This window comes from Vitis vinifera, chromosome 14 (genome assembly GCF_030704535.1).
Source record: "Vitis vinifera cultivar Pinot Noir 40024 chromosome 14, ASM3070453v1".
Classification (NCBI taxonomy): Eukaryota; Viridiplantae; Streptophyta; class Magnoliopsida; order Vitales; family Vitaceae; genus Vitis; species Vitis vinifera.
In genome coordinates this window covers 5,193,855-5,441,670 of record NC_081818.1, presented here as the reverse complement: position 1 = coordinate 5,441,670, position 247,816 = coordinate 5,193,855, and the positions used below count along the sequence as shown (strand labels likewise).

Below are 247,816 nucleotides of genomic sequence, written 5' to 3'. Positions count from 1 at the left end.
GTAGATGAGGTAAGGGGAAGCAGGACCATCCGAATAGCCTCCTATCAATAGCAAGTTTTCACTCACTATAATAAAAAGGGCTGACCACGTATTTTTTGCACCGGATCCTTTGTCCTCATAAAAGTCTTTGAGAACATGGCGGAGGTGGGGGCTGAAAACCTTCAGGCTAATTGGACATGCCCCTACTTTATGACCAAGGTCGAAGACTCAAGGGCATACCATCTCCAAACACTGGACGAAGTACCCTTACTCTGCTCGTGGAATGTGTCCAACTTGAAGCAGTATTATCAGTAAAATTGGCTTATGAAAAGTAAAATGTATATGGAATAGAGAAAAAAAAAAACAAGTATTTTTGTATTTAGAAAAATATATGAGCATTCATTACAACTTCCTGTGGGGCCATTTCCAGCTAGGAAAAAAAAACAAAAAATATACAGGAATAAAGACCATGTCTACCCACTAGAGGGGTCAACTTTAGCAACATCTCCATTTCCTCGGGTAGGGTCGTCGATTGCTACATCCCCATCACCTAAAGTGTAATTAAGGGTGTCCTAAGTATGCCTTGTTTCTTCATGCAGCACCGGTAGCTGAACAAAAACATGTGATCTACCTACTTTTGGTACTTGCCCTCCAACCCTTCCTTTTTAGCAATGAACCCTACCCGAAGCTCTTCCATCTTCTGCCTCAGCCATTCATTCTATTGTTCAGCCTTCTTACGTACGCTTAGCCTCCGTCTCCCCCTTTCAACCAATGGGCCTCAGCTTCGGTCGTCTTTCTCTCTTCTTTTGACTTTCTTAGCAACCCGACTCCCTTCTTAGCAACCTTCCGAGCAATAGCAAGCTCGTCCCCTACTGATTTCAGCTTAGAGCGGAGTTCTTCACTATCGTCCATGTTATGGGCAATATACACTCTCATAGTCTCGACAACCTTCAACCGTTTAAAGAGTAGAACACGTTGTCGCATCAAATTACAAACGTCGGCTACTATTTGAGATGACAACAATGAAGATATTAAAAAAATCAAAAGACTAAGGCATTATGAACAAAAGAGATGAGAGGCTTACCACTTTCGTTGTCTCGATGGTTGTGTAATCTTGCATAGGAAAAATACGGGAGGTGACGGATTTTGGGTTGTCGAATGGAAGTCGGGCCACAAAGGAAATGTTGGGATTGCCATCTAGGTCTATTGAAACCCACGGGGTGGCCGGAAAGAGGTCCCCTATGTTGTTCATAAGGGTCTCCCTCTTTGTAAAGTAGGAAATTTGTTTCATCAATTCAATTATCTCATCCCAGTTGGGAGCATGAGGCGCTTGAGAATGTGGGGAGCGGAAGCAACACACTCAACAGAGTTGTTGCTGAGTTGCGTCAGACCAATGGAAGGCCCCCTAGCTCAGGTTGAGCGGTTGCTCCAGTTGAGAAAGGCTTTTTGTCTAGCGTAGGGTTACTACCTACAGCGACGGCTGAAGGCTCTGGTGTCGATGCAATGGCAAAGACCAATTTCGGGCAGCGGACCTCCATACAGGACTTTTTAGCAGGATGAACGACCATGATGGATTCGAACAAGCGTTTGCGCTACCTCTCCCTGAATCTGGCTCTCAGGTTTGCATCCATGTCCTCCTATTCCTCCTCTTCATAGATGATAGGAGACACTACTGGCTTGACCTTTGCCTCTGGCTCAGTGCCGGCGACAGAATACGAGGATGCAGAAGTTGAAGCAGAATGAGCAGGAGATGCGCGTGGCGGATTTGGAGGCCTTTGAATAGGTTGAATGACAGGGCCCTATTTCTTAGTAGGAAGGCGAACGACAGAATTAGATGTTGGGCGGCTTGTGGCTGGAGCTTGCCTTAGCTTCCCTTCCTGTGAATTTTTTTTTCCTTTGCTCCAAGAGGTCCTGGCGTGCTTTTGAGTCCACCGCATGACCAACCTCATAACAAGAGAGATCCTTCAGCACGTGGTGCTCGTCGGGCACCAAGGCCTGAGGAGCCAAACAAGGAAGTATGGGGATGATGAACGACTTGGACTTCTTGACCATCGCTAGCAGGTTCCTATCCGTCAAAAGAACTTAGTGGTTCGACCCAGCTATAAATATCTCAAAAAGCTTGTTGAGTCGGTCAAAAGAAGCCTTCTCCACTCATTCCATGAGTTGACCCCTCTTGTCCTTCTCTACACCGTATAAACAAGAAACATCAACAATGAGTTCACATCTAACACGCTATAAAGGACGAACAAAAGTCGTAAGAGCATCTCCTACTCAAAATCTACAATGAGCATCACAAATGGAATTCCCTGTTCGAACTCTCATATAGATCACCCCAGGGACCATAAACAAGGATGTGGCCTTTGCCCCGCCCTTGTTCTAATCTGGAAGCCCTATCACTAACTGGAGATATGGGCGGACAAGTTGAACCTCTCTTTCTGGCTCATCTTAATTGTATAGACGAAGACGATCTCCAGCAAGGAGAGATCCAGGTGGTAGAGCATATCTAAGACGCTACACCCCATTAGCACTCGGACAACATTTGGGTGAAGAAATGCTGGAGGGATCTTGGTGAAATGGAAAAACTGCTTGAGCAAAGAAGGCAGAGGGAAACGAAGCCCTACATTGAACTGCTCCTTGCTAAAGTAGGTAGCATTATGAGACAACTTCTCAATGGGCGTAGGTTTGTCGTTTACCAAAAGTATGGAGATGACGTTCGAGATGCGAAAGTGATCCTAGAATTCTTGTTCGGTTAGAAGGTAGACTGGGCATTCCAACCAAGGACGTTCAACAACTACACCATTTCAACCCTTTTTCTGACCTCTACCACTTGTGCTGGTGGAAGCAATGCCCCTCTTACTGACATAACTGAGAAACTCTAGGACACGTGAAACCTGCGCAGCACAACACAAAGTGTTAGAAAAACAGTCACCTGACTCATCTGCCATTAGGTAGTGCCTTAGTTGTACAACAAGCAACCTAAGCAAATCTAAAGCCCACACTTAAGCAGGATGCCTAACCCAACTTGGAGAGCAAGCCCTAACCCCAAGAAAGGACTTTCCCATTATGCCACCACAACTACTACAGGCCAAAATGCCTAAGGAGACTACTTAGGGCACCAACAGAAAAGAAACAGAAAAGGCAAATGTGAAAAACCCTAAACATAACAGATTCTACCAACCTTCTCCCCTCAATGGCAGTTACTTTCCCCAATAGAGCACAAAAGCCTTACAGTTTGGACTTCATAACGTTCACTTTGCATCCAAGAAAACTCACAAATCCTAAAGCAGTCCTAACAGCAAACAAAGAAACAGAAAAAAAAAAAATGAATGCAAAGAGAAGCAAGCTCACCAAAGCCAACAAGAATGACCCCAAGCAAAGGAAGAGTCTGCCTGTAGAAGGCTTGGAAATAGCAACAACACAACGGAGAAAGAACGATGACTGGCATAACAACAATGAATGTGCAGAGACTGGAAAGAAAATGTTCCAAAAAAGGAATGTTCAAAAAGTAACCTAAAAAGTTTTGGAATCCCCTATTTATAGGATATCGAAACCTTAAGGATCCCAAAAAACAAACTACTTGGAAATGCACCTCAAATCAATGCGCCACTTGATAGATGGCCTCGGTGAAAATGACCCATATTTAATTTCCCAAGTAACACGTGTTGAAAAAGTACTTGGGTGATTTGAAGAGACACATAACCCGTCCACCTCTACTCGAACATAGGTAAACGGAGTAAAATGGGGGCATTGTAGGAGTTTCCCTCCATGTGTCATTCCACGTGTCACTGTCCAATCCCAGCACTATCCAGATAGTGGGACAAGCAGCGTTCGAATTCTTCCATCCGGACTACGTCCAATTTATTTGGTCACAGACAAAAATGGGTCCTTCCCATACGAGAACAGATGGAAAGTAAGACTGGACTCCCTAAACAGACGGAACCACCCAATCACGCCTTCAAGGCCCACTATTATGTGTAATCATTCATGTCTGACATGGGAATGGTTGATGAGATCTCCCCCAACCCTCCAGTCCATGTCAATTAATTACCACACACAACTCTATACCACCAGCAGGTTGAAGGGATATGCACCTGCCATATCATCTTACGGCACCTGCCAGCTGCCCAAAGATGTAATGATTGCCTTGCCACCCACAAGACGATCATCATTACAGAGAAGGTTAAAGTGCTTAGTCAACACTATAGTGGCTTTCTTTCAGCACTATAAAAACCTTTCTGAGGCACAAACAAGGTAGGCACACATCAGCTGACCTACTCACTCCCTCCTTTGAGGAGTCTAGTCTATTTTTGCTTAACTTAAGTTTCAAAGGGGCATGCTTAGACCACCTATCCAAACATCCATTATGCAGGAAAGAAGCTCACCCAGTCTCCCCATTACTAGGCAGGAGCTCTAAGAAGCATAACATAAGGAAGAAGGTTGTCTAACCCTTGTTAACTTAGACGGATTTAACTCCAATTGGTTGGAGACCAATAACATTCATTAATAAAAGAACAAATTTTGAGAAACTTAAAAAGAAGTAGAATAAAAAAACCTATAATTGAAAATAATAATAATAATAATAAAATTATGTAACTAAAACTAAAATATCAATCACATGCATATTACAAAAAACAACATATTGTTTCACGCAAATTAAAAAGAATTAATTTCATCAAACTCATGCAATTTTTGTTTGAAAATAAAAGTGTTCATATTCTCAAAAGGTGTCTACGTGATCTAAAAAGTGTATCTAAATGAGCTATCCTACAAAGAAAAAAGGAAAATCCTATATCTAACTTGAGGTTGCCAAGGGTCACAAAGAAGGAGCAAACAAATCCTTCAACCAAGGTCTCCAAAGATAGCTAGGAAAGAGTAAGTCGAATGAATGTCAATAGACCACCAAGGGATGACTAGGGACCAAGAGGGGAATAGGAGGAACATTTGATGTTACATGTGCTAAGAGGACAAAATGGAGGGCCTACAATTATACATAAATAATTAATTAAAACTAAGTCACACTGTCTATACACTATTTATATTCTTTGTACTTAGGTTATGTCTTTTGTGCCTTAACATCTTAATTATAGATTTTGTACCTTAGTTAAAATTTTTGGAACTTGGTTAAATAACTTGTACTTAGATCACATTCGTACCTTAGTGCATGGGCCCTATTTTTGGTACCTAGATTACATTATTTGTATTGAGGTGATCACATTTTTCTTATTTTAGTACCTCAATTAAAATTTTTATATCCTTATTACATTTTTTATACTTGATCATATTTTTTGTACTCTAATTAGTTTTTGGTACAATTGTCACAATTTTTATGGTTACTACTGTATTCACATTGTGTTGTTGTTTTATTTATATTTGTCATAATTTTTATATCTTTGTAACATTATTTATATTGTAGTCAAATTTTTACTAATTCTAACAAATTTGAGTAAAACGAGTGCTTTTGTGTATGAAACATATGTCACCATTTGCAATATAATGAATGTTGAACTAACATGCATGTTTAAGCAATGTGGTCACCTTTGGAAGTGCTTCCACTATGTGTATCATATATTTTCATTAACTAAACATGTCAAACTTTAGACTTGAGTAATGATACATGCATGGTACCTTCACAAAAAATAAATCGATTGAAAAAAGTACTTTTATATTTATATTTATTATTATCATCATCATTATTATTATAACAAAAAAGCATAACAGAAAGGAGAAACATTAAGGTTCTTCATTGTATGTCTATCAATAAAACTCTTTTTATTTGCATTTATAGATTTGTTTTACTTACTTATCAATTCTTCATTATTATCTTTATTTTTTAAAATATTTCCAAATCTTTTAATTGAATGGTGGAGATTCAATCTCAAAATCAAATGACTAATAGTGAATATTTTGTATTGTACTTTTTCAGTACCATAGAAGTTTCTTAAATAATTAATGTATTTTTTATACACATATTACTACAAATAGGCTTGTTTAAATGATAAGTCATTTACTATCTTCTATTGATATGCAAAGGTTCATGGGATGTATGAGGGTGCGTGATTATATTTGAAATACTCCCATTTGCAAGCATGAGTAAAAATGTTTTATCCATGAAACTATATTAATGTTCCTTATTGGGCTTTAAGTTCATCCCCCTTTGTTGATAATCTTTTAGGTAACCTCAGTTCGGGCGAGGGGTGACAGCTAGGAGGGAAATTTGGCTTTATTACGATATTTGTTTAAACTCTATTTATTTTGGATATTGTTTAGATGTTAAAACTTAATTCTTGTTTGAATTTTTTTGAGTTTAGAGCTATTTGGACAATATCACTTTGATTGATGTATTAGTTTTTTTTAAAGATGATACTTGGAGATTTTAGAATTTTGTCCTACTACTTTGAATAGGAATTTGGTAATTGGTAAATTTCCAGCTACAATACCAATGTTTGTGTCGTTTTCAATTTGAACCTTGGAGCTTGAAGTGTGAAATGATTGTCATGCCCTTGGAGTGGATTTTGGGGCGTGACAATTTTACTTATCAATTCTTCATTATTATCTTTATTTTTTAAATTTAAAGAATGGGAATTCAATTTCCAAATCTTTTAATTGAACGGTGGAGATTCAATCTCAAAATCAAATGACTAATAGTGAATGTTTTGTATTGTACTTTTTTAGTACCATAGAAGTTTCTTAAATAATTAATGTACTTTTTATACACATTACTACAAATAAGCTTGTTTAAATGATAAGCCATTTATTATCTTCTATTGATGTGCAAAGGTTCATGGGATGTATGAGGGTGCTAATATTTGAAATACTCTCAATTTTATTTTGGTTTTAACGTGTTATTATATAGGACATACAAAGTCTTCGTTACTTTTGATTTGTTTTTGGATAAACTCCTTGCTCACTTCACTGCTTTTTTTTTAGTGCATATTGCCTTTTTCGAAGCCTTTACCAATTTTATAAGATTACGTTAAAATCACATTGTATAACATATTTTGTACATAAAAATAAATTTAATAACTAACTTGTGTCAATTAATTCATATATATATATATATATTAATATATGTGCATAATAAACTATATATATTCCCTTTTGTGCTTTTTAAAGACATTCAAAGGTAATAATTTTAGTAGCTAGACCTTTTAATATTAGGATTTTTTACAATTCTATGATAGTTTATTATAAAATGTTGATATTATTTGAGAAGACTTCTCCACTCCTTATATACTTATTAATAAAGAATTTGAATCAACTATGAATTTTTCATCACTTATAAATAATAAAGATGAAAATTTAGTCAATAAGTGTACGTTATATTATCATTAAGTAAAACAAGTCAAACACCATAAGGATTTAATTGGAGTTAAATTCTTTTTATAATTATATAAAAATTAAATTAACAATTTAAATAGTTTTAGGGTCAAAATCTTTACAAATAATATTTCATAGCTCAAAGCTATGAAAATTTTTATATTTTTCAATAAAAACTTTCATAGTCAAAAGTTATGAAAAATTTATTTTTTATTTTAATTATATTATTTTATGATGATAATATAAAAGATTATTTCTCATAGCTAGAGGCTATGTAGAGAAGAAGAAAATAAAATATTCTCATATTCTTATATAACTAGAAGTAATGCATGTAATAATTATTTGGTAACTTAGAGTTATATGAAAAAATAATTTATACATTCTTATAGCCTAAAGTTGTAGAGAAAAATATCTTGCATATTCTCATAGGGGAAAAATTATATAAAAAACTTTCATACCATGAATTTATATGAGAGCAAATATATATTTCCTCTAAATGAAGATTTTAAAGAATTTATTATTTCATATGTTATTATAGCTTGACGTTATATGCAATGTATTCTACATTTTTTTTTTCTCATCTGATCTAAGAAATATATAGAAATGTTAATATTATATATTTCTGTTATAGTCATGAGCTATGTAGAATAAAGGTTCATTTTATAACCTCTTATTATTTGAGGCTATATATAAAATGGGTTTTTATAGAAAATTATAGCCCAAAGTCATATGGGTAAAAGAAAAATAATATTGAGAATCTATGTAAATATTATGATTATTCATAACCAAAAGTTATGAAAACAAGAAAATAAATACTCTACCCAGAAGCTATGCTAAGATTATTTATTATAGCTACAAGCTAGTAATTATTTTTATTATTTAATGGAAATTTTAGTATAATTTTTATTCCAGGTTTTTTTTATTTATTGTTCTTATTAAACTATATGTATGGAATCATATCAAGATGAGAAATTAACTTACTCTACCGTTATGAAAAACTATATAAATATGATAAATGTTCATAATTTGAAGTTATTATTTTATATATTCTTAATTTGCAATGATTCAAATTTGATTTGATTATACCTGTTGTATTCTTTTTGCTAGTTATGTAGATTGAAATCTTTAAAATAGTACATCCTATCTTATGGAAAAAGAAAATAAACTACTTTTTTAATACATGCATGTCATATTTATTAGTTATATACATATAATATCAATTCTTTGATAGATTTATTATAAGATATTTACCTCATCAATTGTACAATGTATATAATAGTTTATTTTAATATATATCAAGTAAACTTGATTATAGACTTTGAAAGAGATAAAAATTATATAACTAATGGGATAAAATTTCATATGAATGACACTTTACATTCTATCATATCTAAGAGAATCTGACATGACCAACATGATCCCTGGGGTAAATAATAATCCATCTACTCATTACAAGTCATGTAAACATATATATAAAATCAAAAGTTTTTTATCTAATGAGTGATTTATCTATATTTCTAAAAAGTAGTATAACATGTTGTGTAAATTATTATTCTAATAAGATAAATTTTCTCATAATTAGCGGGAGGAAGTTGATCCTTGAAGAATGACATGAAATTTCTTAGAATTTTTTTATGCAAATAAATATTATAAATAGATGTCCTCGAATGAAAATTAACCAACACTATTCCAGATATATGCTTGACGCATGGTAAAATAATCGCAGCAAAAAAAAATTAGTAGGACAATTAACTATTATAATGACAAATGAATCCAAGGTACACTTGAAGCATAGTAGACTTATTGGCTCAAATGATGTAATTCATTGAAAAAGGAAAATATAAGGAAAAACATATGAAAAACTTGATACTCTTGAAGAGGCCACAAAAGTGATTGATCAATCCAAAATTAAGGAACTTATTGCTCTTAAAAAGGCACAACTAAAATAGATAACATAGAAGCACATATTAAACAAATAGTCTTTAAAGAGGTATAATTTAAACAAATAATGCCTGAAGAGGTACAAATTAAATGAATGGCCCTTGAAGATGCAAAAATTGTACAAAATAGCTCCTAAAAAGGTATAGATACCTCAATACCTAAAAGTAAAAAAGGCCTCTATTATGAACATGATAGGATGAAGATGGGATCAAAAATAATATTGTCATTGACAATTCATCTTCTTGGTAGATGGGCTTTGACATCATACAAAGTTAGGAAAATTGTAAACCATGAATTATGCAAGAATGCTAATATATTTCTAATTGGTCAAAATAGAAAGATGAAATACATATAAGGTTAAACTTCTTAGCAAAATGAGGAATATTTAGACCTGTAGTCCAATGCCAAAAGATATTGCACCTATTGAATACAAATGGACTTGAAGTTTAATGCCCAAAGACGTAAAAGTTGTTAGATATCAATGAGTTATTATGTTATAAAGCAAAAATTATAACATAAGGTTTCCTGCAAAGACCTAGCATCATCCTTGTAATGATTCAGTCACATGATTGACAATCCCTTATGTTAGGATAGAGCCCTTAAAAACATAATATGATATAATAAACTCTTGGTTTTTATTATTTATTTAATAAAGTTTTAGTTCACTTTTATTTATCCTATTTTCATGCATTATATCTTGTAAATACTTTGATCAACATTTTTTGCATTGTACATGACTTGGGTGCATTAGGAGTTGCACAGAAGATCCAAGTCATGGGTTCCTAGCAAATAGATCACTTATTCACAGTCAATTCATGGGTTTAAGCAACCAATTAGAGGTTGTAGTGCGTCACTTCCTAATTGGAGGGATGACTAGTTTTGGCTATTAGGATGAGTTTCCCATGGTGAGTGCACTGGTGTGTATGGTTGCACATTTGACATAACCTATGATAAGTTATGAGTTAAGACTATTAAATAGTCATGAATTCACCAAATTGTTTCATTATGTTGTCTCTCAACCTAGAGAGAATATTAAGCTTATGTTGAAGTTAATAGGCTTTGACCTATGAGTGAGATCGTAAGTTGATCATATATTCTCTATGGATCGAGTTACTATTAATGTAAGTCAGTAGCAATAAGTATTCTCAATAGAGGCACCGTAATATTTCTTGGGATTGAAATAATGTGTTCCCTTGGGTGATCTTAAGGATTAATCTATTAGGACCCATTTTAGGCTACATTAAGTGACCCGAGCCTGTAATGGGATCAAGTCACTTAAACACAATAAGGGGCCCTATAAATACCCTCTTAGTGGTTAGGGTTCCCACAACTTTTTTTAAATAGTCATTTTCCATCTCCAAAGAGAGAGAGAAAGAGAGAGAGAGAGAGAGAGAGAGAGAGAGAGTCATAGCCTCCACCCTCCATTTCATTCCCACTGGAAGTGTGTCAAGATCAAGGTTCGAGTCATCAAACGGAAGACTTCAGGTTTACGAGACTTTTGCGATTTCTTTATTCATCTTCACCACATGGATTTGATTCGGGAACATCCAAATTTGAGGTATGGTTTTTATTAGCACTTTCTAAATCCCTTTATAAGTTTAAAAATGTTTTTTTTTTCATTGTGCATAGGATTTAGAAAATCCTAGGATGTTATACATGTTCTTAACCTGATCCGGGATTGGAAAACAGAGAGATTTAGGTTTTTCCCATTACCTCAAAGATTTGATATATACTTTATAATGTATATGGATTCATGGATATGTTAAAATCCTAAAGGATCCTAAATGCATGAAGCAACCAAATCCTTGAAAGATTTAAAAGAATAAAGCAAATATCTCCCTTAAGAATTAACATGCTTAAAAAAAAATCTGAAGGATTAAAATGATTGAAACAATGATTGAAAATCTCATATCACATTCTTAATCAAGTCATGATGACAATATACTTGATCAAATTATGTCTTTATGTGGATTAAAGTGGAGGTTTGTCATTGTTGCAATCTTATTGACTCTTAAAGGGTATATTAGAATGATTAAATGTATAATGAAAGAATTTCAAACAAAAGATCTTGGAAAAAGAAAATTTTGTTTCAACTTGGAAATCAAGCATTTTTAAAATGGAATGTTTAGTCCATCAATCAGCATATAATAAATAAATAAAAATTCTAAAGAACTTTCATAAGGTTAAATTGTATCCATTAAGTTCTTCAATGTAATTTGTTCACTTGAAGTGAAAAAGGACCTCGTTCATCCTAAAGAAGATAATAGATAACTATTTCGTCCAAAAGTACCTTGCAATTGCTACACTAATGTATCTTGAAACAATACATGATCAGATATAACATTCTTTGTCATTTTGCTTGCAAGAATAAAGTCAAACATGTACTACAATATCTTCATGGAACAATTGACATATGTTTATTTTATTTGAAATGAGTAGAATCTCAATTGCTTGGATATGTGGAAGTTGGCTATCTTTCAAACCTCTACAAAACTTGATCTCAAATAGCATATGTATTTATCTATGTTAATACAACAATATCATGGAGATTAGTCAAACAAACAATGATAGCCACCTCTCTAAATCATTGAGAGATGCTTGTAATTTATGAAACAAGTCATGAATGTGTATGGTTAAGGTCAACGATCCAACATATTTAGGAATCATGTGGACTACCCTCTATCAAAGATAGTGTTCCTTATATTGCAAAAGTCAAAGGAATATTTATAAAAGGTGAACAAAATAAGCATATCTCTCGCAAATTCTTCTATACTCACGGGCTTCAAGAAAATGGTGAAATTGATGTTCAAAATATTCAATTATATGATAATTTAATAGATCTATTCATAAAATTATTACAATCAACTACATTAAAAAAGTTAAGATACAACATTGGAATGTAGAGATTGAGAGATATACCATTGAAATGTTGAAGAAAGCATAATTGAGTTTGTAGAGCTTGATTTCAAATAAGGGTATGTATTTACCTACAATATTACGACTATATCATAGAGGTTAGTGAATTAAATAATGGCAACCACCTCTCTAAATCATTAAGATATACTTGTAATTCATGAAGCAAGTTGTGCATATGTATGACTAAGGTCAATGATCCAACATATTTGGGAATCATGTAGACTACCTTCCATCAAAGATAATGCTACTGAGATATATGAAGATAATGTTTCTGATATTGCACAAATTAAAGGAAGATTTATAAAAGGTGACAAAACTAAGTATATATCAACAAAATCTTCTATACTTATGACTCCAAGAAAATGGTGAAATTAATGTATTGACAGATCCAATCATGTGATAATCTAATAGATCTATTCATAAAAACATTATAACTATATTGAAAAAGTTTAGTTACAATATTGGAATATAGAGATTGAAATATCTACTCGTTGAAGTATTGGAAAGGGCACAATTAAGTCAACACGAGGGGGAGAATATTGATATCGATAAATTGCACTTTTTTTTTCTTTATTCAAGTTTTGTCTCATTGGGTTTTACTGACAAGGTTCTTAACAAGAATCGAAAATCAATTTGGGATGATGCAATTTTATAGTCACAATTGCAATTGTGATCACAGCTACACGGTTAGGCTTTATTGTCGGTCACCTATAATAGGATTGGTTGTGCCACCCTAACTGATTTTTCTTTCTTTAAAATATATATATATTTTACTATAAGGAAAAAAAATTGAGGATGAAGATGAAAGAAGAGAAGAATGAGATTATAGTTTAGATAGTTGAAGAGAAATTTGATCATTTCATATATAAATTTTATTTATGGAAAAAAAATGATGAGATGAGATGAATATGTTTCATAATGCTCCATATCAATTTATAAAGTTATGTATCCTTTATTCTTATGAGATGATTTATATCACTTTTATCACCTAAAGAAAATTTGTCCCAACTCAAATCCATGTTTTTCTCTTTTTGTCAAACTTCATTTTCTTTTTAGCTTTACTTCATAAAAATAAAAAAATAAAAAATAAAAAATAAAAAATGAAAAAACCATTATGGGGGACACTTAGGCATAATGGTCTATCTTTTTCCTTTTTTTCCAACCTTCACTTTCTTCTTAGCTCTACTTTAAAACAAAAACTACAAAGGATTTAAAAAAGACAAACCATAGTGGCCAAACCATTGTGAAGCCACTTAAACATTGTGCTCTATCAATTCGCTTTTCAAAAATGAAGATAAATAATGATGAATAAAACTATATAAAGATGGATTAAAGTGGAAGGGGGATAAGATGAGAGTCCATGAAAGATATTTTCTTCTATAAAATAATTTTAATTTAGGTTTACCAAAGATGAAAGTGGAAAAGTTAGACTCTCCTTAATTAAAGTTGTATAAATTTAGATAATTTGCCTTTTTTTTATAATATTAAAGTTAGACTTTCTTTCATATATATATATATATATGAAATACCCAAAATATCCTCTTCATCCTCAACTCACCCACTTCTCCAAAACCCTAACACCTTTTTCTTTTCCATTTTCTCCCGCCGCCCCCCCCCCCCCCCCCCCCCACCCCCCTTTTTCATCATCGTCATCAAATTTTCTTAATATTGAAAAAAAAAAAAAACAATTTGGGATGACGTAGTGCTATAGTCACAGTTGCAATTGTGATCATAGGCTTAGCTATGCCACCCTTAGCGATTTTCCATTTTTAAAAATTTTATTTTAGTATAAGAAAAAAAAGGCCACCCCCCTTTTTCATCATCGTCATCAAATTTTCTTAATATTGAAAAAAAAAAAACAATTTGGGATGACGTAGTGCTATAGTCACAGTTGCAATTGTGATCATAGGCTTAGCTATGCCACCCTTAGCGATTTTCCATTTTTAAAAATTTTATTTTAGTATAAGAAAAAAAAGGATTTAAGGATGAAGATGAAATAGGAGAAGAATGAAATTAGAGTTTAGGAGAGGTGGAATTTAGAAGCTGAAGAGCAATTTGATCTTTTTATATAAAAATTTTATTTATTAAAAAAAAAAAAAGGATTCAACTATATATAGAGATATGAGATGAATCTATTTAATAATGCTTCATATCAATTTATAAAGTTTTGTATCCTTATGAGATGATTTATATCACTTTTATCATCTAAAGAAAAATTGTCCTAACTCAAATCCATCTCTTTCATTTTTTTTTTTGCCAAACTTCACTTTCTTCTTAACTTTACTTTAAAACCAAAAAAAAAAAAAAAAACTCGAAGTATTTAACTTGACGAATTTATTCATCGCCTAACATAATATTATATACAATTATTTAAAGATAAAAATTTGACAATCCTAAAAATATTTTATTTAATATTAAGGATCCTAATTAATTTCACATGCTAATATTATTACCACCCAATATTATTTTTCAACTTCTTAAACAATAATAATATAATTTAATTAATTTCTAAATTTTTTATAAACTCATATTTCTTCCAAATCTTATCCTAACAATTTATTTCTTTTGTATACTTAAACTAAATTAAAACTTTTATTAAAAACAATTACTATTATTATTACTATATTTTTCAATACCGAACAACCTTATTGTACGTCACTCACAAACATCCAAATCATACAATTCTTACTATTATTATTATTATTATTATTATTATTATTATTATTATTATTATTATCATTATCATTATTTTTATTAATCCCAATGTCCTTTCTTACTTAACAAAATACCCCATGTACTTTTAACAACTTTAACAACCCCACCAACTCTACTCATTATTATTATTTTAATTTATTCCACTACCACACTTTACCTCTCATGGTTACATATTGATTTTTTTTTTTTTTTTTAAAGTTTTTGGTCTCCCCAACACAATGCCTCAAAAACATGCAATTCTTCTGCTTATTATTTTCTAATCCTTTAAGCCACATATAATTATATATTTATTTACTCATTTAATTTTTAAAATTTCATTGTTTAGATTTATTCATCTAAAAAAAATTTCAAATTTCCCTATTTTCATTAATGAAATAACCTATATTCATAATTTCAATATTTTGATTTTAAAATAAATTAAATAAACTAAACCTAATCTAAATTAAAATTTTCTAAAGAATATTTAATGTGTTCAAAACTAACTAAAGAAATATATTAATCTAGGGTTAAAATCTTACCTCAAAAAATATTAACTTTAAACTCTACACCTTCAAACCTTTAACCATACGTTCTCCAATTCTCTGATTTTTTATCAATAGAGTTTTCTAAATAAAGAAGACAAGGAAAATCGAATTGGGACAATGTTTTTTTTTACCCAGTTGGGCCCAAAAATTAAGTTTTGGTCCATATAAGTTGAATAATTGATGAGAAGGATATAGAGTTTGAAAAAACCAATATACCCTTCAAAACTATTTTCTACCATAATATTTGACAAACTTTTTTATCTTAATTTTTTTAAATAATTATTCTGAAAAATTATTATTTTTAGAAAACTAATTTTTTTAAAAATATATTCTAAAAATATATCATTTTTTAAAAATAAATTTGATACATTTTTAGTTATTTTTTATATACACAATTTTAAAAATATATATTTTCCAAGATGTTTGATTTTTAAATAATAATAATAATAAATTATTTTTATTTTTTTGGAAAATGGTGTATTTTTTTTCAAATCACTAAATTATATTATATTTTATTGAGGTTTACAAAAGGAATAAAATTTAAATTAATGTTTTTCTATTTTTTTTCCATAGAGCAAAGGTTATTTCTGGAAAAATAAAAAATTCATATATTTTTCTCAATTTTCACACTTTTTCTAGGTCTTGGGCTTGAATGGTGAACTTATATGGACCAAAACTTAATTTTTTGGCCCAACTAGGCCCAAAACATAATTGTCCCAATCTAATTTATATTTAGGATTATTAATTGTAAAATGAATTTTTTACCTTTAATGAGTTTAATTAATTAATTAATTTATAATTTACTATTTTGTCCCTAAAGTTTATTTTGGGGTGTTACAACCCACTTACACCACCTCCATTTCCTCTACACCCACACCTGCAACTTAGCGTAAAGCCCACTAAAATCAATGAAAAAAACCAAAGAAAATGTGCAAAGCAGGGTAAGGGAATAAAATTTTGGTTATAAAAATAAATTTTATATTTCATTTATGAATTCATTTGTTAATCCAAAAAATATATATTATTAGAGTGATTCCCTTTATCACTAACAAAAAGTGTTATAAATTAACAAAAACCACTTTCAAATTAATTCTATTTTGAAATTACATCCATCGGGTGGATGAAGTTCTAGGTTGAGGGATGGAGAATTGTAATTGGGAAGCACTCTTAATTTTAGAAATTTGAGTCATAAATTTCTTAAATGAAAGTTTGAAAATATGAAGATACATACTTACATATTGTTTAATATTTTTTAATAAAAAAATAAAGATTGCAATTATCTCATTTAAAATTGTAAAAAGTTCTTAAATGATCAATAATGGAATCTTTAGAAGAAAAAAAATTAAATTAATGATACAACTCATTTTTGGTTTATAGTTTATAGAGTGGAATTTTGAAGGCAAATTAAATTAATGATACAACTTATTCTTGGTTTATGGTCTATGGAGTGGAATGGTGAAGGAAAATTAAGTTAATGATGCAACTCATTTTTGGTTTATAGAAATAAATTTTTGCATGTGATTGATTTAATATCATCTCCAATGAGCCATCATGTGTGACAATTTGGTGTTCTTCTTTATAGCTCCCTCTATGCAAATAAGATAGTTTACATATTTCCCCAAAATATGGATCTTTTTGGAGAACAAATCTGTAATAGTGTTTTTATGTAAGGAAAATTTAATTATATGCAAAAAAAAAAAAATTAATAATAATGAATAGTAGAAACTTAGTGAACTTAGACGGTTAACCAAATATAGCATGAGATAGGATAGGAAAGGGGATATTATATCCTATCTTATGTTTGATTGGTGATGGAATAAGATAAGTTATCTCATTACTTATTCTATCTTATATTCAACCAAATATGAGATAAGATAAGTAATGAGATATATTATCCACCTTCTTTTTTTTTCATCATTTTCACATGGGATATATTAATCTCATGGTAAGATATGAGATATAAATATCCCATATATAAAAAATTTATTTATTTTTATCAATTTTTTATTTTTATCAATTTTTTATTTTTTAATATACTCATATTACAAAATTTTTTTTATTATAAATTAAATTTTTTATTAAAAAGAAAAACTAACAAAAAATATTTATAAAATAATATTAATATATGATATATAAATTATTTTTATATATTAAATAACATTATATAAAAAAATTATTTTTTAAGTTTAAATATTTTAATCATGAATATTGTTAAACATAATAAATTTTCCATTATTTAAATATTTGAATGTGATATAATTATTATTTTAAATATTGAAAATGATATATATTTCATATTATTTTTTATTTATTTTATAAATAAAATATAAATATAATATAACATATCTTATTTGATATGCTATATTAAAATATCATGTTCATATGATATGTATATCCAATGAGATACATAACCTATTGAAAATCATATCATAAAATATACATATCCTATGATATATATATATATATATATATATATATATATATATATTCTATCTTATCCAATCATGTCAATGAAGTGTAACCTTACGGTTTAATTGGACAAACTTGTTTTACATACTTTGAAGTAAAATCTAATAACTAATATTAATAAAGAATAGAGATTAGGGCACTTAGGCATTATATTAATTTTGGGTCATTTTTGTATTAATGCAAAGCAGACCAGGTCTTGCACTCTCTTTTTCTATGAATGCAATGCACATGGGGCGGCCTTGGAATTATATTCTCGATTAATGCAATTCGCATGGGGCTTCGCTCCGGAGACTGAATTATATTTATTTTCAACTATTTTTCTATTGATGCAATTCACATGGGCCTTCTCGCTCTCTGAATTATATTAATTTTCAGTCATTTTCTATTAGTGCAATGCACATGGCTTGTCTCTCTACAAACTTATTTTACACGGTCACTGTAAATTCTAATTACTAGTATATATTAGTATTATGTAGGGTTTTGTGGCAAGATATTAAGGCGTGTGAACCTGAGTCTAGATTTGAGTTGTGAGAGTGAGATGCAGGTGAATAATGGCAGACAATGGAATCGGTTATTGAGATTTGATTCATGGAAAAGGCAGCCCCATCCTCATATTATAAGTCATGGAGACCTGTTTTCCACTTGCATCTGTTTTTATATACAGGCAGTATGGCTTCCACTACTTTTCACAATAATTATAATAATCCATGCTCCATGCCAGGAATCCAAGGCTGAAAAACATTTGTTTTTGTTAAAAATGCCTAAATACACGCAAATCATTAATCATAAAGCAATATGATTAAATAGAATTAATAGATAAGAAATATTTTTATAATATTTAAAAAATAAATAAATAATTTTATTTATTCTTTTAGTTTTTATAAATATTAAATATATTTGGTGGTTATAATTTGTTTTGTTATTTAAAAAATAATAATTATTATTTTTTTATGAAATATTTGATGTCACCCACATTGTTGGTTTGATAAGAAAAAGGCGAGTTGAGCGTTAAATTATCCATTTACTTTTTATTAAATTAGGTATCAAACAAATTTTATACCTTTATTCTTAACTTTTTGTTATCAAATTTAAAAAGTAATTAGGAAATAATTTTAAAATTTTTGACATCAAAACTTTTAAAAAAGAGAAATAAATTAAGAGAGTTTTCATAGAGTTTTAATATCACTTATTCTTATTTTAAAAGAAAAATTAAAATTAATATGAGATGTTGTTCAATCTAATTTTTATTTCTTTAACTTACGACTTATTACATATCCAATATGATATAAGTTATATGATGTAATATTTTAGGTTATTATTATTAATATTTTAAAATATTTATAACCTATCCAATCCTAACCACCAACCGAATATCAACATAATAATACTAATAAACTTGATGAAACAATATAAAATAATAATTGTTATAAAATAATGATAAATACAATGCAAATCAAAGTAATAGAGATGAAGTATATCTTACTTTGATGTATAATAGGGAAGAAGAAATCAGAGAAGAGAGTTGAGAAAATGAAAGAAAGAGAGAGAGAGAGAATGAGAGAAAAAACTTTTCTTTCTTTTTCTCGGGATGCTCTTACATGGGGTGTAAGAAGCCTTTCATAGGCTTCATAATATGAACTCCCATTACTCATGAGTAAATGGAGTTCATAATGACCATCAATGTGGTCATTCACCACTCTTCATTTACAACACTCCCCCTTGGATGACCACTATATTAAAAGAATATGCCTCATTAAAACCTTGCTAGTAAAAAACCATATAGGAAAAACCTAGCGAAGGAAAAAGAGTACAATATTCTTTTCTTGGTATATTAGGATTGCCTCGCTAAAAATCTTGCCAATAAAACCCAGTAGGACAAAACCTGGACGAAGGAAAAAAGAGTACAGTACACTAACACCCTTTTACAAGCTTACTCCCCCTCATGTCAATATCCTTGAGTTGACGCATTCCAATCTTGTGTATTAACTTCTTGAATGTTGAGGTTGGCAATGATTTTGTGAATAAATCTGCTAGATTATCACTTGAGTGTATTTGTTGCACATCAATTTCACCACTCTTTTGGAGTTCATGTGTATAAAAGAATTTTGGTGAAATGTGTTTAGTTCTATCTCTTTTAATATAACCCCCTGTTATTTGTGCAATGCATGCAGCATTATCTTCAAATAATATTGTCGGGTCATCTTTGATAGAAGAGAGTCCATATGATTCCCGAATATGCTGAATCATAGACCTTAGCCATATACATTCATGACTTGCTTCATGAATTGCCAGTATTTCTGAATGATTTGATGATGTGACCATCATTGTTTGTTTGACAGATCTCCATGAAATAGCAGTACCATTGCAATTAAACACATACCCTGTTTGTGACCTACCTTTATGTGGATCTGAAAGATATCCTATATCTGCATATCCAAGCAATTGTTGTTTTGATTCCCTTGAGTAAAATAAACTCATATCAGTAGTCCCGCAAAGATAACCCAATATATGTTTGATACCATTTCAATGTCTTCGAGTTGGAGCGGAACTATATCTTGCTAATAAATTGACAGAAAAAGCAATGTCGGGGCGTGCACAATTGGCAAGATACATAAGTGCACCAATAGCACCAAGATATGGTACTTCAGAACCAAGTAACTCTTCATTTTTTTCGCAATGACGAAATGGGTCCTTTTTCACATCAAGTGATCGGACAACCATTGGAGAACTTAAAGGATGCGCTTTATCCATATAAAAACGCTTCAAAACTTTCTTAATATATGTTGATTGATGTACTAAAACTCCATTTGGAAAATGCTCGATCTGCGGGCCGAGACAAAATTTTGTTTTTCCAAGATCTTTCATCTCAAATTCCTTTTTCAAGTAATTTTTTGTTTTTGTGAGCTCTTTAGGAGTTCCAACAAGATTTAAGTCATCAACATACACTGCAATAATTGCAAATCTGGTTTCTGATTTCTTAATGAAGATGCATAGGCATATAGGGTTATTCACATACCCTTCTTTTAGCAAGTATTCGCTAAGGTGATTGTACCACATGCGTCCAGATTGCTTTAATCCATACAAGGATCGTTGTAACTTGATTGAGTACATTCTATAAGGCTTTATACTATTTTCTCCAGGCAATTTAAATCCTTCAAGGATTTTCATGTATATATCATTATCCATGGATCCGTATAAATATGTTGTAATAACATCCATGAGACGCATATCCAGTCATTCTGAGACTGTCAAACTAATTAAGAAATGAAATGTGATTGCGTCCATGACGGGAGAATATGTTTCTTCGTAGTCAATACCAGGTCTCTGTGAGAAACCTTGTGCTACTAATTGCACTTTATATCTTATGATCTCATTTTTCTCATTGCACTTTCGTACAAATACCCATTTGTACCCAACAAGCTTTACATCTTCAGGTGTTTGGACAACAGGTCCAAAAACTTCCCGTTTTGTTAGAGTTTAACTCTGCTTGTATAGCTTTTTTCCATTTTGGCCAATCATTTCTATGTCTACATTCTTCCATATTTCGTGGTTCAGGATCTTCATCATTTCTTATGATATTAGAGGCCACTTGGAAAGCAAAAAAATTGTTAATAACAATATTATTTCGATCTCATTTTTCTCCCGTGTATATATAACTTACTGAGATCTCACAATTTTCAGGTACCTATGCCTCTTCAGGGGCTTCTCATTCAATATGTGCCTCTTCAGGAGCTTTCTACATTATTTGTGCCTCTTTTGGGGCTATAGATTTATCAATTTTAATCTGATCAGTCATTTTGATAGCCTCTTATAGAGTGCCAATTTTTTCTTGGGTTCTCCTCTTCCGAGGAGTTACATCCTTTGAGCTGACAAATCTACCATGCTTCAAGCGTATCTTAGATTCATTTGTTAACTATCCTATAGGGACATCAATCCGTACTGGAGTATTTGCAGCCGAGATATGCGACTTTGTTACTTTCTTTGTATCAATGAATGCATCTGGTAATTGATTTGCAAGATTTTGCAAATGAATGATCCTTTAAACTTCTAGTTCATATTGATTTGTACGAGGATCAAGATAAGTCAGAGTAGATGTCTTCCAACTAATTTCTCGTCGTTCTTCAGGAATCTATTTTTCTCCCCCTAATGGCGGGAAAACACTCTCATTAAAATGACAATCCGCAAAGCGGGCTATAAAAACATCGGCTTGTGAGCAGGCAGCACATGAGTATTCATTAGGCGAAAGAATCTTCTGGTTGTTTAGTGGATGCCCATGTGAGTGTTCAATTATTCGACGCATCATTGAAGACCCTAGGTGACCAAGCCTGTCATGCCAAAGGACAAAAACTTTTGGGTCATTGAACTTCTGGTTCACGATAACACATGATTTAATAGGCTTTATAGTTGTATGATACAATCCAGAAGAGAAAGCCGGGAGTTTTTCCATTATAAGCTTCTGGCCATATATAATGGAAGTAATGTAAAGATATTCTACATTATCTTCATTCATAGTTTCAATATGATATCCATTTCTGCAGATATCTTTAAAACTAAGCAAATTTCTTCTGGATTTGCTAGAATATAAAGCGTCATTTATATGGAATCTAGTTCCATTTGGCAACATTATGTTTGCTCTTCCAAAGCCTTCAACTAAGTTTGTAGTACTGGATATGGTACTTACATTAGCTTTTATTAATGTCAATTCGAGAAAATATCTTTTATCTCGAAGAATTATGTGCGTGGTCACACAGTCTGTGAGACATACATCATCCTCATTCATCTTGAGACTAAACAACACATGGATTTCATATAAACAAGGCATAATGTAAATAACAAAAGAAAATCAAATGTAAATATAAGACATAATAATATATTATTTCATATACAAAGTAACATCAATCAATGTTAATTTTCTCATCATTTATCAAATGGTTTATTTTTTTCATTGGGACTTCCAAAGAAATCAATGTCATAGTAGGTTAGGTTCAATCCATCACCATCGGTAAAGTTCATCTCTATCTCTTTTCCTTTTGCTTTTATTGATGCTTGGTAAAGGTCGACCAAATGTTTGGGCGTACGACAGGTACGCGACCAATACCCCTTCATACCACATCTATAACAATTATTTTCATGGTTCTTAGGAGGTTTATCTTGTAAACAATTATCATTTTCTTGTTTTGCATCAATATTGTTCCACTTCTAGTGGTGCAATGAAACTTTCATTTTATGAGAATTATTATTATAAGAACCATGGTATCGGGGATTTCTTCCATGACCACAACCATGTCCTCGTCCTCGTCTACGTCCATGATTTTGGAACGATATTGCATTCATTTCAGGGAATGATTCAAATCTAGTTGGACGAGATTGGTGATTTCTCATCAAAAACTCATTTTTTGTTAAATCTTCATGGAGATGATGACAAAGGAAAATTATTGTTTTTGCGCAATCCTGCAGGGATGCTTGATTTCCTTCTTTGATCATAACTCCAAGATTCACTGCATCAAAATGTATTTTAGCATCAAGGATCCAAGATAGATAGTTCTTTTTCGAAATGTCAAGTGCCACAAATTCGAATTTTGTGAGATTTGACATTGTCAAATGACTTCATATATATGACAAAACAATATTATTAGAATCAATTATAATAACTTGATAACATTAGTATAACTTTGATTATAAACAAAATCAAATAATCTGTTTATAACTTTTAACAATATGTAACAAAACAAATCATCAATAATATAAATATGTAAAATTTTATTCTATATAAATAACTTCAAGTTTAAGATATGAGAATTACTTTCAGAGCAATTCGTGCTGATAATGTGTTATAAAATAAGGATAAATACAATGCAAATTAAAGTAATAGAGATGAAGTATATCTTACTTTGATGTATAATAGGGAAGAAGAAATCAAAGAAGAGAGTTGAGAAAATAAAGGAAAGAGAGAGAGAGAGAGAATGAGAGAAAGAACTTTTCTTTCTTTTTCTCGGGATGCTCTTACATGGGGTGTAAGAAGCCTTTTATAGGCTTCATAATATGAACTCCCATTACTTATCTTAAAGATGAGTAAATGGAGTTCATAATGACCATCAATGTGGTCATTCACCACTCTTCATTTACAACAATAATAATAATAATAATTGTTTTTGTAAAAGTCACTGAAACTTGAATGAGTTACAATATATTCACATGCAGCCGATGAATGGCACACGATGGAATTTAAAGTCACTGATCGTGATTTCATATGTGTTTGTCTTTTTCTATATTTTATCCATTGCTACGGTGGCTTTCATTGATTGAGTCTAGTGATGGGAGCCCTTTACACACAATAATAGTTCATGTAAAAGGAATGGGAAAATTGCGTTTTGGAACTAGGTAATCCAAAAATTAAAATTTAGTCCATAAAAATCACATAATTAATGAAAATGATATAAAATGTAAAGATATCAATATACCCTTTAAAACTATTTTGAGTATTTTTTACCATAATATTTGAAAAAAATTTGATCTTAAATTTTTTTAATAATTATTCTAAAAATTTATTAATTTTAGAAAATTAATTTTTTTTAAATATATCATTTAACAAAATAATTTTGACATATTTTTAGTTATTTTTTACATATACAATTTTAAAAATATATATATTTTCCAAGATGTTTTATTTGTAAATAATAATAATAATAATTTATTTTTATTTTTTTGGAAAAAGTGTGTATTTTTTTTCAAATCACTAAATTAAATTAAATTTTATTGAGGTTTACAAAAAAAAATAAAATTTAAATTAATGTTTTTCTACTTTTTTTTTTTATAGTCAATAAAGATCATTTTTTGGAAAGATAAAACATTCATATTATTCTTCTTAATTTTTACACTTTCTCTAAAACTTATATGAATTAAAAATTAATTTTTGAACTCAACTATATCCAAAACACAATTGTCTCTAAATGAATCAAGAGTCAAGGTATTTGTCTTTGATATTTGTGTCCCTTAAATTTCTTTTTTTCCAAAATCATCTCTCCATAGACTATATTAGTTTATAATTCTTTTTAAAAGAAATTAAAAAACTCATTTCCAGACTATTTTTTTGTTATAATTTTTTTTAAAAAAATCATCCTTTGCAAAAAAGATTTAAAAAAAATAACCATTTTTAATTTTTTCTTTTCTACTTATTTATAAATTTAAAATTAATTTTTCTACTAAAAAATATTTTTTAAAATGATGGTGCCCTCGTAAAAAATCCAACCAAAGCCGTCCCAGAATATTGAATTGGCTGTGGGTCCCATATCATTCAAATAAGTATTGTAGTCATTCACAGCTCACAAGTCACATCATGATTCATATGTCTGCATCTTTTTCTACTTTGTTCATTGCTACAGCTGTTTTCACCGATTCACGTCAATAATGGAAGCCTTTTTCTGTACATCTGTACATGGTCCCATCGTAATAATAATAATAATTGAAGGCCGTGGGCGGCTGCAGATTTTTGTCTTGGTTTGAAAATGCAAGCATGACATGACAGGCTCATTCAATTTCCATTTTGCTTTAATTTACATTTCATTAGGCTGATTCTCTTTAAAAGCGTTAATAGTAAAAAAAAATTTACAAAAACGTTAGTTTTGTAATACTTAAAAATATTTATTATTTAATGTTACAATTAAAAACGTTTTTTTTTTTAAATCCACTATGTCCTCAAATATTTACATCACTGTGTAGATATAGTTATAAATTTAGTATATGGAAAATTTGATTTTTTTTTCATGCAAGCAGATTTGAGAACATAAAGCTACAATGCTTACATATTCTTTAATGGAAAATTAAAAATTGCAACCATCTCTTCTAAAGTTGTAAAAAGGTTTTTAAATGATTAGTAATGAAATATTTGTAAAGAAAATTACACTTATGATTTGTGGAGTGAAATCTTCTAAGGAAAATTAAATTAATAACACCCCAAGTTAAAAAGTAGTGTGCTCCTTTCCATACCTAATTGCAATACCACTCTCTTCTTTGTTGCTGTTGCTTAATCCTTGTCTTTCCCCATCTCTTCGACTCACTACCTCTTTCCCGTTTTATCATCCATTCCTAACTTGGCTCTCGTTCACCTCTGTTTCCTTCACCGTCTCTCTGTTTGGAACCCAAACTCTGCTCCTTTCATTTCCTTGTTTATTTTCATTTCCTTCTTAATTTCCTCTTATTTTCTCAGTTCCCATCTGTTTTCCAACAAAACCAAATTCCAAAAAAAAAACAAAAAACCACCCTCTGTCTTCATAGCTTGGTAATCTACTCTTCACATTCGGCCTTACATCAGGATCTGCTTGCAAAATACCAACTTCCTTTGCTCTCGTTTTGTCACACTGAATCAAATTGCATGCACTCCTTGAGCTTTCTCCATCTCTTCACTCCCTACTTCTTTGTCATTTTTTCTACCTTCACTCATATTCGCTACTGATTCTGCTTTTCATTTTGTTGGTGACCGTCTCTCTGCTTGTAACAAATACACTGTTCCTTCCATTTCTTCCGCTCTCTTATTTTAGTTTCCTCTTGCTCCTGCTTTGATTTGTTTCTGTTTTTTTCATTATTTCCATTCTGTTTTCCCAACAAAACCACACACACACCAAAAAAAAAAAAAAAAAAATACAAATCCAACTGAGACGAAATGACAGAGATCATTAATGCCGTTGCTGCAAAAGTTTCAGAGTACTTGGTTGCTCCAATTGGACGCCATCTTGGTTATCTGTTTTGCTATCGGAGCTATACCGATGAACTCCACAACAAAGCTCAGAAGCTGGGGAAGGCGAGGGATGACGTGCTGATAACTGTTGATGAAGCTAGGAGAAGAGGGGATGAAATCAGACCTATTGTTCAGGAGTGGCTGAATCGGGTAGATGAGGTTACAGGGGAGGCAGAGGAATTGAAGAAAGATGAAAACAAGAGTTGTTTCCATGGGTGGTGTCCTAATCTCAAGTCACGGTACCTGCTAAGCAGGGAAGCAGACAAGAAGGCGCAGGTTATTGTTGAAGTCCAAGAAGACCGCAATTTCCCCGATGGCGTATCATATCGTGTCCCTCTACGGAATGTAACCTTTAAAAATTATGAACCTTTTGAGTCAAGAGCCTCGACTGTGAACAAAGTTATGGATGCATTAAGAGATGATGAGATCAACAAGATTGGGGTATGGGGCATGGGCGGTGTGGGCAAAACCACGCTGGTCAAACAAGCGTCCCAACTAGCTGAAGATGAGAAGCTGTTCACCACACGAGTCTACATAGATGTATCCTGGACTCGAGATTCGGAAAAACTTCAAGATGGAATTGCTAAAATTCAACAAAAAATTGCAGACATGTTAGGCTTGGAATTTAAGGGGAAGGACGAATCCACAAGAGCAGTTGAACTGAAGCAGAGACTGCAGAAAGAAAAGATCCTTATCATCTTAGATGACATTTGGAAGGAAGTTAGTTTGGAGGAAGTTGGAATTCCTTCTAAAGATGACCAGAAAGGATGCAAAATAGTGTTGGCTTCTAGAAATGAAGACCTATTACGCAAAGACATGGGCGCAAAAGAGTGTTTTCCACTTCAACATCTACCAAAAGAGGAAGCTTGGCATTTATTTAAGAAGACAGCAGGTGATTCTGTGGAGGGGGATAAACTGCGACCCATAGCAATTGAGGTAGTTAACGAATGTGAGGGTCTACCAATTGCAATTGTAACAATTGCAAATGCATTAAAAGATGAAAGTGTGGCTGTATGGGAGAATGCTTTGGACGAACTGAGGAGTGCTGCGCCAACAAACATCGGCGGAGTGGATGACAAGGTCTACGGATGTCTGAAGTGGAGCTACAAGCATTTGAAAGGTGATGAAGTCAAGTCATTGTTCTTACTTTGTGGTTGGTTGAGCTATGGTGATATTTCAATGGATCGCTTGTTAAGGTATGCTATGGGTTTGGATTTGTTTGACCACATCAAGTCATTGGAGCAAGCAAGAAATAAACTAGTTACATTGGTGAGAACCCTCAAAGCCTCAAGCTTGTTACTTGACGGTGAAGATCATATAAACCCTTTTGGAGGAGGAGCCTCGAGGTTGCTTTTCATGGATGCTGATAACAAGTCTGTCAGGATGCATGATGTTGTTCGTGATGTTGCCAGAAATATTGCATCCAAGGATCCTCATCGATTTGTAGTTAGAGAAGACGGTGAAGAATGGTCAGAGACTGATGGATCCAAATACATCTCTTTAAATTGCAAAGATGTGTATGAGCTTCCTCACAGGTTGGTATGTCCGAAACTTCAATTTTTACTATTGCAGAACGGTCCTTCCTTGAAAATCCCACACACATTTTTTGAAGGGATGAACCTACTCAAAGTTTTAGACTTGTCTGAAATGCATTTCACAACACTACCTTCAACGCTTCATTCCCTTCCAAATCTTCGAACATTACGTCTAGACCGGTGTGAGTTGGGAGACATAGCTCTAATTGGAGAGCTAAAGAAACTACAAGTTCTTAGCATGGTGGGTTCCGATATCCAACAACTGCCTAGTGAAATGGGGCAGTTGACGAATCTAAGGTTGTTGGATTTGAATGATTGTAAGCAGCTTGAAGTAATTCCACGAAATATCTTATTAAGCTTGTCTCGATTAGAATGTTTGTGCATGAAATCTAGCTTTACTCAATGGGCAGCTGAAGGAATTAGTGATGGAGAAAGCAATGCTTGTTTATCGGAGCTGAATCATTTGCGCAATTTGACAACTATAGAGATAGAAGTGCCAGCTGTCGAGTTGCTACCAAAAGAAGACATGTTCTTTGAGAACTTGACAAGATATGCAATATTTGCTGGCAGAGTTTATTCATGGGAAAGAAATTATAGAACATCAAAAACATTAAAGCTGGAACAGGTTGATAGAAGCTTACTTTTGAGGGATGGAATTGGAAAGTTGTTGAAGAAAACTGAAGAACTAAAGTTGAGTAATTTGGAAGAAGTATGTCGTGGCCCAATTCCCCTAAGGTCGTTGGATAACTTGAAAATTTTAGATGTGGAGAAATGTCATGGATTGAAATTTCCCTTCTTACTTTCCACAGCTAGAGGCCTTTCCCAACTAGAAGAAATGACAATAAATGATTGCAATGCCATGCAACAAATAATCGAATGTGAAGGGGAGTTTGAAATAAAAGAAGTTGATCATGTTGGGACCGACTTGCAACTGCTCCCTAAATTACGACTTTTGGAACTTAGGGATCTACTAGAGCTCATGAATTTCGACTACTTCGGCTCTAATTTGGAAACGACATCGCAAGAAACATGTTCCCAAGGCAATCCTGATATCCACATGCCATTTTTCAGTTATCAGGTATGTTTAAGTTTAATTAAGGGCTAATTTCCATAGTTTTTTTTATTTTTTATTTTTTCATATCACCTTTTTTTTAATAAATAAATCAAAAGAAAAACTAGGTAAAGTCCACATGCACTTTCTAATTGCACCTTATAAGTTTGTTAAAAGGAGATAACATAAGGATGAGAAGAGAATTTAATAAATTATTTTATTTGAGGATTCACTCAATATCTGGAAAAAGTCTAATTTGAATAAAAAAAATTTAAAATATTAGTAATGTTTTATAAGTTTTATAAATAAATTGAAAATGATTAATAAGGAAAAAATAAAATTATTAGAATTTATTAATAGGAAAAAAAAATTAAAGAGTTCATATGATTTAAAATAATAAATGATGGCTATGAATAAAAATAATTTGTGGCACGAGAATCTATGTAATCCATGGTTGCACATTCGCCACATTGTAGTCATCCCTATGTTCTTTTAACAAAAAGATAACAAAAAACACACCATTAAATAGCTAATATTATGTGAGAAGTGGAGCCAATATATTCTCCATTGATAACTTGTCAATTTTTTTGGTGAAATTTTCCAAGATTTTCACATGATTCTTTTTAGTCCTCCTTGATTGTTTTAGATTTTTAAAACATAAAACATAATTAAAGTGAATAATATTTGGAAGATGATGAATTATATTTAAAGAAAGGAACATATTCATGTTAATCACAACTTTCCAATTGATGATGTCATGTATTATATTTCAGGTTTCATTCCCTAATTTGGAGAAGTTGATACTTCATAATCTTCCCAAATTGAGGGAGATATGGCATCACCAACTTCCACTTGGGTCCTTCTACAATTTGCAAATCCTAAAAGTTTACTCTTGTCCATGCCTACTCAATCTTATTCCGTCTCATTTGATACAGAGATTCGACAATTTGAAAGAGATGGACGTAGATAACTGTGAAGCCCTAAAACATGTGTTTGATCTTCAAGGACTTGATGAAAATATTAGGATTCTCCCAAGGTTAGAATCCTTATGGTTATGGACACTACCTAAGTTGAGGCGTGTTGTGTGCAATGAGGATGAGGACAAGAATGATAGCGTGAGGTGTCTTTTCTCTTCTTCCACGGCTTTTCACAACCTTAAATTCCTATCCATCCAAGATTATGGGAACAAAGTTGAAGATGAGGAACATATCAATACTCCTAGGGAAGATGTAGTGCTCTTCGATGGAAAGGTTAGTTTTTTTCCATTTTTTTTCCTTATACTATTTTGGGAAATATTGAAAAAAGATATTCCATTAAAATAATAAAAAAATTATGAGAACATTATATTAATATTTAATAATAGATTTATCAAATTAATTTAAAATTTAATTTTAGATAATAAAATATGGTGAATAATAATTAAATTATAAAGGAGTTGAAAAAAAAAAAACTTAATACCAAAATTTTAGTTTTAAAAGCAATAAATATGACTAGAAATAATATAAAATAAGGAATCATGGTAAGTATTATTTAATTTAAAAGGAAAAAATTGGTGCAAGTTGGAATAAATATTGCAAGGAATTGCAAAGGGAAATTAGAGGAATTTTTAATTGAAAAAATAAATTTTATAAAGTATTTAGTAGAATTTATTTATAAGAAATAATCCAATAGTGTATATGATTTAATATAGAGAAATAAATGATTAGAGATAAATAAAAGTAATTTAGTATGAGAATATCTATAATATAGACTCAATAATAAAATAAATTTGAAAACATAAATTAGAAAAATAAATTTAAAAATAAAATTGTTAAAATGTGTATATGATTTAAAATGAAATAATAAATGGTTGCATATAGAACTTATCTATGATAGATGAAAGAAAATGAATGATTGTTTGCCAAGCAAAGCTCTTGATCACCATTTATGAAACATGATTCGTTTTAATTTGATTTATCAAAGTTTCTTGTAAAATTATATATTTTTTAAATATAATAGAAGTGAACATGTGAATATTTAAGAGTTAATGAATTATGTTTAAAGAATATTTTTATATTTATCGTAACTTTATAATTGATGATGTTATGTATTACATTGTATCTCTGTAGGTTTCATTCCCTAATTTGGAGGAGTTAACACTCGATGGTCTTCCCAAGTTGACGATGATATGGCATCATCAACTTTCACTTGAATCCTTCCGTAGATTAGAGATCCTAAGTGTGTGTAATTGTCCACGCCTTTTATCTTTTTCCAAGTTCAAGGATTTTCATCACCTCAAAGACTTAAGTATCATTAATTGTGGGATGCTCTTGGATGAAAAGGTTAGTTTTTTCCAATTTGTTTTTATTTTTTCTTATACTACTTGAAATATTTAGGGAGATATACGATAAAAATAATTTTTTAAAAAAAATATGAAAAAGAGTACATTGATCTTTAATAATAATTTTATTAAATTAATTTAAAATTTAATTTAAAATAAGAAAAATTGTGAATAATAAGTAAATTACAAATGAGTTGAAAAAAATAAAATTTTAAAGTGAAAAATTAATTTAAAAAGGATAAATGTTAATAGAAATAATATAAAAATAAGGAAAAATGGTAGTTATTACTTTAATTTAGAAAGGAAAAAAAATAGGTACTAATTGAAAGAAATATTGCAAAGAATTAGAAATGAGAACTAGTGAAAATTTAATTGAAATAATAATATTTTATTTAAATTTTAGAATAGTTAAAATTAATAACTTTTGGGAAAATTGGGTTAAGATGTTAGATGAAAATAAAAAAGAGCAAAACATATTTTATTTGATACAAGGAAACTAATTAAAACAAATTTTATTACATATAAGGAGAATAATTAATCTTGATTTAAAATAACCATCAAAGTTAATAATTTTATTATTTAGTTTCAAAAAAATAAAAAAACAAATAAAAAGAACTAGTGAATAAAAAATAAAATATAAAGGAGTTGAAAACAAGAATAAAGTTAAAAATGGAATTTTTAATTTTAAAAACATTAAATATCAATATAAAAAACATAACAAAAAAGAAACATTGTAAATTTCATTCTAATTTAAATAAAAAAAGGTTAAGTGTTAATAGAAATAAATATAGCAATAAATTTAAAAGTGAAATTATTGAAATTATTAATAGGAAAAATAAATTTAAAAAGAAAATTATTAAAGTTTGTATATGATTTGAGAGTTAATGAATTATATTAACCCAATATTTTTATATTTATTACACTTTTATAATTGATGATGTCACATATTGTATTTTGTGTTTCTCATATAGGTTTCATTCTCTCCTAATTTGGAGGAGTTGTATCTAGAAAGTCTTCCAAAGTTGAAGGAGATAGATTTTGGGATCCTCCCAAAGTTAAAAATCCTAAGGTTAGAGAAACTACCTCAACTAAGATATATTATATGCAAGGGTAAGAATATCAGCAAGAGATGTGTTTTGTCTCCTTCAATGTTCAAGAATTTTCACAATCTCATAAAGTTACATATCATTGATTGTGGGATGGAAGACACCAGAAGTGTCAATACTTCTACTAATGATGAAGTGCTCTCCAATGAAAAGGTTAGTTGTCTCTACTATTTTTTATTTTTCGTTATACTGCTTTCTTGAAATATTAAACTCCATTCTTTTAAAATAACAATTAAATTGCCTTTATTATCTTTATTTTAACATTTAAAAAAAATTAAAAATACAATCCTAGATATTATTTATTGCATATAAATTATATATATACATCCTTTTTAATTTGGATCTCATTTCTCCTTTACTCTCATTTTTTTTTATTTAAAAAATATTATGTGTTATTTTGTTGTTAACATAAAAATAAATGTAATATTTTTCAAAAAACAAAGTTATGAACTTTTTCTTTGTATCAATTATGTAAGTTTGTAATTTTATATTTTATTTTATATGTTTTGATTAATTATAATTATTCATACTTTATTTAATGTTTTTCCTGAAGCCGTATTTAAATTATATTTCTTGACAGATATTGATTTTATAATAGTTGTTTGGTTTTTTAGGAAATTGTTTAGATTGAAAATTACTTTTTATTTAACAAATGGAAAAACTAAATATATATATATATATATATATATATATATATATGTTCTATTTTTTTATTGTGCTCTAAATTAAATTTAAATTTTGTTTTATTTTAAGTACATCTCCTACCATCAAGATAATAAGAATTTTTTAGTATAAAATGATTTTATTTTTATTTAAATTTATCATGCTCTAGTATGTTTAATTCAATTTTATTTTATGCATTTGTTATATAAAGGTTTTATAAATAATATCAATAAGTTAATTAATTATTAATAATTTATTTATTTATATGGTGCTTTAATTTTACAAAAACAATTTTTTTCTTAAATGGTATTTTAATTTTTATAAAATAAAAAAATTGTCATCAAATAGGAGATCATAAATATTAGTTTTAATAATGAATCTTTTTATTTTAAATAAAATAAATTTTAATCATTTTCTATTGAAAAATAAAAGAAAATAATAAAAAAATTTCAAATATTTTAATCCCAGTTATGTTAAAATAATTTTGAATTTTTTTTTGTTATAAATCAAATCGAGAGATTTTCACCCGGAAATATTGGGTAATTTTAATATATGAAATGTGTGTATGAAACAAAAAGTAAGCAGTTGTCTAAATGCCAACTCTTCCCAAAACTATATACCCTATTTCCATTTTTCACTGCTTTGCTGGCACTGCAGTTGGCCTGTTTGTCTGACCTTGTTTTAGTCATCCCTCTTTTTTGTTAGTTTTAACGGAAAATAATAATAAAAGAACAGAAGGGTATTATGAGGGCCCAATAAATTCTCTATGTTTAGGCGATTTTTAATCCTTGATTTACCGGAATTTCCCCAAAATATTCCATCACAATTTTCCAATTGATGGATATAATACGTTAAAGATAAAACAATTCTTCAAAATGAAGTAACAGAATATATTTTCCCTCTTAAAAAATTAAAAATTCAATGACAAAATATATATATAGAATAGTAGAGGAGAGCATGGAGACATGGAAAATATATTATAACATTAATAAATGACAATATATATATATATATAGTATGTGGAAATACTACATGTACATTTTTTTTTTTTAAATTTTGGACTTTTTTTTTTCTCCTTTACTCTTTTTCTTTGGAAAAAAAAAATTATGTGCTTTTACAAAACTTTCATAAAGAATTCTTTTTATAATTTTTTATTTTTAAAAATAAAAAGAGTAAGACATACTTTATTTCTTATAAGGAGAGTAATTATTATTCTTTTAAAATAATAAACTTTATTTTTTAAAATATAAAAATACAATCTTGAATATTATTTTTTACATGGAAATTATACATATACATATACATCATTTTTAATATGAATAGTTTTTCTCTTTTACTCTTTTTCTTAAAAGAAAATTATGCATTATTTTTTTGTTAATATCAAAATAAACGGAACATTTTTTAAAAAGAAAAGTTAAAAGTTTTTTCTTTGTATCAATGATGCAAGTTTTGTGATTTTGTATTTTTTTGATTAATTTTTTTCATTATTCATACTTTATTTATAGTTTGTTCATAAACCCATTTGAATTGTTTTTCTTGAAGGATATTAATATTATAATAGTTATTTGATTTTTTGGGAAATTGTTTAGAATGGTAATTACTTTTTCTTTCACTAATGAAAATTTTATAATGTAACAGAAGTGAACATGCGAGAGACTATTTCAGAATTGAATTGAATTATATTTAAGAAATATGTTTATGCCTATCATCACAACTTTCCAATTGATGCCTTATGTTGTGTTTTTGCTACAGGCTTCATTCCTTGAATCAAGAGCCTCCACTTTGAACAAAATTATTGATGCCTTAAGAGACGAGAATATCAACTTGATTGGAGTATGGGGCATGGGCGGTGTGGGCAAAACAACACTGTTGAAACAAGTGGCTCAACAAGCTAAGCAACACCATTTGTTCAATAGACAAGCCTATATTGATTTATCTTCCATTCCAGACTCGGAAAATCTTCGACAAAGAATTGCAAAAGCGTTGGGCTTCACACTTAGGAGGAAGGATGAATCCAGAAGAGCGGATGAATTGAAGCAGAAACTGAAGCAGAGACTGAAGGAAGGGAAGATCCTTATTATCTTAGATGATATTTGGACGGAAGTTGATTTGGAGGAAGTAGGAATTCCTTCTAAAGGCGATGAGACACAATGCAAAATAGTGTTGGCTTCGAGAGATGGAGACCTATTATGCAAATACATGGGCGCACAAATTTGTTTTCAGGTGGAACATTTACCACTAGAAGAAGCTTGGAGTCTTTTTAAGAAGACAACAGGTGATTCCGTGGAGGAGAATCTTGAACTGCAACCCATAGCCATTCAAGTAGTTGAAGAATGTGAGGGTCTGCCAATTGCAATTGTAACAATTGCAAAGGCATTAAAAGATGAGACTGTGGCTGTATGGAAGAATGCCTTGGAACAACTCAGGAGTTGTGCACTAACAAACATTAGAGCAGTGGATAAGGTTTACTCATGTCTGGAGTGGAGCTACACCCATTTGAAGGGTATTGACGTTAAGTCATTGTTCTTACTTTGTGGGATGCTGGACCATAGTGATATTTCATTGGATCTCTTGTTACGATATGGTATGGGTCTGGATTTGTTTGGCCACATCGACTCATTGGAGCAAGCAAGAAATAAACTACTTGCATTGGTGGAAATCCTTAGAGCCTCAGGCTTGTTACTTGACTGTCATGAAGATAGACACAATTGTAATGTAGAAAGAGCTTCAAGTTTGCTTTTCATGGACGCTAATAACAAGTTTGTGAGGATGCATAGTGTTGTTCGTGAAGTTGCCAGGGCAATTGCATCCAAGGATCCTCATCCATTTGTAGTTAGAGAAGATGTTGGATTTGAAGAATGGTCAGAGACTGATGACTCCAAAATGTGCACTTTCATCTCTTTGAATTGCAAAGTTGTGCGTGAGCTTCCTCAAGGGTTGGTATGTCCGGACCTTCAATCTTTTCTATTGCATAGCAAAAATCCTTCATTGAATATCCCGAACACATTTTTCGAAGGGATGAAAAAACTCAAAGTTTTGGATTTGTCCCATATGCATTTTACAACATTACCTTCATCACTTGATTTCCTTGCAAATCTCCGAACATTGTGTCTAGATGGGTGCGAGTTGGGAGACATTGCTCTAATTGGAAAACTAACGAAACTAGAAGTTCTTAGCTTGGTGGGTTCTACAATCCAACAATTGCCTAATGAAATGGTGCAATTGACCAATCTAAGGTTGTTGGACTTGAATGATTGCAAACAACTTGAAGTCATTCCACGAAATATCTTATCAAGTTTGTCTCGATTGGAATGTTTGAGTATGATATCTAGCTTTACTAAATGGGCGGTTCAAGGTGAAAGCAATGCTTGTTTATCTGAGCTAAATCATTTGTCTTATTTGACAACTTTATCTATAAAAATACCAGATGCTAAGTTGCTACCAAAAGACATTCTATTTGAGAACTTGACAAGGTATGTGATATCTATGGGTAATTGTTGGGGGTTGAGAACCAAAAGAGCATTGAAGCTCAAGAAAGTCAATAGAAGCTTATACTTGGGGGATGGAATTAGCAAGTTGTTGGAGAGAAGTGAAGAACTAGAGTTCTGGGAATTAAGTGGTACTAAATATGTTCTTTACCCATCAGATAGGGAGAGTTTTCGTGAACTGAAGCATCTTCGAGTTGGTGACAGTCCCAAGATTCAATATATCATTGATTCAAAGGATCAATGGTTTCTGCAACATGGTGCCTTTCCTCTATTGGAGTCATTGATTCTTCAGACTTTGAAAAATTTGGAAGAAGTATGGCATGGCCCAATTCCAATAGGGTCTGTTGGTAACTTAAAAACTCTAAATGTGGATTCATGTCCTAAATTGAAATTTCTCCTTTTGCTTTCCACAGCTAGAGGCCTTTCCCAACTTGAAGAAATGACAATAAAAGATTGCAATGCAATGCAACAAATAATCACATATGAAAGGGAGTCAGAAATAACAAAAGATGGACATGTTGGGACCAACTTGCAACTATTCCCAAAATTGCGATCTTTGAAACTCGAGAATCTACCGCAACTCATCAACTTCAGTTCTAAGTTAGAAACAACATCTTCCACATCTCTGAGTACAAATGCAAGGTCGGAAGGCTCATTTTTCAGTCATAAGGTATGTTAAAGCTTATTAGCCAATTTCATTGGTTTTATTTTATTTATTTATTTATTTTGCACCACTTTATGTCAATATAAGTCAAAAGAAAAACTAGAGTGGGCCCACATGCACTTTCCAAACTCCACCATGTTACAATTATTTAAACATTTCATTTTAAATAATATAAAAATAATGAATAATATATAAAATATGAAGGAGTTGAAAAACTAATAAGGTTAAAAGAAATTTTAATTTTAAACACATTAAATATTAATAGGAATGAGTATAAAAATAAGGAAAAACTGTCAATAATATTTTACTTTAAATAAGAAAAAAGTCAGGTTTATAGGAATAAATACAAAAAAATAAAAAATAAAAAATGAAGAGTGAAATCATCAAAATCTTTTAAAAGAAAAATGAAATTTAAAGAAGACATTCACAAGAATTTATTAATGGGAGAAAATAAAAGAGTGTATATGATTTAAAATAATAAATTATTGATATGAATAAAAATCATTTGTGGCATGAGAATCCTTCTTGTTTCATTTTTTTAAACATAATTAAAGTATACATGTGAATAATCCCAAGTTGATGAATTATATTTAAGGAATATATTTATATTTATTATAACTTTCTAATTGATGATTTCATGTATCATGTTATAGGTTTCATTCCCTAAGTTAGAGGAGTTAACACTCAAAAATCTACCCAAGTTGAAGGATATATGGCATCATCAACTTCCGTTTGAATCCTTCTCCAATCTACAGATCTTAAGGGTGTGCAAATGTCCATGTCTACTCAATCTTGTCCCAACTCATTTGATACACACCTTCCAAAATTTAAAAAAGATATATGTGCAATATTGTGAACTCCTAGAACATGTGATTGTTCTTCAAGAAATTGATGGAAATGTCGAGATCCTCCCAAAGTTAGAAACCTTGATGATGGAGAATCTACCTAGATCAAAGATGGGAATGATAGCATGAAATATTTTTCCTCTCTTGTGACACTCATGAATATTCAATACCTCAAAGAGTTGCATATCACTAATTGTAGAATGGAAGACCTGCGAAAGATGTAGTACTCTTTCGTGAAAAGGTTAGTTTTCTCCCGTACTTTTTATTTTTCTCTCTCATACTTTTTATTTCTCCCTATACTTTTTTTTGGAATTATTGACAAAAATATTCTATAAAAATAAAATAAAAAAGTATGAAGATTATATTAATGTTTAATAACAAATTATTAAATTAAAAAATTAATTTAATTTTAAATATATTTCATATAAGAGATTAATTATCATTCTTCCAAAATACAATCAAATCACCCTTATTTGAAAAAAAAATTATAGAATTTATATGTAATAGATTAAAAAAATTGTGAATATTCTATCTCTTTACTTTCATAATAATTAACTTCCTTTATTTTAATCTAATTTAACTAAATAATACACTTTTTTTACAATGAAAAAACCTTTGGTAATTTAAATTAGTATTTTACTTTAAATAAGAAAAAAGTCAGGTTTATAGGAATAAATACAAAAAAATAAAAAATAAAAAATGAAGAGTGAAATCATCAAAATCTTTTAAAAGAAAAATGAAATTTAAAGAAGACATTCACAAGAATTTATTAATGGGAGAAAATAAAAGAGTGTATATGATTTAAAATAATAAATTATTGATATGAATAAAAATCATTTGTGGCATGAGAATCCTTCTTGTTTCATTTTTTTAAACATAATTAAAGTATACATGTGAATAATCCCAAGTTGATGAATTATATTTAAGGAATATATTTATATTTATTATAACTTTCTAATTGATGATTTCATGTATCATGTTATAGGTTTCATTCCCTAAGTTAGAGGAGTTAACACTCAAAAATCTACCCAAGTTGAAGGATATATGGCATCATCAACTTCCGTTTGAATCCTTCTCCAATCTACAGATCTTAAGGGTGTGCAAATGTCCATGTCTACTCAATCTTGTCCCAACTCATTTGATACACACCTTCCAAAATTTAAAAAAGATATATGTGCAATATTGTGAACTCCTAGAACATGTGATTGTTCTTCAAGAAATTGATGGAAATGTCGAGATCCTCCCAAAGTTAGAAACCTTGATGATGGAGAATCTACCTAGATCAAAGATGGGAATGATAGCATGAAATATTTTTCCTCTCTTGTGACACTCATGAATATTCAATACCTCAAAGAGTTGCATATCACTAATTGTAGAATGGAAGACCTGCGAAAGATGTAGTACTCTTTCGTGAAAAGGTTAGTTTTCTCCCGTACTTTTTATTTTTCTCTCTCATACTTTTTATTTCTCCCTATACTTTTTTTTGGAATTATTGACAAAAATATTCTATAAAAATAAAATAAAAAAGTATGAAGATTATATTAATGTTTAATAACAAATTATTAAATTAAAAAATTAATTTAATTTTAAATATATTTCATATAAGAGATTAATTATCATTCTTCCAAAATACAATCAAATCACCCTTATTTGAAAAAAAAATTATAGAATTTATATGTAATAGATTAAAAAAATTGTGAATATTCTATCTCTTTACTTTCATAATAATTAACTTCCTTTATTTTAATCTAATTTAACTAAATAATACACTTTTTTTACAATGAAAAAACCTTTGGTAATTTAAATTAGTATTTTACTTTAAATAAGAAAAAAGTCAGGTTTATAGGAATAAATACAAAAAAATAAAAAATAAAAAATGAAGAGTGAAATCATCAAAATCTTTTAAAAGAAAAATGAAATTTAAAGAAGACATTCACAAGAATTTATTAATGGGAGAAAATAAAAGAGTGTATATGATTTAAAATAATAAATTATTGATATGAATAAAAATCATTTGTGGCATGAGAATCCTTCTTGTTTCATTTTTTTAAACATAATTAAAGTATACATGTGAATAATCCCAAGTTGATGAATTATATTTAAGGAATATATTTATATTTATTATAACTTTCTAATTGATGATTTCATGTATCATGTTATAGGTTTCATTCCCTAAGTTAGAGGAGTTAACACTCAAAAATCTACCCAAGTTGAAGGATATATGGCATCATCAACTTCCGTTTGAATCCTTCTCCAATCTACAGATCTTAAGGGTGTGCAAATGTCCATGTCTACTCAATCTTGTCCCAACTCATTTGATACACACCTTCCAAAATTTAAAAAAGATATATGTGCAATATTGTGAACTCCTAGAACATGTGATTGTTCTTCAAGAAATTGATGGAAATGTCGAGATCCTCCCAAAGTTAGAAACCTTGATGATGGAGAATCTACCTAGATCAAAGATGGGAATGATAGCATGAAATATTTTTCCTCTCTTGTGACACTCATGAATATTCAATACCTCAAAGAGTTGCATATCACTAATTGTAGAATGGAAGACCTGCGAAAGATGTAGTACTCTTTCGTGAAAAGGTTAGTTTTCTCCCGTACTTTTTATTTTTCTCTCTCATACTTTTTATTTCTCCCTATACTTTTTTTTGGAATTATTGACAAAAATATTCTATAAAAATAAAATAAAAAAGTATGAAGATTATATTAATGTTTAATAACAAATTATTAAATTAAAAAATTAATTTAATTTTAAATATATTTCATATAAGAGATTAATTATCATTCTTCCAAAATACAATCAAATCACCCTTATTTGAAAAAAAAATTATAGAATTTATATGTAATAGATTAAAAAAATTGTGAATATTCTATCTCTTTACTTTCATAATAATTAACTTCCTTTATTTTAATCTAATTTAACTAAATAATACACTTTTTTTACAATGAAAAAACCTTTGGTAATTTAAATTAGTATAGCATGCGAATGATAGAATATAAATTTATGATAAATATAACTTTCAAGATGAATACTAAAAAAAGAATAATATTTTGTATGATTACTATTAACATGTAATAATAAACTTCATTAATTAAAAAATTATTTTCAAATAATATAAAAAGTGAATAATAAATAAAATATAAAGGAAATGAAAAACAAGATTAAAGAAATTTTAATTTTAAAAAACATTAAATATTAATAGGATGGAGCTAGAAACCATCTTTTTATCTAGAAGCAAGAATATGGTTTGTTTTTTTTTTTTTTTCTTTCTTTGTAATATATTTTACAAACACTATTGCGAAGTTTTACCTTATTTATATTGAAATGGTATCATTTTCATTTTTTTGGGTTTACTAGATTTTCTTTTATTTATATTGAAATGGCATCATTCCTATTTGTTCTTATTATTTTCATTTTTTTAGGTACACTAGATTTACTTTATGTTTTGCCTTATTTAAGATGAAGTGCAGATGCAGTATTTGAAAGAGAAATTGTTAATGATGTTTCCTTCAATCATTTCCTTCATTCGAGAGAGTTTATTTCTTCAAACATATGCTAGATTTTCATATGCATTTTGTTATGTTCATTGTTATATCCCTAACAAAATGTTTTTGTTAAGTATGCGGTCTTGCACAATGATGAAAGTTTTAATTTATGAGTATTCAACTTCTTGTATTGCGTGTGTTGACATTTCATAAATTATGAAATACATATGATAAAGGAATCTTTGACATGATTTTAGTTAAATATATTCGAGAATGCCTCATGAATACAATCATTCAAGTTGAGATTTGTTGATTTATGAAATGAGTCTAATTGGATGGAATGTTCTTCTTAGATAATCGACCTTAGATAACATGATCCAAATGACTCTTTCACTTGTCTGCTCATTGTGCAACAATTGATCTACTTATGTTTGGTTGGTTATTAATTGTTAGGAAAATCAAGTTCACTTGCAACTTACTCAATTATGATCTCTAATTACGCAACCAAAGTGATAGCATTTTAAAGCAACCTCCAAGCCCTTCAAGAGTTATGAAAAGTTTACTTGAAAAATAAATAAATAAATAGGACTAACAACCTGTCAATTTGATCATCCAACAATTTAGGCTTTAGATGACACCATAATTATTATCAAGCTTTAGCATTGTAAATCATGTTCTCAAATTGAGGAATGATTTAGTACTACCATTATGTTAGAGGGACACCATATGATGTCCTAAGTGTAACCTAGAATTTGCATGCATTAAGTGAAAAATTCATGAATCTTCTTTCATGTTTGCTATTTTAAAACTCAAGTTCTAAACAACGTTATTATGAAACTTAAGTCATTCAACAAAAAAGAATGAAAACTTGACATCCCTAATCCTGGAATAACACGATAATTTGATACTTAAATACTTTAATCATCTAATGTTTCTTACAAAAATACATCTTTTTATCTCTTTCCATTATAAAATTAAATACAAATTTTATTAGTTATTGTTAAAGAAAGATTAAAAATAAGATTAAAACTAATAACAAAAACAAAATATTAAATTCCCACATGAAAATATAAAATAAAATATAAAAATTCACCACTCTATTAATTCATATCTTTTGTTTATCTTTTCCTTCTTCAACATCTTTTTCTCTATTTAGATTTTTTTAAAATTACAAACAAATTAAAATTTAGCAGGATTTTAATTTAAATCTTTAACTCAAATAATTTATATAACTCATTATCACTATTTCATAAAGTAAAACTTTTAAAACTAATTAACATTGAAAGAAAACTAATAAAAACATTAGTACTAAAAAAATTAAATTAAAACATAATAAAAGAGAGAAGCTAAGTGAAGAAAAGAAATTAAAATAATAGATTATGAGAAAAAAATGAAGATATTATAAAGAAGATGTGTACAAACAAATGTTATATTTAAGCTAGAAACTATAAAATAATCTTATTTTTTTAATTTTAATGTTTTGAATGTCAATGAGCTTGTATTAAGAACAAAGTTTTTACCACTAGCTATATTTCACATTTGTATATTTTTTTAATTTTCTTAAGCAATCAATTAGATATAGAAAGAGATGCTTTCGAATAAAGAAAAGAGGGAAATGTTTTTAAAAAATTGATAAATTGATAATGAAAAATAAATATTTTATTTTTATATTTTTAATTTTTTCATATTTTAAATCATTTTTTATTTTATTTACTCAATTTTATAATAAAAATATATTATAAAAATGAGATATTTTGTTAAGAAATTAGTAAAATCCTAAATGTCAAAAATCAATTTGGAAAATCATTTTTAGGCGTAAAAATTGCTCAAAATAGACTAAAAAAACAAGCCTTAACATATATAAGGATAGCCAACACCAAGTAATCCAAGGATTTTTTATGGTAAGAGTGGGACCCAAGAACCATCCAAAGCATACATGTGATACCCACACTCAAGATATTTTCATTCATTCAAATTGCATTTGTTAATGATCTTGTTACACTTAGCCCTATATTTTCTTTACCTCCATCTTTAGTCTCTCTTTTGTTCAATCCCTAAATGCAATCTTTTTCACTTATATCCCTTATTTTTCCTGATTATAAGAGGAGGGAAAAGTGTTTAACCAAAGGGTGGGTGGGCCAACTCTCATGTCCCAAACCCATCTCACAAGTTTGGGTTATTAGAAATAAAAGAATATGAATCCCGAAACCATAAAGTTCATGCAATGCAGATATCCACAATCAGCTCATGTTTCACACCTCATACCTAAAATTGACACACATTCACTAGCCTATGTTGTATGCCTATGCCCATGCCAATGCAACGTAAAGTGGGATTCCTTACAAAGAGAGATGGTTATCAATTTCACATTTCTATGAAGATCAAAATTAGAAAAAAAAAAGAAAAAAAAAAGAAGTTGAATAGGGTATTATTAAGCAATCTCAATGCTATCCCCATCCAAAATCACAAAAATTTAAGCTCAGAATAATATAGTGTCATACCCCATGACACATTTTCAACTAATGATACCACTTAAATAAGTCTAAATCGGCTGAGGTTGATTAGAAAGGCTAGTAACCAAGGTGCTACCACATAGCTATGGTTCGCTATCCTACATACTCTGAACACATTGGACCCTCATATTCATAGTTTTGTTCCCTATTTGATACACACCGTCCAAACTTTCATTCTCAATGTCAATGCATATTGAATCTTTCTCTACTTTAATTTATTTTATTCATTCCTTACCAGATCCAAGCTAAGAGAACTACCAAAAATAATATGAGACATGCAAAACCAGAGGAAGTTTTAGATATAACCAGGAAATAACACAAAAGATTTAAGATCATAACGCCATACATCCCATCATAAAGGACAACATCTTCCCTTTATTCTTTCAAGTTTTTGAGTCTCGTCTAAGGTTCTCTCATGCATGACAAAACAAATGTTTTCAACTACATATGTTTACCATGAGTGTCGGGAGAGCTAGTTTTTAAGCCTTGTAGCCCGATAACCCCTACACAGAGATAAACAAACACACAACTTTAGAGACAAATGAATAAGATAAAAACCCAAGATATGTAGAAGTCTAATAGAGAACCCATATGCATCTTTTGATGATCCCAAAGAACATTATAGACAAAATTTATCTTACAAGTGCATTTAAAGAACAAATAATAGTGCAATCATTCCGTTTTATCTCCATAATAATTTGGAAAAGAAATTCTCGGTCTACTACTGTGGGGAGGAAAAAAAGAGAATAAAAAAACTAAATATTGGAAAGCACTCATACTTGAAATAATTATAGTATCTCAAAATTTTTAAATGCAAACAAAAATTGCATAAGAAACAAAGTGATTTATCTTATTTCATTTCAAATTACATGAAACAAAACCCAAATGCATGATTTGAATTATATCATATTACAAGTTAAGCCTAATTAATTCAATATTAATTTTACACAAAATAATTATATATAAAAGGTCTTAAGCATGGATTGCCACCTCATCTTCTGGACCTTCCTCTCAGTGGAGCCATCAAATGAGAGCTTGAGAGTCTCTTCTTAGACAAGGTCTAGAGATTGAGCATTATCTTTGCGCTTTTTATTTGTTATTGTGATTTCAAAGCATTTAAGGGACTGAGAAGAATGTGTTGTAATGAAGGATATTGCGAATTTGGGGCTGTGTATCTTTGTTAATGATATCAGGTCTATAGTTGGTGGTTTTGTCTTCCCTAGGAATAGTGCTTCAACCTATACGGTATACTTAAATCTAAAATTTGGTTTTCATACTTTATCTATCTCGGATTGTGGCATGCCTACATATTCTGCTGTCGAAAAAGATGATAGGCTGAATCAATTTTGATGGATTGTCCAACTCTTTCAATGTTTCTGCTCATATAATAATTGAAAATCATGGTATCTTGGCAGGTGGAATTTAGATCGGTTATGTTTTGGTTGTTTGCCAGGGAGATTATCACTGCAAGACTTAAAGAATCTGACGCCAATGGCCTAAGAAGTATGTATTAAGAGGCCTCTTATTTGTATTATGAATGAATCAAAATATATTTGCATCTGTTATTATATTGTTCTTATGTTAATTTTGGGGAATAGAATTATCTATTTCATCACACATGCTTAAAATGTATGTATTTATGCTCATAATTTGACTTGTTAGGTATTGGAAATTCTTATTTCCTCTTTGGTGGGTTTGAAGTTAAACATGAACTTATGGTTGCTTTATGGGATGATAAATTATTAAAACTGGTGCTTAAGCAACACATGACTTCAATGAGACAGCTCCTCGGTTATGATGAATTGAGAATTAAATGGGTTGATTTGGGAGTAATGCATTCATCTTATAAATTATGATGACAATGCATTTAAATGAAAAGAAAACGTTATAGGATAATGTAAAGATCAGTATTTAAATGATTTTAATCATTAATACTTGATCCAAGTGAGTTTATCAAGTGTGGTTTCTGCTGAGTTGCCCAATGCTCTCTTTAGACCTGTTCCTGCATATGATGTTATCTGTCCATATGATGGAAAAATAAAATAAAATAAAACAACCCCTTCTGCACTTCTAGTGAATATTTCATTATTCACAGTTATGGTGAGTAGCTCTCTTGTATCCATTTTTCTTCTGTTGATGCTTTCTCCTTTAGTAATTTGGTCATTTGGTGAGCTTTTGTTCCTAAAAATATGTGGATTCTCACATAACATGGCCTTTTTTTTTTTTTTTTTTGCATGTGTGTATATACATACTTGTAATGAAACAACTACTAATTGAATTGTTCTAATAATGAAAGTAGCTACATGTCCCATGAATATGCTTTGGAAGTCTCTTTTTATGACTTTGTTGTGAGTATTACCTTAACACTTGCCTGTTTTTGTCTGAATCCAGGGTCTTTTTTGTTAGTCACATTGTATATTGCCTCTCCTTTTTATCTCCTGTAGCTAAAGAAGTCCAATTTGACAAGGTTGTGCAGCACAAAGAGCATGCTAACTGTGAATGAAAGCTTTCTAGGGCCGGTCATTCGGATTCATAGAGGTGATAAGGTGTATGTGAATGTGCAGAATGAAGGGTGATTATGGTGTCACTATTCATTGGTATTGATAGTTCTCTAGCTACCCTTCATTGATGAAGGAACTAACCATTTATTTATACAAGTAAAGTTGAAGAATAAATACTAAGAAAGAGGAAACTATTAGGCATGGAGTGAAGCAAACAAGGAATCCATGATCAGAAGGTCCTTGTTTGTTTTTAATATATTTTAATTATTTTTACTTTTTTTGTTATTTGATGAGAATTGTTTTAAAAAATAATTATACGATAAAGAATGATTAAAATAAAATATTATCCATAAAATTTACTTCTAAAACATATTTGAAAACACAAAAGAAATTGAGAAAATTCCACCCCCAAAAAGAAGGAAAAAAAAAAAAACAAAAGGGCTCAACAAGAGAAGCTTAACCATCACCCTTGACCTCAAGTAATGAAATATGGAAAAGACAAACTGCCCTACCCTTAAAGAATCCTACACGAGAACAAGAAATTTTGGAGGAAAAAAAAATGCTGAACTTTGACCTCTTCATCCCTTCCAAATTGTTACCCTCCACGTCCATTTTCTTTTAGCATGACAAAGTCTTGATACCAAATATGACATCCCCCATGAAATACTATGCAATTAAGCTTGTTTCAAAGGTTTTTAAAAGGAAGATTGCCATCAGAGATTGGAAACGTTTTCATCACTTTGGAGAAGGTGTGTTCTTGCATGGACTATTGGTAACCAATCTATAGAATTCTGAAATTCATTTTAAAGAAGAAATACGCAATTACTTGGGGGTTTCTGCATGATCCCTTTCTATTTACTCTATTCAGAGTTATATGGAAACATAAATGAGAAAACATTGGACGGGCCTAAGCAGTTTAGCTCATTTGCAAAATGCACTACTATTGAAGAGAAACTGTTGGCTCTAAAGCCAAAGAATCTGGATTTTGTTCAAGCTGCTGGACTTCCTCGTACAATTGAGACAACCTATGATGGTCTCGGAAGGACTGGATTTTCTGTTGGTAAATCAATTCTTGTTTTGGGTGGTGTTGGTGGAGTTGGAAGCCTTGTCATCTAGGCATTTGAATTTCAGTTCCTAATTATTTATTTTCCATTTTAAATGTTATCTATTCATGGCCTACAGTGGAAAAAAAATCTTTTGTACCTAAAATATGAACCTCCTGTTGCAGTTGGTTGGGGTTCCTCCATTTATTAGTTGTTAAAAATCGAGATAGGGGCTCTCAGTAGATCGAACAGAACAAAATTTGTGCTACTGTTGCCCCCTAAATAATTAGGATAAGGCAAATGAATACGATATAGAAACAATAATTCCATTTTTCCTCATTTTTTTATGGCTTGAGCCAGCATGCAAAACAAGTTTGGTGCCTCAAGAGTCGTGCTGCTACTTCAAGCACAGGAAAACTGGAGCTAATGAAGAGCTTGGGAACTGATTTGGCGATTGACTACACTAAGGAGAAGTTTGAAGATTTAGCAGAGAAATTCAATGTAGTTTACTATGCATTTGATAAATTCTTGTATTTATTGCTCATTTTGAAGAGTCACTTATTGCGCTATTGTCCTTTATTTGAAATGCCCTTTATCCCACTTTAGCTCATTGAAATTTAATTCCTCTACTCCATATCTGTTTGGGTCTTGTTTGATAGAGTGAATTGATGGTGGATGAACACAACTTTTTCATTCCTACATTAATAAGGCAGTGTGATAAAGCAGTGAAGGCAGTGAAAGGAGGCAGTGTGGTGGCCTTAATTGGTGCTGTCACACCTTCTGGTACCACTTGAATCAGCAAAACTATGAGTCTCAATTCTCATTGTCTTCATATCCTCTGTTTTTCTAGAGAAGGGTGAGAATTCAGACTTGGGGATTAACTCTTTCTGTTTTTTTTTTTTTTTTCGTTGACTTGCTTCTTGTAATTGAAGAGAAAATGAATACGACTTTGCATGTGACCAAAATGTTATGGTGCTTCAAGTTTATCTTAAACTAACAATTGATTCACTTTAATCACTCTAGGTGTGGAAAAAGCCAAATGATGACCATGAGCATGGAGATGCATATCAGGTAATTATTACTTGTGTTGTTTGAATCCATGTTTCTATTTAACTCTCGTCAGCTTGATTTTATTTTTGGCTGATACAGGCAGCAAAAGTGGAATTTTTCAGAGTATTTTCCTTGGTGAGAGAGGAATTATTTTTATAATTATTTGTCGAATTTTTGAACATATGAAGTTGATAGCATCTCAACTTTTCCCGACAAAGCCTGAAGCTGGGAAGCTAATTGCTGCCACCATCACATTTTTTATAGCATCTACCAAGTATTATGCTCATAAGTCTTTTTTGTACTGGTGCCTACGCTCTGCCTCTCATGTTTCTTTTCAATAATAAAACAAACCTGCTTATGAATGGTGTTGGCTTAGTGACGAATGTCAAAATCTGGAACTCCTATCATTCATTATATTATGCTTCCTGACTCCGCAAAGAACGGGTCCTATATTTGAATCTATCTCATTCTATTTTGAGATAAGATTGAAGATCAATACCATGTCATTTACATAAGTTTTTTTTATCTCCTTCATAACTATATTTATACTTTTGCTAAAAGTTACAAAGCCCAAAGTCTTCAATATCCATGCCAACACCATTGTCACTTGCTCAACCACATGAAGGTTACTGATCAAGTCTGAAAAGGGACTGCATCATTTTCTCTTTCAATCATCCATTTTTTCTTGATTAATTGATTTAGCTCATGTCTGGAATTTTTTTGTCTTTGCATGTTTTTAGGTAATATCTTGAGAATCAGTAGCGAAAAAAGTTTGGTTGGTTATGCCTAGTCCTTAAAAATGTTATACAGCCTACATACATTCTTTGTTAGAATTTGAAAAAGGATCAATATTTCTTTGTTGCTAATGGACAAGGCAGCTCTCCTCGGAAGCATATCAATCATGTCAAGGATCTAATATATGTTTAACAACTGTTTGCGAGTTCTAATTTTTGTGAAACGGGTTGGTATGTGTTTTAAATTTATTTATTTTATTTTACCTTAGTGGTATGTTTCATTTGCCCTATCCTCTAAGAAATGGTTAATGAGGTGCTAGTCCTTAGTCTCTCCACGTAAGTAGTGGTAGTGGTAGTGGGGTGTTATTTTCTAATGAGTAGCAGGTTGTTTCCTTATTTCTAGCTAAGAGTCATTTGTAACTTTGCCTATACAGGCTTTATGTGTATAAGAAAGGTTTCCTACATTCCACCCTACTATTTTTAACACTTTTGCAAAATAACCAAATAACTAGGAAAATGCTAAGTCCAAATTTGGATAATTGAATATTTATAATGAAATCTAGGTCATTGAACCAAGGTACAAACAAGTTGGACCAAGGTACAAGGGTAAGGTGTCAAAATGTGGTATGGAAATCTCATTGCTCTAATTTTCAAGGTATTTCATCACTATTTGCCCGATTTATTGTGGCTATTTCACTGCCACGTCAGCATTTATGTTCTTCAAAATTTTAAGGCCCCTGGAGTCTATGCCGTCCATACCCAACCCATGGTTTGCTTGTGATGATGGCTTGGGGCATTGTCTATTAAATGCACCATACTTTTTTCTTAAAATTTTGATGTAGGACTGCTCCTCTTAAGCCCATAAAAAATTCATTGAAGCTCACCCACAAGGCTATAGGTCAAACCTTAGCGCTCAAGCATGGGATGAGATTCCACTAAAAGAAAGGCCTTTTTTTTTGTTAGATTTGCACATTTAATTGTATATATAATATTATTAATTACAAATAAGTTAATTTTATTTATTTTTTACATAATAATTAAATATATGATAGATATGAATTTATAACGTAAGTGATAAGGCACTACTTCATGCTGATAGTAAATTTTTTAATGATTTATCAATTAATATGGAGTTAAGAACTCTTTCTAACTGAATTTTTGGTAATTAATATTTACAGAATAAATTTCTTCTTTTGAAATTTTGGTTTTAATATTTCTATTTAAATCTACTGGGAAATTTGTTTTGTAAATATTTCTTAAGCAGTCTTGAGTACACTTTGGAAGTTTTCTCACTACAAAATGTTTGAGAATTGCATCAGTCCAGTTGATATTTTGTAAGGAAAATCCATAAAGTTTCAAAATTGAGAGAAGTATAAAAAAAATTCAAAAATACCTCTGAACAATGACAATTGTTTTTTCTTTTTTCTTTTTATTCACAAAATAGATTTTCTTATAGAATAGGAAATTCATTTACAATTTTACCTTTTATTATTAAGCCTCTTCAGCCAATAATAAACCTGTGACACAAATTTTACTAACCAAAGTTTCTAAAAATTCACCATAAAGGGGTCCTTTTTATTAGACATTACCTATTTGTATTAGCCCTTAACTGCATTTGGAAAGGAAAATGAATTGTTAAAATTTGAATTTTGTTGTTAATCAGTCCTTGGTCTCCAATAGTTTAGTTGTTTGTGATTTTATTGTCTTCAAGAGATCAGTTGGAGGGGGTTGAAATTGAACCACTCTACTTTAGATGCAATATATAAAGAAGTTTGTAACTGCTGGTAGATTGATAAATACTTCTTGTTTTGACTTGGAAGTGGCATATTTCTTTTATTAGTAGATTTATAGAGGTTTTGATCCGAGGTTAATGTAAACGACAAGATTTAATAATATATCCGAGGTGTGCAATACTTGCATCATTCTACAAAAGAACGAAAATCACAAAACTCAAGTGATATTTATCACCATTTGGAGACGTTATGCATTTAGGTGACAAGCAACTGCTTGCATTTGCATGAGAATGACAGGGACTAGTTTATTTCTCTATGAAATGTCACAGGCATATATACAAAATCAAACATAAATTCAAATACATGCACATATACATACACCAAACAACAGAAATCAAATCAATCCAAAGAATATAAAATATATACGAAAGAAACAAAGGATGAAAGTACATACCTTATTAGTATATAAGCAAGCACTCCCTCAAAAGAAATTGTTAGTTTAACAAGGTAATAAATCTAAGAGTTATATCATATATACAAGGCATCATGGTAAACAAAGAATGAATTAGAAGAAAAGATACAAATTCTAAGTGATGAGGCATGCATAAAAGATTATGACTAAATTATGATATACATTCAGCAAACAGCAAAACAGGATAGCATATAAAAGTCTTCTAAATAAATCTAAAACAAATACTAAACATGCTCATTTCATCATGATAAAAATTAGGTATGGCCTTTAATAAGTCTACATCAATGTCCGAAAGGCCAAATCAATTATTCCCATCAATCAATACACAATGAATTCAGCTAAAATCTAGAAGTAGAATTTTTACATAAAAAATAAAAATAAAAATTTGAGCAATAACTCCAAGGAGTATAGTTTCTAGCCCAATTGGACAAATTCACAAATCATATGTCAAATAGTACCAGCACTCAAAACAATCAAATTGGTTCAAAACAGGGTCAGTGCACAGGGCATGCAAAAATGAATTTTTTTAACCCACCTAGGTTTCCCAAAATTCATACACAATATTGATAATGTCTATTTCAAAGGAAAAATGCATAATCACGAATCTAACGTTTTTAAAATCAATTTACCATTCAGAATGCCCAAAACAGAGCTTGTGTACAAAGTACCTAAAGACAAAATTATATCTTCTATTAGGAAAATCCAAATTAAGTAATGCAAGTGTCTAAAATTAAATTCAGAGAGTTTAATATTAGGAAAAAAAATATAATCATGAATTAAACATGTCATCTTCTAATTTAAATTCATAGATCAATCTCGAAAGTACGGAATAAGGCACTAAAATAAGCTATTACTTGAAAACTAAGATTTCAAAACTCGAAAATGAACATGTAGGGAGTTACCACTTCCCAATTTAACTTGAATGAAATCTTCCATGATTAAAGAACTCCATAAGAAGCCATGTTCAAATTTCATTCCCATGAAAGGTCACAAATTCATTTTGAAAACAAATTTGAAATGCACACCAATTCAAAAAAAAAGGTAGCATTGATGTTTTTGAAAACTCATTTTGAACCTATGGAAGTAAGAGGATATTAGAAATGAGAATGATCATTTTTGAAATTCTTGAAAACAATTTTTACAAACACACGACCAAAAAAGGGAATCAAAATAAATAAAGAACACCTGTTCAAGCTAAATATGTGCATTAGTGTGTGTGAAATGTGAAGATCAACATGCAGCTATACCTACCTTTGTTAGTAACCTAAACATGCATCAAAGATCAATTTAAAGACCTAAGCATGTTACTAAATCACCAAGGAATCAATGACAACAAAAAGTTCACAATTATTACCAAACTTATTCACAAGTGGGTTACTTCACAAGAAAATCAGCAAGTGATAGTAGAAGACTCTACAAAATGAATTTGAAAAAAATATCCAAAAGTCGAATTTTATCATGAAATTTTTCAGAGAATATCTCCTATATGTCTAGTTTATCATCCAAGTGGTCAAATTAATTAATTAAATCCCATTTAGTGCCAGATTTCATAAGAAGCATAATAGGTCCAGAACAGAGTAATTTTCCATAGCATGTGAGAATTATTTTTTTAATTAACTTAGATGTCCTAAAATCCTACAAAAATTCATGCAACTCATCAATATTATGTAAGAATTATTTCCATAACATATTTGAAATTAAATTAACATCTCGTAGCTCTAGAAGAGTACCTGTGCAGTAAGTGCAAGAAGAAGAAAAAATCATATCTCTCATTTCAATAATTATTTCTTAACATTTTATATGTCAAAAATTGAATTTAAGGAGTCTAGATTAAGTGAAAGATGTCGAAAGAAATTAAAGAGGTCATTTAATAATTTTATTTTAAGAAACGAGATTGAGTGTCAAAAACAGAGTGAAAACTAAACCTTCTAAAAGATTGATTTCTATCTTCAAATTGAAAAAAAAAAATCACTCAAACAAAATTCTAAAATCAAATTCAAGAAGCCTAAAATATCATAGAATAATTAGAAAAAATTTAAAGAGTTTTTGAATGGTCGGATTCCAATTTACAAGTTCAAAGCTGAAGTGAACTATCAACAGTGGTAATAAAGAAACAACTTTTAGAAAATTTCATATGTAGGGATTCTCTAAATTGATCCTAAAGATAATTTTAATCATGTATCAAACAATATTTAACACCAATCATTCACACACTAATCATCAAAAAATTTCAATCAAACTTTAATATATGATCATTAATGATTCTCTAAAACTAAAAAAATGCATATATCAAAAGATCAATAAGTTAATAGTCATCAACACTCCAAAAATTCCTCAAACTTCATCAACATGTAAACATAAATGAATTTCAAGCATTCAACCTCAAATTACTTTCACCAAATTCTCAAGATTCAACATCAAGGGATCATAAAAAAATCCAATACTTCGTGTGGCCTATACATCCACACCAAATTTAGTCTAATACATCCAAAATCATGAAAATGAGAAGTATGAGAAGAAGATATAGAAAATAAAATCAAGTTAGGAAATTAAATAATCTTACCTCAAGGTGTTTCCAAATCCAAGTTTTATCTTGACGTTTTTCAAGTTGATAATGGTCTCTCAAGTTTTCCATGGCTGTCCTTGTTTCTCTCCAAGTTCTCTCAAAGTTCTCCCCAAATTCTCTTTCTCTAGAGAACCACTTCTTTTCTTCCTTTTTTCCTATCTTCCCCCTCTCTTGCTTGCCAAGCCACCACTAACCTACACCACTTCATCCACCTTTTAGAGAATTCCTAACTTACTCTCCAACCTTTCCCTATCCTACACTACTTCACCCACCTTCTAGAGAATTCCTAACTTACTCTTCAACCTCCTCCTATCCTTCACTACTTCACCCACCTTCTAGAGAATTCCTAACTTACCCTCCAACATCTCCCTATCCTATACCATCCTATTAACCTAGAGGCAACTCTCCCTAACCTTCACTCAACCAACTAACCTAATTCTAACTAAAACTCTCTAATTAAACTAACACCTAATCTCATTCTAAACCAAACCCACTAGACTCATCTAAGTTCTTAACCAAAGCTCCCTAACTTATTCTAAGACTCATTAGGCTAAGCCAACCTCACTAAACTATTCTTACTTACTTTCTAAACTAAACCAAACTCAAAGAACTAATTTAAACTACTTTTAAACTAAACTAAACTAAACTAAACTCAAAAAGTTCTTCTAAATTACTTCTAAACTAAATTAAACTCAAACTAAACTAAACTCAAAGAACATTTCTAAACTATTTCTCAACTAAACCTAGGGTCACTAAAATCATGATCGAGATCCACCTAATCCCTCCAAGATATATATCTCCAAAAGAATCCAAAACTAGTGATCAAAATAGTTACAATGGACCACCGATGAAAGCTCAAAAACAACTCAAAAAAGGACCATAAGTGCACAATAGGGCAATAGAGGATGTAGGAAGGCAATCCTAGATGGAATGTGCCTAGAAGACAAAATAGAGGGTCTACAATGAGAAATTCGGAAATTTATTGAAAACCAAAGAAAATAAAAGAAATGCATGCTTGAAGGAAATATTGGCAGCAAACCAATTTGGAAAATGAAATTTTAATGCCTAAAAATTCTAAAGGATGAATAAAAAAGGATTTAAAATCATTTGAAAACCGGATTTTCAAAAATCAATGTTTTAAAAGCAATTTTTTTAAAATGCATGCATGAAGCATTAAGGGATGAGACATAGAGGCTTTAAAAAAATGGCACATCAAAGGTAGCCATGCATGGAATCATTTGCACTGGTTGTCAAATATGGGGTGCCAATAACTGGAGGTACTGAAGTGATTGCTCTGCTGGTGCGGATGGTTCACCAAGTGGAGTGTGAAGTATTGAAGCGAACGGGAAGGCAAGACATGTATTCAGCAGGATACTGTCATGGTTCTAATCAACAATAATTGCATAGAACCTGTATTTGTGGACGGACCAGGAGAATCTTGGCTTATAGGTGATGCACCACGTTGGATCCAAGAAGTTTGAGAAACGTAAGCAATGGAACCCAATACATCAGCAGTTCCTGAGATTTTTGGTATCTCTCCAAGTACAGCATATAAGAGTGATGATTTCCCTGCTCCAACTGGCCCACAAACTGGAATCTTCTGCATTTCCTCCATGGACGCACAATTTTTCTTTTGAACAAAACTTAATGTCTCTTAGATACTCAGCTAATGTATTTCTCTTTCTCAACTACTTCCCATTCTCATACCACTGCTTCCCAATTTCACCACTACCATGAATGTGTGCTATTGCCAATATAAAACCCCGATCTAATGAGACAGCCTTGAAGCTTTAAAACTTGGATTTATGCGAATCTCATGTGAACCATAGCCATAAAGAAGTAATGGATCAGGTCCATCAAGTTTCCCAAGATCCTTTCAGTAAACAATTGATAGGGGAATTTGAGTGCCATCTGAAGCCTTCGCCCATGCTTTACCTCTAACTGCTGTCATTCCCGTGCCAAGCAATGTTCTTACAACATCCAGAATTGCCTGGTTCTTAACAAGCTCCTCCATGGTAGGTTTCTGTAGAAGATTCTTGACTAAACTAACATAAGAAGCTTTGTTCAGAATCCCAATTTTAGATGCCACAATTACACCATGGTTAGAAGCAGTATCAAGAGTGAAAGGAACAGTGATGATGCAAGATGTGTCCTCTGGAGAACATAGTAGAAGCGTCAAAACATGGAAGAACATCCCCAGTCATAATGAATATCCCACCAGTGGCGAGAAAGAAACCTCGCTGTTGGACCTTTCATGAGGCATCAAAGATTCGGGACTGCCAATGTCCATATTTTTCATCAACGGACCAAATAGGATTTGGGTCACCAAACTCTAACAAGAATAAATGTCCATTTTATAACCTCCTATGATTTGAGGCTATATACAAAATGGTTTTTATAGAAAAATTATAGCCCAAAGTCATATAAGTACAAAAAATAATATTGAATATATTTAGAATCTATTTCATAACCAGAATTTATGAAAACAAGAAAATAAATACTCTAACCAAAAGCTATGCTAAGGTTATTTATCATAGCTACAAGTTACGTAATTATTTTTATTATTTAATAGAAATTTAGTGTAATTTTTATCCTTGGTTTTTTTCTATATATAGTTCTTATTAAACTATATATATGGAATCATATCAAGATGAGAAATTCACTTACCTTACAATTATGAGAAACTATATATATAAATATGATAAATGTTCATAATTTGAAGTTATTATATCTTATATATTCTTAATTTGCTATGATTCAAATTTGATTTGATTGTAGCTGTTGTATTCTTTTTGCTAGCTAAGTAGATGGAAATCTTTGAAATGGTACATTCCATCTTATGGAAAAATAAATAAATAAATTACTCTTTTAATACATGCATGTCATATATATTAGTTGTGTACATATAATATTAAGTGTTTGATAGATTTATTCCAAGATATTTACCTCATCAATTGTACGATGTATATAATAATTGATGTTAATATATATCTAGTAAACTTGATTGTAGACTCTAAAAGAGATAAAATTATGTCACTAATGGGATACAATTTCATGTGAATGACACGTTATAGTCGATCATATCTAAAAGAATTTGATATGACCAACATGGTCCCTAAGGTTACACGTCATATAGATATATATTATAAAATCAGAAGTTTTTATCTAGTGACTAATTTATCTATATTCCTAAAAAAAATAGTATGACATGTTGTACAAATTATTATTTTGATAAAATAATTTTTTTCATTGTTAGAGGGAGGAAGTTGATTATAGATCTAGAAGAATGACATGAAATTTCTTAGATTTTTTTTATGAAAGTAATATTATAAATTGATGTCCCTAGAGGACAATTAACTAACAAAATTGTAGATACATGCTTGAAGTATAGTAAAATAATTGATGAAAAAATAATGTTTTGGTGGGACAACTAACTATTATAAAAACAAATGAATCCAAGGTACACTTAAAGCATAAGAGACTTGTTGAATCAAAGGATGTAATTCCTTGAAAGAAGAAAGCATGGGGAAAAACACATGAAAAACTTGATACTCTTAAAGAGGCCTTAAAATGATTGATCAGACCAAAATTGAGAAGCTTATAACCCTTAAAGAGACACAACTAAAACAAATACCTTTGAAGAGACACATCACTACAAGGAAAAAGGTATATGGTGACATTTATAATGAGTCACCATAAACATAAGGTGTCACTACAACATAGCGTCACCTTCTCCACTGACACCATAGAGGGTACCAATTGGTGACGTATTTGGAAGTGACACCAAAGTAGATAAATGGTGACCCATTCAAAAGTGACACCATATATTTCTAGTGATGATAGGGTGTCACATTAAATACATCATCTTTGAGTTATGATGTCACATTAAATGCATCACCTTTGAGTTATGGTATCACATCATTGTAAATTATTGTGGAATATATGATTGGTTTTAGTTGTTGATTTTTGTAATGCTTATGAATTAATAAGATTAACCTGTTTATATTTTGTCCATAAATATAACAATCATATTATATTTAACTCTTTTTTCTGTAATGTTCCTGGAATAACTCATAATACATTGATCATCTAATAATATTTGTATATCAAATGTTCACAAAATGATAGTACGTCCAACATATCAAACCCATCAAAACTAAAAAAGAAGAACGAATACATACCAAAACATGATTTAGAAATGTTAAAGATCCCAAGATTCATGTATACCTCCATTTCATAAGCATAAAACCGGCTAACCATAAAATGACATAGAAGTCTCATCTAAAAATCTAAATTTCTCAGTTGCAATTAAAGTAACATTTATGTCCTACAACGTATGACATAAGAGTTGCATTTAAAAACCCAAAATCTTGTTGCCTTCTTCTTTCTTTTTATTCTCCATTTCACCCTCCCAAGAGTGTATACCTGCATTTCAAAATTTAATGAGTTTTAGAGATTTTTATTGAAGAAAATAAACATGGATCTATGTTATCATAAATGAACAAATCTAAGAATTAATTTTTTTTTTCAAATAGAAACATTATTCAAAGAATAAGCATTACTATACAATACCTATGGAAAAATTCATGTAGTAGCTAAGGGACTCACCATGCATGGTGATCATGATGCATCAACATGATTCATGATTAGTTGTAGCACAAAAGTAGCCCATTCTCCTCTAATTTCATCGAATTCTACTTGAGAATATGTTTTTTTTTATTACCAAACTGAAATCAAATAAGAAAATAACATTAAAATGCATAACATTTGGAAGCCTAAAACTATGTACAATTCATTAAATAAGTAATACCTTTGAAGCAATAATTGTAGGATAAAAAATTATATCTTTAATGAATCTCATAACAAAGTAGCCACATTCGAACCCTCCTTCTTGTCTTGGACACTAATCAATCAATTATAAAATAACATTAGTACTCACATATATAAATGGTGCAAATGCATAAGCTAATGTGTAAAGAAAAATTTTTGGATGTCACCTGCACTAGTTGCTAAGATGGCTCCCTCTTAGATGTTTTCTTTGTAGATATTCGAAAAGCCCTATGTAAATAAGTTCAATGGGTACATTTTTAAAATAGGTAAATGTTATATGTTTTAATATATATAAATAAAAAAAAATGTGTTTGAGGTGAATGTATTTTTTTTATTTAAAAATAATACTATGAAAAATAATAGGAAGAACTTACATGTTTACGATATCCTTTAAGTCCTCACATGGTTTGTGATGCATAGGGTCAAGATAGTGGACTATCATTTTCCTTGGCTTAAGCACTACCTAAATATAAACCCTTTAAGTCCTCATATCTATTTCTATTAACAAAATATAAAAACTTTCCAAAACTCAACTACTTTAAATATAAAAACAAAATCAAATAAAATATCTAGCTAATTGGATTTTAGAAACTAAATAAACTATAAATAAACTAAATATAAAAACTAAATAAAATATCTATGCCCATGAATTAATTGAAGAGGATAGAAAGACACAGAGAGAACATGGTTATGGTTATGATTTCCATCTTATCATTTCCTGTCAGTACCACACATGCCCATTTTAAGGTTGGACACTACTTTTGTTGCTGGACTTGGAAAGGGAACTTCAAAATTGAAAACATAAATAAACCCTTATGTAAAAAAAAATAACATTAAAATATAATTGAGCATTAAAATATTTACTCTCTTTCATCACTTTCATTTGAATATTAATAATCTCTTATTGAGATAGATATTTACAATTTAACAAAATAGAAATTCCTAATAATAAAAAATATAAAATTTCTATTTCTACTAACAAAATATAAAAACTTTCCAAAACTCAACTACTTAAATATAAAAATAAAATCAAATAAAATATCTAGCTAATTGGATTTTAGAAACTAAATAAACTATAAATAAACTAAATATAAAAACTAAATAAAATATCTATGCCCATGAATTAATTGAAGATGATAGAAAGACACAGAGAGAACATGGCTATGGTTATGATTTCCATCTTATCATCTCCCGTCAATACCACACATGCCCATTTTAAGGTTGGACACTACTTTTGTTGCTGAACTTGGAAAGGGAACTTCAAAATTGAAAACATAAATAAACCCTTATGTAAAAAAAAAAAAAAAAACATTAAAATATAATTGAGCATTAAAATATTTACTCTCTTTCATCACTTTCATTTGAATATTAATAATCTCTTATTGAGATAGATACTTACAATTTAACAAAATAGAAATTTCTAATAATAAAAAATATAAAATTTCTATTTCTATTAACAAAATATAAAAACTTTCCAAGACTCAACTACTTAAATATAAAAATAAAATCAAATAAAATATCTAGCTAATTGGATTTTAGAAACTAAATAAACTATAAATAAACTAAATATAAAAACTAAATAAAATATCTATGCCCATGAATTAATTGAAGATGATAGAAAGACAGAGAGAACATGGCTATGGTTATGATTTCCATCTTATCATCTCCCGTCAATACCACACATGCCCATTTTAAGGTTGGACACTACTTTTGTTGCTGGACTTGGAAAGGGAACTTCAAAATTGAAAACATAAATAAACCCTTATGTAAAAAAAAAAAAAAAACATTAAAATATAATTGAGCATTAAAATATTTACTCTCTTTCATCACTTTCATTTGAATATTAATAATCTCTTATTGAGATAGATACTTACAATTTAACAAAATAGAAATTCCTAATAATAAAAAATATAAAATTTCTATTTCTATTAACAAAATATAAAAACTTTCCAAAACTCAACTACTTAAATATAAAAATAAAATCAAATAAAATATCTAGCTAATTGGATTTTAGAAACTAAATAAACTATAAATAAACTAAATATAAAAACTAAATAAAATATCTATGCCCATGAATTAATTGAAGATGATAGAAAGACACAAAGAGAACATGGCTATGGTTATGATTTCCATCTTATCATCTCCCGTCAATACCACACATGCCTTCCCGGATTGGTCCTTTTGGGGTTGGATACTTTCAACGAAATTCTATATCTCATTCCCACTTAGATACAAACAGAAAAATCATTCTTTTTTTTTTCCTCTCTCGTTTTTTAGAAAGGATGAAGATTATGTGATAGTATATCTTAAAAAAATTCTGTACCTGTCATTCTCACACAAATACATATTAAAAATCATTCATTTTTTCCTATTTTTCACTTTTTTTTTAAGGACTTGATCATGTGTTTGGTTTAGATTAAAAAAACCAATTAATCTATAGTTTTTTCTTCCATGCTAGAAGATTAAACCTAAATTTTTCTTCCCTACAACTCAAGAAAACACAATTCACAAAAACCATAATACAAAGATGTTGAAACAATTAATATAATGGCATTAATAAAAGAAAAAAAAATGATAGATCCAAGAGATTTTGGGTTACCTGGGAGTCCACAAAGTGAAGAATGTCGGTTTTGAGCGTGTTGACTATGGATGGGTGAGAGAAAAGGTTGAAGAAGATCATGATTTTATATATAGGATTTATATATTGAGATTTTTTGGATTGTGGGTGAGATATGGAAACAATGGGATTTTTATATAGTATCCATCATTATTAATTCTAAAAATGGGCTCATTAAGTTATAATACTTAAAAAAATTTATTTTATATGATGTCACTTCCCAAAAAATGACACTATAAATATAAAATTAATATCATCTAACTACCTCAATTGAAGATTTTTTATATGATGTGTCACCTTTATTAATTATAAACCCTATGGTGTCATTATTTTAAAAGTGACACCGTAAATAGTGACACCATAAACTATTTTTGTAGTAGTGCATATTAAACAAATAGTCTTTAAAGAAGTACAATTTGAACAAATAATCCCTGAAGAGGTGCAAATTAAATTAATAGCCCCTGAAGATGCAAAAATTGTATGAAATGGCTCTTAAAAGGCATAGATACCTCCATACCTAAAAATAAAAGCGACCTCTACTAGTTATGAACATGACAAGATGAAAATGAGATTAAAATAATATTGTCATTGATAATTCATATTTTTCTTAGATGACCTTTGACATCATATGGAGTGATGAAAATTCCAAATAATGAATTACGCAAGAATGTCAACGTATTTATAATTGGCCAAAATAAAAAGATACAATACATACAAGGTTAGACTTATTGGCAAAATGAGGAGTATTTGGGCATGTAGTCCAATGCTAGAATATGTTGTGCCTATTGAATATAAATGGACTTGGATTATAATGCCTAAAGACATAAAAATTGTCAGATATCAATAGCTTGTTATGTTATAAAGCAAAATTTATAACATAAGGTTTTAATGTGATGACCTAGTATCATCCTTGTAATGATTTGATCACATTATTGATAGTTTCTCAAGGACTAGATATATACTTTGTAATGTATATGGATTCATAGATATGTTAAAATCCCTAAAGGATCCAAAATGCATAAAGTAACCAAGTCCTTGAAGGATTTAAAATGCATGAAGCAAATAACTCCCTGAAGAATTAACATGCTTGAAACAAATAATTCTCTTAAGGATTAAAATGATTGAAAATCTCATATCACGTTCTTAATCAGGTCATGATGATAATACACTTGATCAAATTATGTCCTTATGTGGATTAAAGTGGAGTTTTGTCATTGTTGCAATCTTATTGACTCTTGAAGAGTATATAAGAACGATTAAATGTACAATGAAATAATTTCAAACAAAAGATTTTGGGAAAAAAAAATTGTTTCAACTTGGAAATAAAGCATTTTCCAAATGGAATGTTGAGTCCATCAATTAACATACAAAAAAATAAAATAAAATTGAAGAACTTATATAAAATAAAATTGAAGAACTTATATAAGGATAAATCACACCCATTAAGTTCTTTAATGTAGTTTTGTTCACTTAAAGTGAAAAAGGACCTCCTTCATCCTAAATATAATCATGGAGAACTACTTCGTCCAAAAATACCTTGCTATTGGTACACTACTGTATCTTACAATTTTACATTATCAACTATTACATTTTTTGTCAACTTTCTTTCTTGCAAGAATAAAGTCAAATGTATACTGCAATATCATCATGGAACAAATGCCATATGTTTATTTTATTCTAAAAGAGTAGAATCTCAATTACTTAGATATATGATTGTTGGTTATCTTTCAAATCCCTACAAAAGCTCGATCCCAAATAGGGTATGTATTTATCTATGGTAATACAACAATATCATGGAGATTAGTGAAGCATACAATGGTAACCGCTTATCTAAATCATTGAGAGATACTTGCAATTTATAAAGCAAGTCATGAGTATATATGACTAAGGTCACTGAGACAACATATTTAGGAATCATGTGGACTACCCTCCATCAAAGATAATGTTGCTTGCATTGCATAAATTAAGGAAGGATTTATAAAACGTGACAAAAATAAGCATATCTCCTTCAAATTCTTCTACACTTATGAGCTTCAAGAAAATGGTGAAATGGATGTTCAACGAATTCAATCCTAAGATAATCTAATAGATCTATTCATAAAAGTATTACGATCAACTACATTGAAAAAGTTAAGATACAAAATTGGAATGCAAATATTGAGAGATCTACCTATTGAAATGTTGAAGAAAGTATAACTGAGTTTGCAAAGCTTGATTTCAAACAAGGTATGTATTTACCTATGGCAATATGACAATATCATAGAGATTAGTGAATCAAACAATGGTAGTCACCTCTCTAAATCATTAAGATATACTTGTAATTCATGAAGCAAATTGTGTTAAGATAGAGTCCTTAAAAGCATGCTATGATGTAACATATTTGGAATACATTATTCATTTAATGATATTTCAGGTTCTCTTTTATCTATTCTTATTCCATACATTATCTCTATGAATATTTTGGCCTAACATATCTCGCATTGTACATAGATGATTTGTTCATAATCGGTTCATGGACTTGGACAGTCCATTTGAGGCTATAGCACACCATTTCCTAATTAGAGGGATGACTAGTCTTGGCTATCAGAATGAGGTTCCCATGGTAAGCACACTAGTGTGTATGATTACACATAGGATAGGATCTATAGTGAGTCATGATATAAGGCTATTGGATAGTCATAACTTCACCAAGTTATTTTACTATATAGTCTCTCAACCTTGAGAGAATATTGAACTTGTGCAAAAGTTAGTAGTGTCTTTGACTATAGGTGAGATTGTTAGTTGATAATATATTCCTTACGGATTGGGTCACTATTGATAGAAACCTATAGCAATAGGCATTCTCAATAAAAGCGCCATGATATCTCATGGACTTTGCAACAGTGTGTCCTCTTGGGTGATCCTACAAAGGTATGATCATGAAATCTCTAGATCTGCAATAATTCCTTTAGTGAAATTTGACATATGCTCTTAGTGAATTAGAGTATGTCATTTGATTACATAATAGGAAGATCTGTAACTCAAAAATTGTAAAAGTAGTATTGAAAGTCTGATAGCAATCACTTTGTTAGACAATGGATGACCAATTCATGGGAAGACTGTATACAATGGATAGTAGGTCACAGACCTAAGCACTTGGTGTCTTGCTATAATATATATAGAATACTAGAGTTTAGTTGATTCTCTATAGTTGGATATTGAATCAACTTTAGAATTAGATACTAAGGGAGCTAATTCCTATGGGTCCCACTGGTCCCCACTCTAAGCTTATATTCCTCGATGACATGATTTATGAGGCTTGGATGGGCTTTTAGTTCACTTTTATGCATAAAGATATTCTGATAATTACACAAGGTTACACAAGGATAAGTAAGCACCATTTCTGTACTGAGATAATTGCTTAATTGGAGTTCTATTGGGTTAATTAATCAATTAGCAATCTTTTTGGACTAGATTAAGTGGTTTAAGCCTATGATGGACTCAAGTCACTTAAGCCAAGTAGGAAGGCTATAAATACTAATTTAGGGGGTTAGGATTTCTTAAGTCTTGTCATTCTTTCCCTACAATTCAAAGAGAGAACCATGACCTCCACTCTTGAGATCTTTAGCATCTTAGTGCCTAGACATAAGGAAGAGTTATTGGGTGGAAGATCATGGTTTTTATGAGGTTCATTATGACTTTGAAGTTATTTACATTGATTGGAATTGATTGGGAACATCTAAATCAAATGTATGTAGCTTCATTCTCTAGATCTATAATTTATGTGGTATTAATATTGTTTTTGAATACCTGGTATTCCATTGCAATAAATTTAGAGAGTTTAGAATAGATTTACATGCATTCTACAAGATCCAAGGCATGGGAACAGAGTAATCCAGGGTTCCCAACAAGTTGTCCATATGTATGACTAAGGTTAATGATCCAACATATTTGGGAATCATGTGGATTACCTTCCATCGAAGATAAAACTACCAAGTTATATGAAGATAATGTTTTGCACAAATTAAAAGAAGGTTTATAAAAGATGACAAAAGTAAGCATATTTCTCATAAATTCTTCTATACTCATGACTTTAGATAGTAAAATTGATATTCAATAGATCCAATCATGTGATAATCAGATATATCTATTCATAAAAACATTACCATTGACTGTATTAAAAAAATTTAGATACAATGTTGGAATATGGAGATTGGAAGATCTACTCGTTGAAGTGTTGGAGAAAGTTCAATTGATCTACTTGATTATCTAATATCGATTCAAGAACCCATTTCTGCACAAGCTCTCACAATTGATCTTCCATCCTGATGACTTTGTACATGGACTTGTGAAAAGTATAATTAAATAATTATATTAAAATTATACATAAATAATTAATCAAATTTTAATGAATTTAGTATATGTTAAAAAAATTAAATAAAATAAATAATTGAGACATCATTTTGATACAATTTTGGTTTTAGTATTTTTAAAAATAAAAAACATAAATAAATTTTTACATAATATTTTAATTTTTTATAAATATTAAATGTATAAATATTAAAATTTTCTATTGAAAATTAAAAAAACAAAGATATTCCATAATTATGTAATATAAAGAAGAAGATATATATATATATATATATATATATATATATATATATATATATATATATATATATTTTACTTTGACAATTTTTTTTCCGAGATGCATTGAGGTGGTTACTTTGGAACTAGTAAGAAAAACGTATGGATCTAATAAAATTAGAGTGAACCAAATAGAAAACATAAATAAATTTTTACATAATATTTTAATTTTTTACAATATCAAATATATAAATATTAATTTTTTCTATTGAAAAAAAAACAAAGATATTCCATAATTATGTAATATAAAGAAAGAAGATATTTTTTTAATTATTTTTTTTACTTTGATGATTTTTTTCCCCTACTTTTGAAAGTATTAAATGAGATGCATTGAGGTGGTTACTTTGAAAGTAGTAGGAGAAGCGTATGGACATAATAAAACTATAATGAACCAAGGGGTACAAGACCCAGCAACTAATAAGTAATAAAAATAATGAAGTTGACATAGTATGTGTTGAGTAATAACTAATTGGTCAAGGAAAATGAAAGCATGTGTGTAACAATTTTCAAACTCAAAGTCTTTAAATTTGCATAGAGTTTGATTCATATAACAATTGATTTTTTTATTTTCTATTATTATATTAAAATTATAAATAATTAATAAAATTTTAATGAATTTTATGTAAATTAAAAATTAAATAGAATAAATAATTAAGATATCATTTGGATACAATTCTAATTTTATTATTTTTTTAAAACAAATAACATAAATAACTTTTGAATTATATTTTAAATTTTTATAGATACTAAACATGATAGTACAAATGCTGCTTATAGTAAAAATAAAAGCCATAGAAGTTCCATAATAATATAATATAAAGAAAGAAGATAATTTTTTATTCTTGTTATGACTATGGATGAAATTTGTTCTAACTTTGGAAATTAATAAATGAGATGCATCATAGCACTACTCTAAGTATTCTAAAAGAGTTAGAAGTGTTTTTTAGAATCACTATCAAATACACTATAAATGAAGGGATAGTAGTTAGAATAATAATAATAAAGTTGGTAGAATAGGTGAGTAATAACTTATTACTCAAAGAAAATGAGAGCATTTTTGTACCAATATATCAACTTAGGACTTTAATCACTTGTCATTTGGATAAAGGCCTCCCAATTTTGAATCAATCATGAGAACCATGACCACACATAAATAATCATCTATGATTGTGAATGTCAACATGAGCCCCATAACCCCATCTTCGAGTGCAAGTCATTTATCTATTCCTCAAAGACTTACGTCTTGTTTGAGATATTTTTTTTTTTCCTTTACTTGGAAATTGAAAAACTAAAATTATAATTTTTCAAGAAAAATATTGGAATTATAAAATGTTATTAAATAAAAAAAGAAAAAAACTTTTTACGTAAGTCAAAATAGAACTTTTATAAGAAGTAATATTTTTCTCATATTTGTATTAAGTTCCTTCTTAAGGTATAATTTTTTTAAACAAACATAAAAACTCTTATTGAGCTTTATAAAGAGTTGACTTCTTAGAAATCAATTCAATTAAGGTTAGAATCTCCTTAGCAAATCAACTTCATGTTTTATACCTTTTATCCTTGCAAAAAATTGACTTATGAATATGTACTATACTAAATTTTTAATTTAGGTTACTTTCGTGTATACTTAATCTATATAATTAGGAAGTAAGTATATGGTAGAAAGAAATATTGTTAGCCCAAGGGTTCTCCTAATCAAGTTTTGATGATAACAAATCATGGTTAAGTGACTAATTGGTTTGAATAGTAAAAAATCTCAGGTATAAATTCAGAAATTCATCAAAGGATCAAATGTATACAAGATCAAGACTTTTGGAAGACTTTTGATCATAGGAAACAAATATAAGATGAATGCATGGGTGCACTTATGTTTTTCATATATTTCCATGCATATTTGAAAACTTGGTTTATTCTGTAAAATTATGTTTTCATTAAAATTCGAGTTTTATCAAATGTACCTTAGGCAAAACTTTTCAAAATTGGTATATTAATTTACCTAAAGTCCTTGCCTAAGTGTTAGAAAAGAAAAGAAGTGAAAAATATAGGTTTTCAGGGCCAAAAGGCCAAATCGGTCGAGGCTCTGGCCAACTAGCTCAACCGGTTGGGGAACCAATCGATCGGTTGCCCTTGACCGGTCAAGGTCCAATCGAAGAATGTCAAAAACACTCTCTCTCTTCCAGTAGCCTTCCTTTCCCGGTTGAGGTTATCTCCTTCCCGATCGACCTTCGGTTGAGGTCCAGTCGAGGCAATGGTAACCTACCAAAGCATTAAATGCTCCAATAGCTAATGAACCGGTCAACCCCCAGCTTAACCAGTTGAGGCTACTTTTTACTTTTCTTGGCTTCTGAGCTTAGAAACCTATAAATTGAAAGCTCCACTTTGTTTATGATATGGAAAACACTTGCAATCAATTGTCTACCCACTTGTGTTTGCCTTTAAAGCTCTCATTTCTTTCTTAGTGAATTAAATCCTCACTTGCATATCTTTTAGTGCATCCTTGTGAGTCATCCTAGCTTTGTTTTGTATTTGAGCTATCATTGAGCTAGGTTGAGGGATTCATTCTTGTAAAAACTGAGTGTTAAAGCCTTCAAGAGGTTTAAATCTTGAAGAGATTGTGTAAGAGCCCATTGGAGCCGGAATCCAAGTGTAAGAAGATTGGAACCTTGGTTGAAGCTTCAAGCTAGTGGAATCCTCACTCGGTTAGGAGATTGAGAAGAGTAGATGTAGTTAAAGAAGTGTCGAACCACTATAAAATCCGAGTTTGAATTCTCTAACTCTATCTCTTTATTTTTTATTATATTGTGCTTGAATTTGTTGTGTTGAAAAAGTTTTTGAAAAACCCAATTCATCCATCTCTTGAGTATTTTTCCTTATTTAAGCATAACCTTTATTTTCTCAATTGGTATCAGAGCTAGACCTCTTGTTTGAGACCTAATAGTCTAAGAGGAAATGGTTATTCCATCAAGCTCATCTCACAATGAAATTTTGTAAAACATAGAGCTCCATTTTTTACAGGAATCGACTATCCCTATTGAAAACTAAAATGACTTGGTATTTACAATCAACCAATTTAGACGTATGGGATGTCATTAAAGATGGCCCAACTTTTCCTACAAAACTAGTTGATGGAGTCATGGTTCCAAAACCTAAGTAAGAATGGAATTAGCTTGATAGAAGAAATTTTCAATTAAATGGTAAGGTTGTTTTTACTTTACAATGTGCTATGGATAGAAATGAATATAATAGAATATGTCAATGCAAATCAGCAAAAGAAATTTGGAGATTGCTTGAAATAACTCATGAAAGAACAAATCAAGTGAAAGAGTCAAAAATTAATTTACTTGTACATAGTTATGAATTGTTTTTTATGAAAGAAAATGAGACTATTGTTGAGATGATCACTAGGTTCACCAACATTGTCAATGGTCTTGAAGCATTGGGAAAGACCTATAAGGAATCCGAAAAGGTGATGAAGATATTGAGGTCACTCCCATCAAAGTGGCTTACAAAGGTCACCACAATTCAAGAAATAAAATACTTGACCAAGCTACCTATGGAAGAGCTCATAAGGTCATTAATGACATATGAGATCAATTTGGCAAAGAAGCTACAAGAGGGTGAAGACAAAAAGAAGAAGAGCATGGCTCTCAAAGCTACAACTAAGGAAGAAGAAGATGTTGAAGAAGAAAAGTCGAGTGAAGAAGATGATGATTTAGCCCTCATCACAAGAAAGCTCAACAAATACATGAAGGGTGAAAGGTTTAAAGGAAGAAAGTTTACCTCTAGAAGAGACCTTTCTAAAAAGAAATCTTCATCTCATGGTGACAAGAGAAATGGGAAGAGAAAAAAGATTTTGTGTGTTTCAAATGCAAAAAACCGGGACACATTAAATATGATTATCCTCTTTACAAAAGTGAAGCCAAGATAAAAATGAAGAAGGTAATGATGGCCACTTGGAGTGAAAGTGAAGAATCCTCCGAAGAAGAAAAGGAGAAAGAAGTGGCAAACATGTACTCCGAAGAAGAATCATTGGTCAAGGCAACATTGGTAATGGCACATCCTCTCTTATTGAAAGTGTTTTATTAGTGGATGGTTTAAAACATAATCTTTTAAGCATTTGTCAACTTTGTGACAAAGGTTTTAAAGTGATTTTTGAAGCATCTCATTGCATCATCAAGGATATTCAAAATGATAAAACCATCTTCATGGGTCATAGATGTGATAATTTTTACGCTATAAATATTTCAAAATATGATGGCTATGATAAATGTCTTTCAAGCATGCATGATCAAAGTTGGTTGTGGCATAGGAGGTTGGGACATGCTAACATGGACCTCATTTCCTAACTCAACAAATATGAACTTGTTACAAGCTTTCCCAAAATAAATTTTCAAGAAGACAAAGTTTGTGAAGCTTGTCAAATAGGAAAGCAAATCAAAAACTCTTTCAAAAAAAAAATTTCATTTCAATATCTAGGCCTCTTGAGTTGTTGCATATGGATTTATTTGGTCTCTCTAGGACACCAAATCTTGGAGGAAAATCTTATGCATATGTTACTATGGATGACTTTTTTAGATACACATGGGTCTTGTTTTTAAGTCAAAAGAATGAAGCCTTTTATGAGTTTTTAAAGTTTTGCAATAAGATTCAAAATGAAAAAGGTTTTATAATTACTTGTATAAGAAGTGATCATGGGAGAGAATTTGAAAATATTGATTTTGAAGAATATTGCAATGAGCATGGTATTAACCATAATTTTTTGGCTCTTAAAACTCCTCAATAAAATGGGGTAGTTGAAAGGAAAAAATAGAACTCTTCAAGAAATGGCTAGAACCATGCTAAATGAAAATAATTTACCAAAATATTTTTGGGCTGAAACGGTTAACACCTCTTGTTATGTTTTAAATAAAATATTATTGAGGCTTATTCTTAAGAAAACTCCCTATGAGCTTTGAAAAAATAAGAAACACAACATTAGCTATTTCAAAGTCTTTGGGTGCAAATGTTTTATATTAAACACCAAAGACAATCTTGGAAAATTTGATGCAAAATTAGATGTTGGAATTTTCCTTGGTTACTCAACTTCAAGTAAAGCCTTTAAAGTTTTCAACAAAAGAACCATGGTTATAGAGGAGTCCATCCATGACATTTTTTTATGAATCTAACAATTCTCTTCAAGAAAGAGAGAGTTTTGATGATGATTTAGGCTTGGAGACCTCCATGGGAAAATTGTAAATTGAAGATAGAAAGCAACAAGAAGAAATTGGAGAGGATCCAAAGAAAAAAGAATCACCATTGGCACTACCCCCTCCTCAACAAGTGCAAGGTGAACCAAGCCAAGACCTTCCTAAAGATTGGAAGTTTGTCATCAACCACCCACAAGATCAAATTATAGGTAATCCATCTAGTGGGGTAAGAACTAGATCATTTCTTAGAAATATTTGCAATAATCTTGCTTTTATCTCTCAAATTGAACCTAAAAATATAAATGATGCTTTAGTTGATGAAAATTGGATTATTTCTATGCAAGAAGAGTTAAATCAATTTAAAAGAAGTGAAGTATGGGAATTAATGTCAAGACCTTCAAACCAAAGTGTTATTGGAACTAGATGGGTCTTTAGAAATAAAATGAATGAAAATGGCATAATTGTTAGAAATAAAGAAAGATTGGTAGCCCATGGTTATAATCAAGAAGAAGGAATAGATTATGAAGAAACCTTTGTCCCCGTAGTTAGATTGGAGGCCATTAGGATGCTACTTGCCTTTGCATGTTTTAAAGACTTTATTTTATATCAAATAGATGTGAAAAGTTCTTTCTTAAATGGCTTTATAAATGAAAAAGTATATGTTGAACAACCACCCGGTTTTCAAAGTTTTTACTTTCCTAACCATGTTTTTAATCTTAAAAAGACACTTTATGGTTTGAAACAAGCACCTAGAGCATGGTATGAAAGATTAAGTAAATTTCTTTTGAAAAAAGGTTTTAAAATGAGAAAAATTGACAACTCTTTTCATAAAGACCAAAGAAAATGACATGCTCTTAGTTCAAATATATGTTGATGATATTATTTTTGGAGCTACTAATGTCTCTTTTTGTGAAGAATTTTCTAAGTGCATGCATAGTGAGTTTGAAATGAGCATGATGGGAGAACTCAACTTCTTCCTTGGACTTCAAATCAAGCAACTAAAGAAAGGAACCTTCATCCATCAAGTAAAATATATAAGAGACCTTCTCAAAAGGTTCAACATGGAAGAAGCCAAAACAATGAAGACTCCAATGAGCTTATCCATCAAGCTTGATAAGGATAAGAAAGGTAAATCCATTAACTCAACTATGTATAGAGCCATGATAGGTTCTTTGCTATATTTGACCACTAGTAGACCCGACATCATGTGTAGTATATACTTGTGTGCTAGATTTCAATCTTGTCCTAAAGAATCTCACTTAAGTGCCATAAAACGAATTCTTAGATACTTGAAAAAGACAATGGACATAGGCTTATGGTATCCTAAGAGTGATAACTTTGAATTAATTGAATTCTCAAATGTCGATTTTGCCGGTTGTAGGGTTGAAAGAAAAAGCACTAGTGGTACTTGTCATTTCCTAGGACACTCACTTGTTTCATCGCATAGTAAGAAGCAAAATTCGGTAGCTTTGTCAATGGTGAAAGCCGCATACATAGTAGCCAATTTATGTTGTGCACAAATTCTTTGGATGAAACAAACACGTAATGATTTTAATTTGTCTTTTGAGCATGTTCCTATTAAATGTAATAACACTAGTCCCATAAATATTTCAAAAAATCCTGTGTAACACTCTAGGACTAAGCATATAGAGATTAGACATCATTTTCTTAGAGACCATGCACAAAAGAGTGACATTACACTTGAATTTATAAGCACAAAATATCAACTTGCCGATATTTTTACAAAACCTCTAAGTGAAGAACAATTTGTTGATATTAGAAGACAACTAGGGGTGATTTCTTTATGATCTAATGAATTCTTGATGAATATACCCTCTGATTGTATGAATTTCATGTCATATGCATCATATAGACATATACTTAGATAAATGGTCAAATTTTGACCAAAAATCAAAATTCCCTTGGCATTGGGCATAAAAAATTGGGGATTTCAACTGAAAAAAGCAGAAGGAGGATAAAAAAATGAGAAAAAACACAAAAGAAAAAATTCAAACACGGTGACCGTTGATTAGGCGATTGACTGGATCAGGATCAGTCAACCGATTTGTCGGGGCTGACGATTTAAATACCTCCCCTCGCTTCATTTTTTCTCTTGTTTCCTCTAGTTTTTCAAGTGTTTTGTCAATTCAACTGCCAAGAAAGGATTTTTGAGTCCATTGCAACATATTGAGGGTTTTAGACTAATTTTTTGAGGCTAGGGCTTCAAATTTGGGACCTAGGGCTTCCGATTTGGGACGGCTTCTCCTTTGTTCATGCGTCACAACCAACTTCAGGACATTCCCGCGCACTTAGGGCTTTCGGGTGTGTGTGTTTCTCTTTCCACCAGTTTCGCCTCCCTCATTTCTACTTTTCTGATGGCTCCTAGGAGAGAGATGGTTACCTCTAAGGCATAGGACAAGCGCCCAGTTGAGCCATCTCAGCCTACTTAGACAAAGGCTCACCGAAAGGTGAGGTTTTACATGACCCTCTTCAGCACCGTGGAGAATTATCAGAGGTACAAATAGAAATTCGCTCAGAGAAAAGTGGTTCCATGGAGAAATATCAATTTCTCCCAACTGCAGCATTTCGGGTTTGAGGCCTCTTCAGTAGGATGGGTTGGCTACTAGTAGTGACGTTTTCTGAGGCGATTTTCCCGACTCTAGTGCATGCATTCTATTCAAGGGCTATTTATGGACTTGATGGCCCGTTTATTTCCACCGTTAGAGGAGTTGAGATTCAGCTGGACCTAGAAAGTATCTATTGTATTTTTAACATTCCTCCAGTTGGACTCAAGGTGTACGAGTCCAAGAATTGGCCTACTTTGTCGGGTTTCGAGCCTGGAGAAGCCATTAAGAGGATTTTCGGACTGGCAAATGCCTAGGGGATGGGCAAACCATCGGCTCATAGCCTGACCGTGTCTAGCAAAGTACTACACCACATGATCTACTTCATCTTGCTACCATGAGGTGGACACCGAGACGAGGTCTACTATCTTAAGGCATTCCTCGTGGACTCAATTCTTATAGGGAGACGAATTCACTTGGGGTATTTGATGATGATGCACATGATTTCATGCTACGAGAGCTCAACCCGCGTACTCCCCTATGCCCGCTTCCTCACCAAAGTATTCAAGAATGCTAGGGTCGATTTGAGCAGAGAGAGAGATTTCGAGGCCCCCAGTATTTATGATACTTATGATGAGCAGTCTTTGGGACATATGAAGTTTGAGAAGGCCCCCGATGGCTCTTAGGTTCGAAGAGTAGAGCAACCACCAACACAAGCCCGAGGACAGGGACAGGTGCATCCTGAAGTAGAGAAAGAGCCCAAGATCCAAGAGATGGAGGGTGGGTTAAACCCTCAAAGAGGCTTTGAGCAGAGAGAGCCTGAGCTTAACATCCCTTTACTCTAGTCAGAGAGTATTCAGTTTGAGGCCACATTTTTAGAGTCGATGATATCCGAGCTGACATACATAGCGGGACCATCTTCTCAACCATCATTCACCGAGCTTCTTCACACCAAGACATCACCTCATCAGGCACCTCATACTCCTAATCATGCGCCTTAAATGGATTTATCTGCTCAGATCAGCTCACTTGCCACTCGCATGGAGGAGCTTGCGGTAGTCAGTGATACTCGATTCCACTCCATGGAGGATCACATGGATCAGTATCAAACTGGCTTCACTTCTCAGTTTGAGTATGTACAGTAGAGATTTGAGTGTATGGAGGATCGCATGGATCAATAGCAGGCTGCATTTGATAATCTCCAACAAATGATTGAGCGTGTTGAGAGTCGTCAGGAGAGTCAACATGAGGAAACAATGGCTTACCTTTGCTTTGTGTTTCCACCTCTGCCTCCTCAGCCTTGATTTGACAAAGAACCCCTTCATTTCTTTTTTATGTTGCCAAAGGGGGAGAGATATTTAGGATCTAGGAGACCTACATGCATATCATTGTAATATCATTTGTTTGGATTAGCTTATATGTTTATGTTTCGTGTACATTTGACTTTACTCTATATATATATATATATGGTATGCTATTTTCGCATGTCTTGATTATCTTCGTTTTAAATTCATAAATTTTGATTGTTTGATCCATGATTGGTTTGAGGGGGAGATTTTTTTTCTTCTTCTCTCCTAGATAACCAACGTTTGTCATCATAAAAAATGGGGAGATTGTTAGCCCAAGGGTTCTCCTAATCAGGTTTTAATGATAACAAACCATGGTTAAGTGACTAATTGGTTTGAATGGTAAATAATCTTAGGTATAAATTCGGAAATTCATCAAATGACCAAATATATACAAGATCAAGACTTTTGAAAGACTTTTGATCATAGGAAACGAATGTAAGATGAATGCATAGGTGCACTTAGGTTTTTCATATCTTTCCATGCATCTTTGAAAACTCTGTTTATTTTATAAAATTACATTTTCATTAAAACCCGAGTTTTATCAAATGTACCTTAGGAAAAATGTTTCAAAATTGGCATATCAATTTAGCTAAAGCCCTTGCCTAAGTGTTAGAAAAGAAAAGAAGTGAAAAAGATAGGTTTTCAAGGTCAAAAGGCTGAACCGATCGAGACTCTGGCCAACCGGCTCAACCGATTGGGACCGATTGCCCTTGACTGGTTGAGGTCCGGTCAAGAAGTGTCAAAAACACTCTCTCTTCTAGTAGCCTTCTCTTCTTGGTTGAGGCTCCCTCCCTCCCGATCGACCTCCGGTTGAGGTCTGATCGAGGTTCGATCGAGGCAACAGTAACCTACCAAAGCATTAAATGCTCCAACGGCTAGTGAACCGGTCACAACTCGACCGGTTGAGGCTGCTTTTTGCTTTTCTTGGCTCCCGGGTTTAGAAACCTATAAATTGAGAGCTCCACTTTGTTTATGATATAGAGAACACTTGCAATCAATTGTCTACCCATTGTTTTTGCCTTTAAAGCTCTCATTTCTTTCTTAGTGCATTAAATCCTCACTTGCATATCTTTTAGTGCACCCTTATAAGTCATCCTAACTTTGTTTTGTAGTTGAGCTATTATTGAGCTAGGTTGAGGGATTCATTCTTATAAAAATTGAGTGTTAAAGCCTTCAAGAGGTTTGAATCTTGAAAAGATTGTGTAAGAGCCTATTGGAGTCGGAATCCAAGTGTAAAAAGATTGGAACCTTGGTTGAAGCTTCAAGTTAGTGGAACCCTCACTCGGTTAGAAGATTGAGGAGAGTGGACGTAGGCAAGGAAGTGCCGAACCATTATAAAATCCGAGTTTGAATTCTCTAACTCTATCTCTTTATATTTTTATTATATTGTGTTTGAATTTGTTGTGTTGAAAAAGTTTTTGAAAAACCCAATTCACCCCCCTCTTGGGTGTTTTTCCTAATTTAAGCATAACCTTTATTTTCTCAAATATGACAAAGTAATTTTTTTTTAAAATAATAATAATATAGATATTAAAAAAAAAACTAAATATAAAGCAATAAGATTTTTTTGTAGGTTAAAAACAATGAGACCCTTTTAAATAGTGAATGTTTTTTTTTTTTTTTAGATTGCACTTCTCTAACACAACTTTTAATGTTCTCTAGCATTGGTTATCATTTTCTTCATTTCTTCATTGGTATAGTTTCTTTCATCAATCAAAACTAATATTAATGGGAACAAATGTATAATGTTCTCTAGCATTATAAAGGTTTTTTTTTTTTTTTTATTGCACACATTAATAACTTCACTCATATAATTTTTGTTCCCTACTTTGGTAGAAACTAGAATTTTCATACAAACAAAAGAGTGAATAAAAGCATTATTCAAATGTATTTATGTCAAATGACATAATTCTACAATAACTCTTACTGTAAAAGAGAAAAAATAAAGAGAAGAACTTAAAAGAAAAATTCAAGTATAGCTCCTACTTATTAAATTCAAACTATAATTAGTTTAACAAGTATTTTGTAATTATATAAATATCCCTAAGACTAACATGAGAAATGGAGTATCTATAGATTACTCCACGATGACATAAGTATAAAAAGGTTTGAGGAAGGTTAATTGGATTTAATTAAGACATCAAGTAGACAAAAGGTTTTAATTAACCAAAAAAGTTTTAAAATGATTTTAAAAACTCTTGAGTGCTTAGTCACTGTCTAGAGTAAAAAATGTTTTAAAAGGTTTTTTTTTTTTGTTCCTAAAAAATACTAAGGAAATAAAAAGAAATGGTAAGCAAAATGATTTTTTCATGTTTAGTTGTCTTGTGGAAAATACCAAAGAAAATCAAATATAATTAAAACTAGTTAAAACTTATGAATTTTTAATTTATTTAATCTTTATTTTAATAAATAAAATAAGTTTGAAATACTAAATAAAAATAATTTATTGATTTTAAATTTACTTTTTATTTTCCTTCTTTTTTTTTCTAATTTTCTTATTTATTTTTTTCCTTTTTCATTTTCCCTCAAATTTTCTAGGAACCAAACATAGCCAAAATGATTTTAAAAACTCCTCGAGTATCACTTGGGGAGTTCAAAAGTGAAAAAAAAAAATTGTAAACTAGGAATTTGTATTGAAAAAATCATTTTTTATAAATCTTATGAGGTGAGCTCAAGTATGGGGTATCACTTAAAGGAAAATTTTAAGTATTAGGTATCAATTTAAGGTTTGACAAGTGTGAAGTATTCCTTGGGAAATTTAAAAGTGAGAATCTGAGGAAAATTACAAATGTCTATTAGAGTTCATTAATCTAGTATAAAACTCTAAGGGTTGGTTTGAAAGTCTTGGTATAGTGAAACCTCAAACTTGAGATTAAAGTTAAACAATAGTAGATGTAGATTGATATTGGGCCAAATTACTTTAAATCTTGAGTTTGAATTTCTCTTTTTTCTACTTTATTTATATTTTATTATTCTATATTGTTTTTACTATATTGTTGCTTATTTATTTCTTACATTCATCACAGTTAATATTTGTTATAATTTGCAAAAAGACCAATGTCGAATTTATCCTCCTCTTGAGTATTTACCTTAGGTTGATATTATTAGAATCCTAACTTAAACCATATATGATCGCTTTTGTAAAGTCCTCTGAATTTCAAATTAGTTGTGGTCATCAAAGATGAATGGAATCATCTTATTTATTCGAATATAAAATAGGCAACTGTATAACGCCATCCCTAAACATAAACCAGTGAGGCTTGTTAGCCACAAACATCTATCTCACAACTCACATCATATTTAATACCTATTGTCTTTTCTTTTTTTTTTTTTTTCATCTTCTTCATTGGTACTATCAACCCACTATTTAGTAAGCATGGGTTCCACAATGGATGATAACTTGTCTAAAGAATACAACTTAAGATATTGTTTTGTTTGAAAATGTGAGCATGACATGTTATTGTGTTTATTCAATAAAAATATTAAGGTTTATTTGGTAATTTTATTTTTTATAATAAAAAATTATTTTCAAAAACAAAAATGTATTTAATATATTTTTAATAAAAAATCATTTTTTCAAAATTTATTCTAAAAGCATATTTTTTAGAATAATTTTGAGGTGTGTTTTTAGTTTTTTTTAATAACAATTAAAAAAATAAAAAAAATAATTTAAAAACTTTTATATTATACATAAATGCATAACACCTTTATGGAGAATAAGTTTAAAAAAAACTATTTATTATATTTGACTTCCCAAAAAAAAAAAAAATAGTTTTCAAAAATAATTAGCAACTATTTTAGAAATTGTTTTTAAAAACTTTCTTGTTTCCTTTTTTTTTTTTTTTGGAGAATTGGTTTTAAAAATAAAATTATCAAATAAATCCCTAATTGCTCCCATTCTTTTCTTTTTCTTTTTAACTATTTATTTTTTGGTCTCAAAATTGAAGATGAAGAAGGTGGAAAGGAAAAAATGACAAGTGATTCTTTAATGGTAGTTTACATATTTATTTAAAAATGAATATTTTTGGGTCCTTATTAGGATTTTTTATTTTTTATATTTTTTTTTTGTTTAAGCAAAGGTGGGAGGATAAAAGTACACTCTCCCTTTTTAAAATGGCATAAATTTATATTTTTCTTTTTCTTTTGTTTCTCTCTTTCTAACACACCAATTCTAGATAAATCGATAAATTAATCAATTTTTATATGACCTCAATATGCCCATTAATAAGCTAAATCGACCACTCATATATATTGCTCTCACTTTTTACCACTTTTTAGAACTCTTAGTGTTGATAGATTTAAACAACATAAAAACCAAAGGGTTAACACAAAATTGGTAAGTGCTGATGAATTTAAACAATATGAAAACCAAAGAGTTAACACAAAATTGGTAACAGCTCTATTTGGTACTGAATGGGAAATGAATTAATGTTTCTAATTTTTAATTTTCTATTAAAATTATACATAATTAATTAATTATATCTTAATAAATATAATATAAATTAATAAAATAAAGTAATTAATTAATGTGTTCCAGTGTACAATTTCCAATTTGCTATTTTTAAAAATAGAAAAATAAATGACTTTTCAATTGTATTTCTAATTTTATGAATATTAACCATTATAGCACCAAATTTGTTTCTAGTTGTAGAATGAAAATATTATTTTTATTATTGTGTAATAAAAATAAAGAAAATATGTGTAGACCCTCAATTTTGTCCCTTTAGCACATGTCTTTAAATTCATTTTCAGTGTTCCACAGTAGTTCCTTGGTAGCCCATTGCTACTCATACTACTTACCTTTTCTGTCACCTTGGAGACTTTGGTTGAGGAATTACTTGATCCCTTATTGTGACCCTTAGCAGGCCTGATTTAGACTTAGGGTTTTCTTTTTTTTTTTTAGAATAGCTTTTAGGGTAGCCTACTTAGGCCCACTTAGGCACCCTAGGCCCATTAGACACCCTAAGCCTATTTAGATACACTTGGCCCACTTAGGCTCACTTAGGCCCACTTAGGTCACCTTTTAAGTATTTTTTTTGCATGTTTGCATGATTGCATTTTTTTGTATGGCTTGCATGACTTGCATGGCTCGTTTATTTTAAAGTGGCATGACTTGAACTTTTATTATTTTATTTTTATTTATTATATTCATTATCTTGTCTATTTCTTCATCTATTTTATTTCCTTATTATTTTGTCACTTTTTCCGTAATAATTGCCCTTACTTATCTATTTTAATTTAAAAAATTTATTTATATGTTTTATTTTTATTTTATAACTACTATTATTATTATTACTTTTACTCATTTTTATCATTATTATTATGATTTTTTTTATTTAATCTATTAACTTTGAAATTTTGTAGGAAAAGTATGGAAGGTGTGCACAATCACATTGGGATTGAATAATTGGAGGATTTCCTTGGATGCATGGTGGGATGGATACATTGAAAGGTAGGCGTGAACGTTTTGGGAAGAGTCCTCATTAAGGGAAGTGAGATCATGGCTTCAAATAGGAATCCGGGCTGCATATAGAAAGAGGAGATCACGGCTGAATGGAGGAGGGGGAAAAGGAGATTTATATTGTTAAAAATAAAAAGGAAAGAGGGGGAAGGTGATTCGGGACTAGAAGGGAGAGCAGATTCGGTTTGGAAGGGATGAGCCTGCATTTTGAAGCGTGAGAGGCTGCTGTTTGGAAAGGATCAGCCTACGTTTTGAAGCATGAGAGGCTGCTATTTGAAGTGATCGGATGAGGGATTTTTAGAGCCTTTGAGGATGCCGTTTGGGAGGAGATTAGTAGGCATTTTGAAGGGATCATAGGCTGCTGTTCGCACAAAGATCAGTCCGCATTTTCAGAGCGTGAGGAGTTGCTGTTTGAGATGATCCGAAGAGAGAGTTTAGAGAGCACGCGAGAGGCTATTTCAAGGGATATAAAAGAGAGAGTTTAGAGAGTGTGAGAGGGGCTGTTTCGAAGGGATCAGTGCAAGGAGATTTGAGAGCAAAGCGGCGGCTGTTTGAACTCACTGACGGAACCATCTGGACAGCAGCCCATCCATCCATGCATCTTTGAAAACGATGAATCCTCCAATTCCCGTCATTGTCAACTACACAACCAGGCCATATTTTATTCTCTTCTAGCCACTAGAGTGCTACAGATTATAAAAAATAAAATAGAATTCTAACCTGGAATACATAAAAGAACTTGGTTCGGGTACTTATGGAATTGTATCTTATGGAAAGAGGAAGATGGCCGCCACATAAGCCACGCATTAAGAGATGATTTTCTGAAACACGCAAAGAACGGCACGCATCCAAGAGCGGTCTTCCTACAACAGATTCAACAATATGCATTCTTGAAGGTAAGTTTCTTTTTCTTTTTTTAAATTTTATTTTAGTTTAATTTTAATTTATTTCGTTAGTTTAGATTTTTTTTTTATAATTAGTTTAATTAATTCTACATGATAAAGTTCTTATTTTTTCATTTCAATTTACTTTAGTGCTGATTTTTCTTTTAGTTTAGATGTGTTTGTGAGTTTCTAACTTTTTGGTTTAATCAATTCGATGTGAAAAAAAATCATGCTTCTTTTAGTCTACTTTGGTTAAATTTAACTTATCTATTTAGTTTAAATAATTTTGTAGTTTTAGATCATTGAAAAAATTAATTCCATGTTTGAAAGTTCATACTTTTAGTTTTCTTTTATTTAATTTTGTTCATTTTAATTAGTTTAGGTAATTTTATAATTTTAGTTTATTAATAAAATTAATCCTATGTTCGAAAGCTCACTTTTTTTTAGCTTGCTTCAATTTTATTTGGTTTATTTTGATTAGTTTAGGTACTTTTATAGTTTTAATTCATTAATAAAATTGATTTTATATTTGAAAGTTCATGCTTTTAGTTTACTCTGATTTGGCTTCACTCATCTATTTAGTTTAGGTATTTTCTATAATATTAGCTTATTAATAAAATTAATTTTATGACTGAAAATTCACATTTGCCTTGACTTAATTTCGTTCATTTTAACCGGTCTAGATGCGTTTGTGTATTTAATTGATCATGTGCTAATTCTTGATTGTTATTTTTAATTGATGTGTTTCTCGAAAATAGTCATTAATTCTTGGTGGGTATATCCTTAGCTTATATGATCTAAGTTCGAATAGTTTATTGCTTTGGTAGTCTATGGTAAAATTTACTTTTCGGAGGCCATCAGAAAATAGTGAAGATTGACCTCCATTCCCACCACTTCAATTTTCTCAGTTGTCAAAAACTCTACTTTGCGATTTTAATCACTTTTGTTTTGCTTGGTATTTTGTTCCTTATGTCTTGTCGTTTTCAAATTAATTTCTTTTATTTTGAAATCCAACACTTTTCTTAAAAGATCCCTTTAAAAATCCATTTCAAAAATTCATTTAGAGTTCTTAGAATCAAAATCTCATTCCCTTTAGAAATCCATTTCAAAAATTCGTTTAGAGTTCTTAGAATCAAAACCTCATTTTTTTTAAATAATGTGCAACCATGTTTTGATCGGTTCACATCTTTCTCGTTTTTTTTTTATGAAAATTTTGGTTTTAAATCAAACACGAACCCGAGCTTGTGGTCCCACATAAATGGGATAATTCCAGGTTAGATTTGTGTATATCAATTGGGGAATTGGTGAAACCCTTACATAAACAAAATCTTTTCAAAACTTATTTTTGCTACCACCTTTATTGGTTGTTACAATCATATCTATTTTTTTTTAGGAATTATATACAAGACTTATGTAATAATTGTTGAATTAGTATACTCCAATAATTTTTGCTATGCTAATTAGATAACAAGCATGCTAGGATTTATCTTATTATTTATTATCTAACCCCTCATGTCTTGTGGAAGCACATTACAAGTTACCCATGCTATTCAGGTATGCTTCTTACCTTCGTATCTTAATTCCATAAATTATGTATTGCTTTATATATGATCGTTATGTATTGCTTCGTATGCGATTCTCAACTTGTTCAGCATATTTTTTTTTTTTATTATTGTTTGTTTAGCTTGCCATGTTTGACAAAGAGATTAGGATAAAATATATGTTGTGTGTTTTATTTTCCAAACTAATCATTAATGTCTTTTGATGGCGCTTAAGAAGCAGTCCAGGTATGCACTTTAACTCTCCTTTATTGTAATTTGATCTTGTTTGGCATATTATTTTTTAAATCACCTTAGTCTATCTAGGTATCCTCAATTAATCAATTAATTGTCACATTGCCCCCAATTTAGTCAGTGGAGACCTTTGTAGGGCTTAGAGGGGTGCTATCTCCTAGAGGTACCTTCCCAATAAGTAACCAGATCCCCGGACCTAGACTTGGGTTTTTCAAAGACATGCTTTTCCAAAAAAATATGGAATCATTTTTTTTAGGGTTTTATTTCTTGTTTTATTTTCCCTTTAAAATAAAATAAAATAAGTGGCGACTCCGACTTTTCCAAAAACAACATCTTCACTAAATAAAAAGCGAGTCTTGCCGATCGAGTGGGGGCGCACGTGAAAAATGCGGGTCCACAATATGTTTTCAATGTTTCTTAAGATTTTTGAAGAATTTTATCTGTCTATAAGTATGAAACCTTGTTGGTTTAATAAAAAAAAGGAATAAATTGCAAGTAAGTTATGGATGATAATTTTTTATTTTAAAAAATTTAGAAATGAAAAAAAAAATTTATACTTTTATTTTTAATTCTTATTATCAGATTTAAAGATAATTAGTTTTAGTAGGTTATCAAACTTTTAAATATTATAAAATATAAAAATACAAAAAAAAAATCTTAAATTAAAATATTTTTGATAGGCATAATACTACAATCAAGCTTGATTAAATAATAAGTCAAAATTATTATTTTCTATTAATGTGTAGACTCATGGAATGTATGATAGTGTTAATACTTAAAAATACTCCCAATTTTATTTTGGTACCAATGATAGGATATACAAAATCTCCTATTATTCTTGGTTTTCTTTTGGATAAACTTTTTTTTATTTTATTATTTTTTTTAGTGTACATTGTGCTTAGCAGAGTCTTTACCAATTTTATAATATTATAATAAAATTACATCATGCAACATATTTTGTACCTAAAAATAAATTTGATTAGTTAGCTTGTGTCAATTAATTCACGTCTCTTTTTTGAAATATGCATAATAAACCATAAGTGGTTACTTTTGTACTCACTTAAGATGTTAGCAAGTCATAATTTTAGTAGTCAAAACGCCTAAAACCTTTGAATTTTCAACAAGTTATGGGAGCCATACATGAATGGTGTCATCTTCAATGATTGTAATTGTGAATGTGAAGGAGATAATCCCATGATCCCATCTTCAAATATGAGTCATTGACATCTATTTCACAACTCATATCATATTTAATACTTTTATCTTATTCTTTGTTTTCTTTATTATTGTATCGACGGAAGCTTAGATGCAAACATCGTTAATCAATAACACAAAGATAAAAATAAAAAATAAATAAATAAAATCAACACAAATGGTACACGATGTTTTAACGTGGTTCGGCAACTATGCCTACATTCACGAATGAAAGAGAATCATTTTACTGTACAATAGAGAAAATTATAGAAGACAAAACCAAAACATTACCGAGGACAAAACTAGATACAACTATTGGGTTCCCGAAACATCTCATGTTTCCTCACTCTTCGTATTCATACCCTACCATGAGCCCTCTAGCTCCATCGAGTACCTCTCGTTCTTCTTCACATCTCTATTCACCTCGTATAGTTTTTACAAACTCATCTTCATCTCATAACTTTTTCCCCTCATGACCTAGAATATTATATTGAGATATTTCTAATAACCTTCCTTATTCTATAAGGTGTCTAATATTACAATAATATATCAACCTAGAAATATTCTATATAATATTCTTTACAAAAAAAAAAAATTATACTAATTAAGAATTTGAGACACTTCCTAACAATCTCGATCTTGGACCAAATTCTATGAAATCAATCTTCAAACTCTCCATGACACGAACTTTTTTTGTATCATATCACTACGAGATAGCAATCGACTCCACCTTCATCGAAAATTCCTTTTGCTTTCATTTTGTTGCTCTATGATCTTTTACACTTTCAAAAATCTTCAACCCAAGCTTTGATATTGATTTGTTAGTTGCTTTCACCAATTAAAGTTAGTACTAACGGGAGCTCATCCTTAGTAGACATGGGTTCCATAATGGATAATATCTCATGTAAGGAATCCAAGTCTCAAGATATTTGTTTTCATTGAAAATAAAAGCAAATAGTTTCTTGCTTGTGCTTTCTCAATAATAATTAATAACCAAATCGAAATCTTACAATTTTTTTAAGACTTTGAGACTGGTACCTAAAAATCCTCATCCATTGTCATCATTAATTGGAAGTATTAATAGATCTAAACACAAGAAAATCAAAATAATAACATCCAAATCAAAACCTTACAATTTTTTAGATTTGGAGAGCACATGATCAATGGTATTTGAAATTGCTCATCCATTTTTCATCCTTAGCTAGAAGTGTTAATAGATCTAAACATATATATAAAAATCAAAAGGTTAAAATCAAGATTAATAATTGATTATAAGTATTAAAATTTTTGGAAAATTTTTAATTATTATATTAAATTCATACATAAACAATTAATTGAATTTCATTAAATTCAATAAAAATAAATAGAGTTGAATAGAAATAATAATTAAAGGTGTCATTTGCATACACTTTTATTCTTAATATTTTCAAAAACATAAAACGTAAATGTTTTAATAATTATATTTTTAGTTTTTATAAAATAAAAAAAAAATGTAAACTATGCATTTTTATTAAAAATTCATTTTTGTGTAAATCTTATGAGATGAGATCAAGCCTAGGGTATCAATTGAGAGAAAAATATAAATATAAGGTATCACTTAGGGTTTGCCAAGTATGGGATATCATTTGGGGAGTTCAATAGTGAGACATCTCTTAATGAAAATTGTAAGTGTCTATTGGAGTCGATTAATCCAAATATAAAGTTCTAAAGCTTGGTTTGAAAGTCTTAATATAGTGGAACTTAGAACTTGGGATTGGAATTCGAGGAGAGTGGATGTAGGCCGAGATTTATGCTAATCATTATACATCTTGAGTTTGAATTTCCCTCTTTCTTACTCTCTTTATTTATATGCAATGATTTTTTATTGTTTTTATTACATTGTTGCTTATTTATCTCCTACATTCATCATAATTTATAATTTACAAAAAAAAAAAGAAAAATCCCAAGACCCAATCCCCTCTTAGGGGTTTACCTTAGGTTGATATTGTTAGAATCCTGACATAAATCATATATAATTGCTTTCACAAAGTCTTTTTGTAGACCCTCTCTCTTCAGCTTGGATTTTTTTCTTGATGATTTAAAAACAATAGGGCATTACATGGCCCGGGGGAGGGGGCCTCCTTAGGCAGGGAGGAACAACACAGGACACATGGCGAGAGGGAATAGCAGCCATGGTGGTGGTTGGGGGAGCCCATACTTGCTGATGGGATGAACAGGAAAGGGAGAGGTGGCTTGCCAAGGAAGATAGAAACAGGAAGAGATAGAAAGGAAAGAGAAGGGGAGAAAAGGGGATTGAGTTGGCAGAGGAGAGGGATTTTTCGAAAAGGAGATAAGGGAATTCTCCGGTTAGATACAGAGAAGAGGATCTGAGAGTGAAGCTTTTTTTTTGGGAGAGAAAGCTTGCCAGTAAAGAAGGAAGAGCAGAGGGAGGTCACGTTCCGAACTCTCGGGTAAATTTATCTTGAACCTGGTATGTGTCCGTTTGCTAATGCCTTGCTTCATTTTCTGCTGATCTATGGATACGGTTTTATTGCTTGCTGTGGACATTAAGGGCCACGGGTATGAGTTTTAATGGAACATGTTTTGTCATTCTGGGATGCCCTGTTCTAGTTTCTTTTGATGCTCACATTCTTTTCTTCTGTAAATGACTGCATATATCTTTTGGATTAGATGACCGAATAAAAATATTTTGTGGATTTTCCTTTTCCTCCCATCAACTTGTCATCCGTCCATTCTCATGCAAACAAAGTCCCATGCATGTCACCACACTCACCACCCTCCATTTCTTTTCATCCTCATACCCGTCACTTTCAACGTCATCTATGCTCATCATATCCAGCTTGACCCATGAAACCATTTGCCAAACCCACCACCTATCATACCCATCACCATTCTCATCCATTTTATTCATACCCATTTTCCACACGTGCATGGCTACCCAAGCCCCCTCCAAAGCCATTACTAAAGTCTCAAAGACCACCCTTCCACGTGCATGGGGACTGTGCATGCATGTCGCCACCCTTCCTCTCTCCATCACCACTTTCTCTCTCTATATCCTCGCCCCCACCATCACTCAGACCTCTCTACGCGTGAGCCTTTTTCAGTGGCTAGAGAACGGGCAGCAGCCAAGCAGCCTTTCATTCCTCTCAAACCTCACCGGAGCCGCCTTTGGGGTTCGGCGCTGCTGCCTCAGTTCAGGGCGCCTCTCCCTAAGCCGTTGACGGCGGCCCGCGCGCCGTCCTCTCCGACTGCTTCCGTGGCATGGTCGACGGCGCCATCGACGAAGACGCCCATCTTCTGGTGTCGTGGCCTCGAAAGCCATGCATCTCCACCGCTTCGGCGCTGCCCTCGAAGCCGCCACCCCTTCCCTCTCCTCTGGGTCGCTGATGGTGGAGGCCTCGCCTGAGGGTGATGCCCAGATGGAGATGGATGCCTTGGGCTGTGATGGGGAATGGGTTTTAGGCTTGCCCATAGGTGGAGGTTTGAGCCCAAGCCCAGGTTTGTGATAAAAATGGGTTTTAGGCTTGCCCATAGGTGGAGGTTTGAGCCCAAGCCCAGGTCTGTGATGGGGAATGGGTTTTAGGCTTGCCCATGATGGCCATGGGTGGAGGTTTGAGCCCAGGCCCAAGTTGGTGCTGAGGATGGATGCCTTGGGCTCACCCATGGTGGCGGGTATGGGCTTAAGTTGGAGCCCAGGCCCGAAGTTGCTGATGAGAGGCCCCATTGCTCCCTATGCTAGCCACTCTCATGGCCCAAGTCCATGTGGAGTTAGCCCATTTGTCTACTTCATGTCTAAACAAGTTTTAAATCTCTAATCTTAGTAAATTAACTTATTCATGCATTTTTATTTTTTATTTTTTATCTTATTTTATCTTCACCAATTTAGTTAGCTCAACTTAAAGACAATTAAAAGACAAATCATCAAGGTTGAATTTCTTTTTCAAAACTTAAAATAATTTGTATCTTAAAAGACATACTTACATTTCATTCTTATCTCCATCATACTTATATTGACTTGTAGGAAGTTTAAAGCTCTTATTTAACTACAATCCTTTACTTGTTTGACTAATGGCCTAAAAAAAAAAACATATTCTAGTATTAAAGACAAAAAAATGTCTATAATTAACTTATGTTGGTCCCGATGAATTTACTATATTCTAAACCTTAAAATCTCATTTTCAAAACCTAGGTCCTTAAGCAATCCTTCAAAAATCTTATATCTTAATTTAATTTTTCAATCCTAAAAATTCTAGAATTCATTCAAATCTTATTTTCATCAATTAGAATTATTATCCCATATTCATCTATCTATCTAGTCTAATCCTTCAAAAATCTCATGTTTTAATTTAATTCTACAAATATTCATTTAAATCTTATTTTCATTAAATAGAATCATTATCTCATATTCATCTAGTTATTTAAAGTCTAAATATTTCAAAAATCCCATGTTTTAATTTAATCTTTCTATAATTAGTTTAAACCTTATTTTCATTAAAAAGAATCATTATCTCATATTTATCTAGTTACTTAAAGTCCAATCCTTCAAAAATCTCATGTCTCAATTTAATCTTTCAATAATTCGTTTAAACCTTATTTTCATTAAATAGAATCATTATCCCATATTCATCTAGTCTAATCTTTCAAAATCCTATGTCTTAATTTAATTCTTCAAATATTCATTTAAATCTTATTTTCATCAATTAGAATCATTATCCCATATTTATTTAGTTATTCAAAGTCTAATCCTTCAAAAATCCCATGTTTTAATTTAATTCTACAAATATTCGTTTAAATCTTATTTTCATTAAATAGAATCATTATCCCATATTCATCTGGTTATTTAAAATCTAATCTTTCAAAAATCTCATGTCTTAATTTAATCTTTCAATAATTCGTTTAAACCTTATTTTCACTAAATAGAATCATTATCCCATATTTATCTAGTTACTTAAAGTTCAATCCTTCAAAAATCTCATGTCTCAATTTAATCTTTCAATAATTCGTTTAAACCTTATTTTCATTAAATAGAATCATTATCTCCTATTCATCTAATCTAATCCTTCAAAATCTTATGTCTTAATTTAATTCTTCAAATATTCGTTTAAATCTTATTTTCATCAATTAGAATCATTATCCCATATTTATTTAGTTATTCAAAGTCTAATCCTTCAAAAATCCCATGTTTTAATTTAATTCTACAAATATTCGTTTAAATCTTATTTTCATTAAATAGAATCATCATCCCATATTCATCTAGTTATTCAAAGTCTAATTTTTCAAAAATCACATGTCTTAATTTAATCTTTCAATAATTCGTTTAAACCTTATTTTCATTAAATAGAATCATTATCCCATATTTATCTAGTTACTTAAAGTCCAATCCTTCAAAAATCCCATGTCCCAATTTAATCTTTCAATAATTTGTTTAAACCTTATTTTCATTAAATAAAATCATTATCCCATATTTATCTAGTTATTTAAAGTCCAATCCTTCAAAAATCCAACGTCCCAATTTAATTTTCAGCCTCAAAAATCCCACTACACATTTTTTTATTCATTTAAATATCATTTTTGTTAATCGCTATTTCCACGTTTACTTATTTCTTTCTTCTAAAAATTCCAATAATTAAAGTTCAATTATGCAAAAATCTGACTTTCAAACTTAATTTTCAAAATCCCACTATTCACTTTCATCCGTTCAAACATCATTTTTGTCAAAATCCGATTTTCAAATTTAATTTTTAATCTCATAAATCACACTATTCACTTTCATCCGTCCAAATATCGTTTTTGATTAATTAGTAACATTATTCCATACTTACATATTTATTTCTCTTAAAGATCTCAACCATTAAAGTCTAATTCTTCAAAATTCCAATTTCTAAATTTAGTTATCTGAAATTCCAATTGTCCTATCTCCGAACTTAATTTTCACTTCTCAATATTCCAATTATCACATTTATCCGGTTACTCATTTATTGTTATCACTATTATTGTTATCATTTTATTCATTCGTTTCTAAAAGGTCCGCCTTCAAATGATTTTCAAGATTTCCAATTTTTATAAATCAACTTTCATAATTTCTACTTCTCAAATAACTTACAACTCTGATCCCTTTCAAAATTCAACTCCCAAAGTCCCAATTTTCGTAACTCAATTTTTCTTAAAAATCCCGAACTTTTAAATAATTCCTCAAAATCCCAATTTTCTTTCAAATTTAATTTCTAAAATTCTCATTCTTACATTTAATTCCTAAGAATCCAATTTTCAAATAATCTCCAAAACTCCAATTTTCAAATAATCGCTAAGATTTCGATTCTCAAATGAATTTCAGAAATCCAGTTTTCCTTCGAACAATTTTAATCCCTGCTTAGTGATGCATGTGATATGTTTCGTGCTCTATATTGTGCACTGACTCCATTTCTATGATAGCGCATTGTTCGTTCGTGGCCCAGGTACGCATCCACTCCTATTCTGGTCATTCTCTATTGCATGTTTCGATTCCCATATGCGCCTAATCGATTTGAGTATCCATTGATTTTCCTATTGATTGTCATGTCAACTTCATTTTATTAGTAGAGACCCGACTTTAGGGACTTAGAGGGGTGCTATGGTCTTTACCATACCTTCCCAATAAGCAACCTGATCCCCGAGCCCGATCCAATTTTTCGTAGATCACCTTTTCCAAAATAAGGAGTCGCACTTAGGGTTTTCTTTCTTATTTTGTTACCCTTTAAAAATAAAACAAAAATAAGTAGCTACTCCAAGTCAATTTTTCTTAATCAATAAAATCATTTTTCAAAATCAAAATCGAGCTCGCCTTCGAGTGGGAAACGCATGAGCCGAAATGCGGAGTCCACACCTTTTAATTTCAAATAAGTTGTAAGTCCTACATATGAATTGAATAATCTTTTTTATTCTAATATAAACGAGACAACCCTAAAACGGATAAGTGGAATCAATTTTAGGGTTGAGGCATGTTAACCACAAACATCTACCTCACAAGTCACAACTTGCAACTCACATCATATTGAATAACTTTTATCTTTTTCTTCATGTTCTGTGTTGGTACTATTGGCCTATGTCTAGTAAGTATGGTTCCACAATGGATCATAACTTGTCTAAAGAATACAACTTGGGATGTTGTTTTGTTTAAAAACAAAAGCATGATAGGCAATTGTGATAAAAACATTAAGGCTTATTTGGTAATTTTATTTTTTATAATAAAAAATTACTTTCAAACATAAAAAAAAAACTACATTTGATAAACTTTTAATAAAAAATTATTTTTTTCAAAATTTATTCTAAAAGCATATTTCTTAGAATAATTTTGAGGTGTGTTTTTAGTTATTTTTATTAATTTTTTGAATAACAATTAATATAAAAATATTTAGATTTTTTTTTATTTTACATAAATACACAGTACCTTTGTGGAGAATAAATTGAAAAAACTATTTTTTATATTTAAATTCTCAAACAAAATTTTGTTTTCAAAAATAATTGATAACCATTCTAAAAATTGTTTTTAAAAACTATTTTTTTGGAGAATTGGTTTTAAAAACATTATCAAATAAATCCCTCATTGCTTTCATTTTTTCTTTTTAATTATTTATTTTTGGGTCAAGAAATTGAAGATGAATGAAGGTGGAAGGGAAAAATTGGCAAGAGGATCTTTAAAGGTAGTTTTACATATTTTTTTAAAAATGAATATTGTTGGGTCCCTATGAGGATTTTATTTTATTTATTTATTTACGTTTAGCAAAGGTAAGAGGATAAAAGTACATTCTCTTTTTAAAGTAGTATAAATTTATATTTATTTTTTCCTTTTGTTTCCCTCTTTCTAACTCACCAATTCCGGATAAACTCATGAATAAGGTTATATATGGTTCCTAAAAATGAAAAAAAAAATACTAAGAAAAATGATTTTCATATTTGGTTGTCCAATGAAAAATGTTAAAGAAAATAAAATATAATTAAAACTAGTTATAAACTTTTGCTTTCTCAAATTATTTAATTTTTATATCAATAAACTAAAATTAGTTAAATAAATTTGAAGTAGTAAATAAAAATAATTTATTAACTTTAAATCTACTTTTTATTTTCCTTCACTTTTTTTTTCTCTCTATTTTTCCTCTTTATTTTGCTTCTTTTGCATTTTTTCTTAAATTTTTTTGGAACCAAACATAGCCTTAATCAATTTTAATGCCACCTTAATATGTCCATTAATAAGCTAAATTGACCATTCATGTATATTGCTCACTTTTTACCACTTTTTAAAGTACGAATTTTTTGGTTTCTTATGACATTGATGAATTTTTTGCCTTTGAATATGAAACCTTGTTGGTTTAATAAATAAAAATAAATAAATTGCAAATCAGTTATGGGTGATAATTTAAAAAAAAAAATTAAATTAGAAATGAAAAAACTTTTTATACTTTTATTTTTTAAATTTTGTTATCAAAATGTAAAGATAAATTAAATTATCAAACATGAGTTTTGAAATTATTTAAATTTTTTAATATTTAATATAATATATATATATATATATATCTTAAATTAACTAATATATTTTTTATACACATAATACTACAAATAAACTTGATTAAATAATAAGTCAAAATTATTATTTTCTACCAATGAGTAGATTCATGGAATGTATAATAGTGTTAATACTTGAAAATATTCCCAATCTTATTTTGGTTCCAATTATATTATAGAATATTATACAAAATCTCCACTATTCTTTGTTTTCTTTTTGAATAAGCTTCTTGTTTACTTTATTATTCTTTTTAACATAGATTCAACTTAGCTGAGGTTTTTATCAATTTTATAATATTATATTAAAATTACATCATACAACAAATTTTGTAAATAAAAATAAATTTAATTAACCAACTTGTATATGATTAATTTTATATTCACTTAAGCGGTAAATGATAATAATTTTAGTATCCAAAGCCTCTAAATTTTGAATAATTCAGTTGTGGGAACCATACATGAATGATATCATCTTCTGTGATTCTGATTATGAATGTGAAGTAAATAATCCCATGACCTTATCGTCAAATATAAGCCACTGACATATGTTTCACAACTCACATCATCTAGTTGCTTTCACCAATTAAAGTTAATACTAATGGGGCCTCATCCTTTGTAGACATGGGCTCCACATTGGATAATAGCTCTTGAAAGGAATCCAAGTCTCAAGATATTTGTTTTCGTTGAAAATAAAAATACGACAATCTCTTTTTACTTTCTTAATAATAATAACCAAATCAAAACCTTATAATTTTTTAAACTTTGAGAGTCTTAACACATGATCAATGGTACCCGAAAATCTTCGTCCATTGTCATCTTAGCCAAAAGTGTTAATGGATCTAAAAACATGAAAATCAAAATAATAACATCCAAATCAAAACCGTACAATTTTTTTAGATTTTGAGATCGAATCACATGATCAATGGTATTCGAAAATGTTGGTTCATTTTCATCATTACCTGAAAGTGTTGATACATCTAAACATACGAAACCAAAGGTTTAAATCAAGATTGGTAAGTGATGATAAGTATTAAAAAATTTTGAAATTTTTTTAATTATTATATTAAATTCAGACATAAATAATTAATTGAATTTCATTAAATTCAATGAAAAAAATAAGTAGAGTCGAATAGAATTAATAGTTAAAAGTATCATTTGCATACACTTTTATTTTTAATATTTTTAAAAACATGAAGCATAAATGTGTTCATAATTATGTTTTTAGTTTTGTAAATATTAAGGCTATGTTTGGTTCTCAGAAAATTTGAGGGAAAATACAAAGGAAATAAAATAGAGATGAAAAGTAAAAGGAAAGAAAAAGTGAAGGAAAATAAAAAATAAAGTTAAAGATGATAAATTATTTTTATTTGCTACTTCAAACTCATTTTATTTATTTTAACTCATCAATATAAAGATTAAATAATTTTAAAATGCATAAGTTTCTAACTAATTTTAATTATATTTAATTTTCTTTAAAATATTTTATAGGACAACCAAACATGAGAAAATCATTTTCCTTAATATTTTTTTCTTTTCTTTGTACTTTCCGAGAACCAAACATAGCCTAAATGTATTTGACAGTTCTAATTTTGTTTTTTCTTAAAACAAAAAAACAAAGTTTGATAATTATATAAGAAAAGTGAAACAAACTGGTAATGTTTTATAATCATAATAATAATAATTTTAATTTTAATTTAATAATAATAATGGATAATATCTCATGTAAGGAATCCAAGTCTCAAGATATTTGTTTTCATTGAAAATAAAAGCAGATAGTCTCTTGCTTGTGCTTTCTCAATAATAATTAATTAATAACCAAATCGAAATCTTATAATTTTTTAGACTTTGAGACTCCTAACACATGATCAATGGTACCTAAAAATCCTCATCTATTGTTATCATTAGTTGGAAGTATTAATAGATCTACACACAAGAAAATCAAAATAATAACATCTGAATCAAAACCTTACAATTTTTTAGATTTGTTTTGCACATGATCAATGGTATTTGAAAATGCTCATCCATTTTTCATCCTTAGCTAGAAGTGTTAATAGATCTAAACATATATATAAAAATCAAAAGGTTAAATCAAGATTGGTAATCGATTATAAATATTAAATTTTTTTGGAAAATTTTTAATTATTATATTAAATTCATACATAAACAATTAATTGAATTTCATTAAATTCAATAAAAATAAATGGAGTTGAATAGAAATAATAATTAAAGGTGTCATTTGCATACACTTTTATTCTTAATATTTTAAAAAACATAAAACATAAATGTTTTAATAATTATATTTTTAGTTTTTATAAAAAAAAAAATGTAAACTAGGAATTTTTATTAAAAAATCATTTTTTGTAAATCTTATGAGATAAGATCAAGTGTAGGTATCACTTGAGAGAAAAATATAAATATAAGGTATCACTTAGGGTTTGCCAAGTATGGGATATCATTTGGGGAGTTTAAGAGTGAGACATCTCTTAATAAAAATTGTAAGTGTCTATTGGAGTCAATTAATCCAAGTATAAAGTTCTAAAATTTGGTTTGAAAGTCTTAATATAGTAAAACCTCAAACTTGGGATTAGAATTCAAGGAAAGTGGATGTAGGCCGAGATTTGTGCTAATCATTATAAATCTTGAGTTTGAATTTCCATCTTACTTACCCTCTTTATTTATATGCAATGATTTTTTATTGCTTTTATTATATTGTTGCTTATTTATCTCCTATATTCATCATATTTTATATTTTAAAAAAAAAATTCCCAACACCCAAGGGTTTACCTTAGGTTGGTATTGTTAGAATCCTGACATAAACCATATATAATTGCTTTTATAAAGTCCCTTTAATTTCAAATAAGTTGTAGGTCCTACATATGAATGGAATAATCTTTTTTATTCTAATATAAAAGAGACAACCCTAAAACGGATAAGTGGAATCTATTTTAGGGTTGAGGCATGTTAACCACAAACATCTACCTCACAACTCACAACTCACAACTCACAACTCACAACTCACAACTCACATCATATTGAATAACTTTTATTTTTTTCTTCATTTTCTTTGTTGGTACTTATCGGCCTATGTCTAGTAAGTATGGGTTCCACAATAGATGATAACTTGTCTAAAGAATACAACTTAGGATGTTGTTTTGTTTGAAAACAAAAGCATGATAGGCAATTGTGATAAAAACATTAAGGCTTATTTGGTAATTTTATTTTTTACAATAAAAAATCATTTTCAAATATAAAAAAATACATTTGATAAATTTTTAATAGAAAATTATTATTTTTTTCAAAATTTATTCTAAAAGCATATTTCTTAGAATAATTTTGAGGTGTGTTTTTAGTTGTTTTTTATTAATTTTTTGAATAACAATTAAAATAAAAATATTTTAGAATTTTTTTATTATACATAAATACACAGTACCTTTGTGGAGAATAAATCGAAAAAACTAATTTTTATATTTAAATTCTCAAACAAAATTTTATTTTAAAAAATAATTGATAACCATTTTAAAATTTTCTTTTAAATACATTTTTTTTTTTTGAGAATTGGTTTTTAAAACATTATCAAATAAATCCCTCATTGCTTCCATTTTTTTCTTTTTAATTATTTATTTTTTGGTCAAGAAATTGAAGATGAATGAAGGTGGAAGGGAAAAATTGGCGAGAGAATCTTTAAGGTAGTTTTACATATTTTTTTAAAAAATGAATATTGTTGGGTCCCTATGAGGATTTTATTTTATTTATTTATTTAAGTTAAGCAAAGGTCGGAGGATAAAAGTACACTCTCTTTTTAAAGTAGCATAAATTTATATTTATTTTTTCCTTTTGTTTCTCTCTTTCTAACTCACTAATTCCGGATAAACTCATTAATAAGGTTATGTTTGGTTCCTAAAGATGAAAGAAAAAAAATATATACTAAGGAAAATGATTTTTCATATTTGATTGTCCAATTGAAAATGTTAAAGAAAATAAAATATAATTAAAATTAGTTATAAATTGATGTTTTCTCAAATTATTTAATTTTTACATCAATGAATTAAAATTGGTGAAATAAATTTGAAGTAGTAAATAAAAATAATTTATTGGCTTTAAATCTACTTTTTATTTTCCTTTCACTTTTTCTTTCTCTCTACTTTTCCTCTCTATTTTGCTTATTTTGCATTTTCCCTTAAATTTTTTTGGAACCAAACATAGCCTTAATCAATTTTAATGCCACCTTAACATGCCCATTAATAAGCAAAATTGACCATCATGTATATTGCTCACTTTTTACCACTTTTTAAAACTATTAGTGTTGATATACTTAAACAACCTAAAAACCAAAGGGTTAACACAATATTGTTTATAAGTACAATTTTTTTGGTTTCTTATGATTTTGATGAATTTTTTGCCTCTGAAACCTTGTTGGTTTATTAGAAAAAAAAAATTGCAAGTAAGTTATGGGTAATAAATTTTTTATTTTAAAATTAAAAATAATTAGAAATGAAAAAACTTTTTGTACTTTTTAACATAGATTCAACTTAGCTGAGTTTTTATCAATTTTATAATATTATATTAAAATTACATCATGCAACATATTTTGTAGATAAAAATAAATTTAATTAGTCATCTTATGTAAATTAATAAACATATATTTTTAAAAATATACATAATAAACCATACATGATTACTTTTGTACTCACTTGAAACGTTAAAAGGTAAAAATTTTAGTATCCAAAGCCTCTAAATTTTGAATAGGTTGGAGAAACCATACATGAATGGTATCATCTTCTGTGATTCCCATGACCTTATCTTCAAATATAAGCCACTGACGTATGTTTTACAACTCACATCATATTTAAAACTTTTTATCATTTTCTTTGTTTTCTTCATTGGTCTAGTTGCTTTCACCAATTAAAGTTAATACTAATGGAGCCTCATCCTTTGTAGACATGGGCTCCACATTGGATAATAGCTCTTGAAAGGAATCCAAGTCTCAAGATATCTGTTTTCGTTGAAAATAAAAGCATGACAATCTCTTGTACTTTCTTAATAATAATAACCAAATCAAAACCTTATAATTTTTTAAACTTTGAGAGTCTTAACACACGATCAATGGTACCCGAAAATCTTCGTCCATTGTCATCTTAGCCAAAAGTGTTAATGGATCTAAAAACATGAAAATCAAAATAATAACATCCAAATCAAAACCATACAATTTTTTTAGATTTTGAGATCTTATCACATGATCAATGGTATTCGAAAATGTTGGTTCATTTTCATCTTTACCTAAAAGTGTTGATACATCTAAACATATGAAAACCAAAGGTTTAAATCAAGATTAGTAAGTGATGATAAGTATTAAAAATTTTGAAATATTTTTAATTATTATATTAAATTCAGACATAAATAATTAATTGAATTTCATTAAATTCAATGAAAAAAACAAATAGAGTCGAATAGGATTAATAGTAAAAGTATCATTTGCATACACTTTTATTTTTAATATTTTTAAAAACATGAAGCATAAATGTGTTCATAATTATGTTTTTAGTTTTGTAAATATTAAGGCTATGTTTAGTTCTCAGAAAATTTGAGGGAAAATACAAAGGAAATAAAATAGAGAGGAAAAGTAAAAGGAAAGAAAAAGTGAAGGAAAATAAAAAATAAAGTTAAAGATAATAAATTATTTTTATTTGCTACTTCAAACTCATTTTATTTATTTTAACTTATCAATATAAAGATTAAATAATTTTAAAATGTATAAATTTCTAACTAATTTTAATTATATTTAATTTTCTTTGAAATATTTTATAGGACAACTTTCCTTAATATTTTTTTTTTCTTTTCTTTGTACTTTTTGGAAACCAAACATAATATAAATCTATTTGACAGTTCTAATTTTGTTTTTTCTTAAAACAAAAAAAACAAAGTTTGATAATTATATAAGAAAAGTGAAACAAACTGGCAATGTTTTATAATCATAATAATAATAATTTTAATTTTAATTTTAATAATAATAATTATAATAAGTTTATATAGTTGAAAATATGGGAAGACAATTGAACTTGACCAACTTGTCTTAAATCAACTGCAGTATATAACAATAAGTAAAGTCTCACTGCCCTTAGCAATCCCGTCCGCAAATAATCCCTCCCTTTTTTTTGAAAAATGGAAATTAAAAAAAAAACATAAGATATAGTGACTCATATAAGAATTGATTTTATTTATTATTATATGAAAATCATACATAAATAATTAATCCAATTTTAATCAATTTAATACATATAAAAAATTAAATAGAATAAATAATTAGCATATCATTTGGATACATTTTTTTCTACTATTTTAAAAAAATAGAAAACATAAATAACTTTTAAATTATTTTTTAATTTTTATAAATTTGAAACATGATGGTATCAATTTGCTTCTAGTAAAATTAAAAAATAATGATATTTCATAATTATATAATATAAAGAAAGAAGGTATTTGTTTATCATTTTTACGAACTTAACGATTTTTTTTCTAACTTTTGAAATTAATAAATGAGATGCATGGCTGTGGATACTGGATAGTATGAAAGCAAGAAGAGAAACATATGGATGTAGTAAAACCAGAGTTAGCCAATGGGAAGGAGTCAGACCCAAAAATTAATAAATAACAATAATAACAAAGTTGGAATAGTAGGCGATAATTGATTGCTAAGTGAAAATGAGAGCATGGGTGTCCCAATTTCCAAAGACTTTAAATTTGATAGACTTTGATGATGCACCATCAATCAATGACTGTAGTATAACATTGGATAAGCTCTCATGTGTCCTTTCGCCATCCTTTACCTACTGCCCACCCCCCACATTTAGCGTTTTGTGAAGAAGTATTCCCATTTTCCTTCTCTTACAAGTTTTTTCTCAGATATAAACCGCTAACGTCTATTTCACAACTCACATCATATTTAATACCTTTTATCATTTTCTTTATTGGTCTAACGGAAGCCCCTTTCTACACTGCATATACATGGGTCCCACACAATAAATAATAATAATAATAATAATAAAAGGGGATTAATCCAACGCTGAAGATTTTTGTCTTTGTTTGAAAATGCAAGCATGGCTGGCTCTTGTTGCTCTGTTTGCATTTCGAACTCAATCTCATTGAATAATGAATACCTCTAAGTCTCATATTTTGCTTTACTTTTTAAGTACGGGCTGTACTAATGATCTTACAAGTTTATAAATGGATCCACTTTTAAATTGAACAGCATTACTTTTTTTTGCTGAAAATTTTGAATTATTATATTAAAGTCATATAAAATTAATTGCTTAAATTTTCATAAATTTAATACAAATTAATAAAATTAAATAGAATTAATAGATAAGGTATCATTTGGATACACTTTTATTTCTACAATTTTTCAAACACAAAAAATATTCACGATATGTCAATTATATTTTTGGGTTTTGTAAATATTAAATATATTTGGTGCTTATAATTTGTTTTTATTTTAAAAAATAAAAAATAAAATGTGTTTGTTAATCTAATAAAAAAGGAAAAATAATATAATCATTTTTTTTATTTTATAGATGAAATTTTTTATTCTTATAGGAGGGACTCATATATTGCTGATGGAGGGTGAGTTGGGTTTTTGCATTTTAATTTTTTTAAAAAAAAATAAATTAGAAATCAAACAAATGCTATATCTTTAATTTTTATTTTTTGTTATTAGATTTTAAAAATAAGAGTTAAAAAATAGGTTATCAAAACATGAATTATAAATTTATTTTTAAAATTACATTAACAAAAAATAAAAAAATAAAAAATAAAAGAGATGTCTAAATAATATTTAATATCTTTTTAATACCAGATCTTTAGATGTAATACATTTTTCCTTAAAAGGATTAAAATTGTGATAAACTATATCTTTTTCACTTCAATTTTTAGTCTTTGACCAAACTAAATATTAGCACAATATAAAATATGTTATATATCCAAATTGATGTTGTATATAATATGTAAGTATTCAATCAAAAATCGTTATTTGGTTTTAGTGGTGTGTCCTCGGCAAAGCATCAACAAGAATGTACTGAGATGATGGCTTATTGAGATTTGACTCTAGAAAGGGCAGCCCGGGTTTTTAATTTCTGGGAATTTTTTTTTTTAAAATGATAGTTGTAAAAGCATTGAGGAATTTACAACAGTTTTAATAACGTTGAAAATTATTTTTTGAAAAGATATTTTTCATAATTTTTATATCGGTCACATGAACCTTGAAATTATTTAAAATTTTTTAATATTAAAAAAAATATAACAAAAAAAAATCTTAAATTAATATTTTTTTATACACATAATACTATAAATAAGTTTGATTAAATAATAAATCAAAATTATTATTTTCTATTAATGTGTAGAGTCATGGAATGTATAATAGTGTTAATACTTAAAAATACTCTCAATTTTATTTTGGTTATAATGATAGCATATGCAAAATCTCCATTATTCTTGGTTTTCTCCAGGGTAAACTTTTTTGTCTACTTTATTATTTTTTCTAGTGCAGATTGTGCTTAGCTGAGTCTTCACCAATTTTATAATGTTATAATGAAATTACATCATACAACATATTTTGTATATAAAAATAAATTTAATTAACTAGCTTATATCAATTAATTCATATATATTTTTTGAATGATCACTTTTGTACTCACCCAAGATGTTCAAAGGTAATAATTGTAGTAAGCCCAAAGGTCCAAAACCTCTGAATTTTCGAACCCCGAGTCATTGACATGGATTTTATTCCTATTCTTTGTTTTCTTTATTTGTGTAGTTGCTTTCACCAATTAAAGTTAGTACCAACTTGTGCTCATCCTTAATAGATAATATCTCCTATAAGGAATCCAAGTCCTCACATATTTGAACCTTACAATTTTTTATACTTTGAGAGTCTTAAGGCTTGATCAATGATCAATGGAAATAATTTAGCAGTCAAAGGAGACCAAAACTTGAATGTGTTGTGGGAGTCAAATGCAGGTGGGAAATGGCAGATCACGGAATTTAGAATCGTTGCTTGTGATTTGTCTTCTTCTCTATTTTCTTGATTGCTGCAGCTGTTTCATTCATTGAGGGCAATAATGGATGGGAGCCCCTTTTCAGTAGATATAAGAATGGTTCATATAAAGGAATCCAGGGCTCAACGTATTTGTCTTTGTTATTGAAAACTGATAGCCCACTTTCATGTGAGTTACATGCCAGTATTTGTATTCCTTTATTGGTGGTTATAGTTTTGTTTTTCATTTTCATCAAAAGGAAATCAAATAAACTTTTTGCTATTTTTTATGATCATAGCTGAGATTGAGACACCCATATTATTGGTTTAGTAAAAATAAAAAATAAAAAAATAAAAAATTATGGGTGAATTGGGTGGTAATTTTCTATTTTAAAAGTAAAAAAAAAAAAAGTGAAACAAATTTTATAGGGAATTCGTGTACAGGAATCCAAGGCTGAAGATTTTTGTCTTTTTTTTAAAATGCAAGCATGATATGGCAGGGTCTTCAGTCTCGTGATTTCACACTCAATCTCATTTAATTTCCATTTTGCTGTAATTTACATATTCATTTTTAAGCCAAAAATGTAATCATTAGACTGATTCTCTTTAAAACCATTTATAATAATAAAAATTTACAGAATTATTTGTATAAATTAAGAGCTTGTTAGATATCAAACAAATTTTATATCTTTATTTTCAATTTTTTGTTATCAAATTTAAAAGTAAAAAGTAAAATACATTACCAAACATGTTGTACGAAATCAGTTTTAATTTTTTATTTAAAAAATAAACAATGAGAAATAAATTTTAAAGAAATGTTTAAATAATATTATATATTTTTTTAAAATCAGACATTGAGATGTTATATATTTTTATTTAAAAAAATTAAAATTAAGATGAGATGTCTTTCACAGTGAATTTATAATGTTACATTAAAATCGCATCATATTGCCAAGTTCTCGAAGCAAAAATGAATTAGTAACTAAGTTCCCATAATACTTCATCTATCTGTTTTCGTTTTTTTAAAATAATAATAATAATAATACTAATGATGTTATAAGTTTGGAAATAGGCCGACTTCTAGCTTGTATAAGCATTATTCTTAAGTTGACAAAAAAAAAAGTCTAAATTATGAGCTTGTAAAAAAATATATTTTTTACAAAAATAAATACTTTTCCTCTTTTTTTTTTTTTTTTGCCTTAATCACAATCTAAAAATAGATAATAAAAGTATTTATTTTTTATTTTAAAAGTCAATTAAGAGTTTGATGTGATTTATTTTTGAACGACTTTGTTAAAAGGTGAAAAATTCGTATATGGTTCTTTTTTAATTTCTAAAACTTATGGAGAAATTTTATGAAACCATTTCTTGTTTTATAAAGCATTTTTTATAATTTTTAAAAATAGAAAATATAAATAATTTTTAAATTATTTTTTAAAATTTTAAAAATATTAAACATTATAGTATCAATTTCCTTCTAGTAAAAATAAAAAATAAAAATGTTTCATAATTATATATTTTTTATTATTATTTTTATGACTTTAATAATTGTCTTCTAACTTCTGAAATTAATAAATGAGAGATGCATAGAAGTGGGGACTCAAGAGAAACATGCGGAAGTAGTAAAACCATGCACGAATGAATGACTATAGTCCAGCTGTCTGATCTCACTCTTCAATCACGTGCCAATTCGCCTTCCTTACCTACCTCCCACCCTCCACATTTAATGTTTTATGAAATTACCCTTGTAGACTAAAATTTGTTTCTTTTTTTTTTTTTTTTTTTGAAAATGGGCTTAAAAACATGCACGAAATGCAGTTCGGGGGATTCTTTTCAACCCACTTTTGCATAAACTGTCACAATTGATCTTCCATTCTTGCTGACTCTGAACATGGACTTGTGAAAAGTATAATTAAATAATTATATTAAAATTATACATAAATAATTAATCAAATTTTAATGAATTTAGTATAGGTTAAAAAATTAAACAAAATAAATAATTGAGATATCATTTGGATACAAATTTTGTTTTAGTATTTTTAAAAATAGAAAACATAAATAATTTTTTACATAATATTTTATTTTTTATAAATATCAAACATATAAATATTAATTTTTTCTCTTGTAAATAAAAAAAAAAAAAAGATATTGCATAATTATGTAATATAAAGAAAGAAGTTTTTTTTTTATGATTTTTATTTTTTATTTTTCACTTTTGAAAGTACTAAATGAGATGCAGTGGTTACTTTGAGAGAAACGTATGCATCTAATAGATCAAGGGTTGCAAGTCATGCCCCAAAAACCAATAAATAATAAAAATAATGAAGTAGTCAGAGCGGTTGGTGAGAAATAACTGATTGCTCAAGGAAAATGAAAGCATGCGTGTTACAATTTCCAAACTCAAAGGCTTTAAATTTGCTCAGTTTTTTTATGAGACGACACATGGATACCGAAAGATTTTGACAATACACCACTAATAAATGGGTGCAGTCCAGCTGTAAGCTCTTATTTCATTTCACACTCTAAATAACATTAAAATCATAATATTAACACAATATCAATAATTGATCCACTTCTGTTTGATAGTGGCTCATATAGCAATTGATTTTTTTATTTTCTATTATGCTATTAAAATTATAAATAATTAATATAATTTTAATGAATTTAATATAAATTAAAAATTAAAATATAATAAATAATTATAATATCATTTGGATACAATTTTGATTTTATTATTATTTTTTTAAATGGATAACATAAATAAATTTTAAATAATATTTTAAATTTTTATAGATATTAAACATGATAGTATTAATTTTTCTTATAGTACAAAATAAAAGACAAAAATATTTATAATAATATAATATAATATAGAGAACCTTGCCAAGACTTTGATGAAATTTTTTTCTTGCTTCGGAGAGTAATAACTGCACTGCTCTGCTCTGAAAGTAGTAGGAGAAGGGTATGGATGAAATAAAACCAGAGTGAATGAAGGGGCAGGAGGGAGAATAATAATAATAAAGTTGGTAGAGTAGGTGCTCAAGGAAAATGAAAGCATTTGTGTATCAATTTCTAAACTCATGACTATAATCACTTGTCATTTGGATAAAGTTTGAATCAATCGTGGGAGTCAGAACCATACATCACTAATCATCTATGATTATGAATGTCAACGTGAGCCCATTAACCCAATCTTCAAGTCTAAGGTGGTGTTTGTTTTTTTACTTAATTCTAAATAGAACCTTAATACTTAATAGTATTAAATATTAGATTGTTTGTTTTTGTAGTATTTTATTTCTATTAAGTATTAAAAAGTAAAAAAAATCATTGTGTTATTTTTTCTATTTAGAAAAAGCCACATATTTTGGCTTTTTCTATTTAGTAAAAAGTTTATAATAAGTCATGAAAAAGTAAAAAAACAAACAACCTAAATTCTAAAACTAAATAGTTTTCAGCAAAAAGCTAAAAAAACAAACACCACCTAAGTCATTTACATATTCCTCAGCCACTTGCATCTTGTTTGAGATATTTTCTTGTTTTTTGTTTTACTAGGAAGTTGAAACTCAAACTAAAATCATAATTTTTCAAAAATAATATTGGAATTATAAAAATTTTATTAAATAAAAAAGAATAGATAAATATTATTTATCTTATAAATAAAAAACAATATCAAACTAAAATAATTTTATTAGTTGTAATTAATTGAATTAATTTAAAGAAAAATTAAAGATTAAGAATAATTAAAATTATTTAACTTTAATTTATGATTAAGAATAGTGGCAGAGGATGGAAAAGGAAGTGGCAGCCACAGCAGCCTCATATTATAAGCCATTAAAGCCTGTTTTCCAATTTCCACAATGATAAAAGTAATCCATGTGAGGAATAATCCAAGGGTGAAGATGGAAAATTCTACTTGGTTAGTGCTTTCTCAATTATAACACCCCAAGTTAAAAAGTAGTCTGCTCCTTCCCGTACCTAATTGCAATACCACTCTCTGCTTTGTTGCTGTTGCTTAATCCTTTTGCCTTTCCCCATCTCTTCGACTCACTACCTCTTTCCCATTTTATCATCCATTCCTAACCTGGCTCTCATTCACCTCTGATTCCTTCATCGTCTCTCTGTTTGGAACCCAAACTCTGCTCCTTTCATTTCCTTGTTTATTTTCATTTGCTCCACCCTCTTCTTAATTTCCTCTTATTTTCTCAGTTCCCATCTGTTTTCCAACATAACCAAATTTCCCAAAAAAAAAAAAAAAAAAAAAAACCACCATCTGTCTTCATAGCTTGGTAATCTACTCTTTACATTCGGCCTCACATCGAGATCTGCTTGCAAAACACCAACTTCCTTTGTTCTCGTTTTGTCACACTGAATCAAATTGCATGCATTCCTTGAGCTTTCTCCATCTCTTCACTCCCTACTTCTTTGTCATTTTTTCTACCTTCACTCATATTCGCTACTGATTCTGCTTTTCATTTTGTTGGTGACCGTCTCTCTGCTTGGAACAAATACTCTGCTCCTTCCATTTCTTCCACTCTCTTATTTTAGTTTCCTCTTGTTCCTGCTTTCATTTGTTTCTGTTTTTTCATCATTTCCCTTCTGTTTTCCCAACAAAACCACACACACAAAAAAGAAAAAACAAATCCAACTGAGACGAAATGACAGAGATCATTAATGCCGTTGCTGCAAAAGTTTCAGAGTACTTGGTTGCTCCAATTGGACGCCAGCTTAGTTATCTGTTTTGCTATCGGAGCTATACCGATGAACTCCACAACAAAGTTCAGAAGCTGGGGAAGGCGAGGGTTGACGTGCTGATAACTGTTGATGAAGCTAGGAGAAGGGGGGATGAAATCAGACCTATTGTTCAGGAGTGGCTGAATCGGGTAGATAAGGTTACAGGGGAGGCAGAGGAATTGAAGAAAGATGAAAACAAGAGCTGTTTCAATGGGTGGTGTCCTAATCTCAAGTCACGGTACCTGCTAAGCAGGGTAGCAGACAAGAAGGCGCAGGTTATTGTTAAAGTCCAAGAAGACCGCAATTTCCCCGATGGCGTATCATATCGTGTCCCTCCACGGAATGTAACCTTTAAAAATTATGAACCTTTTGAGTCAAGAGCCTCGACTGTGAACAAAGTTATGGATGCATTAAGAGATGATGAGATCAACAAGATTGGGGTGTGGGGCATGGGCGGTGTGGGCAAAACCACGCTGGTCAAACAAGTGTCCCAACTAGCTGAAGATGAGAAGCTGTTCACCACACGAGTCTACATAGATGTATCCAGGACGCGAGATTCGGAAAAACTTCAAGAAGTAATTGCTAAAATTCAACAACAAATTGCAGACATGTTAGGCTTGCAATTTAAGGGGGTGAATGAATCCACAAGAGCAGTTGAACTGATGCGGAGACTTCAGAGAGAGAAGATCCTAATCATCCTAGATGACATTTGGAAGGAAGTTAGTTTGGAGGAAGTTGGAATTCCTTCTGAAGATGACCAGAAAGGATGCAAAATAGTGTTGGCTTCTAGAAATGAAGACCTATTACGCAAACACATGGGCGCAAAAGAATGTTTTCCACTTCAACATTTACCAAAAGAAGAAGCTTGGCATTTATTTAAGAAGACAGCAGGTGATTCCGTGGAGGGGGACCAACTGCGACCCATAGCAATTGAGGTGGTTAACGAATGTCAGGGTCTACCAATTGCAATTGTAACAATTGCGAAGGCATTAAAAGGTGAAATAGTGGAAATATGGGAGAATGCTTTGGCCGAACTGAGGAGTGCTGCGCCAATAAACATCGGTGGAGTGGATGACAAGGTATACGGATGTCTGAAGTTGAGCTACGACCATTTGAAAGGTCATGAAGTGAAGTCATTGTTCTTACTTTGTGGTTGGTTGAGCTATGGCGATATTTCAATGCATGAATTGTTACAGTATGCTATGGGTTTGGATTTGTTTGACCACCTCAAGTCATTGGAGCAAGCAAGAAATAAACTAGTTACATTGGTGAGAACCCTCAAAGCCTCAAGCTTGTTACTTGACGGTGAAGATCATATAAACCCTTTTAGACGAGGAGCCTCGAGGTTGCTTTTCATGGATGCTGATAACAAGTCTGTCAGGATGCATGATGTTGTTCGTGATGTTGCCAGAAATATTGCATCCAAGGATTTTCATCGATTTGTAGTTAGAGAAGATGATGAAGAATGGTCAAAGACTGATGAATTCAAATACATCTCTTTAAATTGCAAAGATGTGCATGAGCTTCCTCACAGGTTGGTATGTCCAAAACTTCAATTTTTACTATTGCAGAACATCAGTCCTACCTTGAATATCCCACACACATTTTTTGAAGCGATGAACCTACTCAAAGTTTTAGACTTGTCTGAAATGCATTTCACAACACTACCTTCAACGCTTCATTCCCTTCCAAATCTTCGAACATTACGTCTAGACGGGTGCGAGTTGGGAGACATAGCTCTAATTGGAGAGCTAAAGAAACTACAAGTTCTTAGCATGGTGGGTTCCGATATCCGACGATTGCCTAGTGAAATGGGGCAGTTGACGAATCTAATGTTGTTGGATTTGAACGATTGTCGGCAGCTTGATGTAATTCCACGAAATATCTTATCAAGCCTGTCTCGATTAGAATGTTTGCGCATGAAATCTAGCTTTACTCGATGGGCAGCTGAAGGAGTTAGTGATGGAGAAAGCAATGCTTGTTTATCGGAGCTGAATCATTTGCACCATTTGACAACTATAGAGATAGAAGTGCCAGCTGTCAAGTTGCTACCAAAAGAAGACATGTTCTTTGAGAACTTGACAAGATATGCAATATTTGCAGGCAGAGTTTATTCATGGGAAAGAAATTATAAAACATCAAAAACATTAAAGCTGGAACAGGTTGATAGGAGCTTACTTTTGAGGGATGGAATTAGAAAGTTGTTGAAGAAAACTGAAGAACTAAAGTTGAGTAAATTGGAAAAAGTATGTCGTGGCCCAATTCCCCTAAGGTCGTTGGATAACTTGAAAATTTTAGATGTGGAGAAATGTCATGGATTGAAATTTCTCTTCTTACTTTCCACAGCTAGAGGCCTTTCCCAAGTAGAAGAAATGACAATAAATGATTGCAATGCCATGCAACAAATAATCGCATGTGAAGGGGAGTTTGAAATAAAAGAAGTTGATCATGTTGGGACCGACTTGCAACTGCTCCCTAAATTACGACTTTTGAAACTTAGGGATCTACCAGAGCTCATGAATTTCGACTACTTCGGCTCTAATTTGGAGACGACATCGCAAGAAACATGTTCCCAAGGCAATCCTAATATCCACATGCCATTTTTCAGTTATCAGGTATGTTTAAGTTTAATTAAGGGCTAATTTCCATAGTTTTTTTTATTTTTTATTTTTTTCATATATTTTTTAATAAATAAATCAAAAGAAAAACTAGGTAAAGTCCACATGCACTTTCTAATTGCACCTTATAAGTTTGTTAAAAGGAGATAACATAAGGATGAGAAGAGAATTTAATAAATTATTTTATTTGAGGATTCATTCAATATTTGGAAAAAGTCTAGTTTGAATAATTTTTTTTAAATATTAGTAATGTTTTATAAGTTTTATAAATAAATTGAAAAGGATTAATAAGGAAAGATGGGAAAATGAAGACAAAAATGGTGATTCATTTTTGTCTTCACTTTCCTTCTAAAAAATTGATTTAGGATAACTATGCTTTAAGATGTAAAAAGTGATATAATTGAGAAAGAAGATGAAAATAATTGTAAATTGCTAAAAATTCCATAAAGAGTAAAAAGGCAAAAATACCATTAGTTTACCTTTTTCTTTATTTTTTCCTTTCCTCATTTTTGTTATTTTTATTATTACTATTATTATTTATTTTTAATAACATATTTCATTTATTTATTTATTTATTATTATTAGTAAAATGTTATCAATAATTGTATTAATATTAATTATCACCTTTAATAATATAATTATTGTATTATATTTTTATTATTATTATTGAAAACAAAAAATATTTATATCAATATTTTAATAGTAATATTATAATATCATAATAATCATAATAATAATAATAATTTCTAAATAATTTCCCCAAAAATCAAATAACCATTATAAAATAAATACATTTTAAGAAATATGATTTATCTAAGTTTTTAAAAAATTATTAAATAAAATGCATAAAATTAAAAGATTCAAAATAAATATAAAATTACGGAGTATAAATCATAAATACAAAGAAAAAAATCGGTAAAAAGTTCTCAAATTTAATTTTGATGGTAACAATAAAATAACATATAAATTAAAAAAAAAAAAAAAGGAAAGAAAAGGAGAAAAAAATAATTTTTTATTTTTTATTTTTAAATTTTATAAAATTAAGGGTTAATTTCACGTACCTCTCCTAAATTATTGGCTAAATACACCTAGTCCCCATTGGTTTGAAATTTGTTAAATATTTTCCTTATTTTAAGTTAGAGGAGAGGTGAGTAAAAATGACAAATAAGAAGGGAAATGAAGGTATTTGATGAAATTTTAAACTAATAAAGGTTAAGTGTATTTAGGTAAAACCTTAGAGAAATCAATAAATTAACCCTAAAATTAATTTTTATAAAAGTGTTAAATATGAATATTTCAGTTGTTACTTTAAAAGAATGGTAATTTTTTTTTATGCTTTACTATTTTTATTTTCAATTATTAATATAACTGTAATATGATCCATTAATAATTAACTTTCTTTATTTTTGCCTAACAAAAAAGCTTTGGTGATTCCATTGTATCAAATATTGATGAAAATCTTAATATGGAAATATTGCTAAACATGAATAAAACTTTGAAAATTATAAAATTTTAAATAATATATAAATATCATATGATTGCATTAATATTATAATTGAATTAGTGTAATTTGAGAATAATATAGATATGTATGATTAAATTAATATGATTTGTGAGTGATATAACATAAGTTTATGATAAGTATAATTTTCAAGATGAATACTAAAAAATAATAATATTTTGTATACTTAGTATTAGTCTTTAATAATAAATTTATAAAATGATTTGAAACTTTAATTTCAAATAATATAAAAATAATGAATAATACAAAAAATATAAAGGAGTAGAAGAATGAATAAGGTTAAAGGAATTTTAATTTTAAAAAACATTAATTAAATACTAATACGAATGAATATAAAACTAAGGAAAAAAATTTAATAAGGAAAAGTTGAGGTTAATAGGAAAACATACTGGAATAAATTTAAGAGTGAAATACAATCTTTTAAAAGAAAAAGCCAAATTTTAAAAATAAAATCATTAGAATTTATTAATAGGAAAAAAAATTAAATAGTTCATATGATTTAAAATAATAAATGATGGTTATGAATAAAAATAATTTGTGGCATAAGAATCTATGTAATCCATGGTTGCACATTCGCCACCATTGTAGTCATCCCTATGTTCTTTTAACAAAAAGATAACGAAAAACATGTCATTAAATAGCTAATATTATGTGAGAAGTGGAGCCAATATATTCTTCGTTGATAACTTGTCAATTTTTTTTGTGAAAATTTCCAAGATTTTCACATGATTCTTTTTAGTCCACCTTGATTGTTTTAGATTTTTAAAACATAAAACATAACTAAAGTAAATATGTGAATATTTGGAAGATGAATTATATTTAAAGAAAGAAACATATTCATTTTAATCACAACTTTCCAATTGATGATGTCATGTATTATATTTCAGGTTTCATTCCCTAATTTGGAGAAGTTGATGCTTTATAATCTTCTCGAATTGAAGGAGATATGGCATCACCAACTTCCACTTGGGTCCTTCTACAATTTGCAAATCCTACAAGTAAACCATTGTCCAAGCCTACTCAATCTTATTCCATCTCATTTGATACAAAGTTTCGACAATTTGAAAAAATTAGAGGTGGCTCACTGTGAAGTCCTAAAACATGTGTTTGATCTTCAAGGACTTGATGGAAATATTAGGATTCTCCCAAGGTTAAAATCCTTACAGTTAAAAGCACTACCTAAGTTGAGGCGTGTTGTGTGCAATGAGGATGAGGACAAGAATGATAGCGTGAGGTGTCTTTTCTCTTCTTCCATTCCTTTTCACAACCTTAAATTCCTATACATTCAAGATTGTGGGAACGAAGTTGAAGATGAGGAACATATCAATACTCCTACAGAAGATGTAGTGCTCTCCGATGGAAAGGTTAGTTTTATCCCATATTTTTTTATTTTTCCTTATACTATTTTGGGAAATATTGAAAAAGATATTCCATTAAAATAATAAAAAATTATGAGAACATTATATTAATCTTTAATAATAGATTTATCAAATTAATTTAAAATTTAATTTTAGATAATAAAATATGGTGAATAATAATTAAATTATAAAGGAGTTGAAAAAGGAATAAACATAATACCAAAATGTGAATTTTAAAAGCAATAAATATGACTAGAAATAATATACAATAAGGAAACATGGTAAGTATTATTTAATTTAAAAGGAAAAAAATGGGGCTAGTTGGAATAAATATTGCAATGAATTAGAAAGGAGAATTAGTGAAAATTTAATTCAAATAATAATATTTTATTTAAATTTTAGAATAGTTAAAATTAATAAGATTTGGGAAAATTGGGTTAAGATGTTAGATGATTAAGATATTTTCAAATTTATGACTAACTTTTTACTTTTGAAAATCAAAAGAGTAAAACATATTTTATTTGATACAAGGAGACTAATTAATCTTGATTTTAAAATAACCATCAAAGTTAATAATTTTATTATTTAGTTTCAAAAAATAAAAACATAACTAGTGGATCTAAAATAAAATATAAAGGAGTTGAAAACAAGAATAAAGTTAAAAAAGGAATTTTTAATTTTAAAAACATTAAGTATTAATATAAAAAAACATAATAAAAAGGAAAACATAGTAAATTTCATTCTAATTTAAATAAAAAAAAAAAAGTTAAATTGTTAGTAGAAATAAATATAACAATGAATTTAAAAGTGAAATTATTGAAGTTTTTAATAGGAAAAATAAATTTGAAAAGGAAATTATTAAAATTTTCATATGATTTAGAGTGAATGAATTATATTGACCTATTATTTTTGTGTTTATCATATTTTTACAATTGATGATATCATGTATTATATATTGTGTTACTCATGTAGGTTTCATTCCCTCCTAATTTGGAGGAGATGGATATTGGGATCCTCCTAAAGTTAAAAATCTTGAAGTTAGAGAAACTACCTAGGCTAAGACTTACCGTAGCTTCCATGTTCAAGATTTTTCACAATCTCCAAAAGTTACATATCATTGATTGTGGGATGGAAGACGGGGAAGATGTCAATACTCCTAGTAATGATGTAGTGTTCTCCAATGAAAAGATTAGTTTTCTCCTAATTTTTTTATTCTACTTTCTTGAAATCTTAAACTACCATTCTTTTAAAATAACAATCAAATTATCTTTATTTTCCTTATTTTAACATTTTAAAAAAATAAAAATACAATCCTAGGTATTGTTTATTACATAGAAATTATATATATACATCCTTTTTAATTTGGACGTCATTTCTCCTTTACTCTTGTTTTTCTTTTTCTTTTTTTTTGAAAAACTTGTGTTATTTTGTTGTTAACATCAAAATAAACGTAATATTTTTCAAAAGACAAAGTTCTAAACTTTTTCTTTGTATCAATTATGTAAGTTTTGTAATTTTATATTTTGTTTTGTATGTTTTGATTAATTTTTTAATTTTTTATACTTTATTTAATGTTTTGTATAAACCCCATTTAAATTATATTTATTGAAAGATATTAATTTTATAACAATTGTTTGATTTTTTGGGCCTCTCGGCCTGATCTTGTCCTAGTCATTCCTTTTTTATGTTAGTTTTAATAGAAAATTTAAAAAAAAAAATTAAGGGTATTACGCGGGGCCCAAAACTTCTCTATGTTTTAGGCGATTTGTAATCCTTGATTTACTAGAGTTTCCCCTTATAATTCATTAAAGATGAAACCATTCTTCAAAATGAGCTAAAAGAATATATTCTCTTTCAAAAAAATTAAAAATTCAATGCGCTTACTCCATTATATTGTAAAAAGAATAACTAATGGATCATAAATAAAAAAAATAAAGGAATTGAAAACAAGAATAAAGTTAAAAGAGGAATTTTTAATTTTAAAAACATTAAGTATTAATATAAAAAAACATAATAAAAAGGAAACATAGTAAATTTCATTTTAATTTAAATAAAAAAAAGTTAAATTGTTAGAAGAAATAAATATAACAATAAATTTAAAAGTGAAATTATTGAAATTTTTAATAGAAAAAATAAATTTGAAAAGGAAATTATTAAAATTTGCATATGATTTGAGAGTGAATGAATTATATTGCTCTATTTATTTTTGTGTTTATCACACTTTTATAATTGATGATATCATGTATTATATATTGTGTTTTTCATGTAGGTTTCATTCCCTCCTAATTTGGAGGAATTGATTCTAAAAAACGTTCCCAATTTGATAGAGATGGATGTTGGGATCCTCCCAAAGTTAAAAATCCTGAAGTTAAAGAAACTACATGGATGTCTTTTGTCTAAGGTTAGTTTTTTCCCATATTTTTTGTTTTTTCTTACACTACTTGAAATATTTAGGGAGATATATAATAAAAATATTTTTAAAAAGAAAGTATGAGAAGAATACATTAATCTTGAATAATAATTTTATTAATTTAATTTTAAATAATAAAAATTGTGAATAATAAGTAAATTACAAATGAGTTGAAAAAAATAAAATTTTTAAGTGAAAAATTAATTTAAAAAGGATAAATGTTAATAGAAATAATATAAAAATAAGGAAAAATGGTAGTTATTATTTTAATTTAGAAACGAAAAAAAATAGGTACTAATTGAAAGACATATTGCAATGAATTAGAAAAGAGAACTAGTAAAAATTTAATTCAAATAATAATATTTTATTTAAATTTTAGAAGAGTTAAAATTAATAACTTTTGGAAAATTTGGGTTAAGATGTTAGATAAAAATAAAAAATAGCAAAACATATTTTATTTCATATAAGAAGACTAATTAATCTTGACTTAAAATAACCATCAAAGTTAATAATTTTATTATTTAGTTTAAAAAAAAAAAAGAATTAGTGAATAAAAAATAAAATATAAAGGAGTTGAAAACAAGAATAAAGTTAAAAAGGGAATTTTTAATTTTAAAAACATTAAATATTAATATATAAAACATAACAAAAAGGAAACATTGTAAATTTCATTCTAATTTAAAAAAAAGGTTAAGTGTTAATAGAAATAAATATAGCAATGAATTTAAAAGTGAAATTATTGAAATTTTTAATAGAAAAAATAAATTTTAAAAGAAAATTATTAAAGTTTGTATATGATTTGAGAGTTAATGAATTATATTAACCCAATATTTTTATGTTTACTATACTTTTACAATATAGATTTCATTCTCTCCTAATTTGGAAGAGTTAGCTCTAGAAAGTCTTATCAAGTTGTTTGATTTTTTGGGAAATTGTTTAGAATAAAAATTACTTTTTATTTAACAAATGAAAAAACCAAAATATATATATATATTTTTTTATTGTGCTCTAAAATTTAAATTTTGTTTTTATTTTAAGTACATCTCCTACCTTCTTACAATAATAAAAATTTTCAAAATAAAATAATTTGATATTTTTTTATTTAAATTTATCATGCTTTGTGATGTTTAATTCAATCTTCTTATATGCATTTATTAGATAAAGGTTTTGTCAATAATATTAATAAGTTAAGTAATTATTGACAATTTATTTATTTATATGTTATTTTAATTTTACAAACTAATTTTTTTGCTTAAATAGTATTTTAATTTTTATAAAATAAAAAAATTGTCATCAAATAAGATATTAGAAATATTAGTTTTAATCACCAGTCCTTTTATGTTAAATAAACTAAATTTTGATCATTTTATATTTAAAAATAAAAGAAAATAATAAAAAATTTTCAAATATTTTAAAGCTAGTTACGTAAAAATAATTTTGAAATTTTTTTTTTATTTTTATAAATCAAGTCGAGAGATTTTCACCCGAAAATATTGGGTAGTTTTAATATATGTAATGTGCATATGCTAGATGAAACAAAAAGGAAACAGTTGTCTTAGATGTCACCTCTTCCCAAAACTAAATAGTAAATACCCTATTTCCATTTTCTACTGCTTTGTTGGCACTACACTTGGCCTCTCACCCTAACCTTGTTCTGGTCGTCCCTCTTTTTTGTTATTTTTAACAAAAAAAATAATAAAAAAATATAAGGGTATTTGTTGGCACAATAAATTCTCTATGTTAAGGCGATTTTTAATCCTTGATTTACTGGAGTTTCCCCAAAATATTCTATCATAATTCTCCAATTGATGGATATAATTCAATAAAGATAGAACAATTCTTCAAAATGAGGTAAAATAATATATTTTCCAATATTGACCCAATATTTTTATATTTATTACAATTTTACAATTGATGATGTCATGTATTATATTGTGTTTCTTATGTAGGTTTCACTTTCTCCTAATTTGGAGGAGATAGTTCTAAAAAGTCTTCCAAAATTGAAGGAGATAGATTTTGGGATCCTCCCAAAGTTAAAAATCCTAAAGATTGAGAAACTACCTCAATTAATTTTGTCTTCTTCAATGTTCAAGAATTTTCACAATCCCAAAGAGTTACATATCATTGATTGTGGGATGGAAGACATGAGAGATGTCAATACTTCTACTAATGATGAAGTGCTCTTCAATGAAAAGGTTAGTTGTCTCTCTCTTTTTCTTTTTTTCTGTTCTACGACATTCTTGAAATATTAAACTACCATTCTTTTAAAATAACAACCAAATTACCTTTATTATCTTTATTTTAACATTTAAAAAATATAAAAATACAATCCTAGATATTATTTATTGCATATAAATTATATATATACATCCTTTTTAATTTGAACCTCATTTCTCCTTTTACTCTTGTTTTTTTTTTAAATATTATGTGTTATTTTGTTGTTAACATCAAAATAAATGTAATATTTTTTTAAAAACAAAGTTATGAACTTTTTCTTTGTATCAATTATGTAAGTTTTGTAATTTTATATTTTATTTTGTATGTTTTGATTAATTTTTAATTATTTATACTTTATTTAATTTTTTGTATGAATCCCCATTTAAATTATATTTTTTGAAAGATATTAATTTTATAATAGTTGTTTGATTTTTTGGGAAATTGTTTAGAATGAAAAGTACTTTTTATTTAACAAATGAAAAAACTAAAAAAAATATATGTTTTATTTATTTTTTTAATGTGCTCTAAAATTTAAGTTTTGTTTTATTTTAAGTACATCTCCTACACGGTAATAAGAATTTTTTAGAATGAAATGATTTTATTTTTTATTTAAATTTATCATGCTCTACTATGTTTAATTCAATTTCCTTATATGCATTTGGTATATAAAGGTTTTATAAATCATATCAATAAGTTAATCAATTATTAATAATTTGTTTATTTATATGGTACTTTAATTTTACAAAATAATTTTTTTTCTTAAATGGTATTTTAATTTTTATAAAATAAAAAAATTGTCATCAAATAAGAGATCATAAATATTAGTTTTAATAATGAGTCTTTTTATGTTAAATAAAATAAATTTTAATCCTTTTCTATTGAAAAAGAAAAGAAAATAATAAAAAAATTTCAAATATTTAATTCAGTTATGTCAAAATAATTTTGAAATTTTTTTTGTTATAAATCAAGTCTATAGATTTTCACCCGGAAATATTGGGTAATTTTAATATATGAAATGTGTGTATGAAACAAAAAGCAAGCAGTTGTCTAGATGCCACCTCTTCCCAAAACTACATACCCTATTTCCATTTTCTACTGCTTTGCTGGCACTGTAGTTGGCCTGTTTGCCGGACCTTGTTTTAGTCATTCCTCTTTTCTGTTAGTTTTAACGGAAAATAATAATAAAAGAACATAAGGGTATTATGAGGCCCAATAAATTCTCAAAATGTTCTATCCCAATTTTCCAATTGATGGATATAATCCGTTAAAGACAAAACAATTCTTCAAAATGAAGTAACAGAATATATTTTCCCTCTTAAAAAATTAAAAATTCAATGGCAAAATACATATAGAGAATAGTACAGGAGAGCATGGAGACGTGGAAAATATATTATAAAATTAATAAATAGCTATATATATAGTATGTGGAAATACTACATGTACATTTTTTTTTTTAATTTGGACCTTTTTTTTCTCTTTTACGCTTTTTCTTTGGAAAAAAAAAATGTGTTAGTTTTGTTGTTAACATCTATTTTACAAAACCTTCAAAAAGAATTTTTTTGTAATTTTTTATTTTTAAAAATAAAAAAAGTAAGTCATACTTTATTCCTTATAAGGAGAGTAATTATTATTCTTTTAAAATAATAAAATTTATTTTTTAAAATATAAAAATACAATCTTGAATATTATTTTTTACATGGAAATTATACATATACATATACATCCTTTTTAATATGAATAGTTTTTCTCTTTTACTCTTTTTCTTAAAAGAAAATTATGTGTTATTTTTTTGTTAATATCAAAATAAACGTAACATTTTTTTAAAAGAAAAGTTAAAAGCTTTTTCTTTGTATTGATCATGAAAGCTTTGTGATTTTGTATTTTTTTTTATTAATTTTTTTTATTATTCATACTTTATTTACTGTTTGTTCGGAAACCCATTTGAATTGTATTTCATAAAGGATATTAATATTATAATAGTTATTTGATTTTTTGGGAAAATGTTTATAATGATAATTACTTTTTCTTTCACTAATGAAAATTTTATAATGTATTAGAAGTGAACATGCGAGAGAGTATTTCAGAATTGAATTGAATTGAATTATATTTAAGAAATATGTTTATGCCTATCATCACAACTTTCCAATTGATGCCTTATATTGTGTTTTTGCTACAGGCTTCATTCCTTGAATCAAGAGCCTCCACTTTGAACAAAATTATGGATGCCTTAAGAGCCGACAATATCAACTTGATTGGAGTATGGGGCATGGCCGGTGTGGGCAAAACAACACTGCTGAAACAAGTGGCTCAACAAGCTAAGCAACAGCGGTTGTTCACCAGACAAGCTTATATGAATGTATCCTGGACTCGAGACTCGGATAAACGTCAAGAAGGAATTGCTAAACTTCGACAAAGAATTGCAAAAACGTTGGGCTTACCACTTTGGAAGCTCAATGCGGATAAACTGAAGCAGGCACTGAAGGAAGAGAAGATCCTTATTATCTTAGATGATATTTGGACGGAAGTTGATTTGGAGCAAGTCGGAATTCCTTCTAAAGATGATATTTGGATGCAATGCAAAATAGTGTTGGCTTCGAGAGATAGAGACCTATTATGCAAAGGCATGGGCGCACAAATTTGTTTTCCAGTGGAATATTTACCACTAGAAGAAGCTCGGAGTTTGTTTAAGAAGACAGCAGGAGATTCCATGGAGGAGAATCTTGAACTGCGACCCATAGCCATTCAAGTAGTTGAAGAATGTGAGGGTCTACCAATTGCAATTGTAACAATTGCCAAGGCATTAAAAGATGAGACCGTGGCTGTATGGAAGAATGCCTTGGAACAACTCAGGAGTTGTGCACCAACAAACATTAGAGCAGTGGATAAGAAGGTTTACTCATGTCTGGAGTGGAGCTACACCCATTTGAAGGGTGATGACGTTAAGTCATTGTTCTTACTTTGTGGGATGCTGAGCTATGGTGATATTTCATTGGATCTCTTGTTACGATATGGTATGGGTCTGGATTTGTTTGACCGCATCGACTCATTGGAGCGAGCAAGAAATAGACTACTTGCATTGGTGGAAATCCTCAAAGCCTCAGGCTTGTTACTTGACAGTCATGAAGATAGAAACAAGTTTGATGAAGAAAGAGCTTCAAGTTCGAGTTTCATGGATGTTGATAACAAGTTTGTGAGGATGCAGAGTGTTGTTCGTGAAGTTGCCAGAGCAATTGCATCCAAGGATCCTCATCCATTTGTAGTAAGAGAAGATGTTGGATTGGAAGAATGGTCAGAGACTGATGAATCCAAAAGGTGCGCTTTCATCTCTTTGCATTGCAAAGCTGTGCATGACCTTCCTCAAGAGTTGGTATGGCCGGAACTTCAATTTTTTCTATTGCAGAACAATAATCCTCTCTTGAATATCCCGAACACATTTTTCGAAGGGATGAAAAAACTCAAAGTTTTGGATTTGTCCCGTATGCATTTTACAACACTACCATCATCACTTGATTCCCTTGCAAATCTCCGAACATTGCGTCTGGATGGGTGCAAGTTGGGAGACATTGCTCTAATTGGAAAGCTAACGAAACTAGAAGTTCTTAGCTTGATGGGTTCTACAATCCAACAATTGCCTAATGAAATGTCGCGATTGACCAATCTAAGGCTGTTGGATTTGAATGATTGTGAGAAGCTTGAAGTAATTCCACGAAATATCTTATCAAGTTTGTCTCAATTAGAATGTTTGTACATGAAATCTAGCTTTACTCAATGGGCAACTGAAGGTGAAAGCAATGCTTGCTTATCCGAGCTAAATCATTTGTCTCATTTGACAACTTTAGAGACATATATACGAGATGCCAAGTTGCTACCAAAAGACATTCTATTTGAGAACTTGACAAGATATGGGATATTTATAGGTACTCAGGGGTGGTTGAGAACCAAAAGAGCATTGAAGCTTTGGAAAGTCAATAGAAGCTTACATTTGGGGGATGGAATGAGCAAGTTGTTGGAGAGAAGTGAAGAACTAGAGTTCAGTCAATTAAGTGGTACTAAATATGTTCTTCACCCATCAGATAGGGAGAGTTTCCTTGAACTAAAGCATCTCAAAGTTGGTTATAGTCCTGAGATTCAATACATCATGGATTCAAAGAATCAACAGTTGTTGCAACATGGTGCCTTTCCTCTATTGGAGTCATTGATTCTTCAGACTTTGAAAAACTTCGAAGAAGTATGGCATGGCCCAATTCCAATAGGGTCTTTTGGTAACTTAAAAACTCTAGAAGTGAATTTATGTCCTAAATTGAAATTTCTCCTCTTGCTTTCCACGGCTAGAGGCCTTTCTCAACTTGAAGAAATGATTATATCATATTGCGATGCCATGCAACAAATAATCGCATATGAAAGGGAGTCAAAAATAAAAGAAGATGGACATGCTGGGACCAACTTGCAACTATTCACAAAATTGCGATCCTTGAAACTCGAGGGACTACCACAGCTCATCAACTTCAGTTCCGAGTTAGAAACAACATCTTCCACATCTTTGAGTACAAATGCAAGGTCGGAAGACTCATTTTTCAGTCATAAGGTATGTTAAAGCTTATTAGCCAATTTCATTGGTTTTATTATTATTATTATTATATTTTTTTTTTTTGCACCACTTTATATCGATATAAGTCAAAAGAAAAACTAGGGTAGGCCCACATGCACTTTCCAAACTCCACCATGTTAAAATTATTTGAACATTTCACTTTAAATAATAAAAAAAAAACAAATAATATATAAAACATGAAGGAGTTGAAAAACTAATAAGGTTAAAAGAAATTTTAATTTTAAACACATTAAATATTAATAGGAATGAGTATTTAAATAACGAAAAACTATAAGTATAATTTTACTTTAAATAAGAAAAAAAAGGTCAAGTTAATAGGAATAAATACAAAATAAATTTAAGAGTGAAATCATCAAAATCTTTTAAAAGAAAAAGGAAATTTAAAAAAGGCATTCACAAGAATTTATTAATAAGAGAAAAATAAAAGAATGTATATGATTTAAAATAAGAAATTATTTATATGAGTAAAAATAATTTGTGGCATCCGCATGAGAATCCCTTATCCTTTCATTTTTTTTATAAATATAATTAAAGTAAACATGTGAATAATCCTAAGCTGATGAATTATATTTAAGAAATATATTTATATTTATTATAACTTTCCAATTAATGATGTCATGTATCATGTTATAGGTTTCATTCCCTAAGTTAGAGAAGTTGACACTCTATCATGTGCCCAAGTTGAAGGATATATGGCATCATCAACTTCCATTTGAATCATTCTCCAATCTACAGATCTTAAGGGTGTAGGAATGTCCATGTCTACTCAATCTTGTCCCAGCTCATTTGATACACAGCTTCCAGAATTTAAACAAGATATATGTGCAAGATTGTTAACTCTTAAAGCATGTGATTATTCTTCAAGAAATTGATGGAAATGTTGAGATCCTCTCAAAGTTAGAAACCTTGAAATTGCAAAACTTGCCTATGTTGAGATGGATGGAAGACGGGAATGACAGGATGAAACATATTTCCTCTCTTCTGACACTCATGAATATTCAAAACCTTCAAGAACTACATATAACTAATTGTAGTATGGAAGACCTGCGGAAGATGTAGTACTCTTTTGTGAGAAGGTTAGTTTTTTTCTATACTTTTTTTTTCTCTCCCATACTTTTTATTTCTTCTTATACTTTTTTTTTTTTTTGGAATTATTGACATAAATATTCTATAAAAATAAAAAAGTATGAAGATTATATTAATTTTTAATAACAAAACATTAAATTAATTTAAAATTTAATTTTAAATATGTTTCATATAAGAGAATAACTATCATTCTTTCAAAATACAGTCAAATCACCCTCATTAAAAAAAATTATTGGATTTATTTCTAATAGATTAAAAAAAATTGTAAATATTCTATCCTTTTACATTCATAATAATTAACTTCCTTTATTTTGATCTAATTTAACTAAATAAAACACCTTTTTATAATGCAAAAAAACCTTTGCTAATTCAAATTAGTATAGTATGCAAATGATATAATATAAATTTATGATAAGTATAACTTTCAAGATGAATATCAAACAAAGAATAATATTTTGTATGTTTACTATTAACATGTAATAATAAATTTCTTAAATTAATAAAAAAAAATTGTTTTCAATAATATACAAATGAATAATAAATCAAATATAAAGGAATTGAAAAACATGATTAAAAAAAAATTTAATTTTAAAAAATATTAAATATTAATAGGATGGAGGTGGCATCCATTTTTTTTTTTATCCCAAAGGAAGAATATGTTTTGTTTCTTCATAATATATTCTATAAATATTATTGCTAAGTTTTACGTTATTTATATTTAAATGGTATCATTTTCTTTTGTTCTTATCATTTTTTTTTTAGGTACATTGGATGTACTTCATGTTCTGCCCTATTTGAGATGAAGTACAGATGCAGCCTTTGAAAGAGAAATTATTGATGATGTTTGAGAAATTGTCAATGATGTTTCCTTCAATCATTTCCTTCATTTGATAGGAGTTTATTTATTCAAACACATGCTAGATTTTCATATGCATTTTGTTCTGTTCATTGTTATATCCCTAATAAATTGGTTTGTTAGGTGTGTGGTCTTGCATAATGATGAAAGTTTTAATTTATTAATATTCGACTTCTTGTATTGCATGAGTTGACATTTCATAAATTATAAAATACATATGATAAAGGAATTTTTGTTATTGTTTGAGTAAATTTTTAATCATGTCTTAAATTATGAAATATTGCTTTCAAATGTGGAATATGACACCATGAAAATTCGTTAAATAAAATCTAATAGTAAATAAAGGATTCATAATATCCTTTGATAGGATGTTCAGAGTTTGGCTTGACATATGAGTTTAGTCAAATATATTTAAGAATGTCTTATGAGGATAATCATTGAGTAGAAATCTCTTCATGTATTAAATGAGTCTAATTGGTTAGAATGTTCTTGGATAATCAACCTTAGATAACATGGCTTTTTCACTTGTATGTTCATTGTGCAACAATCGATCTACTTATGTTTGGTTGGTTATTGATTGTTAGGAAAATCAAGTTCACTTGCAATTTACTCAAGTATGATCTCTAATTACGCAACTAGAGTGACAACATTTTAAAGCAACCTCCAAGCCTTTCAAGGGTAATCAAAAGCCTACTTGAAAAATAAATAAATAAATAGAACTAACAACATGTCAATTTGATCATCAAATGGTTTAGGCTTTAGATGACACCATAATTACTATCAGGCTTTAGCATTGTAAATCATGTTCTCGAATTTAGGAATGATTTGGTACTACCATTATGTTAGAGGGATACCATATGTTGTGCTAATTGTAACCCCGAATTTGCATGCATTAAGTGAAAAATTCATGAACCTACTTTCATGTTTGCTATTTTAAAACTCAAGTTCTAAACAACATTATTATGAAAGTAAAGTCGTTCAACCAAAAAGAATGAAAAATTTGAATAACACAATAATTTGATACTTAAATACTTTAACCATCTAATGTTTCTTACGAAAATACTTCCTATCTCTTTCCATTCTAAAATTAAATAAAAATTATATTAGTTATTGTTAAATAAAAAATTAAAATTAATAACTTAAAAACAAAATATTAAATTCCCACATGAAAATATAAAATAAAATATAAAAATTCACCACTCTATTAATTAGTATATTTTGTTTATCTTTTTCTTCAACATTTTTTCTCTATTTAGATTTTTTTTTATATTACAAACAAATTAAAAAAAATTTCTCACATAGATGTCAACCATGCAATGGAGAAAATAAAAATTTTCAGTTTGATTTTTAAGGCAGGCTGGGTGTCGGATCTCAGCCATATTCCAAAAATTTTCACATCCTTGTAAAAAATGAGGTAACTTCAAATAACTCCCTATCGACTAAACAAAGGCATTTGTAAAACACAACTGATTCTAATTTTCAAAGCATTTCACCATCAAACAGTTATCCATTAAATTTAGTGAAATGAGTATATTATTCTATCATCTTGGTAAGAAACATTACCTCTGTATAGGTACAAAATTAGCTAAGCTAAATAAGGTAAATGATTAAGTTAAGTAAGGTAAATGGTAATTACAAGGAAAGATTCACGTTCTATAGGAGATAATTTTGGTTGATACCTAAGATTTCTAATACATACTAAAAAAAATGATTTGCATTCATGAACTGAGTCCACCCAAATTTTTTTTCCTCTAAAAGTCATCTTGCACAACTTGTATCATATTAATAAAAATAGTCATCCTGCATAGCACCCATCAAGAATAACACTACAACAAATTTCATATTTTGCTACCATAATTTTAGGCACAAATAATTTTATGGAAAAAAAAGTAGATTTTTATAATAAATTTTATTTTAATGTCAAAAAGGATTTTTGTTAGAGTTGAAATTTCTATTCATCACAAAATAGTATATTTAATCACATCATATATTGGTGGCGAATGATTGTTAATAAGACTTTGACATGGATTTTGTCTTTAATTATACCATATTACAAGTTAAGCCTAATTAATTCAATATTAATTTTACACAATATATATATAAAGTCTTGAGCATGCGATGACAATTTTTTTTTTTTTTTGAAAAAAATGAATTGAATATTTTTTTTCCCAAATTATAGTCAACAATTCCAAATATTGATATGAAATTTGATATCAAATTTTGTTTAGGAACAATAAAAATAAAATAATTTTTAATTCTAAAATCATTATGTCAATTTTGATTTTTTTTTTCACATTATTGAAATAATTTTTCTGTTTTAGACTCAGCTCTTCTCGCTCTCCCACGGTCCCCCCAACTTTGGTTTCGGTCTCTCCTCTCATCGTTGACGAATCGCAAACCTCACCGGCGTGGCAGGAATTGAAATATTCCTATTGCTGAAAACGGTGACCAGTCGGAGATTAAAGCCTTAGATCAACCAGAAGCTCACTGAAGAGCCCTACAGATGCAAAAACAAGTTAGAGAAGACAATTTGTTACTTTTTGTATGTTAATTTGTTCAATTTCTTTTAATAATCAGCCTTTGCCATTGATTATCGGTTTGAAATCTACGTTTTCTAGGTTTAGATGTTCTTCCTTAGCTTGATTGAGCACACACTCCAATTGTCGCCTCATCTTCTGGACCTTCCTCTCAGTGAAGCCATCAAAGGAGAGCTTGAAAGTCTCTTCTTAGACAAGGTCGGGAGATTGAGCATTATCTTTGCGTTTTTTGTTATTGTGATTTCAAAGCATTTAAGGGATCGAGAAGAATGTGTTGATGAAGGTTATTGCGAATTTGGGGTTGTGTATCTTTGTTAATGATATCAGGTCTACAGCTTGTGGTTTTGTCTTCCTTGGGAATAGTACTTCAACCTATACGGTATGGTTAAATCTAAAATTTGGTTTTCATACTTTATCCATCTCGACTTGTGGCATGCCTACATATTCTGCTGTCGAAAAAGATGATAGGCTGGATCAATTTTTATGGAATGTCCAACTCTTCCAATGTTTCTGCTCATATGAGAATTGAAAATCACGGTATCTTGGCAGGTGGAGTTTAGATTGGTTATGTTTCGGTTGTTTGTCAAGGAGATTATCACTGCAAAACTTAACAAATCCAATGTCAATGGCTTAAGAAGTATGTATTAAGGCCTCTTATTTATTCGTATCATGAATTGATCTAAATATATTTGCATCTGTTATTATATCGTTCTTATGTTAATCTTGGGGAATAGTTTTATCTATTTCATCACATGCTTAAAATGTATGTATTTATGCACATATTTTGACTTGTTAGGTATTGGAAATTTTTATTTCCTCTTTGATGGGTCTGAAGTCAAACATGAACCTTTGGTTGCTTTATGGGATGATAAATTATAAAACTGGTGCTCAAGCAACATTCCTCAGTTATGATGAATTGAGAATTAGATGGGTTAATTTGGGAGTAATGCATTCATCTTATAAATTATGATGACAATGCATTTAAATGAAAAGAAATTGTTGAAGGAATTAGTAAGGCAAAATTTCTCTTTATTTAAATGATTTTTATCATTAATACTTTATCCAAATGAGTTTATCAAGTGTGGTTTCTGCTGAGCTGCCCAATGCTCTCTTTAGACCTGTTTCCTGCATATGATGTTATCCATCCGTATGATGGAAAATAAAATAAAATAAAACACCCCCATCTGCACTTCTAGTGAATATTTCATTATTCACAGTTATGGTGAGTAGCTCTCCTGTATCCATTTTTCTTCTGTCAATGCTTTCTCCTTTAGTAATTTGGTGAGCTTTTGTTCCTCACAATATGTGGATTCTCACATAACATGGCCTTTTTTGTGTATGTGTGTGTCTATATATATATATATATATATTTTTAATGACACAACTACTAATTGAATTGTTCTAATAATGAAAGTGACTACATGTCTATTGAATATGCTTTGGAAGGCCTCTTTTCAACTAAATAAGATGTCTTTAGCTTCACATTCTTGTTAGAATACTAGATTTTTACCAAAGCGATTTGCTCAATCTTCCTGGATATGTAACACAATCTACAATGTTCTAATATACTAATTTTGGGTTTTCAATTTAGCTATTTGATTATCTTAGGCTACTAGTAAATTACCTTAACACTTGGGTCCAAGGAGATGCCCACTACTATGACTTTGTTGTAGTGTTACCTTCACACTTGCCTGCTTTTGTCAGAATCCGAGGTCTTTTTTGTTAGTCACATTGTATATTGCCTCTCTTTTTTATCTCCTGTAGCTGAAGAAGTCCAATTTCACAAGGCTGTGCAGCACAAAGAGCATGCTGCTGACTGTGAATGAGAGCTTTCCAGGGCTGGTCATTCGGATTCATAGAGACGATAAGGTGTATGTAAATGTTCAAAATGAAGGTGATTATGGTGTCATTATTCATTGGTAATAACAGTTCTCTAGCTACCCTTTATAGATGAAGGAACTAACTATTTATTTATACCAGTAAAACTGAAGAATAAATACTAAGAAAGAGGAAATTGTTAGGCATGGAGTGAAGCAAACAAGGAATCCATGGTCAGAAGGTCCTTGTTTGTTTTTAACATATTTTATTTTATTTTTTGTTTTTTGTTATTTTATGAGAATTATTTTAAAAAATAATTATATAATAAAGAATGATTAAAATAAAATATTATCCATAAAATTTACTTCTAAAACATATTTGAAAACGCAGAAGAAATTGAGAAAATTTTACCCCCAAAAAGAAAAAAAAAAAAACAAAAAAGGCTTAGCAAAAGAAGCTTAATCATCACCCTTGACCTCAATTAATGAAATATGGAAAAGACAAACTACCCTACCCCTATAAAGAATCCTGAACAAGAGAACAAGAAATTTCAGAGGAAATAAAAAACATTATGCAAATCTTTGACCTCTTCATCCCTTCAAAATTGTTACCCTCCATGTCCATTTTCTTTTAGCATGACAAAGTCTTCATACCAAATAAGACATCACCCATGAAATACTATACAATTAAGCTTGTTTCAAAGGTTTCTAAAAGGAACATTGCCATCAGAGATCAGAAACGTTTTCATCACTTTGAAGAAGGTGTGTTCTTGCATGGACTATTGGTAACCAATCTAAAGAATTCTGAAATTCAATTTAAAGAAAGAAATATGCATTTACTTGAGGGATTTTACATGATTCCTTTCTATTTACTCTATTCGGAGTTATATGGAAACATAAATGAGAAAACATTGGACAAGCCTAAGCAGTTTAGCTCATTTGCAAAATGCACTACTATTGAAGAGAAACTGTTGGCTCTAAAGCCAAAGAATCTGGATTTTGTTCAAGCTGTTGGACTTCCTCTTACAATTGAGAGAGCCTATGATGGTTTAGAAGGACTGGATTTTCTGCTGGTAAATCTATTCTTGTTTTGGGCGGTGTTGGTGGAGTTGGAAGCCTTGTCATCTAGGCATTTGAATTTCAGTTCCTAATTATATATTTTCCATTTTAAATGTTATCTATTCATGGCCTGTAGTGGAGAAAAATCTTTTGTACCTAAAATATAAACCTCCTTTCGCAATTAGATGGGGGTCCTCCATTTATTAGTTGTTAAAAATCGAGATAGGGGCTCTCAGTAGAGTGAACAAAACAAAACTTGTGCTACCATTGCCCCCTAAATAATTTGGATAAGGCAAATGAGTATGATATAGAAACAATAATTCCATTTTTCCTCCTTTTTTATTGCAAGACAAGTGTTTGGTACCTCAATAGTCGCGCTGCTACTTCAAGCACAGGAAAACTGGAGCTAATGAAGAGCTTGGGAGCTGATTTGGCAGAGAAATTCGATGTAGTTTATGATGCAGTTGGTAAATTCTTGTATTTATTGCTCATTTTGAGGAGTCACTTATTGTACTATTATCCTTTATTTGAAATGCCCCTTATCCCACTTTAACTTATTGAAATTTAATTCCCCTGCTCCATATCTGTTTGGGTCTTGCTTGATAGAGTGAATTGATGGTGGATGAACACAAAACTTTTTCCTTTCTACATCAATTAGGCAGTGAAGATAGTGAAAGAAGGCGGCAGTGTGGTGGCCTTAACTGGTGCCATTACACCTCCCGGTACCACCAGAATCAACCAAACTATGAGTCTCAATTCTCATTGTCTTCATATCCTTTGTTTTTCTAGAGAAGGGTGAGAATTCAGACTTGGGGATTAACTTATTCTTTTTTTTTTTTTTTCTGACTTGTTTCTTGTAATTGAAGAGAAAATGACTACAACTTTGCATGTGACCAAAATGTTATGGTGCTTCAAGTTCATCTTAAACTGACAATTGATTCACTTTAATCACTCTAGGTACGGAAAAAGCCAAATAATGACCATGAGCATGGAGATGCATATCAGGTAATCATTACTTGTGTTGTTTGAATCCATGTTTCCATTCAACTCTCATCAGCTTGATTTTATTTTGGCTAATACAGGCAGCAAAAGTGGAATTTTTCAGAGTATTTTCCCTGGTAAGAGAGGACTCTCATTCTATTCTGAGATGAGATTGAAAATCAATACCATGTCATGTACACAAGTCTTTTTTCTATCTCCTTCGTAACTTTGCATACTATATTTAAACTTTTGCTAAAACCTACAAAGCCCAAAGTCTTCAATATCCATGCCCAACACCATTGTCACTTGCTCAACCACATGAAAGTAGATCAAGTGTGAAAAGGGATGGCATTTTTTGAAACTTTCAATCATCCCTTTTTTTCTGGATTACTTGATTCAGCTGATGTCTGGAATTTTTGTGTCTATGCATCTTTTCAGGTAATATCTCGAGGATCAGTGGTCAAAAACAGTTTGGTTGGTTAGTCCTGAAAAATGTTAAACAACCTACTACACATTCTTTGTTAGAATTTGAAAAGGATCAATATTTCCTTACTGTTGATGGACAAGGCAGCTCTCCTTGAAAGTGTAATAGATCATGTCAAGGATCTAATAATAATATATGTTTTACTACTATTTGTGAGTTCTAATTTTTGTCAAACGGGTTGGTATGTGTTTTAAATTTATTTTATTTTATCTTTTTTAGGTGTTGCATTTTACATATTTTATTTGTTTAATTGATTAAGAAAATTTGTTTCATTTATTTTATGAAATCAAAATACATCTGATATTGTTTTATAATGTTCAGTTTATTCCAATTATAAAGACAAATTAATTAACAACCAATATGCATCACAAAAAATAAATGGTACAAATTATTAAAAATTGAGATTCATGAAGAATTGAAATCTAGTTTCAACTATCCACAATTTGAGAATTGGAAAATCAGTTGTTAAACTTATCAATGCTTTTATTGTGTTGAAAATGGTAATTTGTCACTTTTCTTCTATTTTTTTGGAAAAATTATTTATCTTGTTATAAAATAAACTTTTATGCTTAAAAATAATAGCACACAGATTTATAGCAACAAACTTGTCACAAATAAATTTTTTTACCACAAATACTATTTTTAAATCACAAATTAATTTTTGGCAAAACCCTACATTTGTTGTAGTATAAAAATAATTACTGTACACAAAATGATGGAATATGTGCACAAAAATGTGAAGTCCAGTAGAAAATGCACGAAATAACACAAAATTGGTAATACTTCTATTTGGTGGTGATTGAGAAAAGAATTAATATTTATAATTTTTAACTATTCTATTAAAATTATAAATTAATAATTAGTTATATCTTATTAAAATAAAATGATTAATTAATGTGTCAACAGTGTATAATTTTGTTTTTACTATTTTTAAAAATTGAAAAATAAATTATTTTTCAATTGTATTTCTAATTTTTATGACTATTAGCCATTATAGTAGCAATTTGGTTTCTAGTTGTAGAATAAAAATATTTTTTTATTATTATGAAATAAAAATAAAGAAAATATGTTATGATTATTTCTTATGATTTTTGAAGAATTTTTTCATCAGTCTATAAGTATGAAACCTTGTTGGTTTAATATAAATAAATTGAAAGTAAGTTATGGTTTTCTTTTAGATTTTTTTTTTTTTTGTTTACTTTATTATTCTTTATGGTGTAGATTGTGCTTAGTAGAGCCTTTACCAATTTTATAATATTATGATAAAATTACATCATATAACATATTTTGTACATAAAAATAAATTTAATCAACTAGCTTGTATCAATTAAATCACATATATTTTTTGGAATATGCATAATAAACCATATATGATTACTTTTGTACTCACGTAAGATGTTAAAAGATAATAATTTTAGTAAGCCAAAAGGTCTAAAACCTCTCAATTTTCAAACCCCGACTCATTGACATGGGTCTCACAACTCACATCATGATTAATACCTTTTATTTTATTCTTTATTTTCTTTATTTGTGTAGCAACTTTCATCAATTAAAGTTAGCACCAATGGAAGCTCATCCTTAGTGGACATGGGTTCCACAATGGATAATATGTCAGGTAAGGAATCCAAGTCTCAAAATATTTGAACCCCATAATTATTTAGACTTTGAGACTATGAACACATGATCAATGATGAATGGAAATAATTTAGCAGCCAAAGGAGACTGAAACTTAATGTGTTGTGGGAGTCAAATGCAGGTGTGGAATATGGCAGACCAAGAAATTTAGAATCGCTGAGTGTGACTCCATATGTCTATGTCTTCTTCTCTATTTTCTTCAGTGCTACAGTTGCTTCACTTATTGAGGGTAATAATGGAATTTATATTTACTTTATATCTTAAAAATTATCTTTTTTTATATATATATTTCAATTTTGTAAATTTTTTTATCTTTTTAATATAAACATCTAAAAAGTTCTAATATATCATACAAAAGACAATACCATTTTAATTTTTTATATTAAAAATAAAAATAGGAAGGGTGTACATTTAAATTCATATATATTTTTTAAAACATGTATAATGAATTATGATTGGTCATTAAAGACGAGAAAAGGGAAATGATTAGAGTGGGCAAAGGGGTCTGAATATTGAATGGGTTGTGGGAGCCGCATGCAGGTGATTTGAATATGGAAAAGGCAGCCACATCCCTCAAATTGTAAGCCCATCAAATGTTTCATAAATGCACTCTAAATGTATTTTTAACTAAAATCATTCTCAAATGAATTATGATTGAGATTTTTTATTTCAAGTTGGATTATAATTTCAACATTGTCCACTTTTTAGACGTAGTTAAAATCATTCTCAAATGAATTGTGGTTGAGATTTCATCTTCTTTGTAGACATAATTGTAAATTAAGGATAGGAGAATTATTAATGAAAAATTTAAACCATGAACTTACATACAAGCAAATTTAAGAATACAGAGGTACAACACTTATATATTATTTAACAAAAAATTAAAGATTGCAACCATCTCATTTTAAGTTGTATCAAAAGTTTTTAAATGATTAGTAATGAAATTTTTTTTGTAGATTTTACCAAAAAATTTAAGAAATGGAAAGTGATATAAATTTTACATAATTTAACCCATTTTTCCCCCTACTATTTAGCTTCTAAGAATTTGAGATAGGGATAAACATAATTTCCATTTAAATCTTATATCCAAAAATACCACTCATCAACCATTATATCTTCACACCGTAAATGACATATTTTGTTTTACTTTTAACTACAGATATTACTAATGATCTTTTAGGTTTGGAAATGAACAGGAAAATTTTGAATTATTATATTAAAGTCATATAAAATTAATTGCTTGAATTTTTATAAATTTAATACAAATTAATAAAATTAAATAGAATTAATAGATAGGGCATTATTGGGATACACTTCTATTTCTACAATTTTTCAAAACAAAAAATATCCACGATTTGTTAATTATATTTTTCGTTTTTGGTAAATATTAAATATATTTGGTGCTTATAATTTTTTTTTATTTTAAAAAAGAAAAAGTAAAATATATTTATTAATTAAATAAAAAAGGAAAAATGATATAATTTTTTTTTTTTATTAACAAATTTTTTATTCTTATCGGTGGAACAATATATATGGTTGGTTTGATAAATAAAAATAAAAGTACGAAAGTGATTTTATAAAGTATTTTCTGAATTACGTTATATAAAGATAATATTATTTTAATATTTTGTTCTTAAAAAAAAAAATAGGAAAGGTATACATTTAAATTCGCATATATATCTTAAAATATGTATAATGAATTATGATTAAGTACTTTTGTAGTCATTATAGACGATAGGAGGGAAATAAGTTCAATAGGCAAAGGCGCCTGAGTATTGAATGTGTTGTGGGAGTCACATGCAGGTGATTTGAACATGGAATGATATGGCTCCATTCAGAGGTCACATCATCTTTCAGAAATGTCTCCATCATTTTTCTACTTTCTTCATTGCTACAGCTGTTTTCACTAATTGATGGTAATAATGGAAGCCCTTTTCAATATTGCAGGTACATGGCCTCCACAACAACAAGAATAATTGTAAGGAATTCGTGTAAGGAATTCAAGGCTGAAGATTTTTGTCTTTGTTTGAAAATGCAAGCATGATATGGCAGGGTCTTCAGTCTCGTGACTCTGTTTACATTTCAGTGATTTCACACTCAATCTCATTTAATTTACATATTCATTTTTAAGCCAAAAATGTAATCATTAAACTGATTCTCTTTAAAACCATTTATAATAATAATAATAATAATAAAAAATTTACAAAAATATTTGTATAAATTAAGAGCTTGTTAGATATCAAACAAATTTTATATCTTTATTTTCAATTTTTTGTTATCAAATTTAAAAGTAAAAAGTAAAATACATTACCAAACATGTTTTACGAAATTAGTTTTAATTTTTTTATTTAAAAAATAAACAATGAGAAATGTTTAAATAATATTATATTTTTTTTTTAAATCAGGCATTGAGATGTTATATATTTTTATTTAAAAAAATTAAAATTAAGATGGGATGTCTCGAGGCAAAAATGAATTAGTAACTAAGTGGGTGATTCCCATAATTAATATTTGTACACTTGCCAGTCATGATGTGGAAAACTACCTATCTATTTTGGTTTTTTTTTCAAATAATAATAATAATAATAATAATACTAATACTAATGATGTTATAAGTTTGGAAATAAATCGACTTCTAATTTGTATAAGCATTATTTTTAAGTTGACAAAAAAAAAGTCTAAATTATGATTATTAAAGAACAACATAAAGAACTTTAAGAATTTGATGTAAGTGATCTTACGATTTTTGTTTAAAGCATGTTTTAATGAGATAAGTAAGTGATCGTCATTGTGAATGCCCACCCACCTATTTGATAATTTAAAAACATGTATGATAACTAAATTATGATTATTTTTTATAGTTGGAGAAGAGATTAAATGGAAATAATTTAGCAAAAGTTAGATCATATCACATATATTATATCTTAAAACATGTATGATAAATAAATTATGATTATTTTTTATAGTCAAAGAAGAAGAGATTAAAGCAGCCAAAGGAGACTGAAACTTGAGTGACTTGTGGGAGTCACATGCAGGTCGTGAATGGCACAAAGGAATTTAGAGTCATTGAATGTGTCTGTCTTTTTCTTTATTTTATTTATTGCTACAGTAAGTATCTTTCACTGTTTGAGCCTAATAATGGGAGCGCCTTTTTCGTACTGGTTCATGTAAATGAAATAATTTATTATTTTTTATGATTATAGGCGAGAGTGAGATACCCTGTTATTGGTTTAGGTTATGTTTGGTTCCAAGGAAAATACTATGTAAAAAAAAAAAAATACAAAGAAAAATGATTTTTTCATATTTGATTGTCCTATGAAAAAAATAAAAATAAATAAATATAATTAAAATTAATTAAAAATTTATGTATTTTAAAATTATTTAATCTTTATATTAATGAGTTAAAATAAATAAAATAAGTTTGAAGCAAAAAATAAAAATAACTTATCAATTTTTAATCCATTTTTTATTTTCCTTCATTTTTTCTTTCTTTATATTTTTCCTTTGTATTTTCTTTCCCTTGCATTTTCCCTCAAATTTTCTGAGAACCAAACATAGCCTTAGTAAATAAAAACGTGGGTGAATTGGGTGATAATTTTCCACAAAAAAAAGAAGTGAAACAAATTTTATACTTCCATACGTTTCTTTTTTTTTTTTTGGTTAGAATAGAATATATTAATAAATTTTATACACAAAATCAATATTTTATAAAAAATTAGATTTATTTTATATCTTTAAAAATTTAAGATATAAAATTTTTTTTGACATCTCAACTCTAAAACCTTTATCTTTTCAATATAAACATATAAAAAGTTCTAATATATTATATAAAAGATGATATTGTTTTAATTTTTTTTTAAAATTATATGTAATTTGAATTGGTATATATTTTTAAAACATGTATAATGAATTATGATTAAGTAAATTTGTAGTGATTAAAGAAGATAAAAGGGAAATAAGTTCAGTAGCTAAAGGCGTCTGAATATTGAATGGGTTGTGGGAGTCACATGCAGGGCATTTGAATTTGGAAAAGACAACCGCATCCCTCCAATTATATGTCTCCATCCGTTTCTACTTTCCATTCAGAGGTCACATCATGTTTCATATCTGTCTCCTTTTTCTTCTACTTTCTTCATTACTACACCCGTTTTCACTTATTGCTCTTTCGTGGAAAGGAACCCCACGCTGAAGACTTTTTTCTGTGTTTGAAAATTGAAACTACATGAAAATATCGGTGAGACTCTGGGGTATGATATCCCCATTTTTTTTCCTTACGTTTTAGCCTCTCAGACTCTGAGGTAGGGGTTAACACAATTTCAATTTAAATCTTAAATAAAAAAATATCACTCATCTACCACTTCAAACTTGTACAAGCATTACTTTTGTCTTTTTTTTTCTTTCTTTTTTTATTCCTCAAAAATTTGAAATTATTATATTAAAGTCATATAAATTAATTGATTGACTTTTCATAATTTAATACAAATTAATAAAATCAAATAGAATTAATAGATTGGGTATCATTTGGATACACTTTTATTTCCACAATTTTTTCAAAACAAAAAATATAAACGATTTATCAATTATATTTTTGGTTTTTGTAAATATTAAATATGTTTGATGCTTATAATTTGTTTTTATTTTTAAAAAATAAAAAGTAAAATATGTTTGTTAATTAAATAAAAAAAGGAAAAATACTATAATGATTTTTTTTTTTAATTTTATAGATAAAAATTTTTATTCTTATAATTGGATCTAACATATTTGAAGTTGGAGAAATTCTTCACCTCTCTCAATCACTTGCTTTCAACATATTTGAGACAAGCTTCACATTGTTCCTCCCTCATGTTTGAAGGGGCATCATCTATCAATGACTGAAGTATAGTTGTAAGCTCTCATGTCCTTTCGCCATCCTTCATCTTCTACCCACCCCCCACATTTAACGTTTTGTGAAAAAGTATTCCTTTAATATAAACATATATATCGTCACTATTTCACAACTCACATCATATTTAATACCTTTTATCATTTTCTTTGTTTTTTTCATTGGTCTAATTGCTTTCACCAATTAAATTGATACAAATGGGATCTCATCCTTTACGGACATGGGCGGGCTCCACATTGGATAATAATAGCTCATGTGAGGAATCCACGTTTCAAGATATTTGTTTTCATTGGAATTAAAAGCACTACCATCTTAGTAAGAACACCCAAAATCAAAACCTTACAATTTTTTAGAGTTCGTGAGTCTTAATAGATGATCAATGATCTTAGTTGAAAGTGTTGATGGATGTAAACGCATAAAAATCAAAATAATAACACCCAAATTAAAACCTTGCAACTTTTTAGATTTTGAGAATCTAAACACATGATCAATGGTATCCAAAAATGTTTGTCCACTTTCATTCTTAGCAGAAAGCGTTGATAGATATAAACATATGAAAATCAAAGGGCTAAATCAAGAATGGTAATCCATTTTAAGTACTAATTTTTTGAAAATTTTTTAATTATTATATTAAAGTGTTGTGGGACTCAAACGCAGGTGGAAATGGCAGGCTATGGAATTTAGAATCGCTGAGATAAACGCAAGGTTTCCGTTAACAGGTCACATCATATCTCATAAATGTCTCCATCTTTTTCTATCCGTCTTCATTGCTACAGCTGTTTCCACTGATTGTGTGGTTAATAACGGGAAGGCCTTGTCTGCACTGCATATACATGGGTCCCACACAATAAATAATAATAATAAAAGGGCATTCGTGTAGAGCGAATCCAAGGCTGAAGATTTTTGTCTTTGTTTGAAAATGCAAGCATGAGAGGGTCTTGTTACTCTGTTTACATTTCGTACTCAATCTCATTGAATACCACCAAGTCTGATATTTTGCTCTACTTTTTAAGTACGGGCAGTACTAATGATCTTACATGTATCCACTTCTAAATTGAACAGTATTACTTTTTTTTTTTGCAGAAAATTTTGAATTATTTTATTAAAGTCATATAAAATTAATTGCTTGAATTTTCATAAATTTAATGCAAATTAATAAAATTAAATAGAATTAATAGATAGGATATCATTTGGATACACTTTTATTTCTACAATTTTTCAAACACAAAATATTCACGATCTGTCAATTATATTTTTTGTTTTTGTAAATATTAAATATATTTGGTGCTTATAATTTGTTTTTATTTTTAAAAAATAAAAAGTAAAATATGTTTGTTAATCTAATAAAAAAAGAAAAATAATATAATCATTTTTTTTTATTTATGGATGAAATTTTTTATTCTTATAGGAGGGATTTAAATTTTTTTTATAAAAAAAATAGAAATCAAACAAATTCTATATCTTTAATTTTTATTTTTTATTAGATTTTAAAAATTAAAAAGTAAAAATTAGGTTATCAGAACGTGAATTATAAAATTATTTTTAAAATTACATTTAAAAAAAGTAAACTGTAAAGAGATGTCTAAATAATATTAAAAATAAAAGAGACTTGATATCTTTTTATGTAATATATTTTTCCTTAAAAATATTAAAATTGTGATAAACTATATCTTTTTCACTTTAATTTTTAATCTTTTAACAAATTAAATATTAGCACAATATAAAATATGTTACATATCCAAATTGATACTGGATATTAGAGATAAAATGTAAGTATTCAATCAAATATTGTTGTTTAGTTTAGTGGTGTGTCATCGGCAAAGCATCAACGAGAATGTACTGAGATGATGGCTTATTGAGATTTGATTCTAGAAAGGACAACTTGGGTTTTTAACTACTATAGGAAATTGGGAAAATTTTTTTAAAAATGATAGTCGTAAAAGTATTACAATAGTTTTAACAAAATTGTTTCTTGGAAAAATATTTTTATATTAGTCACATGAATTTTGAAATTATTTAAAATCTTTTAATATTAAAAAATATAAAAATACAAAAAAAAAAATCCTAAATTAATATATTTTTTATATGCATAATACTACAAATAAGTTTGATTAAATAATAAGTCACAATTATTATTCTCTATTAATGTGTAGAGTCATGAAATGTATGATAGTGTTAATACTTAAAAATACTGGTAATTTTATTTTGGTTATAATGATAGGATATGCAAAATCTCCACTATTCTTGGTTTTCTTTGGGACGAACTTTTTGTTTACTTTATTATTCTTCCTGGTGTAGATTGTGCTTAGCCGAATCTTTACTAATTTTATAATGTTATAATGAAATTACATCATATAACATATTTTGTATATAAAAATAAATTTAATTAACTAGCTTCTATCAATTAATTCATATACATTTTTTGAATGATCACTTTTGTACTCACCTAAGATGTTAAAAAGTAATAATTTTAGTAAGCCGAAAGGTTCAAAACCTTTGAATTTTCAAACCCCGAGTTATTGACATGGATTTAATACCTTTTATCTTATTCTTTGTTTTCTTTATTTGTGTAGTTGCTTTCACCAATTAAAGTTAGTACCAACTTGAGCTCATCGGGTCCATAATAGATAATATCTCCTAAGGAATCCAAGTCCCCATATATTTGAACCTCACAATTTTTTATACTTTGAGAGTCTTTAAGACTTGATCAATGATCAATGATCAATGGAAATAATTTAGCAGCCAAAGGAGACCAAAACTTGAATGTGTTGTGGGAGTCAAATGCAGACATGGAATTTAGAATCTCGCTGCTTGTGATTTCATATGTGCCTTATTGAGAGTAATAATGGATGGGAGCCCCTTTTCTGTAGATATAAGAATGGTTCATGTAAAGGAAAGATATTTGCCCTTGTTATTGAAAACTGACAGCCCACTTTCATGTGAGTTACATGCCACGTATTTGTATTCATTTATTGGTGGTTATAGTTTTGTTTTTCATTTTCATCAAAAGGAAATCAAATAAAATTTTGCTATTTTTTCTGAATTTTTTTATGATTATAGCTGAGATTGAGACACCCTTATTATTGGTTTAGTAAATAAATAAATAAATAGGTAAATTAGGTGATAATTTCCCATTTTAAAAGTTAAAAAAAACAAAAAATAGAAGTGAAACAAATTTTATAGCTTGATACGTTGCTTTCTTTCTTTCTTTCTTTCTTTCTTTTTTTAAATAGAATATATTAATAAATTCTATATATATATATATTTAAATAGATTTAATTTATATCTTTAAAATTAAGATATAATTTTTTTTTTATATCTCAACATTTGACTAATGAATTGGGTTGTGGGAGTCACATCACATGGAGGTGTTTTGAACATGGAATGACAGCCACATCCCTCAAATTATGTCTCCATTCAGAGGTCACATCATGTTTCATTTTTTTCTATTTTCTTCATTGCTACAGCTACAGCTGTTTTCACTGATTCACGTTAATAATGGAAGCCCTCTTCAGTATTGCAAAAGGGAATTCGTGTACAGGAATCAAAGGCTGAAGATTTTTGTCATTGTTTGAAAATGCAAGCATGATATGACTGGGTCTTGTGACTCAGTTTACATTTCACACTCAATCTCATTTAATTTCTATTTTGCTTTAATTTAAATATTCATTTTTAAGCCAAACATGTAATCATTAGAATGCTTCTCTTTAAAACCATTTATAATAATAATAATAATAATAATAAATTATTTACAAAAGTATTTGTATAAATTAAGGGCCTGTTAGATATCAAACAAATTTTATACCTTTATTTTCAATTTTTTCTTATCAAATTTAAAAGTAAAAAGTAAAATACATTACCAAATATGATTTACGAAATTAGTTTTGAAATTTTGATTTAAAAAATAAAAAATGAGAAATTAATTTTGAAGAAATGTTTAAATAATATAATATATATTTTTTAAAATTCAGGCATTGGGATGTTATATATTATTATTTAAAATATTAAATAATATTATATATTATTTAATATTACACCTTTAATTTATATTGTCAATCTCACATTTTGCTTAATTTACTTTAAAAAAAAAATTATTGCCTCTATAAATTTAAATGCATTTTCGGTTAACACAATATTGGTAAAACTGATCCACTTCTAAATGATTGAGACTTATATAAATATAAATTTTCAAATAAATATTATATTAAAGTAATACATAATTAATTAATTGAATTTTAAAGATGTTGATATAAAGCAATATGATTAAATAGAATTAATGGATAAGGAATATTTCTATAATATTTAAAATATAAATAAATAATTTTATTTATTCTTTTAATTTTTATAAATATTAAATATATTTGATGGTTATAATTTGTTTTGTTATTTTCATAAATAAAAAAAATGATAAATTTTTAATTATTTTTTATGAAATATTTGATGTCACCCACATTGTTGGTTTGATAAGAACAGGATACGGGTGAGTTGAGCGATGATTATGCATTTCCTTTTTATTAAATTAGATATCAAACAAATTTTATACCTTCATTCTTAACTTTTTGTTATCAAATTTAAAAAGTAATTATGAAATAATTTTAAGCTTTTTGACATCAAAACTTTTAAAAAAGAGAAAAAAATTAAAAGAGTTTTCATAGAGTTTTAATATCACTTATTCTTATTTTAAAAGAAAAATTAAAATTAATATGAGATGTTGTTCAATCTAATTTTTATTTTTTTAACATACTTATTACATATCCAATTTGATATAAGTTATATGATGTAATATTTTAGGTTATTATTATTAATATCTTAAAATATTTATAAAATACTAATAAACTTGATGAAACAATATAAAATAATAATAATTGTTTTTGTAGGTTTGTTTTCTAAATGAAGCTTGTATGGGGATTTATCCATTTTATAATATTATATTAAAATTAGATCATATGCCCAAACCTTGAAGGCAAAAATGAATTTAAGTAACTAAGTGGGACGATTCGCATATATTATATCTTAAAACATGTATGATAAATAAATTGTAATTATTTTTTATAGTTAGAGAAGATATTAAAATGGAAATAATTTAACAACCCAAGGAGACTGAAACTTGAATGAGTTATAATATAGTCACATGCAACCGGTGAATGACACACGCTGGAATTTAAAGTCACTAATCGTAATTTTTTTCTACTTATTTATAAATTTAAAATTAATTTTTCTACCAAAAGATATTTTTTAAAACTATCCTACCCTCGTAAAAAATCCAACCAAAGGCGTCCCATATCATACAAATAAGTTTTGCAGTCATTCACAGCTCACATTCATTGCTACAGCTGTTTTCACTGATTCACGTTAATCTGTACTGCATATACATGGGTCCCATAATAATAATAATAATAATAATAATAACAACAACAGGGGATCCGTGTGAAGCCCTTGGGCTGCATATTTTTGTCTTGGTTTGAAAATGCACTCGATCTCATTCAATTTCCATTTTGCTTTAATTAAAAAGTAGTCTGCTCCTTTCCACACCTAATTGCAATACCACTCTCTTCATTGTTGCTGTTGCTTAATCCTTTTGTCTTTCCCCATCTCTTCGACTCACTACCTCTTTCCATTTTATCATCCATTCCTAACTTAGCTCTCATTCACCTCTGATTCCTTCAGCGTCTCTCTGTTTGGAACCCAAACTCTGCTCCTTTCATTTCCTCGGGCCTCTTCTTAATTTCCTCTTATTTTCTCACTTCCCATCTGTTTTCCAACATAACCAAATTCCCAAAAAAAAAAAAAACCACCATCTGTCTTCATAGCTTGGTAATCTACTCTTCACATTCGGTCTCACATCAGGATCTGCTTGCAAAACACCAACTTCCTTTGTTCTCGTTTTGTCACACATTTTTTCTACCTTCACTCATATTCGCTACTGATTCTGCTTTTCATTCTGTTGGTGAGCGTCTCTCTGCTTGGAACAAATACTCTGCTCCTTCCATTTCTTCCACTCTCTTATTTTAGTTTCCTTTTGCTCCTGCTTTCATTTGTTTCTGTTTTTTTTCATCATTTCCCTTCTGTTTTCCCAACAAAACCACACACACACCAAAAAAAAAAAAGAAAAAAAATCCAACTGAGACAAAATGACAGAGATCATTATTGCCGTTGCTGCAAAAGTTTCAGAGTACTTGGTTGCTCCAATTGGACGCCAGCTTAGTTATCTGTTTTGCTACGGCGGCCACATGGATGATCTCAACAAGAAGGTTCAGGAGTTGGGGCTTGCAAAGGATGACCTTCAGATTACTGTTGATGAAGCTATTAGAAGAGGGGATGAAATCAGACCTATTGTTCAAGACTGGCTGACTCGGGCAGACAAGAATACAGGGGAGGCAAAGAAATTCATGGAAGATGAAAAGAAAAGAACCAAGAGCTGTTTCAATGGGTGGTGTCCTAATCTCAAGTCACGGTACCTGCTAAGCAGGGAAGCATACGAGAAGGCGCAGGTTATTGATAAAGTTCAAGAAGACCGCAAATTCCCCGATGGTGTAGCATATTGTGTCCCTCTACGGAATGTAACCTTTAAAAATTATGAACCTTTTGAATCAAGAGCCTCGACTGTGAACAAAGTTATGGATGCATTAAGAGCTGATGAGATCAACAAGATTGGGGTATGGGGCATGGGCGGTGTGGGCAAAACCACGCTGGTCAAACAAGTGTCTCAACTAGCTGAAGATGAGAAGCTGTTCATCACACGAGTCTACGTAGATGTATCCTGGACTCGAGATTCGGAAAAACTTCAAGATGGAATTGCTAAAATTCAACAAAAAATTGCAGACATGTTAGGCTTGGAATTTAAGGGGAAGGATGAATCCACAAGAGCAGCTGAACTGAAGCAGAGACTGCAGAAAGAGAAGATCCTTATCATCTTAGATGACATTTGGAAGGAAGTTAGTTTGGAGGAAGTTGGAATTCCTTCTAAAGATGACCAGAAAGGATGCAAAATAGTGATGGCTTCTAGAAATGAAGACCTATTACGCAAAGACATGGGCGCAAAAGAATGTTTTCCACTTCAACATTTACCAGAAAAAGAAGCTTGGAATTTATTTAAGAAGACAGCAGGTGATTCTGTGGAGGGGGATAAACTGCAACACATAGCAATTGAGGTGGTTAACGAATGTGGGGGTCTACCAATTGCAATTGTAACAATTGCAAATGCATTAAAAGGTGAATGTGTGGCCATATGGGAGAATGCTTTGGACGAACTGAGGAGTGCTGCACCGACAAACATCAGCGGAGTGGATGACAAGGTATACGGATGTCTGAAGTGGAGCTACGACCATTTGAAAGGTGATGAAGTCAAGTCATTGTTCTTACTTTGTGGTTGGTTGAGCTATGGCGATATTTCAATGCATCAATTGTTACAGTATGCGATGGGTTTGGATTTGTTTGACCACATCAACTCATTGGAGAAAGCAAGAAATAAACTAGTTACATTGGTGAGAACCCTCAAAGCCTCAAGCTTGTTACTCGACGGTGAAGATCATAGAAACGGTATTGGAGGAGCCTCAAGGTTGCTTTTCATGGATGCTGATAACAAGTCTGTCAGGATGCATGATGTTGTTCGTGACGTTGCCAGAAATATTGCATCCAAGGATCCTCATCGATTTGTAGTTAGAGAACATGATGAAGAATGGTCAAAGACTGATGGATCCAAATACATCTCTTTAAATTGCGAAGATGTGCATGAGCTTCCTCACAGGTTGGTATGTCCAGAACTTCAATTTTTACTATTGCAGAACATCAGTCCTACCTTGAATATCCCACACACATTTTTTGAAGGGATGAACCTACTCAAAGTTTTAGACTTGTCTGAAATGCATTTCACAACACTACCTTCAACGCTTCATTCCCTTCCAAATCTTCGAACATTACGTCTAGACAGGTGCAAGTTGGGAGACATAGCTCTAATTGGAGAGCTAAAGAAACTACAAGTTCTTAGCATGGTGGGTTCCGATATTCAACAATTGCCTAGTGAAATGGGGCAGTTGACGAATCTAAGGTTGTTGGATTTGAACGATTGTTGGGAGCTTGATGTAATTCCACGAAATATCTTATCAAGCCTGTCTCGATTAGAATGTTTGTGCATGAAACGGAGCTTTACTCAATGGGCAGCTGAAGGAGTTAGTGATGGAGAAAGCAATGCTTGTTTATCGGAGCTGAATCATTTGCGCCATTTGACAACTATAGAGATACAAGTGCCAGCTGTCGAGTTGCTACCAAAAGAAGACATGTTCTTTGAGAACTTGACAAGATATGCAATATTTGATGGCAGTTTTTATTCATGGGAAAGAAAGTATAAAACATCAAAACAATTAAAGCTGAGACAGGTTGATTTACTTTTAAGGGATGGAATTGGAAAGTTGTTGAAGAAAACTGAAGACCTAGAGTTGAGTAATTTGGAAGAAGTATGTCGTGGCCCAATTCCCCCAAGGTCTTTGGATAACTTAAAAACTTTACATGTGGAGGAATGTCATGGATTGAAATTTCTCTTCTTACTTTCCAGAGGCCTTTCCCAACTGGAAGAAATGACAATAAAACATTGCAATGCCATGCAACAAATAATCACATGGGAAGGGGAGTTCGAAATAAAAGAAGTTGATCATGTTGGGACCGACTTGCAACTGCTCCCTAAATTACAATTTTTGAAACTTAGGGATCTACCAGAGCTCATGAATTTTGACTACTTCGGCTCTAATTTGGAAACGGCATCGCAAGGAATGTGTTCCCAAGGCAATCCTGATATCCACATGCCATTTTTCAGTTATCAGGTATGTTTAAGTTTAATTAATAGCTAATTTCCATAGTTTTTTTTTTTTTCATATTACTTTTTTTTAATAAATATATCAAAAGAAAAATTGGGTAAGGTCCACATGCACTTTCTAATTGCACCTTATAAGTTTGTTAAATGGAGATAACATAAGGATGAGAAGAGAATTTAGTAAATTATTTTATTTGAAGATGCACTTGAAATTTGGAAAAAGTCTAGTTTGAATTAAAAAAATCTTAAAATTGTAGTAATATTTTATAAGTTTTATAAATAAATTGAAAGGATTAATAAGGAAAGATAGGAAAATAAAGACAAAAATGAATCTTCATTTTGTTTATTTATTTGATTTTGTTTTTTACAATTATTTATTATAACATAATAAGAAATATTCTATCTCTTTTCCTTAATAATTAACTTTATTTTTTTTAAATCTAATTGAACTAAATAGTACAATTTTTTTACAAAGATAAAAAGCTTAGTGATTCTCTTTTATTAAAATATTGATGAAAATATCCATATTTATGAAATTATTGGTAAAAATACACAAAAATATGAGAATTTTAGATAAAACAGATAAAATAATAAATAATATATAAGGATACTTATGATTGAATTAATGTTATGATTAAATTAGTGTGGTTTGTCAATAATATAGATATATATGATCAAATCAAATTAGTATGGTTTGTAAATGATATAGCATAAGTAATGATAAGCATGGCTTTCAAGAAGAATACTATAAAAAGAATAATATTTTGTATATTTGGTATTAATATTTAATAACAGATTTATTAAATTATTTTAAAATTTAATTTGAAATAATATAAAAATAATGAATGATATTCCCGAGGAAATTATGTTTAGAAAAGCATGGAAGGATTACTATTTGTGTTTTTTATTTTTAAATTAATTTTATAAACTTACCAAAATAAAATTCTCTCTAAATTAATATATATATATATATATATATATATATATATATATATATATATATATATATATATAAAGAGACTTTCTCCTTTTTTTTTTTAATGTCAAAATTAGCCTTAAAAATATTTCTATTTTTTTAAGAATGAAAATTTTATATTTTGAAGACTTCCATAAGTTCTTTTATAATTTTTAATACATTGTTGGGAGAAATATTTGGTTATAAAAGTTTAATTTTTGTTTGTATAAAAATGAAAAATGTCATTGAAATAAGATTATAAATGAAAATGTATGTCTATTTAAGAAAACTTAAATAAATAAATAAATAAAATGGTGATTCATTTTTATCTTCACTTTCCTTCTAAAAAATTGATTTAGGATAATTAAGCTTTAAGACGGAGAAAGTGATATAATTGAGAAGGAAGATGAAAATAATTGTAAATTGTTAAAAATTCCATAAAGAGTAAAAAGGCAAAAATACCATTAGTTTGTCTTTTTCTTTATTTTTTCCTTTCCTCATTTTCTATATTTTTAATATTACTATTATTATTTATTTTTAATAACATATTTTATTTTATTTATTTATTATTATTATTATTAGTAAAATGTTATCAATAATTGTATTAATATTAATTATCACCTTTAATAATATAATTATTGTATTATATTTTTATTATTATTATTGAAAACAAAAAATATTTATATCAATATTTTAATATTAATATTAATATTATAAATAATAAAGTGAATGATGATGATGATGATGATGATGACGACGATAATAATAATTTCTAAATAATTTCCCAAAATTCAAACAACCATTATAAAATAAATACTTTTTAAGAAATATGAAATAAATAAATCATGAATGCAAAGAAAAAACTATCAATAAAAAGTTCTCAAATTTAATTTTGATGGTAACAATAAAATAACATATAAATTAAAAAAAAGGAAAGAAAAAGAGAAAAAAATAATTGTTTTATTTTTATAAAATTTAGGGTTAATTTCACTTGCATCTTCTAAATTATTGGCTAAATACATCTAATTCTCATTGGTTTGAAATTTGTTAAATAGTTCCCTTATTTTTAATAATTAATATAACGTAATAAAATCCATTAATAATTAACTTTATTTTTATCTAACCAAAAAGCTTTGGTGATTCCATTTTATCAAATATTGATGAAAATCTTAATATGGAAATATTGTTAAACATGAATAAAACTTTGAAAATTATAAAATTTTAAATAATATATAAATATCATATGATTGCATTAATATTATAATTGAATTAGTGTAATTTGAGAATAATATAGATATGTATGATTAAATTAACATAATTTGTGAGTGATATAACAGAAGTTTATGATAAGTATAATTTTCAAGATGAATACTAAAAAAGGAATAATATTTTGTATACTTAGTATTAGTCTTTAATAATAAATTTATTAAATGATTTGAAACTTTAATTTCAAATAATATAAAAATAATGAATAATAAAAAAATATAAAGGAGTAGAAAAATGAATAAGGTTAAAGGAATTTTAATTTTAAAAGACATTAATTAAATACTAATAGGAATGAATATAAAACTAAGGAAAAAAAATTAATAAGGAAAACTTGAGGTTAATAGGAAAACATACCGGAATAAATTTAAGAGTGAAATACAATTTTTTAAAAGAAAAGGCCAAATTTAAAAAATGAAATCATTAGAATTTATTAATAGGAAAAAAAAATTAAAGAGTTCATATGATTTAAAATAATAAATGATGGCTATGAATAAAAATAATTTGTTGTATAAGAATCTATGTAATCCATGGTTGCACTTTCGCCACCATTGTAGTCATCCCTATGTTCTTTTAACAAAAAGATAACGAAAAACACACCATTAAGTAGCTAATATTATGTGGGAAGTGGAGCCAATATATTCTCCATTGATAACTTATCAATTTTTTGTGAAATTTTCCAAGATTTTCACATGATTCTTTTTAGTCCTTCTTGATTGTTTTAGATTTTTAAAACATAAAACATAAAACATAACTAAATTGAATATGTGAATATTTGGAAGATGATGAATTATATTTAAAGAAAGGAACATATTCATGTTAATCACAACTTTCTAATTGATGATGTCATGTATTATATTTCAGGTTTCATTCCCTAATTTGGAGAAATTGATACTTCATGATCTTCCCAAATTGAGGGAGATATGGCATCACCAACTTCCACTTGGGTCCTTCAACAATTTGAAAATCTTAAAAGTTCAGAATTGTCAAGGCCTATTCAATCTTATTCCATCTCATTTGATACAGAGATTCGACAATTTGAAAGAATTAGAGGTGAATAATTGTGAAGTCCTAAAACATGTGTTTGATCTTCAAGGACTTGATAGAAATATTAGGATTCTCCCAAGGTTAGAATTCTTAAAGTTAAATGTACTACCTAAGTTGAGGCGTGTCGTATGCAATGAGGATGAGGACAAAAATGATAGCGTGAGGTGTCTTTTCTCTTCTTCCACGACTTTTCAGAACCTTAAATTCCTATCCATCAAATATTGTGGGTACAAAGTTGAAGATGAAGAAGATATCAGTACTCCTAAGGAAGATGTAGTGCTCTTTGATGGAAAGGTTCGTTTTCTCTCATATTTTTTTATCTTTCCTTATACTATTTTGGGAAATATTGAAAAAGATATTCCATTAAAATAATAAAAAATTATGAGAACATTATATTAATCTTTAATAATAGATTTATCAAATTAATTTAAAATTTAATTTTAGATAATAAAATATGGTGAATAATAATTAAATTATAAAGGAATTGAAAAAAGAATAAACGTAATACCAAAATGTGAATTTTAAAAGCAATAAATATGACTAGAAATAATATAAAATAAGGAAATATAATAAGTATTATTTAATTTAAAAGGAAAAAATTGGTGCTAGTTGGAATAAATATTGCAAGGAATTGCAAATGAAAATTGGAGGAATTTTTAATTGAAAAAATAAATTTTATAAAGTATTTAGTAGAATTTATTTATAAGAAATAATTAAGAAGTGTGTATGATTTAATATAAAGTAATAAATAATTAGATATAAATAAAATTAATTTAGTATGAGAATATCTATAATATAGACTCCTAATATTTTATCTAAATTTAAAAATATTTAAAATAAATAATATTTCAAAAAACTGGGGTAACGTGTAAGATGGTTAAAATATTTGAAAAATGATTATTAATTTTTATGGTTGAAAAATAAAAATAGTAAAACATAATCTACTTCATGTAAGGAAACTAATAAACCTTCTTTCATAAAATTTTAAAAAATAAAAATAAAACAATTGTGAATATTGTTTTGTAGGCATGTACCTATATATATATTTTTTTTATTTAGATGTCCTTTCTCCTTTACTTTTCTTTAATTTATGTGGTATTTTAGTTTTAGGTTAAAATTAATGTAATTTCTTTAATTTTAAAAAGCAAATCCAAGAACTTTTTACTCATGGTATACATTTTGTAATTTTATATTTATTTTGAATTTTTTTGTATTTTATTTATTTATTTCTAAAACCTTAGTTAAATTATATTTCTTAAAAGGTATTTATGATATACTAGTTGCTTGATTTTTAGGGAAATTGTTTAGAAAGAAAATGATTTTTTATTTAACTAATGAGTATATATATATGTAGGCCAATTAATTATTGATAATTTATATATTTATATAAATGTATTTTACTTTTTGTAAAATAAAAAATTACTATGAAATAAAACACTGTAAATATAAGTTTTAATAAAAGTATTTTTACATTGAATAAAACAGATTTTAATCTTTTTAAATTTAATAAATAAAAAAGTAATCACATCTTTTGAAATATTTTGATTCCAATTTTTTGAAAATACTTTTTATAAAATTTTTGTTAAATGGAGATAACATAAAGATGAGAAGAGAATTTAGTAAAATAAAAACCTTGAAATATTATTAATTGTTAGTATTTTATAAGTTTTATAAATAAATTGAAAAGGCTTGATAAGAAAAAATTAATCAAGGGAAAATTGGATTTAATTATTTCTAGATGCAAAATGAAGACAAAAATGAATCTCCACTTTGTTTATTTATTTATTTTATTTCTATCTCTTTCTCTTAATAATTAACATTTTTTTTTATGTAATTGAACTAAATAGTACACCTTTTTTATAAAGAAAAAAAAATTGAAAAATTGATGAAAATATTCATATTTCATCAACTAGTATATCATAAATACCCTTTTTATAAATAGTACACCTTCGCCACCATTGTAGTCATCCCTATGTTCTTTTAACAAAAAGATAACGAAAAACACGTCACTAAATAACTAATATTATGTGGGAAGTGGAGCCAATATATTCTCCATTGATAACTAGTTAATTTTTTGTGAAATTTTCCAAGATTTTCACATGATTTTTTTTAGTCCTCCTTGATTGTTTTAGATTTTTAAAACATAAAACATAACTCAAGTGAATATGTGAATATTTGGAAGATGGTGAATTATATTTAAAGAAAGGAACATATTCATGTTAATCACAACTTTCTAATTGATGATGTCATGTATTATATTTCAGGTTTCATTCCCTAATTTGGAGAAGTTGATACTTCATTATCTTCCCAAATTGAGGGAGATATGGCATCACCAACATCCACCTGAGTCCTTTTACAATTTGCAAATCCTAGAAGTATACAATTGTCCAAGCCTACTCAATCTTATTCCATCTCATTTGATACAGAGATTCGACAATTTGAAAAAATTAGAGGTGGATAATTGTGAAGTCCTAAAACATGTGTTTGATCTTCAAGGACTTGATGGAAATATTAGGATTCTCCCAAGGTTAGAATCCTTAAAGTTAAATGAACTACCTAAGTTGAGGCGTGTCGTATGCAATGAGGATGAGGACAAAAATGATAGCGTGAGGTGTCTTTTCTTTTCTTCCACGGCTTTTCAGAACCTTAAATTCCTATACATCAAATATTGTGGGTACAAAGTTGAAGATGAGGAACATATCAGTACTCCTAAGGAAGATGTAGTGCTCTTTGATGGAAAGGTTCGTTTTCTCTCATATTTTTTTATTTTTCCTTATACTATTTTGGGAAATATTGAAAAAGATATTCCATTAAAATAATAAAAAATTATGAGAACATTATATTAATCTTTAATAATAGATTTATCAAATTAATTTAAAATTTAATTTTAGATAATAAAATATGGTGAATAATAATTAAATTATAAAAGAGTTGAAAAAAGAATAAACATAATACCAAAATGTGAATTTTAAAAGCAATAAATATGAATAGAAATAATATAAAATAAGGAAACATGGTAAGTATTATTTAATTTAAAAGGAAAAAATTGGTGCTAGTTGGAATAAATATTGCAAGGAATTGCAAAGGAAAATTAGAGGAATTTTTAATTGAAAAAATAAATTTTATAAAGTATTTAGTAGAATTTATTTATAAGAAATAACTCAAAAGTGTATATGATTTAATATAGAGTAATATATGATTAGATATAAATAAAAGTAATTTAGTATGAGAATATCTATAATATAGACTCCTAATATTTTCCAAGATTTTCACATGATTTTTTTTAGTCCTCCTTGATTGTTTTAGATTTTTAAAACATAAAACATAACTAAAGTGAATATGTGAATATTTGTAAGATGATGAATTATATTTAAAGAAAGTAACATATTCATGTTAATCACAACTTTCTAATTGATGATGTCATGTATTATATTTCAGGTTTCATTCCCTAATTTGGAGAAGTTGATACTTCATGATCTTCCCAAATTGAGGGAGATATGGCATCACCAACTTCCACTCGTGTCCTTCCACAATTTGCAAATCCTAAAAGTATACAATTGTCCAGGCCTACTCAATCTTATTCCATCTCATTTGATACAGAGTTTGGACAATTTGAAAGAGATGGTCGTGGATAACTGTGAAGTCCTAAAACATGTGTTTGATTTTCAAGGACTTGATGGAAATATTAGGATTCTCCCAAGGTTAGAATCATTACGGTTAGAGGCACTACCTAAGTTGAGGCGTGTTGTATGCAATGAGGATGATGACAAGAATGATAGCGTGAGGTGTCGTTTCTCTTCTTCCACGGCTTTTCACAACCTTAAATTCCTATCCATCACAAATTGTGGGAACCAAGTTGAAGATGAGGGACATATCAATACTCCTATGGAAGATGTAGTGCTCTTCGATGGAAAGGTTAATTTTCTCCCATATTTTTTTATTTTTCCTTATACTATTTTGGGAAATATTGAAAAAGATATTCCATTAAAATAATAAAAAATTATGAGAACATTATATTAATCTTTAATAATAGATTTATCAAATTAATTTAAAATTTAATTTTAGATAATAAAATATGGTGAATAATAATTAAATTATAAAGGAGTTGAAAAAAGAATAAACATAATACCAAAATGTGAATTTTAAAAGCAATAAATATGACTAGAAATAATATAAAATAAGGAAACATGGTAAGTATTATTTAATTTAAAAGAAAAAAATTGGGGCTAGTTGGAATAAATATTGCAAGGAATTGCAAATGAAAATTAGAGGAATTTTTAATTAAAAAAATAAATTTTATAAAGTATTTAGTAGAATTTATTTATAAGAAATAATTAAGAAGTGTGTATGATTTAATATAGAGTAATAAATAATTAGATATAAATAAAAGTAATTTAGTATGAGAATATCTATAATATAGACTCCTAATATTTTATCTAAATTTAAGAATATTTAAAATAAATAATATTTCAAAAAACTTGGGTAATGTGTAAGATGGTTAATATATTTGAAAAATTATTATTAATTTTTATGGTTGAAAAATAAAAATAGTGGAACATAATTTACTTCATATAAGGAAACTAATTACCCTTCTTTCATAAAATTTTAAAAAATAAAAATAAAACAATTGTGAATATTGTTATATAGGCATGTACCTATATTTTTTATTTATTTAGATGTCCTTTCTCCTTTACTTTTCTTTAATTTATGTGTTATTTTAGTTTTAGGTTAAAATTAATGTAATTTCTCTAATTTTAAAAAGCAAATCCAAGAACTTTTTACTCATGGTATACATTTTGTAATTTTATATTTACTTTGAATTTTTTGTATTTTATTTATTTACTTCTAAAACCTTAGTTAAATTATATTTCTTAAAAGGTATTTATGATGTACTAGTTGCTTGATTTTTAGGGAAATTGTTTAGAAAGAAAATGATTTTTTATTTAACTAATGAGTATATATATATATACATATATGTATAGGCCAACTAATAATTGATAATTTATATATTTATATAAATGTATTTTACTTTTTATAAAATAAAAAATTACTATGAAATAAAACACCGTAAATATAAGTTTTAATAAAAGTCTTTTTGCATTAAATAAAAAAGATTTTAATATTTTTAAATTTAATAAATAAAAAAGTAATCATGTTTTTCAAATATTTTGATTCCGATTTTCTGAAAATACTTTTTATAAAAATTTTGTTAAATGGAGATAACATAAAGATGAGAAGAGAATCTAGTAAAATAAAAACCTTGAAATATTATTAATTGTTAGTATTTTATAAGTTTTATAAATAAATTGAAAAGGCTTGATAAGAACAAATTAATCAAGCGAAAATTGAATTTAATTATTTTTAGATGCAAAATGAAGACAAAAATGAATCTCCATTTTGTTTATTTATTTATTTCTATCTCTTTCTCTTAATAATTAACCTTTTTTTTATGTAATTGAACTAAATAGTACACCTTTTTTATAAAGAAAAAAAACTTGAAATATTGATTAAAATATTCATATTAATGAAAATATTGGTAAAAAAAATTAAAATATGAAAATTTAGGATATAACTTTAAAGAATGATAAAATTATAAATAATACATAATACTATATATGATCGAATTAATGTTATGATTAAATTAGTGTGGTTTGTGAATGATATAGATATTTATGATCAAATTAGTATGGTTTTTAAGTGATATAGCATAAGTTTATAATAAATATAACTTTTAAGATGAATGCTAAAAAAGAATAATATTTTATATATTTAGTATTAAGATTTAATAATAAATTTCTTAAATTACATTAAAATTTAATTTCAAATAATATAAAAATAATAAATGATATCTCTAACAGAAGGGCAAATTATGTCTAGAAGAGCATGAACGGATTATTTTACAACTTATCAAATTAAAATTCTCTCTAAATTAATTATATATATAAAAATGCTCTCCCATTTTTTTAAATGTTAGAATTACTCTTAATAAAAATATCTTCTATTTTTTTAAGAATGAAATTTCATATTTTGAAAACTCCCATAAGTTCTTGAAGAAAAGAAAAAGGAGGTCTAACATTTATGATAACAATAGACAACCTCCATTGAAGAGAATGTTATAAACTTTGAATACTCATTATAATTTTTTTAATACATTGTTGGGACATATTTTTGGTTGATTATCTCAATTGGAAAGATGAGTAAGAAAAAATTTGTTAAAGTTTTATTTTTGTTTATATTAAAATGAAGAATGTCATTGAAAATAAGATTATAAGTGAAAAAAATATATAGAGAAAATCTGAAGCTCTTTTAGATTAAAAATAAGGGGTAAGTGTTTTGTAGGTATATTATAATTGAAGATCTAGATAAGAAGGAAGATGAGGGAAAGGCTAGGCCTTTGACCAACCCTATTACCCAATTTTTTTTTTTTTTTTAGGTTATAATATTTTTTAATGATATTTTAAAATTCTTTTTTAAATAATCTTTTTCTCCTATGCAAGGATAAAATTACTTAGTTCTTTGATGATTTGTTTGTTTTTATTAATTTTACAATTTTTTTTTTCAAAATTTAAGATTTTTTTTATTTTTTTATTATTGAAAACATAAATTTGAATTTTTTTAATTAAATTGTAAATTTCATCCATAAGATATTTCCATTATGGGTAATTTTAGTATGTTAAAAAGGTTTTTCTTTTTAATTTATTCAAAAAACATCTAATTAGTAGTTCAACTTGGTATCAAAACTTAGTTTGGTAGGAGGTCATAGGTTTGAGTCATTTCTCCACAATTTACATGTTTGCTTTCTCATTCATATGTTGGATATAAATTATGTGTATATTTCCGTGAGGGCCTAAATTAAGGTGAGGCTTTTAGGAAAAAATTGGTAGTTATATGTTTTAAAAGCTTTATAAGGAAATTGAAAATAATATTTTGGAGGGAAAATAATGAAAATAAAATTAAAAAATGGATCTTCATTTTTTAATATTTTTTTCTTTACAATTATTTATTATAATGAAATGAAAAAAGGGAGAAATTTATTTTATTTGGTTTCTTCAACAACTAATTCTCTATATTTTTTTATCACAAAATTATAATTAAATTAAATCAATTTTAGTTTATCATTAAATTAATTTTAATAAAAATGGTGAATAGTAAGTGAATTATAAAGGAGCCGAAAAAAAAAAAATTTAAAGTGAAATTTTAATTTTAATAGTAAATGTTAATATAAATAATATAAGAATAAGAAAAAAATGGTTGGTATTATTTTAATTTAGAAAGGAAAAAATTAGGTGTAATTGGAATAAAAGTTGCAATGAATTGGAAATGAGAATTAGTGAAAATTTTATTCAAATAATAATATTTTATTTAAATATTAGAATATTTAAAATGAATTATATTTGGAAAAAATAGGGTAAGATGTTAGATGATTAAAATATTTTAAATTTTATGACTAATTTTTTACTTTTGAAAAATAAAAAACCGTAGAATATATTTTATTTTATATAAGGAAACTAATTAATCTTCATTTTAAAATAATGGTGAGAGTTGATAATATTATTAACTTTATATTTACATTAATCATTAATAATAATTTTATCATTTATTTTTAAAAATAAAAATAATAAAATTATATATTATGATAGATGAAACAAAATGAATGATTGTTTGTCAAGCAGTTAGTTTTTTCTGATTTCTTTTTATTTTTCCTTATACTACTTGAAATATTTAGGGAGATATATGATAAAAATAATTTTTTTTAAAAATATGAAAAAGAGTACATTGATCTTTAATAATAATTTTATTAAATTAATTTAAAATTTAATTTTAAATAATAAAAATTGGGAATAAAAAGTAAATTACAAATGAGTTGAAAAAAATAAAATGAAAAATGAAAAATTAATTTAAAAAGGATAAATGTTAATAGAAATAATATGGAAATAAGGAAAAATGGTAGTTATTATTTTAATTTAGAAAGGATAAAAATTAGGTACTAATTGAAAGAAATATTGCAATGAATTAGAAAGGAGAATTAGTGAAAATTTAATTCAGATAATAATATTTTATTTAAATTTTAGAATAGTTAAAATTAATAAGATTTGGGAAAATTGGGGTAAGATGTTAGATGATTAAAATATTTTCAAATTTATGACTAACTTTTTACTTTTGAAAATCAAAAGAGTAAAATATATTTTATTTGATACAAGGAGACTAATTAAAACATATTTTATTTCATATAAGGAGACTAATTAATCTTGATTTTAAAATAACCATCAAAGTTAATAATTTTATTATTTAGTTTCAAAAAATAGAAACATAACTAGTGGATCTAAAATAAAATATAAAGGACTTGAAACAAGAATAAAGTTAAAAAAGGAATTTTTAATTTTAAAAACATTAAGTATTAATATAAAAAAACATAATAAAAAGGAAAACATAGTAAATTTCATTCTAATTTAAATAATATAAAAAAAAAGTTAAATTGTTAGTAGAAATAAATATAACAATGAATTTAAAAGTGAAATTATTGAAATTTTTAATAGAAAAAATAAATTTGAAAAGGAAATTATTAAAATTTTCATATGATTTAGAGTGAATGAATTATATTGACCTATTATTTTTGTGTTTATCATATTTTTACAATTGATGATATCATGTATTATATATTGTGTTTCTCATGTAGGTTTCATTCTCTCCTAATTTGGAGGAGTTGGTTTTAGAAAGACTTTCCAAGTTGAAGGAGATGGATATTGGGATCTTCTTAAAGTTAAAAATTCTGAAGTTAGAGAAACTACCCAGGCTAAGACTTACGGTTGCTTCCATGTTCAAGAATTTTCACAATCTCCAAAAGCTACATATCATTGATTGTGGGATGGAAGACGGGGAAGATGTCAATACTCCTAGTAATGATGTAGTGTTCTCCAATGAAAAGGTTAAATCTTAAACTACCATTCTTTTAAAATAACATTCAAATTATCTTTATTATCCTTATTTTAACATTTAAAAAAAATAAAAATACAATCCTAGGTATTGTTTATTACATAGAAATTATATATATATACATCCTTTTTAATTTGGATGTCATTTCTCCTTTACTCTTGTTTTTCTTTTTATTTTTTTTGAAAAACTTGTGTTATTTTGTTGCTAACATCAAAATAAACGTAATATTTTTCAAAAGACAAAGTTCTAAACTTTTTCTTTGTATCAATGATGTAAGTTTTGTAATTTTATATTTTGTTTTGTCTGTTTTGATTAATTTTTTAAATATTTATACTTTATTTAATGTTTTGTATAAACCCCATTTAAATTATATTTATTGAAAGATATTAATTTTATAACAATTGTTTGATTTTTTGGGCCTCTCGCCTGATCTTGTCCTAGTCATTCCTTTTTTCTGTTAGTTTTAACAGAAAATAATATATATAAAAAAAATTAAGGGTATTAGGCAGGCCCAATAACTTCTCTATGTTTAGGCGATTTGTAATCCTTGATTTACTAGAGTTTCCCCTAAATATTCTATCGATGGATATAATTCGTTAAAGATGAAACCATTCTTCAAAATGAGCTAAAAGAATATATTTTCTCTTTCAAAAAAATTAAAAATTCAATGCGCTTACTCCATTATATTGTAAAAAGAATAACTAATGGATCATAAATAAAAAAAATAAAGGAATTGAAAACAAGAATAAAGTTAAAAGAGGAATTTTTAATTTTAAAAACATTAAGTATTAATATAAAAAAACATAATAAAAAGGAAACATAGTAAATTTCATTTTAATTTAAATAAAAAAAGTTAAATTGTTAGAAGAAATAAATATAACAATAAATTTAAAAGTGAAATTATTGAAATTTTTAATAGAAAAAATAAATTTGAAAAGGAAATTATTAAAATTTGCATATGATTTGAGAGTAAATGAATTATATTGATCTATTATTTTTGAGTTTATCACATTTTTACAATTGATGATATCATGTATCATATATTGTGTTTTTCATGTAGGTTTCATTCTCTCCTAATTTAGAGGAGTTGGTTCTAAAAAACCTTCCCAATTTGATAGAGATGGATGTTGGGATCCTCCCCGAGTTAAAAATCTTGAAGTTAGAGGAACTACATGGATGTCTTTTGTCTAAGGTTAGTTTTTTCCCATATTTTTTGTTTTTTCTTATACTACTTGAAATATTTAGGGAGATATATTATAAAAATATTTTTAAAAAGAAAGTATGAGAAGAATACATTAATCTTGAACAATAATTTTATTAATTTAATTTTAAATAATAAAAATTGTGAATAATAAGTAAATTACAAATGAGTTGAAAAAAAACAAAATTTTAAAGTGAAAAATTAATTTAAAAAGGATAAATGTTAATAGAAATAATATAAAAATAAGGAAAAATGGTAGTTATTATTTTAATTTAGAAAGGAAAAAAAATAGTTACTAATTGAAAGAAATATTGCAATGAATTAGAAAAGAGAACTAGTAAAAATTTAATTCAAATAATAATATTTTATTTAAATTTTAGAAGAGTTAAAATTAATAACTTTTGGAAAAATTGGGTTAAGATGTTAGATAAAAATAAAAAATAGCAAAACATATTTTATTTCATATAAGAAGACTAATTAATCTTGACTTAAAATAACCATCAAAGTTAATAATTTTATTATTTAGTTTCAAAAAAAAAAAGAATTAGTGAATAAAAAATAAAATATAAAGGAGTTGAAAACAAGAATAAAGTTAAAAAGGGAATTTTTAATTTTAAAAACATTAAATATTAATATATAAAACATAACAAAAAGGAAACATTGTAAATTTCATTCTAATTTAAATAAAAAAAAAAGGTTAAGTGTTAATAGAAATAAATATAGCAATGGATTTAAAACTGAAATTATTGAAATTTTTAATAGGAAAAATAAATTTTAAAAGAAAATTATTAAAGTTTGTATATGATTTGAGAGTTAATGAATTATATTAACCCAATATTTTTATGTTTACTATACTTTTACAATTGATGATGCCATGTATTGTATTTTGTGTTTCTCATATAGATTTCATTCTCTCCTAATTTGGAAGAGTTGGCTCTAGAAAGTCTTCTCAAGTTGTTTGATTTTTTGGAAAATTGTTTACAATAAAAATTACTTTATATCTAACAAATGAAAAAACCAAAAAAAATATATGTTTTTTTTTATTGTGCTCTAAAATTTAAATTTTGTTTTATTTTAAGTACATCTCCTACCTTCTTACAATAATAAAAATTTTCAAAATAAAATGATTTGACATTTTTTTATTTAAATTTATCATGCTCTGTTATGTTTAATTCAATCTTCTTATATGCATTTATTAGATAAAGGTTTTGTCAATAATATTAATAAGTTAAGTAATTATTGATAATTTATTTATTTATATGTTATTTTAATTTTACAAAATAATTTTTTTGCTTAAATAGTATTTTAATTTTTATAAAATAAAAAAATTGTCATCAAATAAGATATTAGAAATATTAGTTTTAATCACCAATCCTTTTATGTTAAATAAACTAAATTTTAATCCTTTTATATTTAAAAATAAAAGAAAATAATAAAAAAATTTCAAATATTTTAAAGCTAGTTACGTAAAAATAATTTTGAAAATTTTTTTTTTTATAAATCAAGTCGAGAGATTTTCACCCGAAAATATTGGGTAGTTTTAATATATGTAATGTGCATATGCTAGATGAAACAGAAAGGAACCAGTTGTCTTAGATGTCACCTCTTCCCAAAACTAAATAGTAAATACCCTATTTCCATGTTGGCACTGCACTTGGCCTCTCACCCTAACCTTGTTCTGGTCGTCCCTCTTTTCTGTTATTTTTAATAGAAAAAAATAATAAAAAAAATATAAGGGTATTATGCTGGCACAATAAATTTTCTATGTTAAGGTGATTTTTAATCCTTGATTTACTGGAGTTTCCCCAAAATATTCTATCATAATTCTCCAATTGATGGATATAATTCAATAAAGATAGAACAATTCTTCAAAATGAGGTAAAATAATATATTTTCCAATATTGACCCAATATTTTTATATTTATTATAATTTTACAATTGATGATGTCATGTATTATATTGTGTTTTTTATGTAGGTTTCACTTTCTCCTAATTTGGAGGAGATAGTTCTAAAAAGTCTTCCAAAATTGGAGGAGATAGATTTTGGGATCCTCCCAAAGTTAAAATTCCTAAAGGTTGAGAAACTACCTCAATTAATTTTGTCTTCTTCAATGTTCAAGAATTTTCACAATATCAAAGAGTTGCGTATCATTGATTGTGGGATGAAAGACATGAGAGGTGTCAATACTTCTACTAATGATGAAGTGCTCTTCAATGAAAAGGTTAGTTGTCTCTCTCTTTTTCTTTTTTCCGTTATACACGACATTCTTAAAATATTAAACTACCATTCTTTTAAAATAACAACCAAATTACCTTTATTATCTTTATTTTAACATTTAAAAAATATAAAAATACAATCCTAGATATTATTTATTGCATATAAATTATATATATACGTCCTTTTTAATTTGAACCTCATTTCTCCTTTTACTCTTGTTTTTTTTTTAAATATTATGTGTTATTTTGTTGTTAACATCAAAATAAATGTAATATTTTTTTAAAAACAAAGTTATGAACTTTTTCTTTGTATCAATTATGTAAGTTTTGTAATTTTATATTTTATTTTGCATGTTTTGATTAATTTTTAATTATTTATACTTTATTTAATTTTTTGTATGAAACCCCATTTAAATTATTCGACTTCTTAGAAAAAAAAAAAAAATCAAATATTTAATCCCAGTTATGTCAAAATAATTTTGAAATTTTTTTTTTTGTTATAAATCAAGTCTAGAGATTTTCACTCGGAAATATTGGGTAATTTTAATATATGAAATGTGTGTATGAAACAAAAAGCAAGTAGTTGTCTAGATGTCACCTCTTCCCAAAACTATATATCCTATTTCCATTTTCTACTGCTTTGCTGGCACTGTAGTTGGCCTGTTTGCCTGACCTTGTTTTAGTCATCCCTCTTTTCTGTTAGTTTTAACGGAAAATAATAATAAAAGAACATAAGGGTATTATGAGGGGCCCAATAAATTCTCTATGTTTAGGCGATTTTTAATGCTTGATTTACCGGAGTTCCCCAAAATGTTCTATCCCAAATTTCCAATTGATGGATATAATCCATTAAAGACAAAACAATTCTTCAAAATGAAGTAACAGAATATATTTTCCCTCTTAAAAAATTAAAAATTCAATGGCAAAATACATATAGAGAATAGTAGAGGAGAGCATGGAGACGTGGAAAATATATTATAAAATTAATAAATAGCTATATATATATATAGTATGTGGAAATACTACATGTACATTTTTTTAATTTGGACTTTTTTTTTTCCTCTTTTACTCTTTTTCTTTGGAAAAAAAAAAATGTGTTGTTTTGTTGTTAACATCTATTTTACAAAACCTTCAAAAAGAATTTTTTTGTAATTTTTTATTTTTAAAAATAAAAAGAGTAACTCATACTTTATTCCTTATAAGGAGAGTAATTATTATTCTTTTAAAATAATAAAATTTATTTTTTAAAATATAAAAATACAATCTTGAATATTATTTTTTACATATACATCCTTTTTAATATGAATAGTTTTTCTCTTTTACTCTTTTTTTTAAAAGAAAATTATGTGTTATTTTTTTGTTAATATCAAAATAAAAGTAACATTTTTTAAAAAGAAAAGTTAAAAGTTTTTTCTTTGTATTGATCATGAAAGCTTTGTGATTTTGTATTTTTTTTTTATTAATTTTTTTCATTATTCATACTTTATTTACTGTTTGTTAAGAAACCCATTTGAATTGTATTTCATAAAGGATATTAATATTATAATAGTTATTTGATTTTTTGGGAAAATGTTTATAATGATAATTACTTTTTCTTTCACTAATGAAAATTTTATAATGTATTAGAAGTGAACATGCGAGAGACTATTTCAGAATTGAATTGAATTATATTTAAGAAATATGTTTATGCCTCCTATCATCACAACTTTCCAATTGATGCCTTATCTTGTGTTTTTGCTACAGGCTTCATTCCTTGAATCAAGAGCCTCCACTCTGAACGATATTATGGATGCCTTAAGAGACCACAATATCAACTTGATTGGAGTATGGGGCATGGCCGGTGTGGGCAAAACAACACTGCTGAAACAAGTGGCTCAACAAGCTAAGCAACAACGGTTGTTCACCAGACAAGCCTATGTGGATTTATCCTCCATTTCAGGCTTGGAAACACTTCGACAAAAAATTGCAGAAGCGTTGGGCCTACCACCTTGGAAGCGCAATGCGGATGAACTGAAGCAGTTACTGAAGGAAGAGAAGATCCTTATTATCTTAGATGATATTTGGACGGAAGTTGATTTGGAGCAAGTCGGAATTCCTTCTAAAGATGATATTTGGACGCAATGCAAAATAGTGTTGGCTTCGAGAGATAGAGACCTATTATGCAAAGGCTTGGGCGCACAAATTTGTTTTCCAGTGGAATATTTACCACTAGAAGAAGCTTGGAGTTTGTTTAAGAAGACAGCAGGTGATTCCATGGAGGAGAATCTTGAACTGCGACGCATAGCCATTCAAGTAGTTGAAGAATGTGAGGGTCTACCAATTGCAATTGTAATAATTGCCGAGGCATTAAAAGATGAGACCATGGTTGTATGGAAGAATGCCTTGGAACAACTTAGGAGTTGTGCACCAACAAACATTAGAGCAGTGGATAAGAAGGTTTACTCATGTCTGGAGTGGAGCTACACCCATTTGAAGGGTGATGACGTTAAGTCATTGTTCTTACTTTGTGGGATGCTGGACTATGGTGATATTTCATTGGATCTCTTGTTACGATATGGTATGGGTCTGGATTTGTTTGATCGCATCGACTCATTGGAGCAAGCAAGAAATAGGCTACTTGCATTGGTGGATTTCCTCAAAGCCTCAGGCTTGTTACTTGACAGTCATGAAGATAGAAACAAGTTTGATGAAGAAAGAGCTTCAAGTTCGCTTTTCATGGATGCTGATAACAAGTTTGTGAGGATGCATAGTGTTGTTCGTGAAGTTGCCAGAGCAATTGCATCCAAGGATCCTCATCCATTTGTAGTCAGAGAAGATGTTGGATTGGAAGAATGGTCAGAGACTGATGAATCCAAAAGGTGCGCTTTCATCTCTTTGCATTGCAAAGCTGTGCATGAGCTTCCTCAAGGGTTGGTATGTCCGGACCTTCAATTTTTCCAATTGCATAACAACAATCCTTCCTTGAATATCCCGAACACATTTTTCAAAGGGATGAAAAAACTCGAAGTTTTAGATTTGCCCAAAACGCATTTTACAACGCTACCTTCATCACTTGATTCCCTTACAAATCTCCAAACATTGCGTCTAGATGGGTGCAAGTTGGAAGACATTGCTCTAATTGGAAAGCTAACAAAACTAGAAGTTCTTAGCTTGATGGGTTCTACAATCCAACAATTGCCTAATGAAATGTCGCGATTGACCAATCTAAGGCTGTTGGATTTGAATGATTGTGAGAAGCTTGAAGTAATTCCACGAAATATCTTATCAAGTTTGTCTCAATTAGAATGTTTGTACATGAAATCTAGCTTTACTCAATGGGTAACTGAAGGTGAAAGCAATGCTTGCTTATCCGAGCTAAATCATTTGTCTCATTTGACAACTTTAGAGATATATATACCAGATGCCAAGTTGCTCCCAAAAGACATTCTATTTGAGAACTTGACAAGATATGCGATATCTATAGGTACTCGGTGGAGGTTGAGAACCAAAAGAGCATTGAACCTCGAGAAAGTCAATAGAAGCTTACATTTGGGGGATGGAATGAGCAAGTTGTTGGAGAGAAGTGAAGAACTAAAGTTCATGAAATTAAGTGGTACTAAATATGTTCTTCACCCATCAGATAGGGAGAGTTTCCTTGAACTAAAGCATCTCGAAGTTGGTTATAGTCCTGAGATTCAATACATCATGGATTCAAAGAATCAATGGTTTCTGCAACATGGTGCCTTTCCTCTATTGGAGTCATTGATTCTTAGGTCTCTGAAAAATTTGGAAGAAGTATGGCATGGCCCAATTCCAATAGGGTCTTTTGGTAACTTAAAAACTCTAAAAGTGCTTTTTTGTCCTAAATTGAAATTTCTCCTTTTGCTCTCCACGGCTAGAGGCCTTTCCCAACTTGAAGAAATGACAATAGAATACTGCAAAGCCATGCAACAAATAATCGCATATGAAAGGGAGTCAGAAATAAAAGAAGATGGACATGCTGGGACCAACTTGCAACTATTCCCAAAATTGCGATCCTTGATACTCAAGGGACTACCACAGCTCATCAACTTCAGTTCCGAGTTAGAAACAACATCTTCCACATCTTTGAGTACAAATGCAAGGTCGGAAAACTCATTTTTCAGTCATAAGGTATGTTAAAGCTTATTAGCCAATTTCATTGGTTTTATTATTATTATTATTATTATTATTATTATTTTTTGCACCACTTTATATTGATATAAGTCAAAAGAAAAACTAGGGTAGGCCCACAAGCACTTTCCAAACTCCACCATGTTAAAATTATTTGAACATTTCACTTTTAATAATAATAATAAATAAAAATAATATATAAAACATGAAGGAGTTGAAAAACTAATAAGGTTAAAAGAAATTTTAATTTTAAACACATTAAATATTAATAGGAATGAGTATTTAAATAACGAAAAATTATAAGTATAATTTTACTTTAAATAAGAAAAAAAAGTCAAGTTAATAGGAATATATACAAAATAAATTTAAGAGTGAAATCATCAAAATCTTTTAAAAGAAAAAGGAAATTTAAAAAAGGCATTCACAAGAATTTATTAATGAGAGAAAAATAAAAGAATGTATATGATTTAAAATAAGAAATTATTTATATGAGTAAAAATAATTTGTGACATCCGCATGAGAATCCCTCATCCTTTCATTTTTTTTATAAATATAATTAAAGTAAACATGTGAATAATCTTAAGCTGATGAATTATATTTAAGAAATATATTTATATTTATTATAACTTTCCAATTGATGATGTCATGTATCATGTTATAGGTTTCATTCCCTAAGATAGAGAAGTTGATACTCTATGATGTGCCCAAGTTGAATCTTTCTTCAATCTACGGATCTTAAGGGTGTAGGAATGTCCATGTCTACTCAATCTTGTCCCAGCTCTTTTGATACACAACTTCCAGAATTTTAAAAAGATAGATGAGCAAGATTGTGAACTCCTAGAGCATGTGATTGTTCTTCAAGAAATTGATGGAAATGTTGAGATCCTCTCAAAGTTAGAAACCTTGAAATTGAAGAACTTGCCTAGGCTAAGATGGATTGAAGATGGGAATGATAGGATGAAACATATTTCCTCTCTTATGACACTCATGAATATTCAAAACCTTCAAGAACTACATATCATTGATTGTAGTATGGAAGACCTGCGGAAGATGCAATACTCTTTTGTGAGAAGGTTAGTTTTTTCCCATACTTTTTATTTTTCTCTCCCATACTTTTTATTTCTTCTTATACTATTTTTTTATTTAAATTATTGATAGAAATATTCTATAAAAATAAAAAAGTATGAAGATTATATCAATTTTTAATAACAAATTATTAAATTAATTCAAAATTTAATTTTAAATATATTTCATATAAGAGATTAACTATCATTCTTTCAAAATACAGTCAAATCACCCTCATTAAAAAAAATTATAGGATTTATTTTTAATAGATTAAAAAAATTGTAAATATTCTATCCTTTTACATTCATAATAATTAACTTCCTTTATTTTCATCTAATTTAACTAAATAATACACCTTTTTATAATGAAAAAAACCTTGGCTAATTCAAATTAGTATAGTATGCAAATGATATAATATAAATCTATGATAAGTATACCTTTCAAGATGAATATCAAATAAAGAATAATATTTTGTATGTTTACTATTAACATGTAATAATAAATTTCTTAAATTAATAAAAAAAATTGTTTTCAAATAATATACAAATGAATAATAAACAAATATAAAGGAATTGAAAAACAAGATTAAAGAAATTTTAATTTTAAAAAATATTAAATATTAATAGGATGGAGGTGGACCATAACTAAGAATATGTTTTGGTTCTTCATAATATATTTTATAAATACTATTGCTAATTTTTACGTTATTTATATTTAAATGATATCATTTTCTTTTGTTCTTATCATTTTTTTTAGGTACATTGGATTTCCTTTATTTTCTGCTCTATTTGAGATGAAGTACAAATGCAGCCTTTGAAAGAGAAATTATTAATGATGTTTGAGAAATTGTCAATGATGTTTCCTTTAATCATTTCCTTCATTTGATAGAATTTATTTATTCAAGCACATGTTAAATTTTCATATGCATTTTGTTTTGTTCATTGTTATATCCCTAATAAAATTGTTTGTTAAGTGTGTGGTCTTGCACAATGATAAAAGTTTTAATTTATTAGTATTCGACTTCTTGTATTGCGTGAGTCACATTTCATAAATTATAAAATACATATGATAAAGGAAGTTTTGTTATTTGCTAAATTTATGTATATTGTTTGAGTAAATTTTTAATCATGTCTTAAATTATGAAATATTGTTTTCAAAGGTAAAATATGACATCGTGAAATTCGTTAAATAAAATCTAATAGTAAATAAAGGATTCATAATATCATTTGATAGGATGTTCAGAGTTTGGCTTAACATATGAGTTTAGTCAAATATATTCAAGAATGTCTTATGAGGATAATCATTAGAGTAGAAATCTCTTCATGTATTAAATGAGTCTAATTGGTTAAAATGTTCTTGGATAATCAACCTTAGATAACACGACTTTTTCACTTGTATGTTCATTGTGCAACAATCGATCTACTTTTGTTTGGTTGGTTATTGATTGTTAGGAAAATCAAGTTCACTTGCAATTTACTCAATTATGATCTCTAATTACACAAAATTTTAAGGCAACCCTCCAAGCCTTTCAAGCGCAATCAAAAGCCTACTTGAAAAATAAATAAATGAATAAGACTAACATGATGTCAATTTGATCATCAAATGGTTTAGGCTTTAGATGACACCATAATTATTATTAGGCTTTAGCATTATAAATCATGTTCTCAAATTTAGGAATGATTTGGTACTACCATTATGTTAGAGGGATACCATATAAAACTTTTTAAATTGATTAACATTGAAAGAAAACCAATAAAAACATTAATATTAAAAAATTAAATTAAAAAATAATAAAAGAGAGAAGTTAACCAAAGAATTGAAATTAAGATAATAGATTGTGAGAAAAAAAGTGAAGATATTAGAAAGATGTCTACAAACAAATGTTATATTTAAGTTGGAGACTAAAATAATCTTATTTTTAAATTTTAATGTTTTGACTATTAATGAGCTTTTATTAAGATCAAGGTTTTCACCACTAGCTATATTTCACACTTGTTTAATCTTCTTAAGAAATCAATTAGATATAGAAAGAGTCGCATTCGGATAAAGAAAAGAGGGAAATAGGGAAATATTTTTAAAAACTTGATAAATTGATAATGAAAAATAAATATTTCATGTTTATATTTTTTATTTTATCATATTTTTAATCATTTTTTATTTTATTTACTCAATTTTATAATAAAAATATATTATAAAAATGAGATATTTTATTAAGAATATGAATCCCTAAACCATGAAGTTCATGCAATGCCAACATCCACAATCAGCTCATGTTTCACACCTCATACCTAAAACCGACACACATTCACTAGCCTATGTTGTATGCCTATGTCCATGCCAACGCAACATAACATGGGATTCCCTTCCAGAGAGAGATGGTTATCAATTTCACATTTCTATGAAGATCAAAATTATACATACATATATATATATATATATATATATATATATATATATAATAAATAACTAAAAAACAACGTTGAACAGAAGACTATCAAGCAATGACTATCAAGCAATCTCAATGCTATCGCCATCCAAAATCACAATTTTTTTTTTTTTTTGATAGATAAACAACCAAATATATTAGAAAAGGCTAAAAAGCCACACGTATACAGGGAGTATACTGAACAGCCCTACACAAGGCTAGAAAAAAACAAAAAAGGGGAAAAAAAAACCCCACCCAACCTCACCCACCCTCAAGTGGTTCCAAGCCACTCCAAAATCACAAATTTTTAAACTCAGGAATAATATAGAACAACATATCCCTAGACACATTTAGATGATACCACTTAAGTCTAAATATGTAGAGGTTGATTAGAGGGGCTAGTAACCAAGGTCCTACCACATAGCTATGGTTCGCTATCCCACTCCGAACACATTAGACCTTCATATTCATAGTTTTATTCCCTATTTGATACACACCATCCAAACTTTCATTCTTAATGTCAATGCATATTGAATCTTTGTCTATCTTAATTTATTTTATCCATTCCTTACCAGATCCAAAACCAGAGGAAGTTTTAGATATAACTGGGAAATAACACAAAAGATTTAAGATCATAACATCATACATCACACCATAAAGGACAACCTTCTTCCCTTTATTCTTTCAAGTTTTTGAGTCTTGTCTAGGGATCTCTCATGCATGACAAAACAAATGTCTTCAACTACATGTGTTTACCATGAGCGTCGGTAGAGCTAGTTTTTTAGCCTTGCAATCCGATAACTCCTACAAAGAGGTAAACGAACACACAACTTTAGGGACAAATGAATAAGATAAAAACCTAAGATATGTAGAAGTCTAATAGAGAACCCATATGCATCTTTTGATGATCCCAAATAACATTATAGACAAAATTTATCTTACAAGTGCATTTAAAGAACAAATAATAGTGCAATCATTCCGTTTTATCCCCATAATAATTTGGAAAAGAAATTCAGTCTGCTATGGTGGGGAGGAAAAAAAGAGAATAAAAAAAACTAAATACTGGAAAGCACTCACTCATACTTGAAATGATTATAGTATCTCAAAAATTGCATAAGAAACAAAGTGATTTATCTTATTTCATTTCAAATTACATGAAAAAAAAAAACCAAATGCATGATTTGATTTTCATGTACCAACCAAAGCCCCCCCTCTCACTACAAAGGAAAGGAAAAGAAAAGAAAAGAAATATGCTTACCACAGGCTACTCTGCCACCAGCATTTCCCGTGCTTTTGCTGAGCTCATGTCCCCCTGAAAAAATATAGAAAAGAAACTGTTATTGCATGCTCAGAAAGCCAAGATATGCTCAAAGGTAAAATAAGAATAAAAATAAGAAAAATAGGAACACATCCGTCCATATTCTAACAAAGTCAAGCCATTCCCACTTGGGCCATTTTCGGAGTTTTTTTTTCCAAACAATAAAAACAGACTAAACAGCCAAGTATTCTCTTCTAACCAAATGGTACTGGTGATTGGCAAGCATATATCAAGGAACAAATCAACCTCGATACCAGGGCCCGAAAAACTTAATAATGCTCCAGCAGCTAGCATATGTGGCTTCTGGAGATCATAGCAGAAGCCCAAAAGGGAGTCAGAATAACTTTAAACCATAACTCTTAGAACCCCTCTTTTGCAATCACTCACATCACATAAAATCTGTGATGTCAACAAAACCTACTTCCATTTTGTGAAGAAGCTTTCAGTTCTAATAAAAGTAAGGCCCATTTTACCCCTAATCCAAACATGAACTTCGTTAACAATGTTAAGCGAGGATGAGATGGATATTTAAGTTCTCACACAGATGTCAACCATGCAATGGATAAACTGAATTTTTCAGCTTGATTTTTAAGGCAGGCTGGGTGTCGGATGACTTGGATCTCAGCGATATTTCAAAAATCTCCCTGTGGGTTTCTAATATTTAACTTAGAATCCCCCGATTTAGTGTAGTATATTAGTACTTCCTTGTAAAAATGAGGTAACTTCAAATGCCTCCTTATTGACTCAACAAAGGCATAATTGTAAAACACAACTGATTCTATTTTCAAAGCATTTCTTTTCTCTAAAATTCATCTTGCACAGCTTGTATCAGATTAATAAAAATAGTCATCCTGCATAGCACCCATCATAAGAATAAAAATAATTACTGTGCACAAAATGATGGAATAAGTATACATACGTTTGTCCAAACTTTGTAAGATGGAACTTAATAATGTTCCAGCAAAATATAAATTAACATTTGTCATAAGCTAGGACTGGACTGTTCATTCTTATCCATTAGTAATCCATAGGGCATAGAATAACAGTAGCACAAAATGGAAACACCTGAAAAAAAAGCTTCATAGATAGAAGTTTTACAGCTTACCCTTTCCAAGATCATCAGGATCAGCATGGACAACAACAGCCCTTCCAACAATGGAGTTTGATCCAGTGAGAGGAATCTTTAAACAGAGACAAATACATTTTTTAGATAACAAGAACCAAATTTCAACCTAGCTGGTAAAAAGAATAAAAAGAAAAAGAAGACAAAGAGGTAAAAAAAAGTCAACAATTTTGAAATTAACAGTACCTGAAAAGCACACAATCAAATGAAAACACCTTAATGGCTAAGAAAGTTCAAATAACATAACAGAACTAGATATACAATCCAGATATTCCATTCATATCACATAGATTGATATCTATACAAGGATCTAAGAAAAATGATTGCCTAAAAAGTAGCAATGCCGGGCAAACAATAATAATGCTTCTAATGGTATTCTAGTAATAGTTAATTACAATGAAGTACATAGTACATACCATCCTCACCAACAATGACATTTCCTAAATCACCAGCATGACGATTCTCGTCTTCAGGAGCACCATGCTCTTTTCCAGCAGGATTGAAATGAGGTCCTGTAAATAATAAATAAATAAGTAACCTAAATACTTAAGCTAAAAAGAAACATGCAGGAAATCTAAAGAGTGTAAGTCTAACCCAATGGCAAAGGATGTAAAAAATAAAGTAACCAATAATTAGACAATACCAGTTGACATGCAACCATTTGTTGTGTCCCCAAGGGCATGCACATGGAAGCCATGAAGTCCAGGCTTAAGGCCAGAAAGACTCCCAGTCACTGTAGTCGAACCTAAAGAATTGAGAAAAAAATAATGAATTTATAGGCAAATATAGCAATCTAAATTTCATTACTTATCCAGAGAAACTTGGTAGATTTCTTGATTACCATCTCCTTCTTCAGCGAAGTAGATAGTTCCACAGACACCCTCATTACTGTTAAGAACAGCAACAGCCTTCACCATTTTCTATGTGATCTAAGAGACAAAATAGTAAGAGATACAAACTTAAAGCGCCCTATTGTATGAGAAACCACAATATTTTTAAAATTATAGCAACTGATGAAGAGGTTTCATTATACATATAAAATGCTTGGATTGAAATCAATAATCAATCCAATGATAAAAGCAAAAGAATATAAATGGAAAGCAAAACACTTAACAATATTTTTAGACTAAATAATGATTTGCTACCACCAAGGGAAAGGTATAGTCCATACACAAATTAAAATATAATCCTCCCACTCTACCCATTAGAGATGGGATACAAATTAGTATATTACTACATAATTTTAACTCCATTTTAGCACAATGGATTCAGAAAAAAAAAAAAAAAAAAGTTTTTTCTAAAAAAAGCACTGTTTCTACAGAATCTCCCAGAAAATCCCAAATTAAAATAAGCAAGCGACAAGTACTTTAATCTTTTTTACTCTTCTCAGAGGCTCAAAAATCCCCATAAATGAAGACACGATCATGTTCCTAAAATATGATATGCAATCCACATTCACAATGATACCTCAGCTTTTTTAGAACCGTGATATAAAAGATAACAGAGGTGTTCTATACCTTGCACAGACAACAATATTCTTTTTCTTCATTTTCTTTCTTTTCTTTGTCTTCGGTCTTCTCTTTTTTTTTTCCCCCATTTTTGTACAAAAAGGGTTCAGTGCATTTTGCCAAGAAAGAGAAGCTTCCCTAGAAGCTTACACAAAATCTCAATAAAAAAAGAAAAATTATAAAAAAATAAAAATAAAAACACCCTTTAGCCACGCTATAACATGTAATACACAAAGCAATTCAATATTAGAAGGAACTAATGACATATATGTATAACTTCCACCACTAAAAGGCATAGGGACAAATAAGATTACCCATCAAATTCACCAAAACGCATAAATACTTTTTTTTTTTTTTTTTTTAAAAAAGCCCTCCCTTATGAGGGAAAAAAAAAAAGAAAAAAAAATCAAAGTTTTCCAAACAGAACTGAAGAGATCTGCTAAAAACTCATTTATTCACAAATTCACACAACAAAAATGAAACACGATCTATTTTATCCTTTTATTGGTTATAATTTTTTTCTTAAAATTTGGACTAAAAAATATTTGATCAAGATGGAAAAGATAAAAGAAAAATAAGAAATTAATTTAATTAATTAATTATATAGGGAATTTAGTATTTTGTTTTTAAATTTTGTTAATTTTCTTAAAACATAAATGGAATAATTTCAAAAATAGAAACTAAGGAAAGGCAATACAAGGTATTGTTTGGTGGATAATGGATAAAATCATTTATATATATATATATATTTTGCTAGAATCTACAAAATAAATGCTTTTATAAAAATGGAAAAAGGAAAATAATGCATTAATTTAATTAATAAAAATCATAAAGTTTATGATTTTGTTTTGGGTTATTTAATTAAAAAGTTATTGAAAACCCAATTTTAGAAATCTAATTCTTTATTGTTTGTTGGCCTTATTTTAACAAAAATATCCTTAATTATATATATATATATATATATATATAACAATAACTTTTTCTTTTAAAACATATATGTAAATACTTGAAATAATTAAGAGCATTTATATCAAAAATAAGTTACTCTTCAAAACAATATGAGAGTGTGGATCCCGCATTTTCGATCGCTCGAAGGCGTTTCCCACTCGATGGCGAAACTCGATTTTTATTTGAAAAATTGATTTTTATTGATTATTTGAAAATGACTTGGAGTCGCCACTTATTTTTGTTTTATTTTTAAAGGGTAAACAAAATAAGAAAGAAAAACCCTAAGCGTGACTCCTTATTTTGAAAAAGGCGGTCTGTGAAAAACCGGATTGGGTTTGGGGGTCAGGTTACTTATCGGGAAGGTACGGTAAAGACCGTAGCACCCCTCTAAGTCCCTAAAGTCGGGTCTCTACTAATAGAATGGAGCTAACATGGCAATGATGAGGAAGTCAATAAATACTCAAATCAATCATGCACATATAAGTATCAAAACATGCATATAGCAAGACCAGAATAAGGACAGATGTGTACCTGGGCAACGATCTTCAATGCGCTATTAGAAACAGGGTTAGTGAACAAACACAGAAGGATAATGTGTATATCAAGGAACAGAATAAATCAATCACATATAGCTAATGAATCAATCAATCAGTAAATCAATCATGAAATCACATATGTGGGGCCCCCACCAAAGCCCGTTTATTTTGCACGAATCAATTCCATAAATCTCATCACTTGAGAATCACGGAATTTTATTCTTGCTTATTTTAAAACATTTTAAAAACAAAGAAAAATGCAAAAGTGGCTTGCCGGAAGGAAAATGGCAACCAAATTTTATTGAAAATGGGATTTTGGTATCCAGAAATTCTAAGGATGGAAAAATTTGATGATTTGAAATTATTTTGAAACAACTTGAAATGGAGAAATCATTTGGAAACAAATATGGGTTGGAGAAATTATTTACAAAATTGGGTTTTGGGAAAATTATGCTTTTAAAATCAAATGAGAAAAAAAAATGGAGCAATGACAAGTGGTCAAAAATTGCATGCCAAAGGTGGCCATGCAGCTAAGAAGCTTGAGGAGTGGGTCCAGGGTATGAGTACCTCGGGGTTGAAGACTGATGCCACTGTCAGATACCAATTCAAGATCATGAGGGAAGGACCTATCCCGAGCTTCTCGGAATATCAAATAATTGTCAATGGTCCTTGACTTGGGCTTTAATAAAAGACTTTCCAATTCCTTGTTTGACTTAGTGCCTCTTGTCTCAATATGCTGGCAAATGGGGGGGTGTCATCTCTGCACAACTTTTAGTTTCCAAATTCTCCAAGCCCCAGGAACTTAACGTACACGTCCTCATTGAATTTCCTTGCAACAGAGTCCAATTCCGTCCATATATGCACAAGCTTCCTCTTCAATTACCTTTTCCAGAAACTTACCCGCAATCTCGAGACTCTGAGTGAGTGACCAGCTCGCATTAATTGGTACATCAAAATACCCTGTCACCTTCAGATTGCTGAGGCTGAAACTTTGAGGAATCTGAGAGAGGTGTAGCAGCCATGGATGAGAATATCTGTGACTAAGACCAACTCGGTCAACGAAGGAAACCCACAATTCTTTATATGGATCCCCTTAATATGCTTGATTGTCAGCGGTCTTTCCCAAACATTCATGATCAAATTTAGTAATATTCGAAGGAACCCGTTTCCCTTCAGTCATCTCCTTCTTTATATCATCTGATTCAATAGCCGATTCACCTGGACTGCCACAAACAACCTTTTCAGTCTCGGGTTCATGTTTCCATCTTCCCGTGATCCCATTCCCTCATCATATGGGTTTAAAATGTTTGACTTAGTAGTATTTGTTGCTTCCTGTGAATCCATTGCTTCTTGCTTCTCCGAAGTCAATTCTTTTCCATCTCAAAATCGTCATCTTCCTCTTCTGCCCAAAGCCTTCTTCCTGTTCCAAATCTTCAAGCCGGTACTACTATTCTCTTTCCCCAAATTCTGGGTTCCTTTAGCCGAAGCTGACTGTATCATCTCCATGAAGCTCCGGTTCCTTTGCCCAAATGGCTTCATACCTTTGTGGATACCCTGATTCTCTCTAGGCACATAAGACACTTTATTTCCACCCTCACTGCCCTCGACTGCATCGTTGCCTTCAGATTCCTGGGGCGATATAAGGGTTGCTTGCAACTTAGTAGTGACTGTACGCTCAAAACCTTGACAAATTTCAAATGGATACCTCTAGCATGACATGATAGCAGCCCCTTCATCATCCTCTTTTTAGCGTGTGAACCCAAAAACCATGCCGACTAGGGAGAGGAAGGTCGGGTTTTCTGTCGGAAGAAATCAGAGGTGATACTGCCACTAATGCCTGAAGATGAAACCCGGAATCTTTACTCAGATGGGTTTAAGATGAAGGGGTGGTGGAGATAATGGAAAATGGGTAGATAGGGTGGTGGTGCGGGAATATGGGTATGATGTAATGAAAGGTGAGGAAAAAGATGGGTGAGTAGTATGTCAATGCATGGGGGCATGGGTGATATGGGATTATATAGGTGGATGAGCTATAGCCGCGGGTGTAGTGGTGTAAGATGGATGGATATGGGTACGAAGCCATGGGCTTGAGGGCCATGGATGCATGCATGGGATTGGTGGTATGGGTGCATACATTGGATTAGAGATATGAGGCGATGTGGATCAATGAAAGAACAGCATGCATGGTGGGCATGTGGTGTAGAGGGAGAGAAGGTGGCGGGATGAAGAATGGGTGCGTGCATGGAGGTATGAGGCATGGCTACGAAGAGGATATGATGGAAGAGGCATGGGTGAATGGAGGTGTAGGGTTTGAAGGGTGATGAGCATATGTGGTGAAGGATGAGAGGAAGTTGATGAGGAATGTGGATGTCCATGCATGCTTGAAGCTCCACATACACGAGAGGATAGGGAGCAAACAGGTGATGAAAGAATGGTACAAAGGGTGGTGAGAGGTGATGAAGGAAAGTAGGTCCAGTGATAGAGCCAACTGCAGTAATGGGCGTGATGAATAAGTGAGAGGAATGATATAGGTGCATGGTGGTGTAGAGAGAGAAGGGTGATAGTTCAAATGGGTATGGGCATGGGGTATGAGAGAGTGTAAAATAAAGAACTGTGAGGAATGATAAAGGGTGTAAAGAGTGCTGGTCCTGTACACGGGTGCTGGTGGTTAGGAAAACGGTGGGATGATGAGATGGAAAAGCATATGCATGATGGACATAAACTCGGAGGTGTGGGGGTATTGGGTCTGCTTCACCACACAACCCATGTTTTTGCTGGAGACTTCCATGCAGGCCAGGATGAACCTAGGGTGGTCTACCCACGTCCCATCATGCCATACCCTCACTTTTCTCTGCTCATCTTTCCTTACCATATTCATAATCAGCCGGATTAGACGGAAAGACACTCATTTCTGCCGGTGTTTTCTCCAACAAACCTTCACCAACAGCTAAGTTTCTTTCCACGTGACTGCAATCACTGGTCTATTAAACCTGAGATCCTGCCCAAACAACTTCTAAACTAAATTTCAACCCATACATTTAGAACCTCAACTCAAACACCGAGATAGGCTCTCAAACATGACACAATGGAGGCTTTTGCAAGGTGATGGCTACGGCACTTTGCTGGCTAGATGAACTGTAACTCATCGAATGGATGGCAGGACACATGAGTCCTCAGAGTCTTTGCCACTGAACTCCTTCAAGAACCTCCCAATGCAGGCAACCAACCCAAACATGATACTCACTTTAAAAATATCGGAGGCATGCAACACAGTGAAAGAAAACAGAGCATGCGAAGAAGAAAGTAATATGGACAAATTTGACTCTCTTCCGTGAAGATCAATGAGAGTTTAAGACTGGTGGGGGTTTTTAAAAGATATTAACGCTTAAACAAATAGCATAATCCCAATGCAACTCATATAAGGGACAACGAAGACCAAGCAAATAGAAGCTGAGAAGCAATTTTAACACATCAGATAGCTAAAACGAACATTCAAATAGCAGAATGAAACATGGTCTGACTGGAGATAAAAATAAAATCAGATAAGAGTGGAGAACCTGAGATATGAAGTGATCAAACCCGAGCCCTCCTTCCCCTCTTCCTCTTTCTGGATCTCCTCTCCTTCTCCCGAAAAAAACCACCTTCTGGAGACCCCCCTCTGGCTTGATGCCCAAGTTAGAAACCTCTCTCCCTTTCTAGCTCTCTCTGCAACTCCTCTTTTTTCCCTTCGTTCTCCCTCCAGCAGCAAAGCACCTTTTTTCCTGAAAATCTCCCCCTGCAGCCTTCCAGACCACCCTCCTAAAATTCCACTTTAGCTTACTCCCGTCTCTCTGTGGTCCCCCCTCTCTCTGTGGTCCCTCTCTCTACCCAAAAGTCACCAAACAAAAACTCCTGCCCCCTGGTAAAGCTCCCTGCCACCTTCCTCTTCAAGGACCATATCCATTTTCTCTCCCGGATTTGCCCCTCCAACCCATCTCTGCAGCCACCTTCTACCCCTGCACCACTACTCTGCTAATAACAGAAGACGCTCCTCAAGACAACGGCCTGCAGATCCTCATGCCACCTGTCAACCTTCCATTGGCATCCTAAAAGCATCATCTGATGTTGCACCAGCCTCTCAAGAGAAGACACGTGGTGGAGCAAGGCTCTTCCACGTGGCAAAATGAGCAGCTGGCCGAATGGCCCCAAATGGGGGGTCTACAGAGAGCGATTAAATTCATAAATATGAGATTATTTCATCCTTTTACCCAATTAAATCTTTTATTTTGATAAATTTGTCAATTGCATTTAATGATGAAAATATTGATAATCACATATGTACTTAAAACTTCAACCAAGCTTCTAATCACCTTTATGCTTGGATTCCAATTCCAATGGACTCTTATACAATCTCTTCGAGTTTCAACTCACTTTAAGGCTTTAACACTCAATTAACATATATGAATCTCTCAACCTAACTCAACAATAACTCAAATACAATTCAATGGTAGGATGAATTACAAAGGTATACCAAAGAGTATGCAAATGAAGATTTAATGCACCAATAAAGGAATGAGAGCTTTTAAGGCAAGAACAAGTAGGTGGACAAATAAATGTAAGTGTCTTTTACTCATAAATGAAGTGGAGCTCTCTATTTATAGGTTTCTAACCTCAGGAGCAAAGAAAACCAAAAATGAGCCTCAATCAGTCTAGCTAGGGGTTGACTGGTTCACTAATTATTGGAGCATTTAATGTTTGGTAGGTGACCATTACTCTCTATCGGACCTCGACTAAGAAGGAAAGGCTACTGGAAGAGAAATAATGTTTTTGCACTCCTCGACTGAACCTCGACCAGGAAGAGGGAACGGGTCGACCGATACCTTGACCGGTTGAGTCGGTTTGGCCAATGCCTCGACCGGTTCATCATTTTTCTATTCTTTTCTCTTATAACACTTAGACAAAGTCATTAGGTAAATTAATATGCCAATTTTGAAACGTTTTGCCTAAGGTTCATTTGATAGATCTCGGATTTTGATAGAACTATAACTTTAAAGCATAAATTGAGTTTTTAAAAAATGCATGAAATGGTATGTAAATCATAAGTGCACTTATGCATTCATCTTACATATGTTTCCTATGATTAAAGGTTTTCCAAAAGTCTCGATCTTGCATCCATTAGGTCCTTTGATGAATTTTTGAATTAATACATTAAATTTTTTATAATTCAAACAAATTAATTACTTAACCATAGTTTGCTATCATCAAAACCTAATTAGGAGAACCCTTAAGCTAACAAATTGCATTATATAGTATTTTACAATGATAACATGTCTAATTTTAAAATATATTAATATTAAAATTATCATCCATTTTAATTTAAATGCATTCAATGATATCAAATAAATAATATATATAAAGAGCCATGCAGGCCATGCATCTATGCAAAAAATGCCTAAAAGTTGATCTAAGTGGACCTAGAGTAGTGCTTAATGGACCTAAGGTGCCTAAGTGGGCCTAAAATGTCTAAATGAGCTTAGGGTGATGCCTAATGGGCCAAAGGTGGCTAAGTGAGACTAAGTCTAAATTAGGGCTGCCAAGAGTCACAATGGGATTAAATGAACCCCTCAACCAAAGTCCTCGAGGTGGCTTAGAAAAGATAGGCTACGCGAGTAGTAATGGGCCACTAGGTGATTCAAGGTGAAGACCCATAGTGTCTTAAGCCATTAATGGACCTTGACTACCATTTCTATTGACCTTTTATGGATTAAATCTTCATTGTCAAACCTATACCGGTTCGGGAAATAACTATAGGTTAAATCCCCAATGCGAGGAGAAAAATCCGGAATTTTCCACTTTCTATTCTGAACTTGATCCTAGCAACCCTTAGCTCCGGGAGACTTTCTTTCTTCCATTTTTAATTAGTTTATGTTAGTTTAGTTTCAAACACTTTCAAAACAAATTTTATTTTCTTTTAAACTTTAAGTTTTTGATTAAGGAAATCATTAAATACAATTTCTAATTTTGAGTATATCACTGGTAGAATGAAAACCCATCCCAGAGTTCGACCCTAGAGCCACTATACTATAGTAGCTTTGCTATGTTAGTATGAGGTCATAGGTTTTATAAATGTTTTTGATTAAATGACCCATTTGGAGTTACACGCGAATCAAAATGGCGCCGTTGCCGGGGATGGTGCCACAATACAGTGATGCAACCTTTTAGAGGCTACTTGTGATTTCCATCACAAGTTTGGTGAATTCCTTTTTCACTAACTTCATTTCCTTTCATTTTATTTTTGTTAGGTTTATTTTCATTTTCTTTCTAACATTAACTTTTTTCTAGGTTTCTTTTGTTTTTCTTGTTTTTGTTTTATTTCAGGTAAGTAGTAACTTGTGCATGCCCTATTGGATTCGGGACCAAGAGGGAAGATTAGTAAGGATTGAGAATCCTCAAGACACATAGTTGGATATTTGTGTTAACATCATGGACCCTCCACCAGAGGATCAGAATTCTCAACAAGGTCAAGGGGGTAATCCTAATGCATATCTATCCATGAGGGATAGAATGCATCCACCAAGGATGAGTGCACCCTCATGCATCCTGCCTCCTCTTGAGCAGTTGGTTCTAAGACCCCATATTGTGCCCCTTCTACCAAATTTCCATGGAATGGAGAGTGAGAATCCATATGCCCACATCAAGGAGTTTGAGGAGGTTTGCAATACCTTTAGAGAGGGAGGAGCTTCAATAGACTTGATGAGACTCAAGCTATTCCCTTTTACTTTGAAGGACAAGGCAAAAATATGGCTTAATTCTTTAAGGCCAAGGAGCATAAGGAGTTGGGTTGATCTTCAGGCCGAATTTTTGAAGAAATTTTTCCCCACCCATAGGACTAATGGGTTGAAGAGACAAATCTCAAATTTTTCTGCTAAAGAAAATGAGAAGTTCCATGAATGTTGGGAAAGGTATATGGAGGCCATCAATGCTTGTCCTCATCATGGCTTTGATACATGGCTCTTGGTGAGCTATTTTTATGATGGAATGTCTTCTTCCATGAAGCAAATTCTTGAAACCATGTGTGGGGGAGATTTTATGAGCAAGAATCCGGAAGAAGCCATGGACTTTTTAAGTTATGTGTCTGAAGTGTCAAGAGGATGGGATGAGCCCAACTCAAGGGAGAAAGGGAAGTTTCCCTCTCAACCAACCCAAAATCCAAAAGGTGGAATGTATGTATTAAGTGAAGACATGGACATGAAAGCTAAAGTGGCAAAAATAGCAAGGAGGTTGGAAGAACTTGAGTTGAAAAAGATGCATGAAGTCCAAGCCATTTCCGAGACCCAAGCCCATGCCATGCCATGCACCATTTGCCAATCATGTGATCATGTGGTAGATGAGTGCCCAACCATGCCAGCTGTGAGGGAGATGTTAGGTGATCAAGCCAATGTTGTGGGGTAATTTAGGCCTAACAACAATGCATCTTATGGAAACACCTATAATTCAAGCTGGAGAAACCATCCAAATTTTTCTTGGAAACCAAGACCACCTCCATACCAACCACAAGCCCAAACCCAAGCACCTCAACAAACCTCTTCAGTGGAGCAAGCCATTGTGAACCTAAGTAAAGTCATGGGTGACTTTGTGGGTGAACAAAAGGCAATCAACTCCCAATTGCATCAAAAGATTGAAAATGTTGAGAGTTCTCAAATTAAGAGAATGGAGGGGATGCAAAATGATCTATCTCAGAAGATAGATAATATTCAATACTCCATCTCTAGGCTTACCAACCTCAACACTGTGAATGAGAAGGGAAAGTTTCCCTCTCAACTGATTACTACCAAAAAGTGCTATTTTGTAGACCTAATTATAATGTTTTTAAGCACCTTTGAGTAGTAATCATATTCATTTAACCCAATTAATTCATTAAGGTCCTTAGTAATTGGTTTTAACCATTTTGTGGCAAGTTTACATGTTTATATCAGCTTATGAATCAATTCAAGCATGCCAAATGATGGAGGAACTACTTGGACAAGTTAAATCAAGGTTTTAGCTACACCAAAGCAAGCCAACAAAAGGAGAAAAGCAAAGAGAAGCTAAAAGAAGCAAAGAGGAAAACAGAGGACAGCAGCTGCAGTCTTCTTTGGCACTTTTGGAGAACTTTCCGAAGTCCATTTTCTACATGCTATATACCATTTCAAAGCTCAGAAAGTCAAGAATCCAACGGTTCAAACCATGTACGATTTGGAGCTGAATTGAGAAAGATATGGCCTTCGGAAGACAACTGCATCAAGCTGAGGGACAATTTCGCACACCACTGTTCAAGGTGCGAATTCCTCAGTCCATTGTGCGAGAATTTCGCACACCTCAAATCAACGTGCGAAATTGGAACTCCAACGTGCGAATTTTCCCCTGTTTCTGCCGACTCCACACGAGATCTTTTCTTTTAGATATTTTTGTATAAATTTCCATTATTCTCCTTGTAATCCACGAATCATAAGATTTCTTAGCTAGGAAGGATTGGAAAAACTTCTCTATATATATTTCCTTGCATCCGTTGTAATTTATATCGATCAATATATAGAATTTTTACAGAGCTCTCCCGTTTCTATTTTCTTAGTAGCCAAACAGCCTCTGAGGGTTTTTCCTCAAAGGATGATTGGCTAGAACTTTTAGTTTCTCAAAGTATGGATGTTATGTGATGACTTGGATGCAATCCCATGGAAATTTCTCGCACTCGGAAGGTAAGGTAGTCGTTTTTCATTAAAGGTTCATTAATGCAAAGTTGGGTTTTTATTTCCTTTGGACAACTTCCAACGGCCAATACTTGATAAGCTTTTGGATTTCTATCCATTAGTTATCTCCTACGAGCTATTGGAAGGTGAGGTTTTCAATTCCAAGTTTTGCATTAATCCGTTAGAACCAATTTCAATGGCCATTGAAAGGTGAGTTTATCACCTGGAATGACTTTGAGTTGCCAATATTTGGTAAGCTTTTGGCTTTAGACCATTAGTTATCTCTTACGAGCCATTCAAAGGAAGTCTAAGGTGAATAACCATTGATGAAATTCACTACCATCTGTTTTGCCATTTTAAAGGATTAAAACTTGATTTGCTAAATCCATACCGGTTCGGGAAGCAAGCATCACCATAGTTGCAACCCCAACGCGAGAAGTCTATCCTGAGATTTCCAATTTGCATAAGAGCCAGAGCATAGCTATCCTATCTTTGAGAAACTTGTTTTTACACCCTTTCATTTTAGTCTTTAATGTTAGCTTAGATTAGTTTAAATCTTTCTAAAACATTTACATCTTCTTTTAAAGCTAACATTCATAAGAAAATCACCTATTTTCCTAATTTGAATATCACTTGTGTTTGCGAAAACCCTTCCCAGTGAACGATCCTAGAACCACTATGCTATAGTAGCTTGGCTACTTTAGTAATAGTATTCAAGGTATAAATTTTGTTGATACGCCTTTAAAGCTAAGCTACCATGAGTCGAATCAAATGGCGCCGTTGCCGGGGAAGGTGCCACAAGCACAGTGAAACAACCATTAAGGGTAACTTGTGATCTTCATCACAAGTTTGGTGATTTTTCTTTTCTTTTACTAACTCTTTTTAATTGTTCTTTTTCTTTATTTATGTTTTAGTTTACCTTTCAGCTAGTTTTAGTTAGTCTTAATTTTTTTAGAATTGTTTTTCTTTTGTTTTCTCTGTTTTTAATTCACAAATTGCTAGTTGTGCATGCCATATTGAATACGAGATAATAGAGGAAGCCATGAACTTCATGAGTTATGAGCACTTGGTGGAAGAGTGTCCTACCATTCCAGCCGTGAGGGAAATGTTTGGTGATTGCAACACCTACAATTCCAATTGGAGGGACCATCCAAATTTCTCTTGGAAACCACAGCCACCTCAGTACAAGCAACCTACTCAAGCACCTCAGCAAGCTTCGAACCTTGAACAAGCTATGGTGAATCTTAGCAAGGTCGTGGGAGACTTTGTTTTAGCTCAAAAATCCGTCAATGCTCATCTCAGTCAAAGAATTGACAGTGTAGAGAGTTCATTGAACAAAAGGATGGATGAAGTGCAAAATGATCTATCTCAAAAGATAGATAATCTCCAATACTCAATCTCAAGGCTCACCAATCTCAAGGCTCATAAGAGAGAATCTTCACAAGTGAGAGATGTTAAAGTCGTGATCACTCTAAAGAGTGGTAAAGAGGTTGATTTGGCCACATCCAAACAAGAGCATGAAACAGAGCATGATACAGAGCATGAAACAGAGCATGAAACAGAGAAAAAGAAGAGGGAGGAAATTAAAGGAAAGAGAAAGGGAATTGTTTCCATTGCCATCATACAATGCAAATCTCTAATGAAGGATGCTAACTTCATATGGGATCCGGGCAAGCTGAAACAGGACAACATTTTTTTTTTTTTTTGATGGACTTAGTCTTTCTAAAGACTAGCTAGTCCATCTCTTTTTGCTTTATTACTTGCTTTAATTTTGATTTCAATGCTTTAATTTTAATTATTTTTTATTTAACATAAGTTTTTGGATGATCATTGTAGGAGGAAATGCAAAAATGATGAAAGAAAAGGAAGAGAAGAGAGAATTCTGGCCATTGGTTCTATTGCCACTTTGGGACATATTTTGGAGCAATTTCTAGAGTCCATTTTATACATACTATATACCGTTTCGAAGCTCGGGAAGTCAGGAGACCAACGCTTTAAACGGTGTCCAAATCGGAGTTGAAACGAAAAAGTTATGGTCATTGCAAGAAAACTGGACCGAGCTGAGCGGGAATTTCGCACACCTCAATCCAAGGTGCGAAAATTTTCGCACCGTGCGAAACACCTCCTGGCACACGAGTGCCATTTCGCACACCTCAAGCCAATTTTCACACCGTACGAAACAAGGTGCGAAAATTTCGCACACCACTATTCAAGGTGCGAAATTCATTCCAAGGTGCGAAAATCTCAGTTCAAGGTGCATCAATTTCGCACACCTCAATCCAAGGTGCGAAAAATTTTCGCACCGTGCGAAACACTCTCCTGGCACACGAGTGCCATTTCGCACACCTCAAGCCCATTTTCGCACCGTGCGAAACAAGGTGCGAATTCCTCAGTCCAAAGTATGGAAATTTCGCACGATGCAATTCAAGGTGCGAAATTCTCATTTTAAGGTGCGAAAATTTTGCTACTGTTGGACACGTTTTTAGAGCAATTCCTGGAGGTCAAATTATGTATGCCATATATCATTTTAAAGCTTAGGAAGTCAGGAATCTAGTGCTTCAAACGGTGTATGATTTGGATTTGAAACGAAGAAGTTATGGCCGTTTGAAGACAACTATGCAAAGCTGAACGGAAATGGTGCAGCCGCAGCAAATTTCACTACTGTTAGACACGTTTTTGGAGCACTTCCTGGAGCTCAAATTATTCATACTATATATCATTTTGAAGCTTGGGAAGTCAGGAATCCAGTGATTCAAACGGTGTATGATTTGGATTTGAAACGAAGAAGTTATGGCCGTTTGAAGACAGACTACACAAAGCTGAGCGGGAATTTCGCACCTTGAAATCCAAAGTGCGAAAAATCCTTTCCAAGGTGCGAAAATTTCGCACCTTGAAATCCAAAATGCGGAAATGACCAACTATCTTTTAAACCCATTTTTAAACACCCAAGACTCTGTTTTTCATTCCTAAAAGCCATTTTGACTTCCAAAAAGAGTTTTTAAACGTGTGACCATCCAAATTCCGCCCTTCCCTCTCTATTTGAAACCTCCAGAACATGCATTAGAGAAGAAAATACCCCCATGCACCTTGGGATCACACACCAAGCCTCTCATTCCATTTCTTACCTCCTAAAACCATCAAAGCTCATAGCTCCAACTGAGAGCTCCAGTTGAGAAGACTATGCCATCCAAGGAGAATACCAGAATAGAGGCTAAAGTCCTGATCCAACCCACTCAGAAGGCCACCACAAATGCATCAGCTCCACAGGACCCTTCTATTACTTGATCATCTCTTTATTTTTTGTATTTACTTATTATATTAGTATACATAATTCCATGTTTTGATGTCTTATATTATGGACATCATTTTTGTTTAAACTTGACATTTTTCTATTTCCTCTACTCACTAACTCTTATGTTTTCTTTGAAACATGTGGTTTCTCCTACATGACTCAGACTCCATGTCACTCAGGAGGTACCACTTCCTCCCTATTTTTCAATCGCTTTTGTCACATTGAGGACAATGTTCAGCTTGGTTGGGGGGAGAGTTGAGGAAGGAAGTTTTGTTATTAATGCTAAGTTATTTTGGTAATTTAGTTGCTTTTTGCTTAATTTTAAAAATTTTTAAGTTTTTATTCTACTCTCCATGGTTATTAAAGAAAAATTCTCAAAATGAAATGGGAGAAATTAAATTCTTATCTTATTGCCATAGTCTTAAAGTTTGTATTATGCTTACTAAAGTTGATGAATTGTTGAAACTTCTATTGATTTCAACCTTATTTCTTCCACTTTAAGCTTATCACACACCGTGCACAATAGGTTCCGATTATAAGATGAAAAACTATTTCCCCCTTGACTTAGGAAAATTTAGACTTGGTACCTTTGACCTCATTTTAATAAGTGTTGAGACACCTTATAAAAGGCCAATGAGCCTTTGGAAAAAGAAAGAAAAAGAAAGAAAAAGAAAAATGTTTTACTTGCCTTGAAACCCGAGCAAGGTCTGAGGGGTATATGGTGAAAATCTTTAAAACCTGGTGCCCTAAGCCTTCAATGGTTGGGAGTCACCGACCTCAATGCTCGTTACATGGGTGAATAGGTGGAGTTTAACATATTGTAGGTGCTTGGGTATTAAAAATTCATTCTCAAAAGTCCGGGGTGAAATCCGAGGAGTTAGTGGTTGAAAAATCCTTAAAGCTTGATGCCCTAAACCTTGATTGGTTGGGAGTCATCGATGGACCCCCGTTACATGGACAATTTAGAAAAGAAGGCCTTTAAGCTTTACACTCCTACAAGAAAAAATTGTGAAAGAAAAGAGGTGCGTTCTTAGCCTATTGGAGGTTGATTAGTTTGCTAAGCTTTGAAAAGAACTAGGTTGAGGGGAGAGATTAGTTTGACATACTATATCCGGAAACTAATAAATAACACATAGATTTTTGTGGAAGAGTAAGGATTAGACCTTTGGGAGTGGAAATTATTTTGAAGCCTAAATTTGCATAATGCCTACTCTTTATGAATTGTGACTAGGCAATTTATTTGATAGCTCCTATTGAAGTTTGAGTTTTATTTCTTTCATGTTCCATGTGAGAGTTTGATCAATCATGCCACTTAAGCATTTTTTGGAGTGATTTGCATGATCCCTTTTAGGTATATTATTATAGTTTACTTAGTTTTTATCTCCTCCATTGCTAAGGGACTAGCAATGAGTCGGTTGGGGGGTGTGATTACTACCAAAAAGTGCTATTTTGTAGACCTAATTATAATGTTTTTAAGCACCTTTGAGTAGTAATCATATTCATTTAACCCAATTAATTCATTAAGGTCCTTAGTAATTGGTTTTAACCATTTTGTGGCAAGTTTACATGTTTATATCAGCTTATGAATCAATTCAAGCATGCCAAATGATGGAGGAACTACTTGGACAAGTTAAAGCAAGGTTTTAGCTACACCAAAGCAAGCCAACAAAAGGAGAAAAGCAAAGAGAAGCTAAAAGAAGCAAAGAGGAAAACAGAGGACAGCAGCTACAGTCTTCTTTGGCACTTTTGGAGCACTTACCGAAGTCCATTTTCTACATGCTATATACCATTTCAAAGCTCAGAAAGTCAAGAATCCAACGGTTCAAACCATGTATGATTTGGAGCTGAATTGAGAAAAATATGGCCTTCGGAAGACAACTGCATCAAGCTGAGGGACAATTTCGCACACCACTGTTCAAGGTGCGAATTCCTCAGTCCATTGTGCGAGAATTTCGCACACCTCAAATCAACGTGCGAAATTGGAACTCCAACGTGCGAATTTTCCCCTGTTTCTGCCGACTCCACACGAGATCTTTTCTTTTAGATATTTTTGTATAAATTTCCATTATTCTCCTTGTAATCCACGAATCATAAGATTTCTTAGCTAGGAAGGATTGGAAAAACTTCTCTATATATATTTCCTTGCATCCGTTGTAATTTATATCGATCAATATATAGAATTTTTACAGAGCTCTCCCGTTTCTATTTTCTTAGTAGCCAAACAGCCTCTGAGGGTTTTTCCTCAAAGGATGATTGGCTAGAACTTTTAGTTTCTCAAAGTATGGATGTTATGTGATGACTTGGATGCAATCCCATGGAAATTTCTCGCACTCGGAAGGTAAGGTAGTCGTTTTTCATTAAAGGTTCATTAATGCAAAGTTGGGTTTTTATTTCCTTTGGACAACTTCCAACGGCCAATACTTGATAAGCTTTTGGATTTCTATCCATTAGTTATCTCCTACGAGCTATTGGAAGGTGAGGTTTTCAATTCCAAGTTTTGCATTAATCCGTTAGAACCAATTTCAATGGCCATTGAAAGGTGAGTTTATCACCTGGAATGACTTTGAGTTGCCAATATTTGGTAAGCTTTTGGCTTTAGACCATTAGTTATCTCTTACGAGCCATTCAAAGGAAGTCTAAGGTGAATAACCATTGATGAAATTCACTACCATCTGTTTTGCCATTTTAAAGGATTAAAACTTGATTTGCTAAATCCATACCGGTTCGGGAAGCAAGCATCACCATAGTTGCAACCCCAACGCGAGAAGTCTATCCTGAGATTTCCAATTTGCATAAGAGCCAGAGCATAGCTATCCTATCTTTGAGAAACTTGTTTTTACACCCTTTCATTTTAGTCTTTAATGTTAGCTTAGATTAGTTTAAATCTTTCTAAAACATTTACATCTTCTTTTAAAGCTAACATCCATAAGAAAATCACCTATTTTCCTAATTTGAATATCACTTGTGTTTGCGAAAACCCTTCCCAGTGAACGATCCTAGAACCACTATGCTATAGTAGCTTGACTACTTTAGTAATAGTATTCAAGGTATAAATTTTGTTGATACGCCTTTAAAGCTAAGCTACCATGAGTCGAATCATCAACCAAGCCAAAATCCCAAGGGTGTTCATGAAGTTGAAACCCAAGAGGGGGAGTCTTCAAAGTTGAGGGAGGTTAAAGCTGTGATCACTTTAAGGAGTGGAAAAGAGGTTGATCAACCCCTGCCTAAGGTGAAGCAAGATGAAGAACTCATGTCAAAGAAAACCTTGGTCAAAGAGAGCAATAACCAAGAAGAGAAGAGTGGGAAGAAAAATGCATCCAAATCAAGCATTGAAGAAGAGCCAAGGATAGTGATTAAAGAGGATATGATGAAGAAACATATGCTTCCCCCTTTTCCTCAAGCTTTACATGGAAAGAAGGAAATCAAGAATTCATCAGAAATTCTTGAAGTCTTGAGACAAGTGAAGGTGAATATACCCTTACTTGATATGATCAAGCAAGTCCCCACATATGCAAAGTTTCTAAAGGACTTATGCACGGTCAAGAGAGGGTTACATGTGACAAAGAATGCATTCCTCACTGAGCAAGTAAGTGCTATCATTCAGAGTAAGTCTCCAGTTAAGTATAAAGATCCGGGATGCCCCACCATTTCAGTCAACATTGGAGGGACACATGTGGAGAAAGCTTTACTAGACTTGGGGGCAAGTGTGAATTTGCTCCCATACTCTGTGTACAAGCAACTGGGACTTGGAGGATTGAAGCCCACAGCCATCACTCTCTCCTTAGCTGACAGGTCAGTCAAAATCCCAAGGGGGGTGATAGAGGATGTTCTAGTTCAAGTGGACAAATTCTACTATCCTGTGGATTTTGTTGTGCTTGATACTGATCCCACAGTGAAGGAAGCAAACTATGTACCAATTATCCTTGGGAGACCTTTCCTAGCTACCTCCAATGCCATCATCAATTGTAGAAATGGGGTGATGCAGCTCACATTTGGGAATATGACCTTGGAATTAAACATATTCCACCTATGCAAGAGGCATCTTCACCCAGAAGAAGAGGAAGGATTGGAGGAGGTGTGCTTGATCAACACCTTGGTTGAAGAGCATTGTGACAAGAATTTACAAGAGAGCTTGAATGAAAGCCTTGAAATGTTTGAAGAAGGGTTACCTGAACCCTCTGATGTTCTACCTATCATGTCTCCTTGGAGGAGACGGGAAGAGATCTTACCACTGTTCAACCAGGAAGACTCACAAGAAGCAACTGTGGATGGCCCTCCAAAGCTTGTTTTGAAGCCGCTTCCTGTTGATTTGAAATATGCATATTTGGAGGAAAATGAGAAATGTCCAGTGGTGGTTTCTTCAACTCTTACTAGTGATCAAGAGGATAATCTTTTGGGAGTCCTCAGGAAATGCAAGAAAGCCATTGGATGACAAATTTCTGATCTGAAAGGGATTAGCCCTTTGGTGTGCACCCACCATATTTATATGGAGGATGATGCAAAACCAGTGAGGCAGCCCCAGAGAAGGTTGAATCCTCACATGCAAGAGGTGGTGAGGGGTGAAGTTCTGAAGCTACTCCAAGCTGGGATCATATATCCCATTTCAGACAGTTTGTGGGTGAGCCCCACCCAAGTAGTCCCAAAGAAATCTGGAATCACTGTGGTCCAGAATGAGAAAGGGGAGGAAGTCTCTACACGTCCTACCTCAGGATGGAGGGTGTGTATAGACTACAGGATGTTGAATTCAGTGACTAGGAAGGACCATTTCCCATTGCCTTTCATGGACCAAGTCCTTGAGAGAGTCTCAGGACATCCTTTCTACTGTTTTCTAGATGGGTACTCGGGGTACTTCCAAATAGAGATTGATTTGGAAGATCAAGAAAAGACAACCTTCACTTGCCCCTTTGGTACTTTTGCGTATAGGAGAATGCCCTTTGGTCTATGCAATGCTCCTGCAACTTTCCAAAGATGTATGCTGAGCATCTTCAGTGATATGGTGGAGCGCATCATGGAAGTCTTCATGGATGACATCACTGTTTATGGAAGTTCTTATGAGGAGTGTTTGTTGCATTTAGAAGCTGTTCTCCATAGATGTATCGAGAAAGACCTAGTGCTAAATTGGGAGAAGTGCCATTTTATGGTACAAAAAGGGATTGTCTTAGGACATATCATCTCCAAAAATGGCATTGAGGTAGATAAGGCTAAGGTGGAGCTTATTGTTAAGTTGCCACCTCCCACAAATGTTAAGGGAATTAGGCAATTCCTTGGACATGCCGGGTTCTATAGGAGGTTCATTAAGGATTTCTCAAAAATCTCAAAGCCTCTTTGTGAACTCTTGGTAAAAGATGCCAAGTTTGTGTGGGATGAGAAGTGTCAGAAGAGTTTTGAGGAACTGAAGCAATTCCTCACAACTGCACCAATAGTGAGAGCCCCAAATTGGAAGTTACCTTTTGAGGTAATGTGTGATGCAAGTGACCTTGCTATGGGGGCTGTCTTAGGGCAAAGAGAAGATGGAAAGCCCTATGTAATTTATTATGCTAGCAAAACTTTGAACGAGGCTCAAAGGAACTACACAACTACTGAGAAGGAGTTGTTGGCAGTAGTTTTTGCCTTGGATAAGTTTTGTGCTTATTTGGTAGGGTCCTCTATAGTGGTGTTCACTGACCATTCCGCTTTGAAGTACTTGCTAACCAAGCAAGATGCCAAGGCAAGATTGATAAGATGGATCCTTTTGCTCCAAGAATTCAATCTCCAAATCCGGGATAAAAAGGGGGTAGAAAATGTGGTAGCTGACCACTTGTCAAGACTTGTGATATCACATGACTCACATGGTCTGCCTATCAATGATGACTTCCCTGAGGAGTCTCTCATGTCAATAGAGGTAGCTCCATGGTATTCTCACATTGCAAATTTCTTGGTTACTGGAGAAGTACCAAGTGAGTGGAGTGCCCAAGACAAGAGGCATTTCTTTGCTAAGATCCATGCCTATTATTGGGAGGAGCCTTTTCTCTTCAAATATTGTGCGGATCAAATCATAAGGAAATGTGTTCCTGAACAAGAGCAATCAGGAATTCTTTCCCATTGCCATGATAATGCATGTGGAGGTCATTTTGCCTCCCAGAAAACAGCAATGAAAGTGATCCAATCAGGTTTTTGGTGGCCCTCTCTTTTCAAGGATGCCCACTCTATGTGCAAGGGATGTGATCGGTGTCAAAGGCTTGGTAAGCTAACACGCCGAAATATGATGCCCTTGAATCCCATCTTGATAGTGGATGTCTTTGATGTTTGGGGGATAGACTTCATGGGACCATTTCCAATGTCGTTTGGACATTCCTACATTTTGGTGGGAGTGGATTATGTCTCTAAGTGGGTAGAAGCAATCCCATGTAGGAGCAATGATCATAAGGTGGTTCTTAGATTCCTCAAGGACAACATCTTTGCAAGATTTGGAGTGCCTAAGGCCATTATCAGTGATGGAGGAACCCACTTTTGCAATAAACCTTTTGAGACTCTTCTAGCTAAGTATGGGGTTAAGCACAAGGTAGCTACACCTTATCACCCTCAAACAAGTGGCCAAGTTGAGTTAGCCAACCGGGAAATCAAGAATATACTGATGAAGGTGGTGAATGTGAATAGGAAGGATTGGTCTATTAAGCTCCTAGATTCCTTATGGGCTTATAGGACCGCTTACAAGACCATTCTTGGAATGTCTCCTTATCGCCTTGTTTATGGCAAAGCGTGTCACCTTCCAGTGGAGATTGAATATAAAGCATGGTGGGCAATCAAGAAGCTCAACATGGATTTGACAAGAGCCGGGTTGAAGAGATGTTTGGATTTGAATGAATTGGAGGAAATGAGGAATGATGCTTACCTCAATTCAAAAATTGCAAAAGAGAGGTTGAAGAAATGGCATGATCAATTGGTAAATCAAAAGAATTTTGCCAAGGGACAAAGAGTCTTGCTTTATGACTCTAAGCTTCATCTTTTTCCGGGAAAATTGAAATCAAGATGGACGGGTCCTTTCATAATTCATGATGTGCAATCAAATGGAGTAGTGGAACTACTCAACTTCAATAGCACTCGAACTTTCAAAGTGAATGGGCATCGTCTTAAGCCTTATATAGAATCATTTTCCCGAGACAAGGAGGAATTCATCCTCCTTGATCCACATCCAACATGAAAATACTTGGTTTATGGTTGAACTTAGTCTCTTCAAAGACTAAAGAGTTCATCCTCTTTTTGTTTTCTTTTAAGTTGATTTTAATTTAATCTAGTTTTTTTTTTCTCTTGTGTTTTTCCATGTTTTGATTTTTATTTTTGACTTTAATGCCGTTCTAATGTGTTTTTAATTGGTTTTTTGGGTTAACATTCAGGTGGGAAAGCTTGAGGAATGAAGTCATGGTGAAAGTAAGGCAAAACAGGGGAGAAAAAACCAAGTTTCAGCCATTTTCGCACAACATTTCCTGTTATGCGAAATTTTCGCATAACACACCCCTTATGCGAAATTTTCGCATAACACACCCCTTATGCGAAAATGCTTTTGTGGCAATTTCAAAAAAAAATATGCTCTCGGTCCCTTCCCAAAATCCCTTATGCGAATTTCACAGGAATGCGAACCATATGCGAATTCGTTTTTGAGACAAATTTGCAAAACCATGCTCTCTGTCTGGGTACTCACAGGAATGCGAAATTTTTGCATAACATAAGGGTAATGCGAAATTTGCATTTCCTCTTTAAAGACCGTGTTCTCCTCTTCCCATGCTCAATTTCTTCTTCATTTCTCATAGCACCTCTCTTCCAATCACCAAATCCCTTCCTTAAGTTTCTTTTCTTCATCATTCCCCACTCTCAACACCACCATGGCAGCCCATCTCCATAACTCCACCTCATAGCCGCGGCAGTCACTATTCATCACCGTCCACCCCTTCAATTTTCAGCTCTTTCCACCATCAAAAACCTCCCAATTCCTCACTCAACACTCTAAATCTAGCCCTCAACCAATTTCAGCCTTGTATTCACAAATTCAAAACCTCAAGCTAAGCATTCAAGCCACGTTTTCTTCAAAGAGAACCCATGGCCGCCGGGTAGAGGAGCTCCAATTTTCAAAATTTCTTCGTGAAAAAGCTCCAATTTCCAAGCCTATTCACCATGAAAAATTCTTTTCTTACCTTAGCCAGCATATCCCACCCTCAAAAGCCAAAAATTTCCACAATTTGAATGAGCTTCAAAACTTCAAGTGGGCGTGTGAATAGTGCATATGCGAAATTTTCGCATTCCATCATGTGTTATGCGAAATTCGCATAACCCCCCCCCCCCCCCCCCCCCCCCATTTGCGAAATTTTCGCATAACCCCTACCTTGTGCCAATTTTTCACTTTTTCCATCTCTGCCCTCCCCAATCCAAAGCCTGTGAGCCTCATTTCATTACTTCATTATGCCTAAGACCCGAGGAGGACATACCTCAGCTCCCTAGAGCAGTGAGAGAGCCGCCCCTGTGCGGACCCCACTAGATGCGCCGCCACATTTAGTTGATTCTGCCTCTCAGAGCAGATACCATACGAGGAGAGCATCTGCCACACCTGTGGCCCCTACTCAGATTCCACCTCGGGGTCCTCCTACAAAGAAAGCCAAGACTTCAAAGCCAGGAGAGTCCTCTAAAGCACCTCGGGATTCACAGTCTTAGCCGCCATCCACCAGATGCCCTAGACCCAGCTCGCCTATTGAGGGCAACTCAGATTGCCGGTCCAAAGCATTTCATGTCGAGGCATATTTTGAGCACACTATTTTGCGCCAGCAGACTGACTTGCAGGATTCATACATCCTACTTGAGAGGTACCATCTTGTACCCTTTATGACTCCACCCCAGTTCTTTTATCCTCGAGTAGTTTTAGACTTTTACCAGTCTATGACTACTTGTGGCGTCCCGGTACCAGCCTCGATACTTTTTACCATTGATGGACGCCAGGGTATTTTGGGGGCTCGACAGATTGCCGAGGCTTTCCATATCCCTTATGCACCAGCTGATCCCACTGCATTTAGACGTTGGGCTCCACTTTCTGAGTGGGACATGGTTCGTAGCCTATCTCGAGGGACATCTTCCCAGAGGACCATTTTCAGGAGGGAGCTTCCCCCAGGGATGCTCCTAGTTGATGTGGTGCTTCGCACCAACCTTTTTCCTCTTCAGCATACCGTACAGAGGCGAGGGGCCATTTTAGAGGCATTATTTCGTATCTTTGAGGGCTACTACTTTGGTCCTCATCATTTGATTATGGCCGCTCTCCTCCATTTTGAGGAGAAGGTGCATAAGCGGCGTCTTACGAGGGCAGCCTCCATTCAGTTACTTTTCCCTCGGCTGCTATGCCATGTTTTGGCACATATGGGTTTTCCTGCAGACCCTCAGGCTGAGCCCCGCTGCCATTGTCGAGAGAGCTTCTCTCTTGACCAATGGACTCAGCTATCGCTCCATCAGCATTCCCCAGAACTTCCTGAGCCAAAAGAAGTCCCTCCTGCTCCATCCACTTCAGCTCCCTCGGAGCCTGTACCAGAGGCAGCATCATCTGATGCCCCACCTACTATTCCTCCTACCGCAGAGCCGCCCATCACTATCCCTGGTTCAGAGTACCGTGCCTTGCTCGCTTCTTTTCAGACTCTGACCACTACTCAGACGGCCATTATGGAGCGCATGGACCACTTCCAGATTCAGCAGGACCAGCAGACTCTCATTCTCCGTGAGATTCAGCAGCACCTCGGTCTTGTGCCACCAGCTCCACCTGTAGCGGTGCCTTCCTCAGTTCTAGCAGAGGACCCCTCCTATCCACCAGAGGAGCCTACTACTTGATCATACGATCACTCCTTTCCCCTTTTTGTATCTATATTCTATGTTTTTTGGATGTCTTATGTATTTTGGACCACTTTTATACTGGGATTGGACATATTCCATGTTTGTCTTGTATATTGTACTCTCTCAGTTTATATAGACATCTTCCTTTTTGTGTATTTTAGCTATTCTTTTTTATTTCCTCTAATCATTATTCTTATGATTTTTCTTTTCTTATGCAACATGTGGTTTCTCCTCTCTATTCAGAGTACCTTACTATCAGGAGGTATCACTTCCTCCCTTTTATTACCATTTTCTTTTAGAACATTGGGAACAATGTTCATCCTAGTTGGGGGGAGAGTTGAGGAAGTAATTTGTTGAATTTTTTTTTTTTTTTTGGTTAAGTTATTTTGCTAACAAATTTTTTGCAAACTCTCCTTGTTTTCTTAAAGATAAATTCTCAAAAATAAATAGGAGAAATTAAATTCTTATCTTATTGCCATAGTCTTAGAGTTTGTATTATGCTTATTAAAGTTGATAAATTGTTGAAGCTCCTTTTGATTTCAATCTTAAGTCTTCCACTCTAATCTTTTCACACACTGAACACATTAGATTCCAGTTATAAGATGGAAAACTTTTTCACCCCCTAAACTTAGGAAATTTTTGACTTGGTGCCATTGACCTCATTCTATTAGTGTTGGGACACCTTATAAAAGGCCAATGTGTCTTATGAAAATTTTTTTGCTTCACTTGCTTTGAAACCCGAGCAAGGTCCGATGGGTATATGGTGAAAATCTTTAAAACCTGGTGCCCTAAGCCTTCAATGGTTGGGAGCCACTGACCTCACTGCTCGTTACATGGGTGGAGTATATTTATGACTTAAAAAAAAAAAAAAAAAGAGGTGCGTTCTTAGCCTTCTATATATGAGTTAGTGTTGCTAAAGTTAGAGAAAAACCTTAGTTGGGGGGAGAATATAGTTTGACACACTATAACTGGAAACTAAGCATCTTAACACTTAGATTTTTGTGGAAGATTAAGAGTTGGTCCTTTGGGAGTGGAAATTATTTTGATACTCAAATTTGCATAATGCCCGCTTTTTGAATGTTGTGATAGGTAAGTTATTTGATGACTCTTGTTGATGATTGAGTTTTATATCCTTGACTATTCACAAGAGAGTTTGATCCAATCATGCCACTTGGTTATTTTTTGGAGTGATCAGCATGATTTTGTAAATTATTATATTATCTATTTTTCTTTATTTTTCTTTCCTTCATTGCTCAGGGACTAGCAATGTGTCAGTTGGGGGGAGTGATTACTACCCAAAAAGTGCTATTTTACACCTTTAATGCATTATGTTTTAAGCACTTTTGTGTAGTAGTTCTCCATCTTTAGTCCAATTGGCATGTTAAGGACCTAGCAATGTCTTCTAATCATATTTGTGGCTAGTTTTAATGTTTTGACAGCTTTTTGGATCATTAAGACAAGTCAAGCAAAGGAGAGAAGCAAAGAGAAGCAAAGTGAAAAAAATCAAGATGTAGCAGCTGCAGTCTTCTTTCACACTTTTGGAGCACTTCCCGAAGTCCATTTTTTACATGCTATATACCATTTCAAAGCTCTAGAAGTCAAGAATCCAACGCTTCAAACCGTGTACGATTTGGAGCTGAAATGAGGAAGATATGGCCTTCGGAAGCCAACTGCTCCAGGTTATGCGAAAATTTCGCATTCCACAAGGTGTTATGCGAAATTCGCATAACATTCGCATAACATTCGCATAACCCATGCGTGTTGCGAATGTTATGCGAATGTTATGCGAATTTCGCATAACACCTTGTGGAATGCGAAATTTTCGCATAACCTGGAGCAGTTGGCTTCCGAAGGCCATATCTTCCTCATTTCAGCTCCAAATCATACACGGTTTGAAGCGTTGGATTCTTGACTTCCAGAGCTTTGAAATGGTATATAGCATGTAAAAAATGGACTTCGGGAAGTGCTCCAAAAGTGTGAAAGAAGACTGCAGCTGCTACATCTTGATTTTTTTCACTTTGCTTCTCTTTGCTTCTCTCCTTTGCTTGACTTGTCTTAATGATCCAAAAAGCTGTCAAAACATTAAAACTAGCCACAAATATGATTAGAAGACATTGCTAGGTCCTTAACATGCCAATTGGACTAAAGATGGAGAACTACTACACAAAAGTGCTTAAAACATAATGCATTAAAGGTGTAAAATAACACTTTTTGGGTAGTAATCACTAGGGAATTGTTGTAAAGTATCGAACAAATACCTGATAAGACATGTGCTAGGATGACAAAATGGAGGGTTTACAAGTCATTCAACAAAAAAGAATGAAAACTTGACATCCTTAATCTTGGAATAACACAATAATTTGATACATACTTTAACCATCTAATGCTTCTTACGAAAATACATCTTTTTATCTCTTTCCATTATAAAATTAAATAATTTTTTTATTAGTTATTGTTAAAGAAATATTAAAAATAAGATTAAAACTAATAACAAAAACAAACTATTAAATTCCCATATGAAAATATAAAATAAAATATAAAATTTCACCACTCTATTAATTCGTATCTTTTGTTTATCTTTTCTTTCTTCAACATTTTTTTCTCTATTTAGATTTTTTAAAAAAAATTACAAACAAATTAAAATTTAGTAGGAATGTAATTTAAATCTTTAACTCGAATAATTTATATAACTCATTATCACTCTTTCATAAAGTAAAACTTTTAAAATTGGTTAACATTGAAAGAAAACTAATAAAAACATTAGTACTAGAAAAATTAAATTAAAAAATAATAAAAGAGAGAAGTTAAGCGAGGAAAAGAAATTAAGATAATAGATTATGAGAAAAAAATTAAGATATTAAAAAGAAGATGTGTACATACAAATGTTATATTTAAGCTAGAGACTATAAAATAATCTTATTTTTAATTTTAATGTTTTGAATATCAATGAGCTTGTATTAAGAACGAAGTTTTTACCACTAGCTATATTTCGCATTTGTACATTTCTTTAATCCTCTTGAGAAATCAATTAGATATAGAAAGAGATGCATTCGAATAATGAAAAGAGTGAAATATTTTTAAAAATTGATAAATTGATAATGAAGATGCATTCAAATAAAGAAAAGAGAGAAATATTTTTTAAAAATTGATAAATTGATAATGAAAAATAAATATTTTATTTTTATATTTTTAATTTTATCATATTTTTAATCATTTTTTATTTTATTTACTCAATTTTATAATAAAAATATATTATAAAAATGAGATATTTTATAATCCAAGGATAGCCAACACCAGGTAATCCAAGGATTTCTGGTGGTAAGAGCGGGACCCAAGAACCATTCAAAGCATACATGTGATACCCACACTCAAGACATTTTCATTCATTCAAATTGCATTTGTTAATGATCATATCACACTTAGCCCTATACTTTCTTTACCTCCATCTTTAAGCTCTCTTTTGTTCAATCCCTAAATGCAATCTTTTTCACTTATATCCTTTATTTTCCTCTTATAAGAGGAGAGAAAAGTGTTTAACCAAAGGGTGGGTGGGTGGATTGACTCTCATGTCCCAAACCCATCTCACAAGTTTGGGTTATTAGAAATAAAAGAATATGAATCCCTAAACCATAAAGTGATAGGAAATTTGGATACAATGGAGAAAAGAAACACTCTCAAACACTCACTTTGATACAATAAAACTCTCAAAGATACAAAATAAGAACAAGAAGAAGAAGAACACAAGAAAGGCTCAAACAAGTTCTTGGAACTTTGTCCAAAGACTCTATTTCCTCCCACCTCTAGAAATCTTTAGGGAACTAATGGAAATAGTCTTGGGATTGATCAAGCCTTTTCACTTTTCTGCATAAGATTTCAAAAAGAAGAAAATTCATATAAAGCACTCTTAGGGTTATAAAAAGGTTACAAGGATGAGAAAAACCCATTGTCTTCCTCAATCTCTTCATCTTTGTAACATTCAAAATTAAATCATATGTTTAATTCACACATTAAACATGATTTAATCTCAAATGTGTAACTCTCTTACACTTAACCTCTTAAGTTTATAAAGTTACAAAGATGAGAAGACTCATTGTCTTCCTCAACCTTTCAAGTTTTGTGACATTTCAAAACTTAATCATGTGTTTAATTCACACATTAAAAGTGTAACCCTTCTTACACTTTATTTTCAAAAGTTATTTTTCAAAAGTGTAACTCTTCTTACACTTTATTTTTAACCAACAATATATATCTATATTTATATAAATATAACAATCCCCCACTTGGTTAAAAATAAACATCAATCCTTATAACCTTAACAGTGAAAATGCATAAAATAAAATATCTTTCGATTTGAATTTTACCTTAGTGTAATTGTCACAAAGCTCCGTTGAAATCCCAGGTTGCTTGTAGCATTGAACCAGTTATTCCTTGTAACGAAACCGGTAACAACACACACACTTCCACTAAACACACGAGTGCCCATTATTTTCTTGCTTAGCACTTTTATGGCCATGTGCTCAATCCATTCATGAACTTTCTTGAAAGAAACTCCAACTCTCATGAGAGGCGGCACCACCCCTAAGTTCACATAGGTGAAATTCTTCCAGCATCCTTGTTACCTTTAAGATGCTTGTCACACATAGACTTAATTTCATTAAAAGCTTTAACCTTAACCCTCCAATGGTAACAACCAGCATTAATCCTCACAAATGGAACTCACATGTTCTAATGCTGCCACTACCCACTTATCAATGACTTGTTTTTACCCATTGAACTTAAGACTAGTCATTTCGTAGTATTAAGTTGGGTTACCATCATTGGTGAGTTTTATTTAAGGAGTTTTAGTCTCATCCATCTAAATGTTATCCTTACTAAATCTCTTGTAAGAGGTTTAGTAAAAGGATCCGTCAAGTTTCCACTTGACCTCACAAATGAGATTGAGATGATTCCATTTTGAATCAATTGTCTTACATATTCATGTCTAATGCTTATATGTCTAGACTTCCCATTGTACACTCCACTGTACGCACGAGCTAGAGTGGCTTGACTGTCACAATGTATCGACACTGTTGACATATTATTTGCAGTAAAAGGGATGTCCATCATGAGATCCCTAAGCCACTCAGCTTCTTTTCCAGTTGCAGCTAGAGCTATAAACTCTGCCTCCATGGTTGAGTGTGATATACAAGTCTGTTTCTTGGATCCCCAAGAGACAGCCCCACCACCAAGTGTAAACACCCAACCTATGGTAGATAAATTATCTCCCACACTCGATATCCAGCTTGCATCTGAATACCCTTCAATTATAGCAGGAAACTTTGAATATTGGAGGCTTAGTTCTTTGGTATTCTTTAGGTAACCAAGAACTCTACCAATAGCTTTCCAATGTTCCACACTTGGATTGCTAATAAACCTACTTAGTTTACTAACTGCAAATGAAATGTCAGCCCTAGTACACTGAGCAACATACATAAGACTTCCAATTGCACTTGCATACTCAAGTTGAGCCACCAATCTACCATCATTCTTTTCAAGTTTTATACTTGAATCAAATGGAGTATTAGCATCTTTAATCTTGAGATGACTAAATTTGCTAACTACTTTCTCAATATAGTGGGTTTGGTTCAAAGCATAACCCCCACTATTTCTTTTCACTTTGATACCCAATATAGTATCAACTTCTCCAAGATCTTTCATCTTGAAGGTTGAGGATGGAAACCTTTTCGTTTCTATTATTCCTTTCATGTCCTCACTCAAGATTAACATGTCATCCACATATAGACACACTATGACCATATAGTCATCACAAGTCTTAGAATATAAGCACTTGTCCACATTGTTGTGTCTAAATCCATCCGAAAGAATAGCATGATCAAATTTTTCGTGCCATTGTTTGGGAGCTTGTTTTAAACCATATAATGATTTGACAAGCTTACACACTTTGTTTTCATTCCCCAGTAGAACAAAACCTTCCGGTTGTTCCATGTAGACCTCCTCATTGAGATCCCCATTCAAGAATGCCGTTTTGACATCCATTTGATGAACAAATAGATTATGAATTGATGCCAAAGCAAACAATATCCTAATCGATGTTGTTCTAGCCACCGGCGCATAGGTATCAAAATAATCAATACCTTCTCTTTGTTTAAACCCCTTAGCTACTAATGTAGCCTTAAAGGTTTGAATCATGCCATCGGTGTGATATTTCCTTCGAAATACCCACTTGCACCCTATTGGTTTAGATCCTGGTGGAAGGTCTACCAATTCCCATGTTTGGTTGGACATAATTGAATCCATTTCATCATTGATAGCCTCTTTCCAAAAAGTAACATCTCTAGAAGCCATAGCTTCTTTGTATGTTTTGGGATCCTCCTCTATTTGAAGTACTATAGGAATTTTTCTTATAATATCTTCTCTATTTCCTTCTACTAAGTAAAAGGAAATTCTTTGAGAGTCAATCTCATCTGATCCCAACACTTTCTCTTTTCTAGCTCTTTGGCTTTTCCGAGGCACAATGGGTTGCTCAACAACCTTTGAAGGTGTCTCCTCTTGAGACTCTCCAACATTAGTAGGTACTTGAGAATTGCTATCACTCAACAAATTCTCAAAGAACTCTACCTCTCTTGATTCAATTATCACATTAGACTCCAAGTCTAATAGCCTATAAGCTTTGCTATTTGAGGCATAGCCTACAAATGCACACTTAATGGCTCTTGGACCCAATTTTGTTTTATTTGGATCCGTTTTCTTGCAATAAGCAAGACACCCCCACACTTTGAAGTAACCTATATTAGGCTTCCTTCCTTTCCATAACTCATATGGAGATATCTCATTTTTCTTCATAGGAATTCTATTCAAAATATGGCAAGCAGTCAACAAAGCTTCACCCCACAAATTGAAATTCAATTTAGCATGTAATAACATAGCATTCACCATTTCCAAGAATGTTCTATTCTTTCTCTCCGCTATGCCATTGTGTTGAGGTGTATAGGGTGCGATGCACTCATGTATTATGCCATATTCTTCACAAAAATAATTGAATTCACTAGAGAAATATTCACCACCTCTATCACTTCTAAGCACCTTAATATTTTTTCCTAGTTGATTTTCAACTTTGGCTTTGTAAACTTTAAAGGCATTGAAAGTTTCACTTTTGTTTTTCAACAAAAACACATAGGTAAATCTAGAACAATCATCTATGAATGTAAGAAAATACCTATTTCCACCTCTTGTTAACATGCCATTAAGTTCACAAAGATCACTATGTATTAAATCAAGCAAATTAGATGATCTCTCAACACTATGAAAAGGCTTTTTAATCATCTTTGATTTAACACATATTTCACACTTTTCAAATTTCTTGGTATCACAAGCAATCAAACCACATTTCACAATCCTTTTAATAGTGCTTAAACCAACATGTGCAAGCCTATTATGCCACAAAAATAAAGAATTTGAATCACACATATAAGCGGAAGTAGAAGCCATTTTAATGATATTGTCATTGGTACAAAGTTTGATCATCCCATCACAAGAATACCCCTTTCCCACAACGTTCCCCGATTTGGATAAAATTAGCTTACCGGATTCAAACACCGCTTTGATACCCGGTTTGCCAAGCAAATCCCCACTAACCAAAATTTTATTCATATCGGGGACATACAATACATTTATAAGGGTAACCTTTTTGCCAGAGATAAAAGCAACTTCAATAGTGCCCTTGCCAAGCACCTTGGATCTTCCTTCATTGCCCATTTGAACCTCTTGATCTCCCTTTGCATCTTCAAAGGTCTTGAAAAGAGATTTGTCATAGGTAACATGAACTGTGGCACAAGTATCATACCACCATCCTTGCACCTTTCCTTGGACAACGCACACATCGCTTAGTGTTGCAATGATCTCTTCATCAATTGCATTCACCACAACCCCTTTTTCGTCCTTTCAGTACCTACACTCCCTAGCATAATGCCCGGGTTTTCCACACACAAAACAAGGACCTTTCTTGCCCTTAAATTGCTCTTGATTTTTCTTGGGGCTCATATAATTTTCGGAATTCCTTTTGTTATTTTTACCTCTAGGATGATTGGCCTTTGAAACCGCATTGGCTTTGTTAGTCCCACCATTGGACTCTTCCACCATTTTGTCTCTTGATCTCGATTCTTCCTCAATGCGAAGATGTTTTTGAATCTCTTCCAAGGAGTAATCTTCACTCTTGTGGAGAATCCTCTTCCGGTAACCTTTCCAACTTGATGGTAATTTAGCCACAATAGCACCAACTTGGAAGGCCTCCGGAAGTTCAATTTTGAGAACTTTCAACTTATTCACAATTACTTGCAACTCATGAATTTGTGGTAAGAGAGGCTTTTCATCAAAAAATTTGAAATCTATGTATTGAGAAATAAGAAACTTTTTGGTACCTTCTTCCTCGGTTTTGTACTTGTTTTCAAGAGCCTCCCAAATCTCCCTCGCGAAATTGGTGTTGGTGTAGAGATCATATAGCCTATCGGATAAGGCATTCAAAATATGACCCCTACATATGAGCTCATCCTCCTCCCTCTTCTTCCTTGCCGCCACCACTTGAGGTGTGTCATTTTCCTTTGGTTCCGGTAACGGTGCCAAGGTAGGATCAAGGATGTAGAAAATCTTGAGTGCTGTGAGAAGGAATCTCACCTTGTCTTGCCACCTAGTGAAGTTGGAACCATCAAAACGATCCAACCTCACAAGGTCTTGGTTCATAATCTTGATAGTCTCTCATTCCATTGTCAAATTAGAGTCTTTGATTGATAGGAAATTTGGATACAATGGAGAAAATAAACACTCTCAAACATTCACTTTGATACAATAAAACTCTCAAAGATACAAAATAAGAACAAGAAGAAGAAGAACACAAGAAAGACTCAAACAAGTTCTTGGAACTTTGTCCAAAGACTCTATTTCCTCCCACCTCTAGAAATCTTTAGGGAACTAATGGAAATAGTCTTGGGATTGATCAAGCCTTTTCACTTTTCTGCATAAGATTTCAAAAAGAAGAAAAGTCATATAAAGCACTTTTAGGGTTGAAAAAAGGTTACAAGGATGAGAAAAAACCCATTGTCTTCCTCAATCTCTTCATCTTTGTAACATTCAAAATTAAATCATATGTTTAATTCACACATTAAACATGATTTAATCTCAAATGTGTAACTCTCTTACACTTAACCTCTTACGTTTATAAAGTTACAAAGATGAGAAGACTCATTGTCTTCCTCAACCTTTCAAGTTTTGTAACATTTCAAAACTTAATCATGTGTTTAATTCACACATTAAAAGTGTAACCCTTCTTACACTTTATTTTCAAAAGTTATTTTTCAAAAGTGTAACTCTTCTTACACTTTATTTTTAACCAACAATATATATCTATATTTATATAAATATAACATAAAGTTCATGCAATGCATACATCCACAATCAGCTCATGTTTCACACTTCATACCTAAAACCGACACACATTCACTAGCCTATGTTGTATGCCTATGCCTATGCCAATGCAAAATAACATGGGATTCATTCCAGAGAGAGATGGTTATTGATTTCACATTTCTATGAAGATCAAAATTAGAAAAAAAAAAAAAAGTTGAACAGAGGATTATCAAGCAATCTCAATGCTATCCCCATCCAAAATCACAAATCTTTAAACTCAGAATAATATAGAACAACATACCCCACAACACATTTTCAACAAATGATACCACTTAAATAAGTCTAAATCGGTTGAGATTGATTAGAAGGGCTAGTAACCAAGGTGCTACCACATAGTTATGGTTTGCTATCTTGCTTACTTTGAACACATTGGACCCTCATATTCATAGTTTTGTTCCCTATTTGATACACACCATCCAAACTTTCATTCTCAATGTCAATGCATATTGAATATTTCTCTACTTTAATTTATTTTATTCATTCCTTACCAGATCCAAGCTAAGAGAACTACCAAAAACACTATGAGACATGTAAAACCAAAGGAAGTTTTAGCTATAAACGAGAAATAACACAAAAGATTTAAGATCATAACATCATACATCCCACCATAAAGGACAACCTCTTCCCTTTATTCTTTCAAGTTTTTGAGTCTCATCTTGGGTTCTCTCATGCATGACAAAACAAACATCTTCAACTACATGTACGTGTTTACCATGAGTATCAATAGAGCTAGTTTTTTAGCCTTGTAGTCCGATAACCCCTACACAAAGATAAATGAACACATAACTTTAGAGACAAATGAATAAGATAAAAACCCAAGATATGTAGAAGTTTAATAGATAACCTATATGCATCTTTTGATGATCCCAAAGAACATTATAGATAAAATTTATCTTACAAGTGCATTTAAAGAACAAATAATAGTGCAATCATTCCATTTTATCTCCATAATAATTTGGAAAATAAGTTCTTGGTCTGCTATGGTGGGGCGGAAAAAAAAGAATAAAAAAACTAAATATTGGAAAGTACTCGTACTTGAAATTATTATAGTATCTCAAAATTTTTAAATGCAAAAAAAAAAAATTGCATAAGAAACAAAGTGATTTATCTTATTTCATTTTTAATTACATGAAACGAAACCCAAATGCATGATTTGATTTTCATGTACCAACCAAAACCTATCTCACCCTTATCTCTCTCACTACAAAGAAAAAAAAAAGAAAATAGAAGAAATTTTCTTACCACAGGCTACTTTGCCACCAACATTTTCGGTGCTTTTGCTGAGCTCATGTCCCCTAGAAAAAATATGGAAAAGAAACTATTATTGCATGCTATGAAAGCAAAAAGATGCTCAAAGGTAAAATAAGAATAAAAATAAGAAAAATAGGAACGTATATGTCTATACTCTAACAAAGTCAAGCCATTCCCACTTGGGCCATATTAGGAGTTTTTTTTCCAAACAATAAAAATAGACTAAACTAGCTAAGTCAATTACATTAAAAAAAAAAAAAACAGAGATAAAAGAAGAGAAGAGAGAGAAAAAAAACACATCTACCCAGTTTTCATCAACACGCTGATCTCACTTCGACTGTGGTCCGATCGAGTTGAAATTTGGAGGAGAGCTTAGAAACTTGAGTAGCTACAATCTGAACAGTGAAGATTAGATTTTGAGCTCGGGAACTAGTGTTTCTGCTCTTGAACAGTAACGACATTTTTTTGGGTATTATTTCTCCAATTTTTCTTTATTTCTTTTGCCTAGAGAGATTATATAATCCAAGGCTTATATGTGCTCTTGATGTATTTGGTAGCCTCTAGAGATTATTCTAGAGAAGAAAGATGTAACCCATTATTGTTGATAGTGGAAGTTTGAACTAGACTAAGTCACGTGGTTTTTCCCTTCACATTGGGGGGTTTTTCATGTAAAAATTATGGTGTTTGATTTATTTTTTGTTGCATGAGTTTATTTATTTATTGTTGCTAGTTGCTATTACTTATTTAATTTTACACAAAGAAATTGTAGAAAAATCCTGGTGTTTGTTGAAATGTTGTGAATTCACCTTAACAAGTGGTATTAGAGCCAAATTGATTAGCAGTGGGATCTCTTGTGTGAATTAAATGGATGAGGTTGGCAGTGGAATGATTAAACTCACAACTTCCAATTATTCAATTTGGAATACTAGGATGGAGGATATTCTATATTGTAAAGAGTTGTTTGAGCCCATTAAATGTAGAGGTTATAAGTCAGTTATTACAACTGACTTATTAGGCATATTAGGCAGTGGGTTGATTAGAGTGTCTTCCATCATGTAGCTAAGGAAGTTGATGCATATAGCCTTTGGCAGAAATTAAAGAGTCTTTATGAGAGAAAGACTGCACAAAATAAAGCCTTTATGATAAGAAAGCTTGTGAATTTAAAGTACAAAGATGGTAATAGTGTTCTAGAGCATCTCAGTAATTTTCAGGGACTATTGAATGAGTTGTCTACCATGAAGCTTGAGCTAAATGATGAGGTACAAGCTTTACTTTTGTTGAGTTCCTTACAAGATAGTTGAAAAACTTTGGTGGTATCCTCGAGTAATTCAACCCCAAATGGTGTGATAACTATCAACATGGTAAAAGAAAACATGTTTAATGAAGAGGCAAGAAGAAAAGAGTTAGGTATTTCCTCTAATACAAAAGCAATTATTACAGAAATGTGAGGGAGAAGTAAAAGCAAAAAACCTTCCAATGATTATAACCGTGACAAGTCAAGAGGAAAGTCAAAGTCTCGAAAAGAGATAAAGTGTTTTTGCTGTGACAAGCCATGACACATTAAGAGAGAGTGCATAAAATTCAGAAGAGAACAATTTAAAGAAAAATGTGAAGAATAGAAAGAGGACAAAGACATTGCAGCAGTTGCATTTGATGGTGATACGATCATTGTTTGTGATTATGCATGTGTAAACCTTGCATGCCAGGATTCCACTTGGGTGGTTGATATAGTAGCGTCATTTCATATCAGTGCACGTAAAGATTTCTTCTCTTTCTACACTAGTGGCAGTTTTGGTTAGGTTAGGATGGGAAATGAAGCAAAATGTGAAATTGTTGGCATAGGAGATGTAGAGCTAGAAACTAACATTGGGTGCAAATTGGTTTTGAAAGATGTTAGACATGTTCTTAAAATGCGCTTTAGTTTGATCTCTGTTGGGAAGCTTGATGTTGAGGGCTACCATAATCACCTTGGAGAGGGTAAGTGGAAGCTTACTAAGGGTTCTCTTGTTTTAGCTAGGGGGAATAAAAACAATTCTTTCTACAAGACAAAAGTGAGACTAGTCAAGGGAGAAGTGAACATTGTTGAGAATGAAGCCTCTACTGAGTTATGACATAAGCGGCTTGGTCACATAAGTGAAAAGGGACTTTAGGTTCTTGCTAGAAAGAAGTTTCTACCAGTTAAAAGTACGTCACTATTACTTTGTACACATTGTTTATCTGGAAAGCAAAGTAGAGTTGTATTTCATAGATTTCCTTCACGTAGAAAACTAGATATTCTTGATTTAGTTCACACTGATGTTTGTACTATGCAAAGTAATACTCTTGGTGGTGCACTTTATTATATGACTTTTATTGATGATCATTCAAGAAAGAGGTGACATATGCTTTGAAATCCAAAGACTAGGTACTTGATATATTCAAAGATTTTCATGTGAAGGTTGAAAGGCAAACTGGCAAGCAGTTAAAATCTGTCAGAGCAAACAATGGTGGTGAATATAGGGGGCCATTTGAGCAATACTACAGAAGTCATGGCATCAGGCTTGAGAAGACGGTTCCTAAGACCTCACAACAAAATGGTGTAGCTGAGAGAATGAATAGAAACATTTGTGATAGAATCAGTTGTATGCTCTCTCATGCAAAATTGCCTATGTCTTTTTGGGGTAAGGCCACGAGGACAACCGTTGATTTGATTAATTTGTCTCCATCATATCTTTTAGAGGGTGATTCGACTCATGGTAGCTTAGCTTTAAAGGCGTATCAACAAAATTTATACCTTGAATACTATTACTAAAGTAGCCAAGCTACTATAGCATAGTGGTTCTAGGATCGTTCACTAGGAAGGGTTTTCGCAAACACTAGTGATATTCAAATTAGGAAAATAGGTGATTTTCTTATGGATGTTAGCTTTAAAAGAAGATGTAAATATTTCAGAAAGATTTAAACTAATCTAAGCTAACATTAAAGACTAAAATGAAAGGGTGTAAAAACAAGTTTCTCAAAGATAGGATAGCTATGCTCTGGCTCTTATGCAAATTGGAAATCTCAGGATAGGTTCCTCGCGTTGGGGTTGCAACTATGGTGATGCTTGCTTCCCGAACCGGTATGGATTTAGCAAATCAAGTTTTAATCCTTTAAAATGGCAAAACAGATGGTAGTGAATTTCATCCATGGTTATTCACCTTAGACTTCCTTTGAATGGCTTGTAAGAGATAACTAATGGTTTAAAGCCAAAAGCTTACCAAATATTGGCAACTCAAAGTCATTTCAGGTGATAAACTCACCTTTCAATGGCCATTTGAAATTGGTTCTAACGGATTAATACAAAACTTGGAATTGAAAACCTCACCTTCCAATAGCTCATATGAGATAACTAATGGATAGAAATCCAAAAGCTTATCAAGTATTGGCCGTTGGAAGTTGTTCAAAGGAAATAAAAACCAAACTTTGCATTAATGAACCTTTAATGAAAAACGACTACCTTACCTTCCGGGTGCGAGAAATTTCCATGGGATTGCATCCAAGCCATCACATAACATCCATACTTTGAGAAACTAAAAGTTTTAGCCAATCATCCTCTGAGGAAAAGCCCTCAGAGGCTGTTTGGCTTCCGAGAAAAAGAAAATAGTAAAGAGAAAAGAGAAACGAGAGAGCTCTGTATATCACTAAGTGTAAAATGTAACACGCATGTTCTATATTTTCCAAGAGGTGATTTCCACCCCTTATATAGTCTTTACAAAAGCAAAAGCTTGTGATTGGTTAGTTACAAGGATAAGAAAGTAAATTACATCAAAAAATACATAGGAAAATATCTAAAGTGGAGTCGGCAAAAACAGATCAAAATTCGCACCACGCATGGGCTTGTGCGAATTTTGAAGGTGTTGTGCGAATTTCGCACAACACAAGGTGTCGTGCGAAATTTTCGCACAAGCCTGGAGCAGTTGGCTTCCGAAGGCCATATCTTCCTTATTTCAGCTTCAAATCGTACACGGTTTGAAGCGTTGGATTTTTGACTTCCAGAGCTTTGAAATGGTATATAGCATGTAAAAAATGGACTTCAGAAAGTGCTCCAAAAGTGCAAAAGAAGACTGCAGCTGCTGTCCTTTGTTTTCCTCTTCTCCATTGTTCTTTCCTTGCATACTTTGAATGACTTTGGCAAAGGGCTATGGAGCTCCAAAGCTTGGTTCTTCATGAATTTGAGCTTCCAAAAGCTTTTCCATAACTTGTCCAAGTAGCTCCTCCATCATTTGGCATGCTTGAATTGATTCATAAGCTGATAAAAACATGTAAACTTGCCACAAAATGGTTAAAACCAATTACTAAGGACCTTAATGAATTAATTGGGTTAAATGAATATGATTACTACTCAAAGGTGCTTAAAACCATTATAATTAGGTCTACAAAATAGCACTTTTTGGTAGTAATCAGAGGGTGATATTCCAGAGAGAGTTTTGATAGGAAAGTTTGTTTCATTTGAGCACTTGAGAGTGTTTGGTTGTAGGGCATTTGTTTATGCTCCTAGAGACGAGCGGTCCAAGCTTGACAGCAAGACTAAACAGTGTATCTTTCTAGGTTATTCAAATGAAGAGTTTGGGTATAGGTTATGGGATCCAACTACCAAAAAGATTATAAGAAGCAGAGATGTTGTCTTCTTTGAAAATCAAACCATTGAAGACTTGGATTAGGTTAAGAAGCCAAAGCCTTTCAGTGAATAATAGGTTGATTTGGGTCTAGTCTCTCCTAACTCTATGGGAAATAATGAACATAGGGAAGTTGTGCAAGAAGAACAGGTTGATACAGTTGAAAAAAATGATGAGTATGCAATTGATGATGTAGAAGAAAATCCTATAGTTGAGAATGATGACTTAGAATAGCAACAAGAACAAGCTACTTCAGAGTTGCCTACTAAAACACAGTTAAGAAGATCTATTAGATAGCGTCAACCTTCCAGAGGGTATACTTATGATGAGTATCTGTTGCTTTCTAATGGGGGAGAGCCAGAAAGTTATCAAGAGGTTCTGTTGCATGATGAGAAAAAAGAGTGGTTGAGAGCTATGCATGAAGATATAAAATCCTTGCATAAGAACAACACTTATGAATTGATGGAGTTGCCTAAGGGTAAGAGAGCATTGAAGAATAAATGAGTATTGAAAAGGAAGCTTGAACCAAACAGATCACAACCAAGGTACAAGACAAGATTGGTTGTGAAGGGTTTTAATCAAAAGAAAGACATTGACTTTGAAGAGATTTTCTCACTCGTGGTTAAGATGTCTTCGATTTGATTTGTGTTAGGCTTGGCTACCAATATGAATCTAGAGATTGAACGGCTTGATGTGAAGACTGCTTTCCTTTATGGTGACTTAGAGGAGGAAATACATACAGAGCAATTAGAAGGGTTTACAATCAAAGGCAAGGAACACTTAGTGTGTCGACTAAAGAAGAGCTTATATGGTCTCAAGCAAGCACCGAGACAATAGTACAAGAAGTTTGATTCCTTCATGGTTGAGCATGGGTATGATAGATCTTCTTCTGACTATTGTGTGTTTGTGAAGAAATTCTCTGATGGAGAATTTATTATTCTCTTGCTATATGTGGATGACATGTTGGTTGTTGGTTGTGATACTAGTAAAATTGATAAACTGAAAAAAAAGTTGAGCAAGTCCTTTGAAATGAAGGACTTGGGGTCTACAAGTTAGATTCTTGGTATAAAGATTTCTTGAAATAGGACGAATAGAAAATTGTGGCTATCTCAAGAAAGTTATATTGAGAAGGTTTTAGACAAGTTCAACATCGACAAGGCAAAACCAGTGAGTTATCCACTTGGAAGTCATCTAAAGCTAAGTTCCAAACAAAGTCCTTCAAGTGAGAAAGAAAAAAAAGAAATGTGAAAGGTGCCCTATGCATTAGCCGTGGGTAGCCTGATGTATGACATGGTGTGCACGAGGCCTGATATTGCTCATGTTGTTGGAGTTGTCAGCATGTTCCTTTCTAATCCTAGCAAAGAACACTAGGTTGCAGTGAAATGGATTCTCAAGTATTTGAGGGGTACTTCTAAGACATGTTTATGTTTTGGGACTGACAAACCTATGCTTCTAGGATGCACAAATGCAAATATGGCTGGGGATGTTGATTTTAAAAAGTCTACTTCTGGTTATTTGATCACTTTTTCAGGAGGAGTAGTGTCATGGCAATCAAGGTTGCAAAAATGTGTTGCTTTATCAACCACAGAGGCTGAGTATATTGCTATCATTGAAGCTAGCAAGGAGTTACTATGGATGAAGAAGTTCCTACAAGAATTGGGTCTACAGTAAGAAAGGTATCTACTTTACTATGATAGTCAGAGTGCTATTCATCTCAGCAATAATCCAACTTTTCACTATAGATTCAAGCACATTGATGTGAGATATCATTGGATTCATGATGCACTAGAGATGAAATTGTTTTGCCTTGAGAAAATCCATATTGATGGGAATGGATCAGATATGATGACAAAACCAATACCTATAGAGAAGCTATAATTCTGTCGAAAGCAAGCGGACTTCGTAGAGCCCCTCACATAGTTAGGAAAAGGAGATTTGTTGGGATCCCTCGTATGTGAGGGAGTGGGCCCCATATGCTTGGGGCCCAAGTCAGTTACATTAAAAAAAAAAGAAAAAAAAGAGAGATCGGAAAAAAGAAAAACAAAGAGAAGAGAAGAGAGAAAAAAAAAACACATCTGCCCAAATTTCATCAACAAGTCGATCCCATTTCATCTGTGATCCGATCAAATTGAAATTTGGAGGAGAGGTTCAAAACTTGAGTAGCTACAATATGAACAGTGAGATCAGATTTTGAGCTCGGGAACTAGTGTTACTGCCCTTGAACAGTAACGACATTTTTTTGGGTATTATTTATCCAATTTTTCTTTGTTTCTTTTTCCAAGAGAGATTATATAATCCAAGGCTATATGTGCTCTTGATGTATTTGGTAGCCTCTAGAGATTATTCTAGAGAAGACAAGTGTAACCCATTATTGTTGATAGTGGAAGTTTGAACTAGACTAGGTCCCGTGGTTTTTCCCTTCGCATTGGGGGGTTTTCTACGTAAAAATTATGGTGTTTGATTTATTTTTTGTTGCATGAGTTTATTTATTTTTACTACTAGTTGCTATTACCTATTCAATTTTACACAAAGAAATGGTAGAAAAATCCTGATATTTGTTGGAATATTGTGAATTCACCCTAACATGTCCCCCCATAAAAAGTATGGAAAAGAAACTGTTATTTCATGCTATGAAAGCAAAAAGATGCTCAAGGGTAAAATAAGAATAAAAATAAGAAAAATAGGAACATATATGTCCATATTCTAACAAAGTCAAGCCATTCCCACTTGGGCCACATTAGGAGCTTTTTTCCGAACAATAAAAACAGACTAAACTAACCAAGTGTCCTCTTCTAACCGAGTGGTACTTGGTGATTAGCAAGCATATATCAAGGAATTAATCAACCCTGATACCAAGGCTCGAAAAACTTAATAATGATCCAGCAGCTAGCATATGTGGCTTATGGAGATCATAGCAGAAGTCCAAAAGGGAGTCAGAATAACTTCAAACCATAATTCTTAGAACCCTCCTTTGCAATTACTCACATTCCATATAATTTGTGATGTCAACACCACCTACTTCTATTCTTTGAAGAAGCTTTTAGTTCTAATAAAATTAAGGCCCATTTTACCCCTATTCTGAACATGAATTTCGTTAAAAATGTTAAACGATGATGAAATGGATATTTAGGTTCTCACACTTATGTCAACCATGCAATGGAGAAAATGAAAAATTTTCAGTTTGATTTTTAAGTTAGGCTGGGTGTCGGATCTCAGCCATATTCCAAAAATCTCACAGCAAGTTTCTAATATTTAACTTAGAATCCCCCACTTTATAAAGATGAAGTTTCTATTCATCACAAAATATTATATTTAACCACATGGCAAATAGTTTTTAATAATATTTTGACATGAATTTTGTCTTGAATTACACCATATTATAAGTTAAGCCTAATTAATTCAATATTAATTTTGTACAAAATAAATTTTTTTTAAATGTCTCTTAAGCATGTCAGATGGCAAATATTTTTTTTTGGAAAAAAGGAATTGAATATTTTTTTCCCAAATTATAGTCAACATTTCCAAATCTTGATATGAAATTTGATATCAAATTCTGTTTAGGAACAATAAAAATAAAATAATTTTTAATTTTTAAATCATTATGTTAATTTTGATTTTTTTTTCACATTATTGAAATAATTTCTGTTTTAGACTCGGCTCTTCTCGCTCTCCCACCGTCCCCCCAACTTTGGTTTCCCTCTCTCCTCTCATAATTGACGAGTCGCAAACCTCACCGGTGTGGCGGGAATTGAAATATTCCTATTGCCGGAAACGGTGACCGGTCGGAGATTAAAACCCTAGATCAACCAGAAGCTCACTGAAGAACCCTACAGATGCGAAAACAAATTAGAGAAGACAATTTGTTATTTTTTGTATGTTAATTTGTTTAATTTCCTTTAATAATCAGCCTCTGCCATTGATTTTCGGTTTGAAATTTACGTTTTCTAGGTTTAGATGTTCTTCCTTAGCTTGATTGAGCACACACTCCGATTGTCGCCTCATCTTCTGGACCTTCCTCTCAGTGAAGCCATCAAAGGAGAGCTTGAAAGTCTCTTCTTAGACAAGGTCGGGAGATTGGGCATTATCTTTGCGTTTTTTATTTGTTATTTTGATTTTAAAGCATTTAAGGGATTGAGAAGAATGTGTTTTGATGAAGGTCGTTGCAAATTTGGGGCTGTGTATCTTTGTTAATGATATCAGGTCTATAGATGGTGGTTTTGTCTTCCCTGGGGATAGTGCTTCAACCTGTATACTTAAATCTAAAATTTGGTTTTCATACTTTATCTATCTCGGATTGTGTCATGCCTACATATTCTGCTGTCGAAAAAGATGATAGGCTGGACCAATTTTTATGGAATGTCCAACTCTTCCAATTTTTTTTGTGCTCATATAATAATTGAAAATCATGGTATCTTGGCAGGTGGAGTTTAGATTGGTTATGTTTGGGTTGTTTGTCAAGGATATTATCACTGCAAAACTTAAAAGAATCGGACGCCAATGGCTTAAGAAGTATGTATTAAGGCCTCTTATTTGTATTATGAATTAATCAAAATATATTTGCATCTGTTATTATATTGTTCTTATGTTAATCTTGGGGAATAGTGTTATCTATTTCATCACACATGCTTAAAATGTATGTATTTATGCACATATTTTGACTTGTTTGGTGTTGGAAATTTTTATTTCCTCTTTGGTGGGTCTTAAGTTAAACATAAACTTTTGGTTGCTTTATGGGATGATAAATTATTAAAACTGGTGCTTAAGCAACACATGACTTCAATGAGACAGTTCCTCGGTTATGATGAATTGAGAATTAGATGGGTTGATTTGGGAGTAATGCATTCATCTTATAAATTATGATGACAATGCATTTAAATGAAAAGAAAATGTTATAGGATAATATAAAGATATGTATTTAAATGATTTTAATCATTAATACTTGATCCATAGTTGTGAAAGGCGCGCCTAGGCTCGGGGCGGCACGACGCCACCCTCCGGTGCCTCGCCTGAAGGCAGGCGACGCCCCTTCAGGAAGGTGCCGTTTAGGCGCGCAAGGCGCTCGCCTGAGTCGCCTCCGACGGTCCGACCAGGTACGCACCTCTCTTTCTCCTTCTTCTTCTCCTTCTTCTTCTTCTTTTTCTTCCTCCGTCCGGTTGCAGAGCTCTCAGCCCTAATTTTTTTTTTTTTAATTTGTGGGTCCAACCAAAACGACGTCATTTGTCATTTTGGACCCTGTTCCTTTGAAAAAAAAAAAACAGGCCAAAACGACGCCGTTTTGGCCTGTTCCTCCATTCCAGCCCCCTTTTCTGGTCTTTCTCAACCCAAGACCACTCCCAATTGTGCCCTAGCCTCAGCCGTGCTGGAGAAGTGAAGAAGAAGAAGAAGAAGAAAAAAAAAAAAGGGAAAATAGGAGAAAACTAGAGGGAAAATAGTCACGTTTCTTCCGGACCTCGGTAGTTTTAGATCTTTTGGTTTGGAAACTTTGGATTTGGATATGTATTAGGCTATTAGCAATATAGATTTGGATTTGTTTTTATGCTTGGAGTTCTTTATTTTTATGTTTTTTGTTGATTAAAATGAAGTTTTGGATGATATTTGATGATTTATGTGTTTAGGACAAATAAATGATTGTTAAATTTGATTATATTATATAAAAATATATAAGTAAATTAGGGTGCGCCTCACTTCACTAAAGCCCGCGCCTTAGGTGCGCCTTGCGCCTCAGGCTCTAGGACTACTTTGCGCCTTGGTGCGCCTTGAGCCTTTTAAAACTATGACTTGATCCAAATGAGTTTATTAAGTGTGGTTTCTGCTGAGTTGCCTAATGCTCTCTTTAGACCTGTTCCTGCATATGATGTTATCTGTCCATATGATGGAAAAATAAAATAAAACAAAACACCCCCTTCTGCACTTCTAGTGAATATTTCATTATTCACAGTTATGGTGAGTAGCTCTCTTGTATCCATTTTTCTTTTGTCGATGCTTTCTCCTTTAGTAATTTGGTCATTTGGTGAGCTTTTGTTCCTCAAAATATGTGGATTCTCACATAACATGACCTTTTTTTTTTTTTGCATGTGTATATACATACTTGTAATGAAACAACTACTAATTGAATTGTTCTAATAATGAAAGTAGCTACATGTCCCTTGAATATGCTTTGGAAGTCTCTTTTTATGACTTTGTTGTGAGTATTACCTTAACACTTGACTGTTTTTGTTAGAATCCAGGGTCTTTTTTGTTGGTCACATATATTGCCTCTCTTTTTTATCTCCTGTATCTAAAGAAGTCCAATTTCACAAGGTTGTGCAGCACAAAGAGCATGCTGACTGTGAATGAAAGCTTTCCAGGGCCGGTCATTCGGATTCATAAAGGCAATAAGGTGTATGTGAATGTGCAGAATGAAGGTGATTATGGTGTCACTAAGAAAGAGGAAACTGTTAGGCATGGAGTGAAGCAAACAAGGAATCCATGGTCAGAAGGTCCTTTTTTGTTTTTAACATATTTTAATTATTTTTACTCTTTTTTTTTGTTATTTGATGAGAATCGTTTTAAAAAATAATTATATAATAAAGAATGATTAAAATAAAATATTATCCATAAAATTTACTTCTAAAACATATTTGAAAACACAAGAAATTAAGAAAATTCTACCCCCAAAAAGAAGAAGAAAAAAAAGAACAAAAGGGCTCAACGAAGAGAAGCTTAATCATCACCCTTGACCTCAAGTAATGAAATATGGAAAAGACAAACTGCCCTACCCTTAAAGAATCCTAAACAAGAGAACAAGAAATTTCGGAGGAAAAAAAAAATTATGCTTAACTTTGACCTCTTCATCCCTTCCAAATTGTTACCCTCCACATCCATTTTCTTTTAGCATGACAAAGTCTTGATACCAAATATGACATCCCCCATGAAGTACAATGCAATTAAGCTTGTTTCAAAGGTTTTTAAGAGGAAGATTGCCATCAGAGATTGGAAATGTTTTCATCACTTTGAAGAAGGTGTGTTCTTGCATGGACTATTGGTAACCAATATATAGAATTCTGAAATTCATTTTAAAGAAGAAATATGTAATTACTTGAGGGTTTCTACATGATCCCTTTCTATTTACTCTATTTGAAGTTATATGGAAACATAAATGAGAAAACATTGGACGGGCCTAAACAGTTTAGCTCATTTGCAAAATGCACTACTATTGAAGAGAAACTGTTGGCTCTAAAGCCAAAGAATTTGGATTTTGTTCAAGCTGCTGGACTTCCTCTTACAATTGAGACAACCTATGATGGTCTCGAAAGGACTGGATTTTCTGTTGGTAAATTGATTCTTGTTTTGGGTGGTGTTGGTGGAGTTGGAAGCCTTGTCATCTAGGCATTTGAATTTCAGTTCCTAATTATTTATTTTCCATTTTAAATGTTATCCATTCATGGCCTACAATGGAAAAAAAATCTTTTGTACCTAAAATATGAAACTCCTGTTGCAGTTAGATGGGGTTCCTCTATTTATTAGTTGTTAAAAATTGAGATAGGGGCTCTCAGTAGAGCGAACAGAACAAAATTTGTGCTACTGTTGCCACCTAAATAATTAGGATAAGGCAAATGAATACGATATAGAAACAATAATTCCATTTTTCCTCCTTTTTTATGGCTTGAGCCAGCATGCAAAACAAGTGTTTGGTGCCTCAAGAGTCGCACTGCTACTTCAAGCACAAGAAAACTAGAGCTAATGAAGAGCTTGGGAACTGATTTGACGATTGACTACACTAAGGAGAAGTTTGAAGATTGGCAGAGAAATTCGATGTAGTTTACGATGCAGTTGGTAAATTCTTGTATTTATTGCTCATTTTGAAGAGTCACTTATTGCACTATTATCCTTTATTTGAAATGCCCTTTATCCCACTTTAGCTTATTGAAATTTAATTCCTCTGCTCCATATCTGTTTGGGTCTTGTTTGATAGAGTGAATTGATGGTGGATGAACACAACTTTTTCCTTTCTACATTAGTAAGGCAGTGTGATAAGGCAGTGAAAGTAGTGAAAGAAGGAGACAGTGTGGTGGCCTTAATTGGTGCCGTCACACCTCCTGGTACCACTTGAATCAGCAAAACTTTGAGTCTCAATTCTCATTGTTTTCATATCCTCTGTTATTCTAGAGAAGGGTGAGAATTCAGACTTGGGGATTAACTTATTCGGGTTTTTTTTTTTTTTTTGTTGACTTGTTTCTTGTAATTGAAGAGAAAATGACTACGGCTTTGCATGTGACCTATTATGGTGCTTCAAGTTTATCTTAAACTGAAAATTGATTCACTTTAATCACTCTAGGTATGGAAAAAGCCAAATGATGACCATGAGCATGGAGATGCATATCAGGTAATTATTACTTGTGCTGTTTGAATCCATGTTTCTATTTAACTCTCGTCAGCTTGATTTTATTTTTGGTTGATACAAGAAGCAAAAGTGGAATTTTTCAGAGTATTTTCCTTGGTGAGAGAGGACTTATTTTTATAATTCTTTTTTGTATTTTTGAACATATGAAGTTGATAGCATCTCAACTTTTCCCGGAAAATCCTGAAGCTGGGAAGCTAATTGCTGCCACCATCACATTTTTTATAGCATCTAAATCAAGTATTATGCTCATAAGTCTTTTTTGTGCTGGTGCCTATGCTCTGCCTCTCATGTTTCTTTTCAATAATAAAACAAACCTGCTTATGAATGGTGTTGGCTCAGTGATGAATGTCAAAATCGGGAACTCCTATCATTCATTATATTATGCTTCCTGACTCCGCAAAGAACGGGCCCTATATTTGAATCTATCTCATTCTATTTTGAGATGATATTGAAGATCAATACCATGTCATGTACCTAAGTCTTTTTTCTATCTCCTTCGTAACCTTGCGTACTATATTTAAACTTTTGCTAAAAGTTACAAAGCCCAAAGTCTTCAATATCCATGCCAACACCATTGTTACTTGCTCAACCACATGAAGGTTACTGATCAAGTCTGAAAAGGGACTGCATCGTTTTATCTTTCAATCATCCATTTTTTCTTGATTAATTGATTCAGCTCATGTCTGGAATTTTTGTGTCTATGCATGTTTTTAGGTATATCTTGAGAATCAGTAGCGAAAAAAGTTTGGTTGGTTATGCCTAGTCCTTAAAAATGTTATACAGCCTACATACATTCTTTGTTAGAATTTGAAAAGGATCAATATTTCTTTACTGCTAATGGACAAGGCAGCTCTCCTCGGAAGCGTATCGATCATGTCAATGATCTAATAATAATATATGTTTAACAACTTGTGGACCCCCTTGTTGGCGGGAAACGGAAGCAAGAAAATATTATCTTTTGAAGGGAGTGGGTGAGATTGAAGTGAGAGAGAGGACAGAGAGGCAGGCTGGTTTTGGGGGCCTGGGTTTTTGGCAGAGCAGGAGGCAGATTTTCGAAGGAGAAAAAGAAAAAAACAGGCAGCAAAAGAAGCGGGAGGGAGGAGTTTTTGAGATAGAAAAAAAAAATCTGAAGGAGGGGAGAAAGAAAAAGAGAGCAAGCGGGAGGAGGAGATACGAAAAGAAATCAGGGGAAGTTTGAGAGGGCATCTAATACATTCAGTTAGCAGGACTGAGGAGGGATGCAGAATCCAAGGAGCAGAAGTTGGCTGAGTAGTGGAGTGCAAAGCACTTGCGCCTCACCAAATTTATTGAGCAGATGGGATGCAGACCCAGGCTTGCCGAGCCAAATGGCCGGTGAGGAAGGTGTGTTGTCTACAGTTAGCATATCAGGTCTTTCCTCTTAGTTTGGATCAGCTGCTCTTGTTTCTTTTCACATTTTGCTCCGCCTTTCTCTTTGTTACTTGTTCATTCCCCTCTGATAATCTATTATAGCTGTTAAGTAATAGTTACTATCCCCTGGACTGACCGAATGTTTGGGTAACATTATCTAGTCCTATTCTAATTACGTCCCAATTTTTTATGGCAACCCTCTTGACTTGCGGCTTTGGAGTTGGTGGAAGGGTCGGTATGCTGGTCATATAATCCATGGGTGAATTCAATTTCATCATGGGACAAAGTGCAAGTCAGAGGAATAGTAGGGCCATCATCAAAGAAAATGGGCAGCCACCTATGCACTCAATCCTAAGCATGCCCATTTTCTTTTTCTTTTTTATTTTATTATTATTTTATCCTCCACGCCTACATGTGTTAACAATCTAGTTTCTTTCTCAATTAATTTAGCACTTTCTAATGGTCATATTCTCACTTCCATTCTCACATAATTTCCTAAAAACTTCCGATATCAAAATCTAATTCTTTAAGAAATCTCATTCCTCAAATATTTTTTTTAGATTCTAATTTTCAAGTTCATTTTAAAATTCCATCTTTTAATAATCCTTCAAAATTCCAACTCTCAAATTTAATTTTCAATTTCAAAAATTTCACTATTCACGTTTATTTATTATTATTATTATTATTATTATTGTTATTAATATTATTATCATCATCATTTTAGTTATTTATCTTTAGAAAAATTCCACTTTCAAATAATTTCCAAAATTCAAATTTATGTAATTTAATTTTCATGATTTCTAATTCTTAAATAATTTCCAATTCTAATTTCTTTTAAAATTTAATTTCTAAAGTCCCAATTTTCATAATTTAACTTTCATAGTTTCTACTTCCCAAATAATTTTCAAAATTATGTTTTCATTCGAATTTAATCCCTAAAATTCCAATTCTTAAATTTAATTTCCAAAACTCCAATTTCCAAATAATTTTCGATACTCCAATTTTCAAACAAATTTCAAAAATCCAGTCTTCACTCGAATAGTTTTAATTCCATTCCGGTTTTCAAATAATCTCATGTTTCTCTTAATTTTACATAAGCGTGAATGCAATTTTCATAATTCCTAAATAATGGAATTTGTGATATTAATTCATGCAAGATTAATCGGGCTTTGGTGGGGGCCTCACATACGTGATTTTATGATTGATTGGTGAATTGATTGATTTGATTGTTATATGTGATTGATTTACACTATTCTATGATACACACGATTATTCTGTATTTAATTGCTAACATTTGTTTCCCATGAAATAAGTCAGATCATCACTCAGGTATATTCTTTGTCTCTCCTATTCATTCAGCTATTTTGTTTCGGGTGATATTCATTTGGTATTCATGCTCGATTAATCAATTGTCATGATTGCTTCATTTTATTAGTAGAGACCCGTTTTAGGGGCTCAGAGGGGTGTTACGGTTTTTACCGTACCTTCTCGATAAGTAACCTGATCACCGAACCCGATCCGATTTTTCGCAGACAACCTTTTCCAAACTAAGGAGTCACACTTAGGGTTTTTTCTTTCTTATTTTGTTTACCCTTTAAAAAATAAAACAAAAATAAGTGGCGAGTCCCAAGTCAGTTTTCTTAATCAAATTAAATCATTTTTCAAATAAAAATCGAGCTTGCCATCGAGTGGAAAACGCATGAGCCGAAATGCGGGGTCCACACAACTGTTTGTGAGTTCTAATTTTTGTGGAATGGGTTGGTATGTGTTTTAAATTTATTTTATTTTATCTTTTTTAGGTGTTGCATTATACACATTTATTTGTTTAATTTATTTTATGAAATGAAAATACATTTGACATTGTTTTATAATGTTCAATTTATTCCAATTATAAACACAAATCAATTAACAACCGAAAGGCATCATAAAAAATAAATGGTACAAATTGTTTATTTTGTTATAAGATTAAATTTTATGATTGAAAATAATTGCACTATAGCAACAAACTTGTCACAAATAATTTTTTATGAAAAAAAACTTTTACCACAAAATACTATTTTTTAATCACAAATTAATGTGGTAAAACCCCATATTCTGTAGTGTAAAAATAATTACTGTGCACAAAATGATGGAATAAGCATACGTATGTTTGTCCAAACTCTGTAAGATGGAACTTAATAATGTTCCAACAAAATATAAATTAACATTTGTCATAAGCTAGGATTGGATTGTTCATTCTTGTCCATTAGTAATCCACATTGCATAGAATAGTGGTAGCACAAAATGGAAACACCTGAAAAAAGAGCTTCATAAATAGAAGTTTTATTGAGGAATCTTTAAACAGAGACATACATTTTTTAGATAACAAGAACTAAATTTCAACCTAGCTAGTTTTCAAGTATGAGAAAAAGAATAAAAAGGAAAAACAAGAAATAGAGGTAAAAAATCTATTTGCTTGTCAACAATTTTGAAATTAATGGTACCTAAAAAGCACACTAAAAAATGAGAGCACCTTAATGGTTAAGAAAGTTCAAATACCATAACTGATCTAGATTTACAACCTAGATACTTCATTCCTATATCACATAGAGTCATATCTATACGAGGATCTAAGAAAAATGATTGCGTAAAAAATGGCAATGTCAAGGCAAACAATAATAATGCTTCTAATGGTATTCTATAAGTAGTTAATTATGACGAAGTACATAGTACATACCAATGTTTTCAGAATCGGATCGGTCATTGAACTAGAAAAGTTATCGGTTCACAGTTCACTGGTCGAATTGGTGGTCGAACCAGTGACATCATAAATTATTTAAATTTAAAATAATTATAAAAATAAAATAATAATTTATATATTATTTAAAAATCAAAATTTTATTTGAAAACCATTAAATTAGTCACTGGTTGTCTCTTCGACAGACGCCTCATCATCGATCTTCTCTGTAAGTCATCGCACTCGACCACTACTCTGGATTCTCATTTCTTCTTCTAGTACAGGGGGTGGGAGGGTGGCTTTGCAAGAAGGGTGGGGTCCTGCTGGTGGGAGACAGCGAGGAAGGGGGGCCTTTCCAATAGGGTCGCGAGGGGTGGGGGTTCTACTGGCGAGAGACGGCAAGGGGTGCTTCTCCAGCTACGAGGAATGCGAGAGGGGGCTTTTCCAGCGCGAGGTCGAGGTCCTATTGGCGGGGGACGGCGAGTCGGCGATAGTGGAAGAAAAAAAAAAGGTTGAACCAAATAGTTTAGGGGCAACCATCTAGTTTATTTGGTTCGCCAGTTGGACCACTGGTTTAACCGACCTAATTTCGATCTGAACACTTTTCGACTTAAATGACCGGATCGGATTGGAACCATGATCGATCGGCGATCGGACTAGATTGGAACCGCGATCAACTGGCGGTCGAACCGAATTGGAACTGTGACCATCGACGGTTAGATTGGATCGGAATCATGACCGATCGACGATCGGACCAGATCAGAACCGTGATCAATTGACGGTCGGACCGAATCGGAACCGTAATCGACTGACGGTTGGACTGGCTGGTCCAGTCCCGTTTTTAAAACCATTCTCACCAATAATGACATTTCCTAAATCACCAGTATGATGATTCTCATCTTCAAGAGCACCATGCACTTTTCCACTAGGATTGAAATAAGGTCTCGTAAATAATAAATAAATAAACAATCAAATACTTAAGCTAGAAAGAATTATGCAGAAAATCTAAGAGAGTGAGTCTGACCTAATGACAAATGAAGTAACCAACAACAATTAGACAATATCGGTTGACATGCGAGCATTTGTTGTGTCCCTAAGGGCATGCACATGGAAGCCATGAAGTCCAAGCTTAAGACAAGAAAGACTCCCAGTCACTATAGTTGTCCTATGTCACTCTATCATCCAAAGGTGAATTTTTTGTTGCAACTTTGTCTGTCAAGATATTTGATTGAAGATAATTCTTAAAGAGCTCTGTTTCAAGCAACCAGAACCCACTATAAGAATTTTGTTCTACATGGAAGAATCAAGCACATAGATGTGAAATATCACTTTTTATGGGGCCTCACTAAGGATGAAATGATTGATCTCATCTACTACAAAAGTGAAGATCAAGTTGCTGATATGTGTACCAAGTCCCTCAAATCACTCATATTTCAGAAGCTAAGGAAGTTGCTTGTTGTTTGCACATTGGACAATCCAATTTATGTGAGGGTGTTTCGAAGCTTACTTTTATTAAACTGACTATTATGACACAAAACATTAGTTTAAGGGAGGGATTGTTGAACAAAAATTAAAAGAGTCAAAGTTACTTGTCAAGTGAGTCCTTTGTGGTATGTTTCATTTGCCCTAGCCTCTAAGAAATGGTTAATGAGGAGCTAGCCTTAGTCTCTCCATGGAAGTAGTGGTAGTGGGGTGTTATTTTCTAATGTGTAGTAGGTTGTTTCCTTATTTCTAGCCTAAGAGTCATTTGTAACTTTGCCCATATAGGCTTCATGTGAATAAGAAAGGTTTCATACATTCCATCCTACCATTTTTAATACTCTATTGCGAAATAACCAAATAACTAGGAAAATTCTAAGTCCAAATTTGGATAATTAAATATTTATAATGAAATCTAAGTCATTGAAGGAGGGTACAAACAAGTCTCTCTAGTGACTTGTCATTCTAGAACTCACACTTCTCTATCGACTTATCATTCTAGAACTCACACTTCTCTATCATTGCATCATGGGGCATATCAATTTATTATGACTTATGAATTGGCCAATCATGGTGGCATTATCTTTGTTGCAAAGCAGGTGTGCAATACTTACATCATTCTACAAAGGAATGAAATTCACAAAACTTAAGTGATATTTATCACCATTTGGAGATGTTATGCATTTAGGTGACAAGCATGTCTGTGCACTGAATTTCCATGCTAAGCCTAAAATATATCCTCTTGTTTCTCCTATTCTTGACTTGGACTCATCATTAAAACTCAGAACCCTAAAAAGTAAACTACAAAATTCAATATTTTACCCAATGGACAAAGTTAGATGATTTATAAGAGTGATCTTCACATCCTTTAAGGTCATTTACATGTGATGATAAAAGAGAGGTGCATAGTTTGCCTATTAGAAGTGGTCTAATAGAAAGAAGACTTTCTCACTAAATTTGAACATCTGTGGAAGCTAAGGAAATTGTTGATTATGCCTTCAAATTCAATATATGGCTCAAACTTTGCTTGTTTGCTTTATAGGATCTCTTTTATGTTTGTGTGGATTTCAAAATCCACTGCATAAGATAAAAAGAAAAAAAAAAAGATTGAATGATTGAAATCCTCATCAATTTTAAAGTTTGTCTAAAAAATCCCACCACTTGGGTGGCTAGCAACTGCTTGCACATTTGCATGAGAATGACAGGGAACTAGTTTATTTCTCTATGAAATATCACATAGTTACACATATAGAGATAAAAGTGAAGTGTACCTTAATTAGCTACTAGTGCTTTTATAAGACAATCGAAGTTAAATAACAAGTAATAGTATATATCACACATATGGCATGGCAAGAAAGAATGCTAAGCATAGCATAGGCATATATACAAAATTGAACATAAATTCAAATACATGCTCATATACATACACCAAACAACAGAAATCAAATCAATCCAAAAAACATAAAACATATACGAAAGAAACAAAGGATGAAAGTAGATACCTTATTAGTATATAAGCAAGCACTCCCTCAAAAGAAATTGTTAGTTTAACAAGGTAATAAATGAAAGGGTTACATCATATATATACAAGGCATCATGGGGAACAAAGAATGAATTAGAAGAAATGAAACAAATTCTAAGTGATGAGGCATGCATAAAAGATTCTGACTAAATTATGATATACATTCAGCACAACACAACAACATATAAGAGTCTTCTAAATACATCTAAAACAAATATTAAACATGCTCATTTCATCATGATAAAAATTAGGTATGGCCTTTAATAAGTATAAATTGATTTCCAAAAGGACAAATCAATTATTCCCAAACAATTAATGCCAAAAAATTACACAAGTTAATCAATACACAGTGACTTTGGCTAAAATCCAAAACATAACTCATCACAAGATAAAACATTAGAAAAATCTAGAAGTTGAATTTTTACATAAAATAAAAAAATAAAAAATTGAGGAATAATTGTAAGGAGTATAGTTTCTAGCCCAATTGGAAAAATTCACAAATCATATGTCAAATAGTACTGGCACTCAAAAAAATCAGATTGGTTCAAAACAAGGTCAGTGCACAGGGCATGCAAAAATGAATTTTTTTTAACCCACCTAGGGTTGCCCAAAATTCATACACAATATTGAAAATGTCTATTTCAAAGGAGAAATGACGCTGACATATTTAAAATCAATTTAACATTCAGAATGCCCAAAACAGAGCTTGTGTACAAAGTACCTTTAGACAAAATTATATCTAATGAATCTACTATTAGGAAAAAATATAATCATAAATTAAACATGTCATCTTCTAATTTAAATTCATAGATCAATCTCGAGGGTACAAAATAAAGCATTGAAATAAGTTATTACTTGAAAACTAAGATTTCAAAACTCGAAAATGAACGTGTAGGGAGTTACCACTTCCCAATTTAATTTGAATGAAATTTTCCATGATTAAAGAACTCCATAAGAAGCCATGTCCAAATTTCATTCCCATGAAAGGTCACAAATTCATTTTGAAAACAAATTTGAAATGCATACCAATTCAAACAAAGGGGTAGCATTGATGTTTTTGAAAACTCATTTTGAACCTATAGAAGAAAGAGGATATTAATAATGAGAATGATCATTTTTGAAATTCTTGAAAACAATTTTTACAAATACACGACCAAACAAGGGAATCAAAATAAATAAAGAACACCTATTCAAGCTAAATATGTGCATTAGTGAGTGTGAAATGTGAAGATCAACATGCAGTTGTACCTACCTTTGTTAGTAACCTAAACATGCATCAAAGATCAATTTAAAGACCCTAATTACTAAATCACCAAGGAATCAATGACAACAAAAAGTTCACAATTATTATCAAATTTATTCATAAGTGGGTTACTTCACAAGAAAATCAGAAAGTGATTAGAACAGAAGACTCTACAAAATAAATTTGAAAAAAATATCCAGAAGTTGAATTTTATCATGAAAATTTTCAGAGAATATTTACTATATGTCTAGTTTATCATCCAAGTGTCTAAATTAATTAATTAAATCCTATTTAGTACCAGATTTCATAAGAAGCATAATAGGTCCAGAACAGAGTAATTTTCCATAGCATGTGAGAATTATTTTTTTAATTAACTTAGAGATGTCCTAAAATCCTATAAAAATTCACACAACTCATTAATATTTCTACTTTATATGAAAAATAATCACAAGATAAGATCACATGCATAACATATTTAAAATTAAATTAACATCTTGGAGCTCTAGAAGAGTACCTGTGTAGTAAGTGCAAGAAGAAAAAAATTATTTCTCTCATTTCAATAATTATTTTTCATATTTTATTTGTCAAAAATTGAATTTAAAAAGTCTAGATTAAGTGAAAAATGTCCAAAGAAGTTAAAGAGGTTGTGGATTTGCATTTTTCACGTGCATTCCCACTTAATCAGCGAGATTCGCTTTTATTGGTGAAAATTTTTGTTTTTGGAAAAGGTCAAAGTCGTCATTTATTTTATTTTATTTTAAAGAGAAAATAAAATAAGAAATAAAACCCTAAAAAATGACTCCATATATAGTTTTGGAAAAACAAGTCTTGAAAAACTAGAATTTAGGTTCGATGATCAGGTTACCTATTAAGAAGGTACCTCTAAGAGGTAGCACCCCTCTAAGCCCTAAAGAGGTCTCTAATGACTAAGTTGAGAGAAATAGAGCAATTAATTGATTAATTGAGGGTACTTAGGTAGACCAAGGTGACTTCAAAAATAGTGTGCTAAACAAAGATCAAATCACAATAAAGGAGAGTTAGGATGCGTACCTAGACTGCCTCTCAAGCACCATCATAAGACATCAAAATTAGTATAGAAATATAGTACACAACATGCATTTTATCCAAGATGGCCAAACGATCCAATGTATATCAAAGCAATCAATCAGGACAACAAACAAAGTCATAGTACACAAAGAAATGGATATTCGTGGAATTTTGAAAATAGGGTGATGGAGAGCGTACTTGGATAGCGAGTTGAGCACTAAAATGGGAAACAAGGTTAGCTCAATAATAAATATAAGGCAAATTCAAGCATATTGTCAAGAGGAATCAAAATCAATCAAATATCAAATAATCTCCTCATTTGAATCAATATCGGAGAAGATATCAAGAATGTTGGACCCCCCACCAAGGTCCAAATTGCTTTTGTACGAATTGATTCAATTAGTCCCATCATTTGGAACCATAAAATTTATTCATGCTTGTTAAAAACCCAAAAAATTGTGAAAATTATCAAAAAAATGCATGTCAAAAGGAAATTTGGTAGTAAAAGTTTATTGAAAATAAGGATTTTTATTACCTAAAAGAAATCTAAAGATGAATTTTCAAAGCTGGAATTATTTAGTTAAAAAAAGGATTTGAAAAATCAATTCAAAACAGTGCATTCCCAATTAATATAGCAAAGAGAGGAGGAGGTGTGTACCAATGTGGCCAAAGGAGCGGAGCTGGGAGATTTTGGATAGAAGAAACCAATTCACTGTAAAAGTGTCTAGTTGTCAAATGCTTCAATTTAAGGGTGTTCAACTGTCAAATGCTTTGATTTAAAAGGCAATCTGATTTGCAAGCTCAACTGGATTCTCCCCGACAGTTGTCAGACGTGGTTCATAATTCCCAATTTTCTGCTTTGACATGTTTTCTGCATTCCATATTAAATTCTCATTGTAAAGGTTTCATCACTTCTCCTTTTCAAGTTTAACATTTTCTTCCTTAGCAAAACCAGCAGACTCACCATATGTAATTGGTTCATTATCAGGCCTTCGGTCACAGATATCATCCAAATTATCCTTCTTTAGTTCACTAATCTTTGAACTTCCCTGCCCAGAGTTCACAAGAACTTCCATCTTCACTTCTGTAAACTCAGATTTAATTGACATGCTAACATCACCAATCTCTGTCTCTTCTTCTTCAGTGAGCTGAACCCCAGGCAGACCCTTCATAGAAATCCCCCCTTCACTGTTTTCTTTGGTGGAGAGGGGTCCATGAGACTTCTTTAGCAGATTCTGACCCAATTTTTTTTGACGTTCTACTTGTTCATCATTTGAAAATTCCAATACTGTTACTTCATTCTTATGTGCATTTACAAGCTGCTCAAATGCTGTCCCGGGTGTCAAGAGGTCCTCATAGCTTCCTGATTGAGTTATCTGTCCAGCTTCCATAACCAGAATTTTATTGACTTCCACTTGATGAGTCACTAGAATGACAGTTTTATGAGCAAGAGCAGCCATGACGCATTCATTGAAAAGAATTGCAGCGGTATGTGCATCTACTGCACTAAAAGGGTCATCCAGGAAGTAGATATCGACATCATTATAGACAGCTCGCGCAAGTTGAATTCTCTGCTTCTGTCCTCCACTCATATTAAGCCCTCTCTGACCGATTTCTATTTCATCACCATGGTCAAAACTGTTTATATCCTTATCTAAGGCGCAAGCTTTTAGGGTTTTCTCATATTTGGTTGTGTCCATTAGTTTTCCATAGAGAATAATGTCACGAATTGTCCCACTTTGGATCCAACAAGTTTGAGAAACATAGGCAATGGAACCAAATACATCAACAATTCCTGAAATTTTTGGTATCTCTCCAAGTATAGCATGCAAGAGTAATGATTTCCCCGCCCCAACTAGTCCGCAAATCGCTATTTTATGCCCCCATTGTACTGTCAAATTTACTTCTCTGAGGGTCAGGATGGTTGATTCTGGTTCCCAACTGAACTTACCTGCATTTATTTTGACACTATGACGTGAATTTGGCCATGTAATTTGCCTTATTTCCTCACTTCTGAGCTCATCATGTATGCAACAACATGGCGACTGAAAGATATGCTTGTAGTGAACATTGGCAGCGATTTGCTTATGAAATAATGGTCATCAATGGGATTGAGCTGAATGCATGTCACATAGTCATTGGGTCTGAAAACATTAAGACATTCATCCTGCTCCTTAATCCATTCTGAAATTGACTCTGAACCTTTAGAGCTATGGCACCTGTTGCGAGCTGGGTCATTGAACGAGCTGATTGTGGGAGGGCATCTAATATCAAAAGATGCTATTGAACCTGAAGCTAGGCTTATGGGGTTTTTGCTGCATGCTGTACAACATTCTGCAGAATTGGACATACCTAAGACGACCAGGATGCTCTATGCTTCAACACAAACTACATCTTTCCAGGTCTTTGTAAAACAATCTTCATCACCACTGATAATGAATCCAGAAGTAAGTGAATTAACAAAAGTAAACAAAAAGGAAGGGTGGCCCACCAAACACAGGGTTTAAATGTTTCAGAACCAGTGGTAATAAACTGATGCAAATAAACCATAACGACATTGTTTCCATAAGCATATTAATCAAACCTGAGTTCTCCATATGGACCAGTTTCTGCATGTAACTTTCAACCATCTCCTTTTCCACAACACTAGTTATCTCGGCTTCATTTTTGACATCCAAGTAATGGGACAGTCTCTCCATTTCTTCATTTAAACGTTCAGATAGTTGAGAGTCTCCTATGAGTTTAGATACTTAGTCAAATAATTTAGCAGACATAATCTTCAATTGGCCCTCACTGAGAAACCCAGAAAGTCTCTCAGATAAAAGCATGAAAGTTTCCGTCAACTTCGTCACTAATTTAGACTCATCCCATACTGTTGCTATTCACATTGTGTCTTCTTTAACGGCAGAGATTTTAGATTCTTCCAGGGCTCCTGGAACAATGTTTGACTGTTGTACGCTCTTAGCAACAGCTTCCATCTGGTCAGATAAGACATTGGTAGATCATTCAAATTCTTTCGAATTTAATCCCAACATGCTCAACTCAGCACTAATAGAAATGTTAGACTGCTGGCCTGAAGAAAAACTTCCATTTATTGCACTTGCAGCAACTTTTATATGCTGAGATATTGCATTAGTAGACTGCTTGATCTATAGGTGCAGCATGATCATGCAACAGAGCTGTAATGCCAAGGGCTGACGGTGCACTATGATATCCTGAGATAGGCACAGGTGATCCTTGCAAGGAGTTATTGCTTGAAACTGGATTAGATATAGGAGTCTGAGGCATCCGCTGGGATATGATCTTAGATTGAGCAAGCCGTTGAAGTGCAATCTGCAGTAGTTCTTGGGGATCGACCTTCCTTCTAATCAAATTTGCATCTACAGATGGTTTAGCCGATGTCAAATGTTGTTTCCCTCGTCTTGTTGACTCGTCTGGAGTACTGATGTTTTTTTAGATGACTTCCCAAGGGCGGGTGCACCAATTCCGCTGCATTTGGATTCAAACTTATAAACTCAGCTTCCTGAACTCAGCTTCATACCATGATAACTAGTTTTGGCAAGTCTCATTGAAATGGAAACAACCAGTCTCCTCTTTCCCATTTTTTTTTTCATCTCCTCAACGCATAAGCTATCTATAACAGCTTTCTTACTCATGGGGCCTTCATAGCATTAATAGAATCATGGGTCTCTTCTTGGAACGATATTCTTGCCTCCACATAATATGAGCAGACCACTCTGTTTGTGGATTATCTTTCCACTTATTTTACCTTGGGTTAGGTGCGCATGTCTTTCATGTGAACAGCGTAGACACCTATGCACCTCAAAAGCTGTACTGATTGCAGGCTGCATCCACGAAAATGTGGCCCCCCTCAACTAGACCGTGCTGTCTATTCTCAATATGGAGCTGCCGCATCTGAAGGATGGTCTTGGCTGCAACTGTCCGTCACATCACTAAAGGCATGAGATGATGACTGGGTCTTTAAGAAACATAACAATTGACGCCTCTCCAGTGTCTCCATTGCAAGGCTCTGTTGCCGATGCACTTCTATTTAATCAATAACACATGGGGATAAAAATAGGTTCTTTAGCAACCAAACTTTATCTCTGTGGGCCAGGGAATGAGCTCTTTTGCTGCCACCTTATTCCGAGGTGATCAAATCCCTCTTCAGGCTAGTACGTACTCAAGGTTGAACATGACTCGCATGAGATTGTCATTTAGCCGGCAAAAGGTAGCCGCGTGGGATATCCATTCATGCATGCAGGCTGTCTTCATCATGGACTGTGCGTGGTCGCTAGAGAGAATCCAAAGTGGTGCAGCTCAGTTCAATTCCAAGTTCAACCATCATTTCGTTGAAAATGGATTGGATGCTTGGCAGCCTTGACTTGGCTACATTTTTTAGATGCTTTGAAAGATGAAATGCGCGGCTGGAAACGAGTGATGCAGTCATGGTTTTGCTTTACAGCTTTTGGTTACAATAAAACATCAAAAAACCGATGAAGCCCTTGCAAAGTTTGGATACTTTTCCTGACAGAAACGCAGGCAGCCTTGCTCTTACTTTAATAGTTAACATACTGTAGAGATCATCTCTTGCATCATGGCTAATCTAGTGAGGGGATGCCACCAGCTTCTCAATAATGATAATAACATTTGCATAGTGCAGTGATAAAGCAACGCACCAAGAGTTTTCGGGAGGAGCATTCAACAACTTTTGCTTAGAATTGAAGATTGATAGACTATGAAATGCACAACCATTAGCAACCACAGGATCTTCGGCTCCATCTGGAATCCCCAACCCAGCATCGTTTGAATTTACATGGCAGTTTCTAACCGGAGAATTGCTCCTAACCATCATGCATCCTTTGAAAGGTCCCACCTACCTTCTGATCTCCATGGGTTCCAGAATAAGGAAACATACCGAAGCATCTTATCATATAGACATAGGGTTATGGTATATGACGTCGTTCTGAAGCAAGCGTTGTGATATGGAAAACTGCATCTGCCAACTGGACCGCTTCCTACGGTATTCACATGTGCCTGAGAACCCCCAGAAATGATGGCAGCCTCTGCATCTATCTAACCCCAAACAACCCATTGCATACAATCTTTGCAAAGTCTCCATCTTTCTAGAAATACTCGTGCCATCATGGTCTTCATAGCCATGAACACCAAAGAAAGGGAGGCGGGTGAAATATACATGCTAAGCATAGAAAGAATGACCCAAGAAAAACAAAGGAAGGAAGACAGAGGATGGGTAACAGACGAACCACATTCCATTATTTTGTCAAAACGGCTTGAAAATAGGTGGGGAATATAAGAGAACAAGAGCACGATCCTTAGATGACACCAAAATCTGCTAAAAAAATGATGATGAATCATATAGAGATGAGAAAATACGAATTTCATCTGACCATACCTGGAAAAATTCCCCTCAAGAAATATTGTTTGGCTTCAAGTCGGCTGTGTCCTCTTCCCAACGTCTTCTCCAACAGCTCCTCACCGAGAAATCCTTTCCAAGACTGGAATCTGCTTCCCCTCTCCCAAAACCCCTCTCATTTTCCTATATATTTTCCTTTCTCTCCTTCGCCTATGAAAACCCTCTCTCTCTCTGAAAAACAATCTCTGAATGCCTCCTAAAACCAACAACCTGTGTTTTTATATCCATTGGAGCCGTCCCAACTGAGGACTCCTCTTCTCTCCAAACTCTACATCTCATCCACCAGAAAAGTCATTTTTTGAATTTCCAAAAATCAATCCATGCATATCACCTAAAGAGTCTTACCTCTTCCAAAAACCACATGAAGAGTACTACATTTTCAAAAAACTTCTCTATCAGTAGATTTTCCTATAAAACTTCAAATTATTAAATGGATAAATGAATAAAAAATAAATAAATAAAATAATAAATAAATCAAAAAATGATAAAATAATAATAATAGATAAATGAATAAATAACAAGATAATGAACAAAATAAATAAAAAATAATGAATACCTAAATAAATAAAAGTAATTGACAATAATAATAAAAAATAAAAATAAATAAATAAATGAGATAAATAAGTCATACAATCAAACAAGTCAGGCTAAGAATGTTTGATGAGTCAAGCATGCCTAAATAGGCTTAAAGTGTCTAAATGGGCTTAGGTGAACCTAGACGGGCCTAAGCTAGTGCTTAATGGGCCTACCCTTATGGGCCTAGGGTGAGACTAGGTGGGCCTAACTAAGTCTAACGTAAAGTGCATCTAAGTAAAACCTAATCTAAACTTAAAGGGCAACCAATGTCATAATGTGGAATCGAATAAACCCCGCAACCAAAGTCTCCAGAGTGGCTCAGAAAAGGTAAGCTACACTGGTAATAATGGGTCATCTAAGAAACACTGTGAAACACTGGAAGTAAACTTAAAAACATATGTTAAAGGGACAAAATTGAGGGTCTACAGAGATCATTTAATAATTTAATTTTAAGAAACAAGATTGAGTGTAAAAAATAGAGTGAAAACTAAACCTTCTAAAAGATTGATTTCTATATTCTAATTGGAAAAAAAAAAAAAAAACTACTCAAACAAAATTCTAAAATCAAATTCAAGAAGTCTAAAATATCATAGAATAATTAGAAAAATTTTAGAGAGTTTTTGAATGGTCGGATTCCAATTTACAAGTTCAAAGGTAAAGTGAACTATCAATAGTGGTAATAGAGAAACAATTTTTAGAAAATTTCATATATTAGGATTCTCTAAATTGATCCTAAAGATAATTTTAATCATGTATCAAACAATATTTAACACCAATCATTCACACACTGATCATCAATAATTTTCTATCAAACTTTAATATATGATCATCAATGATTCTCTAAAACTAAAAAAAATGCATATATCAAAAGATCAATAAGTTAATAGTCATCAACATGCAATCTCCAAAAATTCCTCAAACTTCATCAACATGTAAACATTAATGAATTTCAAGCATTCAGCCTCAGATTACTTTCACCAAATTCTCAAGATTCAACATCAAGCGATCATAAAAAATCCAATACTTCGTGTGGCCTATACATTCACACCAATCCTAGTCTAATACATCCAAAATCATGAAAATGAGAAGTATGAGAAGAAGATATAGAAAATAAATCAAAAGGAAATTAAATAATCTTACCTCAAGGTGTTTCCAAATCGGATTTTTGTCTTGATGTTTTTCAAATTGATGATGGTCTCTCAAGTTTTTCATAGCTCTTTCTCAAGTTTTCCATAGTTGTCCATTGTTTCTAACCTTGTTTATCTCCAAGTTCTCCCCAAATTCCCTTTCTCTAGAGAACTGCTTCTTTTATTCCTTTTTTCCTATCTTCCCCCTCTCTTGATTGCCAAGCCACCACTTCATCCACCTTTTAGAGAATTCCTAACTTACTCTCCAACCTTTCCCTATTCTACACTACTTCACTCACCTTCTAGAGAATTCCTAACTTACCCTCCAACGTCTCCCTATCCTATACTCATCCTACAAACCTACAAGCAACTCTCCCCAACCTTCACTCAACCAACTAACCTAATTCTAATTAAACTAACACCTAATCTCATTGGACTCATGTAATTCTTAGCCAAAGCTCCCTAACTTATTCTAAGACTCACTAGGCTAAGCCAACCTCACTAAACTAATCTTACTTTTTAAACTAAACCAAACTCAAAGAACTAATTTAAATTACTTTTAAACAAAACTAAACTTAAAACCAAACTAAACTAAACTCAAAAAGCTCTTTTAAACTACTTCTAAACTAGATTAAACTCAAACTAAACTAAACTTAAAGAACACTTCGAAACTATTTCTCAACTAAACCTAGGGTCACTAAATTCGTGATTGAGATCCAGCTAATCCCTCCAAGATATATATCTCCAAAAGAATCCAAAAATAGTGATCAAAATAGTTACAATGGACCACCGATGAAAGCTCAAAAATAGCTAAAAAAAAGGACCACAAGTGCATAATATGGCAATAGAGGATGTAGGAAGGCAATCCTAGATAGAATGTGCCTAGAAGACAAAATAGAGGGTCTACAATGAGAAATTCGGAAATTTATTGAAAACCAAAGAAAATAAAAGAAATGCACGCCTGAAGGAAATATTGGCAGCAAACTAATTTGGAAAATGGAATTTTAATGCCTAAGAATGTCTAAAGATGAATAAAAAAGGATTTAAAATCATTTGAAAACCGGATTTTCGAAAATTGATGTTTTAAAAGCAATATTTTTAAAGTGCATGCATGAAGCATTAAGGGATGAGACATAGAGGCTTTAAAAAAATGGCACATCAAAGGTAGCCATGCATGGAATCATTTGCACTGGTTGTCAAATGTGGGGTGCCAAAAACTGGAGGTACTGAAGTGATTGCTCTGCTGATGCGGATGGTTCACCAAGTGGAGTGTGAAGTATTGAAGCAAACGGACAGGCAAGACATGTATTCAGCAGGATACTGTCATGGTTCTAATCAACAATAATTGCATAGAACCTGTATTTGTGGAGAAGACCAGGTGAATCTTGGCTTATAGGTGATGCACCACGTTGAATCCAAGAAGTTTGAGAAACGTAAGCAATGGAACCCAATACATCAGCAGTTCCTGAGATTTTTGGTATCTCTCCAAGTACAGCATAAGAGTGATGATTTCCCTGCTCCAACTGGCCCAGAAACTGGAATCTTCTGCATTTCCTCCATGAACGTACAATTTTTCTTTTGAACAAAACTTCATGTCTCTTAGATACTCAACATAAGCAACAAAACCCGTAAATGTATTTCTCTTTCTCAACTACTTCCCATTCTCATACCACTGCTTCCCAATTTCACCACTACCATGAATGTGTGCTACTGCCAACATAAAACCCCAATCTAATGAGACAGCCTTGAAGCGTTAAAACTTAGATTTATGCGAATCTCATGTGAACCATAGCCATAAAGAAGTAATGGATCAGGTCCATCAAGTTTCACAACATCCTTTCAGTAAACAATTGATAGGGGAATTTGAGTGACATCTGAAGCCTTCGCCCATGCTTTACCTCTAACTGCTGTTATTCCTGTGCCAAGCAATGTTCTTACATCATCCAGAATAGCCTAGTTCTTAACAAGCTCCTCCATGGTAGGTTTCTGTAGAAGATTGTTGACTAAACTAACATAAGAAGTTTTGTTCAGAATCCCAATTTTAGATGCCACAATTACACCATGGTTAGAAGCAGTATGAAGAGTGAAAGGAACAGTGATGATGCAGGATGTGTTCTCTGGAAGGACCATAGTAGGAGCGTCAAAACATGGAAGAACATCCCCAGTCATAATGAATATCCCACCAGCGGCGAGAAAGAAACCTCGCTGTTGGACCGTTCATGAGGCATCAAATACTCGGAACCGCCAATGTCCATATTTTCTATCAACGGACCAAATTCTATTTGGGTCACCAAACTCTAACAAGAATAAAGGTTCATTTTATAACCTCCTATGATTTGAGGCTATATGCAAAATGGTTTTTATAGAAAAATTATAGCCCAAAGTCATATACGTACAAAAAATAATATTGAATATATTTAGAATCTATTTCATAACCAAAAATTATAAAAACAACAAAATAAATACTCTAACCGGAAGCTATGCTGTTTATCATAGCTACAAGTTACGTAATTATTTTTATTGTTTAATGGAAATTTTAGTATAATTTTTATCCTAGGTTTTTCTCCATATATAGTTCTTATTAAACTATATCTACGGAATCATATCAAGGTGAGAAATTCACTTACCTTACAATTATGAGAAACTATATATTATATAAATATGATAAATGTTCATAATTTGAAGTTATTATCTTATATATTCTTAATTTGATTTGATTGTATTTGTTGTATTTTTTTTGCTAGCTAAGCATATTGAAATATTTGAAATAGTACATTCTATCTTAAGGAATAAATAAATAAATAAATTACTTTTTTAATACATGCATTTCATATATATTAGTTGTGTACATATAATATTAAGTGTTTGATGGATATATTCCAAGATATTTACCTCATCAATTGTACGATGTATATAACAATTGATGTTAATATATATCAAGTAAATTTGATTGTAAACTCTAAAAGAGATAAAATTAGGGAGAATTATGTTTTACACTTACTTGGACTTGATAATTAATAAAAGGTCATTCAAACACTTATGATTTATTACAAGGATATAAGGTTGGAATAGACAAAAATACCCATTTGACTTGCATCCATCAATTGTCTTTATGCCACCACTCTTTACATGCCCCTTCCATAAAATTCTCCTTTATTTAATCATTTTTTTTATTTTTCATAATTTTTTAAGCTCTTTTAAAAATTATTGAAAAATGAGCATTATTTTTTATTTTTAAATTATAAATAAACAAAAATTATATTAATGATTCAAAAATTGTTTTGGAAAATAATTTTTAAAAAAATATTAATTTAAATGAATAAAAATTATTTTTTACATTTTAGAAGTAAATAATTTAATGATTAAAACACTATTTAAAATAAATATATTTACTATTTTTTTTCTTTTATACTAAAAAATATTTTTAAAGTTTACTATTTTTGCTATTATAAAATAAAAAGTTTAAAGTTTTTTTTAAAAAATTTTTTTCTTCCATATTTTAATAATTTTTTGAACATAGACTTTTGGTAATAAATTATATGAATGTTCCAAAATTGTTTATTAAGGGATTTTTTTAATGATTTGAATTAATTGAAATAAGAAAAAAGAAAAAGAGAGAAAGAGGATAGATGAAGAGTTTTTATTTTAAATATCCAACTAAAATGTTTTCATATTTAGAAATGGATTATATCAATATATAGTACAGTTGAGATTGGATTTTTTTTCATATAAAAGGGTTAAATGATATATTTGAGTTTGGTTTTAAAATATTTTTTCTAGTTTTTATTTATTTATTTTTAAAAATAATTTTTATTTTCTATATTGTCTCTTTTTGAAAATACATTTAATTAAAAAAATGAAAACTATTTTTAAAAATGAAAATTGAAGTCCTTGTTTAATAATATATATATATATATATATATATATATATATATATATATATATATATATATATTTTATGAAGATAATAAAAAGAATTAAATTTCATTTATTGATTATTCTTTTTTTATTTTTAACCTATAATATGTTCACAATTAAATAAAGGAATTGGTCAATTGTATTTTTTTTCACAAAAATGTAATATGTTCATTAAAAAATTGGATTTAAGTTTTCCGTCATTTTTTTAATCAAACTACTAGAGTCATGTTTAATACACATATAGGCATACATGCACTACGGGGATATGAAATTTGTGTCACTGTACAAGAGTATTTACTAATTGTACAATGGAAATGTACTAAGTGTATAAGTAATGTATAAGATTACCATTTATAAAATATTTCAATCTATTTTGAACCACTCCTTTATTTTCCTTGTCACCCACAAATTGCATACTTATGTCATACACTTTATTTAACTCCCACATGGAAATTCCAATACTTTCCCAATAATGATGTTTGGGGAAAAAAAATTAACTCTAATTCATCCACCCTTTTCTCAATTAAACCATTAGAAATATGGTTAACACACTTATGTAGACACATTACTCAGGAGAGATATATTGCACCATTGTACAATGTTACTACGCTAACTGTACAAGGGAAATGTACTAAGTGTATAAGGGTGTACAAGGCTACCATCTATGAAAGATTTTAATTGATTTTGAATCACTTTTTCATTTTCCTTGTCACCCACAGATTGCATACCCATGTCATGCAATTTATTTAACTTCCACATGGAAATTCTGATACTTTCTCTAGTAATAATGTTTGGGGAAAAAAATTTTAATCTTAATTCATCCACCATTTTTTCAGCCAAACCATTGGAAATAAGGTTAATATGCCTACGTGGACACACAACTTAAGAGAGATATATTACACCATTGTACAATGGTGTTACACTAGCTGTACAAGGGAAATGTACTAAGTGTATAAGGGTGTACAATGCTACCATTTGTGAAAGATTTTAGTCGATTTTGAATCATTTCTTTATTTTCTTTGTCACCCACAAATTGTATGTGAAATTTGCACTATTGTATAAGAGTGTTACACTAACTATACAAGGGTGTTACATTGATTACTACTCAAAAAGTGCATTTTTATAAGCTTAAACTTAATTGTACTAAACACTTTTGAGTAGTAGTTAGACATTTTTATCCCAATTGGCATGTTAAGGACCTAGCGAATGTTACTAACCAATTTTTGGTAAGTTTTAGTAGTTTTGGTAGCTTTTTTATCACCGAAACAGGCCAAAATTGAGGGAGAGTTTTGTGCAAGCTATGGCAAGGCAAGATTAAGATCAATCACATGAAAAATTTGAGCCTTGGAGCACTTCAAAACCCCTTGCCAAACTTGGAAAGGGTTTGACAAAGCTATCAGTAGTAAGATGGAGAGAAACAAAGCATTTCGTAAGGCAAAATCATCAAATTCGCAAGGTGTGCCAAAATTCGCAAAGTGTGCCAAATTTTGGCAGGGTGTGCCAAATTTTTGCAGGGTGTGCGAAAATCACTTTGTGTGCACCGACCTTCAGGAAAAATCTCCAGAATTGTAATTTTTTTCCTTTTTACTCCTTTTATAATAGATAAATGACATTAGGGTTTATTTAGGAACTATAAATAGGGGTTGGAAAACCTCTCAAACGATGTTAGATATCATGTTTTAGATATTTTTTAAAGACTAGTTTGGAAGGAAATATACGGGAGTTTTCTCTGTCTTTCATTCTCATTTTCTCTTCACTTTCTCTATAGCCAAACACCCTCTAAAGATGATTTCTCAAAGGATGAGTGGCTAAGTTTCACGTTTCTTAGAGTGATGGAAGCTAGGTAAAGGACCCAGATGCAAAGGTGAGAGTTTTCCTTGCTTTAAATGAAGGTAGTTGTGTATTGTTGGCAGATCGGAGGGTTGGCCGCGTCCATCAACTCCCCTTGTGTTCGCCGTGGGTGCTTGGGTGAATGCACTATAAGGCTAGGGTATGTGCATTTCCTAACAGCAAGCTTTTAGGAGAGTTGGTAGTGCCTGAGGTCCTACAAGTGGTATTAGACCTGAGGTCACGGGTTCGAACCCCAGGGGTGTCGTTGGGGGGGAGATTGTTGGCAGATCGGAGGGGTGGCCGCGTCCATCAACTCCCCTTGTGTTCGCCGTGGGCGCTTGGGTGAATGCACTATAAGGCTAGGGTATGCGCATTTCCTAACAGCAATTGCTTTTAGGAGAGTTGGTAGCGCCTGAGGTTTTACATGTATCATTAATGGTTTATATTTCAAGTTTCAGCTTTAATCCCTTAGAATCACCTTGAATGACCAATACTTGGTAAGCTTTTAGGATTCTATGGATGCTTATTGCTAGATCCATGGATGTCCATTAGTTATCAAGTACGAGCCATTGGAAGGTGGTTCAAGGTGAGGGTATTTAGTGTTTGAAGCCATTAATGGGAAACAACTACCATTTTTCAAGAACCCCTTTGGATCAAAACTTATTTGCTAAATACAAATCCGGTTCGAGAGATAACCATCCTTTATGTTATTGTCCCCAATGCGAGGAGAAGATCCGGAATTTCCCACTTTGCAACAGGAACCTGATCCTAGTACCTATAACTCCAAGAGACTTTCTCTTTTCTCTTTATAGTAATTTCAGTTGTTTATGTTTACTTAACTTAAAATCAACCCTTCCAATCAATCTTATTTTCATTAAAAACTAACTTTCAAAAAGGAAATCACCATTTCTCATTTCATTAATGTCATGTGTACAAAGAAAACCCATCTCTGTGGACGATCCTAGAGCCACTATACTATAGCAGCTTTGTCTTTGCTACCCTAGTATAAGGTGTTGTAGGTTTTATAAATGTTTAGATAAACACCCGACTGGGCATGAATCAAATGACGCCGCTGCCGGGGATGGTGCCTAAGTACATGAATGTTACCTTTTATGAGTACTTGTGATCTTCATCACAAGTTAGTGATTTTTCTTTCACTAATTCGTTTTCTTTGTTTTTATTTTATCTTATCTTTCATTTAGTTTTTAGCTAACCTTAAATCTTTTCCTAGAATTGTAGTCCTTTTTGTTTTCTCTGTTTTTGTTTCAGTAATCTTGAGTTGTGTATGCCCTATTGGATAAGAGATATTGAGGGAAGACTTGTGAAAATTGAAACTCCTCAAGAAACTGAGTTGGAAGTCTGCTTGAACATCATGGATTGTCCACCTGAAGATCAGCATAGCCAACATGGGCAAGAGGAGAATCTCAATGCAAACTGATCCATGGGGGACCGCATGCATCCACCTCGAATGAGTGCACCTTCATGCATAGTGCCTCCCACTGAGTAGCTAGTGATCCAACCTCGTATAGTGCCGCTTCTACCTACTTTCCATGGGATGGAAAGTGAAAACCCCTATTCTCACATCAAGGAGTTTGAAGAAGTGTGCAATACATTCCAAGAAGGAGGAGCTGCAATTGACTTGATGAGACTCAAGCTATTCCCTTTCACCTTAAAGGATAAGGCCAAGGTTTGGCTTAATTCTCTAAGGCCGAGGAGTATCAAAACGTGGACTAATTTACAAGCTGAGTTTCTCAAGAAGTTTATTAAGATTGATGAATTATTGAAGCTCCTATTGAATTCAACCTTGTCTCTTCCACTTTAATCTTACCACACACTGTGCACATTAGGTTCCAATTATAAGATGAAAAACTATCTCACCCCTTGAACTTAGGAAAATTTTGACTTGGTACCTTTGACCTCATTTTAATAGTGTTGGGACACCTTATAGAAGGCTAATGAGCCTTTAGAAAAAAAAAAAAAGTGCTACACTTGCCTTGAAACCCAAGCAAGGTCCTAGGGGTATTTGGCGAAAGTCTTTAAAGCCTGGTGCCCTAAACCTTAATTGGTTGGGAGTCATGGACCTTAATGCTCATTACAAGGGTGAATGGGTGAAGTTGAGCAAATAAAAGAATTGTGAAATAAAAGAGGTGTGTTCTTAGCCTGTTAGGTGTTAGTCAGGTTGCTAGGTTTGAGAAAGAACTAGGTTGGGGGGGGAGAGCATAGTTTAACATACTATAATTGGAAACTAATCACCTTAACACTTAGATTCTTGTGGAAGATTAAGAGTTGGATCTTTGGGAGTGGAAATTCTTTTGATGTTTAAATTTGCATAATGCCCACTTTTTGTATTTTATGATTAGGTAAGTGATTTAATGACTCTTGTTGAAGGTTGGGTTTTATATCTTTGATATTCCATGAGAGATGTGTTTCTTTTTCTCTCCTTCATTGCTAAGGGACTAGCAATGTGTCAGTTGGGGGGAGTGATTACTACTTAAAAAGTGTATTTTTATAAGCTTAAACTTAATTGTACTAAGCACTTTTGAGTAGTAGTTAGACCTTTTTATACCAATTGACATGTTAAGGACCTAGCGAATGTTACTAACCAATTTCTGTTAAGTTTTAGTGTTTTTGGTAGCTTTTTTATCACCGAAACAGGCCAAGATTGAGGGAGAGTTTTGTGCAAGCTATGACAAGGCAAGTTGAAGATCAATCACATGAAGAATTCGAGCCTTGGAGCACTTCAAAACCCCTTGCCAAACTTGGAAAGGGTTTGGCAAAGTTATCAGTAGTAAGATGGAGAGAAACAGAGCATTTCGCAAGGCAAAATCATCAAATTCGCAAGGTGTGCCAAATTTTGTCAAGGTGTGCCAAATTTTCGCAAGGTGTGCCAAATTTTCGCAGGGTGTGCGAAAATCACTTCATGCGCATCGACCTTCAGGAAAAATCTCCATAATTGTAATTTTTCCTTTTTACTCCTTTTGCAATAGATAAATGACATTAGGGTTTGTTTAGGAACTATAAATAGGGGTTGGAAAACCTCTCAAAAGATGTTAGATATTATGTTTTAAATATTTTGTAAAGACTAGTTTGGAAGGAAATATACGGGAGTTTTCTCTGCCTTTCTTTCTCATTTTCTCTTCACTTTCTCTCTAGCCAAACACCCTCTAAGGATGATTTCTCAGAGGATGAGTGGCTAAGTTTCACTTTTCTTAGAGTGATGAAAGCTAGGTAAAGGACCTAAATGCAAAGGTGAGAGTTTTCTTTGCTTTAAATGAAGGTAGTTATGTATCATTAATGATTTATATTTCAAGTTTCAACTTTAATCCCTTAGAATCACCTTGAATGGCCAATACTTGGTAAGCTTTTAGGATTCTATGGATGCTTATTGCTAGATCCATGAATGTCCATTAGTTATCAAGTACGAGCCATTGGAAGGTGGTTCAAGGTGAGGGTATTTAGTGTTTGAAGCCATTAATGGGAAGCAACTACCATTTTTCAAGAACCCTTTGGATCAAAACTTATTTGCTAAATACAAATCTGGTTTGGGAGATAACCATCCTTTATGTTATTGTCCCCAATGCGAGGAAAAGATCTGGAATTTCCCACTTTGCAACAGGAACCTGATCCTAGTAACCTATAGCTCCAAGAGACTTTCTCTTTTCTCTTTATAGTAATTTCAGTTGTTTATGTTTACTTAACTTAAAATCAACCCTTCCAATCAATCTTATTTTCATTAAAAACTAACTTTCAAAAAGGAAATCACCATTTCTCATTTCATTAATGTCATGTGTACAAAGAAAACCTATCCCTGTGGACGATCCTAAAGCCACTATACTATAGTAGCTTTGTCTTTGCTACCCTAGTATAAGGTGTTGTAGGTTTTATAAATGTTTTGATAAACACCCAACTAGGCATGAATCATACACTTATTGTACAAGGCAAATGTACTAACTGTATGAGGCAAATGTACTAATTTTACAAGGATGTAGAAGGCTACCCTTTATGCAAGATTTCAATCAATTCTGAACTTTTTTTTTCTTGTAACCTAAGGATTGAACACTTTTCCCCCACACATTCCTTTACCTAAAAATTGTTTTAATTTTAAATTTTAAATTTCATAATCCAAATTTTGTAATTGCATATTTCGTTTAAGTAGTTTTAACAATATTTTTTCTTGCTACATTTACATCCTATATAAAGGAAAATTAACCATAATATTTAGGTATTACCTTTTTTTGTGAAATCAAATTAATATAAATGGATAACATATTAGTGTCATTGTTTCAAATGACTTAAACAATATAAACAACATATAATAACTATTGAGGAAAAATTATCAATATTTTTTACCAAACTATATCATTTAGATCTTCCCTACCAAAATTAAAACTTAGGAAATAAAATTAAAATTAATCACATTTAAAGTGTTTATTACAAGTAAACCGAATGAAATATATATATTTAATAGTTTACCTTTATAAACATAATGTGAGCAAAGATTAAAAAAAAAATCATATTTAAATAAAATTAAAAAGGATAAAATATTATCTTTGTAACATTTGTAATTTTTTTTTTAAAAATCATTAATTTAAATTATCAAGTTAATTTAAAATATTTTTTTGTTGTAATTATAGTTTTGAAGATTCTACGATTTTTATATTATTACTTTTAATTTATTTTCTTTGATTTTTTATTTTAAATTTCATCTAAACTTGTTTTTTCTTGCATTTACAAGTTTTTTATTATATCCCTATTTAAGGTGATTTTCATCTAATTTGTGTTCCATTATATTCTCTTTTCGATTTTAATGTGTTGTTATACCTCTTTACATAACAAAAGATTTTGTTATTTTTCATCTACAAAACTTTATACAAAAGATATCATGTACGAGGAAAAAAATAAAAAAAGAGAAAATTATGATATAATTGCATACACATCTCTTAATATGATACATTTGCTTGACTTAATGACATCATACTTTAATAATTTAAATCATGTCAAGTCCACATCTATTTTAGATTTAAAAGGGTATTTGAATATTTTTCAAATTATTAAGTTATGATACATCATTCAATTAAAAATTAATTATTAGCATTAGTTAAAAGATGATCATGTTACAAAATAATATATTAAGACAATATCTATGTATTGTCCATAAAATAGAGAAAATATTCAAATAATGTCTATAACCTTAAAGATATATATATATATATATATATGTTGGATAAAAACGAATATTACA

General features: G+C 31.0%; 7 protein-coding genes across 34 annotated transcripts; 6 read left to right on the top strand and 1 right to left on the bottom strand.

Moving 5' to 3' along the window:
- The first annotated feature begins 25,844 nt into the window (after positions 1-25,844).
- LOC100251264 (uncharacterized) lies at positions 25,845-222,145 on the top strand. 16 transcript variants are annotated; one of them, XM_059742376.1, is made up of 12 exons: positions 25,845-29,208; positions 29,955-30,431; positions 31,290-31,502; positions 32,473-32,760; positions 35,023-37,428; positions 45,694-45,781; positions 48,183-48,307; positions 129,697-129,731; positions 129,871-130,059; positions 130,222-130,269; positions 130,347-130,382; positions 130,684-130,876. In XM_059742376.1, exons 1-7 carry the CDS (start codon positions 26,521-26,523, stop codon positions 48,266-48,268), a joined length of 6,246 nt encoding a protein of 2,081 aa, XP_059598359.1. In that variant the 5' UTR covers positions 25,845-26,520; the 3' UTR covers positions 48,269-48,307; positions 129,697-129,731; positions 129,871-130,059; positions 130,222-130,269; positions 130,347-130,382; positions 130,684-130,876. The 16 variants fall into 16 exon arrangements, with proteins under 16 accessions (XP_059598359.1, XP_059598361.1, XP_059598362.1 ...); XM_059742378.1 differs by lacking the exons at positions 129,871-130,059; positions 130,222-130,269; positions 130,347-130,382; positions 130,684-130,876 and adding exons at positions 219,912-220,061; positions 220,225-220,272; positions 220,440-222,145; XM_059742379.1 differs by lacking the exons at positions 129,871-130,059; positions 130,222-130,269; positions 130,347-130,382; positions 130,684-130,876 and adding exons at positions 219,916-220,061; positions 220,225-222,145.
- On the top strand, positions 106,343-123,000 carry LOC132252544 (uncharacterized). The gene is made up of 6 exons (XM_059742386.1): positions 106,343-109,790; positions 112,203-112,679; positions 114,943-115,074; positions 117,033-117,278; positions 119,477-121,885; positions 122,543-123,000. The coding sequence occupies exons 1-6, from the start codon at positions 107,100-107,102 to the stop codon at positions 122,657-122,659; spliced, it is 6,072 nt and encodes a 2,023-aa protein (XP_059598369.1). The 5' UTR covers positions 106,343-107,099; the 3' UTR covers positions 122,660-123,000.
- On the top strand, positions 126,121-128,408 carry LOC132255014 (uncharacterized). Its single transcript, XM_059742395.1, has 3 exons — positions 126,121-126,767; positions 126,938-127,025; positions 128,153-128,408. Exons 1-3 carry the CDS (start codon positions 126,666-126,668, stop codon positions 128,212-128,214), a joined length of 252 nt encoding a protein of 83 aa, XP_059598378.1. The 5' UTR covers positions 126,121-126,665; the 3' UTR covers positions 128,215-128,408.
- LOC132255028 (2-methylene-furan-3-one reductase-like) lies at positions 129,036-130,728 on the top strand. Its single transcript, XM_059742497.1, has 5 exons — positions 129,036-129,278; positions 129,614-129,727; positions 130,222-130,269; positions 130,347-130,382; positions 130,684-130,728. The coding sequence occupies exons 1-5, from the start codon at positions 129,036-129,038 to the stop codon at positions 130,726-130,728; spliced, it is 486 nt and encodes a 161-aa protein (XP_059598480.1).
- Positions 142,725-167,855, top strand: LOC104881432 (uncharacterized). Of its 6 annotated transcripts, XR_009467567.1 has the most exons (11): positions 144,466-144,581; positions 144,659-146,062; positions 149,135-149,611; positions 151,582-152,058; positions 152,756-153,232; positions 157,995-158,243; positions 159,312-159,443; positions 161,429-161,674; positions 163,413-165,800; positions 166,462-166,873; positions 167,622-167,855. XR_009467567.1 is itself a non-coding variant. In XM_059742429.1 (9 exons), exons 1-9 carry the CDS (start codon positions 143,378-143,380, stop codon positions 166,537-166,539), a joined length of 7,209 nt encoding a protein of 2,402 aa, XP_059598412.1. In that variant the 5' UTR covers positions 142,726-143,377; the 3' UTR covers positions 166,540-166,897. The 6 variants fall into 6 exon arrangements, 1 of the variants encoding a protein (XP_059598412.1); XR_009467563.1 differs by having other exon boundaries at positions 142,726-146,062; XR_009467564.1 differs by lacking the exon at positions 159,312-159,443 and having other exon boundaries at positions 142,726-146,062.
- LOC100265553 (superoxide dismutase [Cu-Zn]) lies at positions 169,869-173,017 on the bottom strand. Its single transcript, XM_019224900.2, has 6 exons — positions 172,573-173,017; positions 172,375-172,476; positions 172,148-172,243; positions 171,714-171,917; positions 170,549-170,602; positions 169,869-170,094 (listed from the first exon to the last, which is right to left on the bottom strand). Exons 1-4 carry the CDS (start codon positions 172,646-172,648, stop codon positions 171,841-171,843), a joined length of 351 nt encoding a protein of 116 aa, XP_019080445.1. The 5' UTR covers positions 172,649-173,017; the 3' UTR covers positions 169,869-170,094; positions 170,549-170,602; positions 171,714-171,840.
- LOC100246423 (laccase-15) lies at positions 215,535-219,836 on the top strand. Of its 8 annotated transcripts, XM_059742387.1 has the most exons (5): positions 215,536-215,779; positions 215,856-215,972; positions 216,328-216,416; positions 218,208-218,386; positions 219,562-219,836. In XM_059742387.1, the coding sequence occupies exons 2-5, from the start codon at positions 215,862-215,864 to the stop codon at positions 219,705-219,707; spliced, it is 525 nt and encodes a 174-aa protein (XP_059598370.1). In that variant the 5' UTR covers positions 215,536-215,779; positions 215,856-215,861; the 3' UTR covers positions 219,708-219,836. The 8 variants fall into 8 exon arrangements, with proteins under 8 accessions (XP_059598375.1, XP_059598370.1, XP_059598373.1 ...); XM_059742392.1 differs by lacking the exon at positions 215,856-215,972 and having other exon boundaries at positions 215,535-215,779; positions 218,217-218,386; XM_059742390.1 differs by lacking the exon at positions 215,856-215,972.
- Positions 222,146-247,816: the final 25,671 nt, after the last annotated feature.

What these genes read in the sequence shown, in the direction of transcription:
- LOC100251264 (XM_059742370.1), top strand. Translation starts at nt 26,521, where the DNA reads ATGACAGAGATCATTAATGCCGTTGCTGCAAAAGTTTCAGAGTACTTG. An exon ending in TGCCATTTTTCAGTTATCAG is followed by an intron (nt 29,209 to 29,954) that starts GTATGTTTAAGT and finishes ATTATATTTCAG; the next exon opens with GTTTCATTCCCTAATTTGGA. An exon ending in TAGTGCTCTTCGATGGAAAG is followed by an intron (nt 30,432 to 31,289) that starts GTTAGTTTTTTT and finishes GTATCTCTGTAG; the next exon opens with GTTTCATTCCCTAATTTGGA.
- LOC132252544 (XM_059742386.1), top strand. Translation starts at nt 107,100, where the DNA reads ATGACAGAGATCATTAATGCCGTTGCTGCAAAAGTTTCAGAGTACTTG. An exon ending in AAGTGCTCTTCAATGAAAAG is followed by an intron (nt 117,279 to 119,476) that starts GTTAGTTGTCTC and finishes TTTTTGCTACAG; the next exon opens with GCTTCATTCCTTGAATCAAG. An exon ending in ACTCATTTTTCAGTCATAAG is followed by an intron (nt 121,886 to 122,542) that starts GTATGTTAAAGC and finishes ATCATGTTATAG; the next exon opens with GTTTCATTCCCTAAGTTAGA.
- LOC132255014 (XM_059742395.1), top strand. Translation starts at nt 126,666, where the DNA reads ATGAAGGTTATTGCGAATTTGGGGTTGTGTATCTTTGTTAATGATATC. An exon ending in ATAGTACTTCAACCTATACG is followed by an intron (nt 126,768 to 126,937) that starts GTATGGTTAAAT and finishes GTATCTTGGCAG; the next exon opens with GTGGAGTTTAGATTGGTTAT. An exon ending in CAATGTCAATGGCTTAAGAA is followed by an intron (nt 127,026 to 128,152) that starts GTATGTATTAAG and finishes TATCTCCTGTAG; the next exon opens with CTGAAGAAGTCCAATTTCAC.
- LOC132255028 (XM_059742497.1), top strand. Translation starts at nt 129,036, where the DNA reads ATGCATTTACTTGAGGGATTTTACATGATTCCTTTCTATTTACTCTAT. An exon ending in AGCATGGAGATGCATATCAG is followed by an intron (nt 130,270 to 130,346) that starts GTAATCATTACT and finishes TGGCTAATACAG; the next exon opens with GCAGCAAAAGTGGAATTTTT. An exon ending in TTTTCAGAGTATTTTCCCTG is followed by an intron (nt 130,383 to 130,683) that starts GTAAGAGAGGAC and finishes GCATCTTTTCAG; the next exon opens with GTAATATCTCGAGGATCAGT.
- LOC104881432 (XM_059742429.1), top strand. Translation starts at nt 143,378, where the DNA reads ATGACAGAGATCATTATTGCCGTTGCTGCAAAAGTTTCAGAGTACTTG. An exon ending in TAGTGTTCTCCAATGAAAAG is followed by an intron (nt 158,244 to 159,311) that starts GTTAAATCTTAA and finishes TTTTTCATGTAG; the next exon opens with GTTTCATTCTCTCCTAATTT. An exon ending in ACTCATTTTTCAGTCATAAG is followed by an intron (nt 165,801 to 166,461) that starts GTATGTTAAAGC and finishes ATCATGTTATAG; the next exon opens with GTTTCATTCCCTAAGATAGA.
- LOC100265553 (XM_019224900.2), bottom strand. Translation starts at nt 172,648, where the DNA reads ATGGTGAAGGCTGTTGCTGTTCTTAACAGTAATGAGGGTGTCTGTGGA. An exon ending in AAATGGTTGCATGTCAACTG is followed by an intron (nt 172,244 to 172,374) that starts GTATTGTCTAAT and finishes TATTATTTACAG; the next exon opens with GACCTCATTTCAATCCTGCT. An exon ending in TGTCATTGTTGGTGAGGATG is followed by an intron (nt 171,918 to 172,147) that starts GTATGTACTATG and finishes TGTGCTTTTCAG; the next exon opens with GTACTGTTAATTTCAAAATT.
- LOC100246423 (XM_059742387.1), top strand. Translation starts at nt 215,862, where the DNA reads ATGTTCTTCCTTAGCTTGATTGAGCACACACTCCGATTGTCGCCTCAT. An exon ending in AAAGTCTCTTCTTAGACAAG is followed by an intron (nt 215,973 to 216,327) that starts GTCGGGAGATTG and finishes GTATCTTGGCAG; the next exon opens with GTGGAGTTTAGATTGGTTAT. An exon ending in AAGGAATCCATGGTCAGAAG is followed by an intron (nt 218,387 to 219,561) that starts GTCCTTTTTTGT and finishes GGCTTGAGCCAG; the next exon opens with CATGCAAAACAAGTGTTTGG.